This window comes from Colletotrichum costaricense (assembly GCF_030867565.1).
Source record: "Colletotrichum costaricense strain IMI 309622 chromosome Unknown Scaffold_9.1, whole genome shotgun sequence".
Taxonomy (NCBI): Eukaryota; Fungi; Ascomycota; class Sordariomycetes; order Glomerellales; family Glomerellaceae; genus Colletotrichum; species Colletotrichum costaricense.
This window is the reverse complement of record NW_026848238.1, coordinates 1,704,471-1,946,608: the sequence shown is the minus strand read 5'-3', so window position 1 is coordinate 1,946,608 and position 242,138 is coordinate 1,704,471. Positions and strand designations below refer to the sequence as shown.

Genomic DNA, 242,138 nt, shown 5'->3' with positions numbered 1-242,138 from the left:
CAGCAAGATAACTAGATGTTCCTGCACTTTCCCTTTTACCAGGAATCTTTATCCTATAATTACGGATACTAACTCCTATCTTCCACTTCAGCTCTAGTCCTTTTCCAGAAAACCCTCTCAGTGGGTCTCAGCAAAGCACCTTGACGGCACATCCTGCAAGGCTCAAGCAGATCGGATGTTTGCCAAGGATGCGATGGAGCCCAAGCTCCAATAAAGTTCCGGGCCCTCTATACTTCAGACTCTGGGTAATAGAATCCTTCCCTTCCCCTGAGATATTGCGAGATATGGAGCGTTCTTGTTGAATGGACGAGTCATGCATTGTTCGCGACTTTCCAAGTCAAAGCGCGCGCAGTTGTGTATCCGTAAAGGGGGGAACAGATTTCGAAGGCATTCAGTTTTCTCTTTAACAGTAGCCACTGTTGAGTGAATGAAGACTCCATGTTAATTGCCTCGCATCTGCCCCATTTCTTGCCAGAAAGCATCGTAGCCTCTATCTCTTCAAGATTCGAAGTCAGAATGCCAGTAATAAACCAAAACTTGGGCATCGATGCTTAGGGACCAATACCCTAACAAGCATTCGAAGAGCATTCAATAGCCACCGGTTCCGATTATGGAGCAGTCATGAATGCACCTTTGATGTTTCTTTACTCAGAGGGTCCATGTCGAGTGTCCTCTATAATTTAAGAGTAGTTTTACACAAGACTAACGCACAAGAAAACACGACATTCAGCACTGATGTTTAGCTGTGCGTACCAAGATTCAGAAAGCCTTCGAGAACAGAACTGGAACTTTGGCGAAGAGCCCATGGAGCTATGTAGAAGACGGAAACGAATGCCTCGAGCGCCTCTTGGTGGCACCGAGTCGAATAAGAAAGCAATTGACTCATGGACGCTGTAGATTCTTTCTGCGATATTTCAGACAAAACAACAAAACCTGAGTCTGATCCGCGTAGCTTTCCAGGAATCGGGTAGCCTCTGACAAAGTCTGGACCTCATGAGTTGGCTAAGATTCAATGTAAAAATTCAATTTCGACTAATTCAGGCTTCTCGATGAGGAACGTAGTCTGACACTCATTTCTTCGTCACCCGTGTGCAGTGACATGTGTACAAAGTCGATTTTGAGACCCTGTGAAACTCACATGCGCCTCTTTGACTCACTGCAAAGCCATGACGGCAGGCAAAGTGACTTGGGAAGCACGTGTCTGACGCCCAGAGTTTCCAAAGATAGGTCTGTGGCTGACATCATGAGACCAGGCTGGCCCAGACCGCTAGACTACACACACTTCAACTTGACGAGTACTTGGTGTGACACGACGATGAGATAAAAGACTCAACGATCAAGATTCACCCACACTTTCGTTATCTTGTCCACATAAAGACTGGGACTACACAATTTGGGAGGGAAGACGCTAATCGTCTAGCCCATGGAAGTCAAACAAAGCATTGGTTGCTGACGACATGTTTCTGCAGCTATGTAGTAGTTGAATCAGAAATCACGTACTTGCGCTCAGACAGACCTCTCTAGCTCACCCCAGTTACATCATGGGAGTTCTCTCCACAGATTTGGGAACGCACGTCGACATCAGAACAGCCAGCCCGTGTGTCTGTGCTATCTTATGGTTGCATCGGATGACATGTCATCCATCTCTAAGGCCGCCACATGGCTCAAGATCTTGATCTCAAGATACCTAGCAATGACTCCTCGATTGCCAAGCATGTTTGCTTAGGACCGCCAATTCTCCCTTTAGATTCGTAAACTTGTCATGCGTTACATGTTAGAATCGTGTAGCAAATGGTCTGCTTACGCGAGCTCTCATATCACGTTTGTCTACTGCGCATGATCAACGGCAGTTATTTGGAACTCTGGAAGTCTTTGGAACTATGTCCTTGTTGCTGTAGTCGCTGAGTAACGAATAGGACCGGTCATCACTTGTCACTTTACCCCATGTTGCTTTAGACTTCAATGCAGACTCCAGAGAAGTAAAAGGTTCAAGTTGTATCCCTGGTGTGTTCGTCTCATGGCATCTGAAGCTCACAGAGACAGCCAGCGTGGTCCAAGGTGGGCACGATCCCGGGTGGACCGGCAAACAATGAACAGACCATCATCCCCAGACTTTCTAAGGGCGGGGTGGTCTGGCGTTGTCGACGAGGTATCCGTAGTCCCCTCCAATAGGGTTCGCCGTCTTGGAGTGCAGATGATCTTCACTTCCCGAGGCAGCTCAATTAATACGAGGAAAACTTTAGTGCCCGGTTGAGGAGCTAGGATCATGAGAGAAAACCAACCCCCCGAGATAAGAGAAAAGACGGAGAGTGGTACGACCTGACCATACGAAGTGCCGTAAGTATGAATGCCCGAATGCGTTGGTCGGCCGGCTGGCTACATCAAATGAAGCGAGTGAAAGAGATTATTCTCGAGTTTCTCGAAATAATGTAAATCTTCAGCTCGTCATCACGGCTCCGACCTACCCGACGCAGGGTGTGCCATTCACGTCACACGTAGCCCTACTAGGAGCGGTAAGGCTCGCAAATCAGAGTTTCAATAAGCAACTTGCAGGATTCATGAAGCTCTCTAGACGAACGATGACAGGCCACCCCGCGCAACCCGCGGTTCATCGGCATTCCCATCTTCCCCATTGTCTCTCTCGCGCGGGGTGGCGGGCGCCCACTCATTGTTCGTATCGTTTGAACGGGCTTGCTGTGCTGGCAAGAAACTCAGAAATAGAATGAACCAGCAAAAAGAGCAAACAAACAAAACCGCTGGTTGGCCGTATTCCCGCCGCTGGGCTGATCTGGCTCGTCGGAGTCGCGCCTCTTGGGCAAGCTAATGTCTTCGTATATGCATATCGCACACAAGCGAAGCGGCAGTCTAACCTCGCGGTCTCAGTTGCTGGCCATGGGGGTCGGGCGGTGAGTCAGCTCCCAGCCTTTTGGTCTCACAATGCAAGGGCAGCAGCTTGGCCAACCTCACGGCCACATCACACATCACACATCACACACACTTCATGGCGGCAGAGACACCGTCACACACATGCTGCTGCTGGGTGAAGATAAGGCATTGGTGCTGTACGCCCGCTTAGCCGCCTGAAGCAACATCGCGCCCTGCAGGGTTGCGGCACGCGCGAATTTTCACGTAGAGGGCCAGAGAGAGCGTGGGAGGCAGACTGCCCACAGTGGGAGGGCCAGAGACCGAAAAGGGCTCGTTGCTCCTCGATTGCGACACAGAAGGATTGTAACCCTCGTGCCGAAAGGGCTCAAAGAGGCAACGTCAATAGAGTGCCAAGGAGCCGCAACACGCCGCAACGTAGCACCAGGCCCCCGGGAGGCGGTACGGAATAGGGAAAGGAATGAAAGATTGGAAGGAAATCGATTGAAGGGCACTTTATCTCTACCCTCACCGGAAAGCAATCAATAAAACAATATCGAGCCGGAGCTCTCATTGGAAGTTTGACGTTCGGCAGCGAGGGCCGCGAAACACTTTCGTCCCGTTTGAGCCTTGAAGCCCCCGTTCAGGGTCCTCAAGAGGCTCGAACGACTCGAACCGGTCGATGAACCAGCTCATGATGGACGCTAAGCCGCAGTTGCTTGCGCGGACGCTGGCGTTGCGTGCGCTCCACGGTCGCAAGGCTGCGCGGATTGCAAGGCGTACTTTTTTGACATGATTTGACAGATAGGGGAAATGAACCACTTACGTATCTGGACATTCAAGATACTGTACTTGGAAGATGACCGCCGACGCCGTCAACGCCGTCGCAGAAACCAGAAGGCAGAAAAATCCTTCCGAGGCTCACGCTAGGCGATTCGCAGTTAGAGAGGGCTCGCGTCAGTGAGTCCGAGGTTCGGGTCTTTTTAGTTAGACAGGCTCGCAATCCCACGTCCCGTAAACCACGACCTCGCGCGACACCCCGCCTGGGTGTTTTCCCTCTGTGCCTCTCTCTGCTGAGTAAGACCCACGTCACGTCTTTGGAGCGGCTGCTCGATAGTCTCCTTGCTGGCGGGCGGGTGTGGAGGTTTTTTGTCCTAGTTGTCGGGGCGAAACCGTTGTGGAGATGACAAACAGTAGCTCGACAGTAGCTCGAACAGTTTTCGGCGCTTCTTTGTGCCAGGCAGCAACTGCCACTTTCAAATCAACAATGACAAACGACGACCCGAGGCGAGGGTAGGGAAGACGAGGGTGGCGGCGTCAGGGCGTCTAGCAGGACGGGTTGGGCTTGTCGTGGCTGTTTGAGTGACACTGACAAGTCACGACAAGAGCCGCAGGTCGTTCGTAAAGTAGTCGAACTTCGACGACATCAAATTACTTGCTCGCTGGTGGCACCGTCCCGAAGGATATACCCGCACGTATGGAATGAACACGGGCATTTAGAGTGCTGGTCGGAGCGCTTCCGTCGTTCCCGGGTGATTGGGTCCAATAATTCCTTGCCAAAATAGTAACAATATTGGGCAATAATACGGAAGTTTAGACGGTAATGGCATATGCAAGTGCGAGCTCTTTTCTGGCAATACTCATCTCGACAATCGCAACGTTATCACTGGATACCGAAATTTTGGACGCGAGAGTCTAAGCGAGACTGAGAGAGAGAAGACTTTTTCCATATCCACGGCTCGTGGGAGCTGAAGCCTGAACGTCGAATTTTCGTTGAGACAAGCCGCTGGGCACTAAAGCCTTAGGGCATCGAGATCTTCGGCATTCCGGTGACCGCGGGGCCCATCTCGTTCTTGGCGGGGAAGCTTGGACGAGCTCCTTGCTTTGTGCTCAGCTCTGGGCGGCAAAGGGGGAGTGCTCTGTGACACACAAAGAGAACAATTTCTCCGACAAAGCAAGACAAAGCAAGGAGAAAAGCCGTTGGAAACTCTGAAAAAAGGAGACCAAATAGGGGCTCAAATTTCTGGGGGTTGAACGACGATGAGTGAAGATATTTTCCCTCCCTCGACTCCATCAATTTGCTCTGCGACTTCGCCTACGCTACCGCACGGGTTGAGATGTGTCAGATTGATCGTGATTCCGTCCAGAGGTTTCGAACCCATGGGCGAACAACGCCAACGAGGGCCACACTGGCTCCAGTGTTTCCTGAACCTGGAGGCTGGGAGTGAAGTGGTCCCAGCCCACCGGGACAAGGGGGGGTGTGGCACAAACGCATGGTCAAGTAGTCTCGAATTCAGTCAGAATTGCTCGGCGGCGGTCCTTGTGCTCCGTTTTCGATAGTGGGCAGGCCAAGGGACGCCACACACGGAGAAAGTCGAGGGAAGAGAGCAAAAAAAAGAATGGGCTCATTCACTTCATTAGCCACAGGACCGGACAATTGTGCGAACTGGTTGTCGATACTGGAGAGAAAAATTGGCACAGCGAGTGAGAGAGCGAGACTGCGTAGTAAACGAGCCAATGGTAGACGCCACAAATCACACAAACAACGCTCTTCCCTGCTGTTCCGTCGCCGATAACAGAGAGTATTTATAGCAACGATCACCACAGGGGACACGGATTGGGTTTGGGTGCTGAGAGGTGTGGTGCTGTCGTGCAACCGTCGCCTCGACGGCAGCTCGGATTCGGGCATTTTATGACGAGACTTCAGACCTCTTTAGCTACTAGCAAATGTCTGTTGGTGCCGATATTCAGAACGCAAAGCTGAAGGATTTGCTTTTTTTCTCCGGGCCACAATCGCTTTATGCGGGCTCATTTTGACCACTCTATGGATTTATGGGCTCATGCTGTACGTCCCGGGCTGGCCGGGGGGGGGGAGATACCGGTAGATGGCTCACCGAGATGCGTCAAAGTGTGGTTGCGTTTTGCTCAGGGGCTTTTCTCCAAATTGGTGGCTGAGAGTGGGGGTCGTCGCGGGCGGCGGACATGCCGATATGCCGATATTCTTTTACACGAGTAGAGTTTGATTGTCTACAGAGTATCGAAACATATTTTGTGCTTTGTACTATGTGTACGGAGTATCCATACGGTGCTAAGGTGGGGGGGTATAGGGGAATACGACACGCGAGGTGGGAAAACTCGAACGGTGTGTGCCTGCTTTTAGGGGCCGAACGGGTGGCTTTCGAACCGTCCTCGCATAGTCTGGATAGTCTGGATAAATCTGGATAGTCTGCATTAAATGGCTTGATCAACGATGACGGCGGCGGCGTATATGCAGGTCCCTGACTATGTCGAGTGCACAAAAAACCGGTGCTCCACTACCGGTCCGTATTTCTTCGCGCAGCCGCGTCATGCCAACTCTGGAATAGGGGCAGAAGGGGGGTGACTAAACAAGCTTCTGGTCGACTTGGCGAGAATTTGTTCACCAAGCACGATAGCCCTGCCAGTGAGGTGCCAAACCTCCTGATTCCCCACAGATCATTGGCAATTGCTTGTCTCATTGGACACAATGGCAAAGGCAACTGGGCATAATCAAGAGTGAAAGTTGACAAACCTCTTCCAGGCTCTCCCAACCTCGCTGTTTGAGTTTCAGCTTGCAAGGACTGCCACTCCCGCGCGAGTCCGCCAGCGGTTCGGACGGAATACGAGAGACATCAGACGAGGAACAGACACTCGCTGGCCGCCCGCCGTTGGCCGTTCCTCTGTGCCCTATCCGCAGCCTCTGTGCGCTAGAGGCGCTGGCTAATCTGCGCACTAAAGTATAACCGCCCTGTCATCGAGCTGGTCAGGGCAGTTCCTGGGAATGACAGAACCGTTGGCTTTGTCTCTCTTTCTGTCGTCGCCGTTCGAAAAACCTTCCGAGAAAGGGTCGAGAAGCGACGGGCGAAAGGTAGAGACAGAGAGATAGGTAAGTATGCGAGCTTCAGGTATGAGTTACGGCGATACTTGGAAGTGTGTGCTACAGACCGAGCCTCAGCGTAGCACCAGTTCAGATAGTGATAGTGATAATGGCTTGACAGAACATGGAAAAAGGAAGGTGACTGATAACCACGTCGGCTACCCAGCCTAAAGTGAGTTGTGCCGTTGCAATGGTTGGCGCACGATAGTAAGAATACAGATATACACACAGTAGTACTCCGTAAAGAGGGCAAAAGGCAAGCCACAACGTTTCGCCACCAAAAGTGCCGCTGCAGGCTTTATGAGTTCTTGAATCTCAGCCAATGCCGTGACGTCAAATTGCTGTTCTGTCCACTTCTTTTCTGACCGTCGACATTCGACAATTCGACAGGCCGAGCACAACATCACGCTCAGTCCGTCCCATCACCCATCCCATCCTATTACATCCCGGCGGCCGTGTTGTAAACTTGTGGGACCATCTCCTGACTCGCTTGGCAGCTGTGTTCTCCTTATTGCAGTCTTCCCGAAAATTCTTTTTCTTCTTCGCCTGTGCTTTCTCGCATGCCCGCCGCATGGACGCAAAATAAGGGGTCCTGTGGTTTTCCCTTACTGTGAACCCAAGCAACGCAGCCCCAGGGCCAGAACCACATGCTGCGGTTTTGCGGGTTGCTGACACGAGAGAGAAATATGCAATGCAATGCATTCTCCATTCAATGGGCCATGCTCGCCGCCGCCGACGACGGTCGACCAGCCCCTCGCAGCTCGCTCGCCCAAGACATGCAGAATAAACGGCTTCAAACGCTTGGAAATCGGGAGGCCACTCGAGCTGACATCTGTTGGCGCCCAGCGTATGTCGACACCTCGACACCTGTCGAAGCTACTGAAGCTTTCTCTCGGCGGCTGAGGACCATGGACACACCACGCCCGACACAAGCCAAATGATCCCTGAAGGATCCCAGGATCGATTGGGTTCCCGGGAAAACACCCATGTCGACCAGAAATCCTGCAAAAGTTCGACTTTTTTCAACTCTTTGCGGCTCCACCCTTGCTTGGCCCGGGTTCCGCTTCCCAACTTCTGTTGCTTGCCAGTGCGAGCTCAGTCCAGCCCGCGGACACGGCCGTGGCAGAGCAAGGAGAGAATGGTCGTCGTTGATACTGAGATACGTACCTTTACACACGCGAAAGGGGGCTGCCGTCCGAACTATTCTATGAGAACAATGGACGGACAGTGGGACAAAGAAAACCCCAACATCCTTCCTAGCCTCTAGGTCTAGCAGTGCAGTCAGTGCCACCATACTCTGGAGGTCGTGCGTGGTCGTCTATCCTCGTCTATCCGTAGCTGGGTAGACTCCTCCAGGGCTCCTCCAAGTTCCCGACCGGGAAGATCTGCGTTGCTGGCTCCAGCCCACCCGCGGTGGCCGGGCCCATGGGCTGGTGAGGATATTCTTAGGATCCAATCGGCCACCCTCCGCAACCCTGCCCGCGAAGCCGAAGACACCACCGAGAGGTCACCGCTATGATGCAGACATGAGTAAACTTCGAGCTCGTATCCTAGAATGGTGGGCTCCGCAGGCGGCGGGCATGACGGATTCTGATGACCCTTTTCGTGAGGCGATGCCCAGCAGCCGGGCGGGTCTAGTCTGCCTCTCTCTCCATGTATCCTCCCACCCCTTACCACCACCACCACACACGCCCGTGGACCATGGACACGCCCAGAAGAGGCAAGCAAGCAAGCAAGTGCTGTGCTGTTCAAAGATTTCCGGCTCCATAGTAAAGTCCATCTATCCCGTAGTCCCTTCTCCCCTCCCCATCTCTGACGTACGTTGCTTCTGCATTTCCTGCCTAGCTCTCGTTCTTGCTCTGGTGTGTGTATTTTGTGGGAAACGGAAACGGCTCTACTATCGTTCAACCATCTTTCCCATCTTTCGTCTCTCGCTCAAACCCCCAAACTGGCATCACTCGCTTTCTGCCAGTCCATGATTGCTGTTACATTTTGTTTACTTTTGTTAACCTTTTTCTGATAAGTATTGTTGTTTATCTCTGGCGTCTTCCACTGCTTGATATCGCAAGCCCGCGCCTACCCACCCTCGCTTCGAGGACGCACCTCCCAGGCGTCCTCCATCAGAACATCACAGACCAAACCGCCCAACATGTGGTTCGGAAGGCTAAAGGCGCTCCTACTACTGGGCGTCTTGTCTCATAATGTTAATGGTCTCAAGTATGAAGAAAAGTACGCCGACTACAACCTCAACACAAATAAGGATGCGACAGATCCTATCCTATACGATGGAAAGTGGGAGAACCACAAGTTCACAAAGTCGCCAGAGAACTGGCGATTTCCGTTTTACACAATCATGCTCGACAGATTTGTAAACGGTGACCCGGAAAACGACAGCGCCAACGGAACAGTTCTCGAGCAGGATATCACAGGCACACAACTGAGATGGGGTGGTGATATCGCCGGTCTCGTCGACACACTGGACTACCTGCAAGGAATGGGCATTAAGGGAATCTATTTTGGAGGATCTATGCTCATCAACGCGCCGTGGAATTACGATTCTTACTCACCGTTAGATCACACGCTGTTGGATTTCCACTTTGGCAACCTCACAGAATGGCAAGCCGCTGTTCAGGAGGTCCACGACCGCGGAATGGTAAGTTGAATGATTCTGGCAAGTATCTCTATGATTATGCGACTGATTTGCGCGCAAGTACATTGTTTTCGACAACACGATGGCCACCTTGGGAGACTTGATCGGCTACAAGGATTACCTCAACTCCTCGGCGCCCTTCGAACCCCATGAAATGGATGTCATCTACAAGACAGATCGCCAATACCTCGACTGGACGTTCCCTACCAAGTACAACGAGACTTGCGAGCATTTCCCCCGTCTCTACCTCGAGGAGGGTAAGGAAGTTGGCCAGGAGATCTACGACATGTTTGGCGGCTGCTACGATGGTGACTTCGATCAGGTATGCTTTGGACCGTTCTGGAAATCTTGAGTTTGGGATATTGTACTGACCTTTTTTGCGAACAGTTCGGTGACACTGAGGCTTTCGGCGTTTACCCCGATTACCGACGTCAATTGACCAAATTCGCTTCCGTCCAAGACAGATTGAGAGAATGGGTCCCGGCCGTGAACCAAAAGCTGGCGCATTTCTCATGCATCATGATCCAGCAGTTGGATATCGACGGATTCCGATTTGATAAAGCTCTTCAGGTTACGGTCGATGCCCAGGGTCTTTTCTCCAAGAAGATTCGTGAGTGCGCTCGCGATCTCGGCAAGGACAACTTCTTCCTGCCCGGTGAGATTACAGGTGGTAACACCATGGGTTCCATCTACATTGGTCGCGGAAGAACCCCCGAGCAGTGGTTCAAGGACGTCAACACTGCCTACAACACCACCAACGAGACGGCCAAGGACATGGATATTTTCCTGCGCGACGAGGGCCACCAGGCTCTGGACTCTGCTGCCTTCCACTACTCTTTCTACCGTTTCTTGGTCATTTTCTTGGGTATGGACGGTACTGGTGTCGCCGGCTACGATGTGCCCAGTAACTTTGTCGAGGCTTGGAACGAGGTCCTCCGATCCAACGACATGATCAACGCCAACACCGGCAAGGTCGACCCCCGCCACATGTTCGGTGCCATGAACCAGGATACCTTCCGTTGGCCCGCCATCGAAGTCGGCCATGAGCGCAGTTTGATGGGTCTTTTCGTCACGACTCTTCACTTGCCCGGTATTCCCATGCTTACGTGGGGTGAGGAGCAGGCATTCTACGTCCTCGACAACACGGCGCAGAATTACATGTTCGGTCGTCAACCTTTGGCCTCTGCTCCCGCCTGGCAACAGCACGGTTGCTACTCCATGAAGGCAACTCTTTACTACCAAATGCCCCTCTCAAAGGCACGCGAGGGATGCCGCGATGACACTGTCTCCTGGGATCACCGCGACCCCAGTCACCCCATCAGAAACATCCTGAAGCACATGTACCACCTGAGAACCGTCTACCCCGTTCTTCAGGACGGTATGTGGCTCGAGCAGCTTTCCAACAAGACCGAGGAGCTCTACTACCCTGGTAACTCCGGAATGGCCACTGTCACTGGTCTTTTCAGTGTCATGCGCTACCAGCTCGGTGTCCAGGACCTCGGCGATGACCTCGTCCCCGTCTGGTTCATCTACCACAACAGGAACGTCACCACCACTTACACTTTCGACTGCTCGAAGAAGGACGACGCGATCATCTCTCCCTTCACCTCTGGCACCACGGTCAAGAACCTGTTCTTCCCTCATCAGACGACGAAGCTCGAGGACTCGCCCGTGAAGCTCACCTACGCGGGTAACACGGGCTACAATGGTTGCTTCAAGAATATTACCATGGCTCCTTTCGAGTTCCGCGCCTACGTTCCCGAGGCCGACTTCAAGCCTCCCCCGGTCGCCATCACCAAGTTCGTTCCCGGACATGACGCCCGCATCGAGTCCACCGAGCCTTCAAACACTGTGCCCATCGAGCTTCAATTCTCGGTCAAGATGGACTGCGACAGCGTGACAAAGTCCATTACCTTCAAGTCTCACACCGACGACAACAGCGTTCCCACGATTGACTCCAGCTCTGTCAACTGCACAGACATCTCCGAGACGATTTCTGAGTGGACCGGTGCCTTGGCCTCATCCTTCTCCTGGAAGGCCAACCTGCTGAACGTCAAGCACGGCGTGCACCAGGTGGTTGTCACCAACTCCTCGACCGCCACCGGCAACTCAACAATTGCTGCCACCGACCGCTTCTTGTTCCGCATCGGCGCGCAGGACAACGCCATCGTCTTCCCTCACACTGCAAACTACTCTAGCAACCTGCTGACCAAGGCCGATGACGGTACGATCACGATCAAGCACACCTCCGCCGGAGCCAGCAAGTTCCGCTACTCCACCAACTTCGAGTCGTCTTGGAGCGACTGGGCCGACTACGAGACTTCCACCAAGGTCGTCAAGCAGTCCTGGAACGGTACCAAGGCCCAGGAATGGGAGGGCGAACACGTAATCGTTCAGTACTACAGCAAGCTCCTCGGCTCCAGCGCGTACAAGGTGCACGCCGATATTGACTACGACATCCCCCGTCGCATCCCGCACATGTTCGCCGTGGGCAAGTTCAACCAGTTCGGCTACGACAGCGGTCTGCTCAAGAACATGAAGCACCAGAGCGAGTCGGAGTGGACGTGGCATTACATGGACGAGTGGCCAAACTACTTCAAGATGAGCATTTGGGGTATGAACCCGGACAAGATGCCCGATCAGTCTTTTGTCTACGGTGACGTCGACGGAGACAACGTCGTTGAGCGTCTCCCCCCTTCGTCCTTGTACGAGAACGCCGTCAACATCACTGGCCACCCTCCTACGCCGTACCTTGCTTACAAGGTCGTCCTCAACGATGCCACTTTCCAGTACCAGCTCATCCCCCAGGGTAACATGTGGATCCAGTTCTTCCTCTGGCTGTTCCTCTTCATCGTCCCCGTCCTCACCGGTCTCGCCGCCGTCCAGGCCTTCAAGCGCTCCTTCTACAAGGTCAAGTTCAACGAGCACGGTGTCCACGACCAGTCCAAGTTCAACATGATGATCCAAAAGACCCGCAACGTCTTCATGGGCGCCGCCGGTGCGATTCCCCTCAGCATGCGCAGCTCGACCGACCTCGTCACCGCCGCCGCCGCCGCTACCGCAGGCAACAAGCGCAAGACGGTGTTGATCGCGACCATGGAGTACAACATTGACGACTGGAACCTCAAGATCAAGATTGGTGGTCTGGGTGTTATGGCCCAGTTGATGGGTAAGGCCCTCAAGCACCAGAACCTCGTGTGGGTTGTTCCCTGCGTCGGTGATATCGAGTACCCCATCGATCAGATTGCGCCGAGCATGTACGTCAAGATCATGGACCAGGAGTACGAGATCAAGGTGCAGTACCACGTTGTGGACAACATCACCTACGTGCTGCTGGATGCGCCTGTCTTCAGGAAGCAGACCAAGTCTGAGCCTTACCCCCCGCGTATGGACGACTTGGAGTCTGCTATCTACTACTCTGCCTGGTAAGTCTTCGTGATGATGTCTCTCCCGCCTAGAGGACTGTATGCTAACAAGCCTCAAGGAACCAATGTATCGCCGAGACCTGCAACCGTTTCCCCGTCGACATGTATCACATTAACGATTACCACGGTTCCATCGCTCCTCTCTACTTGTTGCCTAAGACCATTCCCGTTGCCCTTTCGCTTCACAACGCCGAGTTCCAGGGTCTCTGGCCCATGCGTACCCCCGAGGAGAGCGCCGAAGTGTGCAAGGCTTACAACTTGGATATCGAAATTGTCAAGAAATACGTCCAATACGGTTCAGGTAAGACAACACGCTCCATTAGAAAACTCCACGTCCAGCTGCTGACAACTATCTAGTCTTCAACCTTCTTCACGCCGGTGCCTCGTATCTCCGCGTCCACCAGAACGGATTCGGTGCTGTCGGTGTCTCCCGCAAATACGGTGATCGTTCCTTCGCTCGTTATCCCATTTTCTGGGGTCTCAACAAGGTCGGCCAGCTGCCCAACCCCGATCCTACCGATACCGCCGACTGGGACAAGAACGACTTCATGAACCAGCCCAAGATCGAGGTCGACCCCGCCTACGAGGCCGGCCGTGGTGAGTTGAGACGCCAGGCCCAGGAGTGGGCTGGTCTCAACGTGGACCCTGAAGCCGAGCTCTTCGTCTTCGTCGGACGTTGGTCCCTGCAAAAGGGTGTCGATCTTATTGCCGATATCTTCCCCTGGGTTCTCGACAACTACCCTAAGGCTCAGCTCATCACCATTGGGCCCATGATTGATCTTTACGGACGCTTCGCTGCTCTCAAGCTCGCCAAGCTCATGGAACTCTACCCCGGACGTGTCTTCTCCAAGCCCGAATTCACTGCTCTCCCGCCTTACATCTTCAGCGGTGCCGAGTTTGCCCTGATCCCCTCCAGAGATGAGCCTTTCGGTTTGGTCGCTGTCGAGTTCGGCAGGAAGGGTGCCTTGGGTGTCGGTGCCCGCGTCGGTGGTCTCGGTCAAATGCCCGGTTGGTGGTACACGGTCGAATCGACCAAGGCCGCCCATCTTACGAAGCAGTTCAAGCACGCCATCAAGGATGCTCTCGCCACGGATACCAAGACCAGAGCCATGATGCGTGCCTGGTCCGCCAAGCAACGTTTCCCCGTCGCCGAGTGGCTCGAGAAGCTCGAGAAGCTTCAGCAGGGTTGTATCAGCGCTCACGCCAAGTACGGTAAGAAGGGTCTCAAGAAGGGCAATGTCCTCGTCAAGAAGACCCGTCCCGGTTCTATTCAAGAGCCTCTCCGCGGTGAAGTCGAGCTCGTCGACCGATCCCCCGCGTGGATGCGCCAGGTTTCCGACTACGATGATGATGGCACTACTCTCCACACTGGTCGCACTACTCCCGCCGGCATGCAGACTCCCGTTGGCATGCAGACTCCCATGATGTACACCAGCACTCCCGGGTCGCCTTCCATGTCACCGTCTCCCGCTTATGTCGACTCCCCGTACGGCTCTCGCGCCAACTCTCCTGGGCCTTTCGGCAGACAGATGGAACATGGTCGCAACATCTCCGATACTCACAGCCGCAACTTCTCTCTTCCCGGACAGGCTGGCCAGGATGGAGTCCACAGCCGTAATGTTTCTGGCTTCTCCATGGCCGACACTCTGCCTCTCCCGCCCCCGGGCGGCGGTCTGGGCATGCAGCAGGACAACTCTTCGAGAGCCTCCATGCTTAGTGTCGAGGATGTCGTCGGTGACAGACATGATTACAAGCTTCAGCAGGTCGATCCCTTCTTCACTGACTCTAAGGGTGAATTCTACGAGCACTTTGAGGAAAAGCTCAAGGCCCTCAACGCCGGCAACTCCATCTCTGAACTCTGCATTGAGGACTACCTCATCAAGTCCGAGAAGGAATGGTTCGATATGTACCTCGACGCCAGACTGGGTCGCTCCGCGTCCCCCTCATCGGCCAGAGGACAATCTAGATCCAGAGCCTCCTCGCCCAACGCTTCCCGCCTGAGTCTCGGCATGTTCAAGAACAAGTCCTCTTCCAAGTTGAGCTTGCCTCTCGAGCGTGGTCGCGCCAGAAAGTCCGGATTGATGAATAGCATGGCCGCCGATGACCCGAACGGTGCCTACGACAGCAGGACACCCCCCGACTCGCCCGGCTCTTACAACGCGCAATTCGATCTTCCCGAGGACTATGTCGCGCCCACGGGTGTCAGGAAGTGGCTCCAGTATCGCGTCGGTGATTGGCCCGTCTACGCGATGCTCCTGGCCCTTAACCAGGTCATCGCCACCAACTCCTACCAGGTGACCCTTCTCACCGGTGAAGTTGGCCAGACCGCCGAGAAGCTCTACATCATCGCCACCATCTACCTCGTCTCGTCCGTCTTCTGGTACGTCCTATCACGCACCATGCCTCTGCTTTACCCGCTCTCGGCACCCTACGCCGTCTACGGTATCGCCTTCCTCGTCCTCGGTTGCTCTCCCTTCGCTGGCGACAACAACACAATGGTCTGGCTCCAGAACGCCGCCACTGGTCTTTACGCCTTTGCTTCATCCTCCGGATCGCTCGCCTTCGCCTTCAACTTCGGTACCGATGGTGGTTCCACCGTTCCCAAGTGGATCCAGCGTCTTGCCATCATCCAAGGTCTCACCCAGATCTACACTCTCGGTCTTTGGGCCTGGGGTAGCTTGGTCTCCGAGGCCGAAGCCAACAGTGTCGCCAAGCCCACTCTCGCCGGCAAGCCCGCTCTCCTGGGCATCTGCCTTCCCGTCGCCATCCTCCTCTGGGCCATCGGCGCTATCCTCTACCTCGGCCTGCCCGACTTCTACCGCCAGACCCCCGGCCCCATCCCCCAGCTCTGGAAGACACTCATGAAGCGTAAGACCATTGCCTGGTACCTCATGGCCGTCTGCATCCAGAACTACTTCCTCAGCACCCTCTTCGGACGTAACTGGTTCTTCCTCTTCGCGTCCCAGCACGTGCCCGTCTGGAGCATGGTCATCCTCGCCCTCTTCTTCTTCATCATCGTCTGGGCCGTTGTCCTCTGGGGCCTGGCCAAGGCCAGCGAGAGCCACCCCTGGTTGTTCCCCATGTTCGCCGTCGGTCTCGGCGCCCCGCGCTGGGCCCAGATCTGGTGGGGTACCTCCCGCATCGGTCTCTGGATGCCATGGGCCGGAAGCGCCGTCGCCGGTGCAGTCCTCAGCCGTGTACTCTGGCTGTGGCTCGGCGTCCTCGACGGTCTCCAGGGTGCGGGTATCGGTATGATTCTCATGCTGACACTTACCCGTGTGCACGTCGCGGCGGCCTGTGTCGCCGCTCAAGTTCTGGGTTCCATCTTTACTATGTTGGCCCGCGCCACCGCGCCTAATAACGTCGGTCCGGGTCCTGTTTTCCCTGATATTAGCGAAGGATTGGGCATCGCGTTTGCCAACGCCTGGTTCTGGGTTGTGCTTTTGCTCAACCTGTTTATTTGCATTGGTTACTTCAAGTTCTTCAGAAAGGAGCAAGTTAGCAAGCCTTAAAAAGAAATAGGCTATGAAATGTTTGGGTTAGATAAGGATAGAATTTTCTTTCATTTTTCTTGAGTAGACATGAACCTCAGTAATGACCAAACTACTATGTTAATAGAGTTAATGACTTGTTATCCTATTGTCGCCATTAAATCCTTCCGTGATAAGTTCCTCGCACGCTGCGCTGGATGGCATCGAAGTAGGCGCTCAATCTTGACTACCGCGATATCCTTGCGAAATACCATACGGCCCGACGGCGTCAATTGCTGGTAAGCCGATGAAGGCAAGGACATAAGCCCCGCCGATTGGTAACAGTCATCATCAACGGCATCCGCGCCGCCCGGCTGACCGTGCCGGAGGGCCGACTATTATTTGCAAGGGTAGGCTTGGTCCGCACGGAAACGCCAACAGTCTTTTGACAACACGGCCTTCCACTCGCACGAGTAGCATGATCATTGCCGCAAACGTGCCGGATCATCGGTGCTTTCAGTGGCTCTCTCATCTAGAGCAATCTATGTTAGAAGCTTAAGCTTCCAAAAACACAGGCGCTGTAGGCGACCAAATCTCGTATCGAGTCATGCTAACCCACTGTACTACATGGTGTAATTTGACACCCGCTCAGATGATAGTAGCTCTGGAGACTACTGACTCGTTTCCACATCTCGCACAATGTCGAAGCTATATCAATACACTCTCGGTCTCTTCTGCCCCAGGAGCCTTTTGGGCTATTGAAGGCTTGAAGCTAAAATCCAACAACTCTATCCGTATTGAGAGCTTATTCTTGCGGCCATCGAAAGTCAGAATGAAGTTATCGCTCCTAGCTACAATCGCGGCGGTTGCCATCACCTCTACGGAGGCATGCGCCAAGTACAAGACTTGCTGGTAAGTAGATTGCATCACCCCTACAAATCTTCCAAGTGCCCTTTGCTGACTTTGCACTACAAAAAGGTGCGAGAGAAGCAACTTCATGTACGAGGGCAGACTGCAGGACAACATCCCCTGGGACGAGGACACCGTCAAGGCTTGCGTGGACCCCGGGAAAGTAGGATACTATGGGCAGAACTTTAAGGAGTGTCACCGATACAAGAAGTCGTTCTTCGCCTTCATTCCCTCCAAGGCCATTAACAACTGCGATTGGACCAAGGTGAGTTACACGATGATCTTGGAGGAGACAAAGTCACTGATCAATGCCACACAGAAATGCCAATCGGTTGGTGCTACGACCGGATACTGCCGCGAGAAGATTTAAATACCCCGAAGTTTGAGATAGCCATACGATATTTAATGTTTACTGCAAATGAAACTCTTAAGCATATTGGTTTTCCAGTGCAACTCTCACACAGCCTACAGGCCGGTCAGGGATGGCCCAGATCGAGGTTGCGGGTCAACAGCCATAAAGATTTATCGCACCTGCGTGCTGTAGTAGGGACAAAGATGTTGGTCACTCATATAACAACATGGACATTTGGTTCTACTAGGTACTTTGAGAACTCCAAAAGATCGACAATGCTCAATTCTGCACCTTCGTTACTACACTGAATTGCTGCAGTGCGTCAAAGCTACCGTGGAGCTCATCGGCGACGGTTTAGGCTTCCCTCCAGAGTCCTAGATAAAAGCCACACCTATAGATCGAAAGGTCTTCTTTCGCAACTTTTTCATCACTCATCGAAAGATACGAGAAAGACTCCGCAACCGGCACTACGCGGACTCGGCCTCCGAATCAGTAGGAGGGACAGGCATGACCTCCTTGAGCTTCTCCCCGCCAAAGACAGGCATCTCCGCCGCAGTAAGCACAACAAACAGCCTCGCCACCTCTGTCTCGCTCACATTTCTCCACCCGTGCATCGTGCCCCTCTGCACATATACATCTCCCCTCTTGAGGATAGCCGTCTCCCCGCTGTCCAGCACCAGCTCCAGTTCCCCCTCGACAAGCACGCCCGTGTCGAGGGTTTCGGTCCGATGCATCGGCGCGCCGGGTCCACCGGGGAGGAAATCAACGACGCGGGCGGCGAGGCCTCCGGGGATGTCGATGCCGATTTCGAGGGGCGGCTTCAAGGTAAGGTGGGTCTTGTAAGCGTCTAGATCGGCGTCTTCGGGGAGCGGAGCGGGGAGAGAGGGGGAGGTGTAGGCCAGGTAGAGGTCTGTTCCCGGGACGGATCCTTTGGGGAGTTCGGGGGCGAGGCCGGTGGTGAGGATTGCTTGGCCTGCGGCGTTGTGAGTTGTGACTATACGCCGGGGGGCCGGAAGGGGCTTGTATGATGGCGTTTGACTGGACATTTTGAGAACCACGAGTAAAATCGCAGGCTTGAAGGTTTGACCAATAGTGAGATGAAACTAGGATGTAATCGTCTGGATGGAAGTCTGAGTCTTGCCAGAAAGCGCCTTGTCAGCTCGCTTATATATACCTAGATTAGTAGGTTGATTTGTTGCTTACTGGTCTAACTCACTGACAATTGATCAGAAAACGACGTAATCGGTCGGCCGAGGAATACTTTAGAAAGACCGAGGCACCGTCAGAAAACATGCCTGAAGCGAACCCCTCAATCCAGGATCGATACACCGTCTTGCAGAACCTCCGGCCGAAACTAGCGACGGAACTACACCTCATTCGTTGTTGAGATTCCCAAGGATCGCTTCTCATCCTCTTCTGCAAGCAAAGTACGCGGAGGATCTATGCGGGGAAACTCGATTCGTCGCGTGTGCCCGACGAGGTGGTTGAAACGGCCGGAGATGGGATGGGGGGGCGTCAGCTTACCTCGTGGCAAAGATCACTTCGCATTTTGGAGGTCGAGAAGAGCTTAGATGATGGGCAGCGGGAAAGATTACGTGGTTCTGATCAGAGGAAAACAAAGCGCTTGCAATTGTGCAGAGCATAATCATGCGTTTAAGTTTATTTTCACCTCAGCCCTGCTATTCCGCCACTATCTCTCCGAGATGCAAATCATGGCTCCCTGTGAATAGCTAGCGATCAAAATCTACGGCATGTAGCATTGAACAGCTTGATGTCAGCCTACACTGGGGCGCTTCCAACCGTAGCCGCCGGATTGCTCCTGCTCTGTAGAGCGGGAACGCGAGCCTACACGCCGGGATGCAAGGTACGAGGACCAGTTGGGAGATATCTTGGAAGGCAAAGTCTCTTCGAAAGTCTTTCATAGGCTAGATTAAGTTCTGAGAAAGGTACTTCTCAAGTTCCTCAACTCACGAGGCACTTTGAACTAGGAAGATAGGCCCATAGTCTCAACTGTAGCCTGTTTACATGCCTGCGAACCTGCCAGACGCGCTTACATCCAATCCTCAAGCCTTTCTAGCACATTAGAAACGCATTGAGGAACCCTATATACCACAATGAACCCCAGGCCTCCTCGCCCGAACGCGGCAGAGAGCTACCGGGAGAGTTGCGACAACTGCGCCTAAACCAAAGTACACTGCGGAAAGGAGCAACTATGGTGTCAACGATGCATCTGACGGGGCCAAGCCGGCAGCTATAGTCCATCACAACGGATAAAAAAGCGGACTTACTATGCGGCAGGTTCCGAACCTGGAGGACGCAATGCAACTCTGTCACTCACTAATAATGAAACCACTGCTCTCCATACGCCAGGTGACGGCGGCCTGGGTTCGTGTACTGATATTGTGGGGTTGTTGACCAGAACGCAGCGCCGAGTTGTTGACACCCGATAACGCAAGCTCGTCGTAGATTTCGGGGAAAGAAGAATCCCGAGGACCCTCGTCCAGAGTACAGTGATGACTACCCTCGCGAGATGAGATGGCTCTTGGAGAATAGAACCAGTCTTGCGCCGAATGGGTGGGAGGCTTTACTTGGGGGCGAAGAGAATACCGTTGCCTATCGTATCTCGGGGGTGAATCATTTCACGATGTTGAAGAGAGGCCGGAATGCAGGTCTGATCGCTGAGTTTCATGCCAGAGCCTTTGTCGAGTTGAGTGAGTAAAATGTAGACTTAACGGTTTCCGCTTTTTGTCATCCTGCTTGGGAATTCGTTGCGTCACAGAAATCTACGAAACCTAACTTTCTCAACCCGTCATCCGTCTATGAGCCTACAGAGGACTTGATGTTTTAATAGCATGGACCGAAACAAGATGAAAATATGATCAAACACTTTGCTTTTGTAGTTATTTGTACTGGGGATAGAGGCAGCTGTGCCCCTGATCATGTACTTCATCAAATATCAACTTGAACACCACCCCGGCCTTGTCTTTTTATCTCTTCGCCTCCTTTTCCTACTTCAACAAGTGGCCACCAACAACAACACCCTCGGGCTTCTTCCAATGCACCGGCACCCCGCCCCAACTCTCCTCAGCATACTGCTGCTGCACCTTCTTGCACGTCCTCAAACCCCACTCCGTAACACCCACCATGGCACAGCTCTCGAACATGAAGGCGCAGCTGCCCTCGCCCACTTTAGCAGGCTTCAACTCAGCGTTCCTCGCACCCTCTCCACTCTCGGCGTCCGGGCCGTGGCCAGACATGGTATTATGCAGACTTGCGCCTCCTGGGACGAACCCACCCTTGCCGCCGCGCTTGGCGTCGTAGCCGCCCGTGATGAGACCCATGAACTCGGACATTGTGTTGCGGTGGTAGTAGGGGGGACGGAAGGTATCTTCGGCGACGAGCCAGCGCGGGGGGAAGATTACGAAATCGGCAATGGCGGTGCCGGGGACGCCGCTCGGGGCCGAGAGAACGGTGAAGATAGAGGGGTCCGGGTGGTCGTAGGAGATTGTGCCGATGGTGTTGAAACGGCCCAGGTCGTATTTGTACGGGTAGTAGTTGCCGTGCCAGGCGACCACGTCAAAGGGCGTGTGAGGCTGCGTGGCGGAAAAGTAGTCGTTGTTGAACTTGACCGTGATGGTGTAGTTATTATCCCCCTCGTGCGCCGTCGCGCCAAAATCCTCGTCGAAGCAGGCGACGGGCACCTGGAAGTCGCGCGCGTTGGCGAGGCCGTTTGTGCCGATGGGCCCCAGCTCGGGGAGGGTGAAGTGGCCCTGGTAGAGCTCGAGGGCGTAGCCGCGGGCCGGGCCGGAGGGGAGGTGGACCTGGTATTTCACGCCGCGGGGGATGACGGCGATCTCGAGGGGCCGGACGAGGAGCCAGCCGTGTTCTGTGCGGATGTCGAGAGTACCCTCTTGCGGGACGATGAGGAGGTCGCCGTCGGCCGAGTAGAATGCCGCCTTGGAGTCCATGCTGCGGCCCGCGGCGTAGACGTACATGCCGATGCCTTGCTTCAGAGTCGGGTCGCCCGCGCCAGCGACAAGGCGCATGCCGGCGACAAAGTCCCATTCCTTGGACTCGTCATGGTCAAAGGGGTCCCAACGGAGCTGATTGGGGATGTATTGGAGCGCGGAGGGCAGGGCACGGGTCTCTGGAGACGGAGCTGTTGTCGGGGCGTACGGGTGGTGGGCGCAGGAGGGGAGGATGCGGTAGAGCCAGGCTTGTTTGCTGTCGTGGCGTGGTGCCGTGAAGGAGGTTCCGGAGAGCTTTTCGGCGTAGAGGCCGTGGGGGGCCTTTTGTGGGGCGTTTTGGCCGATGGGAAGGGAGTCGGGGACGGCTTCGGATCTGGGGAGGAGGAGAAGGTGGAGATGTCAGCATATTTCTGGGGAAAGATTGTGGGAGAGACAGGGATGGACGGTATACCAAGACGGGGAATTGGGAAAGTGAGGTTGTAAACGTACTCTAGATGTGCGTCGAAGCCGACCTGGTAGCGGTACTTCTCCTTGAAATCAAACGTTGTGACGGGCATTGCTACGGGTTTTCGTTTGAGTGTTTGAGAGGGCAAGGCTATGAAGATGGATGAAGTCGCAAGATTTGGTGATGTTGATGGTCTTGCGCAAAAGGCTGATTGATGAAGGAGATAAGAAATTATGATACACCAATGTTTCCTTCGAGGATACACGACGTTCAAATATCACTGCCGTCCTCCCCGCCTCCTCCCCCGCGGACCTTTTCTGGATGACGTTTGGGTGAAATGCCATCCAATTCCTCGCAAAGCCGGGCGGGCAGCTTGTCTGCGCCGGTATCATATTCCGCGTTTGTGTGAGAGGGAAAGGTGCGGCAAGACGCGGCGTCTGCCGATGTTAGCCGGGGTCCGTGCTCTGCTCCCTATGAACCTTGGACCTCTCAATTCCGATTTCCGACAAGCTTACTCAGGATACCTTGGGTACCGTCAGATGTGCTTTTGAAGGAAGATACCCCCGGCCGTTGGTTCCGCTTAATCGTGCGATTCTCAAGAGCTTGCATCGGAGGCCAATTGGTTTGAGCATTGCCGAGGATGGTTCACATCCTCGCTGGAGAGGATATTACATCAAGTGAGAGTTGGCCATCATCTTCCATGTTCAAAAGCATCCCATATAGAGACGTTGACGTAGTAACAACGCTAGTTGTGAAGCATAGCACTGCCATGTTAGTGCGCTATGAGATTACCCCGCCATCCGTACCCCGTGAACAAGTGAGGGGTCTCTCCCTGATTGTTTGATGGGTTCTTCAGCATTATTGTCCTCATCTTTTGTCTGAAGAGTTCTTGATAATGATTCAAGCTGTAAGTCAACATTAGTCTACCACGGTACAAATCATTATCCAGTCAGGATCTTACGGGCTTGCGGGCTTTCACATGGAATCCACGGTAAGCCGCTACGGAGCTGCGGCGTGCAGGACCCTTGCTCCCCGGAGAGTGGGTCACGATAGCTGCAGGCCAGCCGCAATGGACTGTCATTCATATCCACTCACTCGAACTACACACTTCTCTCAACTGAGCGTCGTTTTCATTCCAAACTCGGGTCTTGACAATATTCATACTCACTCATTATTCTCAAATTCAAATGGATGGACAAGTGGAAGGCCAACGAGTCAATTGAACTGGGTACCCAAGCTATCACCGCCAGACACCCCGCTCGATCGAGCGTGAACTTCATAACCCACCTAACTATACATCTCGAAGCATAAAGCTCCAGAGCAGAGACCCTTACCCATTGACAATCATCCGACGATATCTATCGCAATATCCCATTGCGCCAAGTCGCCTATTGAGCCAAAGCGAAGCAAGCAGTTTTACCAGGAAGTATTGGACATGATCCGAAGAAGCAGAGCCAGGGAACTTTACTCCTCGCCCTCGTTCTTCTTGTTCTTCTTCTTCTTGCCACCGCCGCCGCCGCCGATCTTCTCAATTGCGGGGTTCTTCTGGAGGTGAACAACCAGGCGCGTCCAGGACTCCTCCTTGTCCCATTCAAAGCCTGCCAGGTACGGGTTGTCGAGCTCATCGTCAGACTGAGCACCCTTGTTAGCAAAGGTCATACTACACGGGGCGTTGTGTACTTACTCTCTTCTTGTATGCCTTGTGGATGGCGTCCAGGGCATCCTTTATTGTTACTCCCTTGAGGTTGCGTGCTGTTACTTCCATACCGAGAGGGAAGTGCAGGTCAATCTTCTTGACTGGGGGCTTTGACAGGTGCAGCTTGAGGATTTCCTTGTCCTCAACTTGCGATGATGAAGTGTTAATCTTCCTGTTGAGGGTCAGCCTGTTTTATCCAATGTGTAGCGACAGTAACCACCAGAGTCCACGGTAGGCAACGTAGCTAACCATGTGTGCTGAATGAATGTCAACTTACCATCCTGTCCGTTGTGTTTCCGGTGCGAGCTCAAGCTCAATCTTTTGTTCCTCTGTTGTGTTGTCAGTCGTGTCCCGAAGTAGCCGAGTTCAAAGTCAAGTCAAGTGCGGGGTTGAGACAGTGACGTACCAAGGTCCTTGATGTTGTACACGCCAGGTGCAGCGGCCGAAGATTGGCGGCGAGTCTTGGACTCCTTGGGTGGTGATTGAGAGAGACCCTCGACAGCTGAGTCGACCTTGGTGAGCGGTTCCGTCATGATGGTAGTCGTTTTGTGTGAAGTGTTTGATCAAAGGTGATCGTGTTGTGTTGGAATCTGAATGGCATGTTAGCTAAGGGAGCTTTCCATGATGCCAATTCAAGCTGGAGCTCCAGCTCCAGCTCCAGCTCCAGCTCAAAAGCCTCTCCAAGCCTCAAGCTCCGAGGTCCAGGAACAGGAGCTCTTGTGCTTCTCTCAATGGATGACGATTAGGAAGGAAAGGGGTAAAGGGTAGCTACCTTTGTTGAACAGGTGATGTGTGGTTGTGAGATGGATGGTTGGAGGAGAAGTGGGATGAGGAGGGGATTAAGAAGGGCAGAGAGGGAGGGGGCAGGAGCGGAGGTAGATGGATGTCGATCCGGTCGGGCGCCTGACCTGGCGTGCGGCCTGAGGTAAGGAGAGGAGAAGGGAGACGAGGGAAAGTGAGGGGTCCGTCAAAAGTGAAGTATCGAGAAGAGGTATCTGATGTCACGATGTGCAGAGTGAGGCGCGGGAGGATACTTGGAGATGTACACTGGCTTGGGGGTGTACTCGTACGTATCAGACGAAAAAGTGGTGCTTGGGGTCCTGGGAGTGGTCGGTTTTGTCGGACAGAGCTGGAGCTGAACAAGCCGTAGGTACTTCACTACCTCGCTAGGTACTTACTTACCTGACTGAGGAAAGAAGCAGCAAGCTCCCTGCATCGGCCTTGGAGTGGTAACCATTCCATTGTCGATGCATTACGGTTTCGTCAGACCGGGCGGGGTAACTGCCCATCAATGGCGTCGCCAGACGATCGCGTGACATGGAAGCTCATGAGATGCGCGCAGGCCTGCGACTTGCTGCGAGGGAGGACGGCGAGGAACGGGCGGCAGGTGACGGGTGGTCCGGGCTGGGAGCAGGCGCAGCGCAGGGACCAGGGGGCAGACCTGAGCTGACAGGGAAAGAGAGAACCACAACCCACAGGAGCTCCTTCTTTTTCCTCTCTCTGTGGCCCTGGACACCTTCCTCCGTGAGCTCATGTGAGGTTAACCTGGAAGGTACTACTTTCATGCTGAGGGAAGTACATGCAATCTTCTCTTGCCTTGCCTTGACTCTTCATCGAAACCCTCCGCTTGCTTCTTCTCTCTCATTGCCTTCACTCTTACTTCTAGGAAATGGTACCTAATTACCTGACTGTGTGAGCAAGATGGTCCGACTGCTTTGGTTGGCTGATTGTCCGAAACGGGCATGGCGCGGCCCAGGTCGAACAATCACTCGAGGGGACTTCCTGACAGATCGGCTTTAGTGCGGTCTCCGAAGTGCAAAGTCTGGGGTAAAAAGTCTGGGGAAAGGGCCAAAATAGAGAGCTTGAAGCTGCAGTCTGACGGTTCAGCGACGGTCGGGCCCACTTCTCCCGTCTCATCCTAAGCAAGCTACCTACCTACATGCAGCGATGAAGATGGGTGCCATCAGGAGCAGAGTGGGAGTGTGTGTGTGTGTGTGCGTGTGTAGGTATGTGTGGGAGGAGAGCATCTCGAGATCATCTTGATGCTTCTTTTTCGCAAGAGAGATTCTACGCAAGATCTCCAGCCTTGAAAGCAGGCACACATTCAGGGCCAGGAACAGGCGGAACAGGGACACAAGCGTAGCTCGGCGTTTGTACGGAGCACAGCAGCAGTAAGACCACCGTCTCCGACCCGTCGCTGCAAAAATGAGCCAAGCGAACCGGTTCCCGTGGTGGGTCTCGCCGTTCAGTGTACGCAGTATGGATACGGTGGTACCACAAAACAGCCCATCCCTCACCTGATTCATCACCCCCCAACCTGCCGACACCAAGACAGCACGGCAGCAACCAGAAGAGCATTCGAGAGTTAATTGGGAAAATGGTTCGCTAGTGACACCCAAGACAGCCATTGCCGATGGGCGATGACAGACGGCATCTGAGACGAGAGAGGTGATTTGCTGGTCTCGTGAATACGCTTCGATGGGGCTTCTGCTAGCAACGAATCGACGGCCTGCCCTCAATCGCCAGAGTTTGACCATTTCCTCACTGTGACACAGTGACACAGCTCACACCACCCTCTCCGTGCTTCGTCTTGGCCCCTTTGCTCCCCCTTCTCGAGGATCCCACCTTCAATATAAGCCATGCGGATCCCGACAGATCCTCTTTTCCCACTGACTTCTGGCATCATTTCTTCTCATTCACGGATTGCACGATGTCTGCGTTGATTCAGTGTTCTGTCCTGCTTCGAGCTTTTGTCCATCGTTGTTCTGTTTCCTTTCTCCAGAGCATCCCACCATGACCTGCTCCACGTCTTTCTCTTTCTACACCTGCTTTTCTCAATAGCCAACTCTGGCAAAGTCACAGACACATTGCGCGTATATCAACCCCAACTGCAGCTAGGCGAAGCAACAGTACAGTAGCAGCATGTCGTCACGTTCCCCACATTCTCGCGCCAGCTTAGCGTCTCACTTCGTCTCGTCTCGCATGCTTCACACGTCCATCCTCACGCCCGCATCGTTTCTGTCTCTCTTTCAGTTTCTCGCTCGCTCTCTCCATCTCACGTTTCCACGCCCTGCCGGCCTTCCTCGTTCCCCGCTTTCGCTTCCGCCCGCCGTGAAGACCCCCACAGTCCCAAGCGCGCTCAGCAAGACCATGTCCATCTCCGTACGCCCCCGTCACCTGTTCGATCAGAAACGCCGTCCTACGCCACTGTCCAGATATCGCTCGGAACAGCAATTTGAATTCCATCGCCAATGTGAAAAGACCCAAACGTACTGCACTGCACTATTTGACTACTTCGCGACCTCGCCTTCGGATGATCCGGTGAGTATGGAAGATTCCCCTCCGTTGATGATTCAGTTGGACCATCCGCCGTCCCGAAGACGTCGACAACCCGAGCATGATGCGAGCATGAACCAGATCCACTAGCGGCACGGCAAACCCACAACGCCAATTACGGATGTCCCGGCCATCTCTCCTCCACCTAGGTACTTTACCTTACGGATAGTCGCCATCCCGTTCCAGTCCACTCCGATCCGCATTAGTGATCACCGGCCACCTCACTCGTCGCCCTCCCGGCGTTCCCCATTTGAAGAAGATACGGACAACGTTTGAAATGTGCAGGTGTGAAAAGGATGAATGAGAGTGTATGTGAAGAAAATTGGCTCATTGCAATAACTCTACTAACGGACATGTGGCAGGTGGAAGCAGGATGAGCATGGTGGTTGCAGCCTTTGTATCTAAGCTCTAGGCAGCATGCGCCGACCCTTCGGAATTCGACTATGAGACACCTTCCCCAATCCAGACAACTACATCGAAACCTCGACATCGCCAAGCGACGAGTCGCCCTTTATATATAAACGACAGGCGACATGAGAACACGACATGAAAAGAATGTATCGCGTGGATATAAATGGTTGGAGACAACGCACGAACTCTGACGGACGTATTGCTCAAAGCTTGAGCTTGGAACCGCGGAGAAAAAGTGCATAGGGATTGATGAGCGGAGGGACACATGAGCAGATGGATTGGAAAGATGGAGCTTGGAGTGCTTGGGTCCCGCCGTTCAGAGCCGGGGAGCCGAGCGTCTGTGCTTGAACCGATAACAAGTCTTTATCTTATCACAACCGAACCATAGGTTGAACCCCGCCATCTCCCTTATCGTATCTTAGTCATCAGTGACTCCGACCTGGTGCCCCTCGTACCCCTCTATTGCCAAGTGAGCATTACATCCGTGCCGTGCAGTGTCCCAACTCCTGCCACGGAACCCCGCCCCGAGCGTTTGCTTTGCTTGACGTGAACTTTGTCCCCGAACAACACTCGCTGCAACCAATCACTTTCTCCCTTGGCTGCCACCACCGTCCGCAACCACCCATTCGCACTTTTCCTGCGCTCTGTCTCTGGGTCCCACCTACGGACCAGGTCCGCCATCTCATATCGGACCACATTCGGCCACCCACCAGTCGTTGCCATGTCATTTGTTACCGTGGCGGCAGCGACCCTGCCCAGTGTCCCCTTGGACTTCAAGGGCAACCGTGACAGGATCCTGGAGTCCATTCGCATCGCCAAGGCTCAGGGTGCTACGCTCAGAACTGGCCCAGAGTTGGAGATTCCTGGCTATGGCTGTCTTGACCATCACCTTGAAGGTACTTACAATCAAACCTTGGCGAGCGTTGCGAGAAGTTACCTATAGGGATGAGCATGGGCTAATAGCCCGCCAGGTGATACCTTCCTCCACAGCTGGGAAGTCCTCGCTGAGATCATCAGCGATCCCATATGTAAGGATATGCTGATTGATCTTGGTATGGGATGCCGCCATCGCAACGTCCGTTATAATTGCCGCGTTCTCTGCACGTACAAGCACATCTATCTCATCAGGCCAAAGGTAAGCTTTCCATCTCAACCCTCTTTTTTGGGGAACCCCTGGACTCACACCAACAAGCAAAGCCTGGCCAACGATGGCCTTTACCGCGAAGCACGGCACTTCACGGCATGGACGAAGCTCCGGGAGGTCGAGACCTACTATCTAGAGGCTGTGGCCGCCGCGGTCACCGGGCAAAAGACGGTTCCCATTGGTGACTTGATCCTCAGTACGCTCGACACTGCCGTGAGTTGTGAAACTTGCGAGGAAATGTTCTCGCCCCTCAACCCATCGACGTTTCTCGGCCTCAATGGCGCCGAAATCATCCTGAACAGCAGTGCCAGTCATGCCGAGCTGCGAAAGCTAAAGACACGACTCGATCTGATCTCGAACTCGACGCGGAAACTTGGTGGTATCTACGTATATGCCAACGCGACTGGCGTCGATGGTGAGGCGCGCATGCTGGTATCTATTCACCGACTGGCCGACATGTTCCAGTAGCTGACTCGGAGTCCAGTTTGACGGATCAAGCATGGTGCTCGCCAATGGCAAGGTCTTTGCACAATCCTCCCAATTCTCTCTGAAGCCGGTTGAAGTCATCACCGCCACAATTTCTGTGGAAGAAGTCAGAAGCTACCGCTCCAGTATCTCTCGAAACGTGCAGGCTGCTGCCCAACCCGACTTCCCCAGAGTCGACTGCGATTTGCGTCTGACGAGGCCCGCCGATGAAGTGTACCTTTCAGATCACCTGCAGATTGCAAAGGAAATCGAGCTTAAGATCCTCGACCCCATGGAAGAAATTGCACTGGCGCAAGCGGTCTTCCTCTGGCAGTACCTCTGCCGCACAAACTCCCCTGGCTACTTCCTCGCCTTGAGTGGAGGTCTGGACTCCTCGACGGTCGCGCTCTTCGTCTACAGCATGGCTAAACTCGTGCTTCAGTCCATTGAGGCCGGGGAGATGTCGACGTTGGATGATTTGAGACGCATCACTGGCGACGAGACGTTCATGCCTGAGACACCACAGGAAGTTGTATCGCGCCTGCTGCACTCGTGCTACATGGGAACTGTCAATTCTGGAGATGATACTCGGACAAGAGCCCGCCGCCTCGCAGAGGTACTCGGGGCTTACCACTCCGACATCTCAATCGATGAGGCGGTCCAAGCTCATGAGGCGATCATTGAGAAGACACTCAACTTCAAACCTCGTTATGGTGTCGAAGGTGGTAGTCCCGCCGAAAATGTGAGTAGCCTCCCGGCAAGATGGGTGTGAAGATGTCCGAGGTTCTGACAGTGGATCTAGCTTGCGCGCCAAAACATTCAGGCGAGAAACCGCCTCGTTGTTCAGTACGAGCTGGCACAGCTATCAACAACTGCAAGGCAACTCCCAAGAGCCGGCGCAGCGCTTCTTGTCTTGGGAAGTGGCAATGTCGACGAGAACCTGCGTGGCTACTACACCAAATAGTAAGCCTCAAACCCCACGCGCATGTGCATACGGCACATTAAGCTTACCAATGCCAGCGACGCATCGTCCGCAGATATCGCGCCACTAGGAAGTATCTCCAAAACGGACGCCAAGAACTTCCAAGTTTGGGCCAGGGATCAGTGGGACTTGCCCATAATGTCCGAATTCCTCGAGGCTACGCCGTCAGCCGAGCTTCTTCCTCTCTCTGCCGGAGTCCAAGATGACGAGGCAGACACCGAGATGGGTCTGACCTACAGGTGAGGACACCAGACGTCTCCAGTCATGGATTCAAAAACATTGACCATTTTCCCAGCGAACTCTCCGAATTCGGTATCTTGAGAAAAGTACACAAGCTCGGCCCGTGGTCAACGTACCTCCGGCTCCTCGGAGACTGGAAGGAGAGGCCCGGTTACGGTCCCCGCGAGATTGGCGAGCGCGTCAAGAGGTTCTTCCGCTTCTACTCGATGAACCGCCACAAGGCCGTCATCCTTACGCCCTCGCCGCATCTCTCGGCGTACAACCCCGACGACAACCGCCACGACCTCCGTCCGTTCTTGTACGTCGTCAACTGGCCGTGGCAGTTTTCCAAGATTGATGCGCATGTCGAGGAGCTTGAGAAGAAGATTGCGGATAGGGCGAGGCCGGCGGACGTCCAGTACGACGCGCTCGACTAGGAGACGAGACGCGAGTTGCTGGATGAGGCTCATAGACGGATGGCGGGCTGAGAAAGTAAGGTTTGGTAGATTACTGTGGAACAACGAACTCCCAAGCAGGTTAACCAGAAGAAGAAAACATCGATTCTACAAGTTACTCACTCAATCACGTTAGAGTTCGTGACACAGGCGGGTGCCTTATCACTTTCCTTAGGGGTCCCAAGCTGTGAAGGGGAGGCTAGATGTCTCGCCTGGAACTGATGAGAGGCAAGGATGGATTTAGCCCTGGTATTTTGTGTCATCTGCATCGACTCTAGTCTAGGGATTGCGCTTCAATGGGCCATATGTTCTACGAAACCCCAAGTCAAGCAACCACTTGACCGCCCGATTACATTTAGCCAGGCCTTGATACATTGATGACTGAGACTCGTTGCATTAAGTATGTCTACATGTGATAACTACGATTTGCAATACCACCCGTACCGCCGATTCATCGTCATCATCTTCAAGCCCAACACGAGTATTCGCACTGGGGAAGAGGCCTTCCTACCTCATCTCAACATCATCGTAGTCATGCATCACTTCCGTGATCTAGCTCTTCAAGTCCTCGCAGGAGTCAGCGTGCATCTAGCCCTTCTTGGTCTTTCCACCAGATGCAGTTACCGGCTCACCGATACCAGCAGCATTGCCCTTCACGTCATCCCCTGACGCCAAAACCTCTGTCTTCCGCGGGAGAATAGTAACCAGCATAGGCCACCATGGCTCAGAGCCCTCATCCGTACTCCATGTAAAGACAGACACCCCAAGTTGAGCATCATAGCAATACACCAATTGTAACTCCTCATTGATAGCTTCACCCATATCCGCATGGCCAATGAGATCGGCCATTCGAAATTTCGCAAGCGGACCGATTTCGCGCGCCCCAACCGCGAGATGCGCCGTCCATCCGCCACACGATTTGCCAGACAAAATGTACCGACGGGTATGGACCCAGTCATTGATTCGAAGAATACCGGGACACTTTTTGAACGTGATACAACCGGATTGGGGTTGAACGTTGTCTTCCGAGATGATGAGGCCTTTTTGCAGGACTTGCTTGAGATCCTTGGTTTTGATATACAGTATAGCCTCCCATTCTACTTTCGAAAGATCCGTCTGTCCTGAATCTGATAGATAGGTGAACACGATATCGGAATGAACATCTTTGGTGGCGTTTTCTGTCGTGATCTTGCGCGGCTGGCGGTTGCGCGGCTGGCGGCTGAAGATGGCACCCATAGTGATGGAGAAGGGCGAGTCTTTTGTAGTGGGTTCGTCGTACTGCAATGCTTGTATTGTGTTGATTTGAGACAGATGCATGGAGTTGATGTAGATGGAAGATGCATGGTCAAGCGTCGCCCTGAAGATAACTCAGTAGAAGACAGAAACGAGAGAGGTCTGAAGCCAGGCCTGACCTTCCTATGAAGAAGGGAAAGTTCGCACGGCAGAATTCGTCCTTCCTACTTGCTAGATATTGTTTAATTGGGCAGTAGGCCCCCCGGGTAGATACCACTTCGTGTACACAATGCAATGTTCATGGTGACCTGACGGCAAGTGCGCCCCTACCTCTTCTATCTTAGCCTGTTATGCTTGCAGAGCGGTCTTTCTTGGATAGAGCAGCGATTCCAACAGAGATCTCAAAGACTAGAGGAAGCCCATCACTAGCGATCAAAGAGAGAAGGAGGGGAACTTTGGCATACGTAGGGACAACTGGCGACACGAAGGGCTACTAAACCAGCAGACTGGCCCCTTAAGGGCACAACTCCCATGAAGCAGCAGAATAGGCCCCTGTCCAGAATACCCCCTTTGCCGGCAAGGATTGTTGTAGTCTTGAGAGAAACTTGCAAAGCCACGCAAAAATGAGACTTTGGTTGACTTGACAAGGCCGGCTGACCATAGTCCTTACAGGCGTGTCCCTCTGTATCAAAGGGGTCGCGTATATAGGAGCTTGCCTAACATGAAGGTGTTTTGTTTCTTTTGGTCGTCCCTGACTAAGGCGGTAATACACTTTTGGGGAATCTTGTTTCCTATGTCCTCCACACATTTATTAATCAGACACTGCTCACTGGACCTGAAGCAGCCATCCATCGCCCTCCTTGCCCAGCGCACTGACGCCGCCCCAGAAGACGAGACTCTTTCCATCCGCTGCGTCTGCGCCAAAGTATCCACGTGGTCCGGGGTGCGCCTTTCCCTCCGTCTTGACTTCCTCTGTCGGAATGAGCTCCACCTCTGCCCAGCTGAACTCGCCAGAATCAACACGAGGCAGCTTGTCACGGATCGCATCCTTCACAGCGGCCGCACTGAAGCCGTGAGTGGGGAGCTGAAGGGCCCAAATATCAGTGTAGAAGTCCTTTTCGGCTGAAGTGCTGTTCGTGCCAAACATATAGACGAGGTAGTGTCTGCCAAGACCAGTGTCTACTGGCACGAGTGCGCCGCCTTCGCGTGGGCGGGGACCCGGAGTGAGTGGGTTGGTAGGGAAGTTGATGGTCTTCCATTGAAGAGCGTCGGGCTTCTCGCGGTCCTCGGCGTTTGACTTGAGGTCCATGTAGTGGATAGCACCGCTCATGTTAGAGTCAGCCCCGACGGTATAAAGAACATTATCCACGAAGGCGGCCGCGAGAGGAGGCTGAGGAGAAGGCGGCAACGCTGTCCAGGCGAGAGTGTCAAAGTTGTACATCCACGTCTCGGTAGATGCCTCCTGTCCTGGTGCAGTCCGTCCTCCGTGAAGAACCAGGAAGTCCTGGGTCTGCTCGACAAAGATGTGGTGGTCGAATCTCGGGGTGATGGTCTTGCCAATCTGGCTTGCTCCTTGGATCTTGGTCCACTTCAAACTCTCAGAGTCCCATAGCCAGAGACACGTCTCGTCGATGGGCTTTCCACTGGCATCAGCACCGCCATTGACGATCACGAACTGGCCGCGGGCTGCCGCCGCATGTCTTGAACGCGGGGAAGGGACGTAGGTCTTGCCGGTCTCTGCATCCTGCATTGCGAATGCCGGATAGCAAGCATAGGCTGCAACTGGCTCACCCTTGGTCATGGCCGGCAAGGAGAGGACATGGAAGTCAGTAGAAGCTAGCTCGCCCTCTGCTGTCTCGCCGCCGAAGATGCATGCCTTGTGGTTGACGACGGTGACTGAATGGTGGGAACGTGCAAGAGCGCTGTTCAAGTGTTAGAGTCAACCCCCTTGGAAGACAGGGATCTGACTTACGACGTGTCGAAAGCGGGGGACTGGGTGGTGGCGACCTGGGACAGTGACACCTTCAGAGGCTGGGTTGGGCGTGCCACAGCGACGGCCGCTCCAGCCTCGATGCCAGTGGAAACGACCTGCTCAGCTACGACAGCGCCTGCTGCGATTTCTGCCATGGTGATTGTGGTGGGTGCTTGGTGTCGAGCGACAGAGACGTTGATTTTGCGGTGATCGGTGGTAGGAATGGAGAAGCGATAGCTTGTTAGCTTGCTTCCTGTGGTTTACGGTCTCGCAGGAGATATTTTGAGGTGTGTAGTATGAGGGAGAAGGTATCATGAAGTGCCGCACTCAACAAAAATGACAGTTGAGGCTGGATTGGTTATGCTGCAGCTACATCCGCTGCGAGGTGATTGTCAGGAACAACTGGGGAACGTTGAATGACGTAGCTACCTTACTTGGGGTCCCTGCCTTCTGTGTACGGTATGACGTCACGTGTTCGCGTCTGATCGTACCTTCCGTTTCTAAATTGGGCTCTCGAAATTGTCCGACATATAGAATCAACACGGAATTGATGCAGGAACGAACAGAATGTCTCAGACATGGAGAAAGGACGAACATGGAGGACTTTCCCGCTCCGGCCCGACGCATCCTATTCCTGCGAGTCAGTCGCCCAACTGGCAGGAGCCAGACAACCTTCATTCAAATGAGAAGGAGTTCGCAAACTGATGGACAAGTCCGATGGAATGAGTTTAATGGCGTACGAAACAATGCATACATGGATCCTGGCGGAAGCAGCTGTCAAGCGAGACGCATGACACCTCAGATTCCCGGCGCCGGCTCCCGAAGGCCACTTCGGCGAGGTGGAGCCTGGCGGCTTTGGTAACCGGACCCGTAATTCCGGGCCTTCCAACCCACCCCACGAAATCAATGCCGAAGCACCCAATTGTTCTCAGCAGACGGGAACCACCAAGTATGTCACCAGCAGGCAATCAGGAGTTGTAGCACTGTACTCCGCCCCAAGCACCGTTCCTGTGTGGAAATACTCGTCATATAACGGACAATACTGCAAGACCGTCGCATTGAAGTACCCCTGCGTGCATGCCAACTCCTTGAATCCACCAACATATCGCCCCGACGGAGGCTGCATCGTGCAATAGACATAGTCGAATCCGGCATCCTCGCCATTGTGACCTCTGCGCGCCTGGATCCATCCACGGGGCAGGATGTGCATCAGCTCGAAGTCATTATAGTCATCGCTGGCGAAGAAGTGATCGCCGTAGGATGTTTGCGTGACGATGCGGCCTTTGCTATCGAGGATGAAGACGCTGGCGGTGCCCTTGTCCGGGGTATACTGCGGCTCGAACAAGACGCCATTCTCTGTGAACAATTCGAACTGCGGGTTCGCGAGCACGTATTTGTCGTTGTACACTGGGACCGGTGTTGGGACCGGCGCAACGGTTGCTAGGAGGTAGAAAGACGGGTCGCTGGCCGAAGGGGTGCATTTGATATTTCGCGTATGGGTCGCAATTTCCGCTTGCTGAAATATCCCGAAGTCAATGTCACAGACGATCATAAGGCGACAACGCCGAAGATTCAGTGATTCGCGACTTACCGTGACAGTGCTAGTCGGAAGTGAGACTTCGGCTGTAATGATCGGATAGTATTCGATATTGGTGTACGTAATGAACGAAGTTGTTACCTAGTGATCAGACTCTCGTCAACGCTGATCTTGTCAACAGGCCTCAGGGAGGATTGCCGGCATAAGGAACCTACGACCCATGAGATCTCAGTCTCAATACTCTTGATGGTTTTGCGACTATCCTTGATGACTGGCCCTGGACATGTGTACAGACACGAGCATGCGCTCTTCTGAACTGCTAACGAGCACACCGAAGTGACTGCTCTGACTTCAAGGTGATTCATGGCCTCTCGCCGTTGCTTCGGCTTTGCCGTTGTGACTTCGAATCGCCTACAGCAGTCAGTCAAAAGCACACACCTCATTGTCATCTATATGGCCTACTCGACTGTCCATGTTGGCCTCACGGTCTCAGTTGCTATGTAACTATAGGTTGACTCCTGTGACAAGGAACTCGTGTAAGCTTCTTGAGGTTCTTGATTGAGCAATGGGGAAAATGACAGTGCATACTGTGTAGGAGAACGTGGATGTCGTAGTTGTTTCAGTGCCCTATCAATCACAAACATGCGTCAATTTGATATACAACCTTAGAGTCCATGATACCTACTATTTCTTCAAGAGTGTACGTAGACGTCCGTGTTTTGGTTGTCGTCGTTGAGACGGTGCCGACCAAAGTCGTGGTTGTCGGCAGAGGGCATTCCAAGACCGAAGAACAAAATTTTGACACGGATGCTGTGCGGCTGACGAGTGATGTGATTGAGGATACGCATGAGGCAACGGCAGGAACTGCGGTACAAGACGATGCTGACTGCGCGTACACGATTGGAACCGCCCTCAGTAGGAGTAGAAGTACTGCACCTGCGATGCTCGGAAGTCTCATCATTTGAAGAAAGAATCGACGTATGGTTGTGTTCTTTGGAGATTACTCAAGAATTTCACCTGTGGAAGAGCCGATTTATATGGAGTGCGACTTGGAAAACCCTCTTACTACCGATTGTCAATTTGAATTACCCTTTCATGTTCCTACATTCAGCCTACCGCCACAATCATAGGCTCAACGCCACACCAATTAGATTTGACAGTCGAGTGACATTAGTCCCCTGCATATCGATGTATGTGTGGTAGTATACATCATAGACCAGGTCAGCCGCAGCCTAGTGTCGGGGATAGATATTTTGAGGCTAGCAATCGATTTCAAGGGGGATTTAACTGTTTTTAGTGCGCCTTCGATAAGACAAATGCCTGCGGTCTTGACAATGGCTCTTTTAATGTCGCGACTTCTCACCCCCGAGGTCTATGGCAGTCTTCTTGCATGAAAGAGGTAGGATGGAAGCCTCGTTGCATCCAGGGACAGTCATTTTCATGCCAAATTGTGGCTTTCATTCGATCACCACGCTCCATGCGTGGAAAGAAACTTCAAAACCTAGCTCTTGGATTTACTGCATATTCTGTGTTGGGTATCCGTTGTTCTTCAACTCAAGGTTCGTTCAAGTTCCCAATGCTTGACAGGTTGGATTAGGTGTTGATACCGCAAACTTGCTTTAGGCATGTCAGCAAAATCACGTCGCAGTAGCTGAATGGAGTCGAGTATACTCACAGATCTACGAGCTCTAAAGTCCGTGTAGAAGCTGAGCCATAGCTCTCGTGCAGTACAATCCTCATTCCCATCTCTGACCACGCAGTCGGGTTGTCTCTCCTTGATCAAACTATCAGAAGATTTCAACCAGGGCTTATGCATGGGCCAATCAGAGAAGTGAAGATATTTGGCCTCATTATAGACAGTTACCGCATCCCAAACCTCATTGCTGTTTGCGAGATAGTAGTCTTGGTGATCGCCGCCAAAAGAGCGAGTCAATAGCGCATATGGCCGGTGAGGGAGAATCATGGCGCTGTCTTTGTACAGGTCGTTTATGATTTCCATGTCATACTCTTCTTTCCCCGCATGGTCCACCTTTTCCACTATCCGGGCAAACTCAGCAACGCTGGGCTGCACGAGCATGATGTGCGAAGCAACTATCTTCTTCTCAGGGTAGAGCCAGTAGGCCCGCGGTACGGCGACCGTAGCGGGCGGCGATAGGAATAGCTCATCGATATTCTGTAGCAGTGTGGAATCAGAGTCAATAGAAAGGACTCGATTATACTGGGTTTGGTTGAAGGCTAGGAGCTTGGTGAAAGACTCAGCCCATGTAGCTATTGTAGTTGACCCATTAGTACATTATAGACCCAACCAGTGGGGCGCTAGCAAGAGACTCAACTCACGATCTGAGCCTTTTCTGTGTTGAACAGTGATGGGAATTAGTTTCACACCATATGTATCCCTCGCATGAATGAGCAGAGAAGCATCTTTAGTGTTTCCAGTTGCTGCCAGGGGATCTAGCATTTCGGAAGGGTACAGCAAGATGCGATCAGCTTTGCTTTGCAGGTGCTGCAATCTCTCGAACACCATAACCGAATTGCATAGATATGGTGTGTTGGTGGCATACTGCACATAGGCGAACCGGGACCAGTCTACGTCTGTATGGCTCTTCGCGCCCTCGACTTGGCTCAACGCCACCTGGGATGACGACGAGGTCGGGCGTCGGAATCTCGAAACCTGAACAGAGTTGTCGAGAACAAAGACCACCAATAGCGCTCCAATGACTGTCCCCACCAGCCAGCGAAAGCGCTTCGAGGCTATAACCTCAGAAAGACTTGGCCGTTCTGTACGGGAGGACGAATCACTTTCAACCGCATCGTAGTCTAAGCCCTTGTTGCGGTGCCATGATGGAAAGAGACCTTGGACAGCCATTGGGAAAGTAGATGTAGCGAGGAGGGAAGTGGGCGAGCAGAGCGGCCAGGCACAAAATGTTTTTTCATAGCTGTCAGATTATGCCACCTAACTCTATAAGACGGATCTTTGTGGATACGATCGATCTAACTTTGGCCTAGGACGCCCAGGAGATTGCTAGACAAGCTTACGGTGCCGTTGTGAACCCTGTCGTGTAATAACAAGAGTGGATTCGCACTTCCAACAGGCGCTTAGCTTCAAACGCAAACTACTTACCAAAAGGCTTCTTGCCGGTGGGCGCACTTTCCTGCAGCCAGATCTCTCGAAAAAGTGAGGATGTCTAGAATGGAAGGAAGAAAGAAATAGAGAAGATTAAGAATGAATGGATCTAGTAGTCCAGAATATCTAGAGAGAACTGTGAATTCTCAAATGTCATGGTTGTTGGGAATCCATGCTTTGACCGAACGAAGCTGAAGCCCGGTTGATCCACAGTCTGGGCAGAATTCTCAGCTGCGAAGACGTAGAAGAAATCCCAACTGCCGACTCCTTGATTCAGTCCCTATTAGCAGCTCATGTCCTCTTGGATATAAATAGAAAATCTCCTGAAACTAAAACAAGCGTGGAAAATGCACTGTCACCCTGTGACCAAACTAAAGCGCACACTTTAGACCAAGCACTACCTCGATCCGATCCTCCTCCCATATTTCTACTACCTCTTCTATACAACCTACTTTTTCATAAATAAAATAAAACCATAGAAAGATATTCAAGCCTTTTATTTGATCTAGAGTATTTTTGATATATTTATTTATTATAAAAGTAGTGATAAAAGTACTGGTTAATATGGATGCTTATTAGGTGTGCGCTTTTTTCTGGTCACAGGGTGACTCTTTACCGCTTGATGCCAGATAGGTGGAGATGAATGTTCGAGCAACCTACGAACCGCCGCAATTCTGCCTATGAATGCCCAAGGCCGATCTTTCATTGCTGACCTCTGTCATTTTCCCCCCCTTTTTCTTCTACATCTCGCACTCTTGGCATCCTAGATTCTTTGTTTATGTCTTAGGTTCTGAGATCCCCTGCTGGTTTCTGTTTTGCGAAGCTGTTTCTTTGAATCGCTGAGCCATAGCTTCTAGCTTCAACAATGGCCATCAACCCACCGCTCGATCTCTCAGTAATCATCGTTTCTTCTCCAATGTCCAGATTCTTTCAGCGTGAGGCCGGCTTCCTTCTCAAGTGGCATGATCTCCTTCGACCTTCCGACTAGACGTTCAGTAGCAAGTCATCAAAACTATTGTCGGCGGGAAGTCGAACATGGCTCTTTGTCCGGAACAAACTCCTATTCTATAAGAATTGAATTTAAACCTTATAAGCTCAAAATTTCCCTCTGAACCAATCGCACAAAAGCTAGCACATATCTAAGTACATAACAGCATTGGACGTTCGGAATAGTACCAGCTCAAAGTCTTGGATAACGAAATGCAAACCGTACTGTCACCTCATAATCGAACCCCCCGTCAAATCACAGACTCTACCCCTTCCCTGGTTTCCTAGTGGAACTAGTATACATAATCTGGGGCAATGTTCTAGCGTATTCTGGGGAGTGTAGGTATTAGATTCATCGATGGCTTAACCAGGCTTCAGACCTGAGTAAGTCGTCGCCAAGTCTGGCTTAGATCATGGGGGTAAAGACCACCACCTCTAGCAGGAGTAGCAACCTCTTCTCCTCGGCCCATCTAAGCGGCTCAATTGTAGTAATACTGAGAATATATGACGTACTCAATTCGCCGATTTCTCGTCATTCCATTTAATCAGGACACTTCAACACTGCTGCTTATCGGACGGACTATTCACTTCACACACCTCTTCCAACAGGCAAATGTCGGTTCCGGATGATTCGACTCGGGCTAATTCCACGGGCTGATTAATTGCGACAGCCGTCCTTTCCTGAAATAAATCCCGCATAGCTCATAAATGATTTCCCTTCTCAACCAACTATCATCAAAGAGCAAGTCTCCTCTTTTTTCTCACCAGCCACAATTTCTAAGATGATGCTGAAAGCGCCCATCGACACTCGGGTTTCGGCCCCAATGCAGCTTATTGTCGTTATCGCCAGCTATGTTATCTGGGTCTCCTTACTCATTTACGGACTTTTCCTCCGGAAGAAGGAGGGTACGTGGTTTTATGTCACTATTGCGCTTGCCGCGGGTCTCGGTGGTATATTTGAGCCGATCTACGACAATGCGCTGATGCTCTACTTCTACGGCCCCGGCCAGTGGACAGCTTTCACCTCGATGGGCGTACCGCAGCCCGTTTGGGTTTATAGCGGCTACGCGACTCTCTACGGCACCGTCTCTGTCTTTCTCAATCGCCAAATCACCAGCGGCATCACACGTCGATGTTTCTTTCGATACGCCGCCATAGAGCTCGCCAGCTCATGTCTCTTCGAGATAGTCGTTATCAACGGTGGTGTGTACGAGTATTGGGGTCCCCATGTGCTTCGCATCTTCAAATATCCCATCGTTATTGGCATTCTAGAGACCGTCCAGGTCATGTTTTACAGTGTCGCCGTCGCCAACCTGCGTGCTAGGAGCGATCGTACGGTGTACCATCTCATTGGCGCATTACTCATATTTCCGATAACTTTCATGGCTGCAAACATCGGCGTTGGGGCGCCTCTCATCATCAGTCTCCATTCTTCTATTCAATCTGAGGCCTTGGTCACCTTGGGGACGATGTCGTCCATTCTGGGCTCCGTGGTCGCCATCATGGCTCTCCCAACCATGATCCCGGGAATTGAGGGGGAAGTGAGACTACCGATGGACTCTTCGAGTTCTTAACAGATCAGATCGTGTCGGAGTTGAAGGACAGCCACAACCGACGGAAGTTTTTGATTAATTATGGGCCGCTGCCAATATGTTATTCAAATGCAGACAGATCACTCACCCACCGTAAGAGTGGTGTATACAATGCATGAAGATCAATTTTCAGATCTAAAAAATAGTGTGTAAGATATATTTGTGGCTTTGCAGCTGTTTCTGGTCTACCGTGGCGCCCCGAACGTTTGTTAAACGAAAATAGTTCAGATGCAAACAAACATCTCTTTTGAGCGTTGAGTTTGATGATGTTGTTGACTAATGTGGCGGCCAATTGAAGTAAGTCTGCAATGACAACGTTCACTTCTTTGCCTCCCCTTCAGATTTCCCACAATGAGCGGGCTGATGATATGCCGAAGCTCAATAAATCTGCGGGGATGGCTGGAAAAAGATGTCTCGTACGGATTCACTACGAGTTGACTAGTTAGCATACACCGGTGGTAGGATGGGAAAGAAAGACATACGTACGAATACTGTTTATCTGCAGTTATTCCCAGTGCGGCAGAAGCCACAGCAACGCTGACCGGTGACTTTGCTAATGCAGCATTGGCGGGCATTCAGCTCGCCGCTCGAAAACGGGTGCTCACCGAGCGGAGTGGCGGCGGCAATGGCGGCGAACGCAGCAACTAAGACGAATTTGAATTGCATGATGATGGCGCTGCGGCAGTAATGGGCTAACGAATGATGATTTTGGTTGAGATTGATGTATAGCGAGCAGAGTCTGTTGATGGTGGCAACGTACTCATTTATATATGCCCAATGCGACTAGGTTGGTGTTCTAGATATGCGGCAGTGTGTTCTAAACCAAGACAAAGTCTCTCTGATTACCTTACTCCGTATAACCTCGCCAAAAGTCTCAACGTACCCTTGACCTCTGCTCGAGTTAATTACTGTCGTAGGTAAAGTAGGATCAGTCTCAGCGGAGCAATAGTATTCCGTCGGTTGCTGCATGACTCTAACCCGACGGGATGTACAGGGTTGTTGACTTCGAGTCTCTCCGGATCTTTGACTTTGAGACTCACAAAAACTCGCCGTGCAGGTCTTTGTGATTTATGAGCAAATAGGCATCTCAAAACCCAGACCACCTCGCTAGGGAATGAGTCCTATAGACTTATCCTTTACCACTTCAACTGTGCCAACCTGCCCTGGCTTTGAACCATTGGCGAGGTGGACCGAGTCTCATAAAGAACAGATTCAGGATCCTCCTTCTGCAGCTTCAGCAAAAGCAGAATGACATATTCTATCAATTGGGGAATTGTGCTAAGGGCAAGGTATTGGGTTTTTTGGTGAAGCCAAAGAGGCTTCTTCATAATTTATTTGACTTTCCGCTCATCGTCGATCCGGAAAGACGGCAAGAGCTATGAGGCCCAAATTCTTGTCATGGCGTGGTTTCAAGTCATGAGATTGAAAGCGGGTTGATTCTGGGGCGGAGATTGTCGATCAGTCAGTATGTTGGAGCCTGCTAGCCTGGCAAAGCCGACGGGCATGACCGGGACGTGGGGCACCGAGGCGAATGCATTTTACGTAGGGTGGATGAGGCAATGCCAAAAGTCGAACATTTGAAGCTGCTGACTCGTTTCACGAAGATCTCGAAGCCGGTCTATTTATCTTCATTTTCTACCGCATCGCTGAGGCCGTAATACAAATGTCTCATTTCCCTCATCTCGGATGATTGTCTTTCCATCGCAAAACGTTAATGGGACAGATAGCGGTAATGGATTCTGAGACATGTCGTGAAAAGGGCCGGCTGCTTGCGTGGTCCGACGATGACCCCAGCACCGGTGAACAGCCACGTAGAGTAAGCCAGCGACTTTGGGCGCCTTGTATCATCACGGTACTTGCGTTTTCGAACCTTCTTCTCGCCGCTCTCTGCGTGTGCCTCATGCTGCGAGTAGGTGGCCAACCTGCACCAGAAACTGCACCACACACCGTTGCAACCTCCGGGCCCTCGTGGCTTCCACCACAAAGTAACGAAATAGCTCAGTTCCCTTTCTTGCTATTACAAGGAATTGTAAAAACCAGAATCACAGACATTTTCTAATACTAGCTGTGCTGCAGTACCGATGAAGAAGACGCTCAACTCCGAACCGATATATGGAGGCCCGATTACGAATGAGAGCAAGGAGGCTTGGGATGCATTGATGCCGCGTATGTTCCCGACACCTGGTTCTGAATCGAAAGATCTGACATGTACGCCAGACGGCCGCGGTTTTGTTATCATCAAGAATGAGACGGCTGTTCCTGAGATGCCAAAGTTCAATGCGACCATGAGTGAGTATAAGGGAGTAATTTCGGTCTTCCACCAGCTCCATTGCGTGGTAAGTTTTCAGCATCCTCTACAATTAAAGTATCTGCCAAGAAGGCAATTGCTTTCCATTATAGATGCTGAGAAAACGACAACTTCAACAGTGGGCTACTCGGGAGGCCTTCTTTCGGTTACTGCGCGATGGCAATTCGACTGAGATCGACCTTGAACACCTTGGTCATTGCTGGGACTTTGTCAGACAAGCCATCCAGTGTCGTGCTGACACCACCATCGAGTGGCAGGTGTCAGATGAGCTCTCTGGAAGCCTGGGATGGGGCTACCAACATCAGTGCTATGATTATGACGCCCTGCTTGCCTGGGCTGAAGAGCGCAGGTGGGGTGATGAACAGAGTATTCACTAAACAGTTCTCTACTACATCAAAACTCCATTATGCCAGGCACGCTTGATGAACTGTCTCATGTTGACATCACATTTCTAAGTCATGGCCCATTGTTCCGTATTTTCTAGCCGCTGGTCTTGGGTAAATATTTGTACTCGGCACGGTTCAAAGCTGATACGATATGAAATCTTTCTCATGCTGTGTCATACTGGCTAGCAGACTTGGAAGGAATGCTCATGCTCCTCAGAAAGTTAAGTAACAGTCATTGTCCGCCGAGCTGCCACAACAACTCTGAGTGGTTGTCCACAACTTAAATGTTAGAATGACCTCACATGAAGTCCAGAGGTGTTGACTAGAGATTTATCTTTCTGATGTGCGAAAGCCTTCACGCTGTTGGGACTAGATTACCAGCCTCCGTTCATTACGGTTATATCAAATACCAATTTAGAAGATCGACCACCATACTCGATTACTGTAGCTGAATCGGAAGAAGATATGCGTACAAGTCTTAAGATAAAAAATGAGGTGCTCGATCCAAACGGTGGAAACCGGGGCCGATACCGGTTAACCTCCGAAATAATCCCCGAAAAGCCATCCGATTCCGGGGCCCAACGATGCCGGGAATACTGCAGGCAGCAAATCACCATCAACTTCTCAATATGGAAGCGTATCCGAGTGCCGACCGACTTCCAGGCCTGCGCCGTGCGACAAAAGGCACAGGGACTTAACCGCCCGCCCCACAACGAACGGACTTCGTCCACGGAGCTAATATGGCACTACCTACTTAATTGTACTCAACCTCCGTTGCTCCTACAAGTTCTTCGTCACAACTCGACTGAAGCTATTTCATTGCTCAGGCTCTCATTGACTCTCCCTGTGTCGAAAACCATCGGGCTGAACTCCTTCACAGATGCTATTGATTCTCCTTGTGATGACCAGAGTACAAGCCGGCACCGCCCAAATTGCGGGGTCACCAAACACACACTGAGTCGCATCAACAGATTGCGTGCTCAACGCCCAGGATAGCAACATTGCAACCACCATTGCTAATCAAAGCCATTTCTGATGGTCTCTTTGGTAGTCATCCCGCCATAAGATCGGTCTTGTTAGATATGAATGGCGTCATTTCCCCCCATTCAACAGACCCGACTCCTCCATCCTTTCGTCTCAGGAGGTACTGAACGCCAATAACATTACAATGTTCCATGAACCCATCAGTCGGTACCGCATCGGCTGGTACTACTTGGCTATGTCTTGTTAAAAGTCCGAAAGGCAACGCAATCGAATCCTTGTCAGTATGCAATAGTTGGGACGATTGCCCCTCATCGGATATACTCCGACATAGACAACGTTTTGGAGGGGTAGTCTATATAAACTCACGGACACCACTTCGAGTCTTTAATCCTAGACGTGATAATCCATCCTTGATTCAACGTTAAGAAAGGAGAAAAAGCATCAGTGGCAATATACTAATTTACAATGGCCCCTTCAGCAACCGCGACAGCGACTGTGACCGACCCGGCCAACCTCCCAGTCAACAACCTCCGCCTGTACGCCGACGGCTCCGGGGATTACAAGGAGCTCTCACCCACAACCTACGACAAGGACACTGAAGCCAAGGGAGGCGATGGTCACCAGGGCGCGAAGGTCAGTACCGCCTCAAGAGCCCAACAAATCATGCTTGATTAGAAGAAGAAAGACTGACTTTATTAATGTAGTACCCTCACTACCTACCCACGTGGAACCCCGAACAACAATACCCTCCCCTGCAGCCTTTCCAGCATGTCGAGCACGGCAGAGACGCAGACCCTAGCTACCCCGATCTTCTTCCCAAGGACGCACAAGTAACCGACCTCACACCCTCAATCGGCACAGAAGTCAGAGGCGTTCAACTTAGCACACTCAACAACGCTGGCCGTGATCAACTCGCTCGCTTCGTCGCCGAGCGTAAGGTCGTCGCTTTCCGCGCACAGGACTTCGCCGATCTTCCTATCGACAAGGCCCTCGAGTTCGGCGGTTACTTTGGTCGTCACCACATTCACCCGACCTCAGGATCCCCTGAGAACTTCCCCGAAGTCCACCTTGTCCACCGTGCTGCAGGTGACAGGTCAGCAGAGAAGTTCTTCGCCACCAGAACCAGCTCTATCGCGTGGCACTCCGATGTCTCATACGAGCAGCAGCCCCCTGGCACAACTTTCCTCTACATCCTCGACAAGCCTGAGACAGGAGGTGATACTCTGTTCTGCAATGCCGCTGAGGCTTATAACAGACTGAGCCCGCTCTTCCAGGAGAGACTTCACGGCCTTCAGGCTGTTCACTCTGGTATTGAGCAGGTTGCTGCTTCTGTCAAGAAGGGTAGCATCAAGCGTCGCGAGCCTGTTGCAAACACTCACCCTATCGTCCGCACACACCCTGTCACCGGCGAGAAGGCTTTGTTCATCAACCCTCAATGTGAGTTTGAACATCCCACACCATCTCCACTTGAATACTGATCATCATCTTAGTCACGCGCGAGATCGTTGGCCTCAAGAAGGAAGAGTCCGATGCTCTGCTCAAGTTCCTCTACGAACACATTGCTTGGGGCGCTGACTTCCATGCCCGCGTGAAGTGGGAGGAGGGCACTGTAGTTGTTTGGGATAACCGCGTCACCCAGCATTCAGCTCTCATTGACTGGAACAACGGTTCAAGAAGGCACTTGGCTAGAATCACACCACAGGCTGAGCGGCCATATGAGACGCCCTTCAAGGGTTAGAGCGCTGCAGGGGTGAGGAGTTCTGTGTTGTGTACATCAAAGACCCATGCCGTCGGTAGAGACGAGCAAGCTTCTGAGCAATAGTCTGCAAGACCAGCCGTATGAGCCAGGTAGTTACGAAGGAAATGCCAAACTGATGATTGATTTTTACGTACTTGTGAATTGGATCCAACGCAAGTCAAAATGTACTTAGTGATCGACACCATGTGTGAACTCAAAAAATGTCTTCGTTGCCCACCGCTAGAGTTAGCCGGGAAATGATAACTGCGGAACATGCATTGTTACTTCTCTGAAGCTTATCAGCCAATTGCCTCAGTTGTGAGAGGAGAAACCTTCTTGTTCACTCCAATCCTGGTCCCGGGAAGATACCGAGTTCCTTTTTGCTGGTACCAACGTCTGAGACCTTTCCTTAACCCTTATCACCGTCAAATATTACTAGCGGATGATGAGATAGCTCCAGTATCCCAAATGAATGGTTAGCTCGATAGAGCTGAAGTATATTTTCCGAGCTATTTTGAACTTGGGGGCATTTTCTGCCCTTGACAAGCCACCGCTGAGGCCTGGAATCACACCGTCGGACCCAGACCTCTGGGTAAGACAAAGACCTTACGGCCTTTAATTAAGTATCTACTCGTAGTAATGAACGATTGAGGCATTGGGTTGTAATAAATTCTTGGCGTCAAGTTGCACAGCCGATTTGAAGGGACCGCCGGAGGGGTTGGCAGTTGACGCGGGTTGTTTCTTTTGCTGTTATCTGATTGGCCAATCTCTCACACTTCGGCCCAAGAGTCTGTCGCAATCCCATGGCCCCCATCACGCAATAAATTCTCCAAGCCTTTTTCGTCAACAAACGTGTGGATGCTCATGCCGCTTGAGACACACAAGGCTCAATAGGGACGGGCATGGATTATCCTCGTTGTCGGCCGCACTATCCACATATGGTGATTGACTCGTCATCTTTGCGGCCTTGAGCAGCTCTCCTCAGTCGGCATCTAGACCCTCACACATCCACTCCCCCAATCACTCCCGGCAGTCCAGACGGGATTCCTTCCGCTTAGCTGAAGCCTCTGTAAAGTAAGCTTGAATTGGCTGTTTGTAGCGCGCTCCATGCCCCCAGGTAAGGGCCGCCGCCCAGCTATCGTCGACGACATTGAATATGACCGGAGCCACCCCGGATCACACCCCCCACGCTGCCCAGCACAACTCGTTGGACCATTGACATGCGGCGCAATCCAGTCAAGCAATTGCACCATAGATAAGAAGTTCTATTCGCTCAAGGGAGAAAATCGCCCATGAGGTGATTGCCTTGGATCATCGCGACACTGTAAAGGCTTTTCTGTCTCTGGAGAGCCCCTGTCATCTAATGTCGGGAAGGAGGTTTGAGATGGATCTGGTTTGAATACCACTACCAGATTGTCGGGTCCAAGGATGGAATGTATAAAGGTCTTTGCATCTCCGCGGACCGGACCATGCTCCCGGTACCTCTGTGTGGCTAGAGCTCAAAAGACTTCAACAGGACTCTGCATTCAACACGACAATTGGTTTGTCAATTGTTTGCCAGTCACGTCCAGCCATGGCCTCGAAAGCAGTTGAAGGTCCCTTCAGGGATTCGACTAAAGAGGTCAACACCATCCAGACCCAAGCTGCTACCGACACTTCAGCTTCGTCTTTGAAAGAGCAGGTCGCCCAGCAGTACGGGTCCACCGACGAACATGTCTTCTCAGATCCCAGCATCGCCGACCACTGGCGGAAGGTCTACGAAAAGGCTTCGTATGAGAACCGCCACCGTTTCGATCCCAACTACACATGGTCGGCCGAGGATGAGAGGAAGTTAGTCAGGAAGGTATACTTTTGTCCACCTGCGCATCGGAGTTAGTCAACACGGACTCAAGTGAATGCTAATTCGACTCGGCGTAGATTGATAGGAAAATCATGGTGTGGGCTTGGGTAAGAAATACATTCTTTGAGCATATTGATGATGGAATTAAGCTAACGGCATTGAAAGGTCATGTTCTGTGCTCTCGATTTGCACCGGCGAAACATTAATCGTGCAATCTCCGACAACATGGTGAGAAGTGAAAGGCGTAAACTACGGCAGTACTGAAGACGCTAACTCGCACACCAGCTTCCCGAGCTCGGCATGACCACGAACGATTTCAACTATGGACAAACTGTTAGTATCCGCATGCGACAAGATATCTTGTGAGGCTCATAGGCTTATGTATGGTCCAGATTTTCCTTCTATCATTCCTCGCTGCCGAGTTGCCAAGTGGTTTGGTCAGCAAGAAGCTTGGCGCCGATGTTTGGATCCCTTCGATCATGGTTGGCTGGTCAATTACGGCAGGATGCCAGGCTTTCTTGTCAAACCGTGCCGGCTTCTACGCTGTGAAGGCTCTGCTAGGTCTTCTCATGGGTGGATTCATCCCGTAATCTCTACCCTTTCCATCTTTGCTTTGAGAGCGCAAGGTACTAACTCAAAGCAGTGATATTGTTTTATGGCTTACATACTTCTACAAGTCTAATGAGTTGCCTCTGAGACTCGCATGGTTTTGGACAGCCCTCAGCACTGTCAACATCGTTGGCTCACTCGTCGCTGCTGGTGTACTTCAGATGCGAGGTGTCGCAGGATGGGCCGGTTGGAGATGGCTGTAAGTTTTTGTCGCAACCGGGGCTCTTTGTTCAAAACTGACTTTGGCTAGCTTCCTTATCGAGGGTATCGTAACACTCATCATTGGTCTCTTCTCGTGGGGTCTCATGCCGCCCGGTCCTACACAGACCAGGAACTGGTTCCGTGGGAAAGATGGATGGTTCACCGAACACGAAGAGCTGATTATGGTCAACCGTTTGCTGCGGGACGACCCAAGCAAAGGTGACATGCACAACCGGTATGAATACTCGTACTCTACGACTCTCACTGTGGACATCAACTAACTCACTGAGCAGCGAGGCTGTTGGACCGTCTCTTCTGTTCAAGGCGATCAAGGACTGGGAGCAGTGGCCTTTGTACCTGATCGGCCTTACCACCTATATCCCACCGTCCCCGCCGAGCACATACTTGTCCTACATCCTGCGCCGACTGGGCTTCTCGACGTTCCAGGCCAATCTTCTCGCCATCCCATCACAGTTCCTGTTTGCCGTCAACCTCTTGATTATCTCTTGGGTTTCCGGAAAGTTCAAGGAGCGCGCCATCGTTTCCTCCATCTCAAACATCTGGATCTTCCCCTGGCTGGTTGCTCTCGTTGCACTCCCTGCCGATACCAGCACTTGGATCAGATATGCACTGTTGACGGGCCTGCTGAGTTACCCTTACTGTCACGCGATCTTGGTCGGATGGAATGCCAAGAACAGCAATGCCGTGCGAACAAGAGCTGTTAGTGCCGCGCTGTACAACATGTTCGTTCAGGCGGGTAACATCGCGGCTTCAAACATCTACCGTGACGACGACCAGCCTCTGTATCGCCGTGGAAACAAGATTTTGCTCGGAATCTGCTGTTTCAACATTGTTCTGTTTTATTTTGTCAAGGCCTTCTATATCTGGCGTAACAAGGTTCGCGACAGGCGGTGGAACGCCATGAGCAAGGAGCAACAGGAGGACTACTCTATCAACACCACGGACGAGGGGCAGCAAAGACTTGACTTCCGTTTTGCGCACTGAGGAGCAAGGCACGTAGTTATTTTACAACATTGCAAGGGTAGAGCATCTTTAGGGCCGCTGGCTAGGTATCGTCGGGGACAAAGTTTGATCTTGCCAGTGGAGACACTGTTCTTCAAGTAGAAGACAAGCCCGCGAAAAGAATTAGGACCTCGAATATCTCCCCAAGATCCTCCCATACGTAGAAAATTGTATTGCGAAAACAATCGTCTCGAATAAGAACTGGTTGAAATAAACGCCCTATAAATGCTGCTTCAATGTGAGGTAAGGGTCTTTTCATCGAGAGGAGAAAAGGCCTGTCAACTTTATATCTTACTATTGACGCAAAAGCAATTGACGATTTGCTGACGGCTGTCGAAGGCCATGACTGCACCAATGCAACTAATGCGCGAATTATTCATTGGCACAATTGGGTACGCTCAAACGGATTTGAGTTGGCCAGTCAAGTGATCAACAAAAGGTTATGCCACAATTCGATGTGCCAGTCAATAAGGTCCGAGATTGATGGTGGCCTCGCAGGCTATGGGGTATACATATGACTGAACAACTCTGTTACGCAATAATACTCATCAAATCTGGCAGTTTCTTGATTTTTACGGCATTGAGTGTATTTACTCGCCGTTTACTGTGCTTTTGCTCTTCCAGCTTTCGCCAAGCGCGACAAAACATCATCCAGCTCGGTCGACATGCTTCATGCATCGCAATCTAACGGTAAATCAGGACTCTTTGATCGCGATTACGAGGCAATGAAAGGCACGAAATATGACTTGTTTATGGCCGCAACATCTCTCTTTGTCGGAATCCAGGCTATTGTCATCTACAGCCCAGTAAGACCCAGCGTCTACGAGTATAGCTCATCCTTACAACTCATCGTCTCAGGCTCAGTTTCCATACGCTGGCCGCAATGCTACCACTCATACTAGATTCGAAACGTCGTAGCTGGATGAAAGGCGCTATCCAGGTCAGTGTCTTTCTCATCCACACCTCAGTATGGGTTCTCTGCACCAACAATGCCCAAGTCGACTGCTGACACACCGAAGTTGTCTTCGATGTCTGCCCACAGATCCATCCAACGCAGATCTCTGTCGGAGCTGCCATATTCACAATGGCTGCAATCGTGTGGGTTCTCAGCGCTTTTCGACCTATGTCTCAGCGTTATCCTTTGCTTTTATCAGTGCAACAACCACAAAATGTGGCAGGCAAAATGGCTTAAGAAAGTTGCCAAAGCGCAGTCATTATATATGCAACTATGAGCTTCATCTGTATGTGGGGAGCCTAGATGATACTTATTGCCTTCTTTACTGGCGCTTCAAAGAAGGCAGAGGATGATTGAAGCCAGGACCCGACACTTGCCATCCTCCCTTGGATACCGGTCCCGGTGGAGTTCGTGTCTAGGTATTTCATGTTGCTTCACTTTTTCCGCAAATTCTTCGCTCACATGTAGAATCTGGAGCTCAAGACACGCATGCTATTCGTCTTCCATTTGAGCTCAAAGTTGTGCGGAAGAAGGTGGCTCTTCACCAATGGGAAGCAGACGGGTTTTTAGAGGAAGCAGGCGCCTGCTAGAGGAATGATGATCACTGGGCTTTAGCCTGTACGAATGGTGTATTCTACGTTCTATGCCCTTTCCCGAATAACCACAACTCCTTAAATTCAGTTCTAGGTGAAACTTCTCATATGTATCGGGAATATGGGTCAAATGGGAGCGCGGATTTTCTTGAACCATAATGCGGGCCGGCTTCATGAAGTGGGTCGTATCGGGCCGTCCCCATAAAATCGTCGGACCGTCGCCAACGACTTTAGACGAAGGACGGAGAGCCGGATCCACCTATATTGTTTGATCCTAGAGTGATCGGGGTTGAACGGCAATCTCTAATGTTCAAGGCAAATCCACATGCATTCTGCACTGGCATGTTTTACGAAAATTAAGGCTACGGTATTACGTGACATGTCCATGCCTCGGGATGCAAAGCAAGGCTTCTCACCAAGCCACCGAAATTTGTACCAGCCAAAAATAGCGCCTCAAATTCTAGACCAGGGTCTCTGGTCCGATTTTGACGCTGAAAAGTAATCCTTGTACAACCTCGACATTTGTGTAACCACACTCTCTTATCTAAACCGCACTGGTGACCATGTTGGGGAGTTGGAGCTCCGGTTGGCGCTTCCGCGGCGTTTCGCCTTGGGAGGCCGCCCCAACCAAGCAGGCTGCGTGCTACAGGCAGACACATTTGGATCTGCTTGTAAACCTCTCTCGTTTCTTCTTGTCTTTATAAACGCATTATCCCAGACAACAATATGGCAGCGCCTGTGAACCAAGGGCATGTAGCTCGTCCTAGCTCTCAACTCTCAGTACCAAGAAGTTACGGAGTGTAGCACGAAATCTCGGCAACTACCTCCCATGTTCTTCCAGTGGTTCAATTCTTATATTCTGTAGAATGGAAGAAAAGCCGACCTTTTCGACAGCGGCTCGGCCGAGTCTCATCCGAGGTGAATGACATCCCCCCATTGTGAAATATCCAAGTGCAGGATTAACATTGTATCAGCAAGGGCATCTGAGGAGCAAGTGTACGCACAGCGAATCGATTTCAAGTCCAGAAAACATAGCGGAAACTCGTTCTACACTTTCAGCACTCTCGGCCCGCTGTCGTCATTCTTGGGGGCGCCCTATCACCCATCCGGGGAAGACCAACAATCTGTTGAATATGTTGAAAATGCACCTAACGGCGATGCCTTCGTTCACCTGCGGACATATGTCCCAGGGGCTAGCAGCCCCATTAGACACGATGTGAGAACTCTAGAAGAGCTCGAAACGTCCTTAGACCAAATAAACTCCTGCCACGTTGGTGGCACCATCGTGTTTTTAAGGGGCTATCAGCCGGCACGATGGCTGAATGTCATTGGGCATAAGCTTTCTCTCGAGCCAGAGTTCTACCGTCGACATCTTCATTTCTCTGCCGCGAGCCCCTTTTCTCAGGAACAACAGTATTCAGATGCGTCTTTACCGTCATCCAAGACCCAAATGATGCAGTTGAAACTTACAACGCTGGGTACACGATTCGCTCACAACAACATCAAGCGATCGGAACAGGAAGAACAAAGAAGGCTTTCAAGTCTACGAGAGCAGATTTCCAGTCTTATGAAGCAATATCTTAAGAGCTGGGACCGATATGGGCCTGAACTTGAGCATGGAATGTCAATGGCTAGAAACTTCTTTGTGCTTGATCGCCAGCATGTTTCATTGGAACAGACGATATCAATTTGTGTGACGGACAGGCAGAACGATTCCAAACATTGGACTGGTAAGTATTATCAAAGGTACCTTTCTTCGCTATAGCGGCAGCATCTGACTTGGGCCAGCGGTCGTTTGGCTAGACTTCGGAAGTGGGTTTGGACCTGATGACAAAGGTCCCTGGAACTCGAAGCTTTTGGAATACACAGGCATGCCTGTTAGGTATTGGGCTACGACACAACATCGACCTGGGATTTTTTTCGCCGACGACAAGACTTTGGGAGGCTCGCGACCATGCTATCAACAAACAGACGATGATGAGAGCTTTGTATCACAGCCAGCAACTTTCAAGCTATTACATGAGGCCTTCGACACACTTCTTGATTGCGACACAATGCTAGAGGATACTTATTACAGCCTGAGCGGTATTTTCAGATTTGCAGTGGCTTCCGAAGCGCAATTTCTGGACAAGTTGCAGCATCTTCTCGAAGAGGACATGCAGCCCGCAGTTCTTGCCGAGACAGAGTTCGACAAAAGACTGACGATGTGGAATTTGGTGCACAACAAGCAGATCCTCGATCGACATGTGCAAAGCCTGGAAGAAATATGCGAATTTCTGGAGGCGAAAGATAGTAATAATTGGACCACGGCCAAATCGGAGAGTGGGTTGAGGAAAGCCGACATGTCACATCGGCTGATTGAACGCGACTACCAAAAGATGAAGCGCCGGGCTATCAGGCTGAGTGAGGATTACTTGCAAAGTACCTCGATGCTGGCAAATGCGGCTATGATTGATGATTCTCAAAGAACCATCTATCAGGGAGAAACCGTGCGGAAATTGTCGACCCTTGGTTTCTTCTTTTTACCACTTTCATTCTCAACATCGATATTTGGCATGAATCTACAAGAGTTGAATGAAGGTAGCTATGCAAAGCTTGGTATTTGGATAGGCATTGCTGCGGCATCTCTCCTTCTCGCCTATCTGATGCTTCGATGGTCTTTCCATCGCCAGATGATGGTTGTAGCTTGGCGAAGGTTAAGAGCCGTACAACAGAACCAGAGTGACGTTTGAAAAAAGTCACAGCGAAGGCAGAGGAAAAACATGTAGGCTTACTGTATTTCGGATATCTTTGCTATCTATGTATATGGACCTTTAAAGGCAACTGGGCGCCAGCTTTCCTCGTCCACAAGTACATAGTCATTGCAGCAGCACAAAGCAGTATCTCAATACCAGCAATAATCGTATTCCCCCATCCATAACCAACCTTCTCGTAAATTGGGAAGGTTGACAAAGGAATGATGGAACCCCCTATAGACGAGGCAACAGTGAAAGCGGCGCCTGCAGAGCCTGAAAAGCCCGGTACGGACTCAACGACGAAGATAAGTAGCGAGAGCTGTTAAGACATTCGTCAGCATTAAAACACTAGCAATATACAGGCTTCCTTACCTGCACAGCCATGTAGCCAAAGCCGAAGAAATATAGTCCAATGATGGGTACGATCCAAGGTGTGTGTGTTGCGACGGACCATCCATACCATAAAAGGCCTAACGCTGGAAGCAGAAGTGCCCCCGATGCTAAAAGTAAGAGACTGGCATGCTTCCTGTCTTCATCCTCCGGAAATTTCGTCGCAACGAACTGCATCAACTTTTTTGATAATGCCAGTGCACTGATCCCCCCAAATCCTATTCCCAAGTATGATAAACCCACGGTTAAAGCTGGAAATCCAAAATGGTTTTGGTAAACAGTGCCCAGAGACGACAAGATCATGTTGACAGTTCCATTGAAAACGCAGATCATGAGGAGGGGTACCAGGCAAGTCAAGTGGCTCGCGACTTTGAGTGGGAGAAGCCATGCACTGCACAGACTTCGGCGGAGGTTATCGAAAGAAGGTAGCCTCGCTAAGAGTCCTCTGACATGGTACTGTTGATTCCGGTGAGACTCATGCGGTTCTGACGTCAACAAGCGTTTGATTGTTGGTTGATGAGTCTCTGGTAACCAAAATAACAAGCCAACTGCAGCAACAGCAGCCTGTCATTGCCACGTCAGTGATTGCGGCACGGCACGGATAAATGGAAACGGATCATACCAAGATGGCAGCCAGCCAGAATACCCATCTCCAACCAAGATTTCCATTAACTATACCACCTAGCACGGGGCCAAGGGTTGGGCCCATGATGGTTCCGAAAGAGTAGAAAGCCATCGGTCCAGGCCTTTCTCCCGGCCCGTAAAGGTCTGCAACCACAGCTCGCCCTATCGCCATAGGAGCGCCACCGAAGCAGCCTGCCAGGAAACGAAAAGTGATCAGGCTTTCCAGGCTGTTGCTGCGGGCGCACGCCACCGTCCAGCCAAGATAAGCAATGATATACAGGCGATATATGCCGACACGCCCGTAATGGTCGGTAAGCGGCGCCAAAATGAGGGGTCCGACGATAAACCCAAGAATGTAGACTGTAACACAGAAGGATCCCAGAGCCTTACCACTCCCTTCTGGCCGAAAGGTCTCCAGGACTTGCGGGACGCTGGGTGCCAGCATCATCGAGACAAGGAATCTGAACTTTGGTCAGTCCACCGAACAGCCTACCTTTCGGCATTGAATGGTTCTTTAACAAGAGACATACGTGAGACATTCGCAGTATGCTGCTAGGCCCACAATGGGCCATTTCCGCAATCTAGGCCATGATTGTGGGTTGTTGCTTGTTGATGCTTGCTGGTCTTCATGCTGCTTTGGAGTAGGGTAAAGAAGATCCTGAGACTTGGAGTCGCTAGTAGGGGAATTGTCCGACATGGTAGATGGGAGCCTGGTGTGCCGATTCAGAAGCACAAGGTGCTGCCTCGATTGCCTGAAATCTTCTGGCGGGCAATCGCTCTATTTGTTTGCTGGTGACGGGGGCGAGCACTTTGCCCAACATCGCAACTGTGCAGAGCCAATAGAACACCACGCCCGGGTTTTTCACGGCTTTTGTGCAACGAGACGTCCCTGCCAATGTGACATACTACCTTATGCAGATACACACTGGGATAAACTGCGCCGCACCAACCGTCTTAAACGGCCCAGCCTGCTGCTTTGATGACGATGTCTGTCTTAAGATCGGAGTGTTAGTGGTGTGTATGATGGAAAGCCATCAATCATGCGGCATACGGCAAGAGTACAAACGTAAGCACACCTACGTATGAACCACAAGGCAGTCTGATAGGCTATTTTCCAGGGCTATCGCTCACGCAACACAACAGAAATGAGGGGTCGACGCGTTTCCCGAGCAAGAAACGATAAGCCACAATTGATTTCAGTCCCGGAAAAAGCATTCCCAGCGGCATCCGAAAGCAACACGCTCTTTCCCGAGTCACCAACCTACCGTGAATGAAAACAGGGCCCTCTGATGGCGATTTCTGTGGTTCCCAAAGCCGGAACAACGGCCAAGCCAGACGCGAAGCTCCGGTAGGTCTCAATTCTTCTATGTCTCACACCTTTCACACTAACGTGATGAAGAATCATCCTAGTTCCTGGCGTGGGAACGTCGCCCCCGGTGGAGGACTGGGGGTTTCTCAAAGGGGTCTGGAGCGAGGAGCTTTCAATCGACGGTAACCACATTGATGTCTCGGGGCATTATCCGACTGTCAGCGATGAGACCAGATTCAGCGTTCAGCAACTAATAGATACTGGAAACGAACTGAGCAAAGTCCTGGACAAGCTGGCAAAAGAAAGCCCGGTGGGCACCAATTCTTCGAGCGATATCTCTCGTGTCTTTTGCTAATACTCAATATTTCGCACAGATACCCATCATCTTCGTGACGCATAGCTTAGGTGGTATTGCATTGAAACATGTCAGCCATTCCGGTTTCTTTCCTACTTTATGATTGTGTGGAATATCACTGATAGGAAGTCACCAATAGGCTTTATCACGACTAAGTCATAGAGTTGAAAGCAGTGGGCCGAACACAATTAGTCTTGTGACCGGTATTGTCTTTGTGGGTTGTCCGCATGGTGTTGATCCGAGTCATCGTGAAACACTCAAGAATAATTGCTCTTACCTGCTTCGACAATGTCTTCAAGGCAGGTCGATCAGGAAGTTTCTAGAGATGAGGAATTGGGAAGAGAACATCTTGCACGTCAATAATATGTTCACTAGCTCCCAATTCAGCTTCCCTATCCTCAGTATCTACGAAGGTCGGCCCACCATCAAGAGATCCTTCATTCACAACAAACAACAGACTGTAATGCCCCGAAGACTTTCGAATTTGTGGCTCTCTCACTAATCGTTTGAAAGATCGTCAACTCACAGCTGGCCAGAACGGACGCTACTGTTGAGAAGCTAGTGGGCATAGATGCAGATCATTTTCAGGCTTGTTATCTTCTTGAGTGCGGAACTCCGAATTGGGAAGTCCGGGCATGGCTCCGTCAAAGGATCAAGGCAGTCGTCCGGGCTAACGAAAATACTACGGGATGTATGGTCGGCTAAAATGTCTTTTCACCATGGTAACTTGCTGACTATCAGCTCTACAGCACAGCTTTCATCCAATGTTCTAATCCAAAGCCCACGGAATAGTATTGGAGCGGAGCAGAAACCCTCTGTATATGCCCTGCAGCAAGGTGATTACATGACCCATTACTTTCCCCCTGTGCTCTGACTTATAGATCATAGCCTTTGGCGCAACATCTTTAGATGACGATGCTACGACCCAGGTATCACTGCCGACACCAGATCCGTCGAGCATGGAGTCAATTTTCCGTGGGTTTTCTAGGTCAACCGTGGAACTCGCGCTTCCTTGTCATATGATGGAGCAATTGTCTCTGAATAGAGATTTCCTCGGCCGCGTAGACATCATGGACAAGATTGATGCCGCGTTATTACCAGCCAGCATAAGGAGCAACTCACCGGCAACACAAAGCCAAACACCAACCATAGCAGCGGTTTTCGGTGTAGCCGGCCTTGGGAAGACTCAGCTTGCATCGCAATATGTATCCACCCGCAAGCAGAATTTCGATGCCATCTTCTGGATATGTGCTGAAAGTGCCGAGAAGCTGGAACTTGACTTTTGCAAGATAGCCACTCGAATTCGCCTTGTCCCGGAGAACGAGCCCAGCAACCCGACATCAGCCAAAGAACTTATCCACTCATGGCTCGCTAAACCAACTTGGACAATTGGCGGTAAAGATGATCACGTCATGTCCCCCAAATGGCTCTTGGTATTCGACAACGCAGATGACCCTCAAATTCTGGACGATTATATTGATGTAGACGGGCCAGGGTCGATTCTCGTAACGTCGAGAAACCCTCTAGCCTGTGATCTTCCTGGTAATGTTGTTCCGATACCCCTGCCTCCTTTCTCAGAAGAGGAATCCCTGGAGTTCTTGAAAAAGACGTCCAAAGGCCTGATCAGGTCCCCCAAAGATCACAATACCGGACGCCAGCTACATCATCAACTGGATGGGCTCCCTCTCGCTCTAGCTCAAATGGCGGGCATCGCGAAGCAACAGTTTCTTTCATTCTCTGTCCTGAAGCAGCGATTGGACGATCATAATGATCGGGGAAATCTTTTTGAGGTCCAAATCAACAAGAATTCTCGCGGCAATCTTTCATCCTTGTTCACGATGGATGGCTTAGGTGCTGAGCCACAACTCCTTGCTGCCATCATTTCTTGCTTTCACCCTGACCACATTGAAGGGTCCATCTTCGATAACCTGTCCTCAGACGATATCTTTGGGGGCAACTCACCAATGAATCGCAACGACTACTTCAAGGCAAGAGCGACGCTCCTTTATGCTTCAATCATCCGAGAGAACAACGATTGCACAGCGACACACCTATCGATGCATCGAGTACCTCAACAGGTTATCAGAGCCAATTTATCCAAGAATCCAGAACAATTAGCCAAGGTTTTCTCCATCGCGGTAAAACTTATTCGCAGCACATGGCCGATGTTACCATTTGAGCAAAGACATGCGAGGAGACAGGGGCCTGTATCACGGGAAGTGCTCAGTGATCATGTCAATTCTTTGCATTACATGTACGAAACAGAGAAGTCTCTTCTCATGCCTCGAGTTGAATCTTTTGAAGACACCGAGTTTGACCTCGGCACAATTCTGCAAGAAACAGCCTGGTATGTCTTCAAAGGGGTTGGGGAAGCTCTAGTCTTATTCGTTACTTTTCCAAAGTCTTTGATGTTTACGAGCTCACGAATATCAATTTAGGTGGCTATACGAGCGCGGCAACTTCCTCAAAGCGCGTGAAACAGCTGCAAAGATACTTCTGTTGTGCGACAAGTACGAGGGTGTGGAGAGATGGCTCGATCTATCTGCTCTTGTGTACGACGTCATGGGATGCGTTGCGAATGGGACTAATCGCCCTGAAGAATCGGAGAAGTTTAACTCTAAGCAGCTGATAATCCGAAAGGAGATCTCCGGCAAAACGGGTAAGGAAAACTTCCAACTAGGATACGCATTCAATCAGATGGGATGTTCCTTGATGATGTTCAAGAAGTTTGAAGAAGGTGGTCAAATGTTCCGGCAAGCATTGGACATCTGGCATAGGGTGCCAGGGTATCGGAAAGGTCTAGCTTTGATGGAATACGCCAACTTTGGTATGAGTCTATGGCTTCAAGGGAGAATAGGCGAAGCTGCTGAGGTCCTTGAGGAAGGACAAAGAGAAAGCGAAGAAGGTCTTGGGAGATTGAGCATGGCCTCATTCAGGTAACGCCAATTGACCCCAGAAAGTCTCAACTTTTCAAAGGTTCTCTAACAGATTATTGTAGGCCAGGCAGAGTACTACACGCACTTGGAAACGTTCGACTCAGCCAAGGCCGCATGGAAGAAAGCGAGCAATTTCACAAGGATGCCCTCAAGACGTATCAGGGAGCTGTCGGCAGCAAGTATCATCGAACGGCCGACATGTGCTACAAGCTAGCACAACACTCTGTTCGGCGGGGTGATAGGGTTTCACTTAATATTGCCATGTAAGAGACATTTGACGCCTGGGCTTCTAGTGCTGATTCAAATGTGAAATAACCAGGACATTAGTTGATCAAGCTCTTGTTACCTATGATGCCAACGAAGGCGCACATGTGCCCGAGATCGCGCGGGCCACCTTCATGAAAGCAAAGATTCTCTACAAGATGAATCTTCTTGATTATCAAAATGAGGACACATCGCATGAGGAAGACATAGAGTTACTAGAGAAGGCTCACCTGATGTATAGGCAGCTTGTTCCGTCAACGCGGATACTGCCAGGGGCATTACGAGAGTCCCATTTTGAGGATTTGGTAACATTCTGGTCTAGATAGTGCTTTCCTCGTGTGCTATTTCCGCTTTCACTTCCAACGCAGACTAGTTTGATAGAATAGATGGAGTCTTTCTCTACCAGAACAGCGCAAACATTGCCAAACTCTAGGTTTCCTTCGCCAAGAGACTCAGCACCCCTTTAACCTATTACTGAGCGCAGGTCCATATCATTTGGCTTGCTACAGATCAGCTAAGTGGCCGCTGACAGATGTAAACCTAATTCGTTCCTTTGACACGATGTGAATTAACAGAGTTGAAGCTGTCAAATCGTTAGGTGCATGAGTGATCAGAGTGGTCAAGATCACAAGATCAGCTATATTATAGTAGCCTCAACCGTCAAAGATCTTCAATCACTTAGCCAGCCTTCATTCCCATTTCATCGAATTCCTAACAATATTTTTAGCTAGCACTATCCTGATGAGTCAGGAACATGCAATATTTTAACGCCATTTCAGATCGTCGGCCGAATTCCAAGCTGAAAAATCCATCGACGCAGAGCCCTATTGATGTTAATACATGGTACTTATAATGAGTATCTCCGTGAGGCTTTAACTTACTAATCGTGTTCCTTCCAAAGATAACTAGACAGGATTGAGAGAACCTGCTAAGGCATAGATCGTAGAATCATGTTTTCGAATACCCTGCGGATGACGCTGACTCCGTGTGTCGGCGTTGTATTAAGTCCTAATCTTAGTTGAAATCGCACGACCATGATCATCTCTCTGGAGACTTGACTGAACTCTTATGCAATGCAAAATTTCCCATCGTCTTCCATGCCTGCCGAGATTATTGTTAACTGATCTATCGTAGTTCAACAGCAATGGCGCTGCCGCACTTGTGGTTTTACTCTGGCCACATCCCCCGTTGCAGATTTGTTGCATCGTTGATACATTCAATCTTACCACGTAGAGTAACCCTTGGATTGGAAGATCCTGGTATTATCTGCGCATCCTGGTATATTATGTGGCCTATCTTCTTGACATACTTAATGTCAACTACATTTCGACTCGGTGAACACTCCCATGCTATGCAATCGATTTTTGAGACTTCGATTGGTCATTAAAAGATGCTAGGTTATCACCAGCATCATTTGGAGATATCCAGACGTCTCTGTTGAATTTCAAAAAGGTTTTATGGGCTTGTTGAGGGCACAAGCATTCTTGCGTACTTCGTTAGGTACCTTAGTCCCAAAGGGTTACTTACGTGCTATGCTTTTGCGACATTTCTATCACACAAAGGAGAGAGCATTCTAGAATGGAGAGGGTGTCAGGGTGTAATTCTTGGAAAACTTCCGAATTAATCATGTCTTCTAGTAGTTAAACTTTAACTTCGTCGAACGGACGTAATTATGACTGCATCACACGCTTTCTGATATTATAGCAGGATTAGTCCTCCTCAACGTCCCCCCCAGGTTGTGTGATAGTGTTTGGCCAGTGGCTGCAGAATCTCTCGCTCCACGTCCTCTTGGAAAGAACTTGCAGTCGTTGTGAGAGAAATTGCCCCAGTTTCCCGAACCACTTCACACCTTAAGCATGCTTCTACTACTGTCTGATAAGCCAGACTGACTTCGTCCTGCAAGACTTTCTGCTCCAAAATCGTCATGGCGGTATCATAATCCTTTGCATCTTCGCTGATCTCCCCGATATCTTCCACGACTACGCTGCTATACATCTGCTTTGTTCTTAATCGAGACAATCTCATCCCCATCGCTAACTCAATCAACGCAAAACCCAGCCGAATTAGCAACGGTTCCCTCAGGGATTTCCAGATTACAGCTGGCTTCTCTGTTGCTTTTCCCCGGCAATTTGGTGCTAAGATAGTCCGTGTCATGAAAATTTCGAAGTCCCTGGGTCCATGCTCCTTGATTGAGAAATTCTTCCATGTCCACCATCTTTCAATCCAGGACGTTGACCAAAATTGCACAATGGCCAGCGCAAGCCTCTGGGCAATATCGTGGCGACTTTGGCGGGACAAAAGCCAGTCTTCAGTTTCTGGAAGCTTCTCATCAAGAGATATGACTTCATCGTCAGGCATTCCTGGTTCCATGAGGCGTGCTGCAAAATGTCTGTCCCCGTACCCAAGTGTACCAATTGTTTGATACGATCTCCGGTTGTTTCCGACATTCCCATGTAGACTTTTCACCAGTTTGCACATATCGCCAATCACGTAGTCCTTAGATTCTGAAAGCGGACGGTAGAACATGATGGGAAGTGTGCGGGTAGTTCGTTTTCGGTGATATTCCCTGCTTTTACTCTTTTGACTGGATCGAGACCATGGTGTCTTGATATTATCCTGGCTTCTGTAATGTCAGCCTCAGATAGATATTATAGGTAATACAAAGCTTCTTACCTTGGAGTTCTGCTGAAATCCGTCTGTTGAGGTATTCCAGGGGCTATGTTTTGTTCCTTTCTGTCGGATTGCACCTCAATTTCGTCACCAACATGGAAATACACTTGGTAATTGGTGTCCCCATTGATGTTAAGATCCACTCCGTGTCCCCTGCTACATTTGCAACGGTAGCTATCTTCTAGAATTCGTGAGAATTCGTTTATGTGCGTTGGAAGTACGCATCTTGGTCTCGTCATGTTGAGGATCTGTCGTGTTCGACCTGAAGTCCAAGATTTCTGTTCAATCGTGATTCGAGGCTGTTCGAAAGCCTGTACAAGCTGCTGTAGATCCTTGTTGTGTTCCTTGAGTTTTTCAAATGATTTTTGAAATTCTGAGTGCGGCATGTTTATTCTCATCTGACGAAAGTGATGCTTCATCCGACTCCGACGCGTGCCTGGAAATGTCTAGCCAACTGTTAGATTTGCCATGATGATTGATATACATAAATCTGGGCTCACAAGATCTGCTTGGCCGCTCTCAAGTTGGCTACGTAAACTAATCATTGTCTTTTCGATCTGCTTCAGGACAGACTCTAGCAACTCAAGTTCCCTTGTACCAAGACGCTTCCGCAGTCTGGTTCGAAAGGATAGATTTTGCCAAGATGAGGTGCCGAGTAGTCTGATCTCCATGTTGGTCAAGTTATCGCCGATACCTTCCTCATTTTGTTGAACAAGCTGTCTTGCACAGCGTTCATAGATAATCTGCTGAACTTCAAGTTTAAGCAGAAATAATTCGCGGTCATCGCCGTTCTTAGCCGCGTTGTAACCTTTGACAAGATTAGCAATAATTGGCCACAGCCCGAGGACTAATCCAACGGCCTCGATGCCCGACATTTTGCACTCGAGTTGTGAGATAGTGAGTGTTAAAGACCGTACACAAGAAGGGCGATATGAAGAGGAAGATATATTACCGTAGTATTTGTTGGTATCACGTTCTCCAAAGTAATCCAGGGCGAAAGAGCCTTGTCGGCCGCATCTTGGTTGAACCTACGAATGGGCTAGCGCTCTACACCCACACCTACTTTCTTACCATCAGTAAGGCATTTTATGCCGATGATGTAGGGTGAGGTCCATTCGTCACAAAGTCTAGTCCTAAGGCAGTTTCTGAGGTTAGGTCAGACCCCGTCGCTGCGGCTCGCCGCTCACTATAATGTAGGCAGTCATGCCCCTCTTCTGCAAGTCTCCTCACTTCCGTCACCGAACAGGATGGAGCAGGTGATAGTGGTGATCCTCATGCCAACTCGACACGCTCTGCATCAGACTACTCCTTGTTGCACTGCATGCTTACTGCATTCAATCTGCAACTTTCGTAGGCTCCGCACGCCCGGATGGTGACAATGATAATGCATTTATTGGTCAAGCCTCAGCCGGCTATAACAGTACCGTATACCCCATTCTGTACTTGAAAAGCACGGTACTTTCCATTCGCAGGCTGTAAGCATTCCGCCTCGCACAATCATATCCAGTCCTGTGCTGCGTCCCAAGGCACACTGCTTAGCGTGTTTACTGCGTTTACCTCTCTTCTCACGAAAGAGGGCCGGCAGAATGTTGCCCCATAATCTGAAGGTCGGTCTATACGACTCCTTTCGGTGATCTTTTCCAAGATCTTTCCAACTTCAATGCTTCGTTCGCCATTAAATTGACCTCTGTACTGACCTGGACTCTCCCTGGCTGTAGTTCACGGCCACATGATGTATCCTCGTTTCTCATCGACAGAGTATGCTACCATACGTCCTGGCAATGACCAGAAGGCAGCTTTCGGCGAAACCGCTCTGATAGCAGCCAAGTTCGAAGAATGTTGCGAAACTCTACAAAGTATCTGTACGATTTGCGAAAATCTGAAGAGCAACCACCCTGATATTGAACTTAATGTCGCTGGTCAAGTTTTGACAGCATTCAGAACCTGGGGCCATGACATCGGAGCATCCAATTACAGTTTGGACCGAAGTCTCCGGTTGAATCAAAGGCTTCGTAATCAGGTCGTTGTGCTACTGAACGTCTTTCAAGATGAACTGAAGCAAGGTAATTACCACTCACTGCGCCGACCTCGGGCTTGTTTGCATCTGACCCCTGCTTTTGACTGACGATAATGGCATGTAGACATTGAAGCGCTTCAACATGGAACCTATCAATGGAACGACATAGATTTATCGGATCCTCTTTTTGACGATGCAATGGACACAGCAAGCCCACTGCAACAGACCGAAAGCACACGCATAGCTGCTGAAATCCAAGAGGTCTTCCTGTGTGCGGAGGATTCACTGGATCAGCTCAAGTCTCTCAATCCTGCCTTGAGAGAAGCTTATCCAGAGGACCTAGATGACGTCCTTGGCAATCCGAATGCTCCCAACGACCTGCTGAATAACCCATTGCGCGAACATATAGAGTTGACTAGATCAATGTTTCCCGGCGCATCAGAAGTCTTGATAGAAAGGCTTGGACGGGCCAACTGGAGACGACAACAGTCCCTGCGTATCATGCGGGAGAGACGGACCAATGATTCGAGTATCAAGACCAGGACCTCAAGACCGGGTTCCCGGCAGGGCCTTCGGCGCGGTATCGCTGTTGATGCTATTAGTTTCCAGCAGCCAAAGCCCTCGATTCCTCGAATTGAAGAGATTCCAGAAAGAACACACAAACACGGCTCTATCTCTGCGTCTGACAATAGCTGTTCATCACGTGCAGAGACTTCCGTGGCACCGTCCCGGCTCCCTCATCCCCATTTCCCTCGTACGGCATCCTCCACTTCAGATACGCAGTCCACAGTTCATAAGGCAGATCCATCGCCTTTTATTCAGGGCTTCCAGCATCTAGAAGTACCACTACCGCCCAGATCCTTGGATGGTCAGCCATTCACCTGTCCGTATTGTTGTTTCGAGGTCAATCTATACAAAGAGTTAAGAACCCCTGAAGACTGGGAAGCTCATGTATTTGAAGACTTACTGGCTTATTTCTGCACTTTTGATCAATGCGATTGGAGTCGCAAAACATACGGTGCGCGTGACGAGTGGTATCAACACGAGCTACGACACCATCTCATACCTCAAGTTTGGGGCTGCGAGTCTTGTCAAAAAGAATTTCAAACCAAACCACAACTAGCACAGCACTTATTTGAGTCACACTCGTTTGACTTCTCGCCGGAAGAGGCAACTCAAATTGTGTCGTTCTTGAGGCCGATCCACTCCCGAAAGTCCTTCTCGAGAGAAAGATGCCCACTATGTCTATCTCCGTTGGTGCCAGCACAGATGAAGGAGCACATAGCGGCGCACTTGGAGCAATTAGCTTTGACAGTTATATCGGGGGAGGGGGGTACGGAAGAACATGATAGCGATGATTCTATGTTACAAAGCGGTAACAACAACATGTCCCAAAGAGGAATGAAACTACGGATGCTGCAAGCCTTTGCTGAAGAGCAAGGCGCACAGTTGAGACAGCGCCCGTGCCCGGCCGAGAACATAGACGAAACCGAGGGTGATGATGTCTCAGTCGAGAATGAACCAGTATTGGGCTTCTCTGTTGAAGCAGATAGTGGATTGCTCGTCCCCTCGGGTGCTTCGGAAGGAGAGAAGGGACAGGAGGTAACAAGTCTTGGCACTTGTCCGAGCCGCCCTATAGAATATGCTTCAAGCCGATTCCACCGCCGAACTCGGTCCGACACCGACTCGATGCGAAGATTTCCAATTGTCCAAACAAGGGCCTTTCCCAAAGATGAAAGTTTCAAAGGCCGCGAAAAAGAGTTGGTCAATCTCTACAAGATTTTGTCAGAACCTGGCCGGGTTTATGTTCTGAGTGCCGATGGTGGCATGGGGAAGACAGCTCTAGCCGCTGAATTCACCTACCGATACGAGCAGTCTTTCGAGTACATCTTCTGGGTTCAGGCTGAGACCCAAGTGGGTGCTTCGGAAACCTTCAACCAAATTGCTCTTGAATTAGGCTTAGCAGCACTAGGCAATGATTCAGAGGAGCTTACGAAAGTTGGGCGTGAGTTCCTGGAAAATACCAAGAAGCGATGGTTGATGGTTTTCGACAATGTGGAAAATTGGGATAGTATTGACGGGTTCACGCCAACAAAGACATCAGCGACAGCAGGAAGTATTCTTATCACCACGAGATGCCAAGGCTTTACGGCACCATCAAGGCCAGTCAACTATTATCGCAAGACACTCGAAGAAATGTCGATGGACGAAGGAAGGGAACTTTTGCTTCACGGGCTTCCCTTGGATCTTCGCCCATCCACTTACTCCCTGAGAGATCCCGAATACAAAGCCGCGGGAGATCTGGCAACACTAGCCGGCTTGCCACTGGTAATTGTTCTGATCACTGGGTACATGAAGGCAATGAACTGTAAGCCGTCTGAGTTTGTCAGCTACTGGGATTCGTGGTGGATGGACAACAACCCGGGCTCCGGTCTAGAAGACGGAATAAGCACCAACGGAAAGCTTGACACCATCATGAAAATTTCCACGGAAGATCTCAGCAGCGATGCCAACAAGGTTCTCCGTATTATGTCTTTCTTAGACAGTGACGGGGTTCCAAAAGACCTTCTACTCATTGAGAAAGGTCAAAGTGGGCCATCCTATCTACAAGCCTTCAGGTACGAGATTCAAGTGACGTTTCGGCCCATTGACTAATCATTCGTCAGGATCGAGAAAATCTTGAACCAGTTGACATCCAAGCACTTCATCTCTGAGAAGATCCAAGATAACAAAAAGATGTACATCGTTCACCGATCTGTGCAGATCAGAATCTCCCGAGAGCTTCACAAGAAGACTCGACAAGCTGAGGAGCTGTTCAAACTGACTGTCGAGCTGGTCCGTCGACGGCTCCCGCGGCCCTCTTTGGACTTCCCAGACCAACAGAAATGGAGCCATTTCAAGGAATACTTGCCCCATGTTGCGACCCTCCAGAAGATTTATTCCGATCAGGGCACGATTATCGCTTTGACACCTTTCGTCGAACTTGCCGAGTTGTTCAAGGATGGCGGAGTGTTCCTGTGGCAAAGGTTCCTCCGAAATGACGCCATGCGGCTTCTGTTGGCTGCAGAGAGAATCCTCGACCAACTGGAAACGAATCACGATGAGCTGAGAGCTGAGATCCACGTTACAATGAACCTCTTGCTCCAATATCTTGGTATTTCCCGTCGCAAGGAAATTAGTGAGCGGGCGAAGAAGATACTAGACTTCAACCAAAATCGTGCAAGGCAGCTGGAAGCTTCAGGCAAGCTCAGCGATGTGGACAGGATCCGAGTCATCAACGCTTTCGCGGACTACGCCAACTCATTGCTCCAGGGCAACGACTTCAAAGCTGCCGAGTCGATCTACAAAGGCTGTCATGAACGACTGCTTACCATCACCTCTGAAGAATCGGATCCCTTCTCCTTTGCAAAGCTTGCCCATCACATGGCTTATTGTAGTATGTATCGGCACGATTTCGGGGAAGCCATCCTGCTTGCCGAGAGGGCTATTCGACTCATGCAAGTATTTGGCGACAAGTTGCTTGTTCTGCGATTTCAGTTCGACCTTGCCTGCATCGTGCTGCAGAGTGGCGACTTGAAGGGCTCCCTAGACCAGCATGAGATTATCCTAGCTGAGAGGATCAGGCTTCAGGGTAAAGACAGCTACTTCACTTTACAAAGTCAGTATGCTGTGGGTGCATTGTATTCCTATCTTGAAAGATGGAACGACGCCGAGTAAGTCAATTCAGTGTAATTGAAATCTCGTCCTGACTAATAGAATACCAGGTGGCAGGTCAACAACGCCTTGCAGAAAGCTGAAGGTAAGCCGGGGAAAAGTGTCTGGTCAGATGCTGCGACCGCGAGAGCCAAGTTCCATCTATCCCAAATATTGAAGGCGCGGAATGGTGGCAAGATGTCAAAGGATGCGGAAAAGCTAGCCCAAGAAGGGAAAGACGTGTTATCAAAGCTACTTGTGTATGATGACATCTCTGGAGTCGAGGAGGAAGATACACTGGCACTGTTCGATCATTTGCAGCCGGTCTTCGGAGGACGTTGGACGGGAATGAGTCTTTTGAAGTACGTATCCTAGCCAAGAACAACTAGTTTTTGGCGTGGCGAAGATGTCGCGTTACCAAACTCTTCTCGTTCTCGGTCTTGGATTCTTGACGAGGTGGTGAAGCAAGTAGGCATGTCACCAATCTACAGAATGCGCATACTGGGAGTGAGCTGGCTCGTGTTTATGGACAAAGGCGGCAATCAAGTCAGCTAATTGACAGGACATTACGCAAAAAAAGTACATAACCAAAGTCCAAGTTATAGACTCAGAGTTTGGTTGCTCTCAAGTAAGTCTTACTGAGTACCTGAGAGGTACATGCACTGCACCAACAAATGCTTGCTCACGTTAGCATTGTCAAGACAACACTGAGTAATGCAGGCTGGCAGCTCCCAAAGCAAATGCTCACTTCAGGCCTCCTGTTCGCCGAGGAGGGCAAGGTGCGCGGTCATGTAGTCATGTAGGTGCTGCAAAGATCCTCTGCCTGCAGCCCCTTGAAAGCAGCCTTGGAAATCTATCCCGCCCTCTCCACGGTCCATGTCGACAAGACCGCCTCGCCAGGGTGACATGTGACTATGGATTCGCCAACAGCGAGGTTGGTTCTAGCCGCGCCGTGTGGCATCCGCAATGCCAAGCCGGCGATGAGTGACCCTGCACCAAGGTTTTGCTCCATCCTCTATCCTTCAGATGGATCCCCATCTAAAGGCTCTAGTGGGTCGGAGATGTCAAGGTCAGGATAACCGATCGCACGCAGTGTGCGCATCAGTCTAGACGCAGCCCATCATGCGTTTCTCTTCTGCAGCTTGGCTCCAGCTTGGCTCCCGGCCACTTTTCTCGTCCATCAGCTACGCCCTACGGAAGCAAATTCGGCCTAAGGAAGAGCTACATGTGTAATGAAGATTTTCGCGAGTAGCGACTTACAAACTTCTTTAGTAATGTTAGTGATCGATTCTTGTCAAAAGGTAGATTTTACCAGACTAGGCGAAAAGTCAGACCATGCCCATCAGGGGTGCCCCTTGAACGCGCTCTCATTCCTGCTCCAACTTGAGACGAACCGATTGCCACATGCGAAGTAACTCGGTCTGTTCCGAAGAAAGAAGGCGCCAAGTCATTTCCCACGATGCAAAGGGACTCTTGCAAGTTGCGGACCCCCCATGTCTAGCCCTCGGTTAGACAAATGCAACCCCAGGGCTGAAAACCTCCCTTGTCTAGCGTTGCCACTAGTCTACGCTGAGATGATCCTCCGGTAGAGGACCTTGCCTGGACTCCACGATGCCGAAGGCCGGATTGGACGGATGGATCAGATAACGAGGGTGGTGGGGTAGCAGAGCGGATCTGATAACTTGACTTGGCATCATGTGCAAGAGAATAATTCGGCGAGGAACTTTGACTTGGATTTGTGGCGTTTGCGCCACCAATTCTAAGCGAGGCAATTCGTGATACTTCTCATTTATGAGGTATTTGGAGACCGTTGAGGGTTCTTCGTGTTCCTCTTGGGAAGTTTTAGACTGCACTCTAGTCTGGTTGCTTTGGAACCAATCGTTTTTTTAATATCATGATGTGGATGCCAACACGCACAAGGCCCGCACAAGGCAAGACATGAGGTACCTTCAATTACACTCGCTGGGCCCAGCTGTTGGTTGTAGCTATATGTCTAAAGCTTGGCAACGACACGGCGGGGAACAGTTCCACAGACACGTTGGCCATGGATCAGTGGTCTTTTGCTAGTTCATTCGTATGTCGGGTCTGCATGAGTTCATAGCTGTCCCGCCCATTTGGGTGGGTGGGCGAAATCGAGTCACAGAGTCTGAGAGTCCGCAAAAAAGGTTGCAGCCATCAACACTTGGCCGAAAATCCTCAGGGGTCTAGGGCGTAGCAGAGCGGGGGACCAACACGAGGGCGCGAGCAGACTTTTGCTGCTAGAATGGCGGATCTGATAACTCTAAACGAGTCTGGACTTTGGACCAGGTGGAATCGCGCCGAAGTGCTCGCTAACTTAGCAACTTGACTGGCCCACTGGCATCTCCCTTTGGAGTTTCCGTACTAACCTGGTCCACGTAGAAGACTTGAAGTTCCGCATCGCAGAGACTTCTCCGTAAGTTGGTTGAGCCGGAGGCTTCTTTGGTCTGGGCGAGACCAGACCATTTTTACCTCCTTTGGTAAGTTGGTCGGGAGGAGACTCCGCATGAGTAGGGCAGGGGTTGACTTTGAAGCTCTATCGTACTCCATCGGAGTTGTTAGACGGGTTGGACTATGGGTAGATGATAGATACATGGATTACTCCGTACAAGGAGGGACAGAGAACATATATAAGTCCAGATGCAGTCCTCGGTCAGAGCTATTAACCCACAAGATAACTCAAATCATCGTTCTTTGTCATCTTCCATTACTCATATTGACATACTTCATGTCCATATTTCTCAAACATTATTGAACTAGATTGGCTTCAAACATCAGTTAACATGGGTTACGCAATTCTGCCAGCGCTGATTCCCGACATCCAGAAGGTCTACGATTCATATTTCAGTGCCTTCACTGGTGATGAGATGGGAGAGATCATGGTCAAAGTTCTCTTCCCCAACGGCGTAGACTCTGAAGAATTCCGCAAGGCACACACCGCTGGCACGTTGGCCTGGTGGCATCACAGCGACTGCCAGTACACCTACAAGTGCGTCGACACCGAGACTGGCGAGATCGTGGGCATGGCCCTGGGCGACATCTATCTCAGAGAGCGTACCGAAGAGGAGCGCAAAAACCATGGTGTTGGCTGGCTCGAAGGCAAAGACAGAGAGCGAGCCGAGGCTGTTCTCAACCCCCTGCACGAAGCTAGAGAGAAGCTGTTTGGCGGTCGCCGGTACATCTGTAAGTCGACGAAACCTACAAAGGGTACCCTGGCAAAAAAAAGACTGACTCGACCTTCTCTTTCCAGACTCCCATGTTATTGCGGTCGATCCCAAGCACCAGGGCAGAAAGGCCGGTGCCCTCTGGTGTAAGTGGGGAGCGGAACTCAGCGACAGCCTGGGTCTCCCTCTGTACTTTGAGTCGTCCCCTTCCACATACAAGCTCTACGAGAAGATGGGCTACGAGACTCTGGACGAAACGATTGTTCACAGCGCGGAGCTCATGGGACAACCGGAAGACACAGTCGTTCCCCTCATGGTCAAGATGCCTGCATGCGCGGGGGGTATGACTTTCAAGGAGTGGCGTGCTGCCGGGTACCCTGCCTTCAATGAGGTCAAGAGCGTCCCGGCCGCTTCCGTGGTCGATATGATTGGTGTCGACAAGAAGGCTAGCAATGGTACCATGGCTGTGGAGGTGCAGGTTCAGGAGGTACATGTCTGAGAGAAGACTGGAGGGACCTTGTATTTGATATCGGTGTTCTAGCATGCTTGAAAATTCCCCAATTTGGTTAATGCAATCGACTCCTCTAATGTTTATTTTGTCTGATAATGCTCCCCTCCCTCCCTTTCAAAGGGTCTTTTGCACGCGAGGTCCATCATGGAGAACCATGACTCGTTGCTTGGATGGCCCTGGCTCGGTTCTCGGAGTGGAAATTAGGCTCCTTGTCCCGGGACAGGGGCACCGGCGTCGGCAAGATCTCGTCCCTGTTGGCCGTACGGGCCCACGGAGATGCTTAAGCCGCCTTTGGATCTTCGTACCGGGTGTGGTGAAAACGCTGCAGTTTTTTCCATTAGAGCTTAGAACGAAAATGGGCGAGGGATTCTCCTCCGGCGGAAACGTTTGTACGTAATAAACGCTCACAACCGTCCCAAAAGTGTAGCACGTTGTCTTAGCGCCCGAACTCTTGAGGGACGATGGAAGTTATGGTAGAGTAACACCTGGTTATCTCATGCTCAGCGGCACTGCAAATTCTCTAGGTCAAGTTAAGGCCGAGGTCAGTACCAAAAGCCCGAGGAGCTGCCTCTTTTAAATCCGCCTCGCGTGCTAACCAACAACTGAATCTGAGCAGTTCCGGGGATAGCGTCGGCCGATGCGACATCGGTCAATTCAGAGCCGATTCGTCCGCCGAATGACAACACGCTACTAAACGAGGCCAGTTCCTGTTTTGATCTAATCAGATGCATCTGATAAGTATTGAGACCATCCGCTTAATCGGATCCTGTCAATAATCATTGTACCACACCTCCCTTGACTATTTCCCACCAACAAGCCCGCGGACTCCGGTTATTGGCCGTGACTCAACGATGGACAAAATCAGGAAGGTCGTCCTTTTCGTGAGGCTTGTGGGATACTCGCTACGGCTTTACGCGGACTTTTTCTCGCGATCTTACACCACCAAGAAACTCCCCGCCGGTCCCGCATCGAAAAACGGCGAGCCGATCAACATCGTAGTCATCGGCGCTTCTTTTGCCGGGTATCATGCTGCCAGGGTGATCGCAACCTCCCTTCCCACAGACGGTCCGTACCGACTCATCATCGTCGAACCGAACCATCATTGGCAATTCACCTGGACGTTGCCTCGCTTCTGTGTCGTCGAGGGACATGAGCACAAAACATTCATTCCCTATGGCCCCTATTTGCCAGCGGGCTCGGAGAAGATTGTACGATGGGTTCATGATCGCGTCTTTACGATCACCGAAAATACGGTGACGATCCAAGGCACGGGAGAGAAGATTCCATACTCGTACATGGTCATCGCGACAGGGTCGGGCGTGGGCATGTCTTTGCCGTCAAGAGTGGGATCAACAGGCAAAGCTGAAGGAATTAAGCTGCTGCAAAACTTCCAGCAACGCATCAAAGCCGCCAAGAATCTTGTTGTTGTTGGCGGGGGCGCTGCAGGCGTCGAGCTTGCTACGGATGCTAAAGACCAGTACCCGGACAGGAATGTTACATTGATTCACTCTAGAGACGCAGTCATGAACCGCTTCGGTCATGATTTGCAGGTTGGAGCTCTCGCGGGCTTGAAGGATCTAGGAATCGAAGTCATACTCGGGGAGCGGACAACATCCGAAACACCCGTGGATGGTTTCGTCACACTTCGCTCTGGGCGAAAAGTCGAATGCGATTTCATGGTGAGCCAAGTTTTGAACCCCCATTTTCTGGGTAGCCTTGTAACAAGTTTCGGACGTCTAGGTGAACGCCACTGGCCAGCAACCTTCTTCTCAGCTCATCAGCGATTTCGTTCCCGAGGCAATCGCAAAGTCAGGCAGGATCAAGGTCAAACCAACAATGCAAATCGACGTCGACTCGCTACCGCACATCTACGTGTGCGGCGATGTTGCCGAGGCCGGCGTCACCAACCCTAATGCCCGAGCCGCTATGAAGCAGGCCATCTACGCCGCGGATAACCTCGTTCTTGCCCTTCAGTCGAAGAAGCCTTCCAACATTTACGAGCACTACTGGGCAGACGGCGTCATTAAGCTGACGCTGGGTCTCGTAAGTTTTTATCCTAAATACTTTTCCACAGTCTATGAAGCTTCACGTCTAATGCTACCCAGCATAAATCCATTACGGCCTTCGGTATTGGGGACACAGAGCTGCTCTTCCGCGGAAAGGAGAAGGAGGTTACGCTAATGATCGAGCGTGCTTGGACGAACATGGGAGCTAAGCCGTATGAAGACAAGGAATATGACACGGGAAGAGCGCAAAGCAGCGTCGCTGATAAAGCTCTCGAGGTGGCCAACGAAACGGTGTAATATGCATCTAGCGCAACCGAGTTTCACTGTCGAGGGTCTGCTTGCGGTATGTTTAGATATAGAGATGTTCTTTCAGGGTTCGAAGCTAGAAGATACCAGCACAGGTGTTCAAGATCAATCAATGCCCTGTCTAATGCATCGAGTGACGTGATTAGATCAGATCTTCCTAGGTTCCGCCCTTCTGAAGCATCGTGAGGTACGGCTTCTCCCACATTCCGGGTGGGACAAGACCAAAGCCCTGCCAGGCTGCTAGTCCCCAGACTCTAGATTGCAACCCGCTGTCCGCATACCCCATCGGCTTCGAGACGCCTGCAGATCTGCCGGTCACACAAAAGTTAAGTCCACTAGTGGGTAAGGGTCGTGTTGAGTGCAGGAAACCTTGATCAAACCTCTTAGTTCTGTTTCTTGTTGGCACTAGAGAGGTCAAGCGCTCTTCAGTTGCAGTACTCGAAGAAAACGACTTGCCATTCTCTTCGTATATCCATCCTTCCCTCGAAGCTAAATTATTCACAAACAATTTATCAATCCTTGTTGCACAATGCTCGATACTTGATCTTGAGATCACATTTGGCCATTGCACACTGTTACCTTACACTTCCGCCCCGGATCCTTCTCCCCATGTACATCATCAACCTTGATCCAAACATCCACCTTCCGGCACCTCTCCTCCTCCATCTCATTCCACAATTCCCCACACCGCCAGCAAAGATAAAACACTTCTCCTCCCTTCTTAGTCGGCTGCAAGTGCCCATACCACTTCTCACGAACAGCACAATCCCAGCACCGCCTCATCATCAACGACTTCCGAAACCACGACTTTTCATACCTCCGCATTCGGTCGCCGAAGCAATTCTTCTCTAGGATACGACCGCATTCGTAGCACGGCCATCGCCCTCCAAACCCGCGGTGCCCGTAGCGATAGCCGTAACGCTCCGTCTTGTAGAGGTACTGATTCCGTTGGTGTTTCGGTATGAGGGTTTGGACGTTGAGGTGGTTGTGGAGGAAGTGATTGGTGGCTGAGAGTTTGAGAATGTCCGCGTATTCCAAGTAAACGGCAATCTGATAATGAATATCGAAAGGCAAATTCTGGAAGGGACAGGGTATTTTAGGTGTTGTACCGGGGTCAAGCTCCCTTGCTAAAGCCATAATCAATGTTGGCTGGATCATGAGTTGTTGTATTTTCTGTGGTCCTCTTTCCTGCCATTAAGGGCAATGATTTCCCAAACGCAAATCGAAGCTCTAAGACGTTCCAAAATTTCAGTGGTTGATGACAATGTTACTTTGACCAGGCGAAAAACGGGTTCTTTAACTCGTTGCTGCCTGGAATTGCTGATCGCGGTGTAGGAGTCATCGTTGCAACCGGCTTAACCGGCCCGGCTTACCGTGCTTGTGTTAAAATTGAGGACTGGTGCATCTCTTTAGGATTGAAGCATACAGGAATCTTTGGATCTATTCCTTTCTTTCAGATCTACTAAATTCATACAGCAAAAGACTACGTTAATACTGTTAAAGTAGGGTTCGAGGTTGTTTCTCGGAATTAAGGGGTCTTGCCCAATATTTTGTCGATGTCTATTCAGTAGTATTCAATGCTTAATAAGAATACTTTAAAATACCCTTAGTCAAACAATTTTGTTTCCATGTACTCATGTTACCCATTACACCCCGTGACTCCGGACTCTCGCCATGCACATGGCACAGAGAAGCAAACTCATCCCAAAAGTCCTCCATTTTACCACAATACCGATATGAATCCCATGGTCTCATCAGATTTATCTCCTCATGTCAACGACTGCTGCAAATTATACTCTCTAGGCTTTCCACCATTGATATACTCCCATAGCCTGCTCTTTTGGCAAACCTTGTGCCCTTCGACGTCGCAACTGCCATTTCCAGCTTTCATACGCTTGGCCATGAAAGACTCCTTGCTCTCTACGACGCCAGTGAGGGTTTCATTCAAGGGAAACAGTCTGTCGAGATAATGCTGGTTCAACAGGTGACCCAACACGTTGTTCTCGAAAAGTAGTCCAGCAAAAGTGTTCTGTCTCTTATCAAGGCGTAAAATGTCATCAACGATGGGCAAGAAAGGATGCCTTCCATCCATTGGCTGAGGATTGCTTTGCTCGGCAACCAGAGACTTGAAATGAATGACTCCCCATTGGGATACAAAGTCACCAGTGTTGCCATAATGCTCGATGTGCCCGATGACGTGTTCATTTTTAGAAGTTTCGGGGTCGTTGAAGTGGTTGGCAGCGTTACCGAAAGTGTAGATCTCCAGCTTATGCAAGGTCTCTCGGCGGTAGTTGGAGAGGAGCCAATCGAGGATGATGCTGCCCTCAAGGCCACCTTGAGAGTGAAGGATGAGAACCGTTTTGTCTTTCTTCTGCGCAGGGTCCAGGGCAGCTGTGATGAGCGCATAGCAAGTTCTGGTGTCCGAGGTACCAAAGTAGAAGCATCGCTCTAGGAGACACTGGATAAGGTCGAAGATGATTCCAGACCTGCAGCATTTTGGTTGAGCGAAGGATGCACCTAAAGTCAGATGTTGGTAAAACCTACGTTCTGTTATGGACACCGGTGATGGGACGCTGAAAAGTGCGTGATAGTCTGTTGATGTTCCCCTGCAGCCAATGCGAGCTAGCCTCCCGTCAAAAGCATATTCACAAGACAGTGTGATCAAGGTGCGCTTACCCAACGGACACGCCGTTAAGAAAGATCCATTCTTCGCTGTAGTTCTCGTTGGGGTCCAGCGACTTCCATTTAGCCGCCTCTGGCCACAAAGCATGCTGAGACTTGAGCAAGTTGTTCTCGGTTCCGGCATTGAGCTGTAAGCAGAAGATATAGTTGACGAGGATGAATCCGCCGACGTACAGCACGAAGAACTGGAAGGGAAGGGTAGCCAGGAACGGTAGTGAAATCAAGAAAGCCAGTTGCGTAACGATGAGAATACCGTGTATAAAGAGACACCAAAGGTTTCCGACTGAAGGATACAGCTCATCCATCTCGCCGGAGGGATAGTAGGGGTCGACTTTGCCTTGATACCAGGTTTGGATACCCGTGATGGCGCTGTCTATGGGGCCCCATAGGAGCCATCTCGGCACCCATGACTTGTCAAGCTTTGGGTATCGGACTCCATCTCGCCGAGGATACCATAGTGGAGTGATGACGAAGGGGATGAACCCGATGCATCTAATGAAGAGCACCAAATCATCCCAGAGAAGGCGCCATGGCGGTGCAGTATAGTATTCGGGCAGCGTGGCCTTGATTTCTTCGGTGTCGCCCGATGGCGGGCGTGGTGATCTCGCGACTGCCAGCGATGTGGTAACGGGGCGCTTGGTCTTGTCGACAGACTGATAGACGTTGACGAAGTGCGCCGATGTCGTTGAGGCCGCCATGGCGAGGAAAGGGACGGACGTGACGCAGTCTGTGATGACGTACAAATTTCACCAGGTTTATTTAGGTTTGGAATGTTGAAGGGTTCGGATTACTTCAAGGCCGTCGAGAATTTCGGACATTCGCTTGCCTTTTTGTACCTCCTGCCTACCTGCGCGCGCGCCTGCCCTCTCTGTGTTTCGGATGCACAATCCGGCCCGCCCTTGGCACTAGCGGAGGAGGCTGACGACGGGCTGTCAGAAGAAGCAATAATTCCTCACTTGACTTGGAATAGTAACATTGAGGCTGTCTTGCAATCACATGCTCTTACTGTTCAGTATTCAACTATCTCACTGCCTTGTTGGTTGAATCTGACATAAGAGAGCCACCCATTGGCTGCGGTCACTTGAGTTGCCTATCTGAGCCATGCAGTGGCACGCGTGGCACGCAAATCACAGCGAGCGTGCCCACACGCGACACCATCCCTTGAAATCTGGGCTGCATGATGCGCCCATTGCCCGCCACTTGTCAGCCTAGCATCTGAGTCTGATGGGTCGCGCTTGAATCCTTGCCGCTGCACCGTTTGCCTTCTTCTGCACCTATGAGCGTGCAAGACAGACTGGCGAGCCGCATTCTCGGCTCCCATCCTCTCTTCATGGTGCGCCTTTTTCAACAGCTATGTCCGTCTGACGTACAACCGATTCACTTGTGCGATTCGCTTTCTGACATTGAGGCAGACTCCTATGCAGGTAGACGTCGGTACTTGGTGAGGCCGATTTCTGCCATACCTTATAAGTTGTTAGTTTCTGTGATGAAGTTTCGCCGGCAGCTATCTTCGCCTTCCTCCCGCCCACTCACCTTAGAAAGTCTTCGAGTCGAGATCCCAAAACTTCGTCTTGGTCAGGAGCTGCCGATCAAGCTCGTCTTGGGCCCGCTCGCGGGTCACGGAGTCGGCGAGCTCGGACGCGCTGGGCGATAGCTGAAATTGATTCAGAGTGAAAGGTCGGCATGCCACTCCAACCGTCTTCTAGTCTTATTATCGAGCGAATATGCCAGGCGAGACGGGAGACGGGGTCACCATAACTGACGTTGTGCGGCAGCAGGCGGAGGTTGCGGCCACAGGGCCCCCAGTGCTGCCAAGGCAGCCGGCACCAATCCTGCCTGAGCCTGCGGCTGGTACTGAACCTGCGGTTGGTACTGGACCGGAGGCTGATAGGCTGGGGCCGGCGCTTGATATTGCACCGGCGGCATCTGATACGTGCAGTACGCCGGCGGAAGGGCATTCTCGAGGTCCGGGTCGGGACCCTTTTGTATGACGACGCATTTGTATACGCCGTAGAGTATGCCACTCCCTACTAACGTACTGAGCACGGCGATTGTGACTGCTAAGCCGGTCTCCATGGCGATGATCTGTCTCGTAGGAATTCTCGAGGTAGGTGGTTGATCGAGAGGTTATTAGTGATTATTAGTAGTTATCGTTGCTAGCTGCAGTAACGCTGCTGAATATACACGAGAAGATGTCGAGTATGGCTGTCGGATTCTAGAAGAAGGACTCAGCTGACATGCGAAGAAGGGATGATGTTTTCGTTTGAATATTTGGTCTGTAGATCAGTTGGGTCATTGTATATATTTTTTTGCAAGCTTCGGAGATACTAACTAACCACGACTTCCGAATATGTTAACGGAGAAAGTTTTCACGACCGCTGGGCATGAAGTGCTTGATGCTCGTCATACGAAGTCTTATAAACCTTGTTTAGTTCCGCTAGCAGGCACTCCTTCTCAGGACCCTTGCGCAGCCATGGTACAGATCATCCGGCTACCTCGACCTTCCCGTAATGTACCTTACCTTGCGATGAGGTTATATCTAGGATTCCGCAAAGGTCGGGTTCACCAAAGACATTGAAGGACCTTGAGGGTCGAAAGATGTCAATTGGTCCCTAAGTTAAGGCCTCGTGAACATGACAGGGCCCTAGGATGGAGTCTCATGGATCGACAGAGACAAGGCAGTAGGTAGCGCCAGTCCTCCGAGAAGCATCCCCACTTCTCACCGACATTCGGGCCCGGGGGGCGGGGCCGATCGGACTACTTGCGACGGGCCTTTCCCGCGACATGTCCATGCTGTAACTTAATCGTTTCTTTGCTTTTTCTGAACTCTCTCCCACAGCAGTCTTGTCCGTCACTTAGTTAAAATCGGAATACCACCTCAATCTAATACGCGTACCGAGGTACCCCTGCCCGCGCGGGGTTATGCGAACCGAGGATCGTCCTCACTTGGCTACGGTCCTTCTCCAAAACGAGACGAAAACAACACCTTCTTTTTCTGGTTCCGCCTAGATTGGCCACCAATCTCATCTATCATCCCACCAAAAAGCCAAGCAGATCCGCAATATATATAGGACAAGAGCCAAGATGGAACATCCCCAACTACCGACCATCGCTGCCGAAGCTATGGGCACTTTTTCAGATTCTTGGATACTCAGGGGTAATTTGCCAGCCAACCTCAACCCAGCAAATCGCAACCTTCCCCCTTTATAGCCTTGAACTTGCCTTTTTGATATCCACGGTCCCGAGCCCGACTTACTTTCCCCTCTTGACAAGTGTTGCGTAGGAGCTCTTTGCTGGTCTCTTTGATGTGACGATACTATACCAGGGAGGCGCTTACCATGCGTTTGGTTTGGTCTTCTGCATTGAGCCGAGGCCCTGGACTTTAGGCAAGTCACAACGGCTGTTGAGAGATGTCTCTGACTTCTGATAATCGGACTCGAAGGTTCCAAATCTCCTGTATTTAAACAAACTCATTGTCGATAGACCTTCCATCTGATCTCTGCATCTCCATCTAGAACAAGCTTGAGCAACATCAAGATCCGCAAATCACTACTCACCAAAACGCTTCTAAACATGCATCCCCTCACCCTCTTCGTCGCCGCCCTCCCGCTGGCAACCCAAGCCAACGCAGCCCTCCAGCGCGTCACAAACTTCGGCTCAAACCCAACAGGTCTAACAATGGACATCTCCGTGCCCCCAAACCTGTCCGCCTCCCCCGCCATCATCCTCGCTCTTCACGGCTGCGGCGGCTCCGGCGCAGCCTACAGCCGGCAGGCAGAGTACATCCCCTTGTCGGACGCGAAGGGCACCTTTGTCGTGATCTACCCGTCTTCCTCCCGCGACTTCAACTGCTGGGACGTCGCCACAACCGCCAGCCTAACCCGCGACGGCGGCGGCGACTCCACGGGGCTAGCCAACATGATTCGCTACACCATCGCCCAGTACGGCGCCGACCCGAAGCGCGTTTTCGTCACAGGCAGCTCGTCGGGCTGCATGATGACCAACGTGCTGACGGCCACGTACCCGGACCTCTTCGCCGCCACCTCGTGCTACTCGGGAGTCGCGGCGGGTTGTCTGGCGGGCTCGCCCGGCTCGAGCCCCATCAGCGCCGATCCCACGTGCGCCAACGGGCTGGTCGTGAAGACGGGCGAGCAGTGGGCCGCGCAGGTGCGCGCCATGTATCCCGGCTACAACGGGAGCTACCCGCGCGTGCAGACGTTCCACGGCACGGCGGACTCGCTTGTCAAGTATCCCAACTTGGCTGAGCAGCTCAAGGAGTGGTCTACCATCCACGGTGTGAGCTTTGCGAAGAACAACACCAACACGCCCATCAGTGGATACACGCAAATAATTTACGGAGACGGCACTAAGCTCGTGGGATACTCTGCGCAAGGTGTTGGACACACTGTTCCGGTTCAGGAGGATCAGGACTTGAAGTGGTTCGGCTTGTAATAGCTGTGGTTAGCCAAGAGGATTGAGGAAACAGTTGCAGAATGAGCTGGTATTGATGCCATGCAACATGTACAGCGTAGATATGGAAGCAGGCGCTAAGTCTCCGCTAGATACATGAAATCAACAGATTCCTTAAATATGGGATGTGAAGGAACTGCTCGATAAACACTAGAACATTTCCCTAAAGTGGTTGAAGACATTCTCGACGTATGAGTTCGATACAGCAGTGGTCGGCGGCATGCTGGCGTCGGACTGGCCACCGAAACCATCGTCCCCATTAGATGCGAAGCCGTTGAGCCCCAAGTATCCCTCAAAAATGCGACTCATCTCGTTTTGAATGCGGACTCCGTTATTTGGTGACTGGGCCGTATCCAGGTTTGGCGTTTGTTGTTGGGGTATCGTTGGCGTTGTGGATGAGCGTCCGAAAGGCGCAATCCCCGCCGGGCTGTTTGGCATGCGTCCGCCACTCGCGAGTCCAGCCATTGTCAGAGCCGCGGAGCTGTGCGCATCTTCATCTGGCAAGTTGCGAAGACCAATGCTTGGTGCAACTTCTTTGAGGGAACTGATGGTACGCCATAGCCGCTGGGAGACCCAACTTTTGGCGGATAGGTCCTTAACAAGCTCCAGGGCCATGTAGAACTCTTCTCGGCACGTGGAGCTAAACCTCACTGGTGCATGGACAGAAGCCAGGAAGAGAACAGAAATTGCCGATGTCAAAAATTGGTGGTAGAATACTTGTATCTTACGATACAAATTCGTGGTGTTGTTGAGATGGCTTAGATAGCGGATCGTGTCTTTCGCGAGATCAACTACACGCTGAGCTTGAGCAAAGTGGCCCATGATGCTAGTTGCGCTATGCAGGATTGGTGTATACAGCCAGATGCGGATCTGCAGACAAGTCAGCATCAAGGTCATGGCCGCAATCTCTTATGTAGCAACACAAACCTGATTAAACCGGAGATATGTCCAAATGCGCAGGCGTTGAAGGTTATACGACGGAGTCGAGGTCATTTGCTTCTCCTTATCCCAATTGCGTAGTTTGACTTCTTCTGGTACGTTCTCATACCATTGAAGGATCTCTTGGTCTAACTGCTCCATGTCTTCATGGCGGAGCTCACGGGCTAGGACAGGGCCAAAGTCTGTGACTTGACGCCAGACCTTGGCTCCCAACCTCGAGTAGCTGATCATAGCAACCAAGTACGGATATTCTTCCTGTGCAACTGTGAGTAAAGTGACGCCCAGATACTCCATGTTGGAACAGGGTTACTCACAGGCATGGGTAATTCTGGATCGATCTCTTCATCCGGAACGACGAACGGCAAGCCAGTGTTGAAAGCCCACCGCCGATCCAGAACGTAGGCCGACCAGAAACTGTTCAACGCATTTTTCCTATCCTCTTCGTTCTTGATTTTGGCGATGCCGGCTGTTCTGTGGATGCCCATCTCCAAGCACAGTCTGGTGACTTGGCCCATTACGCGCCACGCCAGGATTTCCTCGTTGGCCAAGAATCTGTATCCAGCGAGAAGACACAAAGCTGGAAGACTCACAAAGTCGACCGCCTCGACCATGAGCTTCCGATTGAGAACGGCGTCCATGCTGTCAATGAGCTTGCACGCTTTTTCACTGTGCCCGTGCTCTTCCACCACAAGAGCGCAGCTCATGACGATCTTGAGCTGCAGTGTCTTGTCATCATTGAGGTTTGGCGTGATTCCCTGCTTTCGGGCTGATTCCATGTAAGCCGTCAGGTGACGGACATGCTCAATGACTGACGGTATCTTGATGACAGGATACATGATGCCGACCTCTTCGTCATGTAGGCGACACAAACGAATCATCTCGTCCTTGCCAAATTCCCACAAGGGGTCAATTTGGCTTTCTTGAGGAGGCATGCGGAAAGGACTGTCCTCGGGTACACCCAGGGGCATGCCTTGTTCATCCTCCCCAATGCCCTTGTAACCCATATTGTGAATGGTAGTGTTGGCGATGTCCAGGCTGTAAGCCATACTTGTTGGGCCACGGAAAGTTGCCTGCTTCGTTTGGGTCAACTCAGGCCGGTGGAGAGGAGACAGCGAGCTCGCCGGGGAGGCCTGAACTGTGCTTGAGGGGAAAGGCAATACTTTGTCCTGGATGGGCGCCAGACGCAGGGTTTCAGATCGGAGGGTATTCATGTTCTGATAGAGGTTATCGACCTGCTCTTGCAAGCGGGCCATCTGCTCCGTCATGGTCTTGTACTCGTCCGAGTCCTTGAAGCTGTTGGAGCAGCAATTCGGGGCATAGAGGCACTGCAGGTTGAGATTGCCACATCGTTGGCAGGGAGTTTCGCCATTGCATTTGATTTTGCGTCTTTTGCATTCGTTACTGTTGGAGAGAGCGTGGGCCGAATTAGTGATCTCGTCCTTTTGTACAGATGAGTTTAGAGACTTGGAGCAGCTTATGGCAGCCAATGATTTGTGTAGGTAGACGGTTGGGTCAAGATTCTCCGACCACAAGGAGAAGAAGTTGCAATGGTATTCGGCTGGGCGCATGCCAAAGACATGGCCGGGACGGAGGTGTCCTTACCAGGCAATAGATATGTACTGTTACAGCGGCAATTAGCTTTCTGGAGTTCCACAAAGTTTATCAATGACATGGCACACAGCGGGAAAGGTGTTCACAGGGGAAGAATGACAAGAACAAGGAGACGATGGGTGGCTAAGGTAATGAATGGTAAAGACGGAACGACGTATAGACAGCGGCAAAGACTACGCACCCGGTTCCTCTTGCTTCTCTGCTGCTTAGCAGCATTGCTCTCATCCTCTGATTTCCTCTTGGAACCAGTAACGGAGCTTGAGCCAGGCGTTCCAACTTGAGTTGCACCTCTGGAGGCCCCTGGTTGTTGTGCGGAATTGTCTCCGGGGGTCGCGGAAAGGGGGGAATGGACAGAGTGATTGTGTGGAGAATAAGCGGCGGCATTGGCAGCGCGGTCAGGCGGCAAAGGAACGGCTGCTTGGGTCAAGTAGCGCAAGTCGCTGACCTGCGCATCAATCTGCTCCATTGCGCATGGCGAGGCCCCCGGCGGACCTGTTTTTGTTTGTTTCTCGCGTTCGATCGTGAGCGACTGTTGAGCGATGGGGAGCAGGCGAGTAATGGCGATTTTCTCCCCTGTTTGCTCAGGCAGGTACCTGGGTACCTCACTGTCCCCCCCTTAGGCTCTTAGCCTCACTTCTTTTTTCGGGTATCGGGGCTTTCCTGCTCTCAGCTAATCCCGCTGACCTTCACGTGACCGGTTGAGCGTCCGGTCACGCGTTATCTTCATTAAGTCCACTTTTACGTGATGCGATCCTTGAATGATTGGTCGCCCTATCGAGGCTTTCATTTCGAATGACGGCATTCCTCCCATTGCCCAGGTCGTCAACCGAGGCTGAACCGCTAAAGGGCGTGGTATCGACTCTCAGATCCTTAGCCAGAAGAGGAGTCTGCCTTGTGCTTGTCCGAGTACCGGAAATGGAGGATTGCCTCCCGTTCAGCTAGGTAATAGGTAGACACGGAATCTGCTTCCAACACCGATACATCATCCATCTTACAGGTTGTGGGCCTTGAGAGAATCCAAGTCCAAAAGGTCGGAAGTTTGAAGATTGGAGTCTACGAGGTGTTCCTCAAGTCTCAAAATTAATCCCCGTTGGCTTGAATCACTTTACTTCTCAAAGATTGAGTGTTCCTCAACATCAAGCATGTCCCAGGGTATTACTGAACATGCCGACACCACCTTTGGCAGCCAGCTGTACAGGGGTCCACGAGCTGAGCTTACATAATGCGTCAAACTTCCTTGGTGGGGTCCTTGGTTCTGCCGCTCGTCACCACCAAAAAGTTTCCTGAAGCCCAGAAAATTCACCTAGCATTGCGCAGCAGGCCCCTCTGCGAATTGCCACACAAGCCGTAAACCACATGCACGATGTCGGCCCGTAGAAGAACATCCGATTGGGAAGACAAGCCAGCAAAGGGTATGCAAAAATCTGCTAAGCACATCATTGCAGTACTGACTCTGATATTTTCTAGATCTCGATCCTGAGGCTGAGCATGTCGAGCAAAGCGAAAACGACAGCGGCAGTGAAGAAAGCGCAGATGAGAATGCGGGCACCGAGCACTATGTCGCAGTCGGGTACGATACACGATCAACAGAAAGCATGCATATGTAGCCTGGGGGAGAACTAACCTTCCGTCACAGCAAGAGCAAACTCCGGGGAAAGGAGGGTGTCTCGCTAGGCCCGAAATACCGCGGCGCTCGCGTCAGCCGCGACGCACTGAACGAGTCGAGCGACGACGATGATAGCGAGATATTCGAGGACGCGCAGGAGGACCTAGACTCTAATGGCGAGGAGTACGACGACCCGGACGCCGCCGACTTGGCTGCCGACACTGCAGCCGCCGGAGACGAAGACGTCGAGATCTCGAGCGATGACGCACTCGGCGAGAGCGACGATGAGAAGCTCGAGGCCTTTGCTTTCCGCGGCAGCTCGCAGCCCAAGGATAAGAAGGGAAGCCGAAGCAAGAGACCTACCGCTGCTGACTTCATCTCCGACGAGGATGAGGAGGAGGAAGATGATGACGACGAGGACGGCGAGGGTGCTGCATTGGATGATGAGGACGACGAGATGGACGACTCAGATGACAACGAAGGTCTGACGGACGGATTAGAAGGGTCAGACGAGGACGAGGAAGACGAATTGGGCTCAGATGAAGAATCGGAGGAAGATTCTGAGGACGACGACGACGACGAAGACGACAAGCCTCGCGGCAAGTCCTCCCAAGCCGACGCCAGAGCCGAGCAGCGCAGGCTCATGAACGAAGGCTCCAAGGTCCTCGCCGCCTCCATCTCCGCCGCCGCTCAGCAAGACGCCCAAAAGGGCCTCGCCGTCCGCGAGCAGCGCAAAACCTTTGACGGCCTCCTCAACATCCGCATCAGGCTGCAAAAGGCCCTCGTTGCCACAAACTCGTACTCCACCGTCGAGGACGACGAAGAAGAGCAAAACTCTGAACCGTATGAGGCGGCCGAGGAGGCGGCGCTCAAGCTGCTCAACACCCTCGACAGCTTCCGCGCCAGCCTGCTCCCCGCAGAGCTACAGCAGCAGCAGGCCGGCGGCAAGCGCAAGAGGGGCGAAGCGTTCGACGCCGCGACCTCGAGCCAGGAGATCTGGGAGGGCATCCAGCAGGCCGAGGAACGCGCGGCCAAATACCGCAAAAAGGTGCTCGAGACGTGGTCCAGCAAGACGCGCAGCGCCACGGTGGAGGTCAAGTCGCGCAACCTCATCTCCTCGCAGGCGTCCATCGTCGCCTCCCTCGAGGAGCAGCTCCTCTCCGCCGACCGCCTCATCAAGCGCACCCGTACCCCGCGCTCGTGCGCGCCGGCGCAGGTCGCGGCCAAGGTCAACGAGGACCCGGACATTTACGACGACGCCGATTTTTACCAGCTCCTCCTCAAGGAGCTCGTCGAGCAGCGCACCGCCGACAACGGCGGCGCTGGCGCCTCCGGCGCGCAGCCCACGGTGCGGTGGGCGGCGATGAAGGAGGCAAAGACCAAGAAACACGTCGACAGGCGCGCGAGCAAGGGCCGCAAGATGCGCTTCAACGTCCACGAGAAGCTGCAGAACTTCATGGCGCCCGAGGACCGCAGGGCGTGGGAGCAGGATGCCGTCGACAGATTGTTCGGCACGCTGTTTGGCCAGAAGATGGAGCTCGGCGAGCAGGCTTCTGATGCGGAGATGGAGGACGATGAGGAGGTTGATGCTGAAGAGGCCGGTCTACGGTTGTTCCGCAACTAGGGCTGTGTAGGAATGTGAATGGCCAAAAAGAAGATGGGAAACTGGACACACAAAAGTTTGTACATTCATAAAGATATCCCCATGATATAAACCGGGGCGAGAATTCGCATCAATGATCTCGAAAGACCATCGTTCAACCGTTCCCCCTAAATCGTAACACTGGTTGACTTTCTAAGCGGCAGCCCAGCCTTCTCATACGCCATGTCAATCATCCTCATCTGACTAATACTATCCTCCCCATCAACCCACACGCTCGTCTCCCTGCCCCTGACGCGGTTGACAAACTGCTCCAGCTGATGCCGGTACGTGAACCAATACTCCTCGCCCTTGCCCGCCAACCCGGCCTCATCAAAGGTATACGCCTTCTTGGACGTCTTCTCCGTCCACCTCTTGACCACCTCGCCCGAGCCCGTCCGCCTCACCACAAACTCGTCCACGACGTCGATGCGGTGCCAGATCCCGCCCAGCATGAAATTCGCAAACTCAATCGTCCGCTTCCGCGTCTTCTCCTGGCCCGCGGGCAACTTGTCGTCGTCCGCAACCTTGACCTCTTTGTGAACGACGCTCAGCCGCGGCAGTCCCATCCCCAACGTCCCCGTCCGGAACGCCCCCTCGGCGTGCGCCGTCCCGCCGTTGGCCATCCGCCACGTGATGTCCCACGCGTAATCCGCCCTCTCCTCCGGCGGCGGCATCGTCTTGAACTTGGCCGTCAGACACTCTTCCGGCTCGACGCCAAACGTCTGCCGGATGCTCGAGACGGTATACGTGCCCAAATCCATCAGCCCGCCGCCGGCAAGACCGTACTGGAACCGGATATCGTCGTCCCCGAGCGCGAACCAGGGGATATACGCCCGCGCGTGCACGTGCTCGACGTTCTCCTTGTCAACAAGCCCCATGAAGTACTGCCAACTCGGCTGGAAGCGGTAATGGAACGCCTCCAGCAGGACGGGCGCTCCCTTCTCCTTGAGCAGCGGCAGCCGGAACAGGGCCTCGGCCTCCTCGGCGTTGGAGACGGACGGCTTCTCCAGCAAAACGTGCTTGCCCGCCTGCAGCGCCTTGAGGGCCCACTCGTAGTGCAGGCCGTTGGGCAGCGGGACGTAGATTGCGTCGAGCTCCGGGTCGTCAATGACGGCCTGGTACGAGTCCTTGACGTCCGGGATACCGTGCTTCGCGGCAAAAGCCTCGGCCTTTTTACGGTCGCGGGCGGCAATGGACTGGACTATGACCTCTGGGTGAGTTTTGGCCGGGATGATGAGGGCCATTGGGCTACGTCTCGGGTTAGCTTCCAAGTATTGATGATAAGGTAAATTTGTAGGAGTTCTCTTTTCATGAAAAGACAAAGTCCGAGATGGTACTTACGCAATATTGGCTGCACCCAGGACGCCGAAGCGGATGGCGCCATCTTGCTTTGGTGCGACGGGCGGGTTGAAGATGAGATAGTTTCGTCGTAGGAAGCCGAAGACGGAGGCCATTGTGATGGAGGTGAGATATGCAAGAAGCGTTTTATGTGTGATTACAGATTACAGCTCAGTCAACTGAAGCCAGTTCACAACTCCAGCTACTAGTGGGTATTTATGAGAGTTAGAATAAGATTAATTGAGTGATGAGTGAACCAACAAACATTTGCAGGGGAAAGTTGATTAACAATCTGGGGGCTGGTGTTGCAAGGCATGGGATGTTTCTCCTCACCGGCTTTGGTCCGCCGACGGACATGAGACGACGTAGCAGCACAAGGGAACGGAAGGGTTAGCTCAATCCCGGCGGGGTTCAACGGGCAATTGGGCCGACAACATCAAAGCTTAGTGCGGGCAGCTCATATTCGATTGCAGACTTTGGTCACATAATAATGAGGTGTCGCCGAGCTTGAAGTTGTTGGTTCAAGTTGTCAAATATGGGCCCTGCATCCATCGTACCGCTTCTGGCAGGTGTTTTCCGTGTGCAACGTTGGACCGACCGTTAAACCCCCTGCAGGTATCCTCATACAAAACCCCGCCGTTACTGCTGGGCATTTCACGTTGTGGGAACGATGCATGTTGTCACAGTCACCATCTGCATAGGTCGGTTGGTTGTCTCTTTTACTTCATTTTGAGAACTACGTAGGTGGGCTTTTCGCCATCATCATCCTACGGAACAGAGCAGACCACATCCCATTTTTGGTCTCATCTCTGTGGAGGTATCACCCATGAACTTTTCCTTTACAAAACATCGTTGGCGTTGAAGTCGAACAGAGCCTGCTTGACACGCTCCTTCATGGTCTTCTCGCCCTCACGGACCCAGACTCTAGGGTCGTACTTCTTCTTGTTGGGCTTGTCGTCACCCTCGGGGTTGCCGACCTGGGTCTTCAGGTAGTCGATGTTCTTGGTGACGTAGTCGCGGATACCGGTGAGGTAGGCCCACTGCAGGTCAGTGTCAACGTTGACCTTGACCACACCGAAGGAGATGGCCTTCTGGAACTCCTCGACGGCGGAGCCGGAACCACCGTGGAAGACGAAGAAGACGGGCTTCTTGTCGTCGGTGCCCAGCTTCTGCTGGACAAACTCCTGGTGCTTGCCGAGGAGCTCGGGGTGAAGCTTGACGTTGCTGCCATGGGTTAGAGCTGTGGTTTGCAGGGTTTTGAGACACACGCGACTTACCCAGGCTTGTAGACACCGTGGACGTTACCGAAACCGGCAGCGATGGAGAAGAAGGGGCTGATGGGGCTCAGGGCCTGGTAGATGGCGTAGATGTCCTCGGGCTGGGTGTAGAGGGAGTTGTTGTCGACGTCTTCGTTGTTGACACCGTCCTCCTCACCACCGGTGATACCGATCTCCATCTCGAGCCACAGCTTCATCTGTGCGTAATGCTTTAGTGATAGGCGCAAGAAAAAGGTTCTGTTTGTGACTTACGGGAGCAGAGCGCTTGAGGTACTTGGCGGTGGTCTCGATGTTGTAGGCGACATCCTCTATGTGTTTGTTAGTGATGGTCATGGGGAGGGCGAGATTGGAACTCAACTACATACCCTCGGAGAGATCGATCATGTGGGAAGAGAAGAGGGGGTGGCCGGAGCGCTTGAACTCCTCCTCATCGGCGGAGATCATGCCATCGAGCCAGGGCAGAAGCTTCTTGCTGTGGTAGAAGGTCAGTTTGCTGGGTCTTGAGATTAGGCAGTTGTGCCGAGTACTTACGCGCAGTGGTCAGAGTGAAGGACGACGGGAACGCCGTAGATGGGGGCGATAGAGGTGATGTAGTGAGCGGCAGCAATGGCACCGGCGACGGAAGCCTCCTGCTTGTCGGCGCTGTTGGGAATGCCCTTGCCGGCGAAGTAGGCGGCACCACCCTGGGAACTGTAAAGCTGTCAGACATGTTGCTGAAGTTTATGGTGTGGCTAATCTTGGATCCATGGGATCGGTATAGGATTTCTACGCACGTCTGGAGGATGATGGGAGACTTGGCCTCGCGGGCAGCCTCGAGAGCGGCAACGGCGGTGGAAGAGGAGGTCTGGGAGGCGGGGTCGTCGTTAGCCGATTGTCACCAAATATTATGTCCCCTCCATTCTTGGACCGCACGGCGCCAACTCGGCACGCGTCACAGGATCGACAAGATTGGGATTGAGATGGTCCAAGGAGCCAAAGGGAAGCAAGCTACTTACGACGTTGGCAGCAGGAATGGCAAACTGCTTGGCCTTGGCGTAGTTGAAGAGCTTCAGGAGGTCATCGCCGTAGACGACACCAGGCTTGATGTTGAGCTCTGACAGGAGACCCATTGTGAATGGCGGGGTATCTGACGTGGGGTAGAAAAGATGTTCAGGTTGATTGCGTATAGTAACTTGTCCAGAGTAAAGTCGGACTGTTTCTAGATTGATGCTCAGAGGCAGAAGGATAAAAACGTAAGAGAATATGCAGGGACAGGTATTGGAGAAGAGGGAGAAGAATCAACAGGAGAGTTTGGCTCGGGGTTGAGGTGGACGCGGGCGAGTTATGTTTGATTCCCACGAGCGGGATTTTACTCGGGCTGAGCAGGACTGGTCCAGTGTACTTGTACTGCAGCTACTGACTGTACCAAGCCAGCCAGACCCGGTCCACCTTGACCGTCCGTCGATGGGCCACGCCTACGGCCAAGCATCGGTCCAGTTACCGGCGGGTGCTCTCCCACCTCTTCCTTTTTGACCAAGCGTTGGCTGGTTGGCTGGGCGTGTTGCGTGAGGTGCGAGGTAAGGTACATGGGTGACGCCGATTTGGCCGTGGTTTCCCCTTCAACTGCTCCGAGCGGGAGTACTACTGCGTATACCTGGTGGTTCTGAGGTACCTGACTCCGTCCATGAGGAGCTCCGCTCTGCCAGCTTCAATTCTTTTGGGGGAGGTACCACCGTCCACCGAGCATCCCATGCTCCCTCGTTCTTTCCTGCCTTTGGTCACTCCGGTAATGGGAGGAAGTGGACATACCTGTCCTGGCACCTTCCATCGAGAATTGTACATCAGTCACGAACATGAACCTGTGACATAATAGAGCAATCTTAGGTAAGAGACTTTAGGCAATACATCTTCCTTTTTACACACTCAATTACCTACCTACTTTACACCATGACAGCAAGCAAACGGTTTGACCTGTGGCTGAATCCGAGCATTGCTTCCATTGAGAGAAACAAGCCATCAACAACACTGCGCCTGTCTCAACCCAATGGAACACTATGAGTTGTTGAGGGGCAAGTACCTCGACCGGTCGGACAGTAAGAGGGGTACTTCGGACAGCTACGAACAGCCCCTCTATTTCCTCTTACCACCACGTCAAACGCGAGTAACCCCTCCCCCCACCCGGCCATCAAATTGACGTCAAAAAATTGATACTGCACCACTTTCTGCAGGGATCCAATCGTCGCCTCTGCTTTTTTTGGTCTCTTTGGGTCAAGGAGCCATCGATAATGGCGGGGGCCTAGACCTGACACCACCGAAACCGCCTGCAACAGACCACCTGAACCTGGGCAAACGGTACGGACACACCTGCGACCTTGGTGCAAATGGCGCGCCGACACCGCCATTGGCCGGGGCGCAGACTGCTGACAATCATGGCATTTGACTTTTCCACCTCCAGATCTCTCGGCCTTATTATTTTGTGTCCACCACTGCGATATTTAATGTACAGTAGTAGCCCCGTCGCCCATCGAATGACTCAACTCTCTGACCTCTAGGGTTGCGACTATTATCATCACGCAGGGTGACGTCTCACCGAGACCGATTCTCGGTGTAATTTTCCCATCTACACCTTAGATACTTGGTAGGTGGAAAACCAAAGTGATACCTGGAACTAATGTTGTTCTAGGTTCACCCGCAACAACGAATCTCCGCCTCACAACCCCTCCATCCCACCCACACCCAGCCCATGCTATCCCGACCGACCATTTCCTTACCTCATGTGCGCCGGGCCCCGGAAAAGCCAGACCAATCGCGCTGCTCCATGACGATAACCTCCCCCGGGGAGCCATGAACTCATCCCGTCCGCTTCCCGTCTGCGCCCTCACGTTTCCACCCCCAGCCTAAGCCCATTGCCGAAGGCCCGGAAAGATGCGGGATCGCGTTCAGCTTCCATCCTTTGTCCGCCGAAAACCGACTCTGCACGCCTTCAAAACGCCCCTCGACGCCATTCTTTCCTCGGCACAATCGACCTCCAAGGCACGATACCTTCTTTCATTGCCGGAAGAATTACCCACGCTTCGGCTCATCTCGTGTCTCTGATATCGTGCCTCTCCACTTCCAACAACTCGCCTGTCCACCTTCCGGCGCAAACACGAACTGGCAATCTCGAATCTCGGGTCCAAACCACGAGCTTGCATAGAGCCATGCCATGGCTTCGCGACCTCTCAATAAGTCAACCAATGGATGACGCCGAAACTGGGAATCTCTTGGAGCTCATCTATTCAGTTCTACCGCCGTCTTAACCAATATCTAGCACTCGTCATCTTCGCCAGCGTTCCATCCCGGGAAACGCTGGCCACCTCGGCCATCTCTCCGGCCTGCCATGTCTTCATTAGCGCCGTCAAGTCATGGGTATGTATCCGCACGTCCTGCTCTTTCTCGCCTCGCTATATACGATCTCCCGCTCTAAACCAGAGCACCCTTTCCGAACCTAGCCTCTCAAAGCCCCCTCAGTCGAGATCCAGCTCCTCCATTGCCTCTGCAACAAAGGTCTGGTCTGCTTGACGCCCCGAAGATGCCCGCTCTTCCGATCGCACCGCGCCATCATCCCCAGCCTCGCTAGTGCTGCCCTCGCTTTCCGTCTCCGGTGGCGTCTGCAGCCCCGTGGCGCCTCGCGCCCGCATGTTCCGCTTCAGCATGCACATCTCCACCGAGATTCCCGGCCCGAACGCACACCCCACCACGTAGTCCCGGGCTCGGCCCTCCGGCGCCACGGCGTCCATGTCCTTGGACCGCAGCCTGTCCATGACGCTGAAAATCGTTGCCGAACTCGAGTTTCCGTGATTGATATATGTGTCGTAGCTCGCCCGCATGTGGTACGATGTGATGCCCATCGTCGTCTCTGCCCCTGATAAGATCGTCGCTCCTCCGGGGTGCATCGCCCAGTCGAAGTCTTCGGGTTTCTGATAATTCGATGGTAGTGATGGTACATCGGAGAGCATCTCTGCAAATGTCGACGGGATTGCCGCCGATGCGAGCTTTGGCACTCGTGGGGTAAGAATCACTTTCCAACCTGGGTTGCTTTAGTTACGATGGTCGATTTCCTACTTTGCTTGCTTAACCATGGGGTTCTTGAACTCACCAACAGGGTCGACATCGAAGCCGAGGTCCTGATCCGTGTCGGGTATGATCTTGTGCTCCCAACCCAACAGGTCGTAGACGGGTTCCGTTGGCTCGCCGACGCCATTGCTGAGCACCACCGCGCTTGCGCAATCAGAGAAGAGCGCGACACCGATCCGGGTTTCTTGCAACTCGTCGATGCTGTTGAGCTCGCTGCGCACCATGGTGGTGCTGACCTCGAGCGCAACGCAGAGGATCCTCGCGGGTTTTCCGCGCGCCTTGTGCCCCAGTGCCAAGTTCGCTGCCGTCCGAAGCGTTGCCAACCCACCGCTGCAGCCAACGCCGTGGAGCAGAACCTTTTCGACTTGGTGTGTGATTCCGAGGCCGCTGACGACGTAGTGGTCGAAGCCCGGGTTGGCGCTGTCGGTGCAGGTTGTCGATACCACGTGGGTAATTTCAGAGAGGTCGATGCGCGCTTCATCAATGGCTTTGCGGGATGCTTCTACGGCGAGAGGCACGCCGTCACTCATGAAGACCTTGTGGAGTTCTGCGATGGAGGGGGCATCTTTCTGGTTGACGACTTCGTGCTCGTGTGTGCCGATGGAGGAACGGTAATCAATGCCGGTGAATCTGTTGATGGATAGAACCTTTTTCATGCTACATGGCAGCTATGGTCAGAAGATGTCTTGCTACGACTAGATGGGCTACTCAATTTGCTTACGAGGGCGATTCTGGATAGAACTTGTTGCTGAGGTAGTCTATTGAGTCTGTCTTGAGCGAGTAGGGCGGATACTGGCTGGCGACGCCAATGATGGAGAGGCCAAGCTCCCCGAAGGTGTTGGGAGCGGCCATTGTGGATTGTGTGTACGAGAGTTGCGATGCGGGGGAGGGGTAGCTCAGCAGTTTCTCTCGATTGGATGTGTCGTTTCGTGCGTATTAATGTCTGCTATGTGAAATTCGACGTCCAACCAGAACAGATATAGGGTCAATGGCAGGGTGAAGAAGAGAGAAAGCTTGTTAAAGCTCTGGAGAAGCTGCAAGAGGCGTTTGGCAAGGGGGTAGAGCTATGTGCGACTCGCAATGGGCTTGGGCGCAAGAGAGAGAGAGATAGAGACAAGGATGGATGGGTGCTAGGCGGCTAGTAGCTGAGGTGCGCGTACTGGGAGTGATGGCTGGGAGTGATGATATCACTGCGGACGAACAGCAACACAGGAATTGCCAGTGTAAAACGTAAGACACCAACGTTGTAGCGCGAATAGAATTGTTGGTCTAGTGTATTGTGCCAACGTGGTGTAATTCGTTTGTTGTCAACGGGAGAAACGATGGGCAAAGGCGAAGCGGGTACTGGAAGAGAGCTCTAGGTCTCTTGTCGACTTTAGGTGTGCTGAAAAGGAAAATCGAAAAGTCGGTCAGGTATGAAATTGGTCAGGCCAGATGTGTGTTCAGAGCCAAAGGATAGAGAGCGAGCGGGAGGCGAAGAAAGATAATAGACGAGAGACAGGCCCGTCATGCATTAAGGAAACATAATAGTGACGCCGGCATTAAGCATGGGTGGTGGTGGTTGGTGACTTGGATGGTGGTGGTGCCCGTGGTGCCGTGGTGGGTGGGATGAGGCAAAGGCGACGGGGGGTGGAGGGGGGGAGAAAAAAAAGGACAGTATTCGTATGTAAGGAAACACAAGCGCCGGTCGTAGTTGCACCTTGAGCTCAACAAAAGTGGTTGGCCAAGAGGAGCTACCCTTGCCGTACCTTCTCTGTATGGCGGTACTCTTTCGACCTGCTGGTTACTAGGCTTGCCTTAGACCACGATGCTTCCTCCAAAGTCCATACACTACAGGCACATGGACACTGAAAATAGTGAGAGAGAGACGGCGAGACGGGGGCTGGTCAAGAGACGCGCCGCGTTTGCTTGTGGCGATAATGGCAGTGTGGCCGTAGTGGGCGAGTCGGGTCGATAATCGATACCAACAACAGAGTCGGGGGAGTTGTTGCACCGTTTCGTTTCGCAATCATGTTATCCCACCCCATCTTAGGTTGCCCCGACTCGGGGTTCTGCCTCATCCTGGAATGTACGAGAGAGAGCCCCCGGAATGACTTCCGTGCCCGGTTACTGCTCAGGGGTCCAGCAGTGCTACGCTGCGGTGCGGTTAGCTTGCAAGGTTAGAGGTGAAAAAAGTAGGGTAGCCAACCCCGGAACTGAAACATTGTCTGAATCCAATCTTCGGGGCCGGGCTCACGCGAGGCGGCGAGGAGGCCGAGTTTTTGTTTTTCTGGGCTGCTTCTTGATAAGTGATACTTGCTTTGTCGTCGCTGTTGGTTCTTGAGTTGGTCCTTGAGGGCTTAATCCCACATGAAGAGGAGTCTTTATCGCGATGAGCAACATGGTCCCTGTACGACGTTGATCTAGTAAAGGAAGCTGCGAATACAGTGGGGTGTCAAAGGTTCGTGTGCAGCGCACAGTATCCCGCAAAATTATCACTTTGCAACAGCGAATAAAAGCCTCATTATAATACTAAACTAAAGAAAAAAATCACTATATAACTATTTATTATTATTTTAGTATATATATAAGTTGCACTATAGTTTTTTCAATAATTAACGCGTAAAATAAATCTTTTAAAAAATAGGTTTTAAGAGGCTTTTATTACAGTGGATTATAGGGCCTCTTAAGTGCGAATAGCACTGTACATCTTAGTAAATTTATTTTTCTATTCTACTCTACTTTTATACTCTATTATAACGTACTAATATAACGTATATTAAAATATATAAAAAATACTTCTATATATTTTATATACTTAAATATTTTATTAATATTTTAAATTGTTTTATTTATACCTAAGTTTATAAGAGATTCGTAGCTATAAAGAGACGTAATTAGTGGGCTTAAGGTGACGCACTGGGAGGGTGTACACGAACTTTTGACACCCTACTGTACATGGCTGGAAGGGCAGGAAAGCTAGAAGCTCCTCTGGGCTTGCTCATGAGCCGCGATTGCACTGCGGCAGATCAGTCATGCTGTATGTACTATCTCACTGCCCAAAAAGTAAGTGGGTGTGAAGGGTCGTTCCTAGATGGGATCGTCCGCCAGCTGTCAGGAACCAAGATATGGTTATTGGGAGGCCATAATCTGACATGCGTTGGGATAGGTATCCGAAGAACTGGGCTGGGTTGGTTGGACGCTGCTCATGGTCGCTTGTGTGCCAGTTAGTGGCCATTCACTTTTCTATTTTATTTTTTTCGTCTCATAACTTTGCTAAAGACTTGCCATGACCAAGAGGTCGGCACGTCTCATCCGATACTGTGTTCCATCCCAAGTCACTCTCCAACAGTCTTCCCGCCTCTGATTCCCAGTCCATGTCTTCCAGAAATGGAACTGGTTTGGGAGTCCATCCCGCGGCCCGCGCTCACGCTGCCATCTCTTTTTCACTTGACCTCTCTACGCAGTCCATGTTACCGAGCAGACAAGCCATGACCTCAGGATACATAAATGGTAAAAAACATAGCGCAGAGACACAGGCTGACGAGTTGTGGGAGCTTCACTGCGAAAAGACACGCGGCATGATTCATGAATTGGCTCCAGGCGGGGCTTCAAGGCGCCTTACGAGAGTTGCAGCTGCTTGAATGAACCCCAGTAGCTTAAATCCTCAACCTCGGCTCCTAGAGCTTTCCGAATCGACCGCCATGGCACCAAGCTTGCGGTGCATGTCACAACTTTTCATGCGTAATCGGCAAGGTTGCCAGGCCTTATTCTCCTCGACAGCCAATTAGCCAGTCAAACGCAGCTCAATAGAGCTGACCAGGTCTCATAAGGCATTGCAGGTACAACTTTGCATTAGGGGTCTGTAGAAATACTATGTACAGGTGTCGACAGGGCGATTGGACCTGATTTGCAGCATCCTTCATGATTCTCGTTTCCCAAGGCACGTGTGCTTGGTAATTAATCCAGATAATGGCCATTCGTACAAAAAAGACAAAATAGAGTAATGTAAACTCAAACTTCGTCGGAACAAGGGCCTATTGCAACCATCGTTCACGAGCAAAGCCACTGTAACTTACGTTGAAGCCGGAGGGAGGTTTCCAAAATAAAAGTATCAATCCCTCCGCTCGGACTTTGAAGTTGCTCCACGTCCGACCGAACTTTTCAAGTCTCAACGTGCCGGTGAACCTTTGCGGATCCGGCCAGCTCCGGATTCTGAACCCCGGACCGACCGTCTCACTCTTCGATTAGGAAATACCGTGTATCCAGGTAGCAACAAAGACAGAGCACCAGTGGCTGAAGCCTGTAGGTAGGTGCCACTATGAATGAACTCCAATGATCAACCAAGGTAGTATTAATGCAGACTCAAAAGCTCACTGCATGCGATAGTTCCACTCACACACCCCCACTCACCACGTTCAGCTCCCGAGCTGGGGCTGACATAGACGCATCACCGATTCAACCCTCCGTACGATGCTGCCGCCAATGATCCAACCCGCCAAACTCCCCTTCTTCTTCCACATCGCCATCGAAACCGCCGCCGCGTGCTCCTTCATCAACAGGCCAGGCAGTCAGCTGGCTAACCCATCGATCGCTGCACAGCTGGTGCTGCAGCAATTCGGTGGGCTGCTGCTGACGACGAACCTCATCTGCCTCATCTTTGTGTCGCGGCCGTTTGACGAGACGAGCAGGCAGGTCGCGGCGGCGCTGGCGTTTTGGCATGTCTGGCCGTGTTGGCGCGCCTATGTGCGGTTGACGAGGCCCGAGGTGGATGGCCTGGGGAAGGAGAAGGGAGGAGAGGTGAAAGCTACTACGCAAAAGACTTTTGGAGGGTCGGCTGTTCATCTCGCGGTACATATTGGCATGTTTTTGTTATTTGTTAGGACTGTTTTCATGTAACAGCCTAGAATGTAACCACTGCTGCTGATGAACCTTGTAGACTGACAATAACATTATTGCTTCAATGTTAAGAGGAAACCTGGGTAAATCCAGGGCTTGAAAAAGGTGGGCGATTTGGTTCGCCGTCTCTCTCGTCAAGGCCTTTGAACACATCCATCCCATCCCAACCTTCCCTTTCTCTCATCGACATGCCAACAAACTCAACCACGTCCAAACCCGCCCTTGGCAACCTCAATAAATTCCTCCTTACTAACCCACCCCTTCCCCGAAATATCCGCCATGTCAATCATCCTCCTCATATCCGCCTCGCTCAGCGTCGAATTCACCTCGCCGCACACGGCCCGCAAACTCTCGAGCGTAACCCGCCCCGTGCCGCGGGGGTCAAACATCTTCCACGCGTCCTCGGCCTCCTCCTGCGGGTCGCGACGCATCAGCAGCCACGCCGCGATGGCGGAGAAGTGCTCCTGCGGCATGCGCAAGCGGGACGGGCTGCAGGGGCCCCGCGAGGGGTCGTGGTCGTGCGGCGGGACGCCGTGGGCGAGGAGGAGGGCGTAGGTCTCTGTGCGGGCCAAGTCGAAGCCGATGGCGCGGAGGGCAAAGGGCCACTCGCGCGCGTTGAGGGAGCCGAGGCCTTGTTGATCGACGACTTCCCACTGGTGAGGGGTGTCAGCGATGTTCACGCGTAGGATGAAGAGGGAGGGAGAAAACGGAGGCACACGGATACATGATTCGACTCAGTGGACTCTCGGATTATATACGAGAGCATGATGCAGTAGTGCTAGATAATGCAAGGACTTACAGCTTCTCTGATGTTTTGTTGCCAGTCGGAGGGTAGGGCGGCCAGGTCGCGACGACCTTGCGCCATGTCGAACATTGCCGATGGGGTAGACATCGCGTCGTTTGTATGTGTAATATGTTTCTTTCTCCCCTTCTCCTTGGAACCGGTTTCGGTGCTTCGGATATCTGAGATGTAGGTGAGTTTCGAGACTTCCTTGCAGCGGCTGCTAGCTTCACGAGGTAAGGCAGGCGCAAAGAAAACGAGAGTAAGTGCCAATGATGAAAACAAAAAGCGTGGAATAGCAAAGGGGTATCAGAAATATGGAACTTGAAGGCGAGAACTGGGGGAGGATGTCACTATGAGTTCTTCATGTGTGAGATCTCATGCTAAGCGGGTGGTGGGGCTCGGCTTTTTGAACGAGAGCATTCAGTGAGTAAGATGTCGCGTCTGCAGCTCAGTTTCCTCTCATCGCGAATTCGACCGCGATGAAAAAAGGTACGTACACGAGCCATGGAGAAGGTTCGGTGGGGTCATATACACCAGATCACGTGATATCCTCGACGTCCTGAGGACTGAGACGTCCAACAAATGGGTTATGCACTGTTGCTTGATCTTTCTCGATGGACCAAAGATGCATTGTGGATTCAAGTCACTTTGAAAGTGATAGATCACATTATTCCAGTGATGTGCTGCCGTCTCAGGCAGTGCCATTGTAAGTGATTGAAGCTGAAGCTCAGCCGAAGATACTCCGCAAACAGGTCCAGTCTACGTAGGGCCAATCAATTACATCCTCTCATCACCACCCCAGAGGCATTGTCCGTCTCCCGGGTCTCTTCGATTACATTGTGCATTGCATCGCTCTTTGACGTTCAAGGTGATTGTATTTCGCCTGTCAAGGCCACACAATGAGGCCAACATTATTCCGTCCGTTTCAGTCGACTCTTCGAGTCCTGGGCCATGAAAACCCATTGGTACAACTCACGCTTCTCTCTTGCTGTTACTCTTGCTCACTCTCACGCACATGCGTCACTTCATACCTGAGACCGACTAATATGGCCTACAGGGTCTGCCGAAATCCGGCACACCGCCTAACTGGCCCAGGAAGCCCGTGAAGAGGAAGATTACTGGCGTGGAGAAAATCATTGCTGTTTCTTCCGCCAAGGGTGGCGTTGGCAAGAGCACAGTCGCAGGTAGGTTGCGCAGCTCGGACTGAAGCTTGTATGCAAAGAGGCAAAGTAATAATCAATATTCATAGCAAACCTGTCATTGGCTTTTGCACGACTAGGCTACAGGGCTGGTATCCTAGACACCGATATCTTTGGCCCGTCTATTCCGACACTCTTCAACCTCTCCGGAGAGCCCAGGCTCTCAGAAAGTAAGGACTCGGACCTCTTTGACCATCCCAGCTCGTCAACTGACAATGTCACTAGACAACCAGTTAATCCCAATGACTAATTACGGCGTCAAAACCATGTCCATGGGCTACCTCGTACCAGAGGATGACGCCGTGGTATGGCGAGGCCCCATGGTGATGAAGGCCATTCAGCAGCTACTTCACGAAGTCGACTGGGGTGGATTGGATGTTCTCGTGCTCGACATGCCTCCAGGCACAGGCGATACGCAGCTCACCATCACACAGCAGATCATACTTGATGGTAAGTCATGTTTGAACGTCGCATTACTAGGCACATGAATGCCGGCCATCGCTTACAATAGCCAGGGTCCATCATTGTCACCACACCCCATACACTCGCAGTCAAAGACGCGGTCAAGGGCGTCAACATGTTCAACAAGGTCAATACCAACATTTTGGGCTTGGTGCAAAACATGTCACTCTTCAACTGTCCACACTGCAACGGCGACACACACGTTTTTGGGTCTAACGAGAGAGTCGAGCGCATGTGCAGAGAGCACAAGATCGACTTTTTAGGCGACATCCCCCTGCACCCATCAATCGGCGATGATGCGGATCTGGGCAAGCCCACCGTCGTATCGGAGCCGTCGAGTGCCAGGGCGGAAATCTTTCTCAAGATTGCCAAGGATATTGCCCCGAAGATTGACCTCCGCTCACCGTAGCTCGCCACTGACATGTGACGGCCAGTAAGCGACGTATTCTGAGGACGAAATGAGAGTGTAGGATATCCTGTATAGCCAGATGTTTAGTCAAGGTGGCCAAGAAGCTGGGGAAGTTGGGCATCTCATGTATTTGTAACAAGGGACCCCCCCGCGCTTGATGCGCAGAGTCCAGATGAGATCATAATCTCATGGTCGCCTGGAGTGAGTAAAACACATGTGTACAAACCGTTAGCCTATGTAACGCGGAAACAAGACACTTTACCATGAAGAGATTGAGAGTGCCAAATCACCCATGAACGCCAATGCCTCGAACCTCCTTCCCTCAAGATCCTCCCGCATCCCTATGCCCTAGCAGCAGTTAGTCGAGCTCATCGTTTTGTTGATAAACGTGTCGACTGCGAGCAGTGTCTTTCCGCATAGCTTGGCCAGAGCCTGTGAAACCAACTGTGATTGTGTTAGCACCTTCCTCAGTATTGGTTCAGCGCGAACAACGTACCTCGGCCGCCAACGCCGTCAGGTGTGCGGAACATGCTGTCCTTCTTCTGCTTTCCAAACTTGGACTTTGAGTTAAACTCTTGCCACTTGGATTTGCCCTTTTCCAATTCTTTCGTAGCTTTGATCTTCTTGGCTTTAGGGGGCTTTGCGGCGCCATCGGCAGCATTCTTTTCTGCTTCAATCTTGGCTTGTTGCTCAGGGTACAAGCTAGCTGCTGCGGATGTAACGACACCATTCGAGGGGCCCGGCGGACGTGCGGTCTGTTGTGCGGTGCTAGATGCGGGAGCTGGTGCTCCGTCAGCCTTGCGTTTGTTGGACATGGGGCGGATGTCCTTGGCTCGCAGCGTTTCCGTGTTGTCATAGCTCTTGAACTTGACAATGTAGACGGGATCTGTTGAAGAGCCGGTGATGGATGTGATTCGGGCAGGATAGAAGCCTCTGTCGCCCGATGCCCATTTCGCCATGACAGTGTCATTCACCGAGTACGTAACGGGTGGTTCCTCCTTCTCTTCGGGGGCGGGTGCAGCCTTCTTGAAAGCTGGGTGGTTTTCCTTGGACCACTTCTCGGGCTCTGGCGGACTGGGCGCTTTTTGAGGGATGGGCTTGGGCGCCTGCTTCGGCTGCAGCTCAGCAAGAGACTCGTTTAGGAGGGAAATCATGTCATTCAACTCCGCCTGAAGATTCTTGAGTTCGGCATTTTCGGGATCATCTTTGAGGCCGGCGAGAACAACATCGAGCTGTGAGGGTCAAGTTAGCGAAGAACAGATATAAGGTCTGAAGGTCGAGAAATTGCGTACCTGCTCTTGATACTGTTGGCGGTCCTCCTCCAAAGCTGCAATTTGGCCCGACATGATGGCGGCTACAGAAGCGGTCCGTCGCGGGTTGGAGGTCTTGAGAGGGTGGCAGGCGTCGGTTGTTGAGTTAATTCAATGTACAGTCGGACGTGACTGAAGATATTTCAGTGTTGAATCGCTGTGATGTTGCGGATGTAGGTAGAATGAAGCATGCGCCTGGTTGGTCTGTGACGAACTGGGAATGGCGTCCATTTGCGGAAAGAAGCTTATCCGGCAGAGTCACGTGGAGATAATGGTGAAGGCTAGATGAACCAACTGCATTGTCATTCCTGGTATTGGCCAATCACAGAGTGCCTGATTCGTGCAGCCACCCCAGACTCGAATGTGGGATTTTTTAGGAATCGTGGAATGCAGGGGTGGGAAGCGGTTGAAGTCGGGTCCAGGCGCACCTAAAAGCAGCACGCACAGGTGCTGACGATGGACGTTAGCGGGCGTGGCATGCCGAGAATGGTCCTGAATGGCGCCGGAGCCAGCAGTGGAGAGGGAATCGTGGGTGCCTCCCATGGTCTCGGGTACCTTGTCTAAGGTAATTTAGCCAAAGGGTACCTTAGACACATGGACGGGAACTTCGACCTGGCCCTTTTCCCTCTTCTTCACTCTCTTTCCCATTTTACACTACTTATTTCTCCTCGCAGCTTGGAGTGAACAGCGCAGCATCTTTCAATCTTTCCTCTCTAGAACGCAGATACCCAAACTCCCACTATACCTCGACTACGATACGACTCCCCTCCAGTTGTCATCCCTTTTACTGCGCAATTCCTCGCCGCAATCGGCCCCCAATTGGGCGCACCTTGTCCAGCCCGCGCTCTCCCGAAGTTCCAGTGCTCTCCCTCCCTGTAGTTTTCGACGCATTACCTCATTGAAACAGCAACGCGGGCAGCCACCACCGCAATACGTCGGTCCTCCGAACGCCCACGCAACGTACCGCACCGCACCCGCGCATCAGAGAACAAGCCTTGCTACCACCCCCAAAGAACCTGTCGACACCCATGACATTGTTGTACCTTGGCTGCAACGGCACATCATAGTACCTATTCGTCAAGTACCGGTATCCCCCAGGGGGTCAAATAAGCAACCATGGTTCGAGACAGAGACAGAGACGGTGATGAATCTTCGGCGCCCAGCCAATCAAGACGCCCTCCTCTCAATCATCAGGAGAGCGATTCGACAAACAGCGACCAGGCTCACCGAGACCACCATCATCAGCACCGCTCGAAATCCCAAAAGCACGTTGTCGGCGGCGGTCGCCTGCATGCACGCGTTCCTTCCTCCAAAGCACTACACAAACACCATGGCTCGACGGCCTCAAAACTGAACAATCACCGCCGACAAGCATCCCCTTCGCCCGATCGAAATCGCGCCTCCGCAGCTGGCCATCGCCGAGTCCAATCTGAAGCGAAACTCTCCCGCGACAGCTCCTCCGCGAACCTCAGCAAAACCGCCTCCGCGACGAGCTTACGGAGGAACAAATCCCACGGCGAAGTCAACAAGCCCGCAAAGATCAAGTCGGTGGAGAAACTCAAGCGAACGAGCTCGAATCCGGCCGTGAATAAGGTCAAGTCGCAAAAGTCACAGGTACATTTCGACTTGGGGAACGACGGCCAAGACGACGAATGGGTTGACGCCAGCACATCCGCTTCACCATACCTATCAAGACGAGGATCGCTCGCCAGCACACAAGCCTCTGCGAAGCCAGACGACGGCAGCAGCAGCGCGAATAACTCTGCCAGCAACTCTGCCGGCAACTCTGCGAACAACTCCAGAGCAGAAACACCCGCAGCGCAATCATCACCCCTGGTCTCAGCGACACCCGACCGCGAGACTGTACAGCACAAGGCCTACCTAACCTCGAGATTACTTCAACGCACCCCTTCCCACGGCGCACCTCCCAAGATGACGGCAGACACAGTATCCGTCTCACGGCGGGGCCACTCCTCATCCCCCGACTCCATCGGCCGCGGCTCGACCCTAGGCGACTCACACAACGTCAGCACCTTACCGGGCAGCGCCGGCGACGAGCTTATTTCGAGATTCGTCAACGCAGGAAGCTCCGGCGCGGCGCGCGAAGGATCTTTCTACCAGCTCCCAACGCCTGGGCCGGCGAGCTTACGGTCTGAGGAGAACCCCTCTCGAGGGCGACCGCAGTCCTCGGGGTCCGGACGCCAAGAAAGACACCGCGATCTGCCATTATCAGACGACGAAGACGGCGACAGCGCTCTGGAGACTCGCAAAACCCGCGATACCACTGACGGTACAGCGCTCGCGCCACGGTCGGGAAGGCGATTCGCCCCGCCCGCCGAAAAGTCGCGAACGCAGCAGAAGCTCAATCTTCAGCGCGCCAGCTCCGTCATTGAGCCGGGCCAGGCAGTAGGAGGAGGCGTGGGCGCAGTGGGCGCGAGCCCCCTGGTCGGCATTGGCGGGCCGGGCTACGACGGCGGCGCGAGCCGCGACCCACGCGTCGCGAAGCAGCTGGAACGGACAGGGATGGAGTACCTCAGCGTCCGCCGCTTCCAGAACCCCGTGGTGCGTTCGCTGGACCGCCTCGCGCAGGTGAACCGCGCCAACAAGACGCAGCGGATACCGCGCAACGGGACCGCCAACGGCAACGGCAAGGCCGCGTCGGTACGGGGGGGCGTTACGCCGGGAGGGCAACATATGCGTAACTCGAGCCTGAACGAAGCGGCTCTGGCTGCGGCATCGGGCGGCACCGGCACCAGCACCGGCTCCACCCGTAGACCCGTCACCCCGCGCGCTTATTCCATCCGGACCAACGGGGCTGGATCGAGCTACGAGGCCGACGGGGACGACCATCAGAGCGGTCGCGCCCTTCACGAGGGAAACGGCGTCCAGGGCCTCAGCGGGTCGAGTCTTGTGGGTGGAGAGGAAGACGAGGGTATCACGGCGATCCTCCGCAACCTGTGGGAGAAGAATCCGGACCTCAGTGCCAGCCAGGAGTAGGTTGACCAGGCTGGCTACGTGGATCTGGACATCATTCCGTTTGATTCATCAACTCTAAGGAGATGAACTGGTCCTACACCCAACGTTGACAAGCAAGCCGGGTCACGACTAGGAGCGAAGCGAAGGGAGGATGCGTGTTTTGACAACGGATAAGGCGTACTACAAATGAGGTCTTCAACGGGCCTGGGCAGGACATGGACGGGAGGATTACAGTGATGGGATGGCCCCGCCCGGGTTGGGTGATTCTTTTGAAAAAAGCATCAGGTGGCTGGCTGAAAGCCAATCCAGCCTCTGATATCCAGGGTTTTGGTTCGGCACTTCTTTGCAGATAAGAAAGGGCAGGCGAAATGGCAAATGGCGGTATACACAAAGAAAGACTTTAATAATTCCAGCACGCTTTTGATTTTCCAGAGACGATCAAAATGTTCCCCTTGGGGATTTATCAAGTGCTCAGATTGAACTCTCGGAAGGGTATTTGATTCACATGCATCCTTCAACGGCCGTACATGTTTAGCTTGTACCCCAGACATGAACGTTGAGTTGGCCAAAGAGCCACATGGATATGATGAAAGATGTCACATACATACACGCACACACACCTCAACTGGTGAGCTCGGTGAGACCAAGTGGACCAAGGAGACTGGCTCTGCACACCTCAGCCTCTCTGCTGGGACTCACTCTACAGGTGAGCTTAGATAAACATCTGCCTCTAATGGTTGATCCGCTCAGACAAGAATCTCACCAAAGGCATGCCACTGGCTCACACAGACAATGTTGAGGAACACACAAACACCGTCATTGGTACTCAACCCCCCACCCGCTCTCAAAAAAACAGAAAAAAGTTTCACATGCGCAGGCACACACAAACATGCAGATTCACCAAGAGACACGCAGACATGGCTGAATTCTTCTTTATTTGATCCCCTAAAAAGCGTGGGGGGTCATACGCCCGTCAATGCCCTTTCAACGGCCGGGCGGGGGCTATGTACGTTTGTATGCCTCTCTCTCGTCTCGTTTCCTTGTCCAAACCATTGATATAAACCCAAAACGCAATACTATTTACCTCCAAGAAAACCCAACTTGCAATAACACCAAGAGCGCCAAGTCATTGAGAATGACTAATCAGAATGCGATGCCCAATTGGCTCAGAGGGGAGGCTATGCTCTGCTACACTCCAGCCACAAAAAATATTCGAGACGACTGAAACCTCGTGGGCGCCGGCGATTGAATGAGACTCTCGTTCGTGTCGTTCGTGCTATTCGTATTCCGTCTATTTGGTGATGAAGCCAAGGTAGTCGGCAACGATGAGTGTTACCATTCTGTTGGAAACGCACTATTGTTAGCATACAAACAAGGTACCTAAAACACGGGCACACGGGGTTGAGATGGTCCACTTACGCATGGGGAGCAATGCGGACGTAGTAAGTACCGAAACCGCGGTAGAAGCGCATAACGCCCTCCTGCTTAGCGACCTTGGCAAAGCAGTCGGCCATTGACTTGTACGGAAGCTTGCCATCGGGTCCCTTGGACTGCTTCTGTAGGCGGGTCTTGACGAAGTCGAAGGGCAAAGAGAAGAAACTGGCGAAGAATCCGGCAATGGCGCTGGCGGTGAGAGTCTGAACTTGCGAGGACAGCTGCGTATTCTGCTTGAGCTGCACCTTGGCCTCGCTGAAGAAGGCGAGCTGACCAAAGTTGAGAGCCATAGCACGGACGACCGTGGGGGCGGCACCGGCCCAGAGAGCGGCAACACCTTCAGACTTTGCAATGCTTGAGAGAGCGTCGATGACACTCTTGTAGTTCTTGCGCTCAGCAAGGGGCTTCAGTCCGTCACTCTGCATGCGGATGAGGGCAAGGTCGGCAGGATTTCCAATCATGGCGGCAAGACCTCCGGCTGCGAGGCCTGCGGTGGCACGTTCCTTGAAGCCAATAGCGTTCCCCTGCTCTTTGGCGCGTTGGCCGAGCTTGCCCATAAAGGTGTCAAAGAAGCCCAAGCGGGCCGTTGTGTAGACAGCTTGGCGCAGGAGGCCGGCCGACAGACCGGTGTAGAGGTCGAGGGCCTTTCCGCTAGCAAGAATTTCCCGGGTGACTGACAATGGTGTAGGCTTGGGTCCTCCGGCAACACCCTCTCCAGCGAGCTGGATGCGGACCTTGATCATGTCGACGGGCTGAATAACAGAGGTGGCTACCATGCCGCTGATACCGCCGTTGATGAAGGGCAACGCTGCCCTCATGACAGGAGTGTGGAGGAAGTCATTGGCGACAGCGGCACCGTCTCCCTTCAGAACTTCTGAGGTGCGAGTTCGTGCGGCCTCAGCTGCCTGCTTGATGGATGAAGAGCTCATGATGGTGGGTGTGTAAGTAGGACTGAATCACAGTATGGTCAAGTATCCAATTCGGCACAAGTTGAAGAGGTCGTCGAGAATAATAGCTGCTTCGGGTAGACAGTCGAAGAGCTAGGTTGGGAGGTAGAGAAGCTGTCAAAGAGAAGAAGAGAGGACACTAGTTAGCCAACGTTCGATCCAAGAGGTTTCACAGGTAGCTTTATAGTATGAGAGAGCTCCCTCGTTCTTCCGTGCCTGTCAAATACCAATGTTAAGTCAACCCCCCGGTCAGTTTGAACGAGGACCAGATCCGGTGGGGGTCCAACAAAAGCATGAGACGGGACGCAAAGACGCAATTCCACATTTGGGCTACGGCAAGTCCCACATGCAGAAACGGGCGCACGTTGGACAGGGTATGCAGATGAGTGGTGTAGTGCAAGTGCGTAGGCTTCGGCGTAGAGTAGATGCAGAACGAGACAAGGGCTGGGCATCCGGCGGAACTAGAGGCAGTGACCGAGGTGACGGTCCCGGGTCTCATCGGCCTGGAAGATGAGGCGGTGGGGGCGGGGGTATGTCATCGGAAAAGATAGGGACGGGGGGTAGCTCCGGGTGGATGCAGCCGTGGTTGAGGTGTTCCGCTTCCCATGTAAGTGGAAGAGAGGTTCAATGACGGTGAGTAGGAAGAGGAGGGTGTTCCGCACTAGGCCGGAGATGACTTTGGCCAGTGAAGGAGGGGAGACGGAGGAGAGTAAGACGCAAGGCAAGGTGGGTTTGGTGTAAGGCGGAATAAGGTGGATCGCAAGTGAAAGGTGCCGGCTTGGGCTGGAGCTGGAGCTGGAGCTAGTAGAGCTTCGAGCTGTAGATGTGCAAGGGTCTCGGACTTGCACACTATGCAGAGCCAGGTAGGGTAGATTGGCAGAAGAATGCCGGGTCGTCTGCAGAGAGCAAAGCCGCAGCGGGGTTGGGGTTGAGGGGGATGGCAGAGAAGAGAGACGGGATTAGCTCAAACGTCCTTGTTGAACGCCTCGCGTCCCCAATGAAAGCTTTCGAGACACATTGAGAGAAGAACGACGTTGGCTCGAACGTTTTGACTTACCAAGAGAAGAGATGTCTTGTTGGATGGGTTGGTTATCGTACAGCTAATGGTTTGACGTTTTGCAGTCGATATAGGGTATCAGAGTGTTAGACAAGCGTCGCAATGACTCTGCACAAAGACTCAAGTTCGATTCGAGGTCGCGTGCTGGCGTTGGGGAAATGCTGAAGTAGTAAGAGGAGAGGAAGGCGGGGTTGGGTTTATGGCTTGCTTTGGGGTCAGAGAGGAGAGGGTGAAGGTCGAGAGAAAGATGAGTCGGACGAGCAAGCAAATAAGCAAGTTGTAGCAAGAGAGAGGTAGACGGTAAGATAGGTAGTCACAAAGTTTGTGAGGATGCGGTGGCCTGTAAGGTAGAGACGAGTCCAAGTAATTCCTTCTTTGCTCGTGGATGGATGGTTTCCTTCGGGAGTTGACGGTAGCTTAGGTGGTTCAAGATGTCAGGTGCTTCTCGGGTCGATCAACGTTCGGCAGTAGCTGCTCCCAGTTGGGCTAGTAGAGGAAGGCGGATTGGAAGCCGTTGATCGATTCCAGCAGTAGCCTTCCTTCTGTGTGTTGTTTGGAGGAGGACCGATGCTTCCCAGTTGATCGAGATGCGTATAGGTAGCTTTAACGTCTCAAAAGGGACGGGTGGACGAGAGCGATGAGTGCAGTACCTTGGTACGGAACAGACAAAAAGTATGGATGGTGTGAGAGATGGGCATCTCGTGCGGAGTCGAGGCTATGGTGTCGATATATTTATGAGAGAGACACATGCCTTGTGCCACTTACCTTGGCTGATCCTGGTGTCCGAGACGGCATGGAGGAGAGAGATACTTGGTGTTGATGACCAGACAAGTACCTCTCTACCCAGTACATGGAAGGCATTGTCGGTATGCCAGTTCACACACACAGGGTCACAGTCGGTCGGTCGGTCAGTCGACCATTGGACTACGAGGTATTAGCCAGCAAAGACAGAGAGACATGCCAGCCCCCCTCCTCAAGCTCCAGCGACGAGAGGTAGACTACAGTACGACTCAAAGCTTCCCACCCTCCCATCCAAGCGGCGTTGTCCCTGGCTTGGGGAGGTAACGAGCCAATGAGGAGTTGGGGATTTCACCAAGAGGCCGTGGTTGCGAAGCCAGGCGCATTGTCTGTCGCGTCTGTCTGGTGCCGTCCGGATGCGGGGTTGAATGGTTTCGGCACACCTCATCCATCAACGTGTCGGAGGCAATGAGGGGGGCGTGGCTGGCCCGTTCTTGTCCAAGTACTTTGTAGTCGTACCTAGAGTGCTAGAGAGCTGGATGGATGGATGAATGGATGGATGGATGGGATGGGACAGGTTACAGGGTGGAATGGATGGATACCTGGGGAATCGCTCGAATCTCGGGAACATCCTTCGACCTGCCTTGGGCTGCAGTAAATTGAAAGCTGGGCAATCTGAATGGAGGTAATCGGGACGACATGCACATCGGTGGATGTTTGGTGTTGAGGGGAACATTGACATGTCCGACATTGGAAACGTCACCGTGGGCGCCATCAGGAGAGGAAATCTCCTGACAATCTGAGCAGATTGGAGCGGAACGAACGACTGCGACAGCGAGCTGCTCAAGGTAGGCGGCGGCTATGTTTGCGCCGTGGGAGAATGCAACCCCTTGTGCAGTCGAGTCTTCTTGGACCGTATCTGTCTTTCCGCGAGTTGTGACATGCCTTGCCTTGCTTGCTAAAAGTGATACCTATTGGCGGTAGAGACCGGGTGAGACGGTGCCTGGCTTCGCCTGGGCTTGGATGACGGCACGACAGTAATGAAACGGGTGTCGATCGTTGGCTGACCTCGGGCTGTTAGACTGGCAGGGGTTTGCCAGCGTGACTGAGGTGAATCGGGGCAGCAGCAGCCATGTTCGAGTAGTTAGGTACTCAGACCGTGACAGAGAAGGCTGGTTGTGCCTTTCGAGATGGCTTGGATTGCTCCGCGTCAATACGGACAAGGGAAACGCCGCGGATGAAGAAGAGATGGATGGCTGATAGATGGCGTGCCAATCATGTAGCGCGTGGTGGCCGAGGCGATTGAATACTCGTGCGGGAGAATGAGAAGCGGTGGAAGAACCAAAGCAGATGGTCTTCAAATTGGATGGATTACCATGCATTTCATTGTCGTCTTCTAGTTCCTGTGGTGCAATAGGTTTTGGATGTTGATACCGTTCCCTGTGTTTGGTATCGCATCCAAACAAGAAGCGACCAGCTTCCCTTGCTCCTTGGCTGCTCGTTTGGCTTTCCCTTCGCCCTCCCGAGGCCAGACGAGAAAGCCCCGACGATGCCGATGAAGCCGTTGCATTTGGTCGAGGTACTTGATCAAAGTTGGGGTAAAGGTCACTCGCCATCGCAGCGAGCTATGAATTCAAAAAAGAGCATAGGAGAGACTGTAAAAAGACGTCTGGCAGATGGGACGGATTTGCATAGAGCGCTGTTCTCGTCTGGGACTGGCCTGCGAACTGCTCGCTGCCACCTGCTGCAGGAATGCGGGGTAGTGGATATGCACGGACCACGATACGCTCCATGGGCGAAAGACCCAGTTAATCCGCTTATGTAACCTTACACGTGCTCGGTATCGATAAGAGCTTGCTTGTGCTTGGGTCACTTGATGACCTCCAGGTCAGGGCAGCTTCACCACAGGTACCTTACCTACTACGTAGTGTACCTACCTAACCGGCAAGACCTTGGACAAGCAGTCACGCTCTCATCCCGTGAGGCAATAGCCATGGTTTCCTTTGTATCACCAAATCAGTCTTTCTTGCCTGATACTTCTCCCCCCGGAGTGGAAGCTGGAGAGGAAGCAGAGCATCAAGCTTGGGCTCCTTCCCACAGATAGACGCCATGGGGTGACGTAGCTACCTAGTTTCGCTCCCCTGTGCTTGCCAAACAAGCGCACTTGGCGCCGGGATTCGCGTGTGAGGAGACCTGTCCCGACTCCCGCAAATGGTTTTAATTCCAGCTCTCAAGACTGGCTGGGCTCGAATAGCCTCTATGCTGCCCCCGTATCTCATGCACCATACTATCCATTCGGGTCGTCTTATTTCGTCACAGCTTGACAGAGCAACATGATTGGTTTCACACCCTCGTCACTTGCCCTCGACTCACCTTGCCTCACCGAAACGACGTCAAAATGCCATACGCCTCGTTGGATCCGTCCGTTGGGGCCATACCGGCTCCCCTTCAGCCCGCCATGTCTTACCGAGAGGCATCTTGTTGGAATTGGGAACCACTGAGCTCGCTCAAGATATTGGGCTTATTGTCTCTCTGGCAGTCAGCGTACGGACTACCGCTACTAGTGCTAACTCTGATAAGCTCCTTCTACCCCAAAGACCTTATTCCCGTATCATCTCCCACATTTCCATGTTCGAGCTCGAGCTCAAGCAGAAGACATGTGAAGCTGTTGAGCTACCGCAGCCCTGCAGCATCCATCCAATTTGGTCCCCAACGAAGCGGGATCGTCTGCAACGGCGAGCCACCCTCGGCCCTCAACCGGTGGAAGATACGGACGACGCAGCCATACCAACGCCTTGGGCCAGCCATCCCTTGCAATCTGGCAGAACCTCCAAACTCTATCCTGTCCGTCCACGATAATTCGGCTATGGCTAGCCAACAAGTTTGAACGAAATGTGCCGATGCCGCAACGGAAAGTCGCGGTTCAAGACATTAGGGAAGATCCCCCTCCGAACAGACACGAATCAGATTTCATTGATTGAAAGAAAACACCGCACAAGCCTCTCTTTCTTGGCTCATATCGGCATCTTCAACATTTTCGCCGTAAAAGCGAAGACGCGAGCGAGATAGCTTCACATTCTCACTTGCGTATCCTTGGCCTTCCTAGGGTCTAATTTGGCAAGCCAACGCTCGTGCGCCACTTTGTTGTTATTCCCGAAAGCTCGGTAACCCGCCACGGCACTGGTGGAAAAACCACGGTCCCTTGCTCTCCTGCTCTCTACTTGCAGTTCCTTTCTGCTGGTTGATACCAGCAGTTCCACGATCCATCCATTTGCCGGAAATTCGTCCCGAATGAATCCGAGCTCACCATCCCCGGTCCGGAAACGCGAAACGGCATCTGTGTCAATGAGTCAATCTGCTTCTTCCAAAAAGGAACCAAATCAATAACATGGCATATGCACCTCGGCCTTCTATTCCCTGGGGCGGAAATGTCAGGAACCTCAGGTACCGCCCCGTCTTCCCAACCGAGCAAACATTCTAGCGCTCACTTCCATGCGCGGCCCCTCCATCCCGCGGGATGACGCTTGTCCGTCCCAAGAAGAAGTGGAATGGGGATGCACGATATGACCCCATCCACCGGGCGTGGTTCCGATGCTGCTGACCGCTTGCTTGTCTATTCGTACATCGTACACTACACAATCTGTCTCGGACCCCTGGTTTGACAAGATTGAACTTGCATATTTGATGAGCCGCACTACGTATCCGTACACCGATAGCACGAAGCGTCCCAAAAGAGATCTTCCGTATTCCGGCTACTCGACCCTGAGAAGCCGGGATGGCACTTCAGCTCGGTTATCGCAGAGCTCATATTCATGGACTAGCAGAGTCGCAGTATCGTCAACCAGCCCCCTCGCAAATCATCTTCTTGGAAACGTGGGATGACATCCTGGCGAGCCAGATCAGGCATCATCACTAATAACACCCAATATGGACTTCGTCTTCTCCCTTGTTTGCTGTTCTATCTAGACCAGTCACCGTGGTAATCACAGTCTCTCAATCTCATCCAATCGATTGACCCCACCCCCGTCACAACCCGGCCGCTCCCGTGCATTTCATATCCTTAAGCCGAAAACCCTCGCTCATTCTCATCATCTCGGCTTGAGACTATAGAGCCCGGCCGTGATCCAGGCTTTTGAGAGATGCGGGCTTTTCCAGACCCGGAATGGGCTCCTCCGGAAAGGAGAGTGGAGGGCCTCAAACATGAATAGACCATAGCCTAGCCCGAGCCTCATCATCCAGCGGTTCATGGCTCGGCTATGTTGTGATGCCATCGCTTCTTGCGGCTCGCTTCTTGGTAGGGAGGCAGCCCAGGATGGGTCATGCTGATGTTGAGGTATCCCCCCCCCCCCCTTCTACGGTAACTTGGCTCGGTAAAGTGTCGATTAGACCTTATGACAACATTTGATGGCCAAGGTCGATTTTGCGCCTTCATTACATCATATCCTTGACTCTGCCTACTTGATTGTACTGTTCTGCCGTGAGAAATTTCCGAATTGCTGCACATTAGTGATGTTCCGTATTTGATGAAGAGTTTGGAGTGCCAGGCATTGCATCATCACACACACCATTCTGTCTCGATAACGGTACAACTGGGTGTCGGTAACGTACCTTCCCTATTGGAAGCCCCGGTCTCACAATGTTTATTATACCAAGGACGGTGCAGAGCAGTTCTCAAGGACCCGCCGAGCTATCCCAAGCACTAGGTCAAACTACGTAAATCGGAGATCATAGAACATGGAACCCAATCGAGGGGGTACAGCATGGCGCTGTCGTTCACGGTGTTTGGGGGATCACTCAGTCGCCTTGGGCGCTCGCATGTTCTGTGTAGATATTGTCCTTGGTCTCCCATAGTGCCACATCGCTCTCTTGGAAACGCAAGTGAGGGCTATCTGGCGAGGTACTACACAATGAATGTAACAACACTAGCGAATTACATACACATCAGACGGGGGAACTCCATTGCAACCGCAATACGCAGTCTTTGTCTTAGATCTTCACAGATCACCTCCAGGTGACCAAAACTTGGAGAGAGGGCGCCTGGGATGTCATAGTGATCTAGCAGTGGACCCCAGCATTGCAGCTGATGAGCACCTGCAACACCTCATCTCAACTCGAACTCGCTCGTTTCCCCGCCGTAATGGGAACCAGATCTCACCACGCTAGTATGCCTCCATGTGTCGGGGACCTCACTGTGACCTGCCTTCGGCTCTGATGGCGCGTATAGCGCTATTCACCCGTGATTCTGCGACAAGAACAAAGGTCTTGACAACGCCGATGATGTGATACGACAGAAGCAGCTCGCAGAGTGGAGGAGAAAAGACTTCTCTGGCTGATAAGAAGCTACTCAACATCTTCATTGCGTCCGAGAGTGGCCATACTACTTCACAATCCCGACACAAGCTTGAGGCCCGCAGCCATACCTCAAAACGCAGCTAGAGCGGGAAGGTTCACTGTTGTTGTCAAAAGGTACAGTCACGAACTGTAGCAGACTGCAGCTTCAAGCATCAAGTTGGCACCTACACGTCTGAATGGACCACGTCACGATAGTGGCTTGGGTGGAACAGTGCAATAGGGGCAGGCAGAGGAGGAATAATAGCAGCCGGCAAAGTAGTCACGTCAGCACTGAGCAGAGTATCTGCCATGTAGCTTGGTTGCTACAGGTCCAGATACCAAATGAATGCCTTAGACCTATGGCGATGAAGTGAAATCGTTTCCTATGGACATGTCGATTACATTAGACAATGATATCGAGACAGGATGAAAGGGTGTGCTTACATTATGCGTTTGACTCTTGCCGCAAAGTGTGTCGAGGTTGAATGGAAATTAGTTGAAATCACAGAAACAGAAAGGAATGAATGACTTGCCATGTTGTTCAACCTTGTTTTGACGATTACCATAGCACCTGTCGAAGATTATTGAGAGTTAGTATAAGCTCATTGGGACAAAGAAGGACCAAAGGCTTACTTACCATGATGACCAAGACTACTCTCCCGAGTCCGGGAAATTGTGTCTAAATGAAGGGATATCAGTTCAAGCAAATTTGGAGTAGAGAAGGGAGGGAAGCTTACCATGATGATGAGTTTGATGGTCGGATCTAAGTTTGCATACTCAAAGTTAGTGGACGGTGACAGCTTAGGGTTGGATGGGGAGACTTACAGATATTGCTGAGACATTCTATGTAGCAAGCATATTGAGATATATAGTACATAGATAGATAGATGAGATGGAAGTTAGATCATAAGAGCGGGAGTACAATGACCCTCCCGAACGAGGGACCTATCGAAGTTAGCTGACCAAAAGGGGGGGCGAACGAGAGTGGGGGGTGAGAAAAAAGAAAACAAAAACAAGCACAAAACAAGATCAGTAACCAGGACCAGTAACCAAGACCAGTAACCAAGACCAGTAACCAAGAAGAAGGAGCCAAAAAGGACCTAGGGCCTAAGACCTAACCCTAGGAACGCGGCGGGTGATCTTGAGGGTGACTGCCTTCATACCCTTGGGCTGGGTCGTGATCGTGGACGTGACCAGGTCAAACTCAGGCTCAGGCGTAGGAACGGGCACGGGAACAGGCGCAGGCACGGGCGAACGAGGACCATAAAGCTCCAGCAAGGAAGAGATCGATCCAGATTCCTCGGCAGAACCAGAAGAACCAGGGGACCCAAAAAAGCTGGAAGTACCGAAAGATCCGGTAGATCCGGGGGACGCACAGTACCCAGAGGAGCCACCAGATCCAGAAGAGCCAGTGGAACCAGAGGAACCATGAGAGCCGGAAGAACCAGATGATCCAGATGATCCAACAGACCCAGACGAGCCAGCGGAACCAGACGAGCCAACGGAACCAGACGAGCCAACAGAACCAGAGGAAGAAGCGACAGGGGATCCAGAATACACAGGGGAGGCGGCCGGCGAATCCCACTCTGCGAGAGCTCCAGGGAGCTCAGGAGAGGCGACAGGGAAGGCGCCCTTGGTCCAGGAGTATTCCGAAACCCGATCCTCTTCCAAGGTCGAGTCCCAGTTGGAGATGGTGTGCGGCGTAGGCGAGTCTGTGCTGTAGTCGTGAGAGGGCGCGTACCGCCTCTGGGGAGCAGGCCAATCCGACAGGAGAGCCCGGATTTGCGCAAACTTCGCCTTGGCCTCTGCGCTGAGCTCGCGGGCCCGGAGCCGTTGCCGTTCAACGCTGCGGTCCAGGGTATCCATCTCACGAGGAGGAGGAGTACGAGGCGGAGGCGTACAAGGCGGGTCAACCGGATCACGGAACAGCGAGCCAGACTCCTCAACGGGGGCATCCACCGAAGGCGAGGAAGTCATAGACGAAAGCGTCCAGGGCTCCGGAGTCCTTAGAATCCTTTGCTCCGGGGTCCTTGGCTCCGGGGTCCTGGGAGCAGGAACAGCGACGGGGGCAGGTCGACGCTTAGCGGTGTAAGCGCGAGCCAGGTTGATTTGCCGGTCGGCAAAGGCCATCAACTGTTCAAAGTCAGGAGGAGGTCTGATGGGCGAAACCAAAGGACGGGTTGGCGAAGCCAGAGCAGGGTCAGCGGCGTCGTCCACAAACGGATCCTCCAGGTTGGAAACGGAAACCGAACCAGATCCTGGAGAACCAGATGAAGCAGAGCGAACCGAAGACGAAGGACTGGCCCGGGGAACCGACTCAAAGTAATGGGACATACTGAGAGTGAAGGCACGCGGAGACAAACGGGGAGGAGTGCAAACAGGACCAACAGGCTCCGTAACCACAGTTCCAACCGAAGGCGAGGAACCTTCCAAAGGCAGAGGACCAACCCGGGACTCAGGACCTAAGTAATGGGACATACTCAGGGTGAAGCCATGCGGGGACCGACCGGGAGGAGTGCAAACAGGTCCAACAGGAGCCGTAAACGCAGAACCAACCGATGGCGAAGGAGACCTGACCAAAGGAGAACCGACCGAAGAAGGACTGATCCGGGATTCCGGCCCTAAGTAATGGGACATACTCAGGGTCCATCCATGCGGAGGCCCACGGGGAGGAGGAGTGGTTACGTGCACAACAGGCTCCGTAAACAGAGAACAAAAGCCCCCGGAAGAGGACTTACCAAGACAGGACGACACCGTGATCGAGGGCCGGGTAGCTCCAGTCTGGGGTTGACGAGAAGACGAGCTACGGGCAAGCATCGCGGGGGGTGTCGGGGTACCGATGTACCGGCTAGAGAAGACTGATTAGCTACCAAGAAGACAAAAGACCCAGAGAGGCTGAAGAAGTGAGTAGTTACAGGATCGGGCGGACAGCGCGTGTGACGGCGGCTGCGAGAAGGCGAGGGACGCGGCGGAGGAAGGAACCGAGCGAGGCCACGAGGGTGCTGGCGTTGACGGGGGCAGGGACTTGAACCCTGGACTGCGGACCGGTCTCAGACGGGCGGGCGGCAGCCGAAGCAGGCGAGAAGCAGAAAGAAGTCATCGTAGCAAAGCTAGAGCATCAAACGATCAAACCGTGAAGAGGAAAGGAAGAAGGAGGTTTGGGGGCGGTTCGAGGAGGAGAGGTAGAAGTAGACGGACAGTGCACCCAGATCAGTAACACCTGATTGGCCAGAATGGCTCACCCCCCTGAGGGGGTGGTTGCAAGAACGACTGGTAGGGCTGAGAACCAGGCCTAATATGGTGTAGCGTCTATCGATAGGTATCCGCTAGTCCCAATTGGGACAGCGCGTCTGGGCTGTCAGATGGAAGAAAAATGGTATAATTGATGGGATGACGGAGGCGCAATCCAATATGAAGAAATTAAAACCGTACAATTGTCTTTATTATGTGTATTCAAACCTATGTGCAAGTTTTACCGATGAAAACGGTCTGTTGTGGCGAGAGATACCGCGTCGAGGGTGGAATCGGCGGTTGTAGTCGAGAGGACGTCGAGAGCCGGCTGAGAATCGTCGATTTCTGGCTCGTGGCATCGAATGGTCGCCGCGCAGATGAGATATTGTCGTCGAAATAGGTTTAAAAGATGGAGTAGATCAATGGGAATATTTTGATGGCTGATTATGCCCGCGCATTGCCGTGCGGTTGAGGTAGCCGAAGGAATAGGTCGGATTCGGCCACGGGATCCCATCCTTCGTCGGAAGAAACCATCGTGGCATGTCGCAGCGTGCATCGAGGTGTATGCAAAATTAGTTGCAAAGTACTCTCAAGACTTCCAGCTTCCTTTCGGTGTAATTTGAGCTCATTCCCTTGCGCCGCGGCATCGTGGTTGCTCATCGTAGCGGCGACGCCTTCCCCGGAATTAGGATCGAGCCTGCCGCCTACCTCGTCCAGGAACAGCGCGTAGCTCCTCTGGCTTCAAGATCTGTAAAGTTGGTCCCCGATTCTCTGTCAACAAAGATTCGTCACCTGGAATCAGCCAACCATAGCTTGCGGCACAAGGTTGATGAGCATCGGCAGAACCACCGCTAGACAGTAACAAGGACCACAATCAAAGGGACGATCATCAGTAAGAAGATTTGCTGTTCTATTGATACTGCTGTCTAACAAAGTTGAAAGAAGCGTCTTCCAAACCAGCTCTGCCACCGATGAGCCCTCAGCGTTGTTTCGATCCCCTCACCGAAGAGGCGAACCCTTTCCTGGTGTCCAAGTTGAGCCCGCCCCGAAGCCGCCACTTGACGTTCCACCTCCCGGAGCCCCCGGCGTAGAGGGTGCCTCGTTGGGTAAGGGGGGAGGCGTGTCTGTTCTTTGGACATCAGCGGCCTGTCCGCTCCTAGCAGGCGGCCGGAAGTTGACGTCTCGCCCGCCTCGATAGATATCTTGAAGCATCGGTTCCAGGATACCTGCATCTTCGAACTCCAAATACTTTCGGTATAGCTTCAAAGCTGTCCGAGCATCCTCGATCGAGTCGTGAGTCTCCAGCTGGATATCTTCCTTCAGCAAGTACCAAGCCAAGAAAGCCAGCGAGAGCTTCCGAAGGCGAGACTTCAAGAAGAACAGATCGATCGTGTCGATGACCTGAGACTTCGGTATGTGTATGTTGATTACTCTGAAATCCTGTTTGAGGCCATGACCGAGGAACTTGCAGCCAAGGTTCAGCAGGATCCAAAGCTTCTTGTAGGCAACCTTCAGCGGCACAAGATTGTGCTTGGATATGCGGGGATCCAGATCATCGTGAGTAATACCCGAGTACGATGTCAGGTAATCAACAATGGGTTCTCTAATCGAGATGTAGTCGTCGATGAACGGCAGACCTTCGTCCTCTCCTTGCCCCCGGACGACGGAAGCTCTGGCTAGGGCGTACACGATCGGCCGAATTGTCTCTCTTTCGCCGTCGGAGTTCATCTCGATTTCGGGCTGGCGGACGGCGACGAACTCCGTGTCTAAAGCGACGATGCTCTCTGGCCCGGGTCTTTCACTCGCCGAATCGAGCGCTCGGTACGTCTTTCCGTCGTTATGAGGGCTTGATGGGTCAGCAGGCTACCTATGACGGCACATTCAGGGAGGGAACCAACTTGTTATCTTCGTAAAGGAGGGAAGTATCAATATTCTTCTTCCAGTCCATATCGATCTTGTTATTTGCCTCCTTGATCTGGAAAGCAATTACCGAGGGTGTCTTCCACGGCGGATGGAACGAAAGGGCTTCCTCGGTGCTCACAGACCGAACAAGGAAGTCATTGAACAAATGCCATTGACTTGTAGCCGGGGCGGTTGGCTGAGAATGGGCAACTTGGACTTATCAGCATCGCCACTTCACAAGTAACGAGGATAACGTACCGTTGGCCATTGCGACCAAATGAGGCTTTTGACCCGGACCTGGGTCAATATTCATAGCCATGCCCACTAGCGAATACACCGTTATGTTGTGAATACCGCGCTGTAGGTGGAGCTTTAGATCCTCTCCCTCATAACAGAAGAACTGGCCGTGGTCTACTATGACGCCAATTTCTTCCGGAAGGAATCCGGGTGTCGACCAATAACGCCTTTGCTCCGAGTTCCCGATTGCTGTGTTCAACATGAAGACGGCGGGGATATTGTGGATGGTCTTGCGAGTTGCGATAGTCTGGTATCGCTGGCACCGACCACACCAACCCTTCGACGTTGTTTCTCTCTCGACACTTGACTTCAGGATTTGTGAAAACGTCACTTTCGGCGCTTTCTGACCCCGGCTAACGTTCTTCTGCGAGCAATTAGCGCTTGAACATGAAGCGAAGCAGTCGGCGAAGCTGGCCATATGCGAGTTACGGCATCCGAAGACGACAGCCAACACATTTGAGAACACGGACGAAGATCACAGTGGTTTGCACTTACCCCTGTCCCAGTTGTTTGCGGATACATCAGGTCGTTGACAAAATTTGATCCAGGACGAGTGTATTCGAACCTGCAGTTTATACACCGAATCGAACTCGTTGCAGAAGTTGTGAGCATCTAGAGACGGTCAGCTACTGCAACATTTTCCAACTTGCATTTGACGAACCTGCTCCATCATGTTCGAGCCAGGCGGCATGGAACGATAATCCAGGACAATCTTCTCCAAAAGGAACCTCGTCAGTCCCTGCAGCATCACCGTTAAGGTAGAGCCATTCGATTCTTCTTCCAGGAGGCCGAGATTGGCGGCTACGATACAGTCAATATTCGCCGCAGACACAGAGAATTAAGTCACAGACATTGAGGGTGGTGGCTAAGTGTCTTCAGCATGTTGGTTGCTTGACAAATTGAACCTTCGGCCTTTTGGAGCATGTCGAACAAGAAACCCAGTTCGCATAACAGACAAGTATCGGTAACACACGCAGTGGCCGCGTGTTGGAGAGCCATGTTTCGAATTAGAGGCGTAAAGTTCATGACTTGCAGCAAAGAATTGGCGTATGAGTTTGCGATATGAATCTCGAGTCCAGAGTACTGCGTTCTGTTGTAGAATCTAGACAAGGTTAGCAAGCCAAACCATTTCAGTGCGATAAGCTGACATACCCAAAGTCAAAGTCGTCAACACCAAACTTGCTGTACTTGATCTCAACATTACGGTACATCGGATGACACTCTTGTTTGGTAGGGTCGATTTCCATTTGCATCAGAGAATGGGCAACGTCGTCAACCTTTTCGTCGCCGCTGGCATTGCCGACTGTAGCCATAGCAAACTCTCTAGCTTTCTCGCTGAGGAACTTTGGCGCAAGGATTCCCGAAGCGTTTCCTCTGTCCAAGTTCCGAGTATCTTCAACTTGGTTCCTTCGAAGGCCCCGTGTATTCCGTCCATAGTGGCCAAATTCGGACTGTTTGAGGCCCGCAACAAACTGTGGCTCAAGTTTGGTCGGAGGAGCCCCAACATCAGAAAGAAGATCTGGCCAGGCGGACAGCAGCGCCTCCCGGTAATGCGGCATGCCAATAGAGTTGAGAGGTCTGGTGCTAGGTCAGTGATCGTGACATATGTCACAGAATCAGCAAAGAGAGGCGTTACTAACGTATCGGCAGTCCACTCTATGGTAGGTAGAGGCTCTTCCGGAGTTGCGAACTCAGTTTGAGAGGCAAAATCGACGAAGCGGAGTTTCGAAGGGGAGCCCCAGATGTGAATGTTATGATCCGCATCTACCAGAGCCACGGCTTCGCCAGATGGGGCGATTTCGAACATGGTCAGGTAGTTCATCGTATTGGTTTGCCGCACATTGCTAGTGTTTGGGTTCATCAGGTCAACAACGTGCATCTGGCCACTTGTGGACATGACAATGCTGGTCGTCGACATTCTTGGGTGCATTCTGACAAAGGCGGCCCCAGCAGGAAACGGAATCGGCGACATGGACGACATTTTCTTGATATCAAACACATTCAAGAACGGGTCGAGCATGTAGTCTCGTCCCTGCCGCAGTGAATAGCCGCAAGTGACGATGAAGTCATGCTGAGCATCCATATCGCTGATCAAGGCGGAGTGGGCGTTCCAGCTCTTAACGACGGAGAAGTTGACCGCGTCGATCAGGTTGACTGTGCCGGTCTCTGTGGCGGCGCATATGTATCTGCTTTTCTTCATAACCTTATATGAATACGCGGTTGGAACCTGGGTTCATCAGCAAGGCGTCCTCATTATCATACCGCCATCGAACGGACCTGCTTGACCACCTCTCCCTTAGCGAGGTCGATCACAAACATGGTGTCCTGGAATCCAGCAACCAGGATTTCGGACGTCCCTTTGGACGTAAAGCTCATGCATCGTAAGTCTTTCATATCATCTTGTCTGCGTTTGTACTGTTAGGCAGAATTCTAATGGGTCGGGTTCATGCTCCCGCACCTTATATGCCATATCGGAGGGCCTTTCCGCGAAGCCATGTGGATGTCTCGAGATCCAAGTACCACAACGCCCTTGTCATTGACGAGTATTTGTCTAACCGGGCCGTCGGATGAGGTATGGGCCTTGAAGGACGTATAGCGCTGAAGCTCGCTGCGGTAGAACGACGTGACGCGGCCCTAGAACATGATCAGTCTTTGTCGTCGGTGAAAATCAAATCCTATGGCTCGTACGTAGTCGTTCCCTGTCCACAGCAGCTCTTGAGCCGTGTCAAAGGTCATGGTCGACACGGGCGTCGCCGCGGCGTGGATGCCCGGAGGCGGAAAGGGGATGCGAGCGACCTATCAGCCATGAAATCGATTAGTTCAGGGTATGGCTACCAGAGGAGACGCGCGATATTCGCAAGCTAAGCTAGGAACAAGACGAGAAGAGATGCGAGGCTTGCGACGAAGGTGCGTCGCAACAGGCATTGAGGGGTGACGATGAGCTTCAACGTACCTCGTCCCAGTCTCCGTCCATTTTGGTCTGCGTTTCCTTGCCCAAATCACCATAGTAATGGGAACAGAAGAAACGACGTCAAAGGATGGGCGACAGACAGGTCGCAGTCGAAAGGTCCAGGACAACCAATATTGGTCACAAAAAAGAGCAGAGCACCTCACTAAACTCAGATCGCGACGACGCCGGAGCTTCGCGCAGCTTGAGCCTTGGGGGCAAGCGGGCAGAGACAAGGTGTCGCGCGCCCGAAAGCTAAGCCACTTGCATGAGCCGGACAGGGCAGGGAAGAGAATGTGGGGGAGGGATGCTGAGCTTCTTTTCCGACGTCTCTGCGCTTTCTCCTCCCCTCCTCTCCTCCTTAGCTTCTGGGCTTTGGAGTGTGACGACGCTAGCCGGCGTATTTCCGGAACTGGGTCGAGGTGAGACAAGCCCCACTAAACTTCTCACCGAAAATCATCGAACCATGGGTACTTGTTGTCAGGGTTGAGCTTGGTAACGTATTTCGTACTACTAATGATCTACCTTTCTATGGCTTATGTACCTTCTCATCTTTGTTAACTACCCAAAATAGCGGTTCAAAACTGTGCCTGATGGTAAGTATTAAATTGAAACTCGCAGCAGCGCTCTAATAGCAGCACCGACAAGCAGCGCCTCTCAACGGGTCTCGAAACACCATGGCCAGCGCGTGGATACCATAGAACGTCTAAGCGTGCCATGTGGTAGGGAAGTTTCCGAGTCTACCTCCGTCCACGGTTATCACCGCGCCATTACAATACGCACCAGCTCTCGAAGCAAGGTACAACATGACGCCTGCCATGTCTTGCAAATCGCCCATTCTTTGAAGAGGCACCATCTCCTTGGGGACACTGCCGTCCTCGGCGTAAAGCTTGGCAATTGGGGCCGACATTTCGCTCGGGAACACTTGTTGAGGGTCAGTATGGATCTGAATATTTACTGTTGCAAGAAAACTCACATCCAGGAGCAATACAGTTGGCTCTGATGTTCCAACGGGGCAGGTTACTTGACAGTTGCTTGATGACCAACGTCGCGGCCGCCTTGGATTGGCCATACGCCCAGCCACCGGGAGCGATCTTATTGAAGGCGGCAATGGAGCTCGTCGAGACGACCTGGGAGCTTTGTGATAGGTTCCCCTTCTTGTTACCAAGGTCAAGCAGCTTCACGAAAGCCATCGCGGTGTACCACACAGAGGTGACGTTGATGTCAAAGACTCGCGTGTAATCGGCCATGTCATGGGCAAGATGCTGCTCGGCCCATTCCTCAGCTGTCGTCTCGGGGGTGGGGGCTTTGACCTGTGGTCCGCCGACACCAGCATTGCAGACGAGTAGATTGACAAAGCCGGCTTCCTTCTCGATGGCTGCGGTTGCCTCTTTGAGGCTGTTCTTGTCACTAACATCGCAAACCAGGGGAATGATGCTGGGTCCCACAGATGCCGCAGCTTCTTCCAGGACCTCTTTGCGCCGACCGAGGATGTAGACTTTCTCGGCGCCATTGGCAGCCAAGGCTTTGGCCATCATGAGGCCGATTCCTAAGTGATTTAGCACTTTCACGGTAGATATGAAGCTATCGCCTGAGTGACTCACCTGAGCCACCACCAGTGATTACGGCAACCATGCCCTTGACACCAAAGAGGCTACCAGCTCCGAGAGCAGCGAGGTCTTCCTTGTTATCAGCCATTTTCTAAATCACAAAATGCAGAGATTTGAAATGTAGTTCTAGCTTTGAATGACTTCGTGGAAATGACTACTTATACGATCTGTCAAACAAGACTCATTTGTAATAGCACAGGTCCACGGGCTATCTGCGACGGCGGGGTGCTTCGAGTGCCCCTCCAAGATCCAAGGGAACGTCATCCATGAGCGCTGGAGGAGCAGCTGTGGCCAATGAAAACCATCAAAAACAGCAGCTATCGGTTATGACCAATCGCATTGTACAGAATGCGGCCCCGTAGCGGGTCCTTTTCTCGGCCAGCGTTCCGCCTTATCGATTAGATCTTCACTGCTGAACCACATTTTTTTTTCTGTTGCGATCCAGCTTCGAGGTTTGACGGTTGCCCGCGCATACCTTAATATTTTTACACCAGCGACAGGGAATTCGCACGATCCGGAACTCGAACAAAACCACAAACATGGTCAAGCGAAAGAGGTCGCGCGAGGACGATCTTGAGGCGAAGCTCGCCGACTACAAAAAGGAGATTTTCAGAGCCATCAAAGGCGCAAAGGGCCTCGAGCGTCAACGGTACAGCAAACGCTTGCGCGATGACAAGGCTTCGCCAGACAAGGCCAAGCGGTTGGAGAGGGAGATTTTAGTGTTAAAGGTAAGGGTTCACCCCCTCCCCATTTCTAAGTTTGCGCCGCTGACAATTGCTTCCACCTACAGTCCCTCGACCTCCAGCAAACCGCCGACGCACACCTCCACTCCTCGCTACTCAAGATCAAGCAAATCGCCGAAAGCCCCGCTCTCCCCGAAGAGATTAAGCAGGGCGTGCCAAAACCGGATTTGTCTGAGGAGGAGAAGGCGGCGCTGCATAACGTCACGAGCGGCTTGTTCAATCGCCCGCATGTCCGGGAGGCCGTTGACAAGGCGGTGCGGGGCGTTTGCCTAATCCTCAACGTACCTATACCAGACAAGAAGAGCAAAAAGGGGAAGAAGGATTCTGCTGCCGCCGCTGAGAAAAAGAAGCAATCAAAGGATGAGGTCGACGATGAACCTAGGGAATCGAAGAAGGCGAAGTTGGTGGATGCAAAGGATGTATCCGCGAAGCTCAAGGCCGAATCTAAACCGAAAGAGACGGTGGTAGAGGCAGAGGAGGAACCGAACCCATTTGACGAGATGGACGACGAGATCCCAACGGATAGCGATGCCTCGGACGGCGGAAAGAACGCAGACGTCGCCGACGACGAGGAGATCGATTCAGACGAAGAAGAAGAGGAAAAGGCCCTGTCCAAGATGGAAGCCATGCTCGGCGGCTCCGACTCGGAAGAAGACAGCCCCGACGAGGATCTCAAGGCCAGGTACAAGGCTTTACTGAGTGAAGTCGCCGACGAAGGGGACACGGCCGACGACGAGAGCAACAGCGACGACGAAGACGAGGACGAGGACGAAGAGATGGCGGACCCGGACTCTGACGCAGAAGACAGCGGCAACGACTCGGACCGCCAACGCCGCATCAACGCCGCCAACGTCTCCCTCTCCCCGGAACCGGAACCGAGCAGCAGCAGCAAAGAGAAGAAAGTCAAGCGCGCCAAAAAGCCCACAGGCCGGCCCGGCGAGACGACGTTCCTACCCTCGCTCATGGGCGGGTACATTTCAAACTCCGAGTCCGAGGCCTCGGACCTCGACCTCGCGCCGCCCAAGAAGCGGCTCGGCCAGAAACAGCGCCAGGCCATCTGGGAGAAGAAGTACGGCGCGTCGGCGAACCACGTCAAGAAGCAGGCCAACGGGCAGAGAGGGGCGGGCGGCGCGAGGGATAGCGGGTGGGATATGAGGAAGGGTGCCGTGGGTGCCGACGACGACGGCGGAGCGAGGAAGCCTTGGAAGAAGGGCGTTTCGAACCCGTTGGGCGGCGGCGGCGGCGGCGGCAAGGGTAGGGATCGCGGGGGTAGAGGTGAGGAGAAGAAGAAGGCGAGGGCGCCGCCCAAGAAAGACGATGAGGGGATTTTGCATCCCAGTTGGGAGGCGAGGAAGAAGGCCAAGGAGGCGCAGACTACGGCTGCGTTCACGGGTACAAAGATTACTTTCTAGGTCACGATGTAAAGCGAAATACCAGTGGAAATTTCCCAGTCAACTTTGGAAAGAAATCATTCGCTGTCTGCCTATGTGGCTACTTACTGGTATGCAAGCGAGATAGCCATCTCCTGTACCCCTTGATTCGACCAAAAGCAAAACGCATATAAGCCCCTAAATTCATCGGGCTCAGCACCGCAAGTACTCCAAATCGCTTGAAATCTGTAAAACGTCGTAAGCTATTGATCAACCGCGAAAACCGCAATAAGTCAATTAGTGAGATTGAGGACCCATCCTGGCGAGTCAATGTCTTTGTCTTTTGTTGAAAGGACAGTCGTCTACGCTCCCGACGCTTTGAAGACGCGAAAGCCTAGGGTAAGCAGTCTCCTGCTGTATGACGGGGGGATTGTATCCATAAATTCCTTCATTACCGCTACGGCGCGAGGAGGTGGCCATAGAAGAGCTTGGGAAACCCGTGGTGTAGAAGCTGGCATCGTCATACTCTGTCGTCAGATCGATGGCGCCTCGCATTGCCAACTCGTCGTATCCTCTCTTGCGCGAGGTATCCGTCAGCACGGTAGATTCACGGCGTTGTCGATAGTGTGACATTGACGGCGACGAGCCGCCCACGAAGAGGCCGTTTTCGCTGCCATAGGATCTTTCGCTCCCGGCTGCAGACACATGGCCAATTGACATTACGTCGGAATGCTCGCGCTTGAGGCGGTTGAAATTATCTTCTTGTTGAAGGCGCCAAAGGCGCATTTTCATCTTTGGTGGCTCTGTGCTGTCCAAGTCGATCGGGTTGCTGGCATTTGACCCTGCCAGTGATAATTCGCGGTCATAGACGTTCGCGACGCTTTCTTCCGTAAGCGTTGAAGTGGTCAACTCAGTATCCGCTCGAACGCGGCGGGTGGGTGCTTTCGGGGTTGCTTCGCCAGAAGCCTCAGATTCGGTTCCGTCTAGGTCCCTATCGGGCGTTGTACTCCTAGCTCGGGCGACCTTCTTTCCCTTCCCAGGACGTGGACCCTTTGATTGATTGGTAGAGCTTGACCGTCCCAATGTATCTCTCCCAATTGGTTGTCCTGTTCCTTCGTTGGCTTGTGATCCGCCTGGAGATGCCACCGTAGCACGCTGCTGGACCGGGTCCTGGCTTTCAGCGTCTGCCATCTCGATATCACCCTCTCCATCCCTTTCCACAACTGGCGGCGACACATACACTGCGTCAAAGGCTTGACTCTTGTGATAGAGGCCCTTGATCGCCTCAACATCCTCTTGAGAAGCCTCGTACCGTGGAAGAACCGGAATCAAATTGGCTAACTTTGCGGCTTCTGCCTTATCGTCAGTCTTTGGCATAGCTGTCACATTCTCAATATCCATGAAGAATGACCAATCACGAATTAGATGCCGGCCACCTTCCTGGCGGGATATGTTGTAGTCGTAGAACTGGATGAGCTCCATTCCACGAAGTGCGTGAAGGAAATGCAGTCCCTGGAGATTTCGCAGGGATCTCGTCATGCGGAAATTGGGCTGGCCAGCCGTGACAGACGCCATCCAGTCGGCGTAGGCCTTGGGTTCGTGGCGGCGACGCGTGTACTGCGGGCCACTCTCGTCGATATGTATGATGAGAGTTCTTAGACGAGGCAGCTGGCAGAGCCAAGAAACGTCCCATGTCCTTTTGGATACATATTTGAGTGCTCCCTTTCTGCCTTCCTTGACAGGCTTGTGAGTGAGATACTGGCTACCAACCCATAGCAATTCGATATGCTGGATTCTTTCTCTTCTTGCTTCTCCGATGCCAGTGCAGAAGCGGCCAAATTCTCCAAGGCTCGAGAAGGCGAAGGTGTTCAGACCGTAGAAAGCGTGGATCCCAAAGTAGTGCCAACGCTTGCAGACTGTGAGCAGAGCGAGGCGAGTGTTCGGTTTCATACCGTAGGTGATATTGCAAGATGTTCCGGAAAGGTGGAAGCGACGAGGGAGACCACTTCTGTTCGCGTTTGTTTGCGTGGGTTGCTCTGGAGGCATGAATCTATCGAGACGAGTGATGCAGTGAATAAGCTTGCTTTCTTCAACGAAGACGAATTTGATGATGTTGGCCTGTACTTTAGCAGGCAGCCGATGAAAAGGAAAGCCCTTAAGATAAGGGTCCGCCCGTGGTTGCTGGCCCTCTGAGCTTTGAACATCCTCGGGGTGCTCATCGTCCTGCACGAAGAGTCCCTCAGGACCATTACGACTCTCCTCAGACTCCCCGTCCTGACTGACTGGATCGGCGTCGAGACCTTCGAGCGCATCGGCTTGAAGTTCGTTGTTCGTAGGACCCCTCAGTCGCAAGTTTGGATGAACATTGCCAGTCTTCGTGCTCATATTCTCCTCCTTGCAGCACAGCTTGTAAATGTCAGTATAAGTCAGTGCTTTTCGGTGGGCGGGGTTCGTAAGGTATAGGTCCAGCTTCTTGTGCCATGTCGGCTCGTGTCTGTTCTGGCTGTTTCGCTTTTTCTCCAACCTGGCTATATCCGCTCTCAAAGTGTGATTGTCTAGACTGAGTTCATGGATCTTGCTCTCGAGTCTTTTGATCTGTTCATCGTAGATGCCGATGCCCTTCTGAAACTCCGATCGGCACGCGTCGCTGCAGCCAAGACTACTGAGATTGATGGGCAGTGGCAAAGATAGCTCCTCATCGTTATCACCAAGAGGGCCAGGCTCATCGTCGAGATCTTCATCATCTTCTTCCTCTTCTTCGTCGTCGCCGATTTCCTCAGCGTTCTCGTCTTCACCCTGTATGGTATCAACTCGCTTATCAGACCCTATGGTCTCTTCCCGATCAAGCTCCACTTCATCTTCGGAAGTTGCTTCGTCGTCCTCGGACTCGACTTCGTCGTCATCTGGGTCATAGTGATGCAGTGGCCCATCGGCCTCGTTGGAACTCAAGATAACAAGTCCATTTCGATCAAGCTCTTCTTCTTGGCTCAGTACTCGCGTGATGTAGGAGCTGGTGCCTGTGTGAGCTGCAGGGCTGCTGTGTCTCTCGGCGACAGCGGCTTGAGAAGGGGATCCCGTCTGAGATGAGACATGCAGGTCCTGAAAAGACGACTCGACTTCGGAGATCCTTGGAGAAGAGCTGTCGATATTGTAATTGTTGGAGACTGCAGCGGTGATTGTCGGTGGTTGGACGACGACCGAGCTTTGGCTGAGAGATGCCCCTGAAGCCAGAGGAGGTGAAGAAGCAGGAGGGGAGGGTGTGGGAAGGCACCCAGGTGTAGCACTTGGCCGGACTGTCGAGATGGCTCGTGACATGGATCGCGAGTGATCTTCCATCGTGACTGTCAGCGGTCTGTCCAAAGTGAAATATTCTCAAGTTGAGGCTGCCCTGGAAGTATTGTCAATTATGCGTGCTGAGCGATAAACCCATGGGGCAAGTACGAGCTGAAGTCAGCTATACGGAGAGCAATAAATACTGTGAGATGTGAGAAGTAGAACTGTGAAGGTCGTGATAAGTGAGAAGCAAAGCCGTCAAGGCGTAGAAAGCAGTTGAAGTAGTCCTCATATAAAAAAAGGCAGGAGTGATGTGCCTAGCCACGGAAGGTACCACAGTCTGAGGAAAGAAGGGTGTAATCTGACCGAGGCTGTTTGAGACTGCTCCTTGAGTGATCGTAAGTCGTGTGCAAAGTATGCAGCCAAAAATTGATTGATCAAAGAGTGAGCGTAGATTTGAAGCGGCCTAGCGGTTGAGGTATCATGTAATGGAATGACCGGGCTTGATATATTGGAAGTTAGAAGCAATGTCCCAGAAGATGTGTGGCTGAGAAGATGCGTCTGGGTAGACGAGTCCAAGGTCGTATGGTTGTGTAGAAGGTATAGAAGAGACGAGCTCATGCGTACGCGGCAAACCGTATAAATAGCAGTAATACGGAGAAGGAAGGAAGCCTCTCAAGTCGTAGCTTCTTGAACCGGAAGAGGAAAGTACGGGTTGGTTGGATGTATCCTGGAAATGGACTGTATATGGGGTCAGACTGTGAGAAAACAGGGTGAACTCAAGGCCGAATTCGGTCTTCAACAATGCAAAGCTCGCGGCAGGCGATAGCAGTGCCACTCAAGATATCTGATCAAGCAAGTTAGATGTCACTATGGCGAGCAACATGTCATGCCGCTGGACAGAGCCAAAGAAAGAAAATGTGAAGCCCAAAGGATTTGAAAATGATTTGCATTGCTGAGCGCCAGAATCCAAAAAGCCCCGGGGTTGGTATCTGCCTGTACGAGATGTACATTCCTCCGGTTGTCTCTCTCTTTCTCTAAATCTTTTTTATCTGTTCCATTCTAGGTGCGGATTTAAGCGTTGGTCTTGAGGGTGCGGAAGAAATCCATGACGCCAGTGAAGACGACGAGGAGGATACCGCCTCCGGGACCGAGACGGAGGACCTTGGGCAGGAAACCCTTGTACAGAGCGCTGAAACCCTCCTCCTTAGCGACTGTGGCAACGGCGGGCCAGGCCCAGTTGTACTTGGGGGTCTGTCCGGGGACCTTGGGGCTGTTCTGAATGCGGGACTTGACGACGTCCATGGGGGTGTTGAGGATAGTACCGACGGTACCACCAATGGCACCGGAGATCAGGTCGTTGGTGACCTGGCCGGCCTTGTTCTCGGCCTTGGGGAGAAGCTCGCGGACCTGGAAAATGCAGCCAAAGTAACCGGCGTTCCAGACAATGTGGCGCCACATGGTGCTCTCGAGGCCATTGTACATGGCCAGGACACCCTCGGCGGCGACGGTCTTGCGGATAACATCGAGCATGCCACTGTACTTGCCGGCAGAGGCCTTGTCCTGTAGTCTAATCTTGACGAGCTCGAAGGGGACGACGACGAAGGCCTCGGTGGCACCGGCGCTGGCTCCGGTCAAGATGGAGAGAGACTGGTTCATCTTGGCAGCGCCGAACAGGTTGCGGTAGATCTTTCCCCACTCGTCGTTGGCGGCGAACTTGGTAGCACGCTTGGGAGCCTCCATGAGGATGGGGGCGGTGATACCGCGGTAGAGTGTCGCAAAGCTGCGGTTCGTAAGCTTGGTGAATACATTTGCGGAGGCCGAAGGAGTGAATTCGCCTACCCCTCGTTGCGGACAATCTTGCGGAAGCAGTCAACCATGCCATTGTAGTGGTCGGCACCTACGCCCTTGCCGGTTTGGAGTTGCCTGAATGTTCGTGTCAGTCGGGGTTTGCGCGGGCGGCTGGCGATCGAGCAAAGCTTACACTCGTGTCTTGACGACGTCCAAAGGGTACCTATTGTGCGGGTTAGCATGGTGGCCACGTGAGCGTGTCGCAAGAGGATTGTTGACTTACATGACCAGAATCTAGAATTGCAGAAAGCGTAAGCATATCTCGTCAACCCATTACTGTATGGCATCTTTGTGTACTGACCTCCGAGACACCGGCAATGGCGCCTGGATGCAGTGGTCAGTATTTCGGGTCCGATATCGCGACGGTGGGGGGATTTCGGGCAACGAACCTGCGGCGAACTGGTACTGGAAAGGGAGGGGCTTGTCGGTCGACATCTTGACGGTAGACAGCTGAGAAGACGGTGATTAGCTGGGAGAGGAGAGCTACGGCGGGTGCAATTGAGAACTCACCGAGGAGCAAAATCAATCGGGCGGGTTGAGGTGCGTAGGTGGGAGGGTTTGAGAAAGCGCTGGGAAACTGGAGTGAATTGGATGGAACGGAAAATCGAACGAGGTACGGAGTCTTAGCTTTAGCGGGAACTGGGCTCTTATCGCCAGGGCCCCCGGGCGGAGGTCCCTTATCGGCCTCTTTTTTGTGTGTGCAGCTCGCACTGAAAGTCTGAAGCAGCCAGTTTCCAAGTTACCGAGCGGCGCCGGACTCCACCGGATGGGCTCTTGCAGCATCTTGCTCATCGTCCCTGACACTTGCGAGGCTCATGATTGGTGCGCTCTTCTGGGACCAGCGGGATTACGTATTGGCATCTCGCTATGGTAGCATGGCGGCACTGCGGCAGCGTGGGCAAGTGGCTTTTTGGGACGTTCCGGGGACCTGGGGATCTTTCTTTACCCCAGGGCCCGGGCCACCTCATCTTCCTCTGCAACCCATGCCGAGATGCATCTGTCACTGCGACGGTGAGACAGATTTCATGTGCCGTCTATTGCCGAGATTCGTGCGACAATTCCGACTCATAGGCGACGGTCTTTCTTTACATTGATTTCAACGCCTTACTTTTCAGTACTAGGCGTGCCAGATATCGCGGCTTCAAAGCTGGCAAGGTATTGCACATCATTGATAGTAGACTCTAGAGGAGGTCAACGCCCCAAATTGCCTACTCACATACGCCAAACTAGACACACCTATTTGGAGTGTTGTATCTGAATAAGGCAAGTCATGACGATGCCAATGGGTGCTTTCGCCGAATAATACTCTCTATATAAGATATCCAGGAATTCAAGGTGCATGCAGATGGCCGGTATTGGTTTCCAATAACTAAGAGCAAGCCCATTGCGCGTTACCTGCCTTAGGTGCTTCGGTATCTTCCCTATCAGCACAATAAGGAAGCAGATGGCATTCGGTAATATGCAAGCCTGCCGAATGGAGGCTCATCGAGTGCCGCCCGAATGTGATCCCGGCGTTTCGAGGGCAAAGAGACCGCTGGCGGGGTGCAGCAGCTGGCGGGGGATAGCTCCCCACCTAATAACGGCCTTAGATAAGCACACAACCTGCACCGTGAGTCGGGAGTTGCAGTTCTTTCATTGTTTCGTTTCCACCACTGCTGCGAGCTGGGGCAAGTATCCGCGAATTTGTTTCAACGCTTTGGTCGAGTGAAGACTGGTTCTATGGATACAAATAGGTAGTGAAAGTAAATTAAAGGATTCTTCAGCATATCCTACCTTCTTGGAAAGATGTACATACACATACCTATGTGAAAACCTGGCAATTGCAAATCCAAGTTAGCCAAGGTATGGATTAGGTACCTTAAATACTGACATAGATCCAGGGTGTTTGGCCAAGTGACAAACACCTTGAGTGTTGCGCACTACTCAACCACTTTACGAAATGAACAAAATTAGGCTGGACAGTACTCACTTTGTCATCGCCGTGACTTGGGTTCTCTACTATGTAGGTTAACATGCATACATAGACAGATTTCCTATGACTTGCTCGGCGTGCCAGGACCAGCATGTCTCAATCCCCAAAAAATGTACCACTGCCCGCTAGCCACCCCACCTGAAGCGACAAACTGGAAGCTTGTCTGGCCTGCAACCAGAGCACAAGCTCCCAGCTTTGAGTCCGATTGGCTGCGCAATAACGCACCAAGGTGCCTGTCACCCACGCTGCATGCCCCCCGTGGAGCCGGGAATTCGCGGCGCGGCGGGCTCTGACGCGCACAACTGGCGACTTGAGGTGAATACCTTCAATTTCCATCGCCAACCCCACCCCCGATTCACATCTCTTCGCCAGCAACGACCCTCCTACAACCGTCGTCCTCATCTCATCTTTCGTCCATCTCGATCTTGTTAGGAATCAACAACAAAACTCGCAGACCCGCGACACCGTTCATCAAACCGAATACCCTCGCCACTCGACTGCTACTACGCTATCGTATCTAGGAGTCACAAGCTCAACGACCAAGTGGCAACTTCGAAAACCCCTCCTCCCCCTTTCTCTCTCTCAACTCTAGGGCTTTGTAACCTCACAACACCCCCTGCGCACCATCTGGCCATCTTCGAACCGTATCGATTCAATACCCACGATTCCGCTCTTCTCGCGCTCGGAATCGCACCTTTAAACAAGCCGTGATCCCAGAGACTCACAGCGAGGTGCTATCCAAGTGCTGGAAGGGTCCCTTGCCTACCATCTGCCCATGAGTCACCTACTTTGGAAATATTATTGGGAAAACGATGTCGACAGGTTTCGGCGTCTACTGGTCCCGGCCGGCCACACGGCGCAAACTGCGACAAGGAGCCCGGGCATAGGTGCTGGACCCCTTGGGGGCAGTCCCGGACAATACGGAACTTCTCCCCGGAATGTTAAACAGCGCAAATCCTCCGCCGTCGGTTTCGGCCCAGCTGGATCAAAGAATGCCAATAATGCTCTCGGAAAGGCTGAAATCAACAGCCGTGATCATGCTGGCCTTACAGTTCTGCTCCGCGCTGCTTCCTCGATAGATTCGGCCGCCATCCTCTTCGTCCAGGCCCTGCTCGACCACCCCTCGATCGATTTATATGTGCAAGACCCCGAGAGTGGCTGGAACGCTCTTCATCGAGCACTCTACTGTGGAAATATTGCTATTGCACGTCTACTGCTTGAACGAGAGCGCAAGATTCTTACAGAGCAAACCCTCGGAGTCTCGGTCTCCAAGGTTGGGCAGTTGATCAAGACGAAAGACCGCGAGGGCAACAGTCCTTTTGATCTCTACAACTCAACCATTGCTGTGCGAACACTGGGAGACTCCGGGGACCCCAACGACTCTGACATCGACTCGGATACAGACAGCACCTCAGATGGAGGCCAGGCATTGATGAGATCAGTCGCTGCACTTGATGGCGCAGTGGAAGGCGAGGAAATCTTTGTTTTTGGAAGCAACCGCAACATCTCACTTGGTGTGGGCGACGAAGACGACCGGCAGTATCCCGAGAGGATCAACCTAAAGCGGCCGGATCAACTCATCCGCAGATTCTACCAAGAGTACTTGGAGAAGACCAAAGCTGTGTCTCATGGTGCCAGCCTGCCGGAAGAAGATGTGGACCTGGAAGAGATCCCAGCCCTCATCCGCAATCGGCCTCTGCGGATTCACGATGCTGTTCTCTCAAAGTTGCATACCGCCATCTTGACAACTGACCCGGTTTCGAACTTGTACATCTGCGGTGTTGGCCGAGGCGGGCGACTTGGGCTAGGCGACGAAAATACCCAATACCGCTTCGTGCCGGTACAAGGCGGTCTCGCCGACAAGAAGGTAGTGCAAGTTGCACTTGGTCAGAACCACACTCTGGCTGTCACAGATGCTGGAGAGCTATGGACCTGGGGCTCCAACAGCAACTCCCAGCTAGGATATGGCTTGCCGCCGCCAGCCAGACAAGACGAAGAACCGATGAGCACCACCCCACGACAAGTGTTTGGGACACTCAAGAAGGAGGTCATTCTGGGAATCGCAGCATCGGCCGTGCATTCAGTCGCCCATACCTCCTCGTCACTGTTTTGCTGGGGTAAAAACCTCGGCCAGCTGGCGCTGATGGATGCGGATTCGAGATCCTTGGAAGTCCAACAAACTCCCCGAAAAGTCGCAGCTTCGCTCTTCTCTTCGCCCATCGCTGCAGTCTCCGCCGTAGATAAAGCGACCACCGTCTTGCTGGCCGACAGCACCGTCTGCGTCTTTACGAGCTACGGTTATAACTTTGTCAAGTTTCCTTCCCCTGACGTCTTTGTAAATCACCAGTTCACCGCATCAATGTCGACAAGGTACAGTACAGCACGGAATCAGGTCAGCCGCATCACATCCGGCGGCGAAACGATTGCGGCTGTCACTACGAGGGGTGATCTCTTCACTATGGCACTGATCCACAAGTCGGATGCGACTACGACGGCAACTTCCACAACAAATCCAGCCAAGATCAAGGGTGCCGTCACGACACCGCAATGCGTGTGGAATGCTCGGAAGGATGGTGTCAAGTCCGTCAGTGTTGGTGAACACGGCGCTGTGATCATCTGCACAGAGTCTGGAGCCGTTTGGCGTCGTATCAAGCGCGCTAAAGCGAAGGATGCTGCCACCCCGGGGTCAGCAGACATCAAGAGAAAGGATTTCAAGTTCCAGCGTGTACCGAGTATCACCAATGCTGTTGCTGTGCGGAGCTCCACGTTTGGTGCATTCGCGGCAATTCGCAAGGATTGTGATGTCATGAAGGAACAAATCAGCATCAACGAGCAGTCCCTCTGGGAGGACTTTGCCTCCCTATTCGCACTACGAGAGTTTCAGGCATCGAGGCCCAATCCCGGCGACAAGGACACGATCGGTTTCTGGAAAGCCGAGGAACTGAAGTATCGGATAGGGGAGCTGCCGTACGAACTCCTCAAGTCCGTGGATCTGGAGCGTGACTTACGACAATTTCTCCTGATGTACCCGAACTCGGACGTTGACATGGAGATCCGCACCTCGTCATATCCAGATGTCAAGATACCGGTGCACTCATGGATCTTGACTGCCCGAAGCTCTGTTCTGCGAAGTTTGCTCAGCGACTATCGCAATGGTGGTCAGGGGGACATCCCGCAAGTGCTAAGTCTCGAAGAGGGAGATGGGAGGACGATAATCACCCTCGAATCGGTCGACCTGCTGTCTATAGTGAACCTGGCCGTCTATGTTTATGATGACACCGTCGTCCCGGCATGGAATCACACTCGCCAAGCACCCGCTCTAGCCCACAGGTATCGCCAGGTTCGGAATGAGCTGATGAAGCTTGCGACGAAGCTTGACATGATGAAGCTGGAGTCGGCTGTCCGTCTGCAGACGACTGCGGAAAAGTCCCTGGACAAGGACTTTGCCAAAGCCATTCATGACCTCAGGTACTTTGAAGACGCGGATGCTCTTGTTGAGCTCGACGGCGAAGAGGTACCGGTTCACAGCCAGTTGCTGCGCCAGAGATGCGAGTTCTTCGAAGGCCTGTTCCATGGGCGAGCCGGCGGCATGTGGCTTGCTGGCCGTCGCGATGAACTCGACGAGGAAGAACTTGTCCGGGTGGACCTGAGTCATTGTGATCCTGAGGCGTTCCAATATGTCTTACGATACCTCTACGCAGACGTTGGGACGGAACTCTTCAACCAGACCACATCAGCCAATATTGACGATTTCTCTGACCTGGTAATGAGCGTCATGAGTATTGCAAACGAACTCATGCTAGACCGGTTGTCCCAGATCTGCCAATACGTAATTGCACGTTTCGCCAATACTCGAAACATCGCTCTGCTGCTCAACGAGATCAGCGCATGCTCTATTACGGAGTTCAAAGACGCGGGGCTGGAGTACATTTGTCTGCAAATGGAGGCTGTGCTGGAAAACCACTTTTTGGATGGCTTGGAGGAGGATCTCCTAGAGGAGTTGGATAACGTCGTCCGAGAAAATCAGCTAGCTCGCTATCCTTTCGCCAGAAGTGGACGGGCCGAGCTGCTCTTGTTTGAAAAGGACCCCGATCTGGCTCTCGATATTGACGAGGAACGCCGTCGGAGAGTGCGCGAGATGGCTTTCCGGACTACGCAACGAGACGACGAAAAGAAGATTTCATCATCCTTCAAGACCAAATTCGGCAGCCTTGAAGACTTGTCCGGCGTTACCTCTCCCAGTTTGGACAAATCTCGGCGCAAGTCCAAGACTGGCCGCAACGAGCCGTTCAGTCCCAGCCTCAGACCCAAGGAATCCCATGCCGATTTGATGTTCAACATGGACGACGAGGGACCTTCCGCTCTAGGTAGCCCTACAGTATCACCCACGCAAAGGGCTGCTGAGGCAAAGAGCCAGTCCGAATTGGACCGGATTCCGTCGTTGTCTAGTCCCTGGAAAGACACCAAGGTCCAGGCAGGCTCGCCGCAATACCCAGTGCAAAGCCCCCCGATGGGTACATCCGCCAACCTCGGCATGAGCCCTTCGCCGGCAGACTCACGTGGGCCGACTGCCCAAAGATCTGGCAGCCCGTGGGCGGCAGCGGCATTCCCAACCCAAAAGATGGACCTGCGTCGAGTTCTGACGGAGACGCCAACAAAGTCCGCCTTGTCCGCCGGCATTGCCGCGCAAAAGAGCAAGGAGGCTTCGCCCAAGCTCGCGCAGCCCAAGGTATCGCAAAAGGAGCGAAAGAAGCAACAGCTAGCCCAGGCCGCTGCTCAGGCGGCTCTCGAGGCTGAGGTGTCACAGCCGAAAGCAGCCTGGGACAAGGACGCAGCTGGCAACAAACCTGCCCCCTGGAAGCCTGTCACGAGCGGGCCCAAGACGTCGTTGAAAGATACACTGGCCAAGGGCTTAGCTAAACCAGTATCACCGCCAGTGGACAGCCCAACTTCAAAGCCGCTGCTCTCAGTCGAGAGCTCTGCGAGATCTTCACCGCGGAGGGCAGCTTCGCCGGACACGCGGTTCCCGGGCCAATCCCGCGTCAGCAGCTCCTCCCCTGCCGTGGCCGGCGCCTCGACAAGTCAGCCCGCGTCGTCGAAGCCGCTGGTCCCGCACTCCAAATCTTACATTACACCCGCGAACAAGGCCGAGCCCATTTTGGGACTGAGTATGGCAGACATCATCGGCCAGCAGAAGCGGGAACAAGAGATTGTCAAGGAAGCTGTGGCGAAGAGGTCGATGCAGGAGATCCAGCAGGAGCAGGAGTTCCAGGAGTGGTGGGACCAGGAGACGCGGCGGGTGCAGGAGCAGGAGGCGAGGCGGGAGACCAAGGATAAGACGGCGAGGGAGGGTAGGGCGCAGAAGGACGGCGGCGGCGGAGGCGGCAGCAGCAGCAAACGAGGGCGTCGGGGCCGGGGCGTCGCCAAGGGCAAAGCATCTGGTGGCGCTCCTCCGGGTCAAGAACACGGCGCCGCCGCCGCCAGCAACGCCGGTAACGTCGATGCCGGAGGGGCACCACCGGCCAAGGCGCCCGGTGGCCCGGCGAATAACCCCCGAGGGCGTGGTCACCGTAACCGGGGGAGAGGTGGGAAAGCATCGGCATCCGCAGCGGCATCTACATTGTGATTTTTTGCGTCTTGGTTACAACTGATTTTTTAGGGCGTTTCAAGGTGTCACGGAGCCCGACGAAAAAACCTCGAGGCATGGTTTTACATTTGGGAAACACGGGAATTGGGTTTTCTATTTTACACGAGCATTGGCGGACACCAACTTTGTGTGGTTGCCAAATGTTTTCAAATTGCTTTTCGCTTGGTCACAATAGACGAAATGAGAAGACAGACAGACGGAAAGAGAAAGAGACTTCTTCACTCCTACATGTTGCACCCACTGCCGCCGACCGCTTCTCAAAGATTTTGACAAGACTTGCACGATTCAGGTTCTCGTTCACCGTTGAGCGCTAAGGCATTGGCTTGGTAACGGACTTGTCCTTTTGCTAGATGGGAGGTGATGCCATGTGACCGGTGGGGGAGGCAGAAAGGTTGCCAAGAACGGTATACTTGGAGCTACCTACTAAGCAAGAAGCAGAAGGCCCTCTTCCTCCGCATCGGCGATTTTACCACGATGCCGTGCCCGCTTTCTCCTCCGATGTACAGGTCTCACAGAGCGTATCTATACGCAAGTGTAAAAAGGGGAGGAAACGTGTGGTACTTTCGGGAGATGGGTCCGATCTGCAGACGCCGGTTCGGATGCAGCGTGCCACTGCGCCAGAACCACAGTCACCATGAGTTGGGTGGTGTGTGATGCGTTGTGGTGCGCGGTTGACTTGCCTTACGTTGAACGGGTGCGGGGGAGAGGAGTGGAGCCCGGGCCGGAGCATGGTCTTATCGTTATCTGCAGATATCACGAGTCGGGTGGCAGTGGCACTGATAATGATAATGGCAACTAACCTGAAGCACCAAAGACGATGGTGGTGATGCTGATAAGGGGGCTGGCTGCCAGGCTGGCTGATGGATGTGCAGGTTGCTAGTTCATTGGCGATCGGTGCGATGACTCGTTTGCCCGGGGAAAGGTTGCTTGCTGCTTGGCTGCTCGATTTGGGATTGCCGCACATGCCGCCAGGGGTGGGATCACGACAACATTGACAGGCAACGAAGCGGCAAGCCAGATGGAGTAGGTCCTTGGGGGTTTGCCTTGCCACGCTTGCCTACCTTGGTATATGGGCGAGAGATCGGTTTCTCGGACAGTGCCGTTTAGAGGAGCTGCTGGAGGCTAGATCCGGCGCATTACAAAGTTGCCGCCCGTGAAGAGACGACGATAAGAGAGGCGGGTACTCTGTCGGTCCTGAGTCTGTAAAACAGGATTGGGGGTTCCCAAAGAAAAGAAAGGAAGACGAGCTGAGCGCTATGGTGACGGGAGAAGGATTCCCGGGATCAACCGAGGACCGGGTGAGTCGAGTGCCTACGTTAGTGTTAGTGTCGACTACCGGCGTACGAGCCTGCGTACCTTGGACCCTGCCATCTATCCGCCTTTTGAAAAGTGTCTTTGCTCATCGTGGACTCGGGCGAGAGAAACGTCGGCGACCTTGTTGACCTCGACGTTCACTTGATGGACGCAAGGGCCATGGCGATAAATCGAAATGATGATGGCGCTGGGATGACCCGGCGTCGATGCCAGCTGTCAGCGAGCACCAGTATGTATTTGGATCCAACCCCAATTCTTCGCATTGCAGGGTCTATGGGAAAGCCTGCGGTACTCCGTACAAGTCAACAAATCAACAAGCAAACACCGCTGCGGCCGAGAGAAGCGGCCCTGAAGCAAGGCAGAGAAGAGCAGGGACAAGCGAGACTGGTGCGACTGGTAACAGAAAGTCAACGAGGCACAAGTTGGCCGAGGCAAGGGAAGAGTGAAAGTGGAAGTGACTTAGCAGAGCCGCCCGCCACCCCTTACCTACCCCGTCATTTCTGCCCCAGAACCCAGCGGTCATGCATGGGGTGGAGTTGAGGCCATTCTGAGGTCCGGGCTTGGTACGGAGTAGGGTCGCGGCGCTGCCTATTCCCCATCCAGGGCATTTTTGCATATTGGAGGCGGCGACCCGGAGGACTTCCAGGACTCAAGCGTCAAAGATGTGAGAGCCAATCCCCGTTGATTTGATTGCCTGACCTCTCCGTATCGGGGCAAGTGTCTGTATGACTACGAGGTGCAGTCCCGGGCGCGCCCCATACATGATACATGCAGCTGGCGATGGCTTGCTCAAGTTGGTGAGTGGCAGCCTAGAGGAAGAACTTGGAAGAAGTTGAGCCTCGAAGTCTAGGTTGGGGTTGGTTGACCGCCGTCGACCGTTGGAGTTGGAGTTGGAGTCAGAGATGGAGTCATGTCGATTTGAGGATGATGGTGGTGACTCTGACTCGGAAGGCAATCCGTGCCACCCCTCAGCCTCTTTCTTTTTCGTCTTCCTTTCTTCTTTTCTGCATTTTTGGGTCTTCTTTGTTGACATTTCTCGACGCGGTATGTCGATATCCTCAGGTCAGCTGGGGGTAATCAATCGAGCCCAGGGAAGCAACACAAAGACTCTTGGTGATTGAATGAGGAGCATGCAGGAGGCATTTCAAGAGACAAAAGTGGAAGAATGGGAGTCTTCACCCCACGGCCGCCGTCACACAATGGGAAGGCCGGTGCTACTATGCATCTCGACGAACGAAAGGTGCAAGTACAACCAGGAAGCAAGAGCAAGGCATGGTACTTTGACCATGTACTTCCCGTCGTTTGTACTTTGGAGAACATCAGGGTGCTTCCACTGTACTGCGTATGTCACCTTGTCTCTACGTACTTGGTCCACCTGCGATCGTGCCTGAGGAAATGGAAAGCAACACACTCACAACTTCACAACTCCAACAACGCTCATCATCAGTCAATACAAGACAGCAATTCACACAACAACACCAACTGATCTTGTCCTGCGGTGCTACACTACAAACAACAACACCTGCAGCAACTTCAAACCCCAGCTCTGTTCCGTCCCGTCCCATCCCATCCCATCCTGTTCCAGTCAACCTACCTTAACGGAACGATGCATGCACGGGTGTGTCTTGGTCCACCGCCCATCACAGATGCAGCCCCATCGAGCCCATCCATGCTCCCCCTGTTGCTGCTCCATGCCCTGCCCCCCCCCCCCCCCATGCCGCGGCTACTGGCTGCTGTTGGGCCTGCACGGCCTGGTACTTCTCCCACGGATACTTCCACTGTCCAGGCTGTTAGCAGCTCCTCATGCCGGGGCGGATGCGCTGCCGCTGCAGGACCCAGACCAGCCGGTGCCAGCTCCTCTCCTGCCCCCTACCTCTACCCTAGGTACCCTGTCACTCCTTTCTCTGTGAGCCTCTGTCCCTATCACTGAGGTGAGGTGGTGAGTCTCTCCAAGTCACTACCAAGCTCTGTATCTATACCTACACGCAGTCACTTTGTTGTGTGCTTATCCACACACTCAGACAGCTCCGACGAGAGATCCATGTCATCGGCTGCTCAGCGTCCTCCCTTCCCATCTCTCTTCCATCATCCTCTGCCTCCTGTACCTTACCTCCAAATCTACTCTGTTACCTCTCGCCCTCCCTCGTCTTGTGTTCCTAAATTACCCAGCAATTGCTCAGACAACAATCCCTTTGTCTTTGCCTACCTCAACGTACCCCATTATCTACTTCTTCTTGTCCTCTTTGCATCATCACCTCTGGCCCTTGCGCCTTATCGCCCTTGGCCCCCATTCTGACAACGCTAAATCTCCATTCTGCTCTCCAAAGTACTCACCACAACCTTTCCCCCATCATCACTCTTCTACACTTTCCCTCGCTCTCTTCAAGTCAGCATATCCCGTCTGATCTTTCTGCTGTGCCTGTTTCTTCTTCTGTGCCATCCTTAGCCTTCCCTGCCCTCTTCCCTAGGTACGAACGCATCGACAAGTATACACCGCTTTACTTGCTTGCCTGAATTCAGTCCATTCTGTTGGCCCACCCAGGTGACTCGATGACGGAAGGGTACTTGTCGACGATCACGAGGCTCAACAACCATTGAGCGGATGACACCAGCGCCGATAACCTCCGACTCGACCACCACGGCACCGCAACTCCGCACATCGCCGTCCATTCTTCTCTGAACTCCTCCGTCCTTCTTGGAATTCGGATAACCACACCAGCCGCGCATTTTGGAGCGGCTCGTTTGCGTTGCTGTTGGAGCACCTGCTTAGGAAGTCGCTTTCCCTGCTTGGCGAAAGCTTCCCCTCTGTCACCACAGCTTCTCGTTTCGACTTTCCTGCTCTGTACCGCACGCAACCGAGAGCCATGGTCCAAGGCAGCGCTTAAGGTAGCTTGTCCATTTCGCCCTCGCCCTCGTTCTACCGTTCTGCAGTCATCCAGCCCGGCTCCGTAACGCCCTTGGCCTGCTTGTGCGATATCGCTTCTCACCATTCGCCGCCCGTCTCCACGTTGGCTTTGTCGCCTTGCCCGTCGTTGCCTGCGTCGTTTGCGCGCCGTTCCAAAAGGGTATTGCAACAACTACTTTCTCTCCGCCCGCCCTACGAGTTCTCCTCCCCCGACCGGCCGATTCTCCTCTCGCTGTGCGCTCAACGACCGAGGGTATCGAGGTGTTTCACTCCCCTTTGCAGTTGTCATGAAGGATGGATGAGCAAGTTCGGTACCACCCCAACTTCGATATCGCGAATACCCTCTCCCCCGCCGCCTAGAACTTCCACGAATTCGCAACACACAGCTCGTCCTTGTCTTCCCGAAGCTTAGCCTACCACGGCGGCTTTTCAGATCAATCTTGTCCTAGACTTGCCCTTGGGGCCGCAATCTGCCAGACAAGATGCATCAGCAAGCTCGACCCGCCCCACGGGTCTCTTCCCCCGCTTCTGCGCCCCAGACGAATCCCACAAGAACGAACAACCCGAGAGAAGGAATGCTTGGTACACGCGAAAGGGCTAGCTCGGGAGCGTCTGGTCGCGATTCTGCCGCAGCGTCACCCACCATCGAGACGCCACCAGGTTCCGTTTCGGCAGATGCCGTCAAGAAGTTGGATCAGATAATTCAGGTGTGTACTACGAGACAGAGGTCAAAAGGTGCCATAGCCAAGATCTGCCACTAATTTGAGCGCAGAACTTCCACACCAAAGCCGCATCGCTGGTGTTGCAATCACGTTTGAACCTGAAGCCCATATATGCGGCTCGTGGCTCTGGGAACAAGAAGCTGAACAAATGGGTGAGTGCTGGCTCGTTTTCAACCTCTGGCATCGCTTGCAGAGCCGGGTACTGACGCCCGTGCCTCCTTAGTTTCAAATCGAGACGGAAGAATTCGACGACTTCAAAGAGGAGCTTCGTATTTGGCGTAACTGCGGTAGCTTCGAGAACAAGCCTATGCCCCTCATCATCGAAACCTATCTCGATACATCACGTTTAACCCCTAGTCAGAGCCTGGTCATTGTGGACGAAAATGGCAAAAGATGGGACGTGATGGAAGCTCTCAACTCATCCGATTCGAGCGACGACGGCCGCTCTCTGCCCACAAAGAGAAACACGGAGGTGATACTCGAAAGATGGCGCATTGAACTCAAGACATTTCCCACATCCGACCCGGACGACTTTGGCCCAATATTGCCAACCATCTACAAAAAGAGCATCGTCTTCTTTCGGTCTCTCTTCGTTGCAACCAGGATTCTTCCTGCCTGGAAGTTCTCTCAAGCATCTGCAACAAAAGGCGTCCATCCTTCATTAGAACCCCGTTGCCGTGTCCGAACCGGCGAACTAGACACCGGCGGCATCGACCGGCTTAGGCATCCGTTGTACGATGGTCGCCCGGATGTCGTAACTGATTACGTTTTTGGCGACTTGGAGGTACCGGTTGGTCGCTTCTATGCATCAGTCACTTATAGAAATGAGTGTAACTTCAGAGTGGACGACTCAGAGGCGTTGCTAAGCTCACGATTCATGGGCGTCGATGAGAACTTCTTCAAGCCATCGCTGCCCCAGCGGACATCAAGCACCCGACGAAACGACCCCGAGGTGGGTTCTCTTCCGTCTCACAGAAGGAGTAGGACTCTTGCAGATATGCACCAGACATACGGCAGTCTCTCAACCTTTCACGGGGAGGGAGCCTTGGGCACTAGCCCTATATCAGCTCTCAAGGCTGTGAAGCCCCCTGGATCTGACACGAGCTCTCCGCCTGGGTCTGCTCCCACGAGCAATGAGCTGAACCCACCAAATTCATTACCCGTCACCGGCCTCGCAACAAGGCCCTCAATGAAGGGCTTCAGCAGCAGTGGCCGACGTCCGTCCGTCTCTTTCCAGCCATTCAAGGCTGGGTCACTGTCTGGATCCCCCGTGCCTCGAACTCTCGATTCCGAATCTCCCGCGTCTCCCATCTCACGCGCGGCGGCACTTAATGCTCTTACACAACCTCGCAATCGGACGTCACTGACAGCAGGAATGCCTGCCACCCTACGAGGTGGCCCTCCACCGGCCGAAACAGCCGTAGTAGGCTCGCCCCGGCCGTCTTCGACAAGTCGGTACAGCAGCAGTTTTACTCACCGCAAAGGACGGTTATCATTTGGCGGCGCTAGCAAAGCCGGCGATGATGAGCAAGGAAGCAGCGGTCGACAAAGCCTATCCTCGTCAGTGGCTCAGCCAGGATCAGGTCTTCTAGCAGAAGCGAGTGCAGGCGGCAGCTCCGGATCGCTCCAAACAGATGACGATCAGATCTCGGAATTCTTGAAGGCGCTGGATAGCAAGAAGACGCTCAAGAGCTTCGAGTCAGGCAAGAAGGGCGAGGGCGCGACGAATCGGACAGTCGCACAGCTTTCGAGGTTTCACCTCATGAAGGAGTCGAACCAGGCGCTGACAGACTCAATGACTTCGTCGATGCAAATGCAGCGCTCCTCAAGCTCATCCAGTCGGCAGCTGTCCAACGTGCCAAGCATGGCCGCGCCAGCGTCAGTATCCGTTTCCTCCTCGCCCGGAAAGCCTCTCTCTCCTCACACCCCTCATACGCCTGCTGTCCCCTCACGATTGAGCGAAAACTCGATCATCAACTACAACACAAGCCAGCCGCGAAGCGACCGCACCAATCCCAGTGCAGAGAACACACAGATGCCTAGAGAGGACACCATCACCCAGGATGGGACCACTGCCATTGACATACCCATCTCTCCCAGAATCGGCACCCACCCTAGACGGTCTAGCTCGGTGGCACAGCAGAATCGGGCCATGGCCGACGATGAAGACGGGGATCTAGCCTTCGCCGCCAATCGCAGCATCAGCTTGGGGGCAGAGGATCGCGAGCCGCCCACGCTCAGCATGCTGCTGGGAAGACAGACTGAAGCTGAGTCTGCGTCTCGCCGAGCAGCGGGCTCGCTGCAGCCGACAGCAGACATCCCGTCCTCAGGTTCGGCAGAGATGATGAGGCAGGGCTCATCAGAAGGATCCAAACCCCCAGGTGGATTGATGGCAGTCGCGCCATCCAGCTCGCCATTTGGCAGGCGTCGTTACGCTGGCATGGCATCCACGGGAGGACGAGGCCAGACGCCTCCCCAGTCCTCCAGGGGAAGCTTCACGGGGTCCATTGGACGGTACGGACGCGGCGAGAATGACTTGATGGATGAAGAGCCGCTCCTTTTCGATATGTCAGAAATGGATGCGCAATCGCGGAGAAGTCTGGAGGAGGGCCGAGGTGGTGGCAACATTGGTTCTGGATCTGGCAGTCGAGCCGACTTTGAACCTCGCGGTATCAGTCGAAGGGGATGGTGAGCAAGGTGCCCTCAGTGGTGACGAGGGACGGCTTCACAAGGAGATTGCTGAAGGTAGCCAGGAAGCGCATCAGGCCCATCTATTTTAGTGGGTTATACTTGGGACTGAATGACACGAGCGCTTTTTTTTTTTTCTTTCTGTTTTTTTTCATAGGCCTACAAGGCTCAGGAGGACCTGAGGACAGGGTCCGGCAGAAAGGTATCATCGAAACGGTCTTTCATTTTTACTTCTCTTCTCCTGTTTTCAAGACATACATCAACGGGTTGGAGAGATGGGTTCATGGCGTTGGATGGAATCGGAATGGCCAAGACAATTCCCAGTGCCGGCAGAGACGGCGGGGAGCACCTTGGGGAACCAAGGACATAGTACAGTTACGATAGAGAATGCACAAAGACTGGCATGCATATACGCATTACTTTTGGGCCCCGAGTATGAGCTATCCGCCATCGCATGAGCTCAAGCTTAGAACTTGCAAGGGCGCAGTGACGATCCAGGGGTGCTAGACGTTCCAGATGTGGCTTGACGTCGTTGCTGGTCCGGTTGGTTGGCAGCTTGTTTCCGTGTTGGGTTCCCCGCAGGCCGTGATGGTGTGGCGCACGCAAGACTGACGTGGTGTTGTATACTAAGTATTTGGTTTCATCTCTCATGATCCTGTTTTCTGTTCTTTTGATCTAGGTATTCTGACAGCTTGATGCCTCTTGTGACGGAGAGATGTGGTCACCAAGGTATATTGTAATCTATCTCGGGGCTACGTGGTGATTGTTGGGAAGTGAAGGGTAGCGACTGCAAGTGAAGACTTGGATGATGCATGGATGTCTTAGGTAGAAGAAGAAGAGAGATATGTAGCTATTTTAGGCAGCGGGTTTGAAGATGCTTCTTTGTAGGCTAAAACGAGGCTAAGGTAAAATAAACGCAAGAAGCCGTGGGGACCGTGGTGGAGCAAGCAGAGGACGATGACCGGCCGGAGGAGGCAGGTCGCAGGACTCTCGGGCTCAGAGACGGATCAGGATCCGTTGGAATTAACGGGAGTCGAAGAAAGTCATCGTCGCAATTGGGCAGCGAAAGAAGAGGAGCCTACGGAGCAAGGTATGGAAGGCAACAAAAGAACCAAAGGCCCACGCGGTTGGTTACGCATGCTTTTGGCCGTCTCTCCTCCACACATGTGGCGGTGCATCAATTGGCCATGGGAAATGGGTACCGTTTGGAGTGTTTCCTGCCAGACCGCGGGTGGCAGAGGAGCAAGTCCGCGTAATTCATGGGCGAAACGAGCTCAGCCCCCGCTGTTGGATTTTCCTGAGGTATACTGTGTACCCATGCAGTAACTTACAGAGCTAGGCGGTGATGACGACGGGGCCTCTTTCGGGCTCTCCAAGGCGCACTTTGTTGGCGGCACCGCAGCACCACGTGAAGTATGTCACTCTCCTACTGTAATTGTATGCATTGGGTACATCCCCCGCACATCTAGAAAGCTGAAGAAGAGCAGCAGCTCACACTTGGGCTGTGGTGGACGGGACTAGGTAAGGTAATTAGTGGTCCGGACCTTGTGACAGCCCATGGCGACATGGCCACCTTCCAAAGCCCAGGTGCCAGATGCCAGTTAGAGGTGTGCCAGGTTTCCCTGTGACCTTCTTCCCCCAAAGCCTCAAGGTAATATCCGACCTCACCTTGCCTTCCATTGCCTTCAGGTTCCATACCTTCCTTGCCTTAGCGACGGATGCAAGCTGCCGACTTTACCTTACATTAGGTAGTAGTTGCTTACTTTATTTTCCACCAGAGTTAGCAGACGACGACTGCAAGATTCTGCCGGGTGTGCCTCAACACTTACGCACTTACGTACCCGTCACTGATTACCTCAACCTTGGCGACCTTATCCATCACCTTCCTTTCCCTCGGGTTCACGCTTCGCCTCAGCACACACCTACACACTCGCGCGACATACCCACCTCATCGAGACGTCCCTCTCCCCAAACACCCACAACCTTCAACTCCGCCGACCCAGGCTCCAAGAACCTCCAACCTACGCACGATTCGGCCAACCTTCGAGTGCACGCCTTTCACTCCGTCACACTCGCCTAATTCCGTCCTCAACATTGCCAACCATCGCATTGCATTCGCGCAGCCCGACGACGACTTGCACCTCGCCTGACGTAGTCCACCGCTTTGCCCACTCCAGGCATCTTCTTGCCACAAAGCGCACCCACAATATCTCCAAACCACTCGAAACAAGACAGCTTCTTGATCTCACCCGTCACTACACAGCATCCGCAGCGGCTCACAGCTTTTGCCCAATATGTTTCGAGCTGCCGCAGCTGGTCCCTTTGACGAGGGCGTCGGTACGTGTGCAGCCTTGCGAACCAAACCCCATCGCTGGCCAACGTCGCTAACCTGCCCATCTTGCGTCATCTAGCCAAGGCCACCGACGAGAACCTGACGTCCGAAGACTGGGGAGCTATCATCGAGGTCTGCGACCGCGTAGGCAGCGATGCAAATGGTCCCAAAGAGGTTGTACAGGCAATGATCAAGCGCCTCGCCCACCGCAATGCCAATGTCCAGCTCTATACCCTCGAAGTGAGTTGCACCCTTTCCTCCCCGGCTCGTTGCTGCCGCACCCATGCCGGTTTACTGAACCTGTCGCTGACCTTGCTACTCTTCCTGCGCAATAGCTTGCGAATGCCCTCAGCCAGAACTGTGGCAAGAACATGCACCGCGAGCTCTCAAGCCGAGCCTTCACTGACGCCATGTTGAAACTCGCAAACGACCGCAATACCCATACCCAGGTCAAGGCCAAAATCCTCGAGCGCATGAAGGAGTGGTCCGACATGTTTAGCAAGGACCCCGATCTCGGCATCATGTACGACGCCTACTTCCGCCTAAAGCAGAACAACCCGACTTTGCAGGCCCCCTCGGCGCCCCAGAAGACTGGCCTGACCGACCTCGATCGCCAGAAGGAGGACGACGAGCTCCAGATGGCCTTGAAGTTATCGTTGCAAGAGGAGGAGAAGAAGAAGGCGCCTGCCGAGTCCAGCGCCGGTCCATCCTCTTCTGCCACCGCCGCTGGATCCTCGACACACGCCGCTGCACAGCCTCAAGCCCACTCTACACCAGTACCTGCTGGCACGACAGCTGCCACCGTATCAAGGGTGCGAGCATTGTACGATTTCGTTCCTTCCGAGCCGGGCGAACTCGAGTTCAAGAAAGGCGATGTTATTGCAGTCCTCGAGTCGGTTTACAAGGATTGGTGGCGGGGCTCACTCAAGGGGAAGACAGGAATTTTCCCCCTCAACTATGTTGAGAAGCTCACGGATCCCACTCCTGATGAGTTGGCACGTGAGGCACAGATGGAGGCCGAGGTGTTTGCAGAGATCAAGAATGTCGAGAAGCTGCTCACACTTTTGAGCACGTCCAATACGGCGCCGAGGGAAGAGGATAACGAGGAGATATCGGTAGGTCCTACGAGTGCCACCTCAGCCCGACCCGGTACTAACGAGTCGCCAATTAGAAGCTCTACCACCAAACGTTAGCCATCAGGCCGAAGCTGATCAAGCTTATTGAGAAGTACTCCCAGAAGAAGGGTCAGAGATGCTCCACTCGCTTGTCTATGCTACTTATACTGACCAAAACATGCAGATGACTTTACACAGCTGAATGAGAAGTTCATCAAGGCTCGCCGCGACTACGAGTCTCTTTTGGAATCATCCATGTCGCATCCTCCTCAGCCTAGTTACCACCAGTATGCCATGAGACCTGGCCCCGGCGGGTACCCAGGCGGACCGGGGGCGGGCTATCCCCCTCAGGGTCCTCCTCAAGGCCCTCCCCAGGGCCCTCCCCACCAACAGCAGCAGCAGCAGGAGCAGAGATACTATACTCCAGCACCCCAAGGTGAACTACCTTGATTGCCTTCTTCCAAGCGCACCAAGTTTAACTAGTTTGTACATAGAACAACCCCAATACCCTCAGTCTACGCCCTCGCCGAATTTCCAGCGTCCGGCACAGGCAACGCCTGCTCCCTTTTACGTAGCCGGTGCAGAGGTCCCCTCAGCGCCGCATCACAACCAACCGCAACAGTATCCTCCGCGTGATCAACGTGTTCCATCCACAGGCAAGGCACAGGTGCCGCCGATCAACACCTCGTCACCACCGCCGGCCAACACTTATTCCGCATATTCTGTGCCTCCCAACCAAGGAAGGCCACAGAGCACTTACGGTCCCCAGGAGCTGGCAACCTCTGTCTACGACTCGCCTATTGCTACCCATAACCCGAGCTCTGCTGCGACATATACATCCTCCGTGTATTCCCAAGACGATTACAACAACGGTAGCCCCGTCGTAGGTAATTCGACTGTTCCAGCACCTTCATCCTTCCAACCATCTGCACCACCAGTCGGGCAGCCCTCACAACCACCTCAACAACCACCGCAACAACACCAGCAGCCACAGTACCAGAGTTATCAGCCACCAGGAGCTCAGGGGCAGGATAACTACGTCAGTGCCCCTACTCAGGCACCGCCGCCTGTGCCAACTGGAGCAGCTCCGCCTATCCCTGGTGCCGGTCGATCTGAAGTGATGACGCCACCGCCCCTGCAGCCTGGCGGTGCGGCCTACGATGCTAGAAACAGCCTTCCAAGCCAGGGACCATCACAGCCGCAGTACAGGGCGTATGTTCCTCCCGGTGGTGGTGCTGATGGACCGAGCGCACCGCCCGCTGCGGATTACTATCGGCAGAGTGGCGTCTACTAGACGCGGGGAGTGGGCAGTAGCAAGCAGCCTTGATATTAAGTAGATGAGGTGGTCAGTTCGGTCGGAGGCCATCCTATTAGGCGGAGTACATTCAATATTTTTAATGACTTTTATTGACTGTGTCTGGGAGGTATTTTGGGCATTAACGGCCGCCCCTCGGCCATGCAAAGTTATGTTGTGTAGCAATCAGTCAATCGTATAGGTTGATTGAATTCAGGATGACGACTGTCAACTTTTTGGGAGTTCCAAGCCCGTCCAGAGGGCATCATACCCGGTATGGCGGGTAATTTGTCGATTGTGGGGAGGGAGGGAAACCACCGTAGTGAAAGTAGGAAGTAGAGAAAGGCCGAGGGAAGGGTAAATAACACTCGAATCTGTACACTACCTTGTCTCGTGGTTGGTGTAATCTTTTATTCTCATTGTCGAATCGCTGTTCCAGTCATGCGTTGCGAGGTAAGTGAAGCAAGGAAAGGGAGTGATTTGCATCGGTGCTTGATCAAACGTATGTCAATACTCCCTTTTGTTTCTATCATCGTATCATAAGAAGAAAAAGAATCCTATAACGCCAATGGTCCTGGGCTCTGTGGATGAAGCCGCCATCGTCGCACAACTCCCAAAACGCACACTGCCTCCTTCCCGTCATAATGCGCGAAACATGTTTTCCCTTCTACTCCATAACATTGCCCACCAGGACGAGACAGGATAGAAAGTGATAAAAAAAGGGGTTTCTACCAACGTCGACCAAACATCTCGTGCTCAGGCTTCTTGGCCTTCTTCTTTCCCGCAACCAAGCTGGACTCGGGAGACCCTTGCCTGCTCGTTCTCGCCGAGGTGGCCTGGGAGGCCGACGGGTCAGGATAAGAATCACCAAGGCCGATGACGGGCGCTTGGGGGGCATCGCGGCGGAACAGATCCATAATCTCCTTGAATCCGAGCTTGAAGGCGTCCTTCTTCATGCCGCCCTCAATGGCCGTCTCGGCGAGGAGTCGCTTCTTGTCCTGCAGCGCGAGAATGCGCTCCTCTACCGTGTTCTCCACGGTGAGCTTGTAGACGATGACGTCGACCGTCTGCGTGAGGCGGTGTACTCTGTCGATGGCTTGTTCCTCGACAAACTAGAAAGAGGTAGGATGATTAGCACACTGGAAGATGTATTTGTCTCGAACAAAACGCTAGGGGAGACTCACAGGATTCCAGAAAGGCTCCAGGATAATGACACGAGTCGCCGCAGTCAAGTTGAGACCCAAGCTACCGCACTTGAGACTGCAGAGAAGAATACGCGTGTTCTTGTCGTTGCGAAGACGGTCCAGACTAGCCTCGCGCTCGTCGTTCTTCATGCTGCCGTCGTACCGAGTGAACTTGAGCCCATCCTTGCGGAAGAAAGGCTCAACGAGGTCCATCATGGACGTGAATTGCGAAAAGACAATGAACTTGTGCTTGCGGGCCTCCTTGTGGAGAATCTGCATCATTTCGCGAATCTTGGCCGAGGCCAGAACCTTGGATGCCTTGCTCGCAGGATCGTAATCGGTGTCCTTGTCGGAATGCAGCTCCGACTCATCTACACCAGTGTCTTCTTCCGAATCAGTTTCGGAGTCCGAAACACGCGACTGCGAAGATCTGAGCTTCTCCTCCTTGACCTGCGATGCTATCGCTCCTATTGAGAGGAGGCTGTCGTCGGAGACGTCACTCTGGTCGCCATCCTGACCGTGCTTGTCCTCGTCATCCTTCACAACAAAGCTGTCGAGCTGGCTGTCATCGTCTTCGTCTTCGGAATCGTGCTTGGAATCATTCGCACCAATCCACTCGCCACCTCCCTCAGCATTCTCATCCTCTTCGCCGCCGGCCTTGCCCATCCGCAATTGGCCCTGCTGGTCCTCGGGTACGAGCCAGCTGCCGTCTGCCTCCTCATCATCACTATCCACGACGACGTTTCTGTTTCTGGGCCTCCTGGCCTTGGGCTTGTACGGTGTGTCTTCTTCGGCATCCCCTCCTAAGGATTTCCGCACCACCTTCTTGACACTGCTCTTCTGCTTCTTTTGTTTCCTTGACTTCGGCGTCTCGTGCTCATTGAAATACGCCAGGTCTTCGCGACACTCCTGGCAGGTGTCTTTGCCGCTATTGGCTACGTCCCGCGGCAACTCACGACCGCAGACGTCGCATTGCCTTGAGACTATGCCCATTCCGCCAAACATTTCAGCAAGAGAGTCGATGTCTCCGCGCGCGGTCTTCGGGGCGGCATCAGACAACGCTTCCCTGTCCTTTTCGAGCTTGCCTTCAAGCAGCTTTGGATGGTTACAAGCCTGCCTGAGCCGCAGGAGCAGAACCAAGGCATTAGCATAGTTGATCTTTCCCTGAAGCATTTGCTCGATGCTCTTGTCGGCTCGAGCTTCCAGTCTGGTATAGAAGCGACGCTCTGCTGGGGAAAATTTTGTGGCAATTGTGACGACCTTGCGCTCCGTGACTTTGAAGCCAGTGGTGGACTTCTCGCCTTCCTTAGTTGGCTTGCCGCCAGGGTTGAGGGCACCATCTTCCTTGAGAATTTCCTTCGTGCGTCGTTTCATGAAGCATCGCAGAAGACTGTGAAGCCGACCGATTGCCACATGGCCCTGGCCATTCTTGAGAGGCTTCTCGATCTGCTCTTTCCATTCCTTGAGATCATCGTATGGCTTGATACGGAGGAACTTGATGAGGGACTGCAGCTCCTCCAGATTGTTCTGCATCGGGGTTCCTGACAGGCACCATCGATACTCTGAACGCAGAGCGTAACAGGCTTTTGTCGACTTGGCGTTGCGGTTCTTGATTGTATGTGCCTCGTCGAGCACAACTCGCCACCAATGGAGGCCGAAAGCGCCTGCTTTGACACCCTTCTCATCTTCTGAGGAGTGACCCCATTCAGAAACCAATACTTGATAGGTTGTAACTACGACGTCGTACAATGCGAGGTCCTTGAAATTCTTCGTGCGTTGAGGTCCATGATGAACACAAACCTTGAGCCCGTGCGACTTGGTCACCTTCTCTTTGATCTCCGCCTCCCACTGCCTGATCAAGGCAAGAGGCGCGACCACGAGGGTTGTCTTCTCGATACCGCTGAAGTGCTTCTTCCAGCCCGCTTCATCCTTGTTGGGTTTTTGGTTGCTGAGTATCAAGGAAATGGTCTGAAGAGTCTTGCCAAGACCCATGTCGTCCGCCAAAATGCCACCCTTAGGTACCTTGCCCTTCTTCACTGGGCCGAGTTCGCGACCTCGCATCCACTCCACACCTTCAACCTGGTGAGGCAGAAGCTTCACTTTGAGGCCCTCCACGGTACCGTCATTCACGGCTTCGCCTTTCTCCTTTTCTTCGCCCTCATCCCCTGATTCCATTCCGCCCTCCAGTAAAGCCTTCAGATCGGACGACGCCTTCGCAGGGTCTGTCCAGAACTCGTTTTCTCCAAAGGTTGTGGTGGGCCTAAAGGTCGAAGGGTTGGCATCGGGGCCTATGGAGCTATACAGTGTGGGTGGCTCGGGTTTCCTGTCTTGGTAGAGAGGGACTGATGGAACAGCCATCTGCTGAGGTCGGTGATGCTCGGGGCGTGATCTCCTTTCGTTGAAGATACCTGTTGCCTTCTGCTTAAGAGAGGACAGAATCTTGGTAGGATGACCAAAAACAGGCTGTGACGACGAAGAATGAAATGGATCATGACGTTTGACATCCGAGAAGAATGACTCCAACGCATCGGAGTGCAGTATTGACTGCTCGTGTTGCGAGCTTGGTTCGCTCGCCTTCGGAGCTGGTCGAGGAGGCGGCTTGAAGTCGTTGCGGGATATTTCGACCAGATCAGGACTCGTTTGGCGATAGGCTGGCGGGTTGCGCCTCGCAGACGAATTCGGGATCGCTGCGGATGCTTTCGACTTCGGTGTTGTTGACAAGCGCATGGAACCGACTTGGGCGGCAAGGTCGTCAGGGTCGAATGAAGCTGAGTCCCGACTTTCAGCTCGTGAAAGCAAGTGTGCGGCACCACGGGATTCCTTACTCGGGTTGCTCGTCTTTGGAAGCTCGCGGCTAGTTGATGATTGCGAATCGTCGTTAGGATTGACCGGGCGCAAAGGGCCTCTGGCCGGATTCCTTTGGTTAACCATGACTGTGTAGCGCAGCTGCGGGCTGTCTTCGTGAATATTGTCGGAATGCGGTTTTTGTCTGCAATGAGATGGGGGAAGGTCGGAGGATCTCTCAGAGGAAATTGTGTTTCTAGGCTGGAAGGAGAAATGGGCGCCTGGTTTTCTGGAGTTTCGGCGTAAAGGTGTCAGTTGGATGTTGGACTCTTGGAGGGGTAAATCCAGAGAGAAAAACAGGAAAGAAGGGGGGAGAAAAACAAGCGAATGTGGGCTTTACCAACTTCATAGAAATTTCATGGGAGGGATCGATATAGTGCCAGGACACTTAGGAGACTAGGTGGTACTCGCCCCCTTTGTAGTAGAATGGCTGATCGCGTCCAGGAAGCTCAAAATGTGTAAATGGATGCGATTGCTGGGGAAAATGCCTAATTGTGAACGGGATGTGAAAGCCGTCGGTACCGCCTACTTAGCAATGACATAACTCTCCCCAGCAACGGGCGGGCAACGAGCGCGACACCACAATATACCTTGATTGTGGGACACCTGCTAGGGGTCTTGTGCGACAGTGCACTGCCACTATCTTAGGGACAGTGCAGAGTTCTAGCCCGCACTCCCGGCCACTTTACTTCACCGAGTCTCACCGAGACAAGTATATACCACAGTGTGCCATTACAGGCTACACCCTAGAAGGCATTGATATTCTTTCGTCTAATTTAGAAGCATTTCTATTGTCTAGATGGGGTATCAGTGTATGGATCAAAACCAACACGCTTTTTCGTCTCCGTTCGAGCCCTCAAACGCTCTTCTCCCGTGAGCCCAGTCGTCGATGATTCCTCCAAGAAGAAGTTCAGGATATGGTCGTGCATCGTGAGATGCGGTGCCTGCTGGAACTCTTGCAAACTCGTCAGTCGAATCAGCATCTCCATGAGAGACAGAGAAGTGACGACAGCATAAAATGGTGACCTCGCCGCGAACGAGTCTGAACTGTTCAGCGAATGCTTTGCCACTTCCTGCGAGAAGGGCTGCGTCGGCGTCGGCGATCTCACGCTTCTACTGAAGGGGGATGACTGCACAGATAAATTCTGGATCTGTGCCATGAGTCTCGAGTCCAGCGAAGTGCGAGAGTTCCGCAAGGCTGGTCTAGGAGACCCTCTTGCCGAAGTAGGCGTTGCCAACCTTGGTAAGCTAGGCAGCTGCTCAACAACATCTTCATCTTCCGTATCGCTGCTATCCGACTCATCCTCTTCGAAAACCTCCAGAGCGATCCATTCCGGATCTAAGTGGCTCGGGAAGCTTCTGCGAGGATGAGAAACGGGAGGCTCAGGCAATTCTTGAGGGGTGTCCAGCGCTGCGCTCTCTTCTCGAAGCTGCCTGTCAACGTCATCCTGCTCATCTATGTCTTCTGATTCACTACCGGCCCTAAAAGCTGTCGGTGAGTCCGGCTCATCCTGGAAAGACATCATTTCCTCTTGAGTCTTGAGAGGTGGCTTGGCAAGAACGTCCCGTTTCAGCAACAAGACTGGATTGTTGTCGCCGTCGTCACTGCCAATGTTGAGAATTCGGCCAGTGTCGGCGTAGAAGATCCTGGATATTTGATAGATCGGTATAGACTCACGAATACCCGCCCGCACGATATCGTCATACGGAGTGTCGTCTGCTTCCAGGTCGTCATGAGCGCGCCCATCATCTAGGTCCTCAATGATTTCCAAGTGGTAAGCATACTCGTTGCGCGGGCCAAAGCCGAAAGGATTTGAACCATAAAACCTTGATTCGTCAGAGTCTTGATCTTTGGGCGCTTTCGGTCGAAAGCCTTCTTCAGAGTCGAAGACATGGTCCATAGGTGTCCGACACAGTCGTACCCTGGCTTTGTGCATGACTTCTTGCCACAATGGCTTGCGGTCCCCCTCTCCAATACCGTAAGGTTGAGCGCTTTCGCCGAAGGAGCTTTTTTGGGGTGTTTGCGGGTTTGCAGCATGCTTGCTTCCCTTGGCAGATTTTGAGGAGTGACCGAGGAACAGCATGTAGATTGACAGTGTAAAGATGGGTCCAATCTGCACCGGATGAGTAGGATCGACGGCGAATTGACTATCACCATAGGTGAGGAACGTTCCTGCTTGCGAGAACCTCGAAGGCGATATATGGGGGGACATTGCAGAATTAAGACTCTCTCCTGACGCTGATATGGCCATATGCAGCAGGGGAATATCATTGTCCAGCTGGGCCAAGAGATCTTTCATGTCTTTGATGATGGCTTTCAGTTCTTCGAATTGCCTCTCAGAGTCGATACTTTGTCGTGAAGACCCTCGTGATGCTTCTCCAGCTTGAGCTGCTTGTTCGACCCGACGACCTAGGGCTACGATATCTCGACGAAGACTCTTGGCCAGAGGAAGGGCTGACTCCAAGAAGGCGTTTCCTCTACCTGATCTAAGAGGTAATCAGCAAACAAGTCTCGATTCTCGAGGGAATCATTGATGATGTACTTGAACTCTATGAGATCTATTGCAGGAGAGACGATCTGTCAGCGAGGTCAGCATGTATGGCCGTAAGTCATAACCAGAAGGTGGAATCTTGCCTTGATTTTGCTGTCCAGCCTCTTCTGGAGCTTCTTGATATCTGAACGGACAGTTCGATCATCGACAGTCTTCATGAGGCGAGAACACTGGGAGAAGGCATAGGTTGAGGTCAAGGCAATGCCTGACCTGATGGCCATGTTCATTGCCTGGGCTCCCAGCTTCGCAAGTAAGGCGTCCATGACTGTTCAGTTCCCATGCTGGTATGGAGAAGGACAGATCTTGAGTTAGGTCTCCAGCCAGCAAGATGGGTTGATGTGTAGACTGTAATACGAAAGTGAGAACAAAGAAAGAAACCCCTGCAGGTGGTGATGAATGAATTGGCCGGGATACCTGAGGCAGGTTGCCATAGGTGAATCTCAAAAAAGACGGGATCGCATCTCACAGCCTTAACCGTCAGTCCATGGAAGCCCTGTAAGGACGTTGAGGTAGCTGCACCCACTGACCGCTGTACCTTGCCAACTGGGCTGCATCGGGTAGAAGGGATCCATAACACAGTGCGAAGGCCGTCACCAGCCCCGCGCTTCTCACGTGCCCAGGCGAGGGGCAAGACTGATTTTAGCGGCACAAATTGCCCCTCATTGGCTACGTACCTCTGAGTTGCTGCCAGATGAGGACAGTGCGGTGTCCAGCCAAAAGTCGAGGCAGCAACCCCGCCAAGTGGTGGGGCCCGCACTTCAAAACGTTCGTCAGGTCTCTATGCTAGCAGACACAGAGCCGCTGCGTTATATCATTGAAAAAATTGACAAGGCCAGGAAAAGCTTCTAGAAATCTGACCCGAAATTCTACCAGAGGCAGAACAGGAACTATTTCTTGGAAATTCAGTCAGGCGGCAGCCATCAACCCACAAAGTGAGTCATTCCAGCCCAACTTCAAGTCACATTCTCTGGCCCATAGATTACGTTGTTGCTCATCTTTTGCCTCCCCATTGTGTCACTCCTGTTACTGGTCTGCTGGAGCCACAGAGGTCGCCGTTCACGTCTGAGGTGCAGGAAAAATAAACCCTCCAGCCCCTCTTTAAATCTTCCTCGGGGCGCATCTCGTTAACGACCCATCCCACTTCTAGCTCATCTCTGACCGCATTCTTCCCCCTCCCCCGATTACGCTCCCCGATCGTGTACAAACGACACGACACCTCACCTCACCTCACCTCACCTCTCGACAATCCCATCCATCTGCCGCCCCGCTGCAGCCCATCACAATGTCGAACCTCAACTCGTGGGAAGACGACCCATCCGCCCAGGACGACAACCTGTCGCGCCAGGCCCAGCAGCAGCTCAATCTCAACCAGCAGAACCCTCAAGCCGGCGCCTTCCGTCCAGGCGGCTCTTCCTTCACCCCTGGAGCCTCCTCTTTCACCCCAGGAGCCCAGGCTTTCCAGCCTGGCCAGCAATACGGCGGCTATCCCCAACAGTACCAGCAATACTACGGCCAAGGTTACGGTGGTCCTGGCGCTGGTGGTGCAGGTGGCTTCCCTCAGTACGGCGGCCAGCAAGGATACAACCAATATGGCCAGGGCAACTATGGCGGTTACCCCCAACAGGGCTACCAGCAGCAGCAAGCCTACGGTATGTTTGAGACATCGACAAGTCATCTTCTCTTCTATGAGAGTTGCCTAACATAATCACCTTCTAGGTCAAGGCTACCCCCAATACGGCCAGCAGCAGCAACAGCAGCCCCAGGCTGCGGCACCTACCATCGCCAAGCGTCCGACTGACGCCCCGTCCTCTGGCTCCAGCACTCCTGCTCCTGCAGCCGCAGCCGCACCTCAGCCCGCAGTGAAGAGCGAGGGAGGCGCCAAGGTTTTGAGCATCGGCGGTGACGCCCCCAAGCCCAAGGCTAAGGTCCTCTCTATCGGCGGCACCGTCCCCCCCAAGGAGGAAAAGAAGAAGGAGGAGGCTCCCAAGGAGACCTCATCTGACGCCGCAGTCGAGGCCGGAGCCAAGGCAACCGCTTCCAAGGCGATCGAGAAGACGGGAGCTTCTACCACTAAGTCTGGCAAGGCCTCTCCTGCTCCTTCGTCAGGCCGTTCCAGCCCCTCTGGACCTGAGAAGAAGGGAGTCACGAGAGATGTCGATGCCGTCCAAAAAGAGCAGACTGCCGATGTCGACGAGGCGACTCTTAAGGAAATCTACGGAAAGGAGCACGTCAACATCATCTTCATCGGTCACGTCGATGCTGGAAAGTCTACCTTGGGTGGCTCTATCCTCTACAACACCGGCATGGTCGACGAGCGGACAATGGAGAAGTACAAGAAGGAGGCCAGGGATATCGGTAACCCTTCTTGGTACCTTTCATGGGTCATGGATCTGAACAAGGAGGAGCGATCACAGGGCAAGACCATTGAGGTCGGTAGGGGTTACTTCGAGACGGACGTACGACGATACAGCATTCTCGACGCCCCTGGCCACAAGACGTACGTCCCCAACATGATTGGTGGTGCCTCCCAGGCAGATGTCGGTATCCTGGTCATCTCGGCCCGTAAGGGAGAGTACGAGACCGGTTTCGAGCGTGGTGGCCAGACCCGTGAGCACGCTATGCTTGCCAAGACTCAGGGTGTCAACAAGTTGATTGTTGCCATCAACAAGATGGACGATGCCACTGTCGAATGGTCTCACGAGCGTTACACGGAGTGCACAACCAAGCTGTCCCAGTTCTTGAAGGGTACCGGCTACAACCTGAAGACGGACGTCTTCTTCATTCCTGTTGCTGCCCAGCAATCGATTAACATCAAGGAGAGAATTGCCAAGGGTATCGCCGACTGGTACGAGGGCCCTTCATTGCTCGAGTACCTCGACGGTATGAAGGCTCTTGAGCGCAAGGTCAACGCACCCTTCATGATGGCCGTTGCCGGCAAGTACCGCGATCTCGGAACCATGATCGAGGGTAAGATCGAGGCCGGTGTCATCAAGAAGGGCATGTCGCTCGTCATGATGCCCAACAAGCAAAACATTGATGTGTCTGCCGTGTACGGCGAGACTGAGGAGGAAGTGCAGGTTGCGCAGTGCGGTGACCAGGTCCGCATCCGCCTCAGGGGCATTGAAGAGGAAGACATCATGCCTGGATTCGTCCTGTGCTCGCCCAAGCGCTTGGTGCACAACGTCCAGACTTTCGAGGCCCAGATCCGCATTCTGGAGCTCAAGAGCATTTTGTCAGCAGGCTTCAACTGTGTGCTGCACGTCCACGCCGCCATCGAAGAGGTAACCTTTGCCGCGCTGCTGCACAAGCTCCAGAAGGGCACAGGCCGCAAGAGCAAGCTGCCTCCTTCGCACGCGAAGAAGGGCGACAGCATCATTGCTCGTCTGCAAGTCATTGGCGGTGCCGGGTCCGTGTGCATTGAGAAGTTCGAAGACTACCCGCAAATGGGTCGCTTCACCCTCAGAGATCAGGTTTGTTGCGCCTCGATTTCCAGATTTTCTTTACCTGACGACTAACACACGGGGGAATAGGGACAAACCATTGCCATTGGCAAGATTACGAAGCTGATTACGGATGAGACATCTTAAGTTGATACCAGATGACACGAAACCCACGGCTGACTTCAGGCGGAGGAAGAGAGCCGAGCGCTCCTTGGATTTGGCAGGCGTAAGGAACGTTCGCAGGAACATGATGAACCTGTTCTGGGCCATGACCAATGTGCATAGAAAGCAGCGCGGAAATGTGTAAAAGAGAATATAGCGACGTCATGGGGAAAAGGGGGCGGCCATTGCCGTTTACACGAACCGGGCCGCGAAAGGCTCGGCATGATAGACCCCGTACGTGGCATTCTCGGAACAAAGAGGATTTAGGAAGGGTAGGGACGGAAAGAACGGTTCGAAAACTCAAAATCAACCTCAAACCTTGTCAAACAAGCGCATGACGATGGCTTCACGTTTTGACCCTGTGCATGTGTGTGATGTGTACGGAAGGGGTGATTATGTGCGCCTGAATCAGGATTGACGAAATCCGAGGTGACTGCATGGAACTCTTTGCACTTCCGATTGATTCCGATGATAAGGGCATTCTCGGGGGGGCATTGGGGCAGTGATAAGATATGGCCCACCCCGCCCCCGCGGTCATCGGCAGCTCCGAGTTATTCTCGTGCTTGGAGGGGAGGATCTTTGGGCCCAGAAGCCCTCCTCGAGTCTCCACGACTTTGGGAACTTGACAATCAACATGGGTGTATGGGCAGAAAAGAAAAAAAAGAACAAGTTGGCTTTGTGGAGCCGAGATATGACGGACGGCAATCTGCTGTGGAGCAGTAGCGGAGCCGAAGGGGGTGATGCCGGCCTAACGGAGGCTTGCCAATTCCAACTGGATGCGATGGGCAGTGTTGTCACGGTGTGTAATGCGTTTTTCCCGAGCCGTCAAGTCACGTTGGAAGGCTGGAGCCCAGCCCAGCATCGTGGGGTTGGATGGGAGAGAAAAGAGCTTAGAGGTGGGAGGGAGGGAGCCTCCTCCGAAATGGCCAGGCCAGTCCACGGGGAAGAAAGTCTGGAGTCTGGAGATGCTGCAATCTCAGTTCTTCTTTTTTTGGTGTCGTTCCTCCGCCCTCCTCCCTCCTCATTACCCCAGAGATTTTTTTGAAAACGTGCAAGTTCCGAGTGACCACTTACCCCATGCTTGGGAATTTAATACGGGCTGGAAAGGCTTGGCCTGGGCAAGGTGAGTCGGTGACCTCCTTTTTCTGTCCGTCACATGGCTCTGGGGAATGAGGCTAGGTACGTAATAGTAACAACCATCAAAGCGAATGAGCAAAGTCTCGACTATTCTCGTGTAAAAAAACACACCCCTTCCTTGGTAGGCTTAGGTTAGGTACTATTCATTTGCTCAGGCACGCCGCACAGGAAGAATATACACATAATATGACGGAACGGCCATGGGATCAATATTCAGCCCCAGTAGGAGCCGTATTTGATTGACCGCCCCCTCCCCCTGCATCGAGTTGTGTTATAGCCCTAGACGATTGAGGAACCAAAGGCAACCGGAATACGTATTATGTGACAGTCGCACACCAATGTCTCCCTTTTCCCCTATCTATCGTGCCTATTTAGTTCAAAATTCGGTTCAATATGATACAATCAAGACCTGGTGAAAAAGAGAGCAAAAAGCTGGGAATTCCGAAGCAAGAGTCGGGAGAAGTCGGAATGAGAAGCTGAAGGTCAGCCTTTGTGTTTCCAGAACACCTCTCATTGGTAGAGACCCGTGGGGCGCGGGGTAGTCTGCGCTAGCGTATGTACTCAGGTACCTGTATCCGTCCGGATAGACAGCGAGCGTGGGGCCTGGGGACCGAAGTCCTAGGTATGCTCGGCTATGTGGAGGGGCAATTTATGTAGAGGGGGGTTTCCGAAGCGGGGCCAGGCGGCTCTCGACGTGAGGTAGCAGCAAACTTGAACGTCATCTTTTGGTCAGATTTCGGGGCTCATCCCGCTCAATACCAAGGGTTATTAGGAGGATTTGTGCATAAGGACACATGGATGATTCAGAGCTATGTTTCTAATGTTTCTTCCTTGCACATAGCAACATTATACACATCAATCGTTCCCGTGAAAGCCCGATCGAGAGACTACCTACGGAAGACCAAGCAGGGGAGGGGTGTGCTAGATGGGCCATGGTACTTTACCGGTAGGTGTTCCGTTGCTCGCATTGCATTGCCGCGATGCGTTGGCGGGGTTGGGCTTAACAAGAGACGCACACGCGCACGCGCACACACTGGTCCCAACTTCTTGATATCGGAACTTGGGAAGTGGCTCAGGTTCCTAATTATTATCGTGAATGCTGTTTCAGCTTTCTTTGCATAGAAAAAGAGACAGCTGACGGCAGCTTGGTGCCGGGCAGCAACAGCTGGAAACTTGACAGAACGCAATTTCAAAACTGACGGTGAGTATCAGAAATGGCAGACGAGGAAAAAAGTGAGAACGGAAGTGCCGTGGAGGGTTCAAAGACTTCGGGGCTGGCTCAAAGCGGGGACGAAACATGTAACGGGGAGAGGGACGAAGAGAGCATTAGAAACCATATGTATTCAATACGTATAGACTTTCCGTGTAAGCGCTGAATGCTGCGTAAGGTAGCTCCTTCTCAGATTTGTGGAAAGATTCGGAGCCGCAACTTGCCAAGTTCCATTGAGATTTCCCAGAACTTCAGCCCGCAGGGTAACATGCTGATAGGGGCCGCCGCAGTAGGCAGCTAAAAAGATCAGACCAAAAAAAAAAAGAGAACTGGCCTAAATATTCCCAATGCCATGTTAAACTGACCTGTCTTGAAGTCTTGGCTGCGTGTGCTTTTCTTTCCCCCTGTTGCTGGGCTCACTGGGCTGAGCGGGAGACGGGGTGAAGGCAGGCTGGGCTGGACAGTGGAGGGTACCTACGAAGAGGGGAGCGGGGGTGCATAACTTAGACAGTAGTGCGTAGATGCGGCAAGGCACCGCGGTAATCGAACGCAGGTGTGAGTCTATACTTTGCACATACAGATGGGAGATACCTTGGTATAGCATGTGCAACTGCTCAGTCTCCAGGTCTGAGACGGAGACGTCGGTGTACGTACCGATCTGAACGGACGGGCCACGTACGGCACGGAACGGGTGACTTGATTCGTATGCTTTTTTGATTCAGGAAACCCGTTTCTGCTCTATTGGCACATTAATTCGAGGTCGCGTTCGACCCGAGCAGGTAGAAGCGTTAATTCGAGGCTGACTCGATGCCGAGTCAGAAGCCGAAGTTTTGTGGCTTCCTTGCGCAATTCGCAGACATACTTTCGGCGTGCACGCGGCTTTGTCCGGCTTGATGACCTAAGGTGCGGCAAGGGGAGGTTCTCCCCGGGCCCCCAGCAAGATTTGAATAATTATCCGGGTGAACGGCGGGTGGGATAATTGATCTTCATGGTCCGGCCTTCTTTTTGGCGCCGACGTGTAACGGGATCCCCCTCCACGTTATGATCTCTGTTTTGCGCCCAATCATATCGAGGTAGTATCCTATTTCCTGTTCGATGATGTAGCTAGCTTAAGCACCAATGAAGTTGTTCTTCGGGCTGTCGTTTCCTGGGAAATCAACATTTGAGGGCAATGTAGCGGAGCGACAAGCGTGTCTGTCCCGGAGGCCGCCCGAACTCTTTCGTCTGTTGACTGTTGTATCTCCATGTACCTTTGGCCGAACAGCATTACAGAGGAACCGGCAGCCAATGACGAAGCGTCACCTGTATGGGGTACCTGTAAAAGACGGGCAGAAATGCACAAGACGACCCCTTCGCATCTCTCTATGGTGAATTGGCATACCCAACTTACGTACTGGGAAGGTGGACGGCTTCAAAGATGAGGTAAGTTAGCCAGGATTCGGGAGGACCAGGCCGACGCAACGGAGACAGACGGAGGAAGCCCGCAGATTGTGGGGAGGCGCCAACAGGAGGGGGGATGGAGGGGTGTACTCTTTGCCTTGCTTAAGGCAGAAGAAGGTACTTCCAGGGCTCCAGATTCAAACCTCAGATCAGGGTGGGACTTGTGGATTGCAGGATTGTGCATCATGATAGACGCTGTCGAAGAGAACATGGTAAAATTTGGCCCCTTCACTTTGCCTTGCCGCAACCACTTCCACCCCCCTAGCCCCGCGATAACATGGCCCGAAGGGAAACACGGCGGGCAAGTTCGGGCCCTCGTTATCTTGGGACGATGAGGCAATCCGATATGCCCTCGCACTCTTCAACTTGCTGCTGCATGTCTCTTTTTCTTCATTTTGTCTTTTTCCTACCTTTGCACTGCCCACACGCCCTCATCACACACCCCTAACACCCCTCTCTCCAACTTCCTCCACACATTTTCTCCCGTACCTAGTCGTGCTAGTGTATACTACACGCCTCCATTCCCAACCTAGGAAGGACCATGCAAAGATACGAAGTGACAAAGGGATCGAGACAAGACGTTCTCCCGAGAAGTCTTCCCCAACTCTCCCCGATTCTGTCCCTATTCCTCCTCTATCCCGAACCCGCACAGGGATCTACGCCCCTCCGCCGAACCCGAGATAATATCGTGAAGCTCGCAGCAACGGCAATTCGTCCAGTGACATCGGCGTCTTCGCCCCCGCGACTCCACACGCCGCGCCCGTTCTTATAAGTCCAAGACCCCATTCTGGCCCTTCTATCCTCGGCCCAGCTTCAGATCCAAGCCACCCAAAGCAGCTTTGTCTACACTTGTACTCACCAGTCTCACACTCCCATCTTACTCCGTCCACCCCGGCCAATTTATTCCAGAAGTGTGGATACGATTCCTTTCGTGATCCCTGAAAGCGGACGAGAACCACAAGCCTCCAAGCCTTGACCCAAACCATCTTCACCCGATCTCAAAGACCTACCCGTCCAACGACTCAATTCTTTATAACCATGAAGGATCCCGTCCAGAGAACTGCTTCTCCCTACACTGATCCCAAAGTTAAAGGCCCAAAGTCTCAGATTCTCGCAGAAGGAACCCAAGCAGACTTACGCAAGAGTACGTCCACACTACATCTCATCTCCGTTATATCGTCATATACCCTCTTATACACCCATCCCCTTCCCGAGTTTTTCCACAACAACGCAAACTCAGTCTTGGTCTCATCCTTTCCTTATACCACTTGTCACTTCACCCAAAAAAAAATCACCATCATTCAATTTCACCAATCGACAAGTTGTAGCTAACATGGCGCCTTCAGTGATCGCTAGCAACGTTAACAAGACTCCTCTCCACCCTGGTGGTGTTGCGTAAGTTTCCCTGCTGTTTCTTGGTTCAGCAAGTCCAGTTTTTGGACAAAAAAAACACCAGAAATAGCTGGCTAACCCACAACTTGCAGTCCTCACCAGGAGCACACGGAGCTCGAGGAGGAGCTTCACGAGACCGCGCACATTGACTACGACCGTGTCGCCATTATCCCCAACCCTTCCGTCCCCGCCCTTTACGAAGATGCCCTCGTCTACGAGACCGGTTCCGCCATCACATCAAGTGGTGCCTTGACTGCCTATTCTGGAAAGAAGACTGGTCGTTCGCCTTTGGACAAGCGAATTGTCGAGGAGGACAGCTCCAAGAACGACATCTGGTAAGCTTCTCTTTCCTCTCCAAAGCCAGAGTAGTCAACACGCACAGCTTCAGAACGGCTGGCGCTGACCATTGAATGCGTAACTATTTGCTAACACGATGTTCACCAGGTGGGGCCCCGTTAACAAGCCCATGTCACCCGAGGTAAGAGAAATCGCAACCCAGATCGAGTCATGGTGCTGTGGGCACGCTTCCCCTTGGTCCTTTGTTTGTGTGGCTCGTCATCGGTGGGATATTCGCATTTCCCCCCAAGACACTCAGCCATGGTAACTGCGCTTGCACCCAAACAGAGCCGTCTGTCACGCGACCTTTCGGAGACAGCAAAAAAGTCACTCTGGAAAGTGTCTGGGCCCTTTTCTGCTGCAAGCTTGAGCCCTACTCTGAGTCAGCAGCGAAACGAACTCAGGCACTGCCGAAGACTTCTTTGCTGTCAATGAATGCGTCATGCTTCAGCTCGGCACTGCTACCGGTACACACCTGCGCGCAGCAAGCAAAAAGTCTACTACCGCTGGTCCTTTTTGCACAAATCCGAGGAACCGATGCAGGCGCATCGCATCGGTTCATGCCGGAGGGAACTCATCGAGATGGCCCTTCATCCAATGTTTTCCCCCGATGTTCCCCGCCAGGTTCCTCGGGTGCAGTTTTGCGACTGGGAGTGTCGTCATCAAAGGCTGCAACCCCTCCTCGTCCCCCTTTGGGCCTTGAGTGCAGCGCATGAGAAAAGAAGGCAGTCGGTTGCCGGCCCCGCACTTTCCAATGCAAAGCCGCGCTAAACCTTTTTCTCATGACTCCACTCCTGTCACCCATTCTCTCCTGCCACACCCACCCCGCGTGCCGACGGCCTCCATGTTCCTGCTTCTCCCGGCGCTGGACCCACATCCAACGCCGGGGCCAACCTCTCTTTGAGCATTCGCTGACATGTGAGATTTTTAGGTCTGGAAGATCAACCGCGAGCGTGCCATCGACTACCTCAACACCAGAAACCGTATCTACGTCGTCGACGGTTACGCCGGCTGGGATGAGAAGTACCGTATCCGCGTCCGTGTCATCTGCGCCCGCGCCTACCATGCTCTCTTCATGAGAAACATGCTCATTCGCCCTCCTCGTGAGGAGCTCGAGCACTTCCACCCCGACTACACCATCTACAATGCCGGCTCTTTCCCCGCCAACAGATACACCGAGGGTATGACCTCCGGCACCTCAGTCGCCATCAACTTCGCCGAGAAGGAGATGGTCATTCTCGGTACTGAGTACGCTGGTGAGATGAAGAAGGGTGTCTTCACCGTCCTCTTCTACGAGATGCCTATCAAGCACAACGTCCTCACTCTGCACTCCTCTGCCAACGAGGGCAAGAACGGCGATGTTACCCTCTTCTTCGGTCTGTCCGGCACTGGCAAGACCACTCTCTCTGCCGACCCTCAGCGCGCCTTGATCGGTGACGACGAGCACTGCTGGAGTGACCGCGGTGTCTTCAACATTGAGGGCGGCTGCTACGCCAAGACCATCGGCTTGTCAGCCGAGAAGGAGCCCGATATTTTCGGCGCCATCCGCTTCGGCTCCGTCCTTGAGAACGTTGTCTTCGACCCCGAGACCCGTGCCGTCGACTACGATGACTGCACCCTGACAGAAAACACCCGCTGCGCCTACCCCATCGAGTACATCAGCAACGCCAAGATTCCTTGCATGTCAGAATCTCACCCCACCAACATCATCCTCCTCACTTGCGACGCCCGCGGTGTCCTGCCTCCCATCTCCAAGCTCGACCGCGCCCAGACCATGTTCCACTTCATCTCTGGTTACACCTCCAAGATGGCCGGAACTGAGGACGGTGTCACCGAGCCCCAGGCCACTTTCTCCTCCTGCTTCGCCCAGCCCTTCCTGGCCCTGCACCCCATGCGCTACGCCAAGATGCTTGCCGACAAGATCGAGCACCACAACGCCAATGCCTGGCTCCTCAACACCGGTTGGGTCGGTGCCGGTGCCGCTCAGGGAGGCAAGCGCTGCCCCCTCAAGTACACCCGTGCCATCCTCGACGCCATCCACTCTGGCGAGCTCGCCAAGGTCGAGTACGAGACCTACGAAGTCTTCAACCTCCAGGTCCCCAAGACCTGCCCAAGTGTCCCCGACGAGCTTCTCAACCCCAAGGCCGCCTGGACTGCCGGCAACGACAGCTTCAACACCGAGGTCAAGAAGCTCGGCACCCTCTTCAACGAGAACTTCAAGAAGTACGCCAGCGAAGCGACCGAGGAGGTCGTCAAGGCCGGTCCCGTCGTTTAAAGCGCAAGCATGCTCTGAGTTGATTAGCGATCATATTTATGGATTTATGAAGGACTCTTTTCTTTAATCATCTTTTGGGTACAACTTTGGGAAATCAGGATGTGTCGTCGACATAGTTCCGACACGAACATAATTGTCGCGTGGATTGGATACCGCGGCAAGTTTTGGGGATTTGGTGTCAAAACGGAGTGATATCTGTTCTGTGCTTCATTTCATAGAATGAGAATGAGAATAAACATGGAGCAAAATTACCGTTCCAAATTTTGAATGTGAATGTTCCGACCCACCAATGTTTATTATCAACCTCGTTAAATTATATTGGCTGCAGTGCACCGACTTGAGCAAAATTCGATACCTCTCTCAGAACTTGTCACTAGCCAACTAGTTCTCAACTCGCCCCAGGGGGGAAATTTGTAACAAAGGTATTAGCTTCATCAAGGATGTAAGTTACAATCAGTCATCTCTCAGTGTCAGTGTGCCTGCGTTGTCAAGTAATGATGCCATGCAAGCACATGAAATCTTTGTAGTTGATCAAACCCAACAGCAAATCGGTCTTGTCTTCGTAACTTTGTAGTTTTGTATGTTCTCTCAGTCTAGGTTCTTCCTCTTTTTCTCATAGCCCCCCGCATCTACCAATCCCTAGATGAAATTTTCTCCGCCACGATCCATCTCACAGACCCGACAGGTGGCATATATATCTCCTTACCACTCTTAAACTCCCACCCTTCAGTCCGGCCGCCACACGACTTCATCAACGCCTCTACTTCGTCCGGCGTCCGCGTCCTCAGCGCAGAAATGTACCCGTCAAACACCAACACAAACGGAATAATCGGAATGAGATAGGTGAAAATGAGGACGGAGAAGCTGCGTAGCCTCCATGCGTAGAGCGGCGCGAAGATGAAGCAGCCGATACCGAGGATCGCGGGCATGATGAAGGACAAGAGGTCGCGGCCCTGCAGCTCCATAATAGCGAAGCCGTCCGACGTCTCGAGTGTATTCTTCAAAATCGCCTTCGCCAGCGGGTCGTCAAAGTGGTGGAACGCCAGATTAAACAGCCGAAACACCTTTTTGCCCTTGGAGGTATACCCGTCGACCAGCTCGCGCGGCGCGTGCGCGGCGTCGACGCTCTTTGGCTCGTAGCCGATATGCTCGCTGCGCGCGGCGGCGCGGGCCCAGGACTCGGTGTTTGGGTGCAGGTCCGTCAGCACGAAGTCGACGTTGGGCTGCTTCTGGGCGGTGAGGTGGCGGTTGACGAAGCGCTCGATGGCCGGGGTGGGACCGCCGGAGCCGGCGCAGAAGTCGATGAAGGTGTAGGAGGGGAGGCGAGGACCGAGGACGTGCTGGAGGATCTGGGCGGCGACGCGGGCCGGGGAGGAGGTTTGGAGGACGGGGACGCGGTAGACCCAGGCTGCGTGGAGGCCTTCTTGGACGTAGGCTCGGAGGAAAGAGGGGAACCTGGGGTTGGGAGAGGATGTGTTAGCTTTCTGCGATGACAGAGAGAATTGTGAAAGGCGAAAGTAGGAATTGGGAGGCGCAACTCACCAAGTCTGGTCGTCAATCTCAAAGAGGTGGAATCGCGGGACGAGAGGCGCCATCGTGATGACGTCGAGATGCAAGTAGCTGTCGTAGCAGGATTTCGTTTAACACTGGTGGCCGGTTGAGCAGTTAATGTAATTGATTGTACTGGAAGAAGAGTTTAGGTGACCAAATCACATGCAAAGCGTCCGATGTGTAGCTCCTTGCAAATCGGCTGGAGGTTCAATCTGGCGGCCACGAGGGCTTTATTACACGGTGCTTCTTGTTGAGACAGATGGAAGTTCGTAGCAGAATTGGGGTCCCCCTGTGCCCTGCCGTTAGCCGGCACGGGGTGGCGGGTGCGGGAGCTATCGCATTCGCTAGTGCTGAGCTCGAGACAGGGAAAGCTCCAGCCCGGGCATGGGTCCGACCCCCCCCAAGCTCCGCTGGAAACGTGCCCACTAGGTACCTCATCAGTTCACCACGACGGAAGCAACACCTGAGACCGACCTGGGTTCCAAAGAACAAGGTGATCACAGGCTAGATTGACTTGGCACATCGTTGAAGTCTGGTTGTAAGTACCCTTGATGGTATCATGGCACGTAAGGTGAAGAGTTCTTGGAAAAGAACGTCAACATGATGGCGGGGAGCTACCTTATCCTTAAAGGTAACAAGGGCCAAGGGCTTGAAGTTTCGACAGGGGTGAGATGTTTAGTGTACGCAGTAATGTGGACTTACTCGGGAGCGGTGCAATGGAACTCTGAGTTTCCCCGTCGGGGATGCAAGCTACCAATTGCTCCCCTCCCACTGGTCAGCGCCTAGGTATTGAGACGTTGGGGCCATTGGACAATCGTGTTGGCCTTCGTCTTCGTCATCATATACTTCGTGGTATCATTCTTCCTCACCCCTCCTCAACGCCTTCCTTCCACCATTCCTTTTCTGGCCGAGTTTAGTCAAGATCGAGAAGCTAGAAGTTACAGTCTTTCACTTACGGTAAATTGGGTCTCAAAGTGCGGATGGTGTCTTCGGCACGTGTTGTAGTGGAAAGTCGTCCCACATCTCCATTACGAGAGATCAAGGACATCGCCTCGTGATGGCCCTGGTCAATGCCTCAGCAGCCGTCGTAGTAGTTGCGATCTCACTCCTAGTATACGCCATCTTTGGTCAGCCAAGGCTGAGGAGGAATGGCGTCCCATTACGGTCAGTTCACCAACTTTCAAGCCTGTTGAGCTACCTATTGAATACACCGTTTGGTTGGATATTGACTTTGGCCTAGGCGACCTCCTAATACACTGCCGCTCGCCGGAAATGGCATCATCTTCCTCAGAGATCGCCAGAAGCTATTCGACTGGTTCACCAAGTGTGAACAACTTTACGGCTATGAAACGCTGCAAATCTCTGTTCCCAGTCTACCTCCAGGGGTCATCATCAGCGATCCCAAGAACCTAGAATACGTCTTCAAGAACGAGGGCATATTTGCCAAGGGGGAATTCTTCAAGGGGAGATCGAGGGACTTGTTTGGTGAGTCTTAGTGCCTCTCGGTATTGATGATCACTCCGCTTACGGGCCACAGGTAATGGCATAATCAATGTTGATGGCGACCTGTGGAAGGTCCAGAGAAAGGCCGGCCTCAATTTCCTCAATACCTCGAACCTGAGAGTTCTCACAGACGTGGCGTTGCCACAGTATCTATCTCAGAGTGTCGCCTACCTTGGAAGCCAGTCAGGTAATGATGTGGTGGACTTGCAGGCAGTCTTTCACGAAATCACGACCCAAGTCATGGGCAAGATGGCTTACAACGTATGTTGGCATGCTTCTCACAGTCCATTCTGTCCTTCTCATTGCTCCGTCTAACACATGACATAGATGGAAATGCACGCAGAAGACACGTTTGGCCTGTCCTTCGACTACGCATCAGGTGCGACTGCAAAGCGGTTCCAGAATCCAATGTGGTTCCTCACAGAGATCCTCACAGGAGCACGTCTGAGGAAATCCATCTCTGTCGTAAAATCCTTTGGACAGAGCATAGTCTCCAGTGCGATGACGGACAGAAAAGCGTCTCCCAAAACCGCGCCAGACGTCTCACAAGATCTGGGGAGCGACAGGCTCGACAACATATCCGGCAGTTTAGTCCAGTCATTGCTAGACACCATTGGAGACGAGCAGCTAGTTGCCGATGCCGCGCTGAATTACCTCTCGGCAGGCAAAGATACCACGGCGCAGGCTCTGACGTGGACCTTCTACCTGCTCATGCAGCACCCGGAGGTTGTAGCCAAGATCCGCGAGGAGGTCGACGACATTAAACAGCAAAGTGAGGAGGACTCACTTGAGAAAGCCATTGCGGAACGGGGTAACCCGAATACGATGCCGTACGTCTTCTCAGTCTTTTACGAAGCGCTGCGCATCTTCCCACCGATCCCTTTCGAAATCAAACAGGCTGTTCAGGCGACAACGCTACCGGACGGCACCTTTCTACCCCAGAACTCCGTCATTGTCTGGTGCACCTGGGCGATGAACCGCTCGCGCACCACATGGGGCTCTGATGCGGACCAGTTCCGGCCCGAGCGATGGCTGGTCGACGGTAAAGTCATCAACAAGAGCACCTCCGAATTCCCAGTCTTCAACGGCGGGCCAAGAACATGTTTGGGGAAGAAGATGGCTGAGATCATTGCCGTGCAAGTAATTGCTACCGTAGCTGGTCTCTTTGATTGCGTGAGAGTCGATGACTCGACGAGAGTCAGCAAGAGTAGTCTTACCTTGCCGATGAAGGACGGCCTGCCCTGTTTTGTACAACGTAGACCTGATGTCGAATTTTAAGCCATCAATCTTCCGTTTTTGAGGGTTCTCGTTCCCTTTGGTGGTCACTTTTGAAACTATTGAAGGCAAGTAAGTCAGAGGATGGGATAGGGGACACGACGTTGCTTCCGGAGGATCATCGATAACGGGTAGGGACCACTGTCGCATGTCTGCACCCCCGGTTGAAAGAACAGAATGCAAAACATCATTCTTTGGTCCATCAGGGTCTAAATGATCAAAAAGTATACTTCAACAGCAAAAAAGTTGCAAAAATTATAGCACAACCTGGTTTCGATCCAGGGACCTCTGGGTTATGAGCCCAGCGCTCTACCCCTGAGCTATTGTGCTTTGATGTGGGGCTGATTGCTGACGGTCTTTACCTAGACTAACAATCATCGATGCCCGCTCGCTCTGCACAGTACTTAGGTCCAGAATCCTGCACCTTTGTAATCGCGTGTCATTTGTGGAAATTCTCAGACATTGAGTAGAAGCAAACTGTGACGTTTAAGTGTTATAATAGTTTGAGGTATCTTTTCTGCCTTTAGATTGTTGCTTATTGACCAGTACAAGTTGGGGAAGTACACCAGTACACGTAAGGTATCACCAAGTCAGACCGTTTGTACGCAGACAAAGTCTTAACAGATTAATTACAGAGACACAAAAAGCCTATTATGAGATAAAGCTTTGGACACCCTTTCGGGTCTTCTTTTGACTACCTGAACCACCAATTCACGGAGGCATTCAACCTCCCATCATGATGTCTACTCTTGACACTATGCCACCAACCTTTGGGGATGAAGAGAGCATTTCCAGGGCCCAATTGAGCCTCTGTAATATCCGCGTGGCTCTCCGATCCCCAGACAGCTGTGTTCATTGCTACCCTCTCGCGGCCCTCCATCATTTCCGTCGATCTGATGCGACTACTCCCCGACTGCTGAAGCTGAGCCTGTATCTGACGATACAACCGATCGCCAGATGACGGCGGTAGCAGGCGGACTGTTTTGCTGCCAACAAGTTGACAGAACAAATTAGGGTTCGGATCGCGATGTAGCGGGGTATATGTCGGCTCCAGCCCAAGCCACAAGCTCGAATTGTATACGTCGCCTTTACCGGCTTCCAAGACAATGCGTGGGACAGGCAGGTCTTCCTGGAGTTCTAGAGGTAGGTCCGGGAGTTGAGCCTGGGCGATGTAAAGCTGCTTGATCTTCTTCTCGTGCAGGCTGTTGAATTCCGCAGCCTTGAGAAGGAGTTGCAGGGGAGCAACGAATGACGAGAACTTTGGCTCCGAGGCATCTGGGTGGGATGCTGCATGGACGATGCCTGCTAGCACTGCACCCATGGGATCCGGATCAGACGCGAGCCATGCAAGAAACTGTTGTGTTGTGTTCACTAAAACTCCAGAATCGTCGGCGATCTGAGGACTTATGAACTCGTATGGGAACATGTGGTGGGCGAATTGGTTCATATAGGGAGTGAATTTGGCGGTGGGTTTCTGGTTAGCGTCTTGAGTTTGGGCGAACCATTTTGAAGATGCTGAGAAGGAACTCTGCTGAGCAGGGTTGGAGGACTGGCCAAATAGGAGAGGTTTTTCTTGTGTGAATGAAGATCTTCGAAATTCTTCGATATTGACTACCTCGAATGGAGATTTTGTAGCTTCTACCGAGTGTAATGTTGAAAACCCACGTCGAATTTGGGGGGGCCTGGATGAAGTGAGCGCGTGGCAACAGCCGCGGGCAAGAAGCCTCATGTCTGAGAGCATCTACTGAAGGACCATAGTCTAAAAGTAAATAAACGAGAACAAGAATTGTTATGTATCATAGAACGAGCCATCAGCAAGCTAAGAAGAGCAGTGATGGGCGAGCAATTCGACTTGATTTGACATGGCTACGTACCTAGACACATACGTCTCGGTGAGTAGCAATGAATCAGTGGAAGCGAGAAGGAGTACCCTCACCGAGAAGATCGGCGAAGGGAACAACTAGAGGCCCGCTCACCGAATGACCGATGGAGTGCGCACAGACCAGCATAGTGATTGGACGTAATCTCAGCGGGCTGGGCTTCGTGAGGCACCGCAGTCCACAGCCCACCCACCACAACTACAGCTTTTGCTGAGAGGCTCCAAATACCGCTTCTCTCCCCTGCCGCCAGAAAAAAAGGACGGGGAAATATTTCTCTGTATCGCAACTCAAGTCTGCTCAGTACACGGCATCCGACCGCTCGCGAAACCATTCCTCGATCTCGCAACTTCCCCATCGTCCTTCGCGCTCGACATGCGCCGCACTTGACCCGTCACGCCCCCCAACTACCCCGCCACCTTTGCGCCCCTGCTGGGAGACCATCGATATCCAAAGCAGCTGTTCGGAGACCATCGCTGTCCTCCATCCGACGACTGTATCGCGCGTGCTTGCCCGCGTCGCAACCCAACCCATTTTTAAACGACACCCCGTCAATACCATCACCTTGGATTACCTCGACGACATGTCCACCTCTTCGGGGGCCCCGGAGTCTTGGATATCTTCCTTTTGCTCTCTCCTTGGCCATGAATACTTCGCTGAGGTTTCTGAGGAGTTCATCGAGGATGACTTCAACCTCACTGGCCTGCAGAATCAGGTCGCGATGTACAAGGAGGCACTCGAGGTACGCAGGCTGTTTCTTTCTCGCTTAGATTTTCTTTTTTCTTTTGTTCTTCTGGAGATTGGGAGCTCAAGCGACCTTTTCAGCCCCCAGGCTGCGCGATAGACGTCAATGCTGACCTGACCTGCATAGATGATCCTTGATGTGGAGCCTGAAGAGGACGAGGACGAAGAGGAGGAGGAGGATGAAGACGAAGACGAGAACGACTCGGGAGATCAAGACCGACTCGGCCCCAGACACGACCGGAGACAACATAGCCGCATGGCTAGCGACCTAAGTGTTATCGAGTCTTCCTCCGAGATGCTTTACGGCTTGATTCATCAGCGATTCATTTGCTCGAGGGCGGGCATTCAACAGATGAGCGAGAAGTATGAGTTGGGCCATTTCGGCTGCTGCCCCCGTACCAACTGCGATCAAGCGAGAACACTCCCTGTCGGTCTCTCTGATATTCCCGGCGAAGACACCGTGAAGCTGTTTTGCCCTTCCTGCCTCGACGTCTACGTCCCTCCCAACAGCCGTTTCCAAACCGTCGACGGTGCCTTCTTCGGCCGTACCTTTGGCGCCCTCTTCCTCCTCACATTCCCGGAATACGACCTCACTAAGCGTGGGGCCGAGGTTCTCAGCAGCGGCGGCGCTCGTATTAACGATGATTCGCTCGAGATGATCAATGGCATGTACGCTAAGAACATTGCACCGGGCCTGGGCGCTGGACGTATATATGAGCCCCGTATTTACGGCTTCCGCGTTTCCGAGATTGCAAAATCAGGCCCTCGGATGCAGTGGTTGAGGGACAGGCCGGATAGCATGACCGAACTGGACGAGGCGCGTCTGTACGCGGATGGACACCCCGATTCAGACGATGACGAGGAGAACCTGAACGGCAACGGCCGGCCTACGCCCCGTCGCCGTGCTCCTGGCAATGCGCGCCTCCGTGCAACGCAACGCCAGGCGCAGAATGGCAGCCCGATGGCTGTGGAGACGAACGGTGCAGAGTCGGAGCTTTAGGACTTGGTTTGGAAAACGATTCGTACTTATGGGACCGGTAGTCCTCCAAGGTTGGGCGGCGAGTGTGGCACCGCGCCAGGATGGAGGCAACAGGCCAGAGAGAGAAAGATGTCGGTGCAGATCGAGCGAGACGGTCAATACGGCTGCTCTGCATAAGGTAGATGGCGTTTAGGAGGCACACCCCGATCTCCGTTGATGAAAGAGGCACGGCGTTGCTAAGGGAGATGCATTACTGAAGTAAACAACTCATGCCGTTACACGAACTTTGGTTTCAACTCCTTTTGCAGGCAATGGTGCCTGTTGTGTAGGCTGAATGCGACGGCCATTGCATTTCTGGGCCTCGGGACACAGAATATAGACTGCATGCAATTCGACGGTCAAAAACAACGACTCTTCATCTCGCTCTCATCGCGATGCATGGAGATAATACCTCTACACAACGGCTCGGCGGCAGATCTCCTTGTAGGTAGCGATGGCCCCCGTGAAAACCACATCCTGCCCATGGGGTCAGCTTCTCGATGTCCACGTTGCGTCTTTCCTTGCCCTGCATACTAGTAACGTATCACTGGCCTGGTATTCTCCATTTCACCCCGCCCCCTCCTCCCACCTGCTCCTCTCCTCCCGGTCGCGTATTTCCCGGATCGCCATCATGCTTAATGCCCCAGACGATCCTCCTAGACCCACAAACCCATGCAGAATATATTCGATGAGAGGACTATACGGCCCCGGGTGAATGCTAGACAAATCTACGATCGAGCCTCTCTTCATTTATCCTATGCCTGCTATTTACCCGGATGATGTCACCCTGTACCGGCGATGCGGGGACTCGAGCTAGGCTTGTTCGTTGGCAGATATCCCGAGCATGTTTGGTGCGATTACCATGGCCTTCTAGTTCGCCTATAAGTCGCCCATCTAGTCTCGAATGTAACTACTGAGTGTCATATCTTGGAGAGAAGGGCATGTCACTTGCATTATAGTAGACATTATGTTTTCACTTGTAACATTGGCCGTGTGGCTGATGTGGCTTTCAGTGTCAGAGGGATCTAACTCGACCTTTTATAACCCAATAATCCCAGGATTTCATCCAGATCCTAGCTGTATATTTGTCCCTGAGTGGAATGATACCTTCTTCTGCGCATCCTCTAGTTTCAATGCATTCCCGGGTATACCACTCCATGCTAGTAGAGACTTGCAGAATTGGAAGCTAGTCGGTATGTTTCAATGACCTGTGAGGGTGAATACTTCATTAACATGGTCTAGGGCACGTCTTGAACAGGGAAGAACAGCTCCCTCGACTTGTTGAGACAAACCGATCCACAAGGCAAGTCTCTCGGGGTAGAAGAAAGCTTGCCGCGCCTGACAGAATTCAGTGGTATTTGGGCACCGACACTGCGCTATCACGATGATACGTTTTGGCTTGTTACGACTCTTGTAGACGATGATAGAGACGCGACAGATGCTTCGCGGTGGGACAACGTATGATCCGATCCACGTTCTTCTCCTTGACTCATCTAACTCAGTTCTCGGGTCCAAGATTATCTTCAAGGCGCAAGATCCTTTTAATCCGGAATCTTGGACCGACGCGGTACATTTTGAGTTTGAAGGATACGATACAGAGCCATTTTGGGACGATGATGGTAAGACATACATCAATGGTGCCCACGCCTGGAAGATCGGGTATGTGTTATGGAAATGAGAACGACCCTCGGAGGAAATAATACAAATGCTGAAACGATACGAGACCGTGGATTCAACAGGCGGAGGCCGATCTCAACACCGGGAAAGTCGGCGAATGGAGAACTATCTGGAATGGCACAGGCGGCATGGTCTGTGATGAGTCCTCTGGAGACTTCCTCAGGGCTGACATGGGAACAGGCACCCGAAGGACCACATATCTATCGTAATGATGGCTACTACTATCTTCTGGCTGCCGAAGGTGATTCCAAATAAACATCCTGTGGGCTCCGAAAGCTAATGGCAAGTTGAAAGGCGGCACTGGGCTTGGCCATATGGTCACGATGGCCCGCTCAAAGAGTATTGGTGGCCCGTATCAGTCAAGTCCATTGAACCCTGTTCTGACCAACGCCAATACTACCAATTATTGTTAGCAAAGCGCAAAGAGTGCTCTCTTTCCAAATTGGCTCTGCAGGCGAGGCTAACGGAGATCAGTTCAAACTGTCGGACACGCAGATCTATTCCAAGATGCCTCTGGGAATTGGTAAGGAGCTCCACCATTGTACTTCGAGTAGCTAATGAGAACCAGGTGGTGTGTTGCCTTGGGCACGAGATCAGGGCCAGAATGGCGCAACTTTCCAATGGGCCGAGAGACTGTCATGACTTCGGTAACGTGGAACGAGGGGGAATGGCCATACTTTACCCCCATCGAAGGGAAGATGAGTGGCTGGGAGATGCCGCTTGAGAATCTGGATATTGAAGGCCCCGGGTACGTATTACATCTTTTCCCTCTCAAGAAGACTTCTGCTAATCAAGCTAGCCCATGGATCTCACTGGGAGAAATTGAAGGCGACGCGTTTGACTTCTCTCCGAATTCGACCCTTCCAGCTCACTTCACGTATTGGCGGTATCCGATCGGAAGCTCATACATAGTTTCACCGCCTGAGAAGCCCAACAGCTTACGTCTGATACCCTCCAAACTCAACCTCACCGCTCTAAATGGGAACTACGCGGGTCCCGATGGCCAGACATTCATTGGAAGAAGACAGCAAGACACGCTCTTCTCTTATAGCGTCGAGCTTGACTTTCAACCAACCGAGGAGGAGGAAGAGGCCGGCGTTACGGTGTTTCTTACGCAGAACCATCACCTTGATCTCGGCGTTGTCTTGCTGCCCGCGAGCGCAAGTACGCAGGCCTTCCCTGGCCAGAATTTGACGACGGGGGGAAATCCGACTGATCTCAAGCTTCAATTTCGGTTCCGAGCTATGTCGTATGTTGCTGTTCCCACTGATATCGTGGCACCAGTACCGGAGGACTGGCTTGATAAACCACTCAGATTGGAGATTCGGGCTGTCAACATGACACATTACTCGTTCTCTGCTGGGCCAGCTGGGTCAGCTTTCCAGACCAAGACTCTTCTCTACGCCTCCAACGATGCGGTTAGTTGGGGTTTCACAGGTATGCCGCTTTCTCTTTCTGAATCAAAGCTTTCGCTGATAGCTCAACAGGTGTATTCCTCGGGGTGTATTCGACTAGCAACGGGAGGACAGGAAATACGCCTGCTTATATCTCAAACTGGAATTACACCCCCGAGGTGCAGTTCAGAGATTGAAAATCACCAACCAGATCGGACTTTTCAAAAGTTGGATATGTTTAAAAAGGAAGCTACAAGTAGATTCTCTGTACTGGTCCTTGTACACAGCAATCTTTCCAAACTCTCGTTCTCTTCGGTGATCAAGATCGCGGGTACACATTCACGTCAGCAAACTGACCCGGTGAATCATATACTTTCTCTGGCAAAATACAACAACAACGGCAAGATGGCCGAGCGGTCTAAGGCGCTAGCTTCAGGTGCTAGTCAAGTAATTGGCGTGGGTTCGAATCCCACTCTTGTCATTAAGTTTTGCTGATGGAGATATCATCGAGGTATGACATGCCTGGGGGCCGAAAACATTATATTCCCCTTAACGTTCACAATGATATCTATGCCGGGATATTACAGCACCCCATGCCTACCTTGAAGGATTGGATGTTCTATTTTGGTCTCTTGACCGCCTCCGATTTGAGTATATGGGGTGGTTAAGTACGACCTTGCCCATATTGTTCTCTAGCGGCCGCGATGGTCACGATTGTGGGACTACTCCATGATATGTTTCTTAAGGAAACAGTGTGGCATGCCCACGTCTAGATGTATGTTCAACATAAGGATGGCAGGAGCTGGCTCATAGAGAGTGTCGACACTTTCTTTGCATAGGCTGCTAACGTCATTAAGAAGCAATAGACAAGAGTAGAGCATCTGCAATTCCCTGGCTTTATTCGAGATTGACGCTTCGGCACACATGAGTCACTCAGCCGCTCGCGACCAACGAGCAGTTGGTCCGACGTGAGAGTCACCTCCACGTCCTCGGAGCAGCACTCCATGTCGCTCGTCGAGCAACTCCGAAGACGATGAAGGAAAGATATCACCAAACAACAGGCCAGCATGCTCAAACAGACAGTAATTCTCATAGTCCATGTTTATTGTTTCTACATGGGTGTACATAGTACAGTCCTTCCTAATCTAGCAGGTTCATCAATCAAAGTGAAGGTTAAGGGATCTATTGATATCCAGGTTAGCTAGTGCTTTCGTGCTAACAAGCGCTTAATTAAGTTTTGCTTCAAAGCTACATTCAGACTGTTGAGCTTGATAAATTGAATCAACATAGTATATTCTGTTGGCCGTTCTTAATGGAAGAGTTGATCATCAACGTAGCAACCCGCGATGGAGTCAAATTTGTTAAGAAAAAATGAGATCAAATGCTTACCGAGCAGGGAAAATTCTGTGAACAGAATGTAGTGAAGTGAGTAAAAATTCGAGGTAAAGCCCTCATGTCGCCTGAAGGCAGGATGCGCAGGAGATACCATGAACGATTTGAGTACTCTGATACAGTCGACCATTGAGATTCTCAAAAGAGATCGATACTCGGTTTGGTTCGTCCTTTATATCGAAGTGAGGAAAAAAGCCGCGACTGGAGAGAGACAGAAAAGATTTTTGTAGTCAAGGTCTCGGTGGTGCACGGCCCATGCGGAACGGGCTCGCTTACTTCAGATGATGGGGACAGTTGAGTTGAGCCTTAGGCAGATGGCGGCTCCCCATCAAGAACTGTTTAGCTGCATCTATCCCTCGAAACAAGAATCACCCCGCTATTTATGCCAGTATCTACCGTATAGCACTTGCACAATCGCATGCTGACATTCGAAGCGGTTGCCCAGTAGGTTACAGGTGTCAGAAGTTCAGAACCCCACCATTAATACTGGGCACCCAAACCCAAAGACCAGGTAGGCACTGCCCTATGCCTAAAACCAGGAAGTTGCCCGACAGGTGACGTTAGGTACCTGACCACAGTGACCAAGTGCCCAAGCACACAAGGCAAGGTACCTTAGCCTCCCGCCTTCCATTGCGTGTGTGCTGTGCGCCGCGCCCCTGCCATTCGATTGTGTTAGTCCCCCCTCTTTGCCCACCACCCCTCCTTCGTTGCTCAGCCTGGCGACCGGCGAAAGCTCTCCTCCGACAAAAGTCTCGATCGCTTCAAACCCACCGTAAACAAACCGACCCCTCCTTCCGACCCGAAACCCCCTCGTCTTCAACACACCTATCCCCTTTCCAAATCAGACAAAATGGCGAACAGTAAGTCTGTTGTGCACTCAACCGTCCCCGTCACTGCTGTAGCTGTTGTCTTTGCGCGTGCGCTCGCTCTGTGTGCTGCCCCGCATCTCCATGATGTTTTCGTCCTTTTTTTTTGCGCTTCATCAGACCAAGAAAATAGATAGATAGCTAACCGATGCCTTTTCGCAGACTTCGAGGAAATCGCAAGTAAGTGTTTCCATACTCGATAGCCGAGATAGCCCGCACCGCAATGCCGTTTGCTTGCCCTTCTTCGACAAAGAAGACACTGACGGCCTCCACAACGCAAACAGAGCAGTTCATCGAGTTCTACTACAACCAGTTCGACTCGGACCGCAAGGGACTTGCCAGCCTCTACGTGAGAAATCTACTGCTACATAGTCATCCGGGCATTCACTGACAACGATAATAATAATAGCGGGAGCACTCTATGCTGACTTTCGAGTCTGCTTCTTCCCTTGGTGTCAACTCCATCGTTGAGAAGCTCACCGTGTGTACTCCCAAAGAGAATGCGCAAATTCAATGCGCCGCCTGCAGTCCCCTCACTGACCCCTTTACAATAGTCCCTCCCCTTCGAGAAGGTCAAGCACCAGGTCACCACCCTCGACGCCCAGCCCACCGCTGATGGCGGCATTATCATCCTCGTCACTGGCCAGCTTCTGGTACGTATATGACATGCCCTGCGGCTGTTCCACCGTTGCAACTCTTTATCTAACCCAAGAAAAATAGGTCGATGAGGAGCAGCGCCCCATGAACTACACTCAGGCTTTCCAGCTTCTGCGTGATCCTGCCTCTGGCAGTTACTTCGTCTACAACGACATTTTCAAGCTTGTCTACGGTGCATAATTCTCCACGCACTCTAGGAGAATACGATTTGATGAGGCCTAATATCTGATTTCGAGGGACCGGGCATGGCTTAAGGCAGGATAAAAGAATCTCTGTCTCCTTCGATTTCTCATTCCCATGAATCTACGCCGGGTTGAGGCGAGCACGTTGGCAAGGATACCATTTCACGTTTCCAGGAATCCCAAGACGGCTCTGTTCATACATGGCTCTTTAGAGAACTGGGAAAATACCCCTATTATTATCACATGAACTCAAAGACCTATTACGCCCCTTGATATTCTTGTATGACTTTGTGGCCTTGATTTTGCCTGTCATTCCGTTTCCTGCGCCTCGCATAAATTTCAGTACAAGAATGGAAACCCGAAGATGGAAATCAAACATCGCCCCTCAAAGGCTATCTTCAGACAAGTGGTCACCGTATCTAGACGGCACCATTGGTGTTACATCATCATCCCTTTGCCGTTCTTTCCACCCTCAACGGACCTGCATGTGGGCGTCTCCGCTGTCACGGAACACGAGCTGAGCGTGTTGACCGCGGACGATCTCCTCTTCCCCACCTCCCTTCTTGATAATGCCGTTCCGAGTGGCACCCGGGCCCATGGTTCCGAACCCAAGGTCGCGGATACGGCCACTCGCGATGTCGAAGATGCAGCCGTGGACAGTCATGCCTCGCTCTTTGATAGCCTCTTGAACGGTGAAGTTGGCCATGAGCACATTGACACCAGTCTCGACGTTCATCTCTGCGATACGGACAGCCTTGCGGTCCTCATTCTTGATGGCGTCGAGCTCCTTTGCGTTTTGAGCGCGGACTGTCTTCAAGGGAGTGAGCCAGGTATCGAGCACGCCTCCGACACGGGAGTCGCCCAACGCCGCCTTGGCACCGCCGCAGGCTGAGTGACCGCAGAGCACGACGTGCTTAACCTTGAGGTGGGCAACAGCGTACTCGATGACGGCCGAGGTGTTGATGTCTGTGGGGGCTACGATGTTGGCGATGTTGCGATGGACGAAGACGTCGCCGGGTTGGAGACCCAAGATTGTTGTCTCGGGAACACGAGAATCAGAGCATCCTAGCCACACTTTGTGTCGACATGCGTTAGCATCAGAGCTTAAGGAGGACGCTGGCATTGCAGATGAACTTACAGATTGAAGGCGACTGCCCCGAGGCAAGGTTCTTGAAGAACGCAGGATTCTGGTGTGATTTGTACCCAGCCCAAGCTTGGTTAGAGCTCAGGGCATAAAGGAACTTGTTCTCTTTATCCATGACGATGGAATGTCAGCATGTTGTCTTGAAGTAGGACTATTTGCCCAGGGAGGTGAGATTGTCGGGTACTTACGGTCATGGAAAGCCATTGTGATCGAATGTACACTGACGCAGCCGGACTCAATGTAAGAGCAACGCTGCGGGGTATCTAGATGAATTCGACTACGACTCGGTCGATAGTCGGGAGGACGCAATAGCTGATTCTAGTGTGCAAGCAGGAAAGTATTACGTGTTGCTCCTGTGTCCGGATGCTGTGTGCAGGCAACCTGGCTGAGACCTGCCCAGCTGCAGAGATAGTAATGATATATGAGACCCTTGATTGACGCTCGTTTCTGCTGCGAGGTAGAGAAGCCGGGCCGGTTCACTACTGGAAAGGAGGAGCTGATTTCTGACTGTACACACAGAGCACGACAGACGTCAAAGTTGTCGGACGTCCTTGGCTACGAGGTAGGATGCCGGGTCAACGTAGGTCGGAACACAAGGCCGCAGAATCGAATGTATGACAAGTGACTTCCTGTCTCGGCCGACGGTATGCGAGTTAAGCTGGTTGGGAGGGACTTTGGAGTCTGAGATCGAAGATGACGGTGGTAGTGGTGTTGGCCAACGCCGAATGCCGTAGTGTAACCTGGGGTTTTCGCGGACTGGTCGTGCCACTTGAGTATAAGCAAGATGTATTGAGCTAGTGATGCGTGACGAGAACAGGCATATGCAAAGAGATTCCGAGCCTTCAGCGAAGGAAGCAAGGATGATAATAGATAGAGGGGAAAGAGGGACGATCCAATGAGCTGAGTGAAGGAGAGTATGTGTGTGTGTGTGTGTGTGTGAGAGAGAGAGAGAATTTGTGTGTAAGAAAGTGTGGTATGTGAAGGGCGAACCAACCTATTCCAGAAAACTTGCGTTGAGATGAGCAGAGACTTGTGGTTGAGTTGGAGAGGGAGCGCCGAGGGAATGGTTGATCCAATGAGAGATGGTGTTGTTGAGACAATGTAAATGAGCTTCAAGATCAAGCTGAGCTGAGAGAATGGTAGTATCAGACAACGTAGTGGGCAAGCGAAATAGACTCGAGATCCTGCAGTAGGCTACATGCAGATATCATAAGATGTAAGGCCATGAGCACGCGGGGGGGCGAGACATGGAGGATATTATAAGTAGTATGGCGATGCATACTTGGGCGCTACCATACATGGAGTCGATGCATGAGACGAGAGCAGAGAGACACAGACAGACGGAACACCCCCCGGGTACCACCCACAATCCTCTTGGCCGGGACCATGACCGTGACCATTTGGTGGAGAGCTCTCCGCACCTGGAGACAGAGCCAAACACAGAGCCAGACAGAGCCAAGACTTTCGGACGAGTCGCCCCAGAGATTGACGGTGCCACACCCCGGGCATCACCAGGGACAAGTACACACGGCAGAAGACAGAAATAGGGTGGGGGGGGAGGGGGAAATGGGAGACGGGAGAGAAAGACGGAGGGAAACTTGGGAAGAAGACACCATACCCCGGTCACGTCTTTGCGATGCGCACTATTTCGGGGTTGTGACCTGTGACTTGGGACGTTTGCGCTATGCCTCCGGCTAATCCACCACCCTGAGGCGGTGCGGTGTCCGCATGGCAATGGAAAGCATGGCCAGTGTTCACGGCATATGTCCTGGCTGCTATTCTTTAAAGGACGGTTGTGTATAACAGAATCGGACTGAATCTAATCGATTGAAAACGCTAGCGAGGGCGCGCAGTGTATTATTGTCTCCGGCCACCGAGTGGGGGCTGAAGGACCGTCTCCGTGCGATGATCAGTCAGGCCCGGCCATCTCCGTCGGTCGGGCACTTATCTCCGTTCCAGCCCACTTGGGTCGTGGAGAATCTGACCGAGCCGCTGACAAGTTGAACTGTCCCTTTGACAGACAAGGGCAGTACCATAGTGAACCTTCCGTCTCTAATGCGCGGCCGCGGAATATGATCCATGCTCTCTGTCTTTGGGGCTACCAGAAGCCATAGGGAAACAGTTGAACCAAGAGCGACTCCCGGCTGTGAAACAGTGCTTGTCAGTGTCATCCCTCACAACACTGCCGTAAAGGCAAGGCATCCTTCGCAATCCCAATCCTTCCCTCGCTGATCTCCACGGTGTGATCGACGGTGATCTGACAGATTGGGTTCATGTCGCTATCTCAATCATAATGCAGACAGGACTGTTTACCAATGAGAAGGAGTATCGAGAGTCGAAGTTGTTGACCAGTTGCTCATCAATCCACAAGGAAACTCTTGGTTCACAGGAAGAACCAGTGAGGAAGAGAAATGCAACTAAGCTTTCTGGAAGAGGAGAACGGTATTTGGTGGTTGCTTACTAACCTAAAGCAGTTTAGCCAGCCAATGTAAGCTCTCATTGAATGTATGCGTGACAGCGTGATAGGTGCCGGGCGGGCACTCCCTCATGTTTCCCTCTCCTCTTCATAGGTAGGCTTACCTTTTTTTTACACCCCACACAGATTATAAGCCGCCGGGGCAATGGCCCGGTCGTATGAAGAGACAAAAGTCAACCTGACCTACGCAGAGTTGTAAATAGGCTGAGCACGTCCAGAGCTCGGGTCGCACTCGCAGTCGTGCTCTTTGGATGGACAGGGACATCTCTGTGCCCGAAGTGGAAGCATATGGGTACACGAATGCCAAGAAATTCAGAACGTTTTCGATATCGCGGCCACGGCGACTTTGGAGTCTGAGGGAAGAACAAAAAAGGGGGGGAGGGGGCCTCTCCCATAGATAACCCGGGCCGGGGCCATTCCTACCATACCTACAGCTTCGGGGCCTGAGACGGCAAAGCACACAACAAATGTAAAGCTGGCCCCGGGTCTGCATCCGGTCCAGGTCGCCCGACAATCATGGAATGCGCCGTCTTCCACGAACATTCGACAAGCGGGCGGGATGAGGATAGTTGCGGACGTGAAGGAAGAAAGAGCCAGCGAGAAACAGGGCTGTCTGTATTTACCAATCTGGGAAGATTGCTCAGCCCAGAATACAAAACGCGCAATGCACCACAAGGTTTACCGGCTTGGCGTGCAGCAGCTCTTCAGCGTTGCACGCGTGCAGAGGCCCTCAGGTTACCATACCGCAGCTATAATGAGAGCATGTTCTCAGACTTGGTTCTTGGCACTTTGTTGAGGAACCCAAATTTTTGCATCATCGTACGGTATTTCGATGGTCGATCTGGAGCACTACCGCACTTGGACCCTTGCGCCTCTCTCTGGGTTTCTCATCAAGTTGTGGGACCCCTGTCGTCGATCAACCCCACAGCCGACTATAGCTGGTTGTTTGTTAATTACTAATGTACACTCGTTCTACAGAGTGGTCCTGTAGTATCTCACGCTGTCGCATCTCGCCATATGCGACTTGCCAAGACTTTTGAGAGAAAGGCCTTCGGTAAATACAGAGTAGACTACGGCATCCATGGACGGACATACCCGTCCGTCATAATAATGGGTTGACTTGGCCTTTGTATGACTGCGCCGTGAGCCCATGGCAGACTGCCATCAGATAAGACTTGACAACTCCACAATCCACAGGAAGGGCTTCAGTAGTCTTTAATTTCCTTACAGAAATGGGCTTGAGTTATTCGCAAAAAGACTTAGCCACCGGTATCTTTACAACCCACCAACTGTCAAGTTTCACATCATTGCTGAGAATTTGGCAGGATTGAAGAAAGCGACATGTCGGATTGGGAGTAAAAGGGTCGGGAGGTCACCATGTCATGAGAGCAAAACATGAACTTGAAACCCAATAGAATAATCCCGACGCCATGCCAAATTTTTATGATCCGATAGCCTCCAGTGGCCTAGTCTCCTAATACACTAAAGTAGTCCGGGTATTGTTCCATCTTAGACCTTGATGGCGTTGTCAAGAGCCTTCTGCTTCTTCTCGGTGCGCTTCTGGGCCTTAGCACCCATGATACCACCACCCCACTGCTTGCGAGCGCTGTCGGTCTTCTCCAAGTATCCGTCCTTGATGGCGGAAACAAGCTTGGAGAGCTCGCTCTTGTCCTCGGAGCGGACCTCGGTGAAAGCGAGGACAGCAGCAGTCTATGATCAGTCAGTAAGCCGCAACAACAACATCTGTGACAACCGAGTAGACATACCTTCTTGTGGACGACGGTTCCGAGGCGGGCCTTGCCCTTGATGATGGCGAAGGGGACACCCATCTTGCGGCAGAGGGCGGGGAGGAAGATAACCAACTCAATGGGATCAACATCGTTGGGGATGAGGACGAGGGAAGCCTTCTTGTTCTCGATCAGGCCAACAACGTGGTTGAGACCGTACTTGACAGTGTAGGGCTTCTTGGAGACGTCCTCCTTCTTCTTGCCGTCCTTGACGGCGGTGGCCTCCTTGACGAGACGCTCCTTCTTCTCGGCCTTGGTCTCAGGGCGGTACTTGTTGAGGAGCTTGAAAGCCTGGGCGGCAGTGTTGCGGTCGAGGACGTGCTGGAACTGGGCGATCGCAGGGGGGACCTTGAGGCGCATGTTCAAGATCTTCTTCTGGCGCTGAAGACGGACATACTCGGGCCACTTGACCATGCGGGCCAAGTTGCGACGGGGCTGGATGTCCTGGCCGATGCCGAAGTTGCGGGGCTTGCGCTCGATGAGAGGGTTCTGCGATCATTGTCAGCCATCTATGGAACTGCGCGCGCAATCATGGAGAGAATATGTACTGACCTTAGGAGCCTTCTTGGAGCCAGCCTTTCCCTGAGGGAAAGGGGCGGGAGCCACCTTCTTACCGGACTTGGGAGGCTATCATTGAGAAAGCAAGACATCAGTGAATTGTTCAAATCAACTTGTGTCTTCCTTTAACTCTAAGGAGAAGGACGGAGAAGCATTGGAAGTGAATCCAACACTTCACCATCCTTTCCAGCCAAATCATCATCAACGGCCCGTCCCCGCAAGCAAGCTAGCTAAGGACCGACGACCGAGACGGAAAATCGCAGTTCGCATAGCAGCGAAACTGGATGGAGATTGGCCTCGAGGGCAGATGAAGTCGTCTTCGTTCAATTTGTACTCACCATTTTGTCGGTTGTCGTGATACTGCCTTTGGCGGGGATGGATGAAGAGAAGGTCAATATGCAGAAACACAAATTTCGGGAGACGAGGATAAGACGTTGTTGGTGTGGGCGCGAAAAATTTGGATTAGGGCAAGATAGGGTGGGTACCCGATAAGAACATTTACAACATGGTCGCGTATCTGCACCGTACTGCAGGTGGGGAACCCGCACCGCTAGTCTTATCTCCACGTGATGATCGCTTTCCGACGATAAGTGACCTGAAGGCTTGAAGTTAGGTAGGTAGGTACTTTAGGTAACAAAGGAGTGCGCGGAACAGCCTTAACAGTGACGACAGGGTAGTCGACCCCACTACGAGGGATGATGGAATGTCACTTTTGCGCCAGACAAAATAGTTCACAGAGACCCGAGCACCTGATTGTTGGTCATCTTGTTCACCACGATTGGACCGACTCTTAAAGTACCCACGACAAGTATTTACGCCCATCCTGAATCAATCTTCTGCTGGCATAGGTAATTACCCGTTTGGCAGCTCAAGCGTGCAAGCTAGCAGGCAATGCAAAACGGAGACAGCAGTATCAATACGAATAAGATCCTCGTCTCTTGTTTCCTCATAAAACCCAGGCTGACAGTCTTTTTTATTCCTGGTTCACTCAGGAGGGATGCAAAGTTGCTGGAGCAGACGATTGTAATGCATGGCAAAGCGAACGAGGAGTATTTAACAGAGAAATTCCCGTCCCATCTCTGCACTAAATGACAGTACCCGTGTGGTAGGTATCTTGCCCACTAAGTGATGGAAGATCCAGGCACGGAATTCCGCGTTGCGGTACGTACCTATTGCACCGACGATGATGACTCCAAGGTCATCAAAGCGACACGGCGACACATGCTATTCTTAAATTTTCCTTAACTTCGATCTAGCAACAACAAATTCCTTTTCTGATCCGACCCCCTAGACCACTCTTCCCCCGGAATACATGTTACGTGGAGAAACACAAGCCCACGTTCACTGCGTTCTCGACTTTCCGGTTCAGCTTAATTTTATCCTGTCCGATCCACCGCGAGGTGTCAATTTCGAAGTTCGTCGATTCAACTGAGGCGACGGTTTCTCCAGCGCGAAGTGGCGCTAAACCTCTGCCGCCGACACGACACTATTTCTCTGGGACGCCTCTCGTATCGCTGGGGACCTACTTATTCCTTCCTCGTGGTGCAGCAATCAAAATGGCACCGGTACTATGCGCAAAGTGCAAGACCGAACGCGCTCTCGTGAAGCGGCCCAAGAACCACCAGAAACTTTGCAAGGCTTGTTTTATCTCAGTGTTTGAGGAAGAAGTACATCACACTATTGTCTCTTCCGCACTGTTTTCTCGGGGAGAACAGGTAGCTATCGGGGCTTCGGGTGGCAAAGACTCCACCGTTTTGGCAAGTGTTCTCAAAACCCTCAACGACAGGTATGACTACGGCTTGAACCTTGTACTCCTCAGCATCGATGAGGGCATCAAGGGTTATAGAGATGATTCGCTCGAAACCGTCAAGAGAAATGCCGTGCAATACGACATGCCCCTTACTATAGTGGGGTACGACGAGTTGTACGGCTGGACGATGGACCAGGTTGTCGAAGTGATTGGAAAGAAGGGCAACTGCACATATTGTGGTGTATTCCGCCGACAGGCACTGGACCGAGGCGCCAAGATTTTGAACATTAAACATGTTGTCACCGGCCACAACGCAGATGATGTGGCTGAAACCATCCTCATGAACCTCTTGAGAGGAGATTTGCCACGGCTAGGTCGCAGCACAAGTATCGTCACTGGCGACGACACTAGCGATGTCAAGCGCAGCAAGCCCCTCAAGTATTCTTACGAGAAGGAAATTGTGCTATATGCTCATCACAAGAAGCTCGACTACTTCAGTACCGAATGCATCTACAGCCCCGAAGCTTTCCGTGGAACTGCTCGCACCCTGATCAAGAACCTCGAGCGGGTGCGGCCAAGTGCTATTTTGGATATAGTCCGCAGCGGTGAGGATATGGCTCGGCTGGTTGCAGGAGCGTCAGGCAGCTCTTGCGCCGGCAAAGGAAGTACTCCCCGTGTCGCTGAGGATGACTTCATTGCTGGCTGCGGCTCGCAGCAAAGCAAAGGCCTTGCAACCGAAATTGCTCAACTGGATGCAAGCTTGAGCCAGACAAATCTGACCAAATCTCAGGAGACAGACTTCACGACTGCTCCTTCACCTTCGTCAAAGATTGGAAAGAAGATTCAGAATTCGTCTGAGACGCCCAGACCGAGACATGGCCAAGCACAGGCAACTCCGAGTGCTCCATTACAGACATTGGGCAAGTGTGAAAGATGCGGCTACATGTCTAGTCAAGCCATCTGTCAAGCCTGTCTGTTGGTGGATGGGCTGAACAAAAACAAGGCGCAGATTAGCTTATAGAGATAATAAGATCCTCATCCCAAGCCAGAACTAGCAGACATTTACAATGTTTGTCTGTGGCCCGCCTCCCACCCCTCCACTCGACGTAACCGGCACGATCAAGTCAACAATCGCATAGACTGCGGCAGTAGTTCTGAGACTGAACAGGAAATAAAAGTTTCATTGGGTGGCTGAAGTGGGTGATGAATAGTGGAAACCCCCATGGTTTCCAGACAAAGTAGCATACATGTTTCTAGTTGAACCTCATCCTCTATGTCATACGCTTCTCCAACTGCACGTTATGATTAGCCAATGTTCAGCCATCTGTCGCAAGCAAATACATACTCTCCAGGGGTGGTTCAGTTCGAAGCCCGGAGGCGCTTCGTGGTTGGCAATCTGTCCCCGCAGATCGCCCGTGAGTCTGCGATCCCGGTCCATCACTGTTATACCTTCAGGTTAGCTTTCGATCGAACAGTAGGATATGTTTCCTGTCGGTTGGACACGTACTTTGCTGTAAGGAAGCGAGGTTAGCGACGTGAATATCGAAGGAGTGCCAGTTCACGAATACTTACCCTATCCCACTGATCCAAGCCCCAACGGGGCTTCTTTCCGCCGTTCTGAATGCCCTTGATGACGTGCAGTCCGGTACCGGTGATACCGAACATCTAATACGACGTTAATTTCCATCGTGGAGGTTGGAGTCGTCTTGCGCCGGCACAATGGCAATCACAAGGTAGCTCTTACAGCAATCATGATTCCATAGGGAATCAGGGTTTCGAAAGGAACGGGCATGGTAGCGGATAGCCGTTCGGCTGAGCGTCGTTATTCGCCGGTTTGTATGTATCGAGAGGTCGCAAGGCCGACAAGAGACACAGCTTGTAGTCGTCGGTGTCTACGGGAGACGTCGTTGGATTCCGGCTTCCTTGAATTGACTGACCAATTGATGGAAGCAATCCGCAAGTCGTCGGGCCCTCGGACTGGTTATTTCTGGATCACGTGATATGTAGTTCGCGTCAGTGCTTTTGCGATCAGATTGATTGGCTGAGCATTGTGAATGGTCCCGACAGCTTGCCATTGGTCACTGTGGAAGTTATTCAATGGAAGTGGGAACCTTCCATCTATTGTTTCCGTCCCTGACACGCCTGGCAAAAGCTCCTCCCCCAAGGTTGCGTTTCGCGAATTGAAGCTCGTAGCAAGTGGCTAGCAGGTAGCTACCCAGGTACTCCGTAGGAGGCGCCTACCTACCTTAGGTACCTCCACTGCCTTGCCGTCCCACACCCCGTGAACCCAGGTGCATGTCGCACATACCTACCGTGGGAACCTAACCTCTGACCCAGGTGGTGCAGACACAGTGCTCAATTAACTGATTACTGTACGCGCCACAGGTGTGGAAGTCGCATCCCTTGGCTTGCGCCAGTCTGTTGATTAGGTATCTGCGCCTTGGACAAGACGTGAAAGCCATTGCTGGCTTTTCTACAGTCGCCGAAGAACCTGTGTCAACCATCTAGTAACGCGTTAAGTCCTCTGCCCAGAGACAGCATTCGAGCTGTACCAACGTCAGTGCATGTTTGCCGCGCATCGTCGCCTAAGGCTAAACGCGCTCACTTCTATCAACAACATTCGCTCACGGCCAGCCGATTACCACAGTTGTGCGCCAGACTCGCTCGATCCTTTGGTTTTCTTGCTAGCTATGGGCTGCGAATACCGGAATCTTGTCATTCACGGGCGAAATTCGAAGCAATAGCTCTGATAAACGATTGCAACCCGCACACTCCCGCGATCTTCGAGCTTCGACGACAAGATGGCAAGCGCTCAACTCACCGAAGAAGAGCTGCAGCAGAGCGCTCTTCTTTCAGATGAAGATGCCGACATCGAAGACGCACCAGCAGTGCCCGTCGAAAAGTTGCCTCAGGATACCGAGAGTCCCTTGACGAACCCAAACACGCACGATGACGAACTCTCGGATGCGATCGGCGATGAAGACGATGAAAGAGACGCGCCTACCTTGGACGGGGACATTGAAATGGCTGAGAATGCGGACGATAATAGCGAACTGTCCGAGCAGGACTCTCTAGAAGAGAACCTGGACGAGTACTCTGGCGTCGACATGGATCAGCGCCTGGAGCAAGACGATGGAGACGAAGCTTCGGGCGGTGCGCGCAGTCGCAGCAGCAGCTTGCTAGATGACATTGAGGAAGACGAGGCAGAAGGTGTTGGCGCTGTTAAGATCAGACCAGGCGAAACCGATGATGAGGACGCAGATGAGCCGGACAGCGAGCACTCGGAATCGCACAGTGAGTCTGGAAACGAATCCGAAGGAGGCGAAGCATGGGACGACGTCGCTGTCGAGGAAGAAGAAGACGAAGACGAAGGTTCAGAAGACGCAGCGATGAACACCTGCATGTTCTGTAAACAAGATGAAGAACATGATCCGGCAGAAGACTTCGAAGAGTACTTAGCTTGCGTTGGATGTGGAGAGAACTGTAAGTGCTCTACATCACATGGCGGAGAAATACCGCGTAGAAAGCTGACAGTATCTATTTAGCACACCAACATTGCGCCAGAGAGGCCGGCGCGTTGCAGGAGTTTAATAGTACATACTCCCTCCTCCGTCAAGCCCTATTGTGTCTAATCTTTCCTTGCAGCTGCTTCTCAGTGGAAGTGCCCCGATTGCGCGACTGCTGATGATATGCGTGCCGACGAGTCTCAAACGAATGCTTCTCCTGAATATGCAGAAAAGCTTGAAGCTGAGCAAGAGCCAGACGCTGAGCACGAACTTGGACTGTCTCCGTCGTCCAGACGGTCAACGGCATCCCAAGTAGCGCGAGACCTGCTTCCGCCCCAAAAAGGCACCTCCAAACCTGACTCTCACTCGGTGTTCAATCATCTTCTCTTGAACGACGATCCCATGGATGGAACTCGAGTTCTTCGTAAGCGCAAGACGTCTTCTGTCGAAGCTGAGGAAATCGTTATGTCGCTCAGGAAGCGTCGACGAAACACGTCCAAAGATAGGGAATCAAGCCATGGTACAGGCACATTACAGGACGGCGCCAATGGAGCTGGGGAGAAGGATACACGCCGCACACTACGTATACACCCCCCTCGAAAGTCAAAAGCGGTTACCATCACTCGACGGAGCCGGTCCATCGTTGTCAAGATACGTGTCAAGCCAGCCGCCCTTCGCCGCGTACTGTCAAGAAAGTCCTCGTCCAATCGAAGAAGAACAGAGAAAGTGATAGACACAACGGCTTCGTCCCAGGATGGATTGGCTGCAGCCATGGCAGCTTCCTTTACTTCCACTGACTACACACATCCCTTCTATTCCTTCTTGGACCGGGAAACCGACGATGTAAGAACAAAGCCATACGGAGGCATTCTCAGCGAGAACGAAGCAGATACATCAAGGACTTTGCCGACCAATGATGATCGCCGAAGATTCGATGAAGCCAAGCAAAAAGCCGAGGAGGTATGGCGAGCTCGTCTCCACAGTATCCAACTCAACCTAGCGACACCGGCCAAGAGGCCCAAGAAAAATGCTGGACCAGCGAGCCAAATCGAGTGCATCGATTTTGGAGGCTGGGAAATCGACACTTGGTATGCCGCTCCCTATCCGGAGGAGTACAGCCGGAATCGCACTCTCTACATTTGCGAATTCTGTCTGAAGTACATGAACTCGGATTATGTCGCCTGGCGTCATAAACTAAAGTGCCCAGCCAAACATCCACCGGGCGACGAGATATACCGGCATGGATCCGTTTCGGTCTTTGAGGTTGATGGCCGAAAAAACCCTGTCTACTGCCAGAATCTGTGTCTCCTCGCCAAACTATTCTTAGGGTCCAAAACGCTCTACTACGATGTTGAGCCGTTCCTATTCTACGTATTATGCGAATACGATGCTCTTGGCTACCACTTTGTTGGTTACTTCTCCAAGGAGAAACGAGCCAGCAGCCAGAACAATGTTTCTTGCATTCTAACCCTGCCCATACACCAGCGAAAAGGCTACGGTAATCTCCTGATTGACTTTTCATACTTGCTCACTCGCGTAGAGCGCAAGACTGGATCACCAGAAAAGCCTCTTTCGGACATGGGCCTCGTCTCCTACCGCAACTACTGGAGGCTGGTACTCTGCCGGTATCTCCTTGACCATGTCGAGGAGGATAAGTCTACGGCACCGGGCCTCAGTGTTCGGCAAATGTCCGACGATACCGGACTGACTCCTGACGACGTCATCTCTGCCCTTGAAGGTCTCCGATGCCTCGTCCGTGATCCAGTTACGGAGCTCTACGCCTTCCGTGTCGACCTTTCGTACTGTAACGACTACATAGCAAAATGGGAGAGCAAGGACTACGTCAAACTGAATCCAGACGCGCTCACCTGGACTCCGTACGTCATGGGGCGTGGCAATGCTACAAACTTTGAGTTGGGTCCAGCTATCAGCGCGATTGCGCCACGAGAAGAAGATGACATTCACAAACCTGTGCAGAGTGTGCCGCTACCAGCCTCTCAACAAGAGGCAGCAGCCAATGGCATTATCGACAACACTCCCGTTGCCGAAGGCGGTCCATCGAACATCGCTGAGGAGACTGATACAGAAGCGACTGGGCCGAAGTTGGAGTCCAATATTTTTGAATCCACGGAGTCACATCCAGACGGTCTGACGAACGGCGAGACTGGCCTAGAACAGGCTGAGGAAGAGCCGTCCCAGCTCAAGGAAGCGCTTCAGTCTATTCCCGAACAAATGGTCGGAGGCGACTGGGCCAGCCTGTACAAAGACGTACCTCCATCGAGGTTCGAGGTATATCCGCCTCCGGGGGGTCGACGGTCCGACCGGCCGCGACCCAGTGTACCTCGGCCTATCGTAGCACGAACAACGAGCAGCAACTCCAGACCGCGACGTTCGGGCGGTGGCAGCAGCGCGAGACGAACCACATCAAGCCGACCCAAGAGTAAAAGCTCATCGTCGTCATCACGGCGTAAAACGGGGGGAACGGGACGTGGACCAGGCCGTTGGCCGAAGGGTACTAAGAAAAGCGATTACGGTAATGCCGATAGTGGGCCCGGTCTCCCGCCGGGCTGGCTTAGAGAGAAGCAAGAGAAACAGCGGCTGGCTGGCCTTGCTGTGACCAATGGCGAAGAGGCCGAAGGACTCACCATCGAGGGCAACGAGACAATGGATGTGGTTCGTGTGCAGTTCCAGGAAGGGGAACACGAGGACGCTGGCGCCGAGGGAGCAGCAAGCAAACTCAACGGTGACGTTGGCGGCCAAGCAGAGGACGAGTGATGCCAAACAACCGATACCCCCTTACACTATTCATATTCCTAGTCTCATGCGAGCCGACTTGTACCATATTGTCTTCTTAGTAATGCCAGCGCTGCAACTATTCGTTTTCTATTTTCATTTTTCTTTTTCGTCTAATCGAATACTAGTGAGACGTATTCAACCAGTGTCTTTACTGTGGACGAAGGCAGCTCAAAAAGGAGTGGGTAGTACTAACAACTTTTGCAATTCTTGAAAACCCCTTTAATTTTGTTTACCTATCTGCAGGCAGGCAAACCTAAATTAGAGGTTGGCATTACTGAGCATTGAGATGTGGCTGATTAAAGGCGCGTCTGGTTCTTACTCCTGTGACATCCACGGCTGTCAGCCACATAGTCAACCTCGCCCTAGCCTCTTTCCAGCATTCTCCGTTATAAGGAGACTGGTTGTCACGCTTCCTATCCGGACCGTCCCTCTCAAATACGTCTCCGGCCACCTCACATGACCTTGCGATAGTATGCATCCGTATCCATTCTGCTCAGCAACTCAACCGTAAAGGAGCCGAAGCTAAATTCACTCAGCCTCCCTTGATGACATGGCCGTAGCCTCCGATTTGGCCACCTTCTTGCTTTCATCCAATCGCTGAGTTACATGCCTTCTCAGTACGCGCAAGCACGTGATAAAGTCTTTGTCTACGTGACACAGAGGGTAGATGGGCAGCAGCACATTTTATGAGAAGATCATTCTCGAGTGAACATGGGAGTGAGGGTGTAGGCGTGTGATAGAGCTGCAACGATGGAGGTAATACCTTAGTAAGAGCCGAACAGGTCGGTAAGCTGGTACGGTAGCTTAGGTAAAATGTCTGCCCATAGGTAACCTGGAAATGTCAGGTTGGCAAGGTTGGGTCCGGCATAAGGGTATCCGCCCGCCGCGTATCCGTCGGTGAGGTGTCGCTGATGGGGTCTGCTTGTACCTTAACCTCAAAGCACATGCTTAAATACCTAGGTCGGGTAGGTAGCTTTTTTGATCGCCTGCAACATGTGAGGTAAGGTACTTGTCGGAATGAAGACCTGCAGAGGCACATCCTGTCGCATGTTGTTCGAGACATAAGGTACCGCCAGCTTTGCGCTACCGAAATGGAAGTACGGGCAGCCGCTACACAAATTGACAAACGTTAATTTAGACGAAGTGCCTCATGCCATATCTACTCGGTAGCCTGGCATTGTCTGTAGACATCCACGACCTCTTTGAGTTGACTTGCCATCCAGGTGAATGAGTGCTAGGTACCTTACCTTGAGACCTTGGTTGTCAGGAAAGGTAAGGTATTTTGTACTTTGTGCCGGGGCAAGGTACGGATACCTTTACCGACACAGCCTTCTGGCTCCACACTGAGGTAACTTCTATGCGTGGGACAGGCCTGGAAGGAGACTGCTCCAGCGCTCCAAAGTCTTGGACCTCCGAGTCGCAGTCTCCGTCTCCGACCGCCCGGCCAAGTTGCATTACGCACACGCACTCGCCGCACCGCCAGAGACATGAAGTGTGACACTCAGGTCGTCACTCCCGCCCCAGTGCCCAGTGCCCAGTGTCAAAGTCAGTGCCCAGTGCCAACCGAACCGGGACCTTTCTGTCTTTTTGCCTTCCAAGTTCCACGTTGCTTTCTCAAGTCGTTCATCTTTGACAAACTTTAATGCTTCACCTTCAGAACTTCCATCTTCCGACAATCGCGACGCTCTAGGCACAAACAAGCGCCATCTTCGTCGTCAAAAATCTACCCACTAGCCAGCTAGGCACTCCGTCTCCGTCTCTCAGTTTGCTGGGCTCCGCTATCCGCCGTCATCTGGCCTGCCTCCTCACCCCAACCACTGGCGAAGTCGGCCTTGCGACCCGTTCATTCCCCTCCGCCGACCCTTCGTCTGCCAACGCTCTGTGCTAGGCCGTCCTTCGATTCGTTGGACCAAGCTGTCGTCACAAGCGCCCCTCCCACCTCCAACCTTTGCCTTCCATCCATCATCAGCTTGTCTCTTCGCTGCGCTTTTATCCAACCCTCTGACAACACTGTCAATCATTCTGCGTGCTATTGCTCGTCGCATCAGCAATCAGCAATCGCCTGCGTTGGGCCCAAGCTCTCCGTTGTTGTCGCCCTAGTCGCACCCAGGTACATCGCGTCTGTCGTCACTATCTTCCAGCGCATCCGACAGCCCACTTTCTCCCGAACAATACCCAACCTCCCTTCCTCACGGGAACCGGACTTGGCATCGCCTACCAATCCATCGCACACCACCTACTGACAAAACAACACCCTCGGACGGGCCGACGACCAAAACACCGCCAAAATGTCCAAGGTTATGCGAAGTGTCAAGAACGTGACCAAGGGTTACTCCAGTGTCCAGGTCAAGGTTAGAGAAGGTGAGTCGCAGATCTCCCGAGCATTCGTCCTCCTTGGAACCCATCCTGACACTCGTTTTTAGCAACCAGTAACGATCCATGGGGTCCTACCGGAACTCAAATGAGCGAGATTGCTCAGCTCACGTACAACACGTAGGCTTTTCCCTTCACCGTCGATTATGGGAGTCCGCTAAGTTTACATTTCAGATCTACCGAGTTCTATGAAATTATGGACATGCTCGACAAGCGTTTGAACGACAAGGGAAAAAACTGGAGGCACGTTTTGAAAGCCCTCAAGGTGCTCGACTACTGTCTGCACGAGGGCTCCGAGCTTGTCGTGACGTGGGCGAGACAGAGCATCTACATCATCAAGACATTGCGCGAGTTCCAGTACATCGATGAAGACGGTAGAGATGTTGGCCAAAACGGTATGCGCCCCCTCTACTATTCCTAGTGCATTCACTTTGGTCAATTCGCGAGGTTTCTGACAGTGACCAGTACGTGTTGCCGCCAAAGAACTTACGTCTCTCATTCTGGACGAAGAGAGGCTTCGAGCCGAAAGAAGCGATCGCAAGTCATGGAAATCCCGCGTCACAGGGTTAGAAGAATTCGCTCCTCAGCATACCAGCCCTACTCAACCGCGAGTCCGCCGCCGCATGAGCAACGAGGACGATACCGAATACAGACTCGCTATTGAGGCTAGCAAGCATCAGGAGGAAGAGGACCGCCGGAAACGAGCCGGCCGCGGCGCCAACGAAAGCGAGGATGATGACCTAGCTAAGGCGATCAAACTTAGCAAAGAGGAGGACGAAAGGCGCAGACGAGAGATGGAAGACAACAACGCCTCGCTCCTCTTCGACGACACCCCCGTCCAGTCAACGCAACCGCAGTACACTGGATTTAACCAAGGCTATCAGCAAGGCAGTGCTGTGGACTTCTTCGCCAATCCCATCGACCAGAACCAACTTCAGACGCAACCCACCGGTTACATGAACAATGCGTATACCGGATACCAACAGCCGCAGGCGACAGGGTTCCAGAATGGCTACGGCGGAAACGGTTTCGGCATGGACCCCTACGGACAGCAACAGGGCATGCAAGGCTTCCAGCCGCAGCCAACGGGCTACAACCCTTACGCCCAGCAGAACATTACCCCTCAGGAGACAGCCTCGCAGCCAGGGAGCAACAACCCGTGGTCGACCGGTTCGATGAAGGCGGGCAACCCAATGAAACCAATGCAAACGGGTTCCAACAACCCCTTCGCGTCCTCATTTGGCCGCCCGCAGACGCAAAATTCTATGCCCCCCTTGCCAGAACAGAAGACACTCTCAGCTTTCAGCCAGCCCAGCTTCGCTCAGCAGCAGCAGCAGCCGCTGCCTCAGCAACCTCAGCAACCTCAACTCACATCGCAGCCGTCCTTTGGAACCCCGCAGAAGGAGCTTACGGACCACGAAGCCAAGCTCAATGCGCTGCTTGCTGGGGGAGACGGTATGGACACATACGGCAACACCGGCCAGACACGTATTCCAGCGCAGCACACTGCACCTGGGACCTTTGTCAACAGCGCCGGCTCTGGTGCCCAGCGACTTACTGCAGAGGCAACTGGAAGCAACCCTTTCCTCCGATCACAATTCACAGGCATGCCTAGTATGTCATATGGGCAGCAAATGCCGGCTGCCACAGGTCCTGCAGGTATCAATGGCAGCAACAATCCATTTGCGGTCGGAAGACCACAGCAGCAAAACACGCAGCCGCAGGACCTCATTCAGTTTTAGGTCACCGTGTCACGTGGGGATATACTACGAGGCTGACGTGGGCGCTTGATCATCGGCGCTGTTCAAGCCAACAAATGTTTGTACTGAGGCTCAAAAGGATTCCTTTTTTTTTTTTTTAGAGTCTGGGGGATGCAGAGGTTCTTACTTGCGGTGCGGTCACATACCCGGCAGAGGACTCAACTTGTTCCTGTTCAAAGTTGGCCGGCGGTTTGCTTCGATTTACATTTACACAGCTTGCCTATAGCGCTCTTCAATGAGCCATTTATGATCTTTGAAATTTTGCCACAGCATGTACCACAAGCCGATGTCCTGTCACCCGCCAACGACCTCAGTGATGAGCAATGGAGGGGTTTAACGTCGTGCCATGATGATTGCACAGTACCATGCTTTTCATGCAAGATGATCACGGTTAGCACCTACACCCAGTAACCATCTTGGCCAAAAAAAAAAACTAAAAAACTGTTGGGTTTTCGCTTCTACCAAAGGGGCACGGCGAGTGTGGCAGCCTAGGTAGATTTATAAATGAGTACCAACTGGCTGTGTATTCATAATAGAGAGACAGGTTTCTGACATATGCACAAGGTCCAGACTCTCCCTGTTTTCAACGGAAGACCACTTGACCAATTGGAACGAATGAAGAGAATCTCAAGTAGTAAAAATTCCTCGGGAAACATGCATTTGAGTGTATGAATCAACGTCAACAGCGAAAACGTGATCTGATGACCTAGCAGGCGTTTTCGTGGAAGTCGTTTATGCCCACGATGTAAGAGATGCAAAGGTACCATTACTAATAAAACTAGGCGTAAGCTACTTGCGGGTGGCTCTGCCTACAACTGCCTGGAACAGGATTCTAGCTTGATCATTGGCTGATTTCTTCAAGCTCCTTCAAGTTGTCGAATCGGAGACAGCCATTGTCCTCAGGCAGCAGTTGCCGGAAGCTACCTAGCACGCCTAGATCTCGCCCGCGGGAGCTACCACCTTACCTTACCTAAGCTTCCTACGCTACTTGGGCACCTTTCCAACCGCGCCAGCTTTGGAAGTAACCTCTGCAAAGAGACGTGAGCTCAAGGCCATTTACCTACTTAAATCATTTCACCCTTCTCGTAGGCACACGCGACTAACCCGCAAACTTCACCTGGCAAGTTTGACAGCAGTTTTGACCGTTGCATTTTTGTTGTCTTGCTGCTTCTGTCGACGTCTTGACGACTTGCATTCCCCAGTACCTTCCTTGGGCTGTTCAATCCCCCTGCCCCTTTCGTACCAGTCAGTACCTGGGCAGCGCGCATCCCTTCCCACCCCCCCAGCCTTTTTTTCTCCACGTATCTCTCCGTTCCTCAGCGCGCTTCGCAAAGTGCAAAAAAAACTCGACCACAACCTTGGCTAGGTGTACTCGACACAGCTCACCCAAGTCACGTCGTCAATCGAACCCGCCGACGCGACGACAGCACATCAACATCATCGGCACCCCTCCGACCCGATTGCGCTGGATGTTTGCCCGCAACTGATTGTCGGCGACACATACCGCGTCCACGAGCCTGGACCTAACGCCCTCGTCGCGCCATCGATCAACTGGCCACGACTGTATCACGACTTCGTCGCTGCTAGTCATCGCCCATCATGTCCGGCTTTGGCAGCACCGGCTTCGGCGGCTTTGGCTCGACCAACAATCAGCAATCTACTGGTTTTGGCGGCTTCGGGGCTACCAACAACACCACTGCTAGCACTGGTAAGTCGAATCCTTCTCCGTCGCATCACCTCACCTTGTCGTCCTGTCTTATTCCACTCCTCCCCCGATTGCCTGCCAACTAACTACCGTGTGCTCAAGGCTTCGGCTCTGGCAACACTACAAACAATGCCTTTGGGTCTACCGGTACCACCAATACCGGTGGCGGCTTGTTTGGCGGCGGCGGCGGCACAACCAGTGCTTTTGGCGGCACATCATCGGGTAGGTTGATCTCGCCGCTGTCAGGAGTGGATGATGCACAGGCTCCATCAGTATCATGCTAACTTTACATGTTTTCTAGGATTCGGCGCCAACACAGGCTCGACATTCGGTGCCGCGAAACCCGCCTTTGGGGCCACTCCATCTACCGGAGGTGGCCTGTTCGGTGCATCCAGCACTACCAACACAACAGCCGCTCCATCTACAGGATTCGGCGGCTTTGGCGCCAACACCACAACCACGAATACCTCATCGCCTTTCGGAGGCACCTCGGGCGGAGGCTTATTCGGCAGTGCCAACAAGCCCGCTTTCGGCTCCGGCACCGCTAATACTACCGGCGGCACATCGCTCTTTGGCGGTACCACGTCTACTGGTTTCGGCGGAACTACGAATACTGCCAGCGGTGGCTTCGGCGCGACCATGAACCCCGGCATCGGATCCAACGTTGGCGACCCACCAGGCACCGCGATCACCCCCTTCCAAGCACACCAAGAGAAGGAGACTACTGGAGCTGGAAATCAATCCAATTCCTTCCAAAACATCCTGTTCCAAGAGCCGTACAAGAAGTGGTCGTCCGATGAGTTGAGGTTGGCTGACTATGCTCAAGGCCGTCGTCATGGCAATGCCAGTGGAGGAGGAGCCTTTGGTGTTTCCAACTTTGGCAGTGGCGGATTCGGAGCAACGAACAACCAGCAGACCACAGGATTCGGAACAGGCGCCTCTACTGGAGGAGGCCTTTTCGGTGGTGGAGCCAACAACACCACAAACACAACAACAACCACTGGCGCCTTTGGAGGTGGTTCTACCGGAGGTTTCGGTGCTGGCGGCGGCGGCTTGTTTGGAAACAATGCCGCTAAGCCGGCGACCGGGGGAGGCCTTTTCGGTAGCGGAACGGCGACCACAGCGGCGCCTGCTCAGTCTGGCGGTCTCTTTGGCGGTGGTTCTACTGGAGGTTTCGGCGCCACGGGTACCACTGGTGGGTTCGGGGCTACTAACAACAACACTGGGGGCGGTCTTTTCGGCTCGAACAACAATACCGCAACCCAAAACAAGCCGTCAGGCTTTAGCTTCGGAAACACTGGAGCGACTACTGGTGGCTTTGGGAACACCGCGACCACCGGCTTCGGTGCGAACAACAACACCGCCGGCAACGCCAGCACTACGGGTGGGCTATTTGGAAGCAACACCGGACAAGCTACAGGTGGTGGCCTCTTTGGCAATAATCAAGCACAGCCTCAGCAGCAGAACACCGGCTCAGCATTTGGTGGAGGATTCGGTCAGCAAAACCAGCAAACGGGTGGCGGTGGACTATTCGGAAACACCCAGCAGAAGCCAGCAACAGGAGGTGGTCTCTTTGGAGGCGGCGGCGGCGGCGCGACGACAGGTGGAGGACTTTTCGGCGGTGGAAACACTTCTTCCACCTCATTTGGTGCCACGAACACGAACACCAACACTGGCGGAGGTCTCTTTGGCGCGAAGCCGGCAGCTACCGGCGGCGGTTTGTTTGGGTCCAACCCGGCAGGACAGACCAACAACGCAGGTGGCGGCCTGTTCGGCGGCGGCTTAGGCCAAAATAACCAGACTCAGCAACAGACTGGACAAACTTCTCTATTTGGAGGAGCTCAAAACCAGGCCAAGCCTGGTGGCCTGTTTGGCTCATCTCAACCCGCCAGCAGCGGCATGTTTGGTGGACAAAACAATCAACAGCAGGGCGGCATGTTCGGAGGCGCTAACCAGCAGCAACAGCAACCGCAGAACTCCTTGTTCGGTGGTTCACTGCTGGGCAATTCCCAAGGGGTCAGCCAAGGCCCCCAGTCTCTCACGGCCAACATCAATGACGTCTCTGCCTATGGCTCGCCGTCGCTCTTCTCCAACCTGGGAGGCTCAGAGACGCCTAATCCTGGACCTTTGGCCACACCTCTTTCAAGCAAGTCTAAGCCTAGACGTAGCTCGATCTTGCCCATGTACAAGTTGAATCCCGCGTCAGCCGCTCGCTTCGTCACTCCCCAAAAGCGAGGCTTTGGGTTTTCATACAGCACCTATGGTACACCCGGAGGCAGTCCTTCAAGCGCAGCGAGCACCCCTGGCGGTGCCAGTCGAAGCTTATTGGGTTCCTCGAGCTTCAACCGAAGCTTGAGCAAGAGCGTGTCAACCAGCAACCTGCGGAGAAGCTTCAATGCTGAAGATAGCATCCTTGCACCTGGTGCTTTCTCTGCCAGCTCTGGACCCCGCTATTACGGCCAGAACGGAAGTGTCAAGAAGCTGATCATCAACAAGGACATGCGCAGCGACCTATTCTCTACACCTACCAAGGAAAAGCCGTCTACTGATCTGGTCAATGGCTCTCGCAAGCTGTCGAAGAGGGTCAGCTTCGATACTAGCACGATGGACACCCCTGAAGTCGATGATAATGACAGTGTCTTGGGATCTGTGCCAAGAGTCGGAAACGTCGCTCAAGAATCGACTCCGACCAGTGTCAACGTTAACGGAAGCAAGCCCGCTAGCGCTACCGCAGAGGCAGATCCCAGCAAGGGTAAAGAGCTGACTATCGTCCATGAGGAAGATATTTCCTCCCAAACACCCGAAGTCAATAAGGAGGGTCTCGACGCCGCCCCCGGTGCCTACTGGATGAGCCCGACCAAGGAAGCTCTCGCCAACATGAACAGAATGCAGCGTCAACAAGTCACAAACTTCACTGTGGGTAGAGACAACGTCGGCAGTGTTCGCTTCAAGGTCCCCGTCGATCTTACCAACATTGATCTGGACGAGATCTTTGGTGGAATCGTCATTCTTGAAACTCGATCTGCGACTGTTTACCCCATTGCAGCCAAGAAGCCTCCTGTCGGCAAGGGGCTGAATGTTCCGGCTCTCATTTCTCTGGAACAGTCGTGGCCACGTGGTAGAGACAAGCGCCCTAGCAACGATGCCAAACGTTTCAACAAGCACATTGAGCGCCTGAAGCGCATCGAAGACACAACCTTTGAAAGCTATAACACCGATACTGGCGTGTGGAAGTTCTCTGTTGAACATTTCACCACCTACGGCTTGGAGTATGATGAAGATGACGATGAGCCAGAGCAGTCTGCAGTCCAGCAGCCCCAGGAGGAAGTTTCTTTCAGCAACGCTTCTCAGGAAGACTCCTACGATTCGCAGTCCAGCCCAAGGGAAGATGACACCTTTGACTTCCGCAGAAACAAGCGACGCGCTCTTCCTGGCGCATTCGACCAACGTGATGAAGACTTCGGTGACATCGAAGATGCTCAACGCCCCTCCCAGCGCCAGTCTTTTTTAGGGGATAGCTTCGCGGGTCCGACGTCCAATGCGCTCATTCTGTCGACTGAAGAGGAGACAGACGATCAGGACAACGGATATGGCACGTCTGAGGACGAGGACATGGTGGGTACTCCAGTCAGACGCCATCTTGCCGCGGAGCAACCAATCGACTCGCCGGAAGGCGATGGAACTGCCCCAACAAGCGAAACACCAGGAGGCATTCTTCGAGCAAGGATGCGGGCACTGAAGGGTTCGGCTACTCCCATGAAGCTTCAGGTTGCCGGTGGAGACGAGTGGATGGACATGCTTCAGCGGTCTGTCAGCCCTCAAAAGAGAGATCGGGCGTTCTTGCGAAGTGTGAACGAGACAGCATTGCGTCCAGCTGCCGACGATGCCGATGCAGCAAGCCAGAGAGGTCGAGTTGTGTCAGACGGGCGTGGATTCGCTACAAGCATCGATTTGATGAACTCGCTGTTTGAAAAGGCAAAGGCGCCGCCTGCGCCTACGCAGACGAGAGGCTTTGTTCAGGTTGGTGAATACTTCATGGTCTAGGGGTTGCCAAAACTCGGCAAAACGGTTTCGGGCTCTGATTGACTATCCTGTACTTAAGATGAGATCAGTTGACTAAAATAAATTTCTTTCTAGTGGCCCTACGAGCGACAAACCAAGTCTTTCGTTGACCAGTCCGATATGAGTGATGCCGACCACGCCTTTCACAGTTCAATGAGGCCCACCTGGGGACCCGACGGAACGTTGCTGTTCACATCGACCCGTTCGTCTCTTGAGGATGCCAGCAAGAAAGGCGCAGCCAGCAACCTGATGATCACGAAGAATGTCATCCAAGCAGAAAGGCGAGAAATCCAGGCGGCCAAATTTTCCAATGAGGTGAGCTCGTCTGATGGCATGCCATGAGGTACAGCGACTAACACATGTCAGGACTCTGCTAAAGCCCTCGAAAACCACATTCGCCTAACCAACGTAGAGCTCGTCGGGGATGTCCCGAAGCTGTCGTTGCAGCCTGGTTCGCTCAAGTCTCTTTTCCATGACCAGGACTCAGGCAACCCCGCGAATGCGAACGAGAAGCTTGTTTGGGATCTTGCTTGCATTCTGTTTGACGGCGACGCCAGCACTGAGTCTCGCAGAAGCACGCTATCCCAATTTTGGGCAACGCTTGTTGACTCTGCATCATCACGGTCTGTTGCTCTTGCAAAGTCCAGCGAAGAGAAGGCCATTGCAGCCTTGTCTGGTCACCGTGTCCAAGATGCCTGCAAACACTTGCTAGACGGGAAGGATTTCCACCTTGCGACGCTAGTATCATTGATTGGTAGCAGTGACCAGTCAAAGAAAGACATGCGCGAGCAACTCAGCGAGTGGCAAGATGCTAACTTCATGTCTGAGTTCTCCGACCCTGTCCGAGCGATATACGAGATTCTGAGCGGCAACGTGTGCGTGTGTGAAGGGAAAAAGGAGGTTCCCCTTCATGACCGCATTGAGTCATTTGTCATTTCCGAACGATTTGGCTTGGATTGGAAGCAAGCATTTGGTCTTCGCTTATGGTACTCAATCTCGCGCAAAGATGACCTTTCGGCCGCGGTCCGCGTGTTCAAGGAGGACGTGACTCAGGACAGGGAGCAGCGTCCACAGACGTGGTACGTTGAGCAAGGCATTCCGGCACTCTGGGAAGACCAAGACCAAGACCTGCGGGAAGACCTCCTATGGGGCTTGCTCAAGCTGTACGCGGACAGCGAGACCGATTTGGAAGCTGTCCTGCGGCCAGAGAACAGCCAACTATCACCACTGGACGTCCGGCTTAGCTGGCAACTGAGCCGCGCGCTCCTCTCTACTGGCAAGGTTGCTTACGGTCGCGACGCGACGGAAAAGGCTGACGCTCTGACAATTTCCTTCGCCGATCAGCTCATCAACGAGGGCAGTTGGCTGGAGGCCACCTTTGTGCTGCTGCATCTCAGCCAGGCAGACAGAAGGGCGAAGGCTGTTCAAGATAACCTTTGCCGTCATGCTGCTCTTTTGGGTCCGGAAAACGGAAGTAACTTCGCCACGCTCGCTCACACTTTGAAGGTGCCGGCCTCTTGGATTTGGGATGCCCAGGCTCTTTACATGCGAGCGGTGAAGAGAGATGCTGCTTCCGAAGTGCAGTGCCTACTCCGTGCCGGCTCATATTTCGAGGCCCACGAGGTTTTCGTGCACAAAGTTGCGCCTTCTGCCGTCATCAGCCGCGATTATAATGAACTGGCCTCTATTTTGGCCCGTTTTGAAGACCACAAGAACGACATCGCAGGCTGGACTCTGGGTGGTGAGGTCTACAAGGCCTTTTTGGAGCTTGTGGATAGTCGCAGGCAGCGGCAACAGGTCTCCTCGTCTACCCTCGAGAAGTTGGTTGCGGGCCTTCCTGCCATGCGCGAGCATGCAGAGAGTGCCAACGTAACGAGTATGGCAGCCATCTCAGAGATGAGCTCAACAGTAGCTAAGGTTATGGTGGAGACGTCCAGACAAGACCAGGTAAGAATGTCCGAGGACCACTTCTCGTTAACGCAATGTACTAACAAAATCTCCTTCATAGGATGTTCCTCGTGTACTAGGTCTCCCCGTCACAGAGGACGGTCACCTCAAGCACTCACTGCAACTGGGTCTTTCCTACTATGAAGGATTGATGGCCGGAGCCAGATAGGCGATAGGAGAAAAAGGATAAAGAGAGAAGCTAGGGTGCAGAGGGAGACTGCTTTCTGGAGTTGGGCATGGCGTCAAGACTGCCCAGAGGGAGGGAAAGGAAGCAATAATGTATCATGTATGTTGTAAGGCGTAGCTGCATTCTGGCGTATCCAGAAATCTATATGTTTTGCCTGAATGGCGTTGTACTGTCGCAAGCATCAAAATAATTGTTTCTACCAATTGGAATGGCCGAAGTATTGTGTTATGTGTGTTTTCTACCTCATGATTACATTGAGAGGTCGTGGGATGGAAAAGTAGACCTGTAGGTTCATGAGCCAGCCACTCAAGTCAACCCACTTTGTAACCTAATTCACACCAGCTGTTTGGGCGCTTGTTGCTGAAGTTCTGTCTCTCATCACCAAGTTACAATAACCCCCGCGGTACAATATCACAAAATCAAAGGTTCTCAACTTTCCACTGACCTGTGACTCATCCGGGCTCGTATCAGCATGCGTGAGTATCCCAACTAAAGCACCCAATTCACCAAATCCTGCACGTAGCCACGCCATGTCACAGCCCAAAAACTGGCCCTCGGGTCTGTCATACCTTTCAGCGCCGGCGCACTCCAAGCTCTTGAGCCAAGCACAACGGCAAGCCATCGCACAGAAACCACCAGACGTGCCCGACATCCCCGCGCAAGCCACCGTGCTCCCCAGCCCGCTGGTCAAGATCACGCCCATCACGGACGCGGGGCACCCGGCCCAGGGCCAGTGCGGGCTCTTCGCGACACGGCACCTCAAGCCGGGAACGTTTGTCCTGCCGTACTTGGGCACGGTACACCCCGGGGCTGGGGCCTTGGGAGTCGAAGCCGGGACGGAGAAGTCGGATTACGACCTGTGGCTGGACCGGGAGGCCGAGGTGGCGGTGGACGCGGACAAGGGCGGGAACGAGGCGAGGTTCATCAACGATTATCGGGGCGTCGGGGAGAGGCCGAATGCGGAGTTTCGGGAGGTTTGGTGTCAGAGATGGAGGCAGAAGTGTATGGCTGTGTGGGTGCTGCCCGAGGGCAAGAATGGACGGGGGAAGGGGGGTATTGGGAAGGGGGAGGAGATTTTGGTGAGTTATGGGAAGGGGTTTTGGGGGAGTCGGAGGAATGAGGAGGGATGAGGTCCTTTGGGCTTCAGGATTGTTTTTTTTTTTTGTATAAATAAAATCACCTCATCTGATGACCTAAAAGACAACGGGTTGTTTGTTTTGAACTATCCTGTCGGCCAAGTGGCTAGGACTGACGTCCATCTCATTCCAGAACGAGAAAGAGAAAGGTCAAGATGAATTTCAAGGCAGCCATATTCAAGAGCCTCGGACTTCTTGGTCAATGTTACTACGCTGTGTCTGTCCGGCTCGGTGCCACAACGTGCCCGAACCGATGATGTACTTAATAGTACTGGAACGTAAAAACGACGGCAACCTGAAGGCTCCGCGAATACATGGGCGTAGCTGCCACAGCTTCTCGTCGAAAACAAAGAACTTAACGAGTGAGGCTCTCGAAAACAACTATATGTGGTATCGAGACATACCTAACACTTACAGTCTGCATATATCACAATCAACTAGAGACCGAATGCTTTGAATCACGCCGTCGGCCAACTTTAATGCCCTCCGCCATAGACTTCCGTGCCAAAGTCCGTTGTTTTGTGGAAAGTTAGTAGTATATCTCACTCGTGGGCCTAGGTGGAAGGCATCATCACTTCTGAGCCGGGTGTGGTCAACCACTGCAGTCTGCCGCATATGCGTCGGGCAACGAACTGTGTTTGACATCGGGATTGCACGAATCCCGTCCAAGCCTCACGTGTATGGCTACGAACGTCGAACGAGCACTTTTCTGCCTGGGCATGGCGCCAAGCCGATGGCGGATTACTCTGCCTTTGCCCAGATGTGTAGTCCGTTCGGTTTCATCTTTTCCCTTTAGGATGTTAAGATTCTGAATATGAACGCTGTTTTGAAATAGATGCCAGTCTGAGTGCCGTGTTCCGCCGGCATCGTACGAGGTCTATCGTGTTCAACTCTACCAATTCTCCCGATCTGAACAAGCTACCTAGATACTTTATACGAACACATAGTACGGAGTAGAAGTTACGACAATAGTTTCCGTGGGGTAACCTATTTCGGGTAAGCATGTGCCAAGGTTCCTTGGTGATTCTTGGGGGTTGAACATTTTGGAGGTAGTGACGACGACGATTATACGGGAAGGTGCAGGGTGGGCAGTGTGGCCTATCATTTTAGGTTGGGTGGAGAAGGCAGCGCCCGAAACGCAAATCAACGTTTGCCCGGGCCCAGGGGAGCTTCCATGCTGTTGGCTGGGTGGCTGCTGCTTCCACGTTCAATCTCCAGGCGTTAAGCGAGCTGTGGAGGCCGCGCGCCCCTGTCATCCCGTAACGTACCTTAGGTTACCCTGCAGACGTACGGACTTCAGTAAACGCCTTTCTTTCCTGTCCGGGTGGCGTCCGGCGCGTTCATCCCGAGTCTGCGCACACTTCGAGACGTTCCGATGTTCATCTCAGGTGTCTGGAAAAGAAGTTTTGGACCTACTCAGGACCCTTCAATTCGTCTTACTCCGACTCTGTAGTGACCAAGGGGCATCGAGTCGTTGAGTATTCCTTCTACCGACCAAGAGTCTGCGCCCAGTCTCAATCCTCAAGGGACCACTTTCATTACAAAGCGGCATCGCCATTTGTTTTCTTTCCCCGTCGATCTGACTCCGATTCTCGCCCTTCTCCCATGTCTAGGCACCCTGGACTTGACTAATTTTCAACGACATCCTTAACATCGCGCACATTTCATATTGCAAACCTGCTTTTCCTCTACCAGCTGACCTTTCCGCCTTCATCGTCGACTTGGGCCTTCTCCCTCAATACCAACCTCCGGACGACACTGGCAGGCAACAGAAAGTAGAACGCGGCCATCGGCCGACGCTCGCCAAACATGGCGTTCCTACGCCAGACATGGACACTCACACTGAAGAACTGGAAAATCATATTTCGCCACGCCATCTCCGCCATCTTCATCGCCTTTATTCTTCCCATAGCTCTGACCACCTTCTTCAGCTTTGCAAAGAATCTCTTTGTTCCTCCCGCTGTATATGGTGTTTCTGATCCGAGGCATATTCGCACTCTCCCAAACGCTCTCGATGCTGCCGCCAGCGCTGGGAGACATAAAGTCGTATTTGTGAATGGAGGCTTTTCTGGAGGTGACATCGACGAGGTCATTGATAAACTCGCCGCTTCTGTCGAAAGCGCTGGCAAGACTGCTCTCCGCCGCACGTCCACAACTGAGCTTTCGCTCGACTGTCCTACCAACCTTCGCGGCGTCTCCAATTGCTACGGAGCCGTTGTCTTCCAGTCATCACCTTCAGAGGGACCCGGAGACTACTGGAACTACACCCTTCGCAGCGACGGGGCCTTGCGAAGCATAGTCATTGACGTCGACTCGGACAAAAATGATGCCCAGATCTACCTGCTGCCACTACAGAGAGCCGTCGATGAGGCAATTGCTTCCGTCCAGGCCGCTTCCGGTTCTGCCTCAACTTCTGTCCAGCAAGGCCCTCTGCCCGGCACTGTCGACGAATATCCTTTCACCAGCCTGACTCAAGAAGAGCGTGCCGTCCGCGTCAGGATTAATTATCAAAGTGCCATCACGAACTGGATGGGTGTTGCTTTCATGACCAGCGTTCTCTTCATCACCTATCACCTTACGGGCTTCATTGCGACCGAGCGCGAGAGTGGCATGATCCGCCTCGTGGATGCTATGATGCCCGTCAAGCACAGATGGTTCAGTCAGGCTGCCCGAATCATTTCCTACCACGCCGCTTTCACCGTCGTCTACCTTCCGGGCTGGATTATAGGATCATTGGTGCTACGTGCCGGCGTCTTTGCTCGTACCAACGTTGGCATCGTGCTTGTATATCATGTCTTGAACGGCATAGCCATGGCGTCCCTCTCTATTCTGGCATCTTCACTCTTCAAGAAGGCTCAGATCAGTGGCATCGCGGCCGTACTTGCTATCATACTTCTTGGAATCCTCGCACAGTCCATTAGCTACCCCAGCACCGCTGCCGTTGGTGTTCTCGCCTTTCTCTTCACGCCATGCAACTACGTGTACTTCATTACTTGGATGGCACGTTGGGAGCGAGAAGACCTCCCAGCCGACCTATCCAAGGTCGCTCCCAAGAGCCCGTGGGATATTTCCGGCATCATTCTCTGGGTTTTCTTGATTATCCAGATTTTTGTGTACCCTTTGCTCGGCGCTGTCATCGAGTCCTCCTTACACGGCACTACTACCAAAGGCAGAACAATTGTGTTCAACCGTGCTCAAGCTCATTCCAACACCGACGAGCCGGCTGTGCGCTTGCAAGGCTTCACCAAGGTCTACAGCTCTTCTCCGATGCGACGTTTGTTTTCCTTCATCTCAAAGCCACGAGAGTCCGTTCGCGCAGTCGACGGTCTAACGTTGGATGTCCGGAGAGGACAAATCCTCTGCTTGCTTGGTGCGAACGGTAGCGGAAAGTCCACAACGTTGGACTCTATTGCTGGCACAAGCAAACTCACAGGCGGCACCATCACTATTGACGGTACCGGTGGACTGGGAATTGCCCCGCAGAAGAATGTCATGTGGGATGACCTGACCGTGGAGCAGCATATTGAGATATTCAACAGGCTCAAGTCCCCTGGCAAAGGTGCAAGCAAGCAGGAAATTCAAGACCTAATCAGGTCTGTTGATTTGGAGACGAAGGCAAAAGCTGTGTCGAAATCGCTTTCAGGTGGCCAGAAGCGCAAGCTTCAACTGGGCATGATGCTTACAGGAGGAAGCGCGGTTTGCTGTGTCGATGAGGTCTCGAGTGGCATCGACCCTCTGTCGCGACGCAAGATTTGGGATATTTTACTAGCTGAGCGCGGAAGACGGACGATAATCCTCACAACACACTTTCTCGACGAGGCTGATCTCCTGGCCGACCACATCGCTATTCTCTCCAAGGGCACGCTACGTGCCGATGGCTCTTCGGTTGAGTTGAAAGATCGCCTGGGTGGCGGTTACCGAGTCCATGTGACCAAGGAGACAGGTATGGGCAACACACCCGACATCGAAGGGGTTCAGAAGAAGATACACTTCGACCTGATAAGCTATATCGCCCCATCTTCTTCACTTGCCGCGCAGGTGATTCGCACTTTGGAAGCCAACAACTTTCATGACTACCGTTTCTCCGGGCCCACCATCGAGGACGTCTTTCTTCAATTGGCGGAGGAAATCCACGATTCCAAGGCAAGCGAGATTGTTCCTGATTCAGGTTCAGACTTGAATGAGAAGTATGTAGCTGGCGACGTTGGCGCTACTCCTCAAGCTGGACTTCAACTCCTGAGCGGTCAGCAAATTGGATACATGCGGCAGGCTGCTATACTTTTCCGGAAACGAACGACAATCTTGAAGACAAATTGGATTCCCTACCTTGCAGCGTTTGTCTTACCCGTTGCAGCCGCTGGCCTCGTCACCCTGTTCATCAAAGGCCAAACACAAAGTGGCTGCGCTCCATCTGAAGAGCGCTCGCTTGATCAGACGCAAGGGTTCAGTCTGACAGATTTTACATGGAAACTAGTCCTCGGGCCCAATTCACGATTTGACCTCAACACTGCCGCCAGCGTTCTTCTACCAGTATTCAACGCTGCCGCCGGCAACTCTGGCAACGGATCGACCTCTGGGACTGGAACCGACTTCGCAAGGCAACTACTCGCCGAGAACGCCACTTTCACGGACAGCTTCAAAGCCTTCCAAGACACTGTGGTTGCACGGCGGGTCGAGACTGTTCCTGGCGGTATCTGGCTAGGAGACGACTCCACGGTGCCCACCATTGCATACATGTCGAACTACAACGGTTTACTGAACCCTATTTTGAGCCAGAACATCTTGAATATGCTCCTTAGCAATGTTACTGTCATGATGGCATGGGCACCCTTCGCTACGCCTTGGCAGCCCAACGATGGCAACTCGCTACAGTTCCTCGTATATACCGGGATCGCACTTGCATGCTACCCAGGCTTCTTCGCCCTATACCCAAGTCTGGAGCGTCGACGACAGGTTCGTGCCTTACAGTACAGCAACGGAGTTCGAGTTCTGCCCTTGTGGGCGGCTTACTTGGCGTTCGACTTCATCATCGTTCTCGCGTCAACAGCTTTGGTTACGATAATCTGGGCTGTTTCGTCCGGTATCTGGTACCACATAGGCTACATCTTTCTTGTCTTCATGCTCTACGGACTGACTGCGATTCTACTGGCCTATGTTATATCCCTATGGTGCAAGACGCAACTGTCTACTTATGCCTGGGTAGCTGCTGGTCAGGCGGTTCTGTTTTTGGTCTACTTGATAGCCTACATGTGCACCATCACCTATTCCCCAGTTCCCAAAGTCGATCGGAACATTCTCGTTGCTCACTTCGTCATCTCGGCTTTTGCACCTATTGGTTCTGTAGTCCGGGCTATGTTCCTGGTTCTGAACTTATTCTCAACAGCCTGCGATGGACGACAACTAGCGGCGTACCCTGGTGGCATTCTTCAATACGGCGGGCCAATCTTGTACTTGGTTCTGCAGTCAATCCTTCTGTTCGCGCTTCTGTTATGGGCTGATAGCGGCTCCGTTGGCTCTTCAGTTCGGCGACTTTGGCAGCGAAAGTATGACGGGCCATCGGATGATGGCAGTGTCGCCGACGAGGAAGTTTCAAACGAACTGAAAAGAGTCACCACAACATCGGTTAGCGACGACGGTCTCCGGGTGATTCATCTTACCAAGACTTTTGGCAAGAATACAGCGGTCGATAACGTAACGTTCGGGCTCAAGCGGTCTCAGGTCTTTGCCCTTTTAGGGCCCAACGGCGCTGGCAAGTCAACTACCATTTCACTCATCCGCGGTGACCTCAAGCCAAGTCGGAACGGTGGTGAGATCCTCGTCGAAGATCAATCTGTTATTCACAACTTGCCTGCTGCTCGATCTCATCTTGGTGTCTGCCCTCAGCACGATGCGTTGGATCTGATGACAGTCCGGGAACATCTAGAGTTTTACGCTCGCATCCGAGGCGTCCCTGATATTCACCACAATGTCAACACCGTCATTCACGCCGTTGGTCTTCAGGCATTCTCGAACCGCATGGCGGCGGCCCTGAGCGGCGGAAATGCCCGTAAATTGAGTCTTGGTATCGCACTGATGGGATCTCCTAGCGTGATCTTACTCGACGAGCCATCCTCTGGGCTGGACGCCGCCGCCAAGCGAATCATGTGGAAGACGCTGGCGGCCATCGTCCCAGGCAGATCTCTCCTCCTCACTACGCATAGCATGGAGGAGGCCGATGCTCTCGCAGACCGCGCAGGAATTCTAGCAAAGCGAATGCTTGCTTTGGGCACGACAGATGATCTTCGTCATCGGTTCGGCGATGCACTCCACGTCCATCTAATTAGCAGAACGGCACCGCACACGACACCCGAGGAAACTGCACAGCTTCGCAACTGGGTAATATCTACATTCCCAGGGGCTGATGTAGAGGAGAAGACGTACCACGGTCAAATGCGCTTCTCCGTCCCCGGAAAAGAGGTTCTCGAAGTTTTCGGCGGCGACAAAGTCGGAGACATCACGCCGGCAGATACTCACTCGTCAAGTGCGGTTGGCCAACTGGCTGTCATGCTGGAAGAACAGAAAGGGGCGCTGGGTATCAATCATTTCAGTGTTTCGCCAACCACCTTAGACCAGGTATTCCTGAATATTGTCGGTAAGAACAATATCCAAGAGGAGGGCTACAAAGAGCCCGAGAAGAAGCCATGGTGGCGGTTTGGACGATGAGAACAGTCGCCAACATGTACCGTCGTTACGTACTGCGGCTTTGAGATACCCAATTACTGGAGCGTCGACGACACTATGCTGTCATAGGCAGCTCATTTAGACTTGAAGCATAAGACATAATACATCAGACTTAATATATCATTAGTTAATCATTATTCGGACGCGTGAGCAAACCAGCGCCATTTAATACATCCGTAGCGGTTGCCCGCGTTTAAGTTCGCAAAACCCCATCCACATAAGAGTCAACTCTTCAGATGTAACCGCCAGTCTCGAGGGACGACGCCTGCGTCTCCCGTTGACTTTCAAGCTCAGATCTTCTCGCCGCCACATCGGGATGGTACTGGCAGAAGATCTGATTAGATTCCGCAGAGATATTACTCAATCAGTTCCCGCATTGAAAGCGCTGAAGCGCACATCCAGGACTCGATGGTGCCTCGACACTCTGTCTCAAAGAGTTCCTTTCCCTTTCAAAAGGGTGTTCCGTCTCTGCGGACAGGATATGATTTTGTGGAAGCAGAAGCAGTCCATGCTGGCCTGGGGCTTAAGGGGCTGAAGTTGGACTTAACGGGTGTGATGGAATCCCCGCGCACGCTAGCCAGGCCGAAAATCGTATCGCTCGACTCGTTGGCGTGGGCGTTGTGCTGATACGGCGATCCGTGGGTGACGGAGGATCCGTCGTCCTTGAGGTGGCTCGATCGCGCACTGGATACGCCCGAGGCCGTGGTCCCCTTTTCGGCATCCCGGGGAAAGCTCTTGGGGAGGTTCGAATACGGGCGGGTCGGGTGGGTTCCCGGCCGCGTGTCGGTCTGGTTGCTGTGGAGGGAGGTGATGTTGACTCTGCTCATCAGACCCGGGAACATCTTTGTCAGAAGTGGGCGGAGCGTCGGAAGACAGGCGCAGGTAACGGCGGATGAGATTTCGCCGATGGACCAGAGCGAGGCGTCGACGTTGGTCCAGGTGAAGTCTGCCGGTGTGCTGAGGTACTGGATGCGTACGATGGAAATGGCGACGGTGCTGGCATTTGGTGTTACTAAAACGGACAAACGAGGGTTTTTCATGCGTGAGACAGGATCTCCCGAGGTTGAAGACTTACAAGAATCCAAGACTGAAGATTCCCATGAGGAGCGCTTTCTGTTTCCGTGGCAGGCTGAGATGCCAGAAAATGGGCAACGGCAGCGCAAAGACGGCAACGTCGGTGATGATGTTTCCAGCTGCGTTGACGTACCACTGCGGCTGATTGGGGATGCAGTGCGACGCCACCGACTTGTCCCAGAACCCTTCGACTGGGAGGCATTGGAACGCGGCGATGAAGACCTGCGAGGTTGACCAGGCGCCGACCACGAGGAGGGCGACTGCGTAGATTCTACGCATCCGAGGTACGGCCATTATACGGTAGTACTGGCACAGGAAGGAGAGTTTGATGGCGAGGAGGGCGATGTTGTAGAATACGATGGATATGTAGAACATCTTGGGTTGCATTGTTAGTCGAGGGAACTGAGCCATCATCAATACTGTGATGAGGCGAGTGTGACTTTACTTACGTGCATGTATTCTACAATATCCGCTGGCTTGAGGACGACGATGTGTCTGCCAAGGCCATAGTTGGTCACTTTTATAGTCGTCAGCTAATTTTCCTCCGCTAAGATTGCATGAGTATCTGACTTACTGAGTGCGATGGCGATGCCACAACCTGTTGTTGCCAACTAGAACAACAAATCAGACTCAGCTTCTCGACATTGAGGTAGACCTCGTCACTTTCACTCACCAGAGCCACAACAGCTAGTATATCATCGATACCGAAGAGTACGATAACCCTTGTCCTCGTATAGATCCTCAACCCAACCATCGCCGTCACAAACAGGATGCAGAAAACCACAGATGCGACCACTGTGGTCCTTCGATCATCTTGATAAACTTCTAGTGGGATCGCTGTGTCCATGGTTGCGTCGACGGGGAAGAATAGGCAGTATAGCTAAATCAGGCCGGATTTCTGCTGAGGACTAGTGAACTGAATGACGGGCACTGCCCGTGTAAGAGTACCGTACAGATGAGAGATGGAGGAGAAGGGAAAACCAAAGGAAGGTTGAACAGGATGGTGTTGTCGGAGATTGTCTCAGTGTTTGTCGGGGATACTCGAGAGATATTAGTAAAAGAAGCAGGAACAAGCAACGCAAACGAGGTAGTTCAGTCCATTCTGGGGGAGGGTGTTCACGAAATAAGACGACACGAACGGCCCAGACTTTTCCAAACAGCGTTTGCGCGAGGGATTGCCTTTGGGTCTAAGCTGCCCAGCACATCCCATCCCAGCAGATGACCGCTGCCCATCGTAATCGAGTCATTCACTTCTACAACAGTACGCCTCCTGTAACGCCGAGCAACTGATCCTGGGGGAAGGAGGCATGACAGCCTTTGGTGCGCGGCCGGATTTGTAGCCGCGCGACGTGCAGCAATGGGGGAAACGGAGGCGGAAAACAGGTTGACGGGGGTTCCCTTCCCTGGGGTCAACTTAACCCACCCACATCGCGTGAGGCTCCACACGCAGAGTTGCAAACCTACAACACAGTATAGAGAATACAAGAGATTTCCTGACTCTTCCAATTCCCTGCCTTTGTGGCATAGGGGGCGACAAAGAGGGGTTTGCTAGGAGTTCACACAGGCCCAGAAACAGGCTTATCCGAACCAAGATTCTAGTTCATGAGTAGACGACGTATCCACGTCCGCACTCCTTTGATCACTGAAGTCGACCAATATGAACAAATGAGAGAACTACGAGATTGAGGGAGGGAGGAAGCGGGGCTATACACACTTCCCGAGGGAAGACCAGAGTTTAAATGGCAGAAAGCCAAGTTGCAAGAACTAAAGAAGCGAATACCTATATAGACAGACTGCCATATATAGCACTATAGTTATCTCGGGAAGAGACAAGAGAGGCCAGGCATGGATACAAAGATCGGATGTCTTCAGAATCTTCCCTCCCATCACTATCCTTTTGTGAAGCAGCTCATCTAGATCACCTGCCGGCCCTTGCTGCAACACACAGACATAATGAACCGATGTAAGAATGGCGGCCAGCATAAGCCACAGGGACGACCACACAGGTTGGAACTTTGTTCAAGGAAAGAGGAATCCGGACACTTATCGTACATGCTTACAATGAAAGAATGCACGGACAGTCGAGAAAGGCTTGCGATGACAGCGGAGGACCTTGCTCGATGACTCCGGACGCAGGTTGCACATCGAATCATGATGCGAATCTTGCACAAGCCCAGCTGGGTAGAGTTGGTCCACCGCGCTCGGTCCTCTTCGCTCTGCCTTCCATCATCCCACCATCTTGAAAGGAAACAGTCGGTTCCACGACGGTCATCTACGCAGGGTTTTCTTGGCTTTTGGCTTTTGGCTTTTGATGTCTATCCGAAATCTTGGACTTGCATATTTGCCTGTGTTTATCTCATCCTGTTGAACTATTTTTTCATCTCCCCGCTCCCGCAAGGACGGCACTTGATTCTCCCGACAAGTTGTGGACAGGTTCGGTCACAAGATTACCAGACGAATGAGTTAGACATCGGTTTTGTTACCAATTCTGCCTCGCGAGTAAACAAGAAAGACGAGATTTATAAGCGATTGATGCTGGTATATCAGCTTCGCCCATTCGAACTCAATCTTGCTCCACACGTTCTAGCAATACACCCTTCCATTGATTAATATGCTTGACACGTGCGAGGACTCAATAGGGCATGCTTCAAAACCTCTGGAGATGCGGAAAAGAACGAATCACAGAGTATGATGCCCCTCGTTGCGGGAGCGGGCCACCTCGGAAGCTACTGCAATCAGACGTTCAGTCATCATGTCATGCAACCTGAGCCCAGCACGTCCCGCATGCCAATGTTTCTCATTTTCCATATGCTCTCTCGTCTCTAATACCACCCTTTCCATGTTCTATCGAACGAAGAAAAGGAAACAAAGGGATAAGAAGGGCTACGGTAAGTAGAGCAAGTGACTGTAGTATAATCCGCGTGTCCCCGTGCGAATCGCCGGCTAGTTCGTCCAACGAGTGTCCTTTGATAGACATGCAGAATATGAACTACGGACGCAAAGACGGGTGGAAGAGCACGAGTCGCACCCATGCCAGGCTCCGATGCCTCTACCCTGCCCATCTGCCGTACCCGGGGTCGGATCCTTGGCCGTCGTGGGCCGGCGTCTACGATTGACTGCTTGTCGTGTCCATTCTTGTCTCGTCCTGTCTCGACGCAAGTCCGTGCAACATGTGTCGCTTGTCGTGTCTTCGAAGTTCGCGGTCCGTCCCCGGCAGCCAAACCTCACCTTTGATCAAGGACGGAAGAGGGCAGAGGAAACGTCTCGCCGTGTATGACTGAAAGAGCTGCTCTTTCTCTCCCACCAACATACCATTCTGCTAGGCTATAAGGCATACACAATACCATCGTCGCCTATAAGGTTCTATCACGGATTCAGGGTTCTCTTAAAGTTGAGTTGGGCAGAAGGCTTGACTCAAGTCAACCCCCCTCGGGAGCATTAGAGGATCATCGCTTCTGTGAAGCCGGGAAATCTGATACATGTGACGAATCTGACAAAACCTCAACGTGCCAAGCGAGTTTGAATGTCACCGCAGCATGCAAATCAGATTTTCAAATACTGAACGCCTGAAGGACATCTGTACAACATCGGGATCGGCTCGCTGTGACGGATGTTGGCCATACGTAGTATGTGAATCCCTAGATCAGGTATGTCCAGGGTCTCCAATCCTTCTGTTGATTGGTTTCCGCGCCATCGCCGTCGCGACAGACGGTCGCCTGCCACGTGCCAGTGTTGCATTACCGATGCTCCAGTGTTTATCTCTATATGTACAGCAGCGCGCATCATGAAGAGCACCCGATTCAGGCGCGGTCCATGAGCGGTCTCTATTCTCGGGTTCAAATTTAGTAGTCGGAACCGTCAAATGGCGATTTCCAACTACAGACGAAAGTATGCCTCGCAAATGAGACTTATAAATGGTGTAGTTCGTTTAATACCGTGATATGTCATGTACACTGCGCAAACTCGAAAACGCCGCCCAGTGCTGAGTCTTCCAAGACAGTCAGCCCCCTTGGGTAACCTTCCCCATGCAATCCGTATGCTTTTGCCATGGTATCATTGCCGTTTTCCCCTGAATCTCTATTTTCATCATATTTCAACAAGCTTGTGTCCTGTTTAGAACCCGTTCCTTTGAGTCACCCATAAACTCCATATTCGCCAAGAGCCGTCATGGTAGTGTCGCTGATGTCTTCTTTGACATCATCCTTCCTCGCTGCTCGGCTGAATGCCAGCTTTGCGAAGCATCTTAAACAGCAAGATTCGTCAAGATCTGCCTGTTGTACAGGTAGTAGTAGCTGATGTTGTCACCGCCGATATCCGTTTACAATGTCTTCCCAAAAAGTCGTAGGAGAGGCCGTCGAACAGTACAACCTGCTGCGCTTTTGCCGGTGTCGACTGTCAGTGCCGGCTACCAGCCAAACACTGATGAGTTTAGCTGGAAACCTATACCTTTGGCGATGGATCTGTGTTTCCATCTGTTGTGGTCTCCGCAGACGTGTCCATGCCTATAGGCGCCGGGGACACTGTAGGTGTTGGTACGTTGTCGTCCTTTCTCTCCTCAGTGTTCCTAGTGTTAAACCAGCCGCCCTTCTCCCATTGTCCAGGTGCATATAAGCATGATGCGCGCACTTCATCGTCCACAATTCCCAAGAGAAGCGTGTTGAGTCGCTTGAAATCAATAGGCTTGAGAATCCACCCATCAAATCCGGCATCGATGTATTTGTCTTTCTCTCGTTCAATGAGAGATGCAGAAACTGCAAATACTGGAATACGGCCGTTGTGAGTTGCGATCGCTGAGTGCCCACCATGGTCGCTGGACTTTTCGTGGGCTCGTATCATCTTTGTACTTGTGAGGCCATCTACAATCGGCATCTAGGGAGTTCAGGCGTCAGTCGGCATCACACAAGCCTTGAGCGATTAGTACGGCATACCTGCATGTCCATTAACACCACATCGAAGGTTTCAGGCCTCTCCTTGTAGACAGTAGCGCAATCCTCGCCGTTGACAGCATGGGAAACCTGGTGGCCAGATTTCTCCAAGCGCTTTCGCAGAATTCTCGAATTGATAGGGTCGTCTTCCGCGATCAAAACTTGGAGCTTCGTCTCGTCGAAGCACGAGACGACGCTTGGCGCGGTGCCGGCGGTGCTACCGATTGTGCCAGCTTCCGATGCACCGCCTAGCTTTGAGCGACTATTGACTTCAAAGAGAAATCGTGAGGAGTCGCTTTGCTGTGACCGAGGTGGCACGGATGTCTCATCAACGTACTCATCTGGCACCTTGACAGCTCTGACGGGCGTTTTCGCATCTGTAACTGTCGCATACCCAACCTCTAGAGGCTTGGAGGCTTCCATGCTTGAGATGCTGGGGTTGCTTCGACGCGAGGTAGGGGATCCTTTGCGCATCGCATCCGATACTCCAGCAGTGCGGCTCTCCGAAGACCTCGGCCTCTGTGAATACTCCCAAGACTGCTGTCGCGTAGTCGACGGTCGGTTCATATCAACTTCGCCAATAGAAAGTGGCGTCTGAATTGCGTCGATCAAGCGATCTGCATCACTCCTTGAGCTCTGGCCACTGGCCTTGCTTCCTCCCGTACCTGCTGTCTTCATACTTTCGAAGCTTCGCGTCTCGGAACCTAGAGCATCTGTCCCGCCTTCCTCAACCGTCGATATCTTGCTGCCGCGATCGATGAGCATCATCTCGCCGTCGTTATCTGGTACAGTTGCCGTTGTGATAGAAGCCACGCTTGAAGTAGTATTCGACTTTGCAGACTTCTGACCGCCTTCCGGCGGCACAGGCACATCGCCAGGCAGGTCGAACGGCAGCTGAATCACAAATCTCGAACCGCTCCCTTGTTCCGATTTCAGCCGTAGCTGGCCATCCATATTGCGGACGATTCTAGCAACGACGGCCAAGCCCAGACCCAATATCCTAGAGTCTTTACTCGCTTCGTCATCATCTGGGAATATGGAGCTGACTTCGTCAGTCTCGACGCTCACTTGCTCGAGATCCCTGAAAAGTGTGTCGAGCTGCTTGGCCGTCATTCCTTTGCCTGTATCTTCAACAACAATCTCGACGCGTACTCGTCGTTCGAGGACCTCGCTGACGTATAGTTCGACTCTAACAAATCCACTGGATGTGTTTTGCACTGCATTGGCTGCAACGTTCGAAATAGCTTGTCTGAGGCGTCGGCTGTCACCGCATACGTGCTGCGGCAGTCCAGGATGTTCTATAACCTGATACTCGATACCCTTTCTCTTGGCGTCGTTGGTGAACGGGTCTGTCGCTTCTCGTATGCACATGCCGAAATCGAATACTTCGTCTTTAATCAGATTTTGACCCTCCTCAGTTTTCGTCAAGTCGAGCAGGTCGTTGATCACATAGATGAGTGACTTTGAAGCGGAATGCGACTTGGCGAGATTATCGCGCGTCTCTTGGTCGAGAGAACCCTCCAACGCGATCTCCAAATAATTGATGATAGCATTCAGCGGCGTCCGGACTTCGTGGGCTGAGTTTGCCAGCAAGAGGCGCGTCAGTCGGCTACTTTGCAATGCAGCTTCCTTCTGTCTCCATACTTCAATGAATTTGCCGTAGACCAAACAGAGAACAGCAGCTGTCTCAACTTGTTCTTCTGACCATTCTCGGCATTTTCGAAGTATAGTCTCGTGCCAAGTCTTGAAACTTTTCCGAGGCTCGAGATAGGCTTGAGTGCCCTCGCGAAGAGTCTTTTCGTACGGGTTTCCAGCCCACTTGACCTCTTTGACTTGACCTTTGCGGAAGAAGACAATGAAATCGTTACCTCCGACACTCAAGGGAACATACAGCAAGCCTGCGATAACGGTGAATCCAAGAGGATATCGCAGATCCGGGAAGTCCTCTTTGATGTCCTGAGAGGTGACCACTGACGTGAGCTCCCGCAAGCGTAGATATTCTAGCATAGCCAACGCTTCTTGCGAATGCTCGAGATCGCCCAATATCTTCGTTTCCCCTCGGATCGAGAGCATGCCAAAGTCAGCATCGAATAATTTCAAAAGATCGTCGGACGAAGCAATGATGTAACCCGAAGGATTGCTATCTGACGGTGCCGTGTTGATGAGCTTCCTGGCCTGCAGTCGAGTCGCGTATGATAACCTCTCAATATTGCGAGACGCGGTGTCTCCCACTAGACGACACATCTTTCTGATGGGGAAGGAGACACGCATGCCCTTCCGGCCATATGAGTGGCAGGCAATGAGACCCCAAAGCTCGTTGAAGGCATTAATAGACACCGACATGGATGACCGCACAGCCATGTTCTTCAGGTACTTGATATGGATGGGTGACATGGCACGCAAGTAAGAATGGCTGAGGTCCAGTGGTACCTCGAGGTCTTCTTTCGCCCTGCAGACCAGACGTGCGGTTTCCAGGTCCCTGTCATATAGGAGCCTCACCTTATTCAGCTTATACAGCTCGCGAGCCTGTCGCGGTATGTCCGAGGCGGGGAAGTGTAGGCCCTTGTATAGATCCTTGGTGTGCGAGGTGTCGACGAGTTCCGTAACCACTTTTCCGTTGAACGAAGAATCGAACTGATATATCATGACCCGGTGAAAGCCTGTCAGTTCCTTGACGATGCCCACCAAAATTTTGAGAAACCCTTCCAGGTTAATGGCCGCCGCAAGTTGCTCTTGAACCTGGGACATAATATCGAATACCTGCATGGCACCAGCATCGCCTCGGCGTTTGCGTGCGCTTCGCAACACCCTCAACGGCTTGCTCAAGATTTCGGTGCTCTCCGCCAATTCTTCCGATGTGGGATTTGATTGCAAGGTATCTTCAGGGGTCATCGGTGTGGCCTCCTCCGGGGGTCGTAGTGGGAATTGATGATCGTCGTCGACTTCAAATTCGCAGATGACGAGTTCTGGATGCGCGGGATTGATGTGAATTGCGCACCAAAGTTTGACACTCTTTTTTTTCGGGGGGCGGATAGCTAAACTGAAGACTTCGGGTCCGTTTATAGCGGGGTCTGCGTCTTCGTCGCGAATGAAGTCGATATGGTCTAGTAGGTTATCTTGCTGCTCCTCGCTCAATATATCCAGAAAACTTTTAAGTCGGAAAAGCTGCTGAGGAGAGAATCCGATCAATTTCTCCGTGTTCTCGCTGGCGCAGCGAACAGAGAATTGGCCGTGGCTTTCTTCGCGAATGGCCACTAATGCGCCAAATCCTTGCACAGCTCCCGGGGTATGGATCGGCTCATCCTCACAAGTTTGTAATACACCGTCGGTGCCTGTGATGACATGATGCCCTTCATCTGTCATGACGTATTTGAAACGCGTGGTCAGAAGAGCATCGGTAGCAGAGTCTCCAAGGGCACTGGTAGATGATGCCTGGTTTTGCGAATGCTCGTCGCCGGGTAGTGAGTCCTCTTCAACATCTGAAGCAACATCTTGAAATATATCCAGCGGTTGCGAGGTGTTGTGACGTGCGGCATCGGCTTGGACGCTGGACATAGGGCCAGACCCGGCGTTCTTCCTCCTCGCTTGGATTCCTTGTCGATCGCCAGGCGAGGTGACATTGGATAGCGGCGTGGACGCAGAATCGCGACGAGGAACAGCTTCGAAGGCGGCGGTATCGATTCGAGGGTTGCTCGGACGGGGGGCTTGGTATTGGCCATGGTCGGGTACTCTGGGGAAGTAGTCATGCTCGCCAGAGGTTCTGCCGGTGCGATCTACGCGCACGACGGAGCGGATCGGGTAAACGCGATCTGAGGGATCGGGACTTGCAGTGTAGCCGAGTTGGCGATCAGAATTAGCACTCCATGATGAGGAAGAGCTCAGGGGAGCGTTGACGGAGACGGGAGTAGGAGCTGCAGACGAGTCTGGCATGTGCGGCGTGACAGTATCGGAACGGACGCTGGGGATGGGAGTCGCCTCCGAGGAGGAGTCTGTCGTCGAGCGGCTAGCAAAGGAAACGGAAGGCCGCCGTGCGTCGGACGGGGCGTCCATGTCCTCGGTTGAATATGGCAAAAAAGACCTAAAAGTCTATCAACTCCGACGCAGTTATGTAAACGAGGCCTCGCCGGAAGAGGCTCAAAGGTCCGTAATCAGTGATACTTGGCATGGAGCGAAGGCGCGTAGAATAATGTGTTGAGCCAGCTGGTGAGATGCAAGGATACAAGAGTACGCGTGAAGCTCAAATGAAGAGGCGAATGAGGGGGGGTGGAGAGGAGCGTAATGCAAATGTGGTGCAAACGTTGGTGAGAAAGAATTAGAACCAAACTCCAAGGATTCAAGAAAGAGCGCAGAGGCTCGCCGTGATCTAGAATTTCCCTTGTATGGGTGCTCTCCCCCCCTGCTTGCAGTGCGGTGCGTAGGATTTGTCTACTCAATCATTCGGTCGTCGAAGAGGGGCGTGCGGGATGGGGATGTCGGGGTGGGATGCAATTGTGCGCGGACGGGTCGAGATTTGGTGGCAGTGGGCCGGGGTTGGGAAATGGGAAATCGAAAGCTGAGGGCGCAGGGCGAGCTCGTGTCAAGGTGAGGTGGGTAAAGCTACCTTGGCCAAAACGTAAGGTGAGGTAGCTGAGGTAGACGTCGAGAGATCGCAGGTTTGCAGCGAAAGAGCTTCGCGTGCTCTGTGCCGTATCGTCTGTCGAAAGTTCAACAATGAGTGAAGAGAGAGGAGACTGGAGATGGGCACTTCAGCCTCGGAATTCCTCAATTCTCAGGTCTGGGCCCGTGGTGGTGTGGTGTGTGTACCGCGTTGGATCGATCGATGAAGGAAAGGCGACCAAAGGGTGAGGGAGATGTGCGTGTGTAGGTAAGTAAGTGGCAGAGCAAAGCCGTACCTAGACTCGTGGCTGAGAACAGGAAGGTGGCCAAAGCAGCACACCTACTGGATTCGCTACTCTGATGCCCTATGTCCAGTAGATACCTTATCCAGACGTTAGGGGGGTTTTAGGTGCAATCGGTAGGTAGGATGGCACGAGAAAAGGTACCTTCTATCAGCCAGAGCTGGATCTGGGGTAGAGGAGGCGATGGCATGCAGATGTGCAATCAGTGGACAGGCAGGTGTTATGGTAAGGTATACTTTGGAAAGTGCAATGGAGGGTTGGAAGACGAAGGCGAAGAAAGACCAGCAAGAGATGAGGCTAGTGAATAGGCATTGCCTACGAAGAAGTGGCTGATGGAAACATGCAAAGTATGGACACAGTCAGTAACGGGGGATCTTTCAAGCCCCAGCCCGAGAGTGGCAAATGAAGAATTATCACCGTGCAGGGAAGTGGAAGGCGAAAAGAAGGCCGGCAAATGGGCAGGGTTGGTGAGGTCAGGTATCTGAAGAGGCGAAGAGGGGCCGGTATCCGTACCTTTCACAGGGACGGCTACAGTAACCTACCTAGGCACATTAAGATGAATGATGAACAAGTACTCCGTACTGCTTTACCTACATATAGGCGACTTTACAGCCAAATACAGACTTCTGCTTTTCTTTGCTACACAGTACGGACCTAGGAGCAGAGAGGTGAAGGCAAGGGAGGGAAGCCCGTCTCGTGTGCCGGCCAACATCAATAACGAAAAGGTACATCGACCAGCCAGCAGGCGTAGATCGGAGAGTAAGGCGGAAAGACAGAGGTGAGAGCCACTGTAGAGGTAAAAGCGTCTCGATGGACAGGTCTGATAGGGCAAGCGTCGAAGCAGGAGCGCTATCCGGAGTACACCAAAATAAATGTCCCATGGTCATGACGCAGACAACACAGACAGCGCACCTCAGTTGTGCAGGCACGCAGAATCTGGGAAGCGCAGACGAGACGGGGAGACGGGCACATGGGAAGGCTGGAAGGGAAAGACGAGATGGCAAAAAAAACAGGAATGAGATGCGGCGTGGCCCGGTCCAGTCAGCCCAATCCGATCCAGTTTGTTGCTCCCTCCCAGTCACCCACTCGAACCCAGTCCCAGTCAAACCTGGTCAAGTTCAATCCAGTCCAGTCCAGTCCAGTCCAGTCCAGTCCAGTCTAGTCCAGTCTAGTCCAGTCGAAACCACGATCCACAATCCAGTCATGGAGCGGTCAATATAAAGGTCATCAGTGCTCTGCACAGGTAGACGGATCTTGCCGCCTGAATCGTACGCCGGACACTGTACGAGACCTACAGCGGCAGCAGTGGCAGAAATCTTACTTTTGCAACAAAGAAGGAGCAGGTAGCGAAAGCAGAAGCTGAAGGAGCAGCAACAGCGGGTTTGGTGAGGTATCCGTACTCCCTACAAAGTCTCGGGATGGATGCGAGAGACAAGAACATGGAATCATGGATCCAGGATAAACTGTCTAGCCCTGTTTAGTGTGCCGATCATCAATCAAGTGGCCCCCTCCGTGGGACAAGTTGGAATCGCGGACCAAGCCCACTCATCAGTCTTTTGACGGAGTACCTACGGATACTGAGGTGCCAAACTGCTTGACGACGTGAGAGAGAGGCCCCCAGCGCAGTGGCCCCCAAATGGAGGGGAACACAATCTACACAGGCACGCAGGGGAGACACCGAGGGTGAGAAGGGACGATTGCAACGCCATAATCCAAGGTCCTTCCAAAGCTGCTTCGTCCGCTTGCGGTACCTACCTCACTAGACTTACCTAAGCATTTGAGGTACCTGGAAGTATGCCTGGCTAACATTGATTAGGAGCATTTCATCCGGTTGCAACGAACACGAGGCCCCAGGGACCCCGAGCTCTCAAGGCCAACGTCCGGACCAGGCCGCTTGCTCTTTTGCGCTGCTGTGCTTGTGGCTGTTTAGCTGCCATTTGTCTATGGCTCTCCTCAAAACACGGTGAAGTGCAGCGCATCGGGGCGACCGGGGTGGCATGTCGGGTATCCATCCTCTCATACAATACTGCCTACAGAAAGATGGCCGTGTCTGTCGGCATACGGAACCTCGGCCATAGCTACCTAGTTTCGAATCAAAAAATGAATCTCTCCGCCGCAGGGCTCCACGGGCTCTTGTCTTGTTCCACCACAAGATGCCAGACATCTTGTCTGGCCCGCATATCTTGATGTAAGTCTCGGTCGGAGGAACGGTATGTAAGTCATGCAACGCAATCGGGGTACCGTATGAATATAAAGCTGAAAAGATGATACATCGTGCGCTTTGGAATGGAAAGAATGATGGAAACCGTTACAAGAGTTGGTAGTCGGAGCTGCTAAACACAGAGTGGAAGGACAGCTTTGGAAATCCTAGCAGCGATGGACCAAGGACCAACTTGGCAGCATCCGTCCACAACGGAGCTGGTACCAATGGGGATGTTCTATCCGGCTTGATGGTTTTTTGCACGCGCAAAATGCTGTTTTACCTAAGCAGCTAAGCAACTTAAGGTAAGAGTGGCACGAAGTGGTGTGGGGTGGAGGGGAAGGGGATCGGGGGTTCCAGCGTGCTGAAAAGGCGGGAATCGAGAAGGGCAGATCTTGCCTTTCGCCACATTCTATTCGTACTGGAATTCGGAGACAGTCATTGCAGTCAACGACGGCGACTGGAGGGGTTTTGGCAGTTTGGGTGACGACTAGGATATCCCCCTGACTATGCATACCCTGGGCCGTGAGGTAGCTCGCCCTGATTGGATGCTATCCTGGCGTGTCACAGGCTCCATGATGCGCTCTTCTCCTTGTTGTGGCTGGCGTCAAGTGTCCAGTGCCGAGTCGCGAGTGTCAGATTTTGTCCTCACGGTTCCCGAGCTATGTGTGTGGCTGGCACGCCTGGCAATCCACAAGACGAGAGGAAGAGAGAGGGAGAGGAAGAGAGGTGGGCAATGAGAAGGACGCTGTGGGTGGTGGTCAAGTGGGGTATACAAAATTCGTGGTGTTGTCGAGGATGGGATTCTCAGAATTGCCTATCCTTCAAAAGGCCTTGTCAGTGTCGATCCTTGCTTGGACAGACTTGACTCTCCACTCGCGTCGACTCTGATGGATCCCCAGCTGCACGTGCCCGCTCGGACAACCTGCCGTGCCTGCCAACCCGCTTCAAGCTTGTCAGGCTTGCTTGCAATCCTGCCTGCTCCATCCTCCTCGCCTTTCCCTGTAGGTAAGGGTAGGTAGGTACCTTATGGAAAGACAGTCTACGTTCCCAACGAGATTTTTCAACGAAAAACTCTCAGCTACAAAGAAGAAAACTGAAGCCCAAGTCTTCCCGTCGCTGCGATCATTGTCTGTTATCCTTGGCTACTCATGTCTGAGCTGAGGGGGAAACAGGCTTCATCCAAGTTGCTTCTCCAAATTGAGCATGATGGGGGCCGGGTTCTAGCCCAGACTTCTCCTTTGATGCACTTCAACTACCTACCACCCTGGCAAGCTGGCACGGCGTTCACAGCAATTCAAGTAACAAGTAGGGTCTGGAACGCGGTCTGTACCCGACCAATTCTTCCGACATAATCAAAGACAACCTTACTGCCCAACATACACCATCCACATTCCATACATTCCTTATTATGCCGTGCGTGCCCATCGAGGCCCCTGGACTCCAGCTGACGGGCTATTCGTCGACGCCAGTCTCAAAACCGGATTGTATCTCAAATGCGGCGCCCAGGCGAGCAAGTAGGAAGGCAGGCACCCGCCCAAACATTCTGTATTTTTTTTTCATTTGCCGGTAGACGATAGACCCCGACGACAGTTCTCCCCACCGCCTAGCCGAGTCTCGGGCTAGGGTAGCCGGGCAGTTTGCAATTTCTTCCTGCCTTTCCTACTTCTTCTATGACACACCTGGCAGCCTGGTGTGCGGAGTGAGATACCTTCATGGCGTGGCTCCTTAGGTAAGCACATACGTGACCATACGTCGGTGTCTTCGGTAGCGAGGCAGGCACGCCGCACGACCAGGGGCCATCTCAGCCCTGCTCAGGTCCTACGTCATAAGCTGTAATCCGTGCACTTTGCTTTCAGATCTTCCAATCCAATCATAGTCCGTTCATCAACCCCACCCTCAGATCCGAACCATCACATCACGTATGACAGCTGCTTGGTTGAAATATCCGGCGAAGAGAGCCTCTTTTCTCTCTCTTCGAGGGCAAATTCACCGACCCAACCGACCGCATCCGGCTCTCATTGTTACTTTACGGACGGGCACTTCCCGTGCTCCGAGACTTTGGGTTATAATCTAACCTTAAGCCTCTTGTCGGGTAGCTAGTGTCGACGTTATTCTCTGCAGCTGTTACCTACAGGACCCTTCACATTAAATCAACGCCACCGCCACACCTCTTGATGACCTGGGTACCCTTCACCCACGTCTCAACGCCTCACTACCTTATTGATACCCTGAGCTTGCTCCAACCCGGCACTGTTGTGGCCGTTGACAGCTACACTTCTCGGCTGAACGTGACGTGTTGACTTCGTGACTGCCCCATCTACTACCAGAATTTCGACTCTGCCCTGTCTGTTCTGTAATAAACAATAAGAACGAGGCACATGCTGGGCCCAGCTCTGGATGTGCCGCCCACGCCGAGCCCATGTCATTCTGGAACCCCCAGCGGAAGACACGGGTCACACGGCACACTGCGTCCTTTGTTCAAAGGCTCCGCGACTTGTTTCACTCACGTGCTTTCTGCCGCTTCTAGTGCTCGGCCCCTATCCGTACCTACACATGAGCCATCCCGTTATCCGTGATCTGCCATCTCCCGCGATGTGCCACCTCGAGCGAGATACGGGTGCCGTTGGGGCTGACAAGCCATCGCTAGATCGGTCTAGACCCTGACGATGCTCAGAACCCTCGTCACTTTAAGCATAATTTCGTGGTGTTGAATCTCCGGGCTGCATGGCTCATTAATTATGTTTGACAGGCGTGCTCATACCGTACCCATGATACCTATTGAGTTCCCGTTCTATATCGAGAGTGCTTGAAGTGAATGGGGGGCAGAGATGGGCGCATCCTGCCTGCAGGCCAGCTAAAGTTTTGATAGCATTGGCCAAGAGGATGGAGTCTCAGCTTATGAGCCATGAGCAATAGTTGAGTTGATCTATCTCTCAGACTAGTCGTTCAAAGTTTGCGGCCACCACAACGTAATAACAAACAGAAGCATTCGGAGGTCCCATGTTTTCCAAAAAGAAAAAAAAAGAAAAAAGAAAAGATTGACGTATTTACTCGGAGTGGATTGTCCACTTCATAACTGGTTATTGGCCAGGTACAAAGTTATGTCCATTGACATGAGATAACATACGATTTAGGCTTGTGAAGACGGAGCCATGAACGCCTCTAAAAGCCTGCCACTTTGCCTCGAATCGCGGTGCTCGTCCATATAGATTTACATACTTGCTGTAAGAAGTGAACCATACCAAGGCGCGATAAACGGTACATGGACATCAGATACAAGCTATTCGACGGATCATGCACGAACTATACACGTCCATCACATTGTGCCCGTCCCCATCAGTACCTGTGACCATCGTGTCGCGGGATGGTGAATCAAGGGCATGGGGCCCATGAATCAGACTTGGGCGGTAAATCCTGACTTCGGTTGCGAAGTTGAGTCTAATCGAGCATGCCAGGTGGCCATCTAACGCGCTACATTCGTGTGCTACAGCTTCCCCTTGGTAACCCTCTCCTCTCGAGTCTTCTGCGCACTGCTCAGCAAGGCATATAGTGTCTGCAAACGAGGCATCTCCACCCCGTGGGCTCTAGCAATCCTCACCGGATTGCCCAAAATCACTTCCAACTCCAACGGGCGTCCGGCCTCCCAGTCCAATAACATGCTGGGCCTTGCTCCCGTATTCCGCTCCGTGCTCTTGACGATACGATCCGGCTTCGCGAGGTCGTCGGGAAACTCTCGTCCCAGAATCTTGGGCACCGCCGCTCTGATCTCATTCATGATGCCCACAACATGCTCTCGAAGCTCTGAATCTGTGACCATGTCTGCGTTGCCTCTCCCGCCACTCAACACAGCACTCGGGTTGAACGCGGCATTGATGCAGAGTTTGTGCCATCTCACCGTCTGCAGCCCAATCTCGTCGTGAGGCTCTACGTCGCGGATACCGCCCCAGCTGGGACCCCACCACGTGCCGAGCTGCTCGACCGCCTTTGTGCCGCGTTGTCCAAGTTCAGAGTCACCCGTGCCGAGGCCGTTCGTATGCGGCCCAATACTGACCCTCGTCCATCGATTTTGTCGGATGACACCTGGTGAGGTCTGCTCGGCACTGACAATCGTCACGGCGCTCACGATGGGATTGTTGGGGAACCGCTGGCGAAATGGTTCCTCGACCCCGACGCCGTTCTGGATGAGAACAATGCTCGTGTTCTTCCCTACAAGAGGCGCGATCATGGCAGAATCATCGGAGCGATCTGGAAGCGCCTTAGTTGTCACGAAGACAAAGTCCCACTGCGTCTGGGAGGATGCTGCAGCGTCGACGGATGGAAAGGCGGCATGGGGATGAAAGATGTAGTCGCCAAATGTATGGGTTTGAAGTTTTACGCCCGACTCTTTCAGCGCCTTGTAATTAGATCTGGCAACAAGTGAGACGTGTATGTTTCGGTCGGGCTACGGCGTGAGTTAGCCTGGTTGGACGAGTGGCACGAGGGGACTGGCTTAATTACGTGGTGTAGTCGCGAAGCATAGAAGCACCCAACGGCGCCGGCTCCGATAAAGATGATATTCACAGCGCTGCAACGTGGTATTGAGTTCAGCCCTGTCATGAAATTGTCACCGTTTCGTGGATGTAGAAAGGGGCGTACCTTTCGCTGGAGTTGTTCTTCTCTGAACCCATCGTACTTTCTTCCGCCCCTGGTAGCAGTGGTTCAAAATCGGTCTTATTGATCGAATATGTACCAAAGCAAAGTTATTGATATTGGAATATGCTACTCGATGAGCTGTTCAGGGGAGTCTGCTGTCACCACTGATCTTGGCCGAGGTGTAGTTGAACGTGTTCCGAGGAGTTGCCGATTGGCACTGACGACGACATCGCCCCACTTCGCAATGTCGCCATTGGCTGTGCCGTGCCCGGCTTGGTAGGCCGGCTTCCTCACGAGCGACCTCGTCCTGGATAAGGTATGAATTTCCTTTGAAACCATATATTTTCTAATAATTGTCTTTAGTGTGATCTCGTAGGATCTAGATAGACTTACTCACATATGAAACGCTGTGATACAATGTCGATTATTGCACTGCCTTTACTTGTGTGGTTCGCAAGACCTTCATGGTACAGAACATAACAGGCATATCATCTTCCATCAACAAGTCGAACCGGCAACAAATTCAGGGCACAATACGAGAGAGAATATTGCTGACTACTTTTGATCCTTCGCCGGCGAGAAACCGTGACGACTCAATGTGCAAGTCATAGTGTCGAGATCTAGTGAGCGGCAGCGATGGTCTTTGGTCAAGTAAGCTGTTAGAATACAGGTTACCATGTTCGCAGCTACAGCGACGTCGGGAGAGGAAGAGTGACCAGCACGTGTTCTCGGGCATTCCACAACCGCAAATTGACTGTTGGACATGAGCAATAGCTCAAAAACGATAGCACTGTTCCTCGTTGTGCGAACATCAAGGCATTGGGGCACCAACATCAGCCCACGGGACGGCGCGAACACTCAGTTGCCGACTCAGCAGAGACCCTTTTGGCCATGGCAGTATTTGACGATGAAATCGAGTCAATCGATTTGCTGCTGCGTACAGATCCATACAGCCATCACTCGCTGCGACTTTCTCGTCCACGAGCAGATTCTTTGGCTCGGCAGCGGGCCATCGTGTCATTGCCACATGTTTTGGCCAACAGTGGCAGCTAACGAGACCAGCAAACACTCCCAGTGCATGGAGGACAAGAGTACCACATAAAATCCTGAAAGTTGCTATGGCATCAGGTGTACCTGTATGGTCGACTTTCTGCCCACGAATATTTAGACGGTGCGTTGGCAAGATGCTAGACTCCATACAGCAGACAGTGAAAAGACCCCAGCTCTTCTCGTCCTGATAATAGGTCGCATCCGGTCCAGACGCCCAACTCGTTCTTCTTCGTATCTAAGTTGTTGGATACGACCTCGATTGGCCGCAGCATTATCGCCCAAGACCCGGTCATCGGAGTGGCTCTTAGATGCAACTCCCACCTATCTTATGGAAACAGCTGTGACTACAAGCAATGGTTATTCAATAAGCTTCGCCTAGGGAGAATTTATCTACTCAGAATGAAACAGTCGCGTATCATATCCCGTAGTCATATACCATGAGTCTGGGTGAGTCTAGAGGGACATTATTCGTCGGGACACCATGCCACCTCCATGGCTCCCTTTTTCGACCTCCGCATCACATTTAGATCGAGACATGCATCAGGGCAACGGACATCTTTGTATGTTAAATAGTATCAAACTCGCGCAGCTATCAACAACATCAAGGCCTTCGTTTCACCGTCGTTACTAACACTACGAGCACGATCTACGTAGATGGCAAGAGGTCGAATGGCAGCGGAGCTTCCAAATTTGGACTTACCGGTCGAAGCAACAAATAGTTGCTGGATGACACCTCTTCCAGCCACACCGCCAGTACCGGTCACGAAGTGCGGAGTATCCGTACCTGAATGAAAATAGGACTAACAGATGAAAGCCGAAGCCTAAAGAGGGGGCGGGGAGGGCTAGAGCAAGTGGGCTTTCGCGGTTCAAGTCGGCTTCTCAAAGAGCAGCCACAAAGGAGACCAGCCGTTCAACGTAGGGGGGGAAAGTATTTACAAGAAGCGCTTTGGACGCTTTTGCATCCAAGAGGCTCACCTCGAATTTTCCATCTTAGCACGGATATCGGGTGAGATGGGGAATGCTAATGTCAATCCACCTCCCTGATCTCTGAGGAGGAAGGATGTGCCTCGATTTAGCCGCTTGTAACAGCATTCTGGCCTGCATTCTGCGAACCGCACAAAGGGCACAGATGTAGTTGGCCGATCGGACGTCAATAGTCCTTGGCAGCTTGGTTATCCCGCTTCATTGCATTCTCATTTGTCCGACAGGTAGAGTTGCCCTGCATGGTCTTGGTCCATGATAGCAATTGCTCTTCTTCTCGATGCGAGGCACCTTGGCTGTCCAAAGACCTTGCGGTTCTGGATTGCGCAAAACATCTTGATCGTGCGCTACTCGAGTTTTCATTGAACATGAACATGAAGGGTTGTATGAAGCTCCGGTCCTCATCCAAGGTCCCTTCTCTCAAATCTGAATTCGCCGACGAGTCCTCAGGATCCGGAACCGTAACTTGTAAGCCACACCAATCGATCGACGTCGGGTTCCTTCGTAATGGTCTATCGAACTTTCATTTGACATTTTCAGCATCGTTGAACGAGAATGGTTTAACGTGTCATGTCGTTAGCGGAAGCCGCTTCGCTAGTGCGACCCGAACACAAGAACTGCACCCGAGCTAGAGCACGAGTCGATAATGAGACGAACTCGACGACGAGACGACAATGGCCGAGGGCAACCGATTCTCTTTTTTGGTCTGGCTGCAAAATGGGGTAGTGAGGGGCAATGTAAGCAGCGGATACAAGGGTGCCACTCTCTAAATATACTTGGCAAGCTGTATTCGCTTCACGTTGCTCCGACCGTTGGCGCTCAGCTTAGTGAACAGAGACACAACAGTTTACATTCTGGCACACACAGATATCGATTCCGTAGCAAACTCATCATGTGTAGAAATTAGATGCGACTTTTAGAGTCCATTGTAGCTAGGGGGATACATGTTTCGGTCAGACTTGTGGCTGCTGGTCTGCGGGCTTTGATCAACATGTTGTCCGCCTATAAGTCTCCTTGCGATCTCAAACAGTAGAGACTACAGACCCAAGCCTAAAGCGGACACCGAGGGCTTCAAGACTCTTCAGACGTTGATTTGAGCAGAGAAGCCCCCAAAGGTTGACAGTCAAGGACACCCTCGTAAGGGTTGACCAACGAGATGGACCGTCAATCAGCCAGAGTCGCTCGGCACAGTCAGCTGGCGCCTGGCGCCTGGCGGAGGGTGTGAGGGGGTCGCGAAGGTGCAGCCGACGGTCGACCTCAGCGCTGCACCGTGTCAAGAAGGGCCGAAGGTGGTAGCAGACGGTGCAGCAGGTGAAGCATCGACTGAGAAAGGATCTTCCGAGTAGACACGCACGACACACAGACGGACGCAGCACCTCCCATTCACAGTCGATCGCACAGACCCAAGCATTTAGCGCCGATAATTTGACGGGCAGCCGACCTGGCTGATGGCCAATGGTCAGATGGAAGGAGGAAGGCGGAATGCAAACCATGCCGCCATACCACCCTTTCTCGTCCTCCCGTCGGTTGGCCCGATCAGGTTGTCTTCCATGCAGACTTCTAGAAGCTGTGCCGTGGGCACGCATCTACGGATACACTGTAGCTGGGCAGCTGGGCAGCTGGGCAGCTGGGCAGCTGGGTTGCAGCCATCGTCATCGTCCTAGATACCGGCAATCATGTGCTTCTTTCTCGAGATACGGACACCTATCTTGGCAATCGAAGAACTTTAGCGTGAGATAAGATGGCGACTTGGGCAATCAGTGCCTACATATATGTTACCTAAAGCATGGCAAGCACGTATGCGCAAGATTGATAGATATCGTGGGCATGAGGCAAGTCATGCCTACGCAGTAAATGTTGATGGTTGCCGTCATGCACCTTCTAGCATGGTGGGGGTGCCAGAAATCAGGAAACGTTCTTCCGTCGTCCACCCGACTGTTCGCCCTGTCACAAAGCATTTCATTTGTACCTTCTTAGCCGACCACAGTACGGATACTCCGTAATAATTACCAAACTGGGAAGACTTTAGGTATCTGCATCTTTCTCGACTGTACAGAGTACCTGAGGTATCTGCCCTGAAGCCCTGAAACTGCTCGCGTACCTAGAAATCTCAACCTCAGGCCTGACTTTCAATCCAAGGCTCAAAAGACATCTGCAGATGTATGAGTGCCTCAGGTCGATCGCGCCTCACAGGCGGCAGCTGCAGCCTGCACCGCCTTCCCAATTATCTCACCCCACGGCTTCCTTTCCCTCCCACCCCACCCCTCGCCGCCCATTTCTCTTTCTGACGAAAAATTTTCTTCCTCTTCTTTCTTTCACAGCAAACCACCAATTCAACCTTCTCCGATCTCGTGCCGCCTCTCTCTCTCTCTCTCCCATCTCTCTCTAATTCTAGTCGTCTTACCCAGGCCACTCACGTCTTTTGTGTTGCCACTCCCACGTCAAGGCCGGCAGCGGCAGACGTTGCAGTTCATCGCGGTAGCCGCCGTTGCCTGTGATGAGACCTTGGTCAAACTCTGGCCTCGCTACGAGTCTCAACCATGAGGCTCCATGCTCTTCTTTGCTTCACAATGGCTTTCGCCGGACACAAAGCTCACAGCATCGCTACTGGAGACGTTGGTTGTGACACTTCAACGCGAATTTCAATTTCCCGGAGCTCTGATTTCCGCATCCATTGCGGAACTCTACCTTGCTTCGTATTGCACCCAAAATCGTATCTGGGCATCGATACGGTCATCCCTTCGCCATGTGATGTAATTGCCAGAACTACGTTTTACGTAGATCGGCATCAACTGTCGCATATCACTCGACGTTGGTGTTTTCGCTCCTGGCATAGAACAACTATCTAAAACCCGTTGCTGGGCACCTGGCTTTGAGCAGTCGTCTTGACTATCATGAGAAGTTGGGAATCAGCTGAGGTTACATTGATGCGAATACGTTACAACTTGATGTTTTCATCACAAAGATATGCTCTGCTGTCTAGGCGCCAGTCAAGGGGATCAAAATGCTCCAGTACCTTTCGCCAAGCTTGCAGGCAATGAGGCACGTGTCAGGAATCGTTGATTTCTTAACACGGTTCCAAGTCACAGTCATGACTGGTACCCGCAGAGCGTTAGTATCGAGGCTGTGAAGTTGCAGTTTGTTCTTGGCGACTCCTGTTGCTGCTACCCTTAGTTTTAGTGGCAGCAATTGGTGTCT

At 52.6% G+C, this 242,138-nt stretch overlaps 81 protein-coding genes across 81 annotated transcripts; 38 read left to right on the top strand and 43 right to left on the bottom strand.

Annotated features, from left to right (window-relative positions):
- Positions 1–8,906: 8,906 nt before the first annotated feature.
- On the top strand, positions 8,907–16,344 carry CCOS01_09455 (alpha-1,3-glucan synthase; the record flags this gene model as incomplete). Its single annotated transcript, XM_060457614.1, has 5 exons — positions 8,907–9,410; positions 9,469–9,729; positions 9,795–12,832; positions 12,892–13,133; positions 13,190–16,344. 5 exons carry the CDS (start codon positions 8,907–8,909, stop codon positions 16,342–16,344), a joined length of 7,200 nt encoding a protein of 2,399 aa, XP_060312314.1.
- A 790-nt stretch (positions 16,345–17,134) lies between these two features.
- Positions 17,135–17,581, top strand: CCOS01_09454 (uncharacterized protein; the record flags this gene model as incomplete). The annotated part of the gene is made up of 3 exons (XM_060457613.1): positions 17,135–17,214; positions 17,281–17,476; positions 17,531–17,581. 3 exons carry the CDS (start codon positions 17,135–17,137, stop codon positions 17,579–17,581), a joined length of 327 nt encoding a protein of 108 aa, XP_060312313.1.
- Positions 17,582–18,030: 449 nt separating this feature from the next.
- CCOS01_09453 (uncharacterized protein) lies at positions 18,031–18,609 on the bottom strand (the record flags this gene model as incomplete). The annotated part of the gene is made up of 1 exon (XM_060457612.1): positions 18,031–18,609. The coding sequence occupies one exon, from the start codon at positions 18,607–18,609 to the stop codon at positions 18,031–18,033; it is 579 nt and encodes a 192-aa protein (XP_060312312.1).
- A 1,962-nt stretch (positions 18,610–20,571) lies between these two features.
- Positions 20,572–22,088, bottom strand: CCOS01_09452 (homogentisate 1,2-dioxygenase; the record flags this gene model as incomplete). Its single annotated transcript, XM_060457611.1, has 2 exons — positions 20,572–21,904; positions 22,021–22,088. The coding sequence occupies 2 exons, from the start codon at positions 22,086–22,088 to the stop codon at positions 20,572–20,574; spliced, it is 1,401 nt and encodes a 466-aa protein (XP_060312311.1).
- A 1,352-nt stretch (positions 22,089–23,440) lies between these two features.
- On the bottom strand, positions 23,441–24,205 carry CCOS01_09451 (uncharacterized protein; the record flags this gene model as incomplete). The annotated part of the gene is made up of 4 exons (XM_060457610.1): positions 23,441–23,608; positions 23,661–23,844; positions 23,950–24,001; positions 24,079–24,205. 4 exons carry the CDS (start codon positions 24,203–24,205, stop codon positions 23,441–23,443), a joined length of 531 nt encoding a protein of 176 aa, XP_060312310.1.
- A 3,935-nt stretch (positions 24,206–28,140) lies between these two features.
- Positions 28,141–30,666, top strand: CCOS01_09450 (glutamine-dependent NAD(+) synthetase; the record flags this gene model as incomplete). Its single annotated transcript, XM_060457609.1, has 7 exons — positions 28,141–28,315; positions 28,391–28,554; positions 28,612–28,995; positions 29,048–29,770; positions 29,831–29,991; positions 30,049–30,249; positions 30,306–30,666. The coding sequence occupies 7 exons, from the start codon at positions 28,141–28,143 to the stop codon at positions 30,664–30,666; spliced, it is 2,169 nt and encodes a 722-aa protein (XP_060312309.1).
- Positions 30,667–31,272: 606 nt separating this feature from the next.
- CCOS01_09449 (kelch domain-containing protein) lies at positions 31,273–34,044 on the bottom strand (the record flags this gene model as incomplete). Its single annotated transcript, XM_060457608.1, has 3 exons — positions 31,273–32,041; positions 32,748–33,839; positions 33,890–34,044. 3 exons carry the CDS (start codon positions 34,042–34,044, stop codon positions 31,273–31,275), a joined length of 2,016 nt encoding a protein of 671 aa, XP_060312308.1.
- A 773-nt stretch (positions 34,045–34,817) lies between these two features.
- On the bottom strand, positions 34,818–36,387 carry CCOS01_09448 (uncharacterized protein; the record flags this gene model as incomplete). Its single annotated transcript, XM_060457607.1, has 6 exons — positions 34,818–35,405; positions 35,481–35,567; positions 35,642–35,837; positions 35,889–35,944; positions 36,015–36,053; positions 36,112–36,387. 6 exons carry the CDS (start codon positions 36,385–36,387, stop codon positions 34,818–34,820), a joined length of 1,242 nt encoding a protein of 413 aa, XP_060312307.1.
- A 632-nt stretch (positions 36,388–37,019) lies between these two features.
- On the bottom strand, positions 37,020–38,292 carry CCOS01_09447 (glucose N-acetyltransferase; the record flags this gene model as incomplete). Its single annotated transcript, XM_060457606.1, has 3 exons — positions 37,020–37,043; positions 37,102–37,694; positions 37,764–38,292. 3 exons carry the CDS (start codon positions 38,290–38,292, stop codon positions 37,020–37,022), a joined length of 1,146 nt encoding a protein of 381 aa, XP_060312306.1.
- A 2,069-nt stretch (positions 38,293–40,361) lies between these two features.
- CCOS01_09446 (uncharacterized protein) lies at positions 40,362–41,111 on the top strand (the record flags this gene model as incomplete). Its single annotated transcript, XM_060457605.1, has 1 exon — positions 40,362–41,111. One exon carries the CDS (start codon positions 40,362–40,364, stop codon positions 41,109–41,111), a length of 750 nt encoding a protein of 249 aa, XP_060312305.1.
- Positions 41,112–42,843: 1,732 nt separating this feature from the next.
- CCOS01_09445 (uncharacterized protein) lies at positions 42,844–43,814 on the top strand (the record flags this gene model as incomplete). The annotated part of the gene is made up of 3 exons (XM_060457604.1): positions 42,844–43,114; positions 43,170–43,465; positions 43,557–43,814. The coding sequence occupies 3 exons, from the start codon at positions 42,844–42,846 to the stop codon at positions 43,812–43,814; spliced, it is 825 nt and encodes a 274-aa protein (XP_060312304.1).
- A 1,458-nt stretch (positions 43,815–45,272) lies between these two features.
- CCOS01_09444 (TfdA family Taurine catabolism dioxygenase TauD) lies at positions 45,273–46,545 on the top strand (the record flags this gene model as incomplete). The annotated part of the gene is made up of 3 exons (XM_060457603.1): positions 45,273–45,440; positions 45,512–46,244; positions 46,298–46,545. The coding sequence occupies 3 exons, from the start codon at positions 45,273–45,275 to the stop codon at positions 46,543–46,545; spliced, it is 1,149 nt and encodes a 382-aa protein (XP_060312303.1).
- Positions 46,546–48,118: 1,573 nt separating this feature from the next.
- Positions 48,119–50,200, top strand: CCOS01_09443 (major facilitator superfamily transporter; the record flags this gene model as incomplete). The annotated part of the gene is made up of 8 exons (XM_060457602.1): positions 48,119–48,388; positions 48,463–48,492; positions 48,551–48,613; positions 48,671–48,718; positions 48,778–48,971; positions 49,029–49,193; positions 49,245–49,430; positions 49,489–50,200. 8 exons carry the CDS (start codon positions 48,119–48,121, stop codon positions 50,198–50,200), a joined length of 1,668 nt encoding a protein of 555 aa, XP_060312302.1.
- A 2,432-nt stretch (positions 50,201–52,632) lies between these two features.
- Positions 52,633–54,498, top strand: CCOS01_09442 (uncharacterized protein; the record flags this gene model as incomplete). The annotated part of the gene is made up of 3 exons (XM_060457601.1): positions 52,633–52,684; positions 52,741–53,496; positions 53,555–54,498. The coding sequence occupies 3 exons, from the start codon at positions 52,633–52,635 to the stop codon at positions 54,496–54,498; spliced, it is 1,752 nt and encodes a 583-aa protein (XP_060312301.1).
- A 1,009-nt stretch (positions 54,499–55,507) lies between these two features.
- Positions 55,508–56,212, bottom strand: CCOS01_09441 (cycloheximide resistance protein; the record flags this gene model as incomplete). The annotated part of the gene is made up of 2 exons (XM_060457600.1): positions 55,508–55,976; positions 56,046–56,212. 2 exons carry the CDS (start codon positions 56,210–56,212, stop codon positions 55,508–55,510), a joined length of 636 nt encoding a protein of 211 aa, XP_060312300.1.
- A 592-nt stretch (positions 56,213–56,804) lies between these two features.
- CCOS01_09440 (tetratricopeptide repeat domain-containing protein) lies at positions 56,805–60,382 on the top strand (the record flags this gene model as incomplete). Its single annotated transcript, XM_060457599.1, has 7 exons — positions 56,805–56,863; positions 56,915–57,134; positions 57,693–57,870; positions 57,929–57,945; positions 58,061–59,526; positions 59,618–60,115; positions 60,178–60,382. 7 exons carry the CDS (start codon positions 56,805–56,807, stop codon positions 60,380–60,382), a joined length of 2,643 nt encoding a protein of 880 aa, XP_060312299.1.
- A 1,716-nt stretch (positions 60,383–62,098) lies between these two features.
- On the bottom strand, positions 62,099–63,924 carry CCOS01_09439 (uncharacterized protein; the record flags this gene model as incomplete). Its single annotated transcript, XM_060457598.1, has 3 exons — positions 62,099–62,999; positions 63,053–63,495; positions 63,550–63,924. The coding sequence occupies 3 exons, from the start codon at positions 63,922–63,924 to the stop codon at positions 62,099–62,101; spliced, it is 1,719 nt and encodes a 572-aa protein (XP_060312298.1).
- Positions 63,925–66,452: 2,528 nt separating this feature from the next.
- CCOS01_09438 (uncharacterized protein) lies at positions 66,453–69,134 on the top strand (the record flags this gene model as incomplete). The annotated part of the gene is made up of 3 exons (XM_060457597.1): positions 66,453–67,684; positions 67,733–68,779; positions 68,831–69,134. The coding sequence occupies 3 exons, from the start codon at positions 66,453–66,455 to the stop codon at positions 69,132–69,134; spliced, it is 2,583 nt and encodes an 860-aa protein (XP_060312297.1).
- A 2,426-nt stretch (positions 69,135–71,560) lies between these two features.
- On the top strand, positions 71,561–72,440 carry CCOS01_09437 (acetyltransferase; the record flags this gene model as incomplete). The annotated part of the gene is made up of 2 exons (XM_060457596.1): positions 71,561–71,960; positions 72,028–72,440. The coding sequence occupies 2 exons, from the start codon at positions 71,561–71,563 to the stop codon at positions 72,438–72,440; spliced, it is 813 nt and encodes a 270-aa protein (XP_060312296.1).
- An 863-nt stretch (positions 72,441–73,303) lies between these two features.
- On the top strand, positions 73,304–74,755 carry CCOS01_09436 (uncharacterized protein; the record flags this gene model as incomplete). The annotated part of the gene is made up of 3 exons (XM_060457595.1): positions 73,304–74,131; positions 74,193–74,495; positions 74,558–74,755. The coding sequence occupies 3 exons, from the start codon at positions 73,304–73,306 to the stop codon at positions 74,753–74,755; spliced, it is 1,329 nt and encodes a 442-aa protein (XP_060312295.1).
- Positions 74,756–75,316: 561 nt separating this feature from the next.
- Positions 75,317–75,901, bottom strand: CCOS01_09435 (uncharacterized protein; the record flags this gene model as incomplete). The annotated part of the gene is made up of 1 exon (XM_060457594.1): positions 75,317–75,901. The coding sequence occupies one exon, from the start codon at positions 75,899–75,901 to the stop codon at positions 75,317–75,319; it is 585 nt and encodes a 194-aa protein (XP_060312294.1).
- A 631-nt stretch (positions 75,902–76,532) lies between these two features.
- CCOS01_09434 (uncharacterized protein) lies at positions 76,533–78,144 on the bottom strand (the record flags this gene model as incomplete). The annotated part of the gene is made up of 3 exons (XM_060457593.1): positions 76,533–77,250; positions 77,309–77,386; positions 77,441–78,144. The coding sequence occupies 3 exons, from the start codon at positions 78,142–78,144 to the stop codon at positions 76,533–76,535; spliced, it is 1,500 nt and encodes a 499-aa protein (XP_060312293.1).
- Positions 78,145–78,980: 836 nt separating this feature from the next.
- On the bottom strand, positions 78,981–79,522 carry CCOS01_09433 (uncharacterized protein; the record flags this gene model as incomplete). Its single annotated transcript, XM_060457592.1, has 2 exons — positions 78,981–79,135; positions 79,210–79,522. The coding sequence occupies 2 exons, from the start codon at positions 79,520–79,522 to the stop codon at positions 78,981–78,983; spliced, it is 468 nt and encodes a 155-aa protein (XP_060312292.1).
- Positions 79,523–81,019: 1,497 nt separating this feature from the next.
- CCOS01_09432 (PHB depolymerase family esterase) lies at positions 81,020–81,898 on the top strand (the record flags this gene model as incomplete). The annotated part of the gene is made up of 1 exon (XM_060457591.1): positions 81,020–81,898. The coding sequence occupies one exon, from the start codon at positions 81,020–81,022 to the stop codon at positions 81,896–81,898; it is 879 nt and encodes a 292-aa protein (XP_060312291.1).
- Positions 81,899–82,066: 168 nt separating this feature from the next.
- Positions 82,067–84,932, bottom strand: CCOS01_09431 (fungal specific transcription factor domain-containing protein; the record flags this gene model as incomplete). The annotated part of the gene is made up of 4 exons (XM_060457590.1): positions 82,067–82,786; positions 82,844–83,110; positions 83,170–84,294; positions 84,648–84,932. The coding sequence occupies 4 exons, from the start codon at positions 84,930–84,932 to the stop codon at positions 82,067–82,069; spliced, it is 2,397 nt and encodes a 798-aa protein (XP_060312290.1).
- Positions 84,933–85,829: 897 nt separating this feature from the next.
- CCOS01_09430 (TRAUB domain-containing protein) lies at positions 85,830–87,696 on the top strand (the record flags this gene model as incomplete). Its single annotated transcript, XM_060457589.1, has 3 exons — positions 85,830–85,878; positions 85,934–86,036; positions 86,103–87,696. 3 exons carry the CDS (start codon positions 85,830–85,832, stop codon positions 87,694–87,696), a joined length of 1,746 nt encoding a protein of 581 aa, XP_060312289.1.
- A 146-nt stretch (positions 87,697–87,842) lies between these two features.
- Positions 87,843–89,168, bottom strand: CCOS01_09429 (uncharacterized protein; the record flags this gene model as incomplete). The annotated part of the gene is made up of 2 exons (XM_060457588.1): positions 87,843–88,962; positions 89,056–89,168. 2 exons carry the CDS (start codon positions 89,166–89,168, stop codon positions 87,843–87,845), a joined length of 1,233 nt encoding a protein of 410 aa, XP_060312288.1.
- A 723-nt stretch (positions 89,169–89,891) lies between these two features.
- Positions 89,892–91,438, bottom strand: CCOS01_09428 (fructose-bisphosphate aldolase; the record flags this gene model as incomplete). The annotated part of the gene is made up of 7 exons (XM_060457587.1): positions 89,892–90,276; positions 90,330–90,526; positions 90,582–90,637; positions 90,695–90,801; positions 90,861–91,019; positions 91,103–91,173; positions 91,325–91,438. 7 exons carry the CDS (start codon positions 91,436–91,438, stop codon positions 89,892–89,894), a joined length of 1,089 nt encoding a protein of 362 aa, XP_060312287.1.
- A 1,795-nt stretch (positions 91,439–93,233) lies between these two features.
- CCOS01_09427 (uncharacterized protein) lies at positions 93,234–93,404 on the top strand (the record flags this gene model as incomplete). The annotated part of the gene is made up of 1 exon (XM_060457586.1): positions 93,234–93,404. One exon carries the CDS (start codon positions 93,234–93,236, stop codon positions 93,402–93,404), a length of 171 nt encoding a protein of 56 aa, XP_060312286.1.
- A 410-nt stretch (positions 93,405–93,814) lies between these two features.
- CCOS01_09426 (chalcone and stilbene synthase) lies at positions 93,815–95,276 on the bottom strand (the record flags this gene model as incomplete). The annotated part of the gene is made up of 3 exons (XM_060457585.1): positions 93,815–94,377; positions 94,447–95,081; positions 95,146–95,276. The coding sequence occupies 3 exons, from the start codon at positions 95,274–95,276 to the stop codon at positions 93,815–93,817; spliced, it is 1,329 nt and encodes a 442-aa protein (XP_060312285.1).
- Positions 95,277–98,876: 3,600 nt separating this feature from the next.
- Positions 98,877–99,302, top strand: CCOS01_09425 (uncharacterized protein; the record flags this gene model as incomplete). Its single annotated transcript, XM_060457584.1, has 1 exon — positions 98,877–99,302. The coding sequence occupies one exon, from the start codon at positions 98,877–98,879 to the stop codon at positions 99,300–99,302; it is 426 nt and encodes a 141-aa protein (XP_060312284.1).
- A 200-nt stretch (positions 99,303–99,502) lies between these two features.
- CCOS01_09424 (uncharacterized protein) lies at positions 99,503–100,194 on the bottom strand (the record flags this gene model as incomplete). The annotated part of the gene is made up of 2 exons (XM_060457583.1): positions 99,503–99,955; positions 100,102–100,194. 2 exons carry the CDS (start codon positions 100,192–100,194, stop codon positions 99,503–99,505), a joined length of 546 nt encoding a protein of 181 aa, XP_060312283.1.
- A 791-nt stretch (positions 100,195–100,985) lies between these two features.
- On the top strand, positions 100,986–102,156 carry CCOS01_09423 (uncharacterized protein; the record flags this gene model as incomplete). Its single annotated transcript, XM_060457582.1, has 5 exons — positions 100,986–101,051; positions 101,144–101,270; positions 101,336–101,455; positions 101,511–101,735; positions 101,801–102,156. 5 exons carry the CDS (start codon positions 100,986–100,988, stop codon positions 102,154–102,156), a joined length of 894 nt encoding a protein of 297 aa, XP_060312282.1.
- A 358-nt stretch (positions 102,157–102,514) lies between these two features.
- CCOS01_09422 (uncharacterized protein) lies at positions 102,515–103,502 on the bottom strand (the record flags this gene model as incomplete). The annotated part of the gene is made up of 3 exons (XM_060457581.1): positions 102,515–102,600; positions 102,653–103,388; positions 103,449–103,502. 3 exons carry the CDS (start codon positions 103,500–103,502, stop codon positions 102,515–102,517), a joined length of 876 nt encoding a protein of 291 aa, XP_060312281.1.
- A 1,080-nt stretch (positions 103,503–104,582) lies between these two features.
- On the top strand, positions 104,583–106,463 carry CCOS01_09421 (uncharacterized protein; the record flags this gene model as incomplete). Its single annotated transcript, XM_060457580.1, has 1 exon — positions 104,583–106,463. The coding sequence occupies one exon, from the start codon at positions 104,583–104,585 to the stop codon at positions 106,461–106,463; it is 1,881 nt and encodes a 626-aa protein (XP_060312280.1).
- A 1,270-nt stretch (positions 106,464–107,733) lies between these two features.
- Positions 107,734–108,805, bottom strand: CCOS01_09420 (mitochondrial 2-oxoglutarate/malate carrier protein; the record flags this gene model as incomplete). The annotated part of the gene is made up of 2 exons (XM_060457579.1): positions 107,734–107,782; positions 107,862–108,805. The coding sequence occupies 2 exons, from the start codon at positions 108,803–108,805 to the stop codon at positions 107,734–107,736; spliced, it is 993 nt and encodes a 330-aa protein (XP_060312279.1).
- A 2,264-nt stretch (positions 108,806–111,069) lies between these two features.
- CCOS01_09419 (uncharacterized protein) lies at positions 111,070–111,393 on the bottom strand (the record flags this gene model as incomplete). The annotated part of the gene is made up of 1 exon (XM_060457578.1): positions 111,070–111,393. One exon carries the CDS (start codon positions 111,391–111,393, stop codon positions 111,070–111,072), a length of 324 nt encoding a protein of 107 aa, XP_060312278.1.
- Positions 111,394–113,016: 1,623 nt separating this feature from the next.
- Positions 113,017–113,505, top strand: CCOS01_09418 (uncharacterized protein; the record flags this gene model as incomplete). Its single annotated transcript, XM_060457577.1, has 1 exon — positions 113,017–113,505. One exon carries the CDS (start codon positions 113,017–113,019, stop codon positions 113,503–113,505), a length of 489 nt encoding a protein of 162 aa, XP_060312277.1.
- A 1,636-nt stretch (positions 113,506–115,141) lies between these two features.
- On the top strand, positions 115,142–115,321 carry CCOS01_09417 (uncharacterized protein; the record flags this gene model as incomplete). Its single annotated transcript, XM_060457576.1, has 1 exon — positions 115,142–115,321. The coding sequence occupies one exon, from the start codon at positions 115,142–115,144 to the stop codon at positions 115,319–115,321; it is 180 nt and encodes a 59-aa protein (XP_060312276.1).
- A 91-nt stretch (positions 115,322–115,412) lies between these two features.
- Positions 115,413–115,975, bottom strand: CCOS01_09416 (uncharacterized protein; the record flags this gene model as incomplete). Its single annotated transcript, XM_060457575.1, has 2 exons — positions 115,413–115,518; positions 115,809–115,975. 2 exons carry the CDS (start codon positions 115,973–115,975, stop codon positions 115,413–115,415), a joined length of 273 nt encoding a protein of 90 aa, XP_060312275.1.
- Positions 115,976–116,229: 254 nt separating this feature from the next.
- On the bottom strand, positions 116,230–116,689 carry CCOS01_09415 (uncharacterized protein; the record flags this gene model as incomplete). Its single annotated transcript, XM_060457574.1, has 4 exons — positions 116,230–116,332; positions 116,394–116,520; positions 116,583–116,628; positions 116,687–116,689. The coding sequence occupies 4 exons, from the start codon at positions 116,687–116,689 to the stop codon at positions 116,230–116,232; spliced, it is 279 nt and encodes a 92-aa protein (XP_060312274.1).
- A 367-nt stretch (positions 116,690–117,056) lies between these two features.
- Positions 117,057–119,049, bottom strand: CCOS01_09414 (uncharacterized protein; the record flags this gene model as incomplete). Its single annotated transcript, XM_060457573.1, has 3 exons — positions 117,057–118,570; positions 118,688–118,797; positions 118,865–119,049. The coding sequence occupies 3 exons, from the start codon at positions 119,047–119,049 to the stop codon at positions 117,057–117,059; spliced, it is 1,809 nt and encodes a 602-aa protein (XP_060312273.1).
- A 1,130-nt stretch (positions 119,050–120,179) lies between these two features.
- On the bottom strand, positions 120,180–124,353 carry CCOS01_09413 (PAB-dependent poly(A)-specific ribonuclease subunit PAN2; the record flags this gene model as incomplete). Its single annotated transcript, XM_060457572.1, has 12 exons — positions 120,180–121,026; positions 121,079–121,292; positions 121,341–121,743; positions 121,875–121,991; positions 122,041–122,180; positions 122,231–122,481; positions 122,532–122,957; positions 123,020–123,606; positions 123,657–123,783; positions 123,838–124,013; positions 124,068–124,175; positions 124,333–124,353. 12 exons carry the CDS (start codon positions 124,351–124,353, stop codon positions 120,180–120,182), a joined length of 3,417 nt encoding a protein of 1,138 aa, XP_060312272.1.
- Positions 124,354–125,032: 679 nt separating this feature from the next.
- Positions 125,033–126,024, bottom strand: CCOS01_09412 (short chain dehydrogenase; the record flags this gene model as incomplete). The annotated part of the gene is made up of 3 exons (XM_060457571.1): positions 125,033–125,250; positions 125,303–125,875; positions 125,931–126,024. The coding sequence occupies 3 exons, from the start codon at positions 126,022–126,024 to the stop codon at positions 125,033–125,035; spliced, it is 885 nt and encodes a 294-aa protein (XP_060312271.1).
- A 451-nt stretch (positions 126,025–126,475) lies between these two features.
- Positions 126,476–128,091, top strand: CCOS01_09411 (NADH-ubiquinone oxidoreductase 30.4 kDa subunit; the record flags this gene model as incomplete). Its single annotated transcript, XM_060457570.1, has 2 exons — positions 126,476–126,664; positions 126,727–128,091. The coding sequence occupies 2 exons, from the start codon at positions 126,476–126,478 to the stop codon at positions 128,089–128,091; spliced, it is 1,554 nt and encodes a 517-aa protein (XP_060312270.1).
- A 285-nt stretch (positions 128,092–128,376) lies between these two features.
- On the bottom strand, positions 128,377–131,385 carry CCOS01_09410 (uncharacterized protein; the record flags this gene model as incomplete). Its single annotated transcript, XM_060457569.1, has 1 exon — positions 128,377–131,385. One exon carries the CDS (start codon positions 131,383–131,385, stop codon positions 128,377–128,379), a length of 3,009 nt encoding a protein of 1,002 aa, XP_060312269.1.
- Positions 131,386–132,396: 1,011 nt separating this feature from the next.
- On the bottom strand, positions 132,397–133,608 carry CCOS01_09409 (uncharacterized protein; the record flags this gene model as incomplete). The annotated part of the gene is made up of 6 exons (XM_060457568.1): positions 132,397–133,105; positions 133,165–133,248; positions 133,307–133,336; positions 133,397–133,407; positions 133,475–133,497; positions 133,563–133,608. The coding sequence occupies 6 exons, from the start codon at positions 133,606–133,608 to the stop codon at positions 132,397–132,399; spliced, it is 903 nt and encodes a 300-aa protein (XP_060312268.1).
- Positions 133,609–135,920: 2,312 nt separating this feature from the next.
- On the top strand, positions 135,921–140,771 carry CCOS01_09408 (BTB/POZ domain-containing protein; the record flags this gene model as incomplete). The annotated part of the gene is made up of 1 exon (XM_060457567.1): positions 135,921–140,771. One exon carries the CDS (start codon positions 135,921–135,923, stop codon positions 140,769–140,771), a length of 4,851 nt encoding a protein of 1,616 aa, XP_060312267.1.
- Positions 140,772–141,258: 487 nt separating this feature from the next.
- CCOS01_09407 (uncharacterized protein) lies at positions 141,259–141,756 on the bottom strand (the record flags this gene model as incomplete). Its single annotated transcript, XM_060457566.1, has 1 exon — positions 141,259–141,756. One exon carries the CDS (start codon positions 141,754–141,756, stop codon positions 141,259–141,261), a length of 498 nt encoding a protein of 165 aa, XP_060312266.1.
- Positions 141,757–142,755: 999 nt separating this feature from the next.
- CCOS01_09406 (uncharacterized protein) lies at positions 142,756–143,139 on the bottom strand (the record flags this gene model as incomplete). The annotated part of the gene is made up of 1 exon (XM_060457565.1): positions 142,756–143,139. One exon carries the CDS (start codon positions 143,137–143,139, stop codon positions 142,756–142,758), a length of 384 nt encoding a protein of 127 aa, XP_060312265.1.
- Positions 143,140–144,622: 1,483 nt separating this feature from the next.
- CCOS01_09405 (uncharacterized protein) lies at positions 144,623–145,096 on the bottom strand (the record flags this gene model as incomplete). The annotated part of the gene is made up of 1 exon (XM_060457564.1): positions 144,623–145,096. The coding sequence occupies one exon, from the start codon at positions 145,094–145,096 to the stop codon at positions 144,623–144,625; it is 474 nt and encodes a 157-aa protein (XP_060312264.1).
- A 397-nt stretch (positions 145,097–145,493) lies between these two features.
- CCOS01_09404 (uncharacterized protein) lies at positions 145,494–148,425 on the top strand (the record flags this gene model as incomplete). Its single annotated transcript, XM_060457563.1, has 3 exons — positions 145,494–145,718; positions 145,784–145,885; positions 145,957–148,425. 3 exons carry the CDS (start codon positions 145,494–145,496, stop codon positions 148,423–148,425), a joined length of 2,796 nt encoding a protein of 931 aa, XP_060312263.1.
- A 255-nt stretch (positions 148,426–148,680) lies between these two features.
- Positions 148,681–148,830, bottom strand: CCOS01_09403 (uncharacterized protein; the record flags this gene model as incomplete). The annotated part of the gene is made up of 1 exon (XM_060457562.1): positions 148,681–148,830. One exon carries the CDS (start codon positions 148,828–148,830, stop codon positions 148,681–148,683), a length of 150 nt encoding a protein of 49 aa, XP_060312262.1.
- A 1,375-nt stretch (positions 148,831–150,205) lies between these two features.
- On the top strand, positions 150,206–150,571 carry CCOS01_09402 (uncharacterized protein; the record flags this gene model as incomplete). Its single annotated transcript, XM_060457561.1, has 1 exon — positions 150,206–150,571. A coding segment is annotated over one exon (366 nt), but the record flags the coding sequence as incomplete, so codon positions are not given.
- A 144-nt stretch (positions 150,572–150,715) lies between these two features.
- Positions 150,716–153,162, top strand: CCOS01_09401 (VHS domain-containing protein; the record flags this gene model as incomplete). Its single annotated transcript, XM_060457560.1, has 6 exons — positions 150,716–150,758; positions 150,833–150,993; positions 151,089–151,868; positions 151,925–151,997; positions 152,053–152,304; positions 152,363–153,162. The coding sequence occupies 6 exons, from the start codon at positions 150,716–150,718 to the stop codon at positions 153,160–153,162; spliced, it is 2,109 nt and encodes a 702-aa protein (XP_060312260.1).
- Positions 153,163–153,890: 728 nt separating this feature from the next.
- Positions 153,891–157,277, bottom strand: CCOS01_09400 (SNF2 family domain-containing protein; the record flags this gene model as incomplete). Its single annotated transcript, XM_060457559.1, has 2 exons — positions 153,891–154,274; positions 154,347–157,277. The coding sequence occupies 2 exons, from the start codon at positions 157,275–157,277 to the stop codon at positions 153,891–153,893; spliced, it is 3,315 nt and encodes a 1,104-aa protein (XP_060312259.1).
- Positions 157,278–157,978: 701 nt separating this feature from the next.
- On the bottom strand, positions 157,979–160,005 carry CCOS01_09399 (RanGTP-binding protein; the record flags this gene model as incomplete). Its single annotated transcript, XM_060457558.1, has 3 exons — positions 157,979–159,677; positions 159,734–159,768; positions 159,808–160,005. 3 exons carry the CDS (start codon positions 160,003–160,005, stop codon positions 157,979–157,981), a joined length of 1,932 nt encoding a protein of 643 aa, XP_060312258.1.
- A 1,019-nt stretch (positions 160,006–161,024) lies between these two features.
- Positions 161,025–163,329, top strand: CCOS01_09398 (elongation factor Tu GTP binding domain-containing protein; the record flags this gene model as incomplete). Its single annotated transcript, XM_060457557.1, has 3 exons — positions 161,025–161,391; positions 161,459–163,212; positions 163,273–163,329. 3 exons carry the CDS (start codon positions 161,025–161,027, stop codon positions 163,327–163,329), a joined length of 2,178 nt encoding a protein of 725 aa, XP_060312257.1.
- Positions 163,330–168,169: 4,840 nt separating this feature from the next.
- On the top strand, positions 168,170–171,134 carry CCOS01_09397 (phosphoenolpyruvate carboxykinase; the record flags this gene model as incomplete). Its single annotated transcript, XM_060457556.1, has 5 exons — positions 168,170–168,275; positions 168,478–168,526; positions 168,616–168,858; positions 168,968–169,001; positions 169,791–171,134. The coding sequence occupies 5 exons, from the start codon at positions 168,170–168,172 to the stop codon at positions 171,132–171,134; spliced, it is 1,776 nt and encodes a 591-aa protein (XP_060312256.1).
- Positions 171,135–171,763: 629 nt separating this feature from the next.
- CCOS01_09396 (uncharacterized protein) lies at positions 171,764–172,729 on the bottom strand (the record flags this gene model as incomplete). The annotated part of the gene is made up of 2 exons (XM_060457555.1): positions 171,764–172,589; positions 172,677–172,729. 2 exons carry the CDS (start codon positions 172,727–172,729, stop codon positions 171,764–171,766), a joined length of 879 nt encoding a protein of 292 aa, XP_060312255.1.
- Positions 172,730–173,742: 1,013 nt separating this feature from the next.
- On the top strand, positions 173,743–175,466 carry CCOS01_09395 (cytochrome P450; the record flags this gene model as incomplete). Its single annotated transcript, XM_060457554.1, has 4 exons — positions 173,743–173,849; positions 173,926–174,170; positions 174,223–174,449; positions 174,516–175,466. The coding sequence occupies 4 exons, from the start codon at positions 173,743–173,745 to the stop codon at positions 175,464–175,466; spliced, it is 1,530 nt and encodes a 509-aa protein (XP_060312254.1).
- A 691-nt stretch (positions 175,467–176,157) lies between these two features.
- On the bottom strand, positions 176,158–176,910 carry CCOS01_09394 (JmjC domain-containing protein; the record flags this gene model as incomplete). The annotated part of the gene is made up of 1 exon (XM_060457553.1): positions 176,158–176,910. The coding sequence occupies one exon, from the start codon at positions 176,908–176,910 to the stop codon at positions 176,158–176,160; it is 753 nt and encodes a 250-aa protein (XP_060312253.1).
- A 532-nt stretch (positions 176,911–177,442) lies between these two features.
- CCOS01_09393 (casein kinase II regulatory subunit) lies at positions 177,443–179,084 on the top strand (the record flags this gene model as incomplete). Its single annotated transcript, XM_060457552.1, has 3 exons — positions 177,443–177,454; positions 177,636–178,082; positions 178,212–179,084. 3 exons carry the CDS (start codon positions 177,443–177,445, stop codon positions 179,082–179,084), a joined length of 1,332 nt encoding a protein of 443 aa, XP_060312252.1.
- Positions 179,085–180,202: 1,118 nt separating this feature from the next.
- On the top strand, positions 180,203–180,292 carry CCOS01_09392 (uncharacterized protein; the record flags this gene model as incomplete). Its single annotated transcript, XM_060457551.1, has 1 exon — positions 180,203–180,292. The coding sequence occupies one exon, from the start codon at positions 180,203–180,205 to the stop codon at positions 180,290–180,292; it is 90 nt and encodes a 29-aa protein (XP_060312251.1).
- Positions 180,293–180,522: 230 nt separating this feature from the next.
- On the top strand, positions 180,523–182,370 carry CCOS01_09391 (beta-xylosidase; the record flags this gene model as incomplete). The annotated part of the gene is made up of 8 exons (XM_060457550.1): positions 180,523–180,761; positions 180,826–180,910; positions 180,960–181,020; positions 181,074–181,187; positions 181,254–181,302; positions 181,348–181,527; positions 181,579–182,216; positions 182,267–182,370. 8 exons carry the CDS (start codon positions 180,523–180,525, stop codon positions 182,368–182,370), a joined length of 1,470 nt encoding a protein of 489 aa, XP_060312250.1.
- Positions 182,371–182,954: 584 nt separating this feature from the next.
- Positions 182,955–183,242, bottom strand: CCOS01_09390 (uncharacterized protein; the record flags this gene model as incomplete). The annotated part of the gene is made up of 1 exon (XM_060457549.1): positions 182,955–183,242. The coding sequence occupies one exon, from the start codon at positions 183,240–183,242 to the stop codon at positions 182,955–182,957; it is 288 nt and encodes a 95-aa protein (XP_060312249.1).
- Positions 183,243–183,482: 240 nt separating this feature from the next.
- CCOS01_09389 (uncharacterized protein) lies at positions 183,483–183,695 on the bottom strand (the record flags this gene model as incomplete). Its single annotated transcript, XM_060457548.1, has 1 exon — positions 183,483–183,695. One exon carries the CDS (start codon positions 183,693–183,695, stop codon positions 183,483–183,485), a length of 213 nt encoding a protein of 70 aa, XP_060312248.1.
- A 720-nt stretch (positions 183,696–184,415) lies between these two features.
- CCOS01_09388 (nuclear transport factor 2) lies at positions 184,416–185,268 on the top strand (the record flags this gene model as incomplete). Its single annotated transcript, XM_060457547.1, has 6 exons — positions 184,416–184,425; positions 184,594–184,611; positions 184,716–184,780; positions 184,841–184,912; positions 184,986–185,084; positions 185,152–185,268. The coding sequence occupies 6 exons, from the start codon at positions 184,416–184,418 to the stop codon at positions 185,266–185,268; spliced, it is 381 nt and encodes a 126-aa protein (XP_060312247.1).
- Positions 185,269–185,742: 474 nt separating this feature from the next.
- CCOS01_09387 (carbonic anhydrase) lies at positions 185,743–186,618 on the bottom strand (the record flags this gene model as incomplete). Its single annotated transcript, XM_060457546.1, has 3 exons — positions 185,743–186,344; positions 186,409–186,519; positions 186,603–186,618. 3 exons carry the CDS (start codon positions 186,616–186,618, stop codon positions 185,743–185,745), a joined length of 729 nt encoding a protein of 242 aa, XP_060312246.1.
- Positions 186,619–187,067: 449 nt separating this feature from the next.
- On the bottom strand, positions 187,068–187,814 carry CCOS01_09386 (uncharacterized protein; the record flags this gene model as incomplete). Its single annotated transcript, XM_060457545.1, has 3 exons — positions 187,068–187,182; positions 187,409–187,542; positions 187,782–187,814. The coding sequence occupies 3 exons, from the start codon at positions 187,812–187,814 to the stop codon at positions 187,068–187,070; spliced, it is 282 nt and encodes a 93-aa protein (XP_060312245.1).
- Positions 187,815–190,399: 2,585 nt separating this feature from the next.
- On the bottom strand, positions 190,400–191,576 carry CCOS01_09385 (60S ribosomal protein L8-B; the record flags this gene model as incomplete). Its single annotated transcript, XM_060457544.1, has 4 exons — positions 190,400–190,600; positions 190,657–191,166; positions 191,230–191,304; positions 191,574–191,576. The coding sequence occupies 4 exons, from the start codon at positions 191,574–191,576 to the stop codon at positions 190,400–190,402; spliced, it is 789 nt and encodes a 262-aa protein (XP_060312244.1).
- A 1,215-nt stretch (positions 191,577–192,791) lies between these two features.
- On the top strand, positions 192,792–194,006 carry CCOS01_09384 (PP-loop family protein; the record flags this gene model as incomplete). The annotated part of the gene is made up of 1 exon (XM_060457543.1): positions 192,792–194,006. One exon carries the CDS (start codon positions 192,792–192,794, stop codon positions 194,004–194,006), a length of 1,215 nt encoding a protein of 404 aa, XP_060312243.1.
- Positions 194,007–194,238: 232 nt separating this feature from the next.
- On the bottom strand, positions 194,239–194,777 carry CCOS01_09383 (uncharacterized protein; the record flags this gene model as incomplete). The annotated part of the gene is made up of 5 exons (XM_060457542.1): positions 194,239–194,256; positions 194,331–194,425; positions 194,487–194,496; positions 194,558–194,650; positions 194,730–194,777. 5 exons carry the CDS (start codon positions 194,775–194,777, stop codon positions 194,239–194,241), a joined length of 264 nt encoding a protein of 87 aa, XP_060312242.1.
- Positions 194,778–195,786: 1,009 nt separating this feature from the next.
- On the top strand, positions 195,787–199,266 carry CCOS01_09382 (MOZ/SAS family protein; the record flags this gene model as incomplete). The annotated part of the gene is made up of 3 exons (XM_060457541.1): positions 195,787–196,468; positions 196,531–196,578; positions 196,631–199,266. 3 exons carry the CDS (start codon positions 195,787–195,789, stop codon positions 199,264–199,266), a joined length of 3,366 nt encoding a protein of 1,121 aa, XP_060312241.1.
- Positions 199,267–201,575: 2,309 nt separating this feature from the next.
- Positions 201,576–203,402, top strand: CCOS01_09381 (ENTH domain-containing protein; the record flags this gene model as incomplete). The annotated part of the gene is made up of 4 exons (XM_060457540.1): positions 201,576–201,648; positions 201,711–201,780; positions 201,835–202,055; positions 202,126–203,402. The coding sequence occupies 4 exons, from the start codon at positions 201,576–201,578 to the stop codon at positions 203,400–203,402; spliced, it is 1,641 nt and encodes a 546-aa protein (XP_060312240.1).
- A 1,617-nt stretch (positions 203,403–205,019) lies between these two features.
- CCOS01_09380 (nucleoporin autopeptidase) lies at positions 205,020–211,303 on the top strand (the record flags this gene model as incomplete). The annotated part of the gene is made up of 6 exons (XM_060457539.1): positions 205,020–205,128; positions 205,228–205,347; positions 205,427–209,145; positions 209,263–209,502; positions 209,554–211,134; positions 211,196–211,303. 6 exons carry the CDS (start codon positions 205,020–205,022, stop codon positions 211,301–211,303), a joined length of 5,877 nt encoding a protein of 1,958 aa, XP_060312239.1.
- A 548-nt stretch (positions 211,304–211,851) lies between these two features.
- On the top strand, positions 211,852–212,898 carry CCOS01_09379 (SET domain-containing protein; the record flags this gene model as incomplete). Its single annotated transcript, XM_060457538.1, has 2 exons — positions 211,852–212,400; positions 212,875–212,898. 2 exons carry the CDS (start codon positions 211,852–211,854, stop codon positions 212,896–212,898), a joined length of 573 nt encoding a protein of 190 aa, XP_060312238.1.
- A 1,368-nt stretch (positions 212,899–214,266) lies between these two features.
- Positions 214,267–219,159, top strand: CCOS01_09378 (ABC transporter; the record flags this gene model as incomplete). Its single annotated transcript, XM_060457537.1, has 1 exon — positions 214,267–219,159. The coding sequence occupies one exon, from the start codon at positions 214,267–214,269 to the stop codon at positions 219,157–219,159; it is 4,893 nt and encodes a 1,630-aa protein (XP_060312237.1).
- Positions 219,160–219,626: 467 nt separating this feature from the next.
- CCOS01_09377 (uncharacterized protein) lies at positions 219,627–221,098 on the bottom strand (the record flags this gene model as incomplete). The annotated part of the gene is made up of 5 exons (XM_060457536.1): positions 219,627–220,173; positions 220,253–220,626; positions 220,701–220,768; positions 220,826–220,862; positions 220,925–221,098. The coding sequence occupies 5 exons, from the start codon at positions 221,096–221,098 to the stop codon at positions 219,627–219,629; spliced, it is 1,200 nt and encodes a 399-aa protein (XP_060312236.1).
- A 3,593-nt stretch (positions 221,099–224,691) lies between these two features.
- CCOS01_09376 (hsp90-like protein) lies at positions 224,692–229,226 on the bottom strand (the record flags this gene model as incomplete). The annotated part of the gene is made up of 2 exons (XM_060457535.1): positions 224,692–225,120; positions 225,180–229,226. 2 exons carry the CDS (start codon positions 229,224–229,226, stop codon positions 224,692–224,694), a joined length of 4,476 nt encoding a protein of 1,491 aa, XP_060312235.1.
- Positions 229,227–235,761: 6,535 nt separating this feature from the next.
- Positions 235,762–236,944, bottom strand: CCOS01_09375 (uncharacterized protein; the record flags this gene model as incomplete). Its single annotated transcript, XM_060457534.1, has 3 exons — positions 235,762–236,718; positions 236,775–236,841; positions 236,913–236,944. The coding sequence occupies 3 exons, from the start codon at positions 236,942–236,944 to the stop codon at positions 235,762–235,764; spliced, it is 1,056 nt and encodes a 351-aa protein (XP_060312234.1).
- Between the last annotated feature and the right edge of the window lie 5,194 nt (positions 236,945–242,138).